This window comes from Anomalospiza imberbis, chromosome 3 (genome assembly GCF_031753505.1).
Source record: "Anomalospiza imberbis isolate Cuckoo-Finch-1a 21T00152 chromosome 3, ASM3175350v1, whole genome shotgun sequence".
Classification (NCBI taxonomy): Eukaryota; Metazoa; Chordata; class Aves; order Passeriformes; family Viduidae; genus Anomalospiza; species Anomalospiza imberbis.
Genome location: NC_089683.1, coordinates 86,750,866 through 87,039,223, shown reverse-complemented (window position 1 = coordinate 87,039,223; position 288,358 = coordinate 86,750,866). Strand labels below are relative to the sequence as shown.

At 39.4% G+C, this 288,358-nt stretch overlaps 1 protein-coding gene across 4 annotated transcripts; it reads right to left on the bottom strand.

Annotated features, from left to right (window-relative positions):
• Positions 1-92,801: 92,801 nt before the first annotated feature.
• Positions 92,802-255,545, bottom strand: LRFN2 (leucine rich repeat and fibronectin type III domain containing 2). Of its 4 annotated transcripts, none has more exons than XM_068185542.1 (4): positions 255,176-255,545; positions 254,458-254,665; positions 137,551-138,943; positions 92,802-97,326 (listed from the first exon to the last, which is right to left on the bottom strand). In XM_068185542.1, exons 3-4 carry the CDS (start codon positions 138,921-138,923, stop codon positions 96,408-96,410), a joined length of 2,292 nt encoding a protein of 763 aa, XP_068041643.1. In that variant the 5' UTR covers positions 138,924-138,943; positions 254,458-254,665; positions 255,176-255,545; the 3' UTR covers positions 92,802-96,407. The 4 variants fall into 4 exon arrangements, with proteins under 4 accessions (XP_068041643.1, XP_068041644.1, XP_068041645.1 ...); XM_068185543.1 differs by lacking the exon at positions 255,176-255,545 and adding an exon at positions 254,937-255,093; XM_068185544.1 differs by lacking the exons at positions 254,458-254,665; positions 255,176-255,545 and adding an exon at positions 239,979-240,241.
• Between the last annotated feature and the right edge of the window lie 32,813 nt (positions 255,546-288,358).

Genomic DNA, 288,358 nt, shown 5'->3' with positions numbered 1-288,358 from the left:
ATAGAATTTAATCCAATTTCATATGGATGGTATTTGAATGGATTTAGATGGAATTCCAAAACAACTGTCAGGTTAGAGGATTCTGTAACATGTATCTGAGCCAATTATTTCTTTTTCAGCCTCGCCAAACTTGGAACCCTGGGAAACAAGGTTCAGAAGGGTTTTGTACTAAAAATCTTTTGTCATTACGGCTGCCATCTTTTCCAGTTCCACTTGTCTTTGGCAGAGAGATTATGCTTGATGTGGAATCTCCTGCAAAAGTCAAACAAAAGGTCAGGCTGCAATGTATGTGAGGAAAGGTAAAAAAAGTTCAAAAAAACAAAAGGGAAGGTGAGACAGGCATGAGGCCAGGCAAGAAAAAGAATGGAAATACCACTAGACCTCTTGAGGTGGGTGAAGGTAACTGAGCAAATTAATTGGAGTATACTATTGGTGGGCTGTTTATTTTGTTAGAAATGCTGCTGTTATTTTGCTTTTTTGCCCCTGTTGACTGATGAAATGATAGTCACATTTCTTATTCTCATGCTGAAGATTCAGAATAGAAAAAGTATGTCAGAATTGACGACAGGAAGAAAGGAAACAGCGATCAAGACTCACTATAAAGATTAAACTTTGAAGAAAAGCAGAGTCAATAATTCTAGAGACATTTAAAAATATATATTTGAGGCATTTATTTTAATACAGCTTTTGTTACATTGTTGTGTCCCCACTTTTTTTTTTTTTTAATTAGTATATTTAACATGATAAATACAACGTGGAAGTATTTATAAAAAAAATCTTCTGTCATGGGGTTTTATTCCTCATTGAAAAATTGTGTGAGACCTTGGACTCAGAAGAAGAGATAGTGTTCAGTAGTGAAATTATCTGAACTGTTTTTATTGGAGATATAGCAAAAACAGTGACTTACTGTTACTTCATCAGGCCACCAGACAGGAAGAATTATTGGTTTTATGGCACATAACAGTTTTAGCAAGGGATGATGATGCCTATGGAGAGGTCCTGCACTTTGGCTGCAATAACTCCATGTAGTGCTATGGGCTTGGGGTGGAGTGGCTGGAAAATTGTCCAGCAGAAAGGACCTGGGGGTGTTGGTTGACAGTGGCTGAACATGACCCAGCAAAGTGCTCAGGTGGCTAAGAAGACCGATGGCATCCTGGTCTGTATCAAGAATAGCATAGCCAGGATAAGGGCAGTGATTGTCTCCTGTACTCTGCATTGGTGAGGCCACACCTCAAATGCTGTGCCCACTTGACATTCCTGTCAAGGCATCTGACTAATTTTCCACCTTCTGTATCTTTCCCTTTTATGTTTCAGTTTAGTCAGGAGCTGCTTACTCATCCATGGAGCACTCTATCCACTTCTGGGTCCTTCACTTTAAAAAGGATGTGGGAGATACTGAAGCATATCCAGTGAAGAACAACAAGACTTGTGAAAGGTCTCAAAAACATGTCCTGTGAGGAAGAGCTCAGGGAGTTGGATTTGTTGTCATGAGAAGGAGTGGCTCGGGGGAACCTCATTGCCCTCTCAAGCTCTCTGAAAAGGAGGTGTAGTGAGGTGGAAGCCAGTCTCTTCCATCGTACCTGAGTGAGAGTACTAGAGGAAAGTCTTAGGCTGAGACAGGGGAGATTCAGATCAGATATTAGGAAAAATCTTTTTCACTATTAGAATGGTCAGGCATTGGAAAAAGTTGCCCAGGAAGGTGGTGGTGTCACCAGCCGTAGAGGTGCTTAAGAGGCCCCTGGATCTGGCACTGGATGATGTGTTTTTAGTGAGTTATAGTGGTAGTGCTGGGTTCATGGTTGTACTGGATAATCTTAAAGATCTCTTTCAACCTTGATAATTCTATGATCTGTAGATGGTGCCAGTGTGGGACATTCCACAACCTTGTGGGCAACCTACTCCAGTGTCTCACCACCTTCAATCACCTCTCTCACCCTTATGTGAGACACAATCATTACTCAGCTGTCTATGACTATAGATCAAATACTGACATTGCAACCCAACACAATAACTCAACACGTCCTATTCCTTGATAATCTCTGGATGATAAAGAAATAATTTTGGTTTCCAAGAGATGTCTTGTTTTATTTACTCCTTTCCATTTTGTGATGTGTACTAAGCCAAAGTCAATATCTATGTTCAGGAGACAACTGGATATCTGACATCCCTTTATCTACAGAATTGTCTTTCTACTGCTTAATGTATTCAGTGGAACATTTCATACGTGGCATTATTTCTTCCACAGATACAGTAGTTAATGCATGTGTCTGGGGATTGTGTTTCCCTTTGATTTATTAGCTAAGTACAAAGGCTTTGTCCTGTTATTGTGATCTTTATTCACACAAGTCTTGGCACATTACAGCAATTCCAGCTACAGCTCATTTAGGGCTGTTTTCTTTTGAGCCTTGTTTGTTTCACCTAAATACTTTTGCAATAACTATTTTTGGGGTTTTGACATTCATTTGTACTGGGGTAGTTTATTCTTTATGTGTTTTTAGATCCTGGGTTGGTCTCCTAAGTGAGTCTCCTCAGCTGTGTGCATTTAGCTTGCTCCTTGGCAATTACAGGAGATCTTCCTGAGAGGAAAGAAAATGTAAACATACTGGTGGCATGTGAGTGGCATCTGAATGATGTCAGTGAGCAAAATATACCTGTAAGAGTGGCAAGCCCTGAACATCTGTATGTGGATATCCCTTTCAGATCTGGTGCTGTAATTCTTGATCCTGTATCATATCAAGAGATTGGTCTGGAGGATGCCTTGAGTTTTATTGTAAGCCTACTTTTTCTCACTGTCAATGATCTGCCAAAATTTAAGAGAAACACATTTTTGATTCCTATCTCAAAAAGCTGGTTTCACAGCTTGCTTTCCTAATGGGTATATAGAATTCTTCTATTGGGTCTTATAGAAATCACTGTTAATTTTCAGTTTTCTAAACTTCCCACTTCTGTTTCTTTTTAAGAAAATAAAGCAACTAAAGAACCAATTAATGATATTCACAGCCAGCCAAAGCCCAGAACTGTTTTATTACAGCTCCCTTGAATTGCCAGTGATGACACCACACTTAGATTGTGTAGGTTTTGTTTGTTAATGTCAATAAAGCCCTCCAAGAATCCTCTGCAATGAATGACAGATATGATATCTGAAGGCAAATGTAAAACATTCTATGCCTTAGCAACATGATATGGGACCTGGATTCTGAGCCCAGCTTACTCCAATAAAGTTGAGGGTTTCATTGTCAGTCATAGATTCAGACTTGTCTTTCTCATCAAGAGAATACTAGGGAAATATCATTTACTATGCGTGCGCCTTGTTTCTCCTGCAAACCCACAGTCACTTCAAACTTTGCTGGCTGTGGAAAAGTTAGTTAATCAAAATATGAATGAACCCTTAGACAGTGCTTTTGTGTGTTTGAATATTTTGTGTATAGTCATAGAGAGCAACAACATACTGTTTTAAGAACATGATATTCCAGATATCCAAGCACACAACTCTTGTCAGCTCAATTGCTGGTTTGAACCTGTGTCCCACTAAATGCTATCTGTATATCAACTGTACTTATTTAGAGGAATATTTCTTTTGTATTTGCCGTAGCTTCCACTACCTCTTAGACATTTTCAAACATAAAAGATGTTCCCCTAAAGAACATCCAGGATAAAGGATGAAATTGTCAATAAGTATAGCCTGGTGGCTGACAATATCCCTGAGTGTTCAAGAGGCAGAATGACTTTGGTGCTGCAATGGACAGATGCAGAGAGCAGCAAACCCCCCAGTTTGGAAATAACATAATTTGGCTGTCTGCTTATCAGCTTTCTGGTAAATAGCAATCAAGTGCTTTTATCACCTGAACAAGCATGTGAAGTTGGTAATTAGCAAAAAATACTCTCAAATCTTTAAGAGGTAGCTCAGACTGCCCATTATAGCCAGAGGCTTCTTACACAATGTGCCAGGCAAAGAGAAAACTAGAATAGTCAGAGAAAGAAGCTGCTAGAAAAGGATTTCTGCAGGTGATTAATTAATGAGCATGAGGATTTTCATATAAACGGTCAGCTTAATCTGGTGCTAGTACTTGGAGATCATGACTTTGATTCTTGCAATTCTGCTCCTGGCTTTCATATGGTTGTATTTTTTTAATGTTCAGCAGCGTTTTTATTTTTTGCTTTTTTTTTGGCTTGGCTGACTTTGCAAAATGACAGTAGTATTTACTTACCTTACAGAGTTACTGTAAACCTAAATTAGGCTTCCCCTGAGCAGCTTGGAGAGGGCTGGACAAAAGATGCTGTCGGGGTAACAACAATTTTCTGGGACCAAGCAGTGTTGAGCAGCATGGGGTATTTCATATCCCAGCTCTTACCTGCTGTTGTGTCAGACAGGATGAGATATTATATTAGTAGATTAAGAGGTAGCTAGAAAAAGTACACACATTTTCAGACTTTTTTTTATAAATAGAAACTTGACAAAATTTATTTGTTGAGGATGAAATTATGCATGCATTTGGCTATAGCTGGAAGATTCAAGTTTCATTAAAAAAATAATTAAAGAGAAACAGTCCATTCAAAAACTAACAAGAGCTTTTCCCTTTGCCCTTTCCAGAACTGAACTATTTTTGTTTGTAAATGCCAACCGGTTTTGTTTCCACAAACTAAAGAGCATGCTTTCACTTTTCAGTTTGAACTAGCATTTTTCATTTTAACATTAACATTGTATGCCACAAATATAATTCAAAATTATCAGTTATATGTCTGGCAGGACTGTAAATGAATATCATATCCTTTTGAACTCAGAACATGAGAGAGGCTTCACTCCAAGATCTGTACATCCTTCCTAGAAGATGGAAATAAAACTAAGCTCACAAGGGGCTGTTTTAGTACCCTAGATGAACCTGAAAGAAGCAGCTGTTGAGAGAAGACAGAGCAGTGGTTAAGTGACTGTGTTAATCTTCAGGAGCTCCAAAACCAGCAGACTCAGCTTCATCCCCAACTCACTGCCAGTGCTGGGTGCCATTGTCATCTTTTCTCTTGTGCCTCAGTTAGCAATGTTCTACCTCATGGTGATCAGAGTGGAGAAGAGCTCCACTGACTCTGTTTTTCATTGGCAGGCTTGGATTTCACTTGAATCCCCTGCTTTGTGTTATTTTCTATCTGGATGAAGGGAGGAGATTGGATCTGTTGGGCAGCAGTCATGTTTTTTTTCAGCAAATGCCTGAACCAGAGATGGCCCAAAAGGTCAGAATTACTACCATGTAAAATACTTCCAAATGAAGTACAACAACAAAGACATTCAGGAACAAGGAATGGACCTCCATGTGAGCTGGAAGCCCACAGTAGATTTGTGAAATATTTTGGGTGTGGTAATTCATGAATAACATGCCATCCCCTGCAAGCTCTGCAAGTTAATTCAGGACTGGTAATATGGGTTTCTGCATTGAAGACACTCTTCCCTAATGCTTAGCATTGGCCATGGCATATAAATCTGGAGCGAGCCCAAAGCAGGGCCACAAAGAGGATCAGAGGGATGGAAAGAGCTAGGGTTGTTCAGCCTGGAAAAGGCCAAACTTACGTTGTCCTTGCAGTACCTAAAGGGGTCTTATAAAAGGGAGGGAGAGGGACTTTTTGTGTGGACAGTGACAGGATAAGGGGTAGTGATGTTAAACTGAAAGAGTGTGGGTTTAGAAAAGATGTTAGGAATAAATTCTTTACTCAGGCGGTGGTGAAGCACTTGAACAGGCTGCTCAGATGGGCTGTGGATATTCCATCCCTGGAAGTGTTCAAGGGGCTCTGAGTAAGCTGGGATAGTGGAAGGTGTGCCTGCCCATGGCAGGGGGTTGGGACTCGATGATCTTTGGGTCGCTTCCAACCCAAACAATTCAATGATCCTATGAGAATAGTGGGAATAGGACGTGGATGCTGAGGATTTCCAACAAATGTAAAAAATGTACATTAAAAATAGGATAATTAAATTAATTTTTTATAGATTTATACATATATAATAACTTTAAAAAGTTAGTAATTTCAACAATTAATTTTATTTTATAAATAAATAAATGAAATTTATTTATTTGTTGTGGACTCCTCATCCTTCAAGGTGTTCAAGGCCAAGTTGGATGGGGATCTGAGTGACCATGAGGATCTGAATAAATCCATGCCAGGGTATTTAGAACAAAATGACCTTTAAGGTCCCTTCCAAACCTAACTATTCTATGATTCTATGATTCTATTTTCAAGTGGGATTGAGAATCTAAAATGGTATATTCTAGCCCTCTGTTTTAAACCAAAATTAAATATTTCAGAAATAAATAATCCTATATCAGTCCTTCAAGCCCAATTGCCAAAGAATATGATGTTGAGGAAAACAACTGAAATTATAAGATTTTAAGCAGTCATTCAAGGGTTTTTTTTGCCCAAAGTTATGCTAAGCCCAGGGTAGACCAGCAGTCTTCTCACAGTCTTGCAAAGTTACATTGTTTCTGGAGGAAATAATAAAACCTCTGCCTTGTTTTTCAAAAAAACTGTAACTGTGAGGATTTAGTGCTATTTAGGATCAGTAGCAAAGCAAAGGAACAAAATGATTGAATGCTTTGCTTGAAAATAGAAATTTAAATTCCTATGTCCTTTATCTTGAGCCTTGTAAAGCTTATTGAATCGCTGAGGTTCAAACTCTTGGTTTTTTTGGTTTTTAGCTGCAGTTCTTTTGATTCTTCTGTGATGGCACAGTTTGTCCTAAAGTGAGAAGCAAATGTAGAAAGTGGAAAGTCAAAATGGAAGCAATATGTCATTAAGTGAATGATTTCATAAAATTTAATGGAGATGTCAGGAAAGATAGAAAATATGGAGAAAATTAGAGTCATTGTTTAGCTAGACAATCAAAGTATCTCTTAGTAAAGTAAAACACTTATTTTTCTGAAGAAGTGAAATTGGGTTCAAATACTGAGAGCACCAAATACTCCTCTAATCAATTTAGAGGCTAACAAGTAAGAATAACTGTGTTATAAAAATCAAGTTGGAGCTGTGGAAATTGAATTATCGAAAATGTTTATATTTTAAAACTAGATTTTGAAAGGACCTCAAGCTTAAGTAAGCCTTCAGTTCATACCCCCTTGAGTAGGAGAACAGTATTTTAAAGAAGGCACAAATCAGGTGTCTTTAATAGCTATGAGGTGCTCTTTAGATGTGGTCTGACCTCCACAGTAAGGGGTTATACAAAGAACCACTTCGCAAAGAGATGCTGGAAGGCACTGACTCTTAGAGATGTGATTATGACTTATATAGCAAATAGTTCTTATTGGCCTTCCTGCTTGCACTGGGGGTGAAACAGGCAGTGCTTAGAATCATTTGGAGGATGCAAAATATTTTCTTCTCTCTCTTCATATAGGCAGATGACTTGTGTGTGGAGTAAACCAAACTCTGCTTACCACTCCCCCAGTTACCTAGCTCCTGACAGGGTGTTAATCACACCATCCTACAGATGCCATTTCCCAAATACCAGGCAGTAAATCTGATCACCTTTATGTATCCAGTGTGCTAAAGACAAAAAAACCCAAAGCACAAAAGAGTTTAATATTCATGTCTGGATGTCCTCTTCATCCCTACTTATTGTATGAGCAAGAAGGTAGGAATACAGAAAACTGTGGCACCAGGAACTCAGATAATTATTTATAAATCTCGAGCACATTAATGAGATTACATGATAAGATTACATTCCTCATATTAAAATACAGAAGTCAGTGAAGCTATCACAGAAAATAAGTTCATTGAGATGCGTCAGTTTTGCAAGACTAAGTACAAAAAACAAAAATATGGATATGTACAGATATTCTCAACAGGAAGGGACTAGAAACTCTGGAGTGATATAACTTAAAATAAGCAAGCAGCTAGCCATGTGTCACTACTAACACAGAATGGAGAACTCCCATAAAGAAATTATATCTAAGAGAAAGAAATTGTGAAATAAAACTGCCACAGAGTCTTTACAAAGAAAGGGCTTTCTGACAACTTTGCGCTCTCTGGCTTCATTATGGAGTGTATCATTGATGTGATAGGAATAATTTATTTGTTTGCATTTTAGGTTTAATGAGTGGCACTGGGTAAATAAAGACAAGAACAGCAAGCCACCAAACCCCAAGCTGCTGCAGATGATGTCTCCTGTACAGCTCCTGGTGGATCTGCAACTTGTCAAGAGCAGTGATTCTATTAGTGAACACAAAGTCATTATTGCTTTCTTTTCATCCAGTTATAATCAGTAAAATCATCAGGGTTATGGATGTTTGAAGACAAAGTTGGTGCTTTGACTTCTTCAAGGATAAAATGTTTCTGGACTTACACTTCCATTCTTGTCAGATCATCTGCACTATTCTGCACTGGCAGTGATATAAGGGGAGTGGGACTCAGAATGTGTGAGTGATGCTTTTGGAATATATGTTCTGTATTAATGTCTGAACAGCTTCATACTTGGGAGCAGCCTTATTCCATCTTGCTCCAGCAGTACAGGTTAAAAAGCATAAATTGTCCTCTTTATTAGTGCAGTACATTTTGTTTGAGGTTTTCAAACAGCTCTGCAAAACTTAGAAAGTTTCACAATCTTTCTTAATGCCTGAGAAAGCTGTGAGGAAAAAATGGAAACCAACATACTCAGAGGTATCTATTAGTTTTGATTACAGTATTTTAGGGGTTTTGGAGGGTTTTTTTGTTTGTTTGTTGAGGATATTTTTTGTATACCAAATAGAGCTGAAGATTGGTTACTCTTCTGTGCTGCAGGATCAGCAGGAGGCCCCGGCATGTGCCCAATTCCACGTGCTCCAGTCCTGTGTGCACAGCCTGTGCTGCATAGAGACTGGCTGTCCTGACATGCTGAGTGCCTAAGCATCTCAATGGAATTTAAGAGCAGCTCAGGCTGCTACACAAACAGACGAAAAAGTAGTTTGTAACTGCTTTAAGGAGTGCTTTTGCATTTGTGGTTGAGATTCCTTGAAGGAAAAGGTTGTTGCCAACAGAGCAAGCTAGAAACACATAGGAATACCCTGATGGTAACACATGTAGTAATACAGAGCCATGAAAGAGTTGTTCTAATCAAATTGCTGGAAAATCAACCATGAGATACAAGCTGATCTGAGGCCCATGGCATGGGGACTTCTGGGAACAGTTTGGTATGGATCACTATGATGTCTTCTTAAATGGAAAAAAGTTTCCAGGACTGCAGCAGTATCTGTGCTGAGTTCAGCGGAGCTATTCAATCCTCCTGCCCTGGCTCCCCATTCTTAATCCCCAACTGAAAAATTACCTATTGTAATTTTTACACAATTTACACAAGTGTAATTTTTACACAATTTTTACTTATTGTAATTTTACACAAGAGTACTGCTACTCTTGTGAATAGCAATTTCTTTTAGGGATGTAATTTCATTTTCAAACCCCCATGACTGACTTTTGAATCTCCTTTATGGATAGCTAGCATTATCCTCTGTCATCCTTATACTCATATTTTTCATTGATCCACCACCTTTGGGCAGCATCATAATCATTTTATGGTCCTAGGTGCAATACCAACCTAAAAAAAAAAAAAAAAAAGAAAAAAACACTTGGTCTGTTTTATTCAAGGCTATGTTCTCATGTTCTCATTGCAGGACTAGCTTGAACTAGATTGAGATAAGAATTACACTTTGTTTAAGGTATCAGTGAGAAATTGCCATTTGCAGCTCATGCTCTGCTGATACCTGAATCTCACTGTGCCCGTGGATATCAAGTGCTCTGATAATCACAGATCCTGCTGAGTAGCAGACTCTGACTACATGTACTTGAATCACTGTTGAGATGTGGTTTCATATCAGTCTAGACTTAGTTTGGCTAGGTTTCTTCATTATTTATTTATCTGCTTTGTTGGCTCATCCATAAATGGTCATCATATTCTGTTATTACTGGTTAATATAAAATATGGAAATATATTTTAATATATTGATGGGAGAAATGCAATTACTGTAAGTAATTACTCTAGCAGTATCCCCTGAATTTATTGATGGGAGAAATGCAATTACTATAAGTGGTTTCACTTTCAATAGATGGTGCCAAACCCCTTGTATTAGGAAGAAGTTTACTAGAACTCAGACTAATGGCTGCAAAATGTTACTACTTTAGGCAATATTGTCATAGCTGGAATAAATTGGTTCCTTCATATGGTCATAGCGCCTAACAGCTGCGACTGTTTGCAAGTAGCTTACTGGAAATTTCTTGTTCTTCAGACTGTGCTAGTACTACTAGAACTGTTTGCATTTGCTCACCATCTAACTAAATTTATAAAATTTGGGTAAAAAACAAGCAGTCATTTTTGCTGTGTTACGGCCACACAGTCTGTTTGACTTGTCTAAGATTCTGTTGCCTAAGGTAGGGCACTGAATCAATGGTGTATTTTGTTGATACAGAGGATTCATAAGATTTGATGACTTTATGTTTTCTGTGGTGGTTTTTTTTGTCCATTTTGTTACATACTGGGTTACTTGTAGATGTGTCTTATCTCAGGTGGCAGCTAGTAGCAATACGCTTTCCCTTGGCTGACATCATTGCCCTCAGAAGTGGGGCAGGGCATTTCATTGAGCAGGAGAAATTGAGTTTTTTGACAGCCAGTTTTGGCTGTTATAACCACAGACCAAACTGAGATGCCCCAGTGCAATTACAAGGTAATATGCTTCAGGCCTTATAGCTTGCTGAGTTTTTCAAATGTCAAAAGTGAGAAAAAAAGGTGTTTAGTTTTAGTAAAAGCATTAAGTTATTGGGATTGTTACTGTTGCTACTGCTGTGTGCTGTTATTTATGTAGGTGAAGGTGAATATTTGTGACATGCTATGTACTCTCATCACAATCAATTTGTATCTCTCACGGCATTCACTCAGGAATTTCTGGATCACTGTGGAAGATTAAGTCACCTCTATCTTGGTAAATGCATTCTGAAGATGTGCCAGGGGATACTGCTGGTGCAATGCCAAAAGTAAGTGCTTCTTCATGTAACAGATCCATGGGACTCCTTACCAATGGATGTTGCAGGTACAAGGAGTTTAGATGGGCTCACTGAGAGATGGGAGAGGAGCTTGGTTGAGATATTAATTGGTGTTGCTACATAAACAAAACACAAAATGCCCAAGAAATGCATGGATAAGTATTAGAGTAGAAAGTAGTGTACTTGCTTATCCTGTTCTTGCTTTTTCTAGGTTTCCTCTAGTGACCACTGTTGAAGACAGAAGTCTGGACTAAGTGTGCTCTGAATCCAGGATACAGTCTTATGTTCTTTCTAGGTCCAGCCTGCCCTGTCCTGTTCTGTTCAATACATACCCAATCTTGCTCCATCCAGCCTACATTTCAGAATTCTTCAATTTTTCCAGCACAGAAATTATGTTAAGTTCTTCTTGTAACTTGAATGTTAGTTGGGGCTCTCCACATCAGAATTATCTTGCACTTTTTTTAATGGTGGGAACTTTCTTTTAGTTTTTGCTACTGTTTCAACCATTCTTATCAACATGCCACTGTTTTATGCTTTATTCATCCATGTAGTGTCTAATCTTTAGTCATTTTTTGCCCTTTATTTTTGAAATTCTCTAAGAACTTGCTTGTTGAACACCAAAGATTATTTTCTTTCCCATAGTTTTAACTTCTGGATTTTGCCTTGAATCTCTTGGTAACTCATATATTTTTTAAATTATTTTGAGAAAAAAAATGGTAAATTATTCTGTCATCAAAAACACATTTGATGAGTTTGGGCACTTGTAAATCGCTGATCTGCATTGACATTGCATGCACATTGCTAGAGTTGCAATGTATAGAAATTAATACTCTAGACAGACTTTGTCCAGAATGTAGGATTACATAGGTCACATGTTAAGATTGAGGCACATGAGCAAGTGACAAGAATAAGGCTGGTGTCACAGAACCACTTAGGTTGGAAAAGGCCTCTGAAATTAAGTCCAATCTCTTACTGATCATCACCTTGTTAACTAGACCATAGCACCAAATGCCATGTCCAGTTGTTTCTTGAGCACCTCCAAGGATGATGAGTCCACTCCCTCACAGGGCAGTCAGTCCCAATGACTGACAACTCTTTCAGTGAAGAAATTCCTCCTGATGTCTAACCTGAACCTCCCTGGTGCAGCTTGAAGCATCCTGTTGCTGGTTGCCTGGGAGAAGAGGTTAATCCCCACTTGGCTACAGCCTCCTTTCAGGGAGTTGTAGAGAGTGATAAGGTCACCTCTTTTTCTCCAGGCTAAACACTCCCAGCTCCCTCAGCTGCTCCTCATAGGACTTGTGCTCCAGACCCTTCACCAGCTCCATTGCTTTTCTCTGGACACACTCCAAAACCTCAGTATCTTGTAGTGAAGAGCCAAGAACTGGACACAGAAGTCGAGGTGTGGTCTCACCAGTGCCAAGTAAAGGGGGAAAATCACTGCCCCGGTCCTGCTGGCCACGCTATTTTTTATATAAACCAGGATGTCAACAGCCTTCTTGGCCACCTACAAAAATGGTAGCTCATGTTCAGTCACTGTTGGCCGGCACTCTGAGGTCCTTTTGTGCTGGGAAGCTTTCTAACCACTCTTCCCCCGGCCTGTAGCATGGGGTGATGCGGCTCATGTGCAGGACCCAGCACTCAGTCTTGTTGAACTTCATACCATTGGTCTCTGCCCACATATCCAGGTCCCCCAGTAGAGCTCTCCTGACTCCAGCAGTACCACACTCCCACCCAATTTGGTGTCAGCCACAAATTTATTGAGGGAACATTTGGTCCCCTCTCCAGGTCATCAATAAAGATAAACACGACTGGACCCAGTAATCAATGGTCTTAAAAATCAATTACTGGGTCAACCCACAGAAGTGACTGTGCCAGTTTGATGCTATAGGAATATAAAATCTGACAGTTTTATTTGTTGGGACAAATATTTTTACAGAGCGGGAGTGCTTTAGATCAGAGAAATTTTAGAAATTTTAGCAACAAATAAGAGGGCAGAATGATGTCTCTTTTCTGGCCTAGCATGTGCAGCCCTAACACTGGTGAATATTTTGACAATTCAAGTGATCTCACTGATGCCAATAGCCCTTGAAAATGAATGAGGTTGTACGGATCAGTTCTTACACTCATAACACCTCCTAGTGTGTTGCTCACATCCTCTATACTTAAAAAATCACCTTTGCCTTTGGCCTGCTGGGTCCATCAAAGTAGTGAGCTGAAGCAAATACTGCTGAAGCCAAAGGGTTGGAAGAGAGAAGACTGAGAACAAAAACATTTGAAGACAAGAGAGGAGGTTAGTCCTACCTCCTGAAGAGTTCATCCTAACTTGATGAGTCCAACTTCTATTAAAGGGTATAAGGTCTAAAGTTCCATTTGCAGCCCACAGAACATGTTCTGAGGAATCAGTCTGTGGCTGTACGGTGTCTCTCCTGTCATCTCCAAACTGGGTCTTCATACTCATCTTATACACATATTCATATCTGCAACAGTTTTGCTACCTACACAGACCTCTATAAATAAAGACATTGCTGAGCCATGTGTTTGGGTGCAGAGGGTCCTTAAAAAAGTGCAGGTTCCAGCACTTAGTGCTGGCCAACAGTGGCTGAACATGAGCTAGCATTTGTTCAGGTGGCCAAGAAGGCTGTTGACATCCGGGTTTACATAAAAAATAGTGTGGCCAGCAGGACCAGGGCAGTGATTGTCCCCCTTTACTTGGAGATGAGGGGAGAGTACAGCTGAGATGTTGGGGAAGAAGGATTTGTGGTAGCTTGAGCTGTTAACTATAAATGTGTGTGAACTGTTTTTATTTCTTATATCTATATTTTATACACAAATACACTTAAACAGGGAAAAAAAGGAAAGAAAAAAAAGCTATACATGAAATGGCACAAGAGAGAGGAAGAAAAAAAAAAAAGATAAATTACAGACATGGTTGGGCTTTATAAAACAGTTTGTATTTAGGTTGCTGTTAGAGGAGAGAAATCATTGCCCAGAGCCAATAAATAGCAGGTAGCAAGGATCACATCTGTTTTGCATTCTAATTAAAATTTCAAATAAGCAGCTGAGATGCATGTTTTCTGTAACAAACTGGCTGTGGTGTTTTGAGAGGTTTCTGATGAGATGAAAGCTGTAAGGATGTAAGGGAGGTCATCTGAGTTATACCATCAGCAGCCTGTCCTATCAGTCATTGGTATTATCAGTTATTTGTGTGGAAGCAACATGTTAAACCCATAATTTTAATAGGAGCCCAGTAGGTATTACTCTCTACACAGCACAACCTTTACCCCAGAGAGTTTACAGTGTGAATGCATAAATGGAAAAAAAAAATATGAGAGGGAAAATGAGCACAAGGAGTTACAATTATCTGAAGCAATGATAATTTTTCATGCCAGAGAGATATGAATGGAGTCCAAAAGATTAAATTCCTAGTCCTATGCGTTAGGCATAAGAGAACACATCATGTTGGCCCACAGTGCATGCTCATGATACTGTTACTTTTGTGAAAGTGTTTTCACAAGCAGTGATGACTTAAAAGACAATAGAGAAAACCTCAAATATGCTTCCTGGCTGCCACTGGGAAGCTTCAGAATTACGTCCATCCATTACATCCATTTATATGCATAATCTGTTTTCCTCAGTGCTGATTTTTGCTCTTGCCTAGTAAGATTTAGATGGAGGCAGAGAAATTTATGTGGCTTATGCAATAATGGAGGTAGGCAATAAGGCTCATCCTCCACAGGAAAGGGCAGTATTAAGAAGTATGTGTTGAAAATAAACATTTAAAACCCAACAGGCTAATTTCTGCAAGAGTAGTAAATAAGCTATGGATTTTTGTAAATTACTTATGTTAATATGTAATATCTCTTGAAAAAAAGAAAAAATCTAAATTACAGTCTATATTGCTGCAGGGCTGCCATTTATATAATTTATATATGTTAAAAGAGAAAAATTGAATAGACAATGAATAGCAGACCATTTAGGCTAATTCTTTGATGGAACAATTAATCTGGGATTTTATTAATCAAGCATTAGAAAGTAAAAATATAAATATCAGGCAACTAAGTTTTGTAGAAAGTAGGTCTTGTCAAATAAACCTTTAACCTTTTTTGGCAAGATTACAAGTCTGGTTAATTACAACAACTTTGCTGATAAAAAGAATTTGCTGGATTTCTCCTGGGAATTTGATTTAGTACAATACGGCACCTAGAAAAAAACAAAATAAAATTTATGGAATAGACAAGGCACGCTTTAGGGGGATTAAAACTCTTTCAACAGCAGAGATGAAAATGCAATAGATTATACAGATTATCAGCAAGCCACATCTTTACTAGTAAGATATCTTACAGGTGTATGTGACTCCCCTCCTTCTGGTTGATTATTCTGGAGTATCTTTCTGGTAAAATTCACCACTGATATAGGACCTGCATAATGGTAACATTGTGAGGATGCTCTTAAATTCCATAACTCTCCTGAATGACACAGAGGGTGAAATTAAACTATTAAAAAATAAATATAAAGAGGTACCATTTTAAGTGTTCTAAGGAACTGAATTCTACTGCCTGGTGGATGTGACACAGGACATAAGAGAAACCCAGTAGAGCAGCTGGGACCATTTGGGATATTTCGCCACAACCTGAACAGGACTGCACCCCCCCCGTTTAGGCAAGGAAATCCTACCACAACTAAAATCTTTCAGCTGGAGGTTTCTCTCCTCAACCACAGCTCCTACCTGCAGCTTCTGATACAGCACTTTAAATCTAATAGGAGGAGATCACCGGCATCCAGGAATGACTGAGCAAGACTCTTGAAATTTTCCATACGCCCTTTGTTAAATGTACTACTTTTTAGGAAGAGATTACCAAGTGTTTTCCAGCCCCATTGAAATCACTTTTAGCAGCACAACTTACATTTAAAGAGCAGCTTAAAAAAAAGAAAAAAACAGAACTGGGAAAACTCTTCTCATGTGAACACCAAGAATTTATCTATTCAGTTTACCAAAGAGAAGATTGAAGGATTACCTTATTATTTTACTGAAGTCCTTAGACATGAAAAGCTATGATAATGAGAAGATTTGCAGTCTTGCAGACAAAGATATAATGAAATCTAATTTGTTGGGAGTCAGACAAATTTAAGCTTGAAATAAAACACATTTTTGAACACTGAGGTTAATTAAACATTGGAAGAATTTCCATGGAAGGGGTGATAGATTTGACATTGCCAAGAGTCTTTCAGGGAAAAGAAAAGGTTTCATTTTGAACACCCTCTTGCCCAGTTTCTAGGAACAAAAATATCATGGAGTCTGTATGGAAGTTTTCAAACTAGATGATCACAATGGTCCTTTCTGACTGCAGAACACACAAGTTAATAAACATGAGGAAATGATCCCTGATCTACATTACTGAAAATTTTTTCCCATCTGAGAAATGAGAAATTTTGGAACCACTACAAAAAAATCCTTCCATGGAAGAATGTGTGACTATTTTCTCAGTAGACGTTTTTTGAAACTGCCTCAGTAGGTGTCAGCTTGGCATACTGCTTTGATAAGCATAAACCTGGAGAGAATTACAGATTCAAATTCATTTGAACAACCATCTGGGGCAATGGAGTAAGCACCTTTTGTACCTGTATTCTATTACACGCTTAAGTATCAGCTTTTACTGACTGTTGATTTCTTCCCTTGTACATTTTTATCATTGTCAACATTGCTGTCCAGAAAATGTCTTTTCCCTCTTGGACAATTACCTTCACTCCCAGGCTTTCCTCCTTCTTCAAGAAATACAAAAATTTAGCCAAATACTTTGGTGACCCTTCATTCTTGAACAGTGGTCAGGGAAAATGTGTTTCATCCCAGCAATCATGCTGATGTAAAGACTGTTCATGCAAGGGGATAGGTCTGAGGGAGAAGCAGTTATAAAGAAGGAGACTTAAAAGGAGAGTCTGGATTGATGCCCATGAGAAGTTATAGGTAGACTAGCTATGAAAAGCATAGTAGAACATAATGATGGGCATACTAAATACATAAGGATGCAGAAAATGAATTTTTGTGTTGGACCACAGTCCCTGTTTATCTTATTATCAGTTGACTCATTCTTGCTCCTTGGGCAGTAAAAAGATGAGATGTTCAAGCTACACACCTGCATCTAGATTTGGATTTCAGATTAGGATTTGTATTTCAAGTTCTTTCTGGAGGTATGGGCATTCAGCTGTGATGGTACAGTTCACTGTGTTGTATCACAGGGATGACTTATGACTGAAATTTAGATTTAAATATGGATTTCATGTAACTTCTGCAGAAAATATGAAGCACATTTTATTTTGCATTTTAAATACCTTCCCTTCCACCATATGTATTTGATTGGAAACAGGGGTTTATGAATATATGTATGCAGCTTTAAATGTGTTGAAGGAAATTGATAGCAAAGGGCTGGAAAACCTGCTAGTTAGACAATGGACAGTACAACAGAGATTAAGTGAAGTTGTGGGAATTATATTGTTTATATTTGATCTAAGAACAGATTGATTCAATTTACAGGAAATGATTCTTCATTACCTTCACACAAGTGTGTTTCTGGAGCAGCATCAATATATTAGCTGCTTTTAGGTTTAAATTCTACATCCATGAGTGTTCACTGCACTGCTTTAGGTCCTTTGTCAGGATTTGTTAGCTTTGTACTGGTCTGGTGATCCTCATGCTCTAAAAGAGTGCTTCACCAAAAGAGGCTTCTTTTCCACAGTGTTTTTGTGTTTGATGTTAGCCAGCTGCCCATCACCAGTACTACCCTTTCCAACAGTGATTGCCCTTGAATCCTAACTAGCTGTCTTCAAGCAGAGATCTGCATGCTGCTTGGCTCTGTGTCCTAGGTCTCAGCTTCCATCCTTTTTGCCACCAACAGCTCTCTACTAGCCCTGTGGCCCCTCACTTTGCAAATCAAAATTAGGAAAGTTTTTAACATTGCTAAGGTTTCCCAATGAAAACAGAGAGGAGAAATCAGCCTGAAGCTGATTCTCACACTGCGCAGTATTGGGGCTGGTATTACCTAATGCATGAAATTTTAACTCTTAGACCTCAGTCAAACTGGCCTGCTAATCAAGATTTCTATGGCTGTGAAATAAGAGAGGAAATACTGTCAGAACTTTCAGCATGGGAAGGCACTTTGGGTTCTTATGATTAATGTCTCCTTACATGAATAAATGGAGGAACATAGTAGGTGTGTGGATGGATGGATGGATGGATGGATGGATGGATGGATGGATGGATAACTAAAAGAATTACATGAATCAATGAATGAATAGATAGATGGATATATACTGCTGCACATACTGAGAGAAAGTGATGGCTACAAAACTATGTCAGGAAAAACTGCAAAGTTTCTCATGCAGTGATCTGAAGTTCTGGCCTTCGTGTCATCTAAAAAAAAAGCCTAGAAATACATAAAGGAGATATTTCAATTAAAGGCCACATCAGCTTTAAAAGAAATGTGCTGATTTCAGTAAAAGCATCTGAAATATCTCCAAATGTGGAGGAGGGTCCTTCAAGCTGTGGATAGCAATTGCCAGCAAACTTTGCATCTGCATAGAAAGATAGAATAAAGTGTACTTTAAACATTTAAAAAATGCTTTGTACTTCTTATGTTTGATGCTTAAAGAGAGTGCTGACAAGTATGAAACATCACAGACAAAAGTCTTACCAGCACAATCAGTACTGGTAAGTGCAGTGCAGTGGTTGTGCTTTTTATTTGTATTTCCTTCATTCTGTTCTTTTCTTTCCCTTGCAATAGACTAAATTGATTACCAACTTTTTATCAATGAGTTCCAATTTTCATTACAAAATCAAGGCAGTTATCCATGCCATGATTTTAAATAAATTTTTGCTGCAAGTGTGTAGTCATCACTCTTTAATAAGACTTTCAATTTTTACTTTAATGACATATGCCATGTTATTTCAGAGGTGAAGAAAAATCAGTCCTAATTTTAGCCAGGCATGCTGGGCCCACAGCTGAAAAATAGGAGCTTTGGCCAGACTTGTGAATTCCACCGAAAACTTGCTAACTTGTATATTCTCTGTCACATTCAATTTTTAGGGTAAAATATCTGCCTTCTCTCCTCAGTTTTATACTTGAAAACTTTTAAATTGGTTTGTCTTTGTTGTGGTTTGACATGGAAGTGAATTTTTTCAGGAAGTTGGGTCAAACCAATCAGTGGTCAGGTTTGGATATTGGCACCTAGGGTGACTACTGAAGGCATGGACACGCTTCTGAGAACACAGGGGGTTAAAAGCAGGAACTCCCAAGAGCTCGTTCTCTTTGGTTCTGGTCAGAGTGCTGTGCAGATCTCCCCTGCCCAGCCATGGGGCTGGGTGGGGAGGGGAAGCCATGAGGCCTGGTCGAGGTGAGCTAAGAGGTAGAAGGACTGGAACCGAGCCAGCTCCTGTGGACAGAAGGGTGGAGAGAAGCGGAGATGTCTTTGTCATTCGCACCCCCCAGAGGGAAGAGACCGGGAGTCCGGACGGCACCTGTAACTTTGCCGGCGGAGGAGAAGGAGCGGGGGGGGAAGGTGCCCAGCCTTGGCCTTAGGAATCGGCTGCTGGGCAGAGATATCAGCCGTCCAGGGAGTCTGAGCTTTTAACCCTTTCCTGGGAAATGAAGGCTTTGTAAAATATTACTCCTCCTTGATTTGAAGTAGAAGAGAGACAGTCTGGGATGCGAGATCATGGAAGAGGAAATTTTTGAGTTGGAAGGAGATGATGGAGTGGCTTGTGGCTGGACTTCTCTTGTTAGCCATAGACTGAACCAAATTCTCCTGACAGAGGCTGCACTTAGGGGGATGCGTTGGTAGGGCAAGAGACCTGTTTCAGTGATTACCAACAGAGGAGTGGAGAGAACAGAGGAGAGTTGAAGAAGGTGCGGAGAGGCCCTCTGTCTTCGAGGAAGAAGAAGAGGAGAAGAAGATCTCTGTTCTTGGACCCTCGGCCCCAGGGGAAAATGGCGGGGACTGTAGTCCCGAGATGAGATGCTGAACTGTTGTCTCTCTTAGTGGGTGGCAAAGCATCCTTAAAGGAGCCCTATGAGCAGTCTGTCCATGCACGGTGGTGAGAGCACTGTGACATGGAAAAGAAAGTGTCACACTGGCAGATTTTCTCCGGGTGGTTGCCATGTGTGACATGGAAACACAAGGGTGGCAATTGTGTTTCCTGGGGAGTCTGTGGCACAGGAGAGACTCCTGTCTCCCTTGAAGGACTGAATATTTGATTATCTGAAGGGAAGCAACTTAATCAGGATCCTGGGTGGTGTCTCACTGTTGGGTTTGTTTGGAAATTAGGTGGGAGGAAGAAGGGTGTTTTAGAAGGTCTTCATCCTGGATTTAATGTTTGTAGTTTTTATAATAGTAGTAGTTTAATAAAGTGTTCCTCTTTGTTATCAAGCTTGGGCCTGCTCTGCTCTGTTCCTGATCACATCTCACATCAATTATTTTAAAAAGTGTATTTTCATGGGGGCGCTGGCATAACACCAGTGTCAAACCATAACAGTCTTTGATAAATGTCATTATTTCTACCACAGTATCCAGAAACATTTATTTTTTTTTTGCATGTAAGAATGCAATTTCTTGTGTTTTCAGGTAATTAAATCAGGTAAAAGCTTCATAGAATCACAGAATCACAGAGTGGTTGAGGATGGAAAGGACCTCTGGAGGTCATCTTGTACAACATCCCTGCTCAAGCAGAGCCACCTCATGCAGCTTGCCCTACAGTGTGTCCAGATGGCTTTTGAATATCTCTAAGGATTGCAACTCCACCATCTCCATGGGCAACTTGTGGCAGTGCTTTATCACCTCACAGTGTGAGTGTGTTTCCTGATGCTCGAAAGGGGCCTCCTGTGTTTCCATTTGTGCCCATTGCCCCCCTGATCCTTCTGTTCTCCATGCAGAGCAGTCCATTCTCTCTCAGCCTCTCCTCCCAGGAGAGGTGCTCCAGTCCCTTAACCACCTTTATGATCCTTTGCTGGACAGCAGTTTGGGCCCCTCCATGCAAGACTTGGGGTATCTCTACTGCAGAGTCTTTCAGCATTGCCTTTCTAGGACTCGGATCCTAGGAGTTCCCATGCTGCTCTCATGCCACGGTACATCTCAAACATGCTTGATATCATGGCATAAAAACCCCAAACATTTGGTGTGCTATGATATTTCAGGCACCTTGGATGGATAAATCACACGTGATTTATCCCAAGGGTACCTGCAAAGTACCTGTGAATATATGGGTGGTAAAAGCAAACTTAAGTTTCTCAAGAAGCTGGCAGTGTGAATACAAGCCACCCCATGGCACTATGACTGGCTGATCAAGATAGTTTCTGAGACAGATGAAGGAATAGCCTGAATGGAAAAAGCAATCCTCAGGGATGTTAACTCAGAGCACAACCTTTCAGCAGATGGCACATTTTTTATAGCTGTGCTCTAGGTCTTAAAGGGGCAGGAAAACTCATTTATTCCTTGTGCTGCGAACTGCTGAAGATCCATCATCAGAGAGCCCCTCCATGGCAGCATATATGAAGGTCAGATTTCCATATTCTGTCAGCTCCAGAACAAGGTCACAGTTATCACAGTTACATACCTGTGTCTCTGAATTTTCTGTGGTACAGCAGTAATATTTGGAAATCCTACATAAGACAAGCTGAAATAAACTTACAGAAGTTGAAGTGTATATTAAAATGTAAATAGGAAGACAGAACACTTTGTGTAAAATTAGGGTGAGAAATATAAATTTATGATGATTATAAAACCTGATGTAATGCAACATGGCAGGGTGGGGCTCTAGGGCTGAAATAAACTAGATTCTACTCTTTAAATTACATTATGCAAGAGTGAAGATATATAAATTGGGAAAAAGTAATGCAGTAATAAAAATGTCTTGGAAAATGAGACAGGGTGAACCAACACACTTTTTTACCCCATATGAATTTCCTGCTGAAATTTTTGCATATGAGTTTTATCTTGTCCTTGTTTCTTTCAAGAGAATTTAAATTTTGAAAGGATTTGTGGTTTATTTTTTTCTTTCTACTGAGTTGAATATGTAAATAACCCCAACAAAGAAGAAATTATCATTAGCTGAAACACAGATGGAGAATTTGTACTACAATGTAATCTGAGTGCTTGTGCTCTCTACAAGTCGTTTTGCAACCAGCCCATGGGAGAATGTGCACCCCCATGCACAGATATAGAGGCGTCTTTCTGCTTACATGTTTCAGGGACAGATTGCAGCAGTAATCAGATAGCAAGGAAAGAAATGCAAGAGATTTGGCCTCACATAGGACAAGGACACGTACACTACTACTGACAGGGCTTATTTCCACCAACAAGGGTCTCGTCCCTCCACCTCACCTCTCCTTCTGCATCACTCCATGAACTTACTCTTTTGTGATCACAGATGTCTTGTATTTATGATGGATCTGCATAGAGGCATGACTGTGTTTATTATACAGCCAAAATTTGCTGCACTGGAAGGGACTTAAAAGCTGCTCTGGCCTACAGCCCAGTAATGAGCTACATCAATCAGTTTCAATAACACTCTGGAATCAAATGCATGGATCTCAGCATGCAGGGCTAGCATTAGTGTGTTTTTATGCCCATGAAAGAGGTACAGGCCTTTCCATTTTATTGACTGGGAAACTAAGTCAAAAGACATCAGCAGCCTGATTCTGTTGCCATGGAAGTTGATAGCAAAAATCCATTTTACAGTCACAGAAAATGAAAGGTTGAGTGAGAATTGCTACATCTCAACAGAAATGCCAGATCTGTTGGCTCCTAAGTTTTACAACTAAGCCCATCTTTTATTTTGCTCCATGTTAGGCACCAGAGGTCTGACATGATCAGTACTTTCTCTCTGCTGCACATCTGCGATGCTTCAGAAGAAAGTGACTCTTTCATCTGTAATGAACTGGTATAGATTTCCAACCATGTACTGGAGGAAATGAGATAGAAGTGGTCCTCTTTAGTCAACAGTATTTATCCTGGAGAGAGAATTTACATTCCCTTTGTATATGCATGTATTATTTGGTATGCATTATAGGTGGGAAAAGTTTTAAAACTCCAAAATCACATATGGTGTATTGGATCTGTCTTCAGTTACTAATATTTAGCACAGGAGGTCACACAGCACTCTGTGGAAAAATGTGCCTTCCTTGGATTAGAATACTGTTCTTTAATGTCATAAAATTACACGTTATGGGTAAATAAATAAATTATGTGTAAAATCAAGGGAGTGAGAAGTTATCACTTAGCAGTATCTCTTCATCAACAAGTTGCCTTCTGAGCATAAAAGGATGCTGCTGTGTCAAAGCAGATAAGATCCTTTGCTCTTTTTCCTCTTTATTCTGAGTATGGCATTGGTACCATGCATCCAGCTGTTTGAACAGAGAGGATTAACCTCCTCCTGGGGCCAATTATACTGCCCAGCTGTCTGCTGCCATTGCAGAGCTACTAAGGAGCCCAGTCAGGAACACACATGGCAGGGTCCTGCTGTAATAAGCCCATGTTTTGGATGAGAGCTCCTGGCTTTTCCAAATATGTGGATTCCAGCATCTCAGAGTACTGGCTGCTCTGCTCTCATGGGGTTTTGTGGTTGCTGAAGCTCATGTTTGGTAACTGCTCAGGCAGCCCATACGAGTGAACCACAGATCAGATGTGGTGCAGTCAACTTGTATTTCACTGGGCTGTGTGAATTGACCTCAATGTGAGTCAAGAGATGGGCCATGTGACCTCTGCTGATTGGGATACTACCAAAATCCTGGGCATTGCTGGGGTTCTGGATCATCAGTCTCTGCACCTAACCTTGGGATCTTGATAATTGATGCTCTAAAGCTCTCCAAACACTTGGTGGTCTGACCTCCAGCTTGAACATGATCATTATCCACACCACACCTTCTATGTCAGAGGTAAAATAGACTAACAGTAAAGAAAGAGCAATTATAATAATTGCTGTAATCTCTGTATTTCTAATTCAAATTATTCTTATTTGTGCAAAATGCTAAAATGCTGTAATATGGAAGATCTGAAAGAATGTTCACTAGATTCACTTCAGGTAAAAGAAAAAAAAAAAATGATCTGTTTGGACAGCCATCCCCAATGAAAAAATACATGGACAGGAAGCATGCAGGTTCGTTGCCTGGAGAGAATCTCACAAGTGCATAAAGAGTGGTAGAAAAAGCAGTGAGAGGCTGTGAACTAAGTTTTCCCTCTTGCTGAGGACCATGAGTCATAAGTTTGCAGAAAAATCAAAGTAGCTTTCTTTCTGTTGGCTGCAGATGGACATTCTTTAAATCAAACATCTATTCTTTCTTTCTTTTTTTTTTTTCTTTTTTTAAGTGCTGAGAGAGGGTGGAGAGTGAAGGGCAAAGTAAATGATGCACTGAAAAATGTCTATTTAACTGTGGGAAGAAGTCCTTTAAAATTAGAAGGCAAATTTGAAAGCGGTTGATTTTAGGAAATGATCTTTTAACCTCAGAAATATTTTCCAGCTAAATTTCATGTTGCATCAGGATATGGTGAAGCGTGACTACAATACAAATTTTCAAATAATACCTTCAATTACAGCCACAGCTGTAAAAGTGCACACTAGCATATTTTGAAAATGACATTAAACTTTAAGCCTATTTGTTACCATTAGAGAGCAAGCTGAAACCTAACAGAAGACTGTTCCCAAATCTGTTTGCAGTAGCCTGCTCCTACAGTTTCCACAGGCTTCTCTGTTAGGAGGAAGATTTGGGTCAGATTTAGTTCTTCTGATCTTCATAATTAGGGCAATGATTGGAAAAATCTTTTTAAGATATTAAGAGTGATATACATGCTTACATTTCAAGCCCAAGGGACTGTTTTTCGATGTTCACAATCCTTGCTGACCCAGATTTCCATCTTTTCAGTGCTTTCCTAATGCTTAATAAAAGCAACAGGACATTCATGTTTGTTTCTGGCATGTTTGAAAATTGGTAGACTCTGGTTCATAGTGATCTAAACACGAAGGAGCTGTCAACTGGATTTTTGCAGTAATTTCTTTTAATGCTCTGAGATAGAATACGAAATGCCCCACCAAGAATATAGAGATTGTATATATCAGTGCCCATAAAACATGATGATTATTTTCCCACTGAAGAGGTTTCAGTAAAAAAAAAGAAAATCATGCACTAGAGAATTTTAAAGTCATCCTGTCTCATTTTCTTTGCAATCATAAATTAAGAGTATGGATACCATGAAATGTTTAATCAATCTCTTGACCAAAGGTAATTGATATGTAGTGTGTAGTGTAGACTATTATTTGTTCAGAGCTCAAAGCTGTTATATATCTAATTGTGGCAAGCACATTTCTCTCTCTCTCAGGATTTTTATAAAGGTGCACAGAGAGAAGTGAAAGGGAAAACAATTTCTATTTCTGCTCCTTGTTTTTCTCTTGTGGAATGTGTTTGGAGATTGTTTACCTAGAGCAAATGCCTGGTTGGATCACGGTGGATTGTTTGGGCTTGATGGCCAATCGGATCCACCTGTGTCTGGACTCTGGAGAACAGGGTCACGAGTTGTGAAGGGAGTTAGATATGATAGTTAGAGAGAGTAGCATGTAGTTTTTAGTATCTTCTTTTATGTAGTATATTAATGTATCATAGCATAATTATAATAAAGAAATCATTCAGCCTTCTGAAATAAGTCAGACATCATCATTCTTCCCATTGGGTTCGCCGACATCTACAACATCTAATGATGAAAGCAAGGTGATGTAAAAGAAAAGGCAAAGCAGACCAAAAAAAGAGATTAAGGACAGTCTTAATTTGTGAACCAGTTGCAAAACAGTCTTAAATTTAACATTATTCATCGATAACCTAAAGACACAGTATGAAAGTTGTGCTACAAGCTCCTAAACTTCTGGATGTTTTCACTCCTAGTAACTCCATTACCAGCATACACATCCAGAATGAAAAAGAGGATCTTTTATTGTGCCAAACATCCAAGTGATTACATTCACTAAGGTTTATCTCACATGCAACCACTGTCCTGTGGAAAATGACTGAGAAAGAGCTTTCACATGAAACCCTTGTCTGTGATTTCGTCAGGCTGCCTATGAACTGTGCTAGACAACTACCTGACTTTCTGTAGCCTATTTCCCCTAATGTTTCATTACCTGTATAAAGTTGTGACAACAGAAGAATACTCCCAGCTGTTACAAAAGTGTTCCCCATAGATTCAAAATGGAATTTGTTGAGGAAAACTGGGTACATCCCTCTACCAAGCTCTGGTCCAGAAGAAGTAATGAATCATGCCAGTGACACAGATGGGGCTGGACAAATTCAGAACTTGAATGGATGGTGCTTTGTAACTTAGAATCGTTTAATGCCAGTATCACATGAATAGGCATACAGATCAGAATAGAATTATCACATCCCACATTTGTGAGATCTGACTCCACACTTTCAGAAACATAGCATAAAATAAGGCTTATTGAAATTTTTACATGGAGTTCCCAAATACTTTCCTGGAATATGACTGTCATGTTACTGTTTCACTTTTCTCTTAAGGCTCTTTGCTGTATATTGGATGAGTACCAGGTAAAAATGCTTCTCTGGCAATGTCACATTTCAAAAGAAAAAAAATCAAACTAAATGACTTAAGTATTTAACCTGATTGTATTTTTCCTGCGCAATTTCTGAGTCAACCAAATACCATGGCAGAATCCATCTTATAGCAGTTGTACTTTTTCTGGCTTACAATAGCAACCAGAAGCTCTCCCAGTTGTGTGTGGGGAATAGGGACATTTCCATAGCTCATTGTCATTGTCCTTGCTGACAGTGCTGCCTTAGTCTATCTGGACCTGAGTTGGCAAAGGATCCAGATGTACCTTTAAGTCCCAAAGAAGGCAGTGCAATATAAATGTATGCCTGCTGCTTTGTGTGGATATATGTGCTCTGCTGAGCTTAATTTTGTATTAAAATGGAGTCCCTATCCCTCTTGTGCTTTTGTTGTACTCAATAGGATTCCAGATAAGGGTGCATTGAATATTTTTTAAAATCACCATGATATTATTGAGAGAAAATGATAAGACGGAGTAATAATCATAATAAAAATCTAGTTTTTCCTTAAGCTAGCTCCATTAAAATTCAGTGGAGCTGCACAGATCTCATTTGGGACTATTATTTTCTATTAAGTTTTGATGTAGATCTAGGATTTCATATAAATACTTAAAAATTGAAGAGATGACAATTACTACATGCCAGTTCTGTGAACTGCTGGGTTAGTTCTAGAAACTGTTGGGTCAATTACTCTGATTTGAGTTTGCAACTAAGCACAGTAAAAGCAAAAGAACTACATTGGAGAACTAGCAGTTTGTTTACTTTGTAGAGGTAAAAAGCAGCCATCAGATTTACTAAAAATCCAAAATGTGGGTTCACTGTGGTGTACCAAAGTGATAGTGCAGGTCTTGTAGAGGACATGTGGTCTCTCAGGTAAAAGTGGAAATATGAGAAAAAATGGCCTCAAGTTGCACAGGGGGAGGTTTAGATGGCTATTAGAAAATATTTCTTCACTGGAAGGGTGATCAGGCATTGCAACAGGTTGCATAGGGAAGTGATGGAATCACCATCCTTGGAAGCATTCAAAACATGTGGATGTGGCACTAGGTGATATAGTTTAGTGGTGAACACAGTGGTGCTGGGTCAGCATTTTGACTCAATGATCTTAGAGGTCTTTGGCAACCTTAATGATTTTATGTGTGTTGAATGATATTTAAGGGTAGATGCCAGCAGAGATTGCCTTTGTATATTTACATTTTTGCATATTATGCATGTGTCTGTTTATGATTTATGCATATACATTGACTTATATGTAAACATGCAAATATTTATAGGTGTATATTCTGTGTTCATTGTCTTCGAGGATTTTACACCCTTCTGACTTACTCCAATGAATTCACAAACTATGAAAGGGGAAGCAGGGCAAAAATAAAAAGATTTATTTCAATGTCCTCTGATTTCTGTGCAGTTTCTTTTGCTTGTGAATACAGTCATCAGAAAAAAAGTCTGCCTGAATTCATGACACCCATTGCTGCTGACTGCAACAAAAAGCAGCTCTTCCGTGACTGCCAGCCAGTCAAAGCTCGTACCTACGTGTGATCTGGAGAGATGGTAAAAGGTTTTTATATCAAATGTCTCCAGTTAATTAAAACAAGGGCAGAGAGGAAAAGGTCTAGCTAGTAGAGTAGCTGCACTTCCTGTGCTTCCAGCAAGCCCAGCTTCTTGTAGAGTCATGTATAAAATCTAAAACAATTTTTTATTAACAAAATTTTCCATTCCAGCTCCACTGATGCAGAGGTTTCTGCTTTCAGGCTCCTTGCTGTGTTGCAGAGCTCGTTATCAGTTATTATTTGTCTGTACTCAATTCAGTGATCGGATCTGTCTGCTGCTGCTTTAGGAGTCAGAGAATCTAGCCAAACTTACTGAGAGAAAAATATAAAGCAGGAAAAAATAACCGTTGCATAAAGTGCTTTACCTGTAGCTGGCCGATCTCATCCTGACATCATGTAGGTAAGAAATAATTTTTAATCAACAAAGGCAAGGCCACTGAAGATGAAGCCTGAGACAAACAGAACAAAAAATCATGCTCTCCTCCTCCTCAGCAGAGCTGATCCTGAACATTAATCAGAGATATGGATGACTGCAAACTACCATCTCATCAGAATTCCCACTAACATCCCTCATCACTTTTCCTCACAGAGGGTAAGCAGCTAAAGAGATGCAAATAGGAATATTAAGCTCTCTTGTTGAGGGATAGTTCCAGAGGGGAACTGTCCCAACAACTGCTACTTCATGGTGTGGAAAAGCTAATGGCTGCTGATTACACTGAGAAAGAAGGGAAAAAAAAGACATGGATCAGTCTTGTATCTATATATGTACTGCTTCCAGCTGAGTGTGGATCACAGTGAATAGGAAAGCTCATTCCTTATGCAGGTAATTTCTATGCAGCTTTGTAAGACTTGAACAAGCCTGAGTCTCCATGTCAGTTGCTTCTGCTACCAGGATTACCTTTTGTAGAAGTCAAAAGAACAAGGCTGAGGTGCAAATGGTGACAGAATTGTGACATACAGCCACCTTTGGGAGGATAATTCCAAGAGTTCTGCTTGAGAACAGGGCTGTCTCTGTTCCCCTTTGTCTCTCCTTGACCAGTTGTGCAAAACATGCCATGTGAAACAGCATGGCTTCCAAAAGAGACAGCTGGAACACTGGGTGACAATTTAAAATAAGAGCCATCTGCAGGTGATAAGGTCTTCTTGATAGTGTGGCTGATCTGGCAGTACCTATGCAAAGTGGAAATGTGCCCTGCATGAACTACCTCTATCTGTATTCTTTGTGGCCCAGAAGTGCAGAGGTCTGGCATTAATAGCGGTAGAATCTGAGTCTCAATTTATGTCTGGCTAAAAAAGAGAGAGAGATAGATGAGTAAAAGTATTCTCATGTAACTAGACGATTTGATTCATGAAATGCAATATATGCAATGCAATGCAATATTGCATTTCATATTCCATCCCAGGCTCAGGGAGGCCTGACTTCATCCAGGCCAGGGATGTGGGGGGACAGGGTAACACAAGTGTTCCTATGATGGAGTCTTCATTACTCACCTTGGGCCCAGGGCATTGTGTCTGTTTTTGACCTCACTTCTGAGCAGTGCCTGGCAGTACAAGGTAAACAGCCCTGGGGAAAGTCCAGAAGGAAGGCTTGGGACTGCTCATGCCTTTCCTTCCAGAGCCACTGAGGTCCTCTTCAGGCAGTTGCCAAGAGTAGAGATTTGTATTAAATATCAAAATAAAATTAATCAGGAGTAACCATACACTAGTATAGTCTGGGGGCTGACCTGCTGGAAAGGAGCTCTTGGAGAAGGACCTGGGGGTCCTGGTGGACAATAAGCCATCCATGAGCCAGCAGTGTGTCCTGTGGCCAAGAAGGCCAGTGGTATCTTCGGGTGCATTAGGAAGAGCAATTCCAGCAGGTCGAGGGAGGTGATCCTGCCCCTCTACTCAGCCCTGGTGAGGCACATCTGGAGTTCTGTGTCCAGTTCTGGGCTCCTCAGTACAAGAGAGACATGGAGCTCCTGAGTGGGTCCAGTGGAGGGTAACAAAGATGATTAAGGGACTGGAACATCCCTCTTACCAGGAAAGGCTGAAGGAGTTTGGCCTGTTCAGCTTTGAGGAGAGACAACTGAGAGGGACCTTCATCAATGTCTATCAGTATCTGGAAGGAAGGTGCCAAGGGTACGGAGCCAGGCTCTGCTACATCTAAGCAATAGGACAAGACGCAATGGGCAGAAACTGATGCACAAAAAGTTCTATCTGAACATGAGCAAAAAATTGTTTAATGCGTGGTTGACCACACACTGGTATAGGTTGCCTGGAGAGGTTGTGGATTCTCCCTCACAGGAGATACTGAAGAACTGTCTGGACACAATCCTGTGCCATGTGCTCTAGGATGACCCTGCCTGAGCAGGGAGGTTGGGCCAGGTGACTCACCATGATCCCTCCCAACCTGACCCATTCTGGGATTCTGTAAAAATTAATTCTGAGCAAGTAATGGACATAGTAACTGTGCATTTTGCAAATTTTTTTGCTCACTAAGAGCTACCCAAACCTGACAAGGACATCTATTTGAGGACATTGATAAGTTTTGGTATGTCAGACACAGACCAGAGATCACAGCTGTGTTTATCTGTGCTGGCTCACAAATCACAATTAATCTATCTTACAATTTATTTATTGGACTATAACTTAGAAACTTAAATCCTTATTATTTCCACATCTTGACAAACTGTTCATTTCTGGAACTCTTAGCTGGAAATTGTAATTAGCAAAGCCAGGATATGTTCAAAGAAGGACAGCAGGAATGAATGAGGAGATGGCATGGCTGCATTAGTGACTAACAACTGAACCTGAAAATAGTGAGCCAAACCTCCAGAGAAACCCCATATCATATATGACGTGTATTCATGTCTAAATTCTACAGAAATCCTGAATGCTTGGCTCAGCAGCCTTCATTTTAAATGTATAAAGAAACTTCCAACAAAGTTCAGATGCACAGCCTAAAATGCCTTGTCCTGAGGAGCTGAGCAGAAAAACCAAGGCAAAAGCTCCTGTACGTGGGAGGTAGATATGAAAGTATATCTCTGCTGTTTTCAGCCAAGGGAGAGCTGGGTACCTGCTGCTTTGCAAATCCACAGATTTCTGTGATTGTCCTCTGATGAGCAGAAGTTTTCTTTAAATAGCATGCTGCAAATTAACAGTTCTCAGAAAACTCCTCTGACAAAGCCCCTGACAAAGTTTCTTCCTTAACCCTTAAGGTGCTGACATAATGGAGTGATAGAAAAGGTAGGGCCTGATACAATGATTACCAGTAGGGATAATAACCTCATGTGGCAATATAAGAGTGGGAGACGCCATGTAGGAGGCAGCGGATAGATTAGATTTTGAGCTCAGATGCATCTGATTGTAACTATTTTCAAAGCAACTTTCAAGGTATTTTACATTTGTTTGCTGCTCCAAATAATGATAAACACAAAATATGTCTGTGAAATAAAAATCAGGGCTGACTCTTGGTTGCTCCCCCTTTTTGTCACAATGAATTTTTTGAACTGTTAAAGCAAAAAAAAGAGTACTTAGTTATACAATTCACAGAATCTCACATAAGTTGACAAGTTTGTTTTCACTACCTCTTCTGAATTTTTAAATTTTTCAGAATGGGCATTTTCTGGCAAACAAGAGCTATTATTTCCTTATGAAAAAATGTTTCATTGAAAATTCACTGATACAATGTTACAATTGAGAGGAGGCTAAAACTGCCTAAATAGATTTTTTAATGGAAACATTTTGTATTTTTTGCAAACCAAAGCACAGTGGTGTCTTCCAGAGAAAGAAGCAAGATTTTTACAGCTAAATCAGTGTAATTCCATGTATTTCAATGAAGCAGTGTGAATAATGCTGGCAGCAAATGTTGTCTCTTGTGTCTAAAGCAGAATTTCCTTTCACAAATAGGTTAAAGCCTTGATCTGTTAATATATCATTCATGTCTCCTTACACTTTTTCTGCACCATCCACTATTAGAAACTCTTGTATTGAACTGTAATAATCATGTACTTCATCACAACATTGCTGCTGATTCTTCTCAATATGTTGTATAATATTACCACTTTCTTTAATGAAAACACCATTTAGCCTTTAAAAAAATTCCTTGGGCACTTACTCTGTCTGAGGAAGATCCCTGCACCACCTTTTGCAGTGTTACCACCATAATTTTCATTTGCAAATAAGTACAAATTAAGTTAAGGATTTCTCTTTTATTCCTTTCATTTCTTCCCATTTTGGTTGATCACTTGAGTGACTGTGGGTGGGACTGCCTTTGTTTGTTAATTTTTTCTCTATGATCATCTCATGGACCACTTTCCAATGTCAATGTCTCACAGACTGCCACTAGTCTGTAATCCACAAAACTCACTACAAGACTCTGCAAGAGTCACTGTTGTGCAATGCTGCAATGCTATTATTATTCCCTGTGTAATTTATTTTCTGTATTCTCTCTTTCATCAGGTTTTTCTTCATAACAGTAAAGACCTAAGTCCAAGGTGTTTTGCCACTGCTGTTCCATTGAGTTTTGGAAGATTTTACTGGCACAAGTGGTAGTGGAATGCTGTCCCTAATTAAAAGAGAAATGTAAGTCTACCTATTCTCATAGCAAGGCACGTAGATGAAAAGCTGCTATCAAATGATGTGTGCTGTCAAAAGTATGAGCTGCGGCAATACAATTTGAGCTGTTTCCTTGATTGTTTCCCATGTTCAAACACATATGGTATCAGCTAAAAAATAATGTAAAAATAACAGTTATCATAAGAAGAAATTATTTTGAGAAAGGAATACCTTCTTGTAGCATGGTCATAGCACATTGCTAAGCAAAACAGGACAGGAGTTTTAAAAGATTTCTTTGGCAGCTGGATTGTCATAAGCTCTGAGGATCTCTTGAGTCTGCAGGCTTCAAGATGCTTTTGAGAAATGTGCAGGTGGAGTAATTCAGGGCTGTAGGTTGTAAAGGTGTAATGGAGCAGAAGTTAGAAAAGTCTTTTGCCCAGGTGCATTTCAATCCAGGTACAAAAGACTACTTTAACTCTGCTAGCCTGCTCCTTGGAAAATTAGTCCCTAAACAGGAAAATAGGAACTGCGGATTTTTTAGAAGGCTGGGAATATTTTGTTTTGGTACTTAATAGGATGCTGGTGGAATCCAGAGCCTTTGTTTCTCTGGATATGTGATAGATATGGATACAGATATGGACATGGGTCTGGCTCCATCTTCACAACACTATTGGATCTCAACTCAACTTTTGGTCTTTTGTGCTAGCTTTTGTCTTCAGTATCTCCTGCTATAAGAATCACTATCTGGTGGCATTTTTCTACCACATTCCCTAATAGGAATCTTTCTTCATGTTATTTTCTGTGCCTTTTAAATAGAAGAGCTGAGATTAGGAAATTCAGTTTGCAATAGGTGTATGCTGGGGAGCTCTAAGACTGTCATAGCTAGCATCTGAAATAAAAAGAATCTGAAAGAGAAAACCATAGCTAGCATCTGAAATAAAAAGAATCTGAAAGGCAGAAAATGGAAAACAAAATTCTAAACTTACTGTATTTAGCAGAAGTTGTACTGCAGCTGCAATTATCCTCAAGAGTACATTAGAAACATTGGGACATTGAATTACAGATGCATAATTCAGGCCCATTCTTGTAAATGGGACTCACTGTAATATTTGCATAATAATATTCACAACTCTCATCACAGCTCCAGTTTATTGAAAATGGCTATCTCTCTAGAAGAAAAACTAGATGATATTTCTATGTAAATACTTATTCCAAGATGTATATCCTTTATATAGAAACAATTAGAAAAATACAGCATTTAGTGAATTCACTAATAACAAAACCAGCAGAAGCAAACGGTTTGTCTTTTTCAGTGAAATCAGAGTCCCAAGAGCAGGACCTTTACTTGGTATACATGTCCAATATCCAGTGTTCATGATTGTTAACAGCAAAGTGTATATTGATATTGTCCTGTTCTTACTCAAAAAACCCCATTCGTTCAACACAGCATATGGAAAATATCCTGCAGTTCAATAGTGCTGAGATATACCTTTGCCAAAAACTATATTAAATATGCATCATCAGGGTTTCAAAGACCCACTTCACTGAATAATCCTACTGTACCTAAAGAGAAACATGGACCCTTGCACCCATCTCCCTGGGAATGCAGGGTAATGATGTTCTTGAAGGAGGTGGCACAGTGGTTGTAAATTTGTCCTTAAGGTCAGGCTTCAGCTTCCCCTTTACCTTGATTAGGCCAGAGCCAATAACAGTCAACCAGTTCCAGCATTAGCCTCCACCAGACCCCTTGTAAATTACCTTTCAAACTAGCATAGAGAAATACAATCATCTATCATAATGTACCTTAGTTTGAATGGAGAAGACTTCAGAAAATTAATTTACTAAGGTACTGAAGATAGAACAGAGAAACTTTATGTAGCAATAAGTTTTATTTTAATTAATAGCACAAACTCATCTCAGTAACATGAAACACTGTCTGAGCTCATTTCTTTGCCTGTCGATCTTCATCAAGTTCCCAAATGAGCCAGGTCATTTGGAATAGAAACATTTTTTATAGAAAGTCCCTGTTTTATTTATATTTTTCATAAATCAAGGCCATGTTGGATGGGGCTTTGAGCAACCTGGGCTAGTGGAAGGTGTCCCTGCCCATGGCAGGCTTATTGGAACTAGTTGTTAAGAAGACCTTGGGAGATTTTGTTGTGAAGATCTTATTCTTTGGATAACAATTATGACAGACAAAAATTTAACTCCTTTACTTGTTTGTAGTTTGTAATCTCACGTTTTTTCTTAGGCTTTTTCCTGTCCTACACAATAGACCATTCTTTTAAAGGCTGATTTTTTATTACAAAAGGCTGTACAAACTGAACAATAAATTATGTAAAACATTTTGCAAGTAACTGTAAAGCACCTCTGCCATGTACTCTAGTTGTAAGATGAGAATATCAAAGATCTTAAATTCAAGTTCACTTGAAATCTCTATCCTTTGTCTGTAGTAGTTTCAGCTCTTTGGCTCTAATTATACAGCTTTTTACTTTAAAGGTACTTGATTGTTTTATTTGTGTATGCCACTTTGTGTTTTGTTAAAGAGAAGAAAGCCAAGTTACACAGAAAACTACAGTGACTAATTTTATTCTTGAGACATATGTTCAATTCCAACGTGCACACAATGTAATACATGTAATAACAGCATGTATTATTTTATTGTTTCACTTCCATGGACGGACACCTCAGTAACCTGAAATTCATGTCCCATTACTCCCATTTAGTATGATAGTATGGTGGTTTTGAGGCATCTTTTTCTCAGGATGGCCACAGAAAATCAATAAAGCAAATGAGTCTTTTACATGCTTAAGAGAATTCCAGATGAATAAAACACAGAGCAGTGTCTGCACTTCAGTCTCTGTACTTCATTAAAGTTAACCAATGTGCTGATCTGTGAGGGAAAAAAAATAGAGAGACTAGAGAAAGAGTCAAGCGGAGGAAAAGAGAAAAATGTTGCCACAGAATCTTAACACATCAACATATGCAGGGAAAAGTCACTTTGTGTTAGCCTCTCTAGTTTTCTTTTCCCCTTTCTTGCTCTAAAATTAGACACATCCATTTCAAAGGAGCCATCTGGGCAATCCTAAGGAAAGCAAGAGAGACCAGATCTGACATACTCTCAAACTCAGTCAACCAGAGGAAAAGTATTTTCTTTCTCCTTCTCTTTCTGATTTGAGGAGTAAAGCAAAGAGACTCAAGAGAAACTCCTGTTGTGAAGCATAATAGGGAACGTCATTGCAGCTTTTCCTGAGATGATTCAAGGAGGTTTTTCTACCAGCATGCAGTTGCATTTGCTTTATAACAGAGAGTAGCAGCCAGTAGGCTGAATGCTTAACATAAGTCTGTGATTCAGCAAGCGACCTCCATTCAGAAAAAATATTGAAGCTTAAACTCTGCTATATTTATGGTTTCTCTGTTAGGTGTACTCTCACGTCTAGTACTGTGAGCAGTTTTGGGCATGACAATATAAGAAAGCTTTTAGAAAGCATCCAAACAAGGGCCACAAAGATGTTGAAGGGTCTCTTGAGGGGAAACCATATGAGTGATGCCAAGATCACTTGGTCTGTTCACCCTGGAGAAAGGGAGACTGAGGGGAGACCTCATTGCAGTCAATAACTTCCTCATGTGTTTGCTTATGTTTATATTTTTCTCAATTTTTCTTTTTTTTTGCCTTTCAGTTGTTCATATTAAGAACGAAATATTTTTATTTGAATCTTTCACATTTTAAAATATTTCCTATAAGTTTTTCTACTAATATTTCAAGAAGTTCCCTTCCAGCATCAACAGCCATCATTACCCATGAATCCCAGGTCCCTAATTCTGCCCCTCCCCTCCTCCCCTTTACTTTGAGTATTATTCCTCATGCTATGTCTAACCCACGAAATTTTAACTGTACTCATCATCTCTTTCTGATCTGCTTGTGCTGGCTCCTCCATTTCTTTCTCCACTGGAGCAGTTACTGGGCTTAGAGACTCTCAGTGACTTTGATTTTTTTATTATGTCAATGTACACTATTTCTTCCTTATCCAAGATAAAATTAATCTGCCACCATGCTGCCTAGAACTCCAATGACTTTTAAGAACATCTGGGGAATTTCACAATCCTCTGCAGACTGTTATTATCTGAAATAACCTACCTTTATCAGTTCTCAATAATTTGCTGTCTACTTCTTTTACGGGCTTAGTTATGCATTAAAAGCTTTGGTACCAATATTGACCTCTTGGGCACTTAGGTATTGATCATCTTTCAAGCTCAGAAATATTCATTTTGTAGGTTCTTAAACTTTAACATACTACCAGATTTCCAATATTATGTAGCCTTCTGATACTAGTGGCATTTTTATTTTAAATCTATACCATTATTTCTTTTAGGAATGATCATACTAATTGTCTGAAAAGTCCTGAGCCAGTGCTATTTGTATGTAGTGTTTACCTAGTTAAAGAAAAACAAAACAGTAAAATGTGTGGTATAGAACAAAATACTGTCTTTATTAGAAGGATTACCTATTTTTTTCCTTATTTCTTAGCAGTTTGAATTGTAAGATCAATAAGTATTTTAAGAAGGAAATAGAATAAAAGCCATTCCAGTTCACTGATGTGGACACTGATACATGCTGTACCTAAAATTGCAGAGTTAGTGGTAGAGCTTAAACCTTCCAAATTCTCTTTGTGTCTCCACTGAGGTGTGCTGCCTCTTGTGCTGGCATATCACTGCTCTCCCAGTTACAGAACCTTGGCTGCTGTGAGGTATAATTTCTCATGAATGCCTCTGATCACTTTGTGGTACTGAGTACCCAAAGGTGGTATAAAGAAATGGAGGGATGCACCCAAAGAAAAGGTAACTGATGTGTTAGCTTGGAAGGCACTCAGCTCCTGATGAAAGTGGTTTGCTTTTTTTCATTAGGGTAAAAAAAATAAGAATTATAATGAAGTAATTTTATTTAACTCTGGGTAATAATTTGATTTGGTATAACTGGGAAAGAAAGTGAAATTAGCTGGATAGCTAGAATGGATTTGTAAATGAATGAATAACCTTTGGAACCAAAATTGTGATGCACACAATTTGAACATTTCCATTTTCTTTTATTTAAAAATACTTCTCATGATGGAATGTTTTGCAGAGAAACCCTGCATTCAAGAAAATCAGCATGTCTTCAAACAAAAAATGTGTGCAGAAATTGAGTGAAAGAAAGGAAAGGGTTCAAAGGAATGAAACATATTCAGCTATAAAAAGAGCAACATACATAAGATTTTTTGGACACATCAGATGCCCCAGGGCCCTTTAATATCCCACACTCATATTTGTATCATGCTGGCTAGAAGAGGAGTGATTGGTACTAACTATAGGCAAAGTACATGCATTTAGGAAGTACTTATTTCAGGAGAGGGCTATGATTTCTGTTCAGGGATCAGTGTATTTCTTCAGTGATGTGTACGCATACTCTTCTCTTGCTTCTTCAGTGCAAATTGTGTTCCAAACTCCTAATTAATTCTGTAGGATGCTTTTGGTTTGTTTCCTTTTTCTCACTCCCTCCTGCCAGCTGACATTGTACGTTGGGAACCAGGATAGTTTTCCAGAGATGAGGGTGATGCTCATTGTTTTGGAAACTGGCCAGGATCCGTGGTGGCTAACAGAGACACAGGATCATTCTAATGGCTTTTAAAGACTTAGAGACAGGAATCACAAGACTTCCTGTTTTTCTTGCTTTTTGTATTTTTGTGCAACATGAGTCACTGCCAGCTCTACCAGCTGAACCAGAGTGCAAGATGCCCTCTGAACTTGTTGAAGAAAAAGATACTTGTTTTCCCCTGCAAACAGCAAGGGGGATGTATGAGACTATTGAAAACATGGTAGCATAAACTTGCTATCATATCTGCATTGTTGTGGTCTAGCAAATATGGGTAATTATATCTGCAAAGTTACAGCAGTATGGGCTCCAAGGTGTGCCAACAGGCAACATAAGAGCTCTTTGGAGGTAAAGGCTGTGTTGTACCTTGGGCTAACTTACATTTGTGACTATAGGACAGTAAATACTTTTATACAAGTATGTTATTGAGTGCTATTGTAAATCCACCCTCACAGGACTCTTGAGCAAACACACTGGAGTGTGTTTGGGTTTCTCTATACATAGACATCAATAGACAGATGTTCACTTGTGAGCTGGTTGCTCTGAGTATGTGGTTAGTCTGACCCATTTTAGCCAAATAGTTCAGGAGGGAATTAATGACAAGGGTACCAGGCTTCTTCTTGCAAGAAGACTGTACCCAGCTAACTCATGCATAAACAACTGTGTGGGCAACATCTGCATTTACTCAGATGATTCTCACCTAAGCTCTCTCTTTAAAGATGCTGCTTTGTAAAACAATGAACATACATTTTATATAAACATACTTTGTAATCTTGATTTCTAATTTTATCTGAATTTTCAGCATAGACAGATAAAGGTACCAGGAGGAACTCAGGCCAGAAGCAGTGCTCTCAGAGCTTATCTTCTGTAGGATTAATTGACAATAGTGCTGTCACTCCCTTAAATGTAAAGCCTAATCTTTGTTAAATCTTCATATTGTCTGCTGAGCCTTTGACAAAAGGATGTCATGAAAATTTGAAAAGGAATTTTCCTTTTATCTGTTCCTGCAGTATCTAGAAGCTTTTCCTTCTCTTCTACCTCTTGTCACACTGCGACACAAAATAACTCACAGAAGCAGGCTAGATATAAAAGAAAAGAAAAAGAACCAAAAAAAGCAAACTTTATTTTCTGACTCCACTATATAGACAATAGCAAAAATGACAGTGGATTGCAGGGTGAAACTGCCAACTCTCCAACCAGTCCACAGTCCATCAGTTCTCTCCACTCACAAAGAAGAATGCAAAACAATCATTATTTACATGACCATGCGTGAGAAAACTCAGTTGAAATATGTAAATATCAGAAGGCATAGGAACTTTTAGAAGAACTTTAGAACTCTCAAAAGAACAGGGCAACAACCTATTTTCTTCTGCAAAGACACACAAAACCTAAGTTATTGTTCCTAGAGCAGAGAGTTTCATTTTAGTGTGTCTACACTACATGCTGGATTGAAAATCTTTACTGGTGTTCCTATGCTTGTGGGAAGCATACTCCAGACACATTTCACTGCTGTGTGTCTGTACTTGAAGCTTACTGGGATTCTCTGCAGACACTTGCAATTAAAAATCAGATATGAGGGACACAGATTTCATAAACAAGGGGAGACTGCCTGGGCTCTGTAGGGCTCTTCATGAGACTAAACTTGCCTCTGCGATGAAAGTGGCTAAGGTGGGCAGGGTGCTCAAATAAATGAACTAATGAAAGGCCTCATGGGGGTAGTAGGACACCACCTGTAAGTGGGTTAAGCACAATGTGTAATTCAGTAGGGATGCGGTACTGATGATGTGGCCCAAGAATCTGGGTGCACAGAATATCATGCCTTCTGAGATGCTAAAAGAGTGAAATTGCTTTTGTGCAAGCTACCCTGATAACTGACTTCTTGTTGCTCTGGAATTCTTCAACTTTTGGCTTTGAAATTTAGCAAAGAGCCTTTGTGATGTATTTGTTTCCTGCTCAACATGTAAGTGTGGCAAAGCATGTAAGTATGTAACAAACATCTAAATGGTTTTACAAGTTATAGGCTTCTGCAGTGGAATTAGAAAGCTTTATTAATGGTGTATTTGGGGAAACACACAGACCTGGGAAGTACTGTCTCTTGGCACCTGAGACCAGAAGGGAGTTAATAACAGAATTTTTCTTTCAACGATGCTATCTTTGCTTAGTCCTCTGTGCTACTTGCAGTTTTCTTCAGCTAGTTTTCAGACCTTTTCCCCAGACAAAGAGAAAAAATTGTATAAAATTTGTACAAAAATAATTTATAGATAAATGGGAAAGGTTATTTGTGTTCTAAGGTTTTCCTGTTTTCACATTACCCATCACAACTTACAGTTCAAGGCTCTGATCTGCTTTTATTTCATTGCTAGAGTAAAGCATGCATCTTTCCCAGGTGAACTTTCACATGTCCATTATTACTTCTGTGCAGTGTGAAAACCAGTTCCTGAATGGGCAATGAAGAGCTGAAAAACTGTGATGTGGGAATGATAGAAGGCAGGCAGTGTCAGAGATCTTGTTGGTATCCTCCACTTTCAGGAGAGGAAAACTTTGACAAATCATGTGAATTACTACATCAAAAATGCTGGCTGTTGTACTTATCTTTCCTGTGAATTTAGGAGACAAGTGCATTTGCAGGCAAAGTGAAGAAGTGGAAGAACTCAAAATTACACAATAGCCAAAATATTACATATCCACATAGTTTCTTTGGAGATCTGTGAGAAAAACACAGAAGAAAAACACAGAGGAAAGAGACATCTCAGATGTCTAAAGCCCACTTGTTTTGCCACTCACTGAATCATGTGACTGTGTAAGAAAGTGAAGTTTAGCCTGTTTCTAAAGAAATCAGGTGTTAAGATTCTGGGCTGAGGCTGCCTATTAGATTAGATTTGTATAGTAATAATGTGATGGTATCAGTGTCCGGTTTTGTGTGCAGGATCAGAAGTGTGGCTAATTTGACATTGCCTAGGAGACCTGTCTCACTGAAGCAGAGAGGATATGCATTAGCATGAAGCTGTAGGGTGAATCAGTGTTAGAGACATGCCTAAAACTCCTGCCTGTTCCTGGTCTGACTTCCCATACTTTCATTTTCCTAGATTTTAATTTTTCCTCCTACCTGAAAGAAAGTAGTGAGGAAAGGAAGGCAGCTGAAGATTGCATAAAGGTAATTTCATGAAACCCCATTGTCAGTCTGGGATTCCATTCTAGGCAAAGGAACATCTCAATTTTACTTCTAACCTTCCCTGCACATACTTTCTGTTTTACCTGAAAACCACCTGAGAAAGTTTTTTGCTCTCAATCAAAATAATGTGTGCCTCCACCAAGAGAACAGTAGTTGGAGAAAGACATTCCAGAAAAATGTCACCACAAACCATCTTACACATTCCTTGAATTACAAAAGCTAAATCTACACACCATCTATTATGAATGAACAATTTTCTTTGTAAATGCTAGGAAATCCAAGAGAGATTAGCCTGAGTAATGGAGTTAAAGTCAAGCTAATTTGTTTGTGAGGTTATTGGCAAGTCAAAAATCTCCTTCACTGTTTTGTTAGGCAGAGGGCTGGAGAAAGTGTGTGTGTTAGGCTCAGAGGCAATCAATGTAAATTTGTTTTTACCAATGAGGCTGGTTCTGCTGAACGAAATGAGTTATATTCCCAGCTGTGTGGCTGAATCTGAGTCCAGTGCAGCCAAAGGTCTGCAACAAAAAGTTTGGATCTGTAGTAGTATAAAATGAGAAGAGTAAAGAGGGTTGCAAACAGCTCTGGAGCTGAATTAGGATGCACTAAATATAGAGGGAAAAGCAGAATCCACTTGTGCTTCTTTACTGTGTCTGATGTGTGCCTGGCAACCCAGGAAATTATGATCAGACCTGTGAGAAAACAATCCTCCTTTTGGAGTTTTTTATTTGAAAGCAAAATGTTAATGTCTCTAGAGCTGCTTTTCTTCAGCTACTCATTCTGTCCTTTCTTACATTTGCCTTCCCTTCAGACACTATTGCCCTTTCCTGTTTTCAGCTGCTCTTTAAAACACCTATTTCTTCATGCTCTTTCTGCCCACTGCATGCTTCCCATGAGCAGTCAGTCCCACCTGTCCCACCAGTTCCACTCTTCTCTCTGCTTTCCTAGCTGTCTTGTTCCTGTCCCTTTCCTTCATGGCAGCTAAGATTGGAGAGCAAAATTATTGAATCCTCCATCCCACAGAACCTCCTTGTAGCTTTTCTGTTGACTTTGGTAATTGTGAGTGGAAATAATTCGATGAGATGTGAGACACAGGATTAGAGAACCTGTGGTTTTTCATCCTTCTTGTCTGCTAAAATGTCCCTTCTATAACTTCAGCTTCACACATAGCTAGTAGGGTTTTCCACTTTAAATTTTGAATTCACTTGGAAAAGATGTTTATTCATTACATCAAAATTCTGAAGGAACATGCAGCCTTTTATTTCAAGTGAAAATATATTATTAATTATGGTTTTCACTGTTAAAAAGATGAAAAATAAGTGTACGTAATGGAGAGTTAGACAACTGGGAGAGGACTCATCTGAGCAGTAGAAGGTGTTTCTGGTAGATCTTCATTTGAGATCTTTGTAGACTCATACCATAGGCAGTGGAGAAAGGCAGTAACTTTAAGATCATTATTGATCCTTAAATAGATATTTAAAATAGGTCAGAGACGTCACACCTTAAATGTTCCTGTTTCTTTCCATTAACTATTAAGGAAAGCTGGAGTGACTTGCTCTGAGGTAGACACCTACAGTGTGGATGTCTAAATTTAGGCAAAATGAATCCCACTCTGTCATCTTAAACACTCATCATAATCTGTAATTTATTTTCCTTTTTTAAAAAATAAAATTCCAAAGCAGAACAACATTTTGAGGTAAAATGAAAAAAAATATTTCAGCTTGAAACTTCCAACAAAAAGATTGTGTTGAAGTTTTATAATTGTCTCAAATGTTCGTGTTGAATTTTATAAAGTTTAGTCTTGACAAAAGTACATTTTATGAAGTAAGCTTTTTAAGTGATGAATGTGACCTGATTCTCCTTGTCACAAAATGGAGTGTTCCACCTTACTTGTTCCTGGGCGTGTGCATTAACACAGCTTCATTAGGTCCGATTTGTGTCAGAAGGGGCAATTTCATGACCAAGTCACAAGGACTTGGGCTAAGAACTGCCAGTAAATTTCACATGTATTTGGTTCTGTTGTCAGGTGGCAATAACTTCTGGTCACTATTGAAATGGACTTAGTTTGCACCAGTGGCCTAGAAGACAAAATAAAATTTATTACCAGTTCTTTAATCCATCCAGTTCAGCAAAATAGCCTTGTATCAAAATATATCATTTATTTCCTTATACTTACCTGGCAGGAGGATAACTATAACAAACCACCTTCAAGAGCAGTAGGATGTAGTAACATGGAGCAATTTAAGCATAATGGAGCTTAGAGCTTTCCAATACTGGGAGATGGCAGGTTTTGGAAGGTAAGATATAAAGTCGGGAACAATTCTGTCTTATCCTCAGCCAGCAATCACTGTCTGTGAACATCCTACTTGTTCATGTTTGCTGGCTCAAGGGGGATTTTCAGAGCACTTTGAAACCTGCATTAAAACTGTCTTAGACTTTGAAGAGGCCTAAGGTAGTTTTGTACTGTGCCTGCAGTGACTTTCTTTTCCATGTCATAAAATTGCATGACTGATAGAAGGGTAATTTCTGAATTTCAACCTACATCCTTCATCTTGGCCTGTAGTAAACCTGAAAAGTGTATCCTGGTGTGGGGAGCAACTGTAACTGTTCACTAGCTTATGTGCTCCTTTTACATTTGTCTATTAACACCTTCACCATTTGTCTTTCCCAGGTCAGACTGAATGAGCTGAAAGAAATCAATGTCTCTTTGTAAGTACTGAATATTTTTTCCCCAGTAAAGTACTTCTCTAAAAGGTGGTTATGTTAAACAACAGGGAAGTTGAGATTTGTTGCCACTAAGGTCAATAACAAATTCTCCATTGCATCAGTCATTCACTTTCTGTCACTTCACATAGTACCAGCCCAGGTGGTTTTTCATTCATCTCTTTCATATGATTTTTCTCAACTCTGTCTCTCAAAATTTTGGCATGCAGTCCTTTATGACCAAATGGTAATTTCAAACCATGTGTCGTTCTAGTAAATTCTATTTTGTTAGAGGGGTTCAATCTCTCTGGTGAGCAACTGAAATAAGCATCTTAAGCTCTCTTCCTGCCCAGAAGCAACAAAAATGCATTCAGCTCCTGTGAGCTGAATTTAGAACACCTAAATGCAAGAAACATGGCAAAAAGTGCAGCACAGTCACAAGGCTGTTTAGTCCTGAGGAAGACAATTCAACGATAACTTCTGTATAAGGTACTTATGGCTGCTTGAAGACTATATTTTAATTTCTGAGACTTCTGTGTCACTTCATACATTCTATACATTTCTGTTCCTCCAGAAAAGCTGACACCAACAAATGAGGATTTTCTTCTATGACTATTTTTTTGTCTGCATGCTTAAAAGAAAATCTGGATATTTCTTCATGCCTTTTGGATGCCCTATTGCAGTTGACTCAGTCAGGTTTTTCAATGCCCTAAGTTCAGAAATGTTTCCAAAACTGAAAACACATGAGGAGTCAAATCTTGTATTCATGTTCTCTTCTTTTGGACATTTGAGATGCAGCTTAAGATGGCCAGACTTGTACAGTGTAACAGGCTTCAAAGCCAGTGGCCAGAATTTTTCTGTGAGGGGGCAGCTCATTAATCCACTCACTGACACTCAGAAGATTAGCAATGTACTTAACAATGTATAGAAGTGTCAACAGCTTTCACACCCTTTAAAAAACAGGTTCACCAGCCTGTGCCATTGTCTCATAACTGCAAGGGGCTCTCAAAGCATCAAAATATATTTTGAGGCCATCTCACTCTAGAAGCACAGTATCCAGATCAGAGCAGCTATCTGTTAATCTCTATGAGAAATAGCTTGTTCATAGGACCTAAGTGACTGGGGGTGGCTCTAGGAACTGATTTCAGGAAGCTCTGCATAGTATCAGTATTTTTTTTCAACAGCACCTCATCCACCATATACAAAAATCTCAAGAACCTACCCTTCAAAAGTAGCAGCAGTTTTTAGCGAATATGGCCTCTGCATGAAAACCTTACATTTCAGTTCCTCTTCCCACAGGTGCTGAAGGTCACAGACCTTTTAAAAGCTCCCTCCCTTGCTCATTTCACGTTGTCAAAGTTTTTCAACCCTTGAGCTCTGCTAGGTGAGTTGATCTTCAGAGATGAAGATAATATTGCAGAAATACCACTGATCTTGCTCACAGTCACCTTGGATTTTTCCCTTTTTTTTTTTTTTCTATGAAAGGTTAGTTGTTCTACTTAGTTCCTCCTTTTATTTATTTCCCTAGTTTATTTATTTTCTTCTGGCCCTGAGCTGTTATTGAAATTAGACTCATTGCAACAACATAATGTGAAGACTGTTTTCTGACTGTGTCAGATCAAGCTTTATAATATTTTATGTGTGCTGAAAGGGCACGCACACTGCAAGTATAAGTATAGACCATTCTTTGGCCCAGCTCCTGCTATGTATCACAAATCTCAGAAATGTAGTCATTACTTTGTCTTGGCTGTAAAATTACTTTCATTGTATTGCAGTTAAGGTATACTGTTATTTGCAGTTGTTTTTTTTTAGATTTTTTCCATGTTCTTTCCCAGCCCTTTTCTCCTACATTTGTGGAAATATAATAATGCCATTTGATCCCCACAGCTGAATTTTCAACCAAGGTTCACAGTCTGTTTAACACCATACAATCTGTGAAAATGAAGATGTATACTTGCCCAACCATGGTTTATGATTTTTGCCAATGTCTGGGTTAATACATCATTCATGAACTTATGTACACTTGTTTCTACTGTGTCTGTAATTTGCTGCTTTTCATTATTTAATGTCAATTTGCAATCCATAAATAGATTGGTGGTATGTTTCTTATAAAGATTTTTTGTATCACATATTACATGATTGTTTATATAACATATTGCTGTACTATTGTTTATACTTCATTATTGGCCGTTCCTTTGGATTTAAACAAAAATTGTCAGCTCCAGGCTGATTAGTCTCCCAATAAGAAATACTAACTCAAGGCTCTTTCATTTTGTTTCATGTGTTCATTACAAGACTGTAAGGGGCATGTGGGATTAAAATACTGCTACTTTTTATGGTCATGACTAATGCAAGCAAATGTGTTATAATGGGAAAAGAAAAGAAAACAAAACAACCATCAACAACCCTTAGGCAGCAGTCTATGGGAATGTTTTAAAAACCCTTTCCACACCCAAGATTTTCCATGGAGCAGATAGTTGCTTATAGTATGGGAGAAATGCACTATTGGAAGTAGATACATAAAGATCGTTTGGTCTGCGTGTGTCTGGTGAAATTCCCTCATATGTAGAAGATAAGCCCAGAGCTCTTTCTCATGCACTGAACTTTAAGTGATGGAAAAGTCTGTACATACAGTTTACAGATTCATATCAATTTCGTCTATAAAAAGAGGCATTGATGCAAACCTTCACTTGAAATCCTTTCAGCATGGTAAATTTTATCTTGAGGATTTCTAGCATTGTGGTTTGGGTATGGCATCTTGTTTGAACAATTATTCTAGCTTATTGCTCTGTCCACTATATGGCTGTCTTTTAATTGTATCTTTAAAAGGATTGATTCCCATAATAAAACTGAGTTGGAATACTGAGATAACTCTCAGTAATTTTTCCAAGCCAGCACTTTGTTCCTAAATTTGACCCAAAAGAGTTATAGCTTAGTTATGATACAAATAATACATCTTTCAATAGGCAAACTGCTTTTTAAAAAAATTTTCTCAATTGACAAAACAAAATAAATGAAATCCAGATCCTATTGTTAAAATAGAAATGGTGAAATTTCAAATCACAGGAGAAAGAGTTAGGACTCTTAAAAGTATGTATCACCCATGCCCTTGCTTTGGTGATGTCAACAGTAATCATCTGAGGCAATTTTGTCCTTCTTGTTCTTAGCAGTGCCTCATGATGGATATTCCATACCCACTTTGGTGATTCATTAGCTCTACCACTAGAAGGGCATTTTAACGCCTTACCTGTATCCTGCTTATTGCATTTTAAATCCCTTTGCTTCCTGTCTTACTCTCGTGAATGAGGAAAAGAGATGATACCCTTGGTATTTGGAGTATCCTTTTGAATATTTACAGGCTGTTTCCAAATTTCCTCTCATTATTCCCTTACCTAGACAATCTTTCTGCTCAATCTTTCCTTGTATGTTATTATTTCTAGACCTCTGACAATACCTGTTTCTTTCTCTGTCTCTCCAATATAGCTAAAAAGCTCTTAGGGATGTCCTATAAGCATTTTTGTCCTGAGATCTTCTTTAATGCCAATTTAAAAATTCATAAATGTGTGTGTTTCTTAATGACTGCAGCATAAGGCAGCTGCTACTAATAATATATCAAAGATCATAAATTTTCAGACTACTGTAAATTAGTAAATTACTGTAGTAATAAATAAATTATGCCTATGTTTGTGGCACTATTGAATTCACGGGTCTTCAAAGAGTTTCCTGGATTATAGATTTATTGCCTGAAACAAAACCCAAATAACCAGAAGAGATTTTTTTTCACTGAGTTAATGCACAGGACTTTGATTATTATATAATTTATATAAGATTTAGAGTTGCATGACACTAGTAATGTCATGACAGTATTTTAGTGGTTTGAAAAGAGCCAGAACCTCTGTTAATTTTAGGAACATTTCACCTGCTGTCTCACAGAATCCAACAGTAAAAGATGCTTGTGTCAGTCTAAATAACCAGGAGAACTTATGTGTATTTTAGACATTTTCTGTCTTTTCTGCTGCTGGATTAGCAGCAGAAATTTGCCCTTTTTACAAAGGAAAAAGAATTCAAGAAAAATATTTATGCTGGAAATCATAAAAGTTCTTTCCATTGTCTTCTTCAGTTGAAATCTTCATCTCTAGTTCTCTGCTACTGCATTTTGTGGGTTTTTTCCTTTTGTCACCTCAGTGGTGGCTTTTGACCAGTCCACAGTCATAGCCAGGAACTGAATATAGAGATTATAATGACAACTGGTATTTTAGGCTTCTTGTCCTTATAATATGTATGCAGTTCTTTTAATGAGGCACACACAGTACCTGTGATTGTAATGGAAGACTGCTGTCCTTTGACGTCTTTTTTCATGTGACTGTCAATTTCAATTTGTGGGCAATTCTTCTCCCCTTCCCCCGTATTTATGGGCCTTTTCTAGCTGCTAAAAGCAAGAAGGGATCATGAAAGTCAGCCAGTTAAATGCTTAGTGCTTTCTAAGCATTCTATTCAGCAGAGTAGAATTTTTGGAGTGCACCATTTTACTTCACATAGGACCCACTTGCCTAGGTTACAATATGAAGCTCATTGTCTTTTCCTCCTGCAGCTGAGGAGGTTGTGACTTCCTGGGAGCATTGTTAATGGGATGTGTGGAGACTTAGTGTGTCATCAACTGAACACAGTTTAGATGGCATACCCTGTTGTGTCCTTCTGCTTCCCAACAGCAGTATGAAGTAGTATGGCAAAGAATTATAGCTTCAATTCCATAGAATTATAACAAATTCTAACATGAAATTTAATGCATTTCTTCAGGAAATAACTACTGTATGTCTCCCCATGAGGGTAATTCACTCCTTACCAGCTGTGGGGTAAGTGGAGATTTAACGATCTGAGTGGTGGAGACACAAGCTGCTACAAAAGTGGTTACTTAACAACTGCAGTTCTCTTTTCTGATTCACAAATTTTCTGAGGGCACACCAGATTAAAAAATAATAATAATTTTGAATGTTCTCATTAAAGGAATTTCAAAGATTTTACCATATGAATGCCAACACTGCACCAGGTAGAGTTGTTACCTTTATGTGGAACCCTGGAGCACACTGGAAGTCAAGATCAGAGCCAGGAGTTTACTTTAAACACCTTTACTTCTTCTCTAGGTGATATTCTCTGCACTGGGTTGTGTCTCAGATCCATAAAAAGCTGTGTGGACCTTCTTTCACACTGACACCCACACACTCTTCCTCCTCCTCGTCCTCCTCCTGTTAACACACTTCTGTCGGGATAGTGGATAAGCCCCTTCCTGTCACCCCACATAACCTCTCAGTTGGAGACAATATTGCTTAATTGTAAAAAACAACAAAAAAAATTTTGTTCTACAGCATTTCTTCAGAAAGGAGGTCTTCTCAGTTCTCCATGGCTTCTTTATCATATGGAGTGGAGTTAAAATGTTCATACTTTTGAAAAGCTTTCCCATTAGCAATTATTTTAATCTCCTGCCAGAAGGACTGCAAGAGCTTTTCTCCGCCTAGGCTTGTGCTTAATCTGCTGCTGTTTTTTACTCGCATTAGAGCTGACCCAAGGCTCCTGTATTAAAATCACTTCCACAAAACTTACTTACACATATATCAGCTTCATGTGTCATTGGATGAGGAATTGTGTGTCTTTATTTTTATTTCTTTTTACCACCTCTATTTAATGTGATCCATATATTTTGCACAGAACTTATGTATATGATTTTCTAGGATGTTATTATGGCTTTGTATCCTTACCTGTGGCATATGAAAGGGAGGAATTGGAGTACAAAAGGGATGAGGCAGACAAGGCATGAGTGAGTAGGTGGGAAAAAAAGGATTACAGGATGGAAAAACGATATCTACTTCCAAGAGTTAGAACTACATTTTTACATCCTGGAGTCGCTCTCTCTCTAAGACTGTTAGGCCAAATGTGTTTCCTCCCACTTCATTTGGAGGAAGAAGAAAAATAAGGAGCAGAGTTTCACATCCATATGAAACAATGCTGAGGGCTTGGCTAATACATTGTCACCAAGATTGTTTTATGTTTATGATGAACTCTACAATGAACGTCATGTAGCTGATAGCTTGACTCAATTTCCCAAAAGTCCTAATCCAAGTGTCCCCTTCTTCTTCCCAGAAATGAATAGGAAAATTCTTACAGAGCTGGACTGTTAATCACTCTGCAGCATCTTTACATTTTTTTCCCTAGTGAAAGGCTCTTGATATGGGCCTGAACATGACTTAAGACAATTTCATTGTCTATATATGCTCCCAAAGATGTACTTAGAGGTATTAATATTTCTTAATCATTGTATTCAAATCTACTGACACATAATGTCTGAGGATCCTTTTCATGAAAATGTGTTTTTCCTACTTCTGTAATGTCGTTGTTGAGGCAGGATGGGAACAATGAACTCCAGTTCAGAAGGTGAGAAGGAAAAACTGATTTATTTCAAATGCACTGCTCTATTTACAGGGAACATTGTGCAGACTAATTTCATTGGTCTTAAAGTAAAAACATCTCACACCATTGGTGCGCTGTGAATGACGCACAGTGGCAGAACATATCTATAAACAATGTGAACAACAAGAGAGATAAAGAATTATTTACATTCCTTTCCAACTCTCTCCCAGGCCCAGCCTGGTAGAAATGTTACTTTTTCTGTCTGACTGAACTGAGAATATCCACACTGTAAAGTATGTAAGAAAGTTTTAACACTCCACACCCCCCACCCCCCCAGAAGCATTAATAGAGTTTGCTTTCAGGCAGACCAAGTCTGTTGTTATTTTTCGGTTTGTCCATCTCTTTTTTCCTGCTAAAAGACAAGGCTCAGAATACTGTAGTCAATAATAGGAGAAGGACCACCCTTTGAGCAAGAAAGACCTACCTCAAATGAAAAAGCCTCAAAAATAGAAATCTGAAACAATTAGGAAGCTGACTGCATTATCTAATAGCTCTGTGCCCTCTTCCCTAGTTTACATGAAGAGAAAAAGAATAACCAGTGTTTGGTCTTTTTTTTTCTTCTTTTTCACCTTTTTTTTTTTTTTTAAAGTCCAAAAGACAGTTTATCTGGAATGTTGAAACCAGTTTCATTCATGATTCTTTTATCTTCTCCAGATGGATGCATCTAATACATACTGACAGCCTGTAATTTTATGCAGCCAGTTATGGGTAATAAGCTTTAGGTGCTTCTTGCATTAGATAGTATCTTTGCTAGAACTAAATGGTCCTGGCTGCAGGCAATAACCATGTGAAGGACAGGGCCATCATCTCTGAAAAAATGTGTTGGGTAAAATAAAGTGGAGCTTTGATAGGATTGAAAGCAACCACCATAATTTCCCTTATTTGTCACAAATTTAGTGTTCTATGTATGTTTGTCCTGGGGTGACAGGACATTTTCATGCTTTGTATCCCAATCGTGTATTCCTGTTCCCGTGCTCTCAGTTTGTTTTGTCTATAGCCGTGTCCCTCCCCCGGCTGCTTGCTATGGCTTGCTGCTGCTAGCTTTAGGCCTGCTTCGCTTGCTCTGCTCGCTTGCTTTTTTTGTTTTTTCTTTGCTTGCCTTATTTTGCCATTTTTCTATTTTTGTTTTTCCCTTCCTTCCTCCCCTTCCCTGAAGACATCGGACCTGCTTCGGACCTTGATTCGGGAACGTCAAGGAACTCCTCCGGAGTCTGCACTACAGAGAAGCTCAGCACCCTCCTCAGCAGACTGCCCAAGCCGTTCGGTCTCTCTCGGACTGGTGAAAACGTTTGTTGTCATCTCGGGCTGTTTTTTCTTGTGTTGGGGAGTGTTTTTTTGTTCTTGCTTAATAAACAAGTTTTTTCCACTTATCCTCCGAGGAAATTCCTCCCGAACCCGGTAGTGGGGAGGGGGAAGGAGTTGTGGGGGGTTTGTTTCCTTTAAGGGGCTCCTTCGGAGATTTTCCCCGAATTTGTCCTAAACCAGGACAATGTTCCAGGTGAGCACTGCAGAATGCAGCTTTGAGAAAGAGAATCATGAAATTCTACCCATCAGTGTATCAGTGTTCAGTGTATCTCTGACTGCTTTGGACCGCTCTTGCACCTTCCATTGCCCTTGTCCCAGCTAGCACTTGCATATGCACCACAGCAGTAATCACAATGAAAAGGAAATGTTATGAAGCTGAGCTAAAAGGCAGCATTTATGATAAGTGAGGAGCTGCAAACATACTAAAATTTGTTAATTCTGTATTTAACCCATGCTTTACCATGATGGCATCCAGCACATAGCTACCACAAATGTAAGAAATTCAGTTTCTTAGACATCTTATTTATTGCCTGAAAGTTTTTCTTGGATTTCAGCCCAGGTGTCAGAGTAATTTGTTACAAATACTTTTTTTTTTTCTTTTTTTCTTTTCATGGTGCTACTCATCAACTAGCATGTAGGTGGCAGGAACACTTCATTCAATATTTCCCTCTTCTGTATTGTACCACTGGGCTCTTTTCATTAGCAAATATTTTATCTCTTCATTTTGTTTCCCCTCATCCTTCACAAAACCTGTTCACTTAATCGCAGCCCATGCACTGAGAAGTATTCCCTTCATAAAGCTAGGGGAGATTTATAAATAATTTTATCAACACCTTGTCATTCTTTAGGAGAATCATAGCAGGCCATCCATAGCCCAAGTTAGGAACAGTAGAGCTGGTCCCAAATTTCCAGGTGATCTTTGAGTCCTTATCGCAGGATTAGGGAGTGGTAAAGCCCTATACAGAGAGAGTAAGATAAAGTCTTGAATATTCTTCTGTTCCCTTTATGCTGAATAACCTATAATTTCAGTCTACATCATCTTGGATCATATCAGCTACTCAGTGGGTATTTTCAAGAAGTTCAGTGATTTGGAATGTGTGGACGAATAAATGACTGACATGTAAGTTCTTCACTCCAAACAGCTTTATTGCTGACATCTCATCATTTGTCACTGACATAGGGGTGTATCATTAGCCAGTGGCATCATCTGACAGGGAGACTAATCCTAACTTTTAATTAATTGTCATAAATAGGAGCCTATTCAGTAGATTTGGCCAAATAACAACTTTCCTTTAGACCTTGTTAAAATAAGAAGCTATGGCAAGGTAGTCATTAAGGAAGAAAGCATAAAGGATCATGTTAATGATATTTAAGACTTATAGGTGGGAAAGGAGAGAGAGCAGAGGGAGAGAGAGAAAGAGAGAGAGAGAGTGAGGTAGCTTGGAGGAGGAGAAGTGAATTTGTTCCCTGGCCCCAAAGCAGATTTTAGTTCCTGGAAGGCGGTACCATTCACTAGCTAACAAAGGAAATCTTGGCTGGTAATACCTCCTGTGTGGTAGGTACGTCTGCTGCTCCTCTCTTGGACAGCATCAAATACTCATTCTTGTGCTGCTTGTTCCATGGTAATTTTAGACAGGGGTAAGTGTACCTACATAAACAAACACAATTATGTATGGATATACCATGCATATTTCTTTCAAAGAGATTGATAAAATATCTCAATCCACACATTGTGGGGACTGTAATAGTTTACCAGTTGTTAGTAGACAAAGTCTGGCTACAGTGCTTCTGAGAGGTTCTTTGTAAGTATGCCAAAACACAGAGATGACTAATTTAAGATGCTTAATTACCTTGCCAAATGTGAACTCTGATGCCTGAAGAAGATGGGGAGGCCTGTAAAAATTACTGAAAGTACCATCCTCTGCTTCTGACTATATTAATTTCTTTTCATGGTCCTCATCCAAATTCAAATCCTGTTGTAGTGACTCATTACAAGGAAAGTTCTAGCTCATACTTTTTGCCATGGCTGAGCATGGATGCTTTTTCAAAAAGCAAACAAGAGAGATGTTCATTTAAGAGAAACATCAGCTACATGTCTGAATATTTTTAAAGGGGCATTAAGTTTTGGATGTCTAAAGTTTTGGAAGTCCAGCTTGAAAAGTAATAAAGGGAACTCATTTTCCATAAGATTAATAGAATCATTAAAGTAGAAAAAAAACCTCCAAGATAGTAGAGTCCAACATTTTACTGCACACCACCTTGACAAATAACCATAGCACTGAGTCACGTGGCCAGTCATTTTTTGAATATCTCCAGAGATGGTGAGTCCACAACTTCCCTGGGCAGCCCATTTCAATGCTTGACAGTTAAGAAATTCTTCCTGATCTTGAGACACAGTAAAAATTTAACAGGGTAGAAATCCATTTGGATTCAGGTGAAATGTGCCTCTTTGAGCTTGCTAACATAAGTAAAATATGCTGTTTAGTCTAGTAACTGCAGCACTAGCAAAACTGCCCCAGCTAAGGAGAAAGAATGCAAATTTCCAAGCTAAAGAGACAAGAGATAAGAAAAAAACTCCCAGGACCTTGAAACAGACAGCACAGAGTGACCCAGGAGTTCTCTCTGTACTTCTGACAAAAACTGAGTACAAGTGTAACTAGCTGTAAGTGTAATGCAAAATCAGAAGAGTGAATATGTATGAACCTATTGTGAAATTCTATGAATATGTAAATTAGCTAGAGTAATAAAAAAGGATTGGGAGTTTTCAGAGGTGCGTATGCCCATTGAAGGGAAACCCTGGCATGCGCCCAGCGCTGTAAATACATACCACATCTCGGAATTCCATATCGGAATTGTAAGGTTTTGATTTATCGTCGCAATTCAATCTCTAACCTGAACATCCTCTGGTGCAGTTTGAGGATATGTTCTCTTGTCCTGTTGGTGGTTGCCTGGGATAAGAGACTGATCCCCACCTGACTACATCTGTCTTTCAGGGAGTTGTAGAGACTCAGAAGGTTCCCCCTGAACCTCCTTTCCTCCAGGCTAAACATCCCCAGGTCCCTCAGCTGTTCTTTGTCTGACTTACTCTCTAGGCCTTCTGTCATCCTCATTGCCCTTCTCTGGACATGCTCCAGCACCTCAGTGTTTTTCTTGTTGGGAGGGTTCAGAATTGGACACAGCACTCAAGGTGTGGCCTCACCAGTGCTGAGTACAGGGGGACAATCACTGCCCTGGTCCTGCTGGTCACACAATTGCTGATACAAGCTAGGATTCCATTGGCCATTTTGGCCACCTGGACATACTGGCTCATGTCCAGTTGCTGTTGACCAGCACTCCCATGTTCTTTTGTGCTGGGCAGCTTTCCAGCCTCTCCACCCCCAAATTGTAGAATTGTCTGGGGTTGTTGTGACCAAGGTGCAGGACCCAGCACTTGGCTTTACTGCATCTCAGCAGGTCTGAGCCTGCCTTTTCAAAATAAGGTTTTTGAAAGTGCCTCACCTGGCTCTTTTATAGGAAACAGACACAAGCTGCCAGATATTTTTTATAACTACTTGTTACTCCAAGTCTATAATTAGAAAAAATAAACTGTCTCGAGCAATCATCAGAGACTCCAAATGAAAATAAAAGCTGATGACAGATAGATGTAGACACTGGGATCCACATCACATCCTCTTTACTGGTGGCTGCCACAACTAGACGTACACAAATATATTTGCAAGCCTGTTTGCAACCTGTATTTTGTTCCATGGTTTCATGTGTTAGACAGATTTACTGTGTTAGCGGCAGAAATGGCAGTGCTACTTAGTAGTGGCCAGTGACTTAAAACATCCAGCAGCTAACAAACCCTTCTGCTGCTAACTTGTACCAGGTTTTATCCCACTCCCTGTTCCATCTGTGAGCTTTACCTTTAGCAGGTAAAGCTCACTTCATAAGCTATAAATTAAGGTTTTTGTAAAGACCAGGTGTCCCAGGTTGAAATGCAAGATGTTATTTATTTCCCATCTGTGAGCAGTTTCTTCTTTTCTACTTCCTCCTTATCTCTCATCCTCTTATCTTTCCCCCCCGGGAAGATATCTGTTGTTAATGGCCGATTCAATGTCACTGCATGACTGTTGAAATTACATCATCCCATTGTGGGATGCTCCGCCCAGAGGGAGGAGACAAGCATTTCCTGACTGAACATAATCTGGGTTCCTGAGACCCAAGGCAGCTTCCCACTGGGAACAGCTGGAGTTTCTCCACTGCATCGTCAGAGGAAGATTACACCCTTCTACAGGATCTGACAGAACCACATCTGCCACTTTAGGAAGACTGAGGCCATTCCAGTCTGGACTCCCACCACCACCAGAGTGTCAGGTTGTATTCTGACTCTGTCAGTGGTTGTTTTCTTTCCTCTTGTATTATTGCATGTATATAGTTTTTTTTTTCCTTTCCTAAATAAATTGTATTTCTGACTTGAAGTCTCTCAATGGTTTTGCTTTTCAAACCAGAACACCAGGAGAACAAAAGAGTAAAAAATGGCTTGTGTAAGGAATTAATTGTGGAACACTGGCATCTAGGTACTGTGCTGTGGCATGATAGGAGTCTCTGCTTGCCATTTGTAGTAAAAGAGAAATGAACAGTGGTGTGTCAGAATGCCTTGGGGATATATTTCCCTCTTCTAAAATAAGGCTGAAGCCAGTGAGAAGTTTTACTCAGAGCTGCAATGTCTTAGATTGCATAGAATTATTCTGGCTATCACCATTCTTTCTGTGCTAGATAAGCTGTGGAGACAATGATTTGCAAGTTAAAATATGCTCTTATTAATATATTTTCAACAAATTAATTTAGAGGGCCAGCAGAGCCACACAGGATGTTATTTGGTCCATGAGGAGCAACATTTTTTATAATTAGTTTCATTTACATATGTTCAGTGGCCACTGCAAAAGTAATTTTTTTTTATCCTTATCTCCAGAAATCATTCACAAATAACTATCTTTGTATGTGCAACACTGATGAAAATGGAATAATATGCAGCCAAGAACCTAATATATTATTCCATCCCCTGGAATTCATCAACTAAAATAAGGAGATTGCAGAGGCTGATAGGTCATTGTGATTATTTTCTTCTTTGTAAATAAATATCCAGCCTACTCAGAGATTCAAAGAAATAAAGGGTTTTATATGACAATGTTTTAATTCTTGAAAACTAAAGCTATTTCCTAAACCATTCCCATGCTGTCAGTGGAAAGGGATGTGTTGATGAAACCAGAGACTTTTGTGCCTCATGTGGTGATCAGAACTCTGCGGACCTACCACTGGTTTAATCAGGTTACCCGTGAGTAGAGACAGGAAACTAAAATTAGAGTTAAAAAACCCTGTAAAGAAGTCAAATTCACTATAATATTGCAATACAGCTCCAGAAAGTTTATCTTTTTTCTCTCACACACATGCATATACTTGATTTGCCTCTTTTCAACAGCCTTCCTCCTCCAAAAAGTCCCTGCATGCAAAAATGCTTGATAGCCCCATAGGTCCTTGACTATGTTTGTCTTTTGGATCACAGAAAGCATGGAGGGGTTTCCATATCCTGCTGAAACCACTGAATGTATCCTACCATAGCACAGGATTAGCCCTCTGAGGACAGACATTGTCATTCCTTGTATGCTTTACAGACTGAAACACAAAATGACCCACTTCTCAGATGCCATTAAAGCATTACTGGAGTAAATGAGAAAAATACAACAATGAAATATTTTAATAAACCATAATCGGTTACTTTTATTCATTTATTTTCTTACCATGGCAGTGAATCATGACTTCCATTATTTGCATATCATAAGAAATCTCTTTCTGAAGCTGGAAAAACTGGCATTAACATTGATTTTCTGGCATTATTTTTTGCTAAAGCATAAACCTTTTGAATTACTACTTCCAGGACTGAGTTTGGGTGACAAGAGTGACAAGAGACATGTTCTATTCTTGTAAGATAGAATCCAGGGAAATCCAGTCAGAGAAAAAAAATTCAAAAGGCAACCTTCCTTTACAATACATTAAGTAGGATTTGATGCATATTTTAAAATACTGTTCAGTGGTCTGTGCACTCTAAAAAAAACATGCATTCTAAAAGTTGCTGCCAGGGTGTAAATGGAGAAAATTGGTCATATGGAAAAAAGAATGGCTGAAACTTCAGGACACTCCTAATTCGTGTATAGAATGGCAGAGGGTCATTGGACAAAAAAAAAAATTGAAGTATGACTCATGATATATATGAAAACAAAGAGAAGATAGTTAATGGGAATGAGAAACTGAAATCAAAATGTTGAAAGGTCTCAAGTGAAAGTGAGTAGATCATATATTCAGCCCAGAACCCTGAGAGAACTGGCAAATGAAATCTTCATTCAGAAAGTGAAGGTTTAAAGTCTGTGTTTGAAGTGTGTATTGGCATGAAACTGGAAAGAGTAAAATGCAATGCCTTTATGTAGAAAGAGAAGTGTAATGGAAAATAAGAAATCCATGGATCAAACCTTGGATATATGTTAAGAATTCATAAGAAAATAGGAATTGAAGAGACTGAGGAATAGGATATTGCAGGGGTTTATTGAATGTAGATGTTGCCAGGATAACCTGATTTCTTTCTGTTTTTTTGTTTGTTTGGCTGGTTTTTGTTTGATTGTTTTTTTGTTTTGGTTTTTTTTTTTCCTATACAAAGGAAGTGTATCTGATCTTATCTACCCAGAATTATGTTATTTCAGTTATGAAGCTGTGTGAAGAATTGAGGAATTACTAGATCTGTGTAGGAAGATGTAGATTAGCAAAAAGCATGACATAGTTGAGAAGGAGGTTCAAGTCAGACCAAAAAAAGAAGAAAAAAAAGGAAATGTTAGAACAAGAATTTTTGGGCTTTAAAATAATCAGTGGAGGATTTTCTGAAAAATTAAAGTTAGGAGCAAAATTGTATGCTGTTATTGTGAAGCATCCTGATCCTGGAACAGAGAAAGAGGAGCTGATGACACAAACACAAGATATGGCAGTTAAAGAAATCAGCTTAAGAATATAATACATGAAGAACAAAATATTAGAAGAGTCAGGGTAACAGAAAAATGGCAAAATGAGCTAGTGTGTAACATCTTGCACCAGGAATAACTACAAATAATTTCTGCACTGTCCTGGCATCTTACTGTCCAGAGCAGAAAGAGAAGACAAACTATTTGAACATATCTGTCAGTCCCCAAAAGACTGTGAGCCACTGATATGATGGCATCATCGAAAAGTCAAATGTTGTTTTTGGATATATCAGGCGACATATGGGAGTGTTAATAGCATAGTTGTGGGGAGGTGTTATTTGGAATACTGTGAGTCTCACCACCTGCAAGAAAGACAAATTCAGATGAGAGCAAAGAAATGGAAGACTGCTAAAATTATTAAGAAAGTAGATATCTACTTGTGAAAGAAGAGAGTCTAGGCTGCCTAGCCTAGCAAAACACAAGCTGAGGAGTCAGATGATTGATACCTAGCAATAAAATAGAAGGATAAGCCCCACAGAAGGAAGAGAGCTGTTTAAACTATAGGACATTGTTGATAAAAGGATAAAATGGATATTAATTTTCCACAATTAAATATATGGCAAATGTGGGAAACTTTCATATTATGCCAGTAAAAAATATTTTACAACACTGAAAATTCTGTAAAGCTATACTCAAGAAAGATTTAATCAACCTGAAGTAGGTGCAGGAAGGAATTACTAGATGAATAGTAGAATGATTGATTTATTGCTCAAGAGACACTAGAAAAAAACTTGCCCTACCTAGCCCAGTAAAATAAAGATGGGGAGGGAATATTGCTGAAATGTGCTAAGGGAATAAAGGTCAGGGAAGAAGAAGAACCATTTTAAACTAAAAGAAAAATGGTATGAAAATAAATAGACATGAACTGTCTTTGAATAACTTTAATCTTGAAATGGGTTCCTATAAATTGGAGTAGCAGTGATAAGAACAGCAAAATGAGTGAATTTATTAGTGAACTATACTGAGATTACTGGGAGACACAAAAATTCATGCTGGTTGGTAGTTGCAAGAGATTGTTATTTCTAATAGTATGGAGTCAGTGACCTAGGTGATCTAAATGTACAACTTAGATAAATAAATTTTCAATAGATTCAGACAAAAAGATCAAGGAGAAGAAAGTGGTATCCATTTGATATTTTTCTGTACATTGCATTTCCTTGATCTTCACTTGCCCTAAGTTCCTATTTAAATTTTATTCCTTATGCAGTCAGTAAAAAATCAGGAGTGTCCCTGCTCAGTTGCAGAACAGATAATGGTTTTGTGCACAGGATGGGTGTGTAGGTCCTACACAAACTTCACAGCCCCATCATATCTATTAGAAACTACACTGAAAGTACAAAGTAAGTGTCTTTCCTTACTTTTCTAAATCCAGAGGCAGCAATAAAAATTAGGTCACTTCTAGTGCTTTCTCTGTATCATTTACTTTGGGTATAAAAATGGTTAGAACAGGAGGAGAAAGAAGAATAAGTGAAAAAAACAGCTCATGTTTTGTAATTTTCTGTTCTTCCAATGGTTTATGACACAAAATGACCCACTAAAAGTAACAGAGTCTTAGTTTTTGATTCTGGCATAATATCCTCAGTCTAGTTATGAACTTTTAAAAGTTCACAAAGAACTATGAGTCTCTCTTTTACACTCTTGTCATATTTGCATGACAGGAACTTTTTATATCAATTCTAATCCAGCAGAGTTCAATACTAAGATTGGATAAATGTACAAAAGCAGTGTTTCCATTAATTTATTGGATCTCTCTGGAAATATTCCTTATGTTGTATTTTTCTGAGATTTCCAAGCCTTTGCTTATGCTCAAAGTACAAATAGAACTTTTTCTTCTGGTGTTCGAGCACTTTATCTTTGAGAAACCAAGAAAAACACATTAAAAATAAGTGTGAAGAGAGAGAAACAAAAGCTTTCAATACTTTAAAATGAAATCTTTTGATGCCATATTGAGTTTTCAGATATAGTTTCATGCAGATCCCATTCCCAGCACTGATTTTCTCTCTATAGGCACAGTGGACATGATGATAAATTTATCTTTCAGTTACTTCCAACTGCTATACTTTATTTACCTTTAGAAGCAAGGGAAAAAGGCCTCCCCATGAAAACACAGGCCATAACTCCATTATTGCCAGCTGCTGGATGTGTAGAAAGAGGCTTAAAAAGAAATCAAATTATTATGTCAATGATAGGATGATTCACTGGGATCCGCTGTTTTTTAAAGGTCAGGCATCAGCCTGATTTATTTCCCTTTTCTTGAGTGATACAACAGAGTGAATAAACTGAATAGAAAACCATTGCTCTAATTGCTGTATGGGGACATATAATTCATTGCAATCAAACTTTGGGCATATTTCTTTCTCTGGTTGAACTTTTCCTGCGGCTTTTTCTTTCTCCCCTCTGGTTTATTTTTCAGTCATGGTAGCCAATTATAATTATCCCATACAGGTCACCTGTTTTTTCCCCCTGTGAATCCTCAAAAATTTTGTATTAATTTTTTTGTTTGTTTCAACTGGAATTTTGATTATTTTGCTAGTTCTTAGTTATATATGGGAGTAAAGTTCAAGAGGTATCTTTCACTCTGAAAACCGCACATCATTTCTGAAATGTTATGTACTGTCCAGGCATGCTTTCTGGTCTTCCTCCCTCTATGGGAAGGAATGAAAGGAAAGTATCCATCCTTCTACTGAAGGTTTATTTAGAATTGCTTTTTCCTCTGTTTTTTGCTTTGTTTTTCCTTTCACAAACTTGAACCTGATTTTCATGCTACTTTTTGTCCTTTTTCAGATTATTTAAGGGTGTTTCTTTCAAAAGTCAAGTTTTACCTATCATTTTCGTCAAATGTACACTGAACAAGAGCTGTCTCAATCCTGACTTGTATTGGGACCTTCTCAGAAAAAAGCCCAATGAATTCTGTCAAGTTCACTACATTCTGTAGATTTGGAATATAAATAAAATACACAAATTAGGATTTATGATGCAATGTCCTGCAAAATTGCTCCTAACCTTTTCTTGCATGAAATAAACGAGACTGGAGTGAAATGAAAATTGCACTCATCACTTGATTAAAACCTTTCACAGCTCATGTGTCCCAAATGGTTTTATGAATTTCTGTCATTGGAATTGAAGTTTGGAGGAGGGATTAATGAGAAGTTAAACAAAAGGAGAGAGAAAAGGAAAAAAAATGAGAATCAATGGTAAATGGTAAATATAATGCTTATCCAAAAAAAAAAAAATCAAGTTATCCTTGCACTTAGACACAGTTCTGCTTAGGAAAAATCTGCTCTATGATTCAAAATCTCCTCACTTCTACCTCCATGCTGACTTTTGTCTGGCACCTTCACATGTGTTGCCTTTGTCACACTGCTTTACTGAAATATCAGATCTTCAGAGAAAAGATTGGATGTAATTCTTAGCTATTACCAGTATGTCTAGTTAGGAATTAAAGAAAGGAAGAGATTGAAAAATAGACAAGGTCACAGAAAAAAATATTTTGTAACATCAGGGACAGAGTTCTGAGCCCATGGAACTCAATCCTGTCCTGCAAGTGTAACACTATTTCCTGCTATACACCCCAGTGCTAAAAAATAGGAAAAGTAAAAAATTATTTAAAATGAGGTTTCTGGAAAAAAACCCAGAAACTTAATGCCACTGTGCCTAAGTCATACATATTGGCCTTGATTCATATGCATTGATGTTTTATTCCTTCTGATACAGAGAATTTATTTGCAGAGCAGGTACATTTCATACCTTTCATGTTTACAAACTGCATATATAATCCCATTTACATTACAGAGATTTCTTTTCTCGTTCCCAAAATCTTTCACCTGTCATGAAATGCTATTTAGCCTCCACAGCATAGAGATGCTTTCATCAGGTGGTGTACTTCTGAGTCAAGCACCACAGTCATCAGATACTGATTGTCAGTCAACTTTGATATGATTTTGGCCATAAGCATATGGTATCTAAAAAGGCTTATTTTTTAAAGTGAAAGCTAAGCCATGTTTTGAACCTCACTGGTGTCCAATAACGCATGTCTTTTCATCCAATACTACAAAAACTCTTGGCTACTCATTTAAAAGCAAGCAGCAATTAGATTGCTTCTTTATATTTAGGTAGTGTCTTAAATCTTCACGCTGAAGTGAATTAACACTGTAATTGATAATGGGAATAGACTGACTTCAGGAATCATTTTAGGACTGTATCCTAATGAGACAAAAATTAGACTATGAAGCAGATGGTCTAGGTTATAGTGATGCTACTCACAGTAACTTGTTGAGGAGGGGTAACAAAACTGTCTCAAGCTTCATTTTTCACTTTGCAATACACTGGTTTTCCTCCAAGTGTACTTAGAGACATTTCTGTCTCTACATTTCTGAGACTACAGACTCAACATTTCTGCAAAGATGGTAATTAAGGATTATTATTTACAATGTATTTTATTTTTAATAATCATCCTCCTCTAGGAGAGTCTTTCCAGGTGCCATGACCATAATTAAATAGCACAATACAATAAAGATAAAAACTCCTTTAATTATTTTTTGATAGGGCTTTGGTTGGATTACAGAATGTCACTGAAATAATAACAATACAAAAGAAAAGATTTGTTTTCTCTTTGTGATTTTCAGAAGCCAATGATCTGTAACTGCCTGTTAGCTGTTACATAGTTGTGTCTCTAGGTATGCATTTAATACTTTTAATATGCCCTCGATTATATAAAAGCTTGATTATTCCAAATCTTTCAGGTTCTGCATAATAATCAAGTCTGGGATGGAAAGACCTGATCTAATGATCTAATCCCAGCTGATGTCAAAGCCAAACCCAGCACAAAATACTGCAAGAAATATTGTAGGTCTTCAAAGTCAGTGTTTCCTGAAGGGGAACTGTGCAGCTCCAAATTGGACAGTAGTGACCTCTGTCATGGTTTTCCTCTGATGTTTTCCATTATGTTGCAAAGAAGAATTTCCTCACCTTTTTTTTTTTGTTGCAATGATCTATTTGTAAAATTTATATTTAACTGGTTTCATGAAAGAAGACATCTGTTGAAACTTCCCCTTAGCTTATTCCCATTGTTTAACCTCTCAATAATGACCTTGTCTCCTTGTGGTTCACTTATCATGTGGTCTGCAGGACAGAATCACAGGAGTTACCACAGGTACTCAGACTCAAGGTGACTGATAACGTGAGACATTCCTTAAAAATTCTCTTCATAGGGAAATACATCAGCCAGCAAATACTAGAGAAATAGATAAATAACTAGACAGTGGATGAATACATAAATAGGCAAACAGTAGGACAGATCTATTATTCCATCCTTAATTCCCTGGCAATGCAAAATATCTTTTATTTAAGATTCTTGCTAGTGTTTCTGCCATTATTGACTTAAAATGCCCTTCAGAAGAATCTGAATGACAATAGTCATCAAGCCCTATGTATTACCATCAATGGTTTCAAAAATTCTCCTTATTTCATCCCTACCTTACAAAGTCTGAATGACCATGGTGGTTTTTTTCCTGCTGTATTTCCCCAGTACTTAGTTATATTTTTATTAGACGCAATAAAAATTACCTGAACAGACATGTGGAGAACTTGGGAAGGGGATAGGATGATGTTCTCATAATACCTATATAGACTAGAGCATTTTGTTTAGAGTTTAATTATCATTGTCCAGTGCCTGAGGCACTCATCTCATGGACATCTGCAGAATAAATGTCTGAGCTAACATCTGAACTAATCCTACCAGGCTAATTTTGTGGGCAATGAGAGAACATCAGTTTTCTTACCTGAATTAAACATTTGCTTTAGCACAAATTGAATCACATCCTATGAGTGACTATTCTCCCCCATTTGTTATAAAGCTGGAGTACAAGAGCACTCAGTGAAATGGTCACACTGTGGACACATGCAGTCAGATGAGATAAATTCCATCCTCATATGTTCCAGCTTTAGGTAGGACCTGAGGAAAACTCAGTTTTACCAAGCCTGGATGGAAAACAGGGGTCATAGTACCTAATCCAATACTGGTAAACACTAAGATGCCTTATTCCTGGTTCTCTGTTTTTCAAATCTGATGTTGTAGTCAAGAACCTATGGCAGGATCCTACATCCTCTTCCTCTACAATAAAAGCCTTCAGTTAGTCATTAGTGTTCCAGGTGATTTTGAAGTGTCGTCTATTCCAGTCTCTTCCTTTAAAATAGGGATAATACTTTCCTTTTGTTGTACTGTTGTCTGGTGAAGATCATCCATCAGTGTGAGGCACTAAACTGTGAAAGAGATGTCATTAGCTTGGTTCCACATCTTGTGCTGCAGCATGGTCTTAGAGACAAGTTCTAATCACATCTGCAACAAATTGATTTGAGCTGTAAGCATTTTGGAGTATTTCATACTGTAAATGGAAATCCTTCTACAGTGCCAATCTCTAAAACCTAGTTGCATAAAAAATTCTATTTGAAGTGGGGATTTTTCCTTAAATAATGCAAATCTGACATTGCTTCTGATTACTTCTCATCAAAGGCTCATCTTTATCTGAGGCCTCTGATCCAGTTCCTTATTCCCTGCCCCCCTCTTCCTCTCTCTCTGCATACATTTTAAAATCTAATTTAGGTTTCCAATACCATACTAAATGTTATTCGTTCCTTTAGATCCTTATTTAACTGTTCTTGTCTTAATTTCATCTCTTGCAATTGTAACTCATTATTCAGGTTATTTGTCACAAGATTGATTTGAGTATCAGGGGATCATTTACTTTTCCATTATAACAGCCACTTCAGGTTATAAATTCTGACTGTAAGGAGAAAATGTGCTTATCAGTTTCATCAGTATTTGTGTGAAACAGGACTGCGCTTGTTCTGCAGAGACTTTCATGACTGATACAATTTCTATCTTTGTATTTTCTGTGGCTAATCCTGCAGATACATCTTCTGTATGTTGAAGTGCAGAGGAAAACACTTGATTTTTGTTGCCATTTTCCTGATGCAAACTGAGTGTGTGCCTGAAGTGAGAGGATCTTTCAGTCTCATGCCTGTGTTAAGAGCTGCTGCTTGGGGGAGCATATGGTTCAAGTGATAACTAGCTATGGCTTATGCTGCTATTGTTGGAAGCAATTATGGCTTAATTTTCTGTGTGTTGCATCTTTAAATTTCTAAGTGTTTTCTGGAGGCTGCTGCCATTTTGTGTTCATTTCAGATAACATATGTTGCAGAAGGCCCTCTGCTCTCCACCATGGGGACTTTTGTTCTTCCTACTTGTTTGGCTCTTCTTTCATAGAAATTAAATTTTTGATGGAATGAAGCAGGAACTGATCTTTGGGCATGTAATGAGAATGTCTATGGAGACTCCCAAGCTGTGTTTCTAGCTTGAAACAAGCTAGATTCATAAGAATCAGTAGCAAACACTAAAGTTCCTTCTCAATTTGGAGGTAAAAACTTAGAAAATTCTGATCTAAATTGTTTCCCATCCCTTGATGTGTCTTACCAGTTATTTTAGGAATCTCTTCAAGCAACGCATTGAGCATTGAGTATTGCTTGTCTGATACTCATTCTTCCAGGTCAGACATTTTCCCAAGCATTAGCAGAAAGGGTTTGTAGGGGTTTAGTTTGATAATAGCATTGGATTTCAAGGGGGAGTCCCCAGATAAATGAATGGAGCCAACTTTGACTCCATGATTACTCTCATTGTAGCTGCTATTTCATTGGCCCCTCTTGGCTGGACTCAGGATGCTTTCATTAATTTTCATTATGAAGGAAACACAGACTTTGGCCAAGCCTCTACCATATGTCATGGACTTGTCAGCTTTGTGGCAGCACTGAGATATTCACCTGAGTTGCTTAAAGTCAGAGTCTTCCTTGTTATAAAAGCCTTCCACACAGTTTCTGTCAACCTGCCAAGCCCGAGGGGGCACCACCAGCCCTGCCTGCCCTTTCCCAGGAGTCCAGGGCTGCTCCCACCTTGTCTATGGCCTGGGACCCCATGGCAATCTCCCAGGGCCACCAACCCCTGCCCCAGCAAAACCAAACAGGGCTGGGCTGCAGCTCCCCACAGCCCTGCCCTGCCCAGACCCACCAGCCCTTGTCCCAGCCTTGCCTTGGCCTCCCCCATCCTCAGGGGACTTGTCCAAAATGTCCTGGGCTGGGGCTGCCCCAGTGCCACTCAGACTGTTATGCTCCCTCCCTGCCAGCCCAGGGATCCCCTGCAGTTCCCAGCACTCCTGGTCCTGGGGAGCTGCTGACCCACATGGTGCCGTGGCACCATCCACTCTACCCCTAACTGGAAAGCTGCTCAGTGCTCATGTGGTCTGCACTCACATTCCACAGCAGTCAGGTTTTAGTGCTGTTTTTATATGAGTGATTGCTGGGGAACAGCTGGCACTCATAAAATGAAACACAGAATATCTTGTTAATGACTTGTCACCATTTTTCTTCTTTGCTTTATGGGTCAGGAAAACAAACAGCTTCAGGAGTCTGTGCAGAAGGGCCCGGCAGCCTTTCCCAGCATCCAGCTGCTGAAATGACAGTGATTAACCACAGTGCCTAAAACTGAAACTGCACAGGGCGCTTGCACTGCGGGGGCACGTGGAGATCTACTGAGTAAGAGATGAGACACACCTGGAGGGGAATGGCAAAGTGGCAGAAAGGTTTGCCGGTGAGCATCTCTCCTGCCAGTTATGTGCAGCCCTCAAAATGCCAGTGGCAGCACACTTGCTCAAAGAGCTCCCTTGTACTGCAGCTGCTGCAAGGATTGGGCTGATGTTAGCCCTGGGAGTAAATGCTTCAAAGTGTCTCTGAAGCAAACAACACCAAAAATGGGGGAGTTCTGAAGCCACAGGTTTTTTCATATAGGCTTCAGATCAGCTAATTTGGTACTAAACTGCTGTTTTCCCAGAGAAAGCTCCTGACTATACTAAGCCCCCTGATGTTGCACTGGAAATTCCATCTGCTTTAAAATACAAATGGAACATAATTCTCAAAATAAAAGTGCTTTACACCTATGTCATGTAAAAGTAAAAGCAGGAAGAGCCCACAGACAGCTATGGATAAAAAGACTGAGCTGGAGTAGAAATGCACCAAGTGTGACAGACAAATCTAAACATTCTCTTAGTCCAGTGTGAATATTAAGAGATTTCAAGACTGCTGGATTGGCATCTCAATGGGACAGAAATCTTCTATTTTTTTAGCAAGTGGGGAGAACAGAGAGTGCAGAGATTGCTTGCTTGGCTTACCAGGAGTAGTCTGCTGCACTGCAAGACACACCACTGCCTGGAGTCGAATGAGTTTAACTAGTCCCTTATTAAAATGAACAGGGCTAATGCCTTTATTAATGTTCAGCTTTTTATTAAAAAGATCAGCTGGGCAGGGGGCCCAAACGGCGCCCCCATTGTTGTAGCTTTCCCAGGTGGCCGAAAGAAAGGAGGCGTGCAGAGTCTGTCACTGAAGTCCAGAGCAGCAGCTGTCCCTTCTTCTTCCCTTGTGGCACACCAGTGGCCAAAGGGTGAGGAGGTGTGGCGTGCAGAGTTTGTTGCTGAAGTCCAGAACAACAGCTGTCCCCGCTCCTTCCCTGGTGGCAGCACCAGGGGGCTCTGTCTTTTTCCATCTCCATTTCCCACAGCCTATTCTATTCTAGTCATTTTTAGGTGATGATGATGGACAAAAGTCAATCAGGGGTGTGTTTCCCTCTTCCTCAGCTAGGGCATTCGTCTATCCCCCTCTACTGTGTTTAGTCTTTATTTAGGGGTGTCTTTATCCCCTAAAAATACTCCCATGATCCCAGGGGGTTTTCTTATTTGCATTTTAGTCCCAGAATGTCGATGTGGTGGGGGGAGGCAGGTTATCTCTAGGTAGTTTAGAGAAAACAAACAGAGGAATTAGCTAATGAACATTTCAATATCAGGACTCAGCTAGAGCCGGCAGCCATTCCAGTGTTGCCATGGGAACTAGGAAGGCCCTGTCTGTGTCTCTGGGGAACACCTGGAAACTTTGTTTGTTTCACTTATTTGGGAGGAACAGGAGCATTCCTGTGCATGTCTTCAAATCAGTTATTCCAGTCAGTAGAGGGAAAAAAGGGATGTGTCTTACGTTATCTCCCCTCTCTCTACCATCAAAAGTCTCTTTTAAGAGATATATCTGTCTTTGATCATTAGAAAATCTTCCCAAAATAGTGATGTAGGAGAGAAATCTCTGTCCTGAGCTCAGAAGAGCAGTTTATGTCCTAATTTGCCCATTCAAAATGTAATGGGAGACAAATGCCTGGGGGCATTAAGTACTTAAATGCATTTGTGGATCTGATCTCTTCTTCTCTTTATTAGTACACTCTTTACAGTTATCTAGCTAATTATGAAACAACATGTTTTACATGTAATTTTATAAAACCAATGTATGATTTAAATACTAGATTAGAAAAGCACCTGAGGAGCAATGGTGTTTTCTTGGGTGCAAAGAAACATTCAGCTACTTAAAGCACATATCATGTGCTCAGTTCAGAGCTGTTGAAGCTATCAGTTACATCAGCATCCGTATGTACAGCATATGGCACCTAACTACTGCATTTGAACTGTTGCAGCAATGTAATGGAGATACATTCCTGAGATTATTTCCACCCTGTGGCAAATGAGGGATGGGCAAGTTTCTGAGCATAACTCCATCCTAGATTCAGAGATGTCTCCTGTTGAGCCATAAGCTAGTAAATGCATGAGCCTTCTTTGGTGCAGCAAATTCATTGATGAACAGGAAAATAAAAAGTATCTTTAAAACTGAGAACATTCAAGTAAACTGATCCATCAAATCTGTGGATGCTAAGACTTATCACAAAGCTAAATGGGCTCATTCAATGCTGTGTCAGCTGAGAGGAACATTGAAGACCAATACCTAATTCCCATCACCACTAGTGGGATTTTGTTCCCTAAAAAGGGATGTCAATTATTGTTTTAAATACCTGTCTGTATTCAAATTAACTGCACAACTGAAGGACATGGGAGGTAAAATAGAATTACTTTGCCAGCCAGTTGCCAATTCGTGAATGCATGTTATCCCACAGGTCTCACACTGTGCCAGCCTAATTCAACATTTGATATGCAGCTGGGCATTCAGAACAGAATTAGACACCCTCTTTAATGAGGGAAGAGAAGAGAAGAGAAGAGAAGAGAAGAGAAGAGAAGAGAAGAGAAGAGAAGAGAAGAGAAGAGAAGAGGAGAAGAGAAGAGAAGAGAAGAGAAGAGAAGAGAAGAGAAGAGAAGAGAAGAGAAGAGAAGAGAAGAGAAGAGAAGAGAAGAGAAGAGAAGAGAAGAGAAGAGAAGAGAAGAGGAGGTGATGCAAATGATACTTACCATTTCAGAATAATTTATTGCCTAAAAGTGGAGCATTACTTTCCAAAAACTTTGTGTCAGATGCTGAAGGTCAGGGGAAGACCTGAATTAAATCTTTCCTCAGAGCTTCTCAGTTGTTAGCTACAGAGAGATTCCTAATCCCTGGTACACCTGATGTTCTCTACCTACCCCACAGACAGCATCATTGCTATTCATGGAGGAAAACCAGACATCTGCTTCAACATGAGCTCTAAAATATTTGATTTCTAGGTTTTTAATTATTTGAGTCCCAGTTTCATGCTTGCTGAAATATTATTGAGTTATGTAGTGAATATACATGTATATTATGTACCTATAGTGTATGTATATTTAATGATTTTATATATTCAGTGTGTATCTATAAATAAATTGCGTACAGATTGTGTGTATAAAGAGAAAAGAGAGAAAGCTTTTTAATAATGTTTGCATATATACTCATGATTGGGTCATTGCTCACTTTATTTTGTATTTATTGACATATTTCTAACAAATCAACTTTAACTTCCTTAGACTCCACAAGCAATATCTACAAGTCACAGAGCAAGGATTTGGAAGTCAAAACATTGTCTTAAGTGCAGCTGACTCTAAAGCTGAAACCAGATTTCCATATCCTGCAATGTACCTATCCTGAGAAAAGGACTTATTTTTAGCATCTTCATTATTTCTTCATGAATTTCACAGGATTACAATTGTTCTCTTCACATCCTATTTCTAGAAAGTCCTGAATGGGAGCTATGTCAAAAGTTCAGGGACTTTGATGGTACAGGATCTCCTCAGATGACCTTCTGGGTCCTCATCTGATCTCAGAAATTCATAATTAGGCTTTCTGAGGTAGCTGGATTGCTTTCCTAAATGATACATAAATTCATATATTTTGGTCTGTCTGTGAAATTATATTGCATTTATCACTGCAATATTTGAGGTTTTGGCTGCCAATACCTAATGGCTGGGGCAATGAAATTTATGACTTCCGCATTGCTTTTAATGAGAAAATCTGATATTGACTATGCAAACCAGACAACACTGGCCCATACAGGAATAGAGTTATTCTCTTCCTGCACATAAAAAATTAATCAGCATCTTATTGCAGTGCTCAATCTGTAGGATTATCCTTGAATTTAAAGTGGTAAGAGGACTAACAAAGAAAATATCCAACAGGAGATTTGTATTAGTAAAGTGTATAATAATTACTAGTATTGTCTGTAGCAAAATCTGATTTTGCTTGAATAACTTTAAAAGGCATAGTCTTGTGTTTAAAAATTGAGAGGTATTTGGTTATACAAAGACCTCTTATTTTTAGTTCTTTGGATATTTACTTTGCAACAGCCTTAAATGTATCAATACACTTGAAATCTTCAGTGACACAATCATAGACAACCATTGATTTCATTTTTTGGAGCCATCTGTGGACAGTAACCTCTGGTTGTGAGTAAGGGGCCTGTGATGTGGACCAAGAAATTTGCAAAGAAGTCTACAAAGCTTCCATCAAACTTGTTTGAAGGAAATATTTCTGTCATGGCTCTTTAGTGCATGGAATATGGCACCTCCACCAGCTTAGTCCAAAAGGCATTAGTGTGCTAACTCAGGTGGTGATGCTGGTATTCCATCTGGTTAACCAGATTGGTTTCTCTAACAGAAAGGTTGGATGTAGGATCCATGAAACTGAAACCTGTGACAGGTTTGAGTGTTTGCGTACATAAGTTTGTGTGTGTTTTGGGGTTTTTGGCTTTGCTTTGTTTTGTGGTGTGAGGTTTTTTAGCGACTATGAATCCATAAACTCTGATGTTTCTTTTTGTCCTTAAAAACATCTTCTTTCTTGTCTTTTTGGAAGAAATTTGTAATATATGTCTTTTTCCAGGAATTAGACACCTCCCTCAACTGTCACAATTCTTTAAAGAGGGTGAAGAGTGACCTTGCACTGCCAGCTCCTTCAGCACTCTAATGATGTTCGTTAGTAACAAACCAACAAGAAGAATTCCTGTCAGAGTGGCAAGGGTATGTGACTGGATGCTTCAATTTACAGATATCTCTTGGATGTTGAGTGTCTTCACATTTTGTGAGAACCTGTGGCTGAAATGTCAGTGGTGGTTGTGGTGGACCTGTGGTTGTAAAACTCAGTAAATGGATATTAACATTGACCATATATTAATATTTGAGTAAAACAAATTGAAGTGTTGTGTGGCTTGCAAATCTCACAGAACTGATATCAATGCACTTGATATGGTTCACTGTCCACAGCAAAGCCCAGCCTGGCTTACAGAGGTATGGAAGTGTGTGCTGCAGAGGACTATTTAGGGAAAGACTGGCTCCTTAGCCCAGGACCTGTGATGAAGATTAGTAAAAATGATGGAGGTAGATTTTAGTTGTCTGAGGGAAAGCTGTCCAGTGTTGCTAGATTAAAATACACTGATGTGACCACGTTTTCTTAGTGTGCTGAAAATATGAATCACTCTTCTATGCCACAATATGGTCCAAAGCAAGAAACTTCTTAGCATTCAACACATCCCATTTTACACATACCATGGGTGAGATAAAGCTGATCTTAGAGGAGCCAGCCTCAGTAGTGTTGTAGATGTATCTTTCTTCCCCATCTCCTTATCCCCTTCCCTCACAGAAGTTTTCACTTAGCTTTCTTAGTTAAATTTGAAGATTAAATCCTGCAAGTCCAGACTTGTGTAATCATGGGAAGTTATCAGGGCTGCATTCTCTTCTCAGCTGCTTTGTGTCTCTGGCTGCTCTCTTTTCCCATCTCTGAAATGAAAGGAGTACTTGCACAGCTTCTGATGCATTTGATGCTCTGCAGGTGAAAGTGCAGTGCTGTGAAATGTTGTGACTGTGCAGCAGCATTTATACTTGTGGAACAATGACTACATTAAAGTTTAGAGCCTTACCCACCACCCTGCAAGATAATATGTATGGAGCATGATGCATATAAACCACTTGTTTGCCTGCCTGATAGAACCCTTGCTAATGTAATAGCTTAGATAATCTAAATATTCTCTTTGGGCAGATACCAAGGATATTTAGTTTATCTCTCTTCTGCAGGAATGAACACTGGACCATTAAAATAATTGATTTTTAATGAAATCTGATGGAATTTATACTGTTTTGTTTTTGTTTTCTTTTTCAAAAGAATGAAGGAATAACCATGTGTTCTACTGTTGTCTAGTATTTCCTCTTAACTTCACAGTTTAAGGGGGCTGATGAAAAGAAAGAACCAAAGGGTTACTTTGTAAATAAATTATGGTCTGAGAATCTTTCAGTCTTAGCAGGACTCAGTGAATCAAAAACACCTGTTTCCTCTACCTGAAAGGTAACCAGTATGTAACTATTTCACACATATATTGGAAAACATATATTTAATAATATTTCAAAAGCTTTATGAAATTTCTCAATTAGAACACTTAAAATTGAAAAGCTTTATATTATCATAATTATTTTTAGTGAAGGAATCCTTCAGTTTTGTATTTTCTTGTTCCTCTGAGTCTTTTCTAGTTTTCTCTAAATTTCCTGAACATAAAGTGTCTGTAATGTGAATGTTTTAGGAATACCAATAGTTCCTCAATTGTTTTGATGCAAATAAATCTCATGTTTTTGGGATGTCATCCACATGACCACTTTTCTGTAGTCTGCACTTTTGCATTTGAAAGAGCTTTCTATCAGCTGGAAGAGGTGACATTTTATGTTGATTTTGAGATGTAGGATGGTCCAGAGGAGAGGTATGTGCTATCTCTTTTAATAAGAGAATTTTTTCCCTGTCTCCTCTTTTTTTTTTTTTTTTCCTTGCCCTATTAGAGTCATTCAGGATATGAAAAGAAAAACACAATTCTTTGTTTACAGAAAATACAGCATTAATGTGAGTCATTCTCTTTGCATTTTCTTTCTGATCTTCCAATGTGCAGAGCAATTTGCCTGCTTATTCATTTACAGCTGCTTTTGTAAGCCTGTCTGAACACGCAGTAGAGTAGGAAAATTTGCAAGCATAAACAAGCAGAAATGTTTCCTGCACTAGCCATTTGGAATGATACATTGGAATGATACATTTGGATTGCTGGCATGTCCAGCAGAAGGATTACATGCAGCACAGTGACAGTGGCTGAGCAAAAGGCTCATGGGATCCTTTAACTGCTCAGGGGTGAACTTGAAGGCAAGAGCACATCTGCCCTTTTGGCTGGACCAGATCACCTGGAGACATCCTTTCTGTATATTAGCACCTTTCCCTCTCCCCATCATCTCTTGCATCTGTCACTGGGTGCTAATTTCTAACCTCTTCTAGTCAGAGTGACTATTTCTGTGGCTGGCCTTTGCTGATCTTCATGGTTTTTCCTTACAGAAGTAGGTGAGCCAGCATAGCTGTTGATGATCCCTGGAATGAAGTCTGTTCACCTAGAATACCTGTGAGTGAGGAGAAAGACTGAGCAAGCTGCTGCCATGGGGCAGAGACTCATCACAGAAACTGATACTGAGGCCTCAGCATGGCCATGACACAAACCATGATACCAGACCCTGCAGCATGCCAAGCATCCACTAAGAGGCACCATTTTGCATTGCATTTTCTGGCATGTAATACACCTATGTACTGCCAGCATAAAACAGTAACCTTACAGATGAACAGGACTTCTCTGTTGCCATACTGTGAGTGGAGAGAAAAATTCTGCTTAGTTTGGTACTTGTATACTAGCAGGCACTTGCCACTCACCTGTTCTCTTGATTCTTGATGTTTTCTCCATAGTTTTACTTTGCATCTTCCTCCAGGCAAGGATGACTGATTCATAAAGGACACAGCTGTACTTTGCAAAGTCAGCATCAGCAATATTATCACTGTGTTCACGGTCTACAATCTCAATCAACTGGTTTTAAACACTGAGTGCAGAGGAATACAGAGGCTGCTAATTGGAAATTGCCATGTCTCTCTCTCTCTTTTTTTTTTTTTTTTAATATATGACTGAAAAGGAAGCATTCTTCTTTGTAAAAGAGCAGAGGCACGTTTTATTTGCATTGTATCGTCACAGTGGATAACAGCCAGTTAAGCTGACTGATGATGACTGAGTGTTTTTTGTAGGAGTAGAAACAGAGTAAAGGTCTTCTCCTCATACTCAGAGCCCAGCATAAGAAATTAGAAATACATGGCTGAAAGACAAGAATATTTGTGAAGAAACATAAAAGGAAGGATATCCCAGAAATGTGTCATCTTGGGTCTGAGGCAGGGGTCAGTTTTCGACTCTCAGTGAACAGGATTTGACTGACAAAGCATGCATGTAATCTATGCAAACATCAGGGAACTAACCCGTGCCATTGACTTTAAACTTTCTCACCAGTCAAAGTGGAATTTCTCATTCTGTGAAGTGTCCAAGAACTTAATTATCAGTTCAAGGTCAGAATAATTTGATTCAGTCATTATTTTCTTACCTACTAAGCAACAACCACCTCTCTCTATCTAGGACATTCTAGGGAGAAAATCTGAAATGTTTAAGGGAAGTAGAGCACACCTTTGCTACTTATTTTCTAAAGGAAGACAATGGATCTGGTGACCTTGGCTCTCTACTGAGTGAGAAGGAGGAACTTTATTCTTGTGGGACAAAGGATTACACTGGGGAGCATAGTCCTCAAAGGGAGTATACAACCTGCTCATATTTCTCATGGAAATTAAAAAGTCTTGGAAGATCCCTATATCCATGACACATGTGGTCTTTTTTGAAATTTTTATTCCAGGTTTTCCCTTGGACACGTTGCAAAAGAGAAGAGAAGAGTGAGACTGCAACAAAGAAGAAAAAGAGAACTTGACAAGAAGGTAGGGAATGAAAGAAAGAGGACATTATAAGAAGAAAAAGAATATCATAGTAAAATTCTGGATGTCTACATGTGAAGGTGCAAGTTTAATGCAGGTGGTTAAAGAGAAGCATGAAGTGAAAAACACAGAAGTGGGAAAGACAAAAGGCTGTGTAGAATATGGTTCAAAGAGATACTTTAATATTTTCATGTTATAAAAGAGAAAAGGTTGTTTCATTAAAGCTGATTCCAGGTCAATGATTTGATTTTTAAGTGCTGAAGTGAAAGTGGCAAATATTTTTCCAGGTTTGTTGTAAAAGTTAAAATTTGATATTAAGGGAAAGAAAATATGACACTTTTATCAATTTAATATAAAATATAAACATTTGTTGTTTGGAAACTTTGTAAGCCACATTACAGCATTTTTCAGAATTCTGCAACACCATGTGTTTGGTACAGTGGGATAGGGTTTTTTGCTTTAAGGAAAAGTAATTCTGAAATAAAAAAAACTACAGCCAAAAGACATTCTCCTCTTGCACAGTGCCTTAGGTGCTGCAATCACGGTGAAGCTGAATACTTTCTATTTGCTGCCTTTGCTCAAAGCTCACTGTAACTGTGAGCTCCTGTGGCAGTGCTTTGAGCTGTGAGGGCAGTATTTTCACTTGTTTTATTCTGTTGGACACATAGGGTTGGCCTTCCTGTTCTTATACCTTCAAGCCCATATACTGATCATATAGACAGTTCTTACGGGATGCAGTGCCATTGGCATGAAGAATTGTCCTTCCTACCCCTTTGCTACAACTCATCTTATGACTTTTAGTTTTTATGACAGAAACACAAAGCTTAGAGCATAGCAAAGTAGGCAGTGGTCACCTACATGCCTGGTCAGGATTATCTGGTGAAACACCTGCACCAAAACTTTGTGCCAATCTGTGTGCAATGCCTGTGTCCAGCTAAGTGTGCCAGAGTCAGCATGAAGAGCATCACAAACGGGAACAGCCCATAAGACCTGCCAGAGGTTGTGATGTAGGTATGAAGTGCTGAGGGATGGGGATGAGGAAGGCTGCCATCACTATTATAACCTGCTGCTATGAGGGAGACTGCGGAGGGGAATGCTTCCCAATGACTCCCAGCTGGTCACAGGGAGAAGCTTTCCTTGGGCTTTTCCCCCTGGTTGTGTCTTTTTATTCCCATTGTTTTTAATACCTTTAGTAACTTTGAAGTTGGTATATATATCTTCACCTCCAGATCTGACAAATAAAATTTTGTGCATTAAGCCTGTCTCAATACCCTTAATGCAGCACTTATTCAATTTCAGTGCTACTTAGTAAAAGTTAGCATAGTAAATGTGATTTATTGCAAGGTTGGCCTACTTGGAATATGTCAAACATATCCTTGTCAAATTCTTCTAGACTTGATCAGAGTGTTCATCTCACAATAGGTAATAGGCACACAAAAATTTCTCTGTGTCTTATGTAGATTCTGTGTCATGCATTCCTGTTGTTTTTTTCTTTACAAAGAGAGAATTTCAACTTGAGAGAAGGACTGGGAAAACCTGCACTGTTACAGCATCAAGTGCCAATAGATAGATTGTCAGGAAAAATGAAACCTGAAATGCAGAGCCAAAAGAGGAAGATATTTCTTATTCTCATTGTTGCTCACTTGCCCCCATACCTTTCCACAGTACCTTAGATTTAAACTTTTTTTTTTTTTTTCCTAAAATAATCTACCCAGGTCCTCTGACAGTATGAATTTATTCCTTGGCTACAGTGGACTAATATATATCCAGTTAAAGGCAATGGAAAGCAAAATGTTGTGCTTGTTAACTAGAATCAGATTTTGGGTCATCTCCAAAGGATTTAACTATCTTTGTTGCTGGTGGCCATCCAGAGAGTTTATGTGACCTGTTTATGGGAGACTACATCATCCTAATTCTGTAAGACACCCCTGTATACTGCTGGTGGAGCAGAAAGGATGAATCAGCCTCTTGAAGTGCATCCCTCCCTCTGCAGAGGGAGCTTAAATGACTCATCTATGTTAGGTACTAAAATTTTAGGCTAAAAGTAGGTTAAATTAATCCCACCTAAGTGCTCTGCTTCTCTTTATTTCTGTTTTTCTAACAATGCTCTTGCTCTAGCCTTATCTAAAGAGCATGCAGCAGCACTGTGTCCTTGAAAAGCACTTGCTTGTGCTCTCCCTGAAGTCAGTGGGAGTTTTTGATTGCTTTTCACACCTGCAGAAACAAGCCTAATGCCCCTTCTTGTTTGCTACAAACGAGAGTATTAACTAGCAAAGACTGATGCTGCTATCACAGCAGCAGAACGTGTTCAATGACTTGGCCTGTAAATCTTCCCGTGCTTCTCGTGACTCTCCAATTCTCTCCCCACCCTGGCTGTGCAGGAGATCACACTGTAATTATGCACACATTTATTTCCACTTCCTAAGGTAACCAGGTATGGATCACTCTTACAAAATAGTTGTCACCCAGGGAATAAAAGTGGAACTGCATTTTGCTCCCAGTACACCTCATTAGGTCCACAGCCTTTGGATCAGCTCCTGCCAGCATAATTGGAAGTGACAACGGTACTGTTTTGCCACATAGCAGTCAGCATTGGCAGGAACAGTTGGATCAGAGGGACACACAAGGGGAGTGAATAAAAAAGATTACAGAGATATCATGGAATTATTAAATAAGTAAGACCTCCAGAAGGGTGTGTCTGAATTTCATTAAGAGCTGTTGAGGACAATCATCTATCTTAAATAATAGATGACTGAGCATGTAATTATGAAGTGCCAGTTAAAAGAATTAGTAGCAGACCACAGAAACTTCCAAGATTGGTGGTAAACAGAGCTAAATGGAAGAGACATACTGATATTCTATTTCATTTTCTTCTGTATATGCACCAGAAAGACCTGCATGTGTGGACTTCTTTTTTAACGTTGTAAATAAACTTCAGTGAGCTGTTCACTGGTGTGTGAAGGGGTCGCCCTGGCTGGATGCCACATGCCCACTAAAGCTGCTCTATCACTCCCCTCCTCAGCTGGACAGAGGAGAGAAAATACAAATTTTAGGCTTGTGGGTTGAAAGAAGGGCAGGGAGAGAGAGCACTAAGCAGTTACTGTCACAGGCAAAAGAGATATGAGTGGGGGAAAATTTATTGCCAACCAAATCAAAGAAGGGTAGTGAAAAAGAAAACCGAATCTTAAAACACCTTCCTTCCATTCCTCTCTTCTTCCAGGTCTTAATTTTGCTCATGATTTTCTCTACCTCCTCCCCCTGCAGCTGCCCAGGGGTACAGGGAATGGTGGCTACGGTCAGTTCATCACATTTTCTCAGATGCTTCTTCATCCTCAGGGAGAGAACTCCTCACACTCTTCCCCTGTCCCAGTGTGTGGTCCCACCCATTGGAGACAGTCCTCCACAAACTTATCCAAACATCAGTCCTTCCCACAGGCTGCAGTTCTGCATGAACTGCCTCTTCCACATGGTTCAGTCTTTGGCAACAAGCTTCTTCAGTGTGGGTCCCTCATGGGGTCACAAGTTGTGTCAGCAAACCAGCTCTAGTGTGGGCTCCTATTCCATGGATCCTGCCAGGAACCTGCTCCAGTGTGGGCATCCCACAGGATCTGGCTGCAATTGCAGTTTCTCCCTCCCCCTGTCTAAAAAGCGTTATCCCAGAGGTGCTACTACTGATGCTGATGGGCTTGGCCTTGGCCAGCAGTGACTCCATCTTGTAGCTGCCTGGCTTGGCTCTGTCAGAGATGGGAGAATCTTCTGGGAGCTTCTCACAGAAGCTGCCCATGAAGTTCCCCCTGACAAAACCTTGTCACAAGAACCCAGTACATGGAGACTTCAGCCAGGTTTGCAAGTCCTGTTGGATAGAATTTATTGTCAAACAAAAGAAGGGGGTTATATTTAGCTTAGAATCACAGAGCACCTGTGAACCTGCTGCCAAAATTGTGAGAGATGATACAGCAAGCTAGGCTGACATTTTTCTAATCCAGTGTGATATCTGCTATATTCTGTATGTAATCTCATTTTACCTTATTTGTGCCACTTAACATAGGATCTTGGGGTCATTTGGAAATTAAAGGATCACAACAAGCAAATTGGTCACCTCTTCCCTAAAATATGGGAAATTTTCTGAAAAATGTTATAGTTTGGTTTAAAAGTGGTCAAGTGTGAACAGAATCCGGGAATATTTTGATCATCTTTTCAGGATTATTCTAAGAATTTGTCTGGAATTAGACAACAGCATTTTCTCCAAACTTCATTAAGTAATAAGTTAACTAAGTTATATTTAAGTAATGTGCAGGAAAACCTGTGTTGTACCACTACTGGATCCCATTCAAAAGTAAGGTAGAAGATTATGCCTATCAAAAGGGCCATAAAATCTGAATATAATACTTAAAGGATTTGCCTGCACAGCTTGTAACTAATTTAATTATATTATGTACAGAGCTGTTCAATCAATGTGACCAACAAAAACATATGCTAAATATGAAATTTCTATTAAGTTTTGCAGCATAATTAAACCACATAACACAGCACACTGCCAAAACTCTCATGTGGCTGACCATTCTTAAGGGACATAAAAAATAGAGTTTTTGGAAGTACAGCACTTTTTTATGTCAAAGATGACATAGTACTTTATTAGTACTTCATAGGAAATAGATTTCTTGTTCTATGAAAATTTAATACTGAAAAAGTGTTCATTTCCAACTGGAATACAAAAGAAAACCATCCTTAAATTTATTTTGCATTGTTGAGTTGTGTTTTTTCATTTCATAATGGAAGAAAAAAATCTTTTTTAATGGAATATTATGCCTTTTATTTGTGAAAAGAAGCTGAAATGTCCTTTCATGACAGTTCTGCTGTATTTTCATGAAATATTGTGCAAAAATGCACCTCATGAGGAATGGCCTACTCAGATAAATATTTTTTATTTTATTAATTTTTGAGTAGAAATGGTAAAAATTCCCCTCTTTCCATCCTAGACAATATAATGCATAGAGGTCTGAGATAATTCCATTGGTTTTAATTGATTCTAATTTTTACTATTATAAAAGAATTCAGTATCATGTCTCAAAATTTGTTTGAAACTGTGTAAAGCATTTCAGTTTCCTGATATAACAGTGATAAACTCTCTTATGAAGGTCTATTTTTGCACAGGATCTGGAAAGAGAAGGCATTTTTCCTTCTTCTTATAACATATTCAGAACCTGTCATCTCTGCCTTTATCATAGTGTTTCTCTTCTCCCTTTTTATTTGCTTTTATTCCAGCTTTGCTTCAGATTCTTGCATGGCACTGGGTTCAGTGTTCCCCCTTCTTTGCTCCCAAACATTATAAATGCAAGGAGAGCTTTCATTTTAAAAGAGTTGAAGTGTGGATGCAAGTAACATGGAAAAGTGCACCCTACTCTGTATTTGGTTTAGGGAGGCAGGTACAGGGCTTGACTTTATTTAGAACTGTTTCTTTTTTAGTTCCTCAAAACTAGAGACTGGCATCTTTGTTCGATTGTTGCCTTGTTTTCCACTGTGCTTCATTCACAAGGAAAAGTGGGTATTTTTAAGGCAGAACCAGCAGCTGTTTAGAAAAGAAAGAGGCAAATATTAGCTCTGCCAAAGGACCATTATATAGGTGGAAAAAGCATAAGTAATCATAATTAGTGTCTCACAAACCCAAGGGCTACATAGCCATGGTGGGTCATGACCACTGGGATCAGGACAGCCTCTCAGGGAGAAGTATGTATGCAGAAAGTAAGCAAAATAATTATGAACTGCATAAAAAGTACAGGCTTCTGAAATACTAACGACAGACTTGCTCTACAGCTGTTTTTTGTTTGTTTTGTTGCTTCCATGGCAAGACAACCACCTAGGAAAGTCAAGAATGAAAGGGATTTTGTCTTTGGAGCTGTGATGTAAGTGGTGCTTAAGGGTATTTTGCCTCAGATTTGTCCATTCCTCTTATGTACTCTTCCTCTCTGTAAAACTATTATGAATCCAGTGTTATTCGTACTGACTTCTTTGCCTACCTGTGTCTTTTCTTGCCTTCAGAGAATCCTGCATGAAGTTTTTTGTACCTGTCCTGATTTTTTTTTTTTTTTTTTACTGTGTTCTGGGGCTATCAAAAAAAGAAGACTGCCTGCCAAAGTGTCATCTCTCATTTAGGGATGCTGTTTATTTTGTCTGGCTGTAGACACTCTCCTTGTTCCCTGCCTTTCCCTAGCAATTGAGAGAGGCAGCCCCTTCCTCTGAGCCATCTTTCACACTGGATAAACCTATCTCACAGAAGCAGCAGTAAGGGATTTGTCTATGCTGTGTCTCTAATCCAGTCTAATTCAGAGCAGATGGCTCAGGTAGCTGTGTTTGTGGCCACCTGCAGTACTGGCCCGACTGTCCCTATGCCAGCATTTGCTCCCATCAGCCTGAAAATCCCCACCCACCCGTGCAACCAGAAGGGCAGAAGGCTCCCATGCTGTGTGCCCCTGCAGGAGTCCGCAGAATCTTTTCACATGCCTGCTTTACTTAATTATTTATAATCTTCTGCAAGAAGGTACTTAACCTTAAACCTCGTTTTGTCCCTTAAAATCCCATGACCTGGAGGGTGTGGAGGAGGGCTTAGCGTGCAGGGGCTGGATACCCCAGGGACGCAGGGAGCTGCAGGTGCAGCGTGTGACACTCAGCTGAGACACATCGAATTGGCAGTGTGAAGTTAACTTGCTATTTTCCTCTTGAAGAGTTGGGTTAAACACACCCTTGGAATAGCAGACAGTGGGTTTCCCTAGTAGGGCCTGGGAAGGGCTGATTTCTCTAGTGGGTCTCATGGAATCTCCAGTTTAGGTGTCCTATAGCAGGCTGTCATCTCTGCCAGGTGTTGTAAAAGACAAAGTCAACAGGCTTTATTCTGAAGGGAGAAAGGATTTGGTTTCCTTCTGACCCAGTCTGACATACAGGATGGAAGGCCTTAAGTTTTCAAAAATCATGAGCAAGGCGCACCACAACCCAATCACAAGATATTATGGTGTTAAAATTAAAAAAATTGGCATTTGAATTACATTCTGATCTTCAAATTTAGTCAAGAGTTTTTTTTCTATAGTCTGGAGGGCTAAAAACTTTTTTTTTTTTTTTTAATGGAAGGTGACAATCTGTCAAAATAATTTAAGTATAGGACCTTTATGAAAGATACCAAATACAGCAATGTCATGATAAAATCACTGACTTTGGATCCATTCTTTGCCTTGAAGCACACAGAGTGACAGACCTCAGAATTTTCATGCCAGCAAGAGCAGTTGCAGATCCCATCATTATTTACCTAAATGAAACATAACTGTTTTACTGAAATGTTTTCAGCTAGAAATCAGCCTAATACTTTAGTGGATTCAGACTGAAAACTTATAATGTCCCCATCAATTCAGTATCTGAATGGCTCGTAAAATTAAAATGTACTAAAAATTTCAAGGTCACTGTCTGTTCACAGTAATTGAAGTAGAGTCTCTTTTCTAAGAAGAACTATTTACTTTTTTTTTGTTTAATATGTGATTCTGCACTTGATTTTGCATGTCATCTGTGAGTGCTACAAGTTTATGGGGTGACCATGTTCAAAAGAGATAAGATTTGAATCTGAAATCAAGGTAGTTTGTGGTTTTGGTCATTAATCAGTGTAAGGTCAGCTATTAAAAAAAAATATTGGTATTTAGTACATAAATCCTTCCTGCTTATATCTACTTAAAATAACACATTGGCAGTATATATCATGCGTATATCCACATTCCCCATACAGCAGGCAGAGAAGAGCAGAATATCACATTAAAAGGTGTTTTTGACAAAAGGATAAACTCAGTAATTAAGTATTCATTCCAATGCACCAGATGGGGATAAGCTTAGAAACTCAGCATCAAAGTAATACATTTATTGCTACTGAGTTTAATTTTACTCTTCTGCTTCACAGTGTGGAAGGGAAGAAAATCATGGGAATATCATGTAAACCAATCCTGCACACGTAAGAAGATAAGTTTGCTTACCCTGCCTCATCTTGCTGTATTCTCATTTCCCTGATTCACACAGGTCTTGGAGAAAAATTCATCCTGTCATCACAGAAATGAAGAAGGAAACCACATCTAAAGGGGCAGTGTCTGAAGTTGTTCTCTTTTGAGAATAGGTATTCATCAGGGGGAAATGAAGTGTAGTGAGTAGAGTCCCTGATTTTCAGAAAGGAATTAATAGCATGATCGGCACTAGAGACAGACAGCTGCTTGTACAGTGTCTTTGCATCCAGCCTCTCTGCTTGGACACCCTCCCTTTTTGAAAGCTTGGCCATTTTACTTTTTTTTGGTGAGAAAAATGAAAATTCCATGTCTGTCACTGAATTCTAACAGAATTATTATATAGATGTGTGCATGGATGTATATATGTACAAACTTCTCTGGACAACCTGTTTCTGTGTCTTTACTTCACAGTAAAGAATTTTTCAAGACTGTTTTTTTTCCCCAGACATTTCCAAACTGCCTGTATATTTTCACAGGCTTATTCAAAGTTTGCAATCAAAACCCTGCACGTACTTTTTTTCTTTCACAACAAACCTACAAAAAGCATATCCTAAAAGGAAACGAGTGGCTTGAAATCTCCCCTGGAAGAATAGAATAGTTGCACTGTCAGTACCTAGATCAATACAGACCTATGTGGTGTCTGAGCTTTCAGTTTCAGACACAGAATATATAGTCATATAAATATATCTATCACAGATAAGATGTACAATAAATTCAAACAGAAAATTTGTATGTGTGTGAAATAAAAGGGAAGAGAGACCAATAAAAAGGCAAATACATGCTTCATTTCTGGCAGTTCTTACTGTAAATTTGAGGAAATCAGCTGTTGCCACCAGTGATCAGAGAACTATGTGTAAATTCACTTTTCAGAGAGCTTCAGAACTGTGTACTGGTCAGACAGGAATGGAGACAATGCCGCTGTGTACTTTTAGTGCCTGAGATTTATACAGTCAGTCAGCCATTGGCTGATGCACTGAATGGAAGTAATATAAGGAAACTATTGAAGAAACATATTTTCATAGAAGTTAAAAATCTTGTGCCATGTAGGGGACTGCAAAAAAACAAGCCCTATTTTTTGCCTGCTTCTTATCTCCCATACATGGAGAAATTTCCACATGGTTTTCAAGGTTTTCTGCAAGACCAGCACTGCCAGGTCATTAGCACTCTGCTATTATGGTGACAGAATTCAGCAGAATTTAAAAAATTGTAGATTATCTCCTGCAAATCTGGGTGACTTCTTCTTTCTGAGACAAGCAGAAGGTCCTAACAAAATGTGTGGAGTATGAATTCACTCAAAAAGGTCTCATTGGAGTAGTATTTCTCTAAGTGCTGTAGGATGTCTGCACCTTAAGATAGGTCAAAATTTAGTGAATAGGAGACCAGGTCAATACATCTAGTGATATGGTTTTTTGTTTGCTTACTGGAGCAAATGAATGTTTGCTCTAGGTCAGCAATTTTATTCAGGCACCCTAGGCCAGATTCTTTAATTTGAATAAATTGAAAGAATTATTCAATTTAAATAATTGAAATTCAGATTATACTTATATATACGAACCGAGAAGTGTCCCCAGTTCCTCTAGCATTTCTTCTCAATGCTTTAAAAGAGCTTTGCCTTTGAGGGAGAGGGCAATACAGCCAGAAAAAAAGTGTGAGAGACGTAAAACTTGAATACAGACTAATTTAGATGTTTTTATGAAGTCTTGCAGACTTCACTCCACAAACCATTAAGTCCTAATTGACACACTAATGTTATTTTATATTGTAAGTGCAGCTCCCGAGTCCTAATATTATGGCACCCAGTGGAATTAAAGCAGGCACTTAGCTTTACCACCTTCTCTGCTGTAACCTTTTCAATCTGTGATTAGTATTCTGTCAATGCACACTTGTTCATTATTACTTAAAGGTGTCGTTCCTTCCTCCAGGAAGACACGCTGCTGTGTAAATTAGGGCCATAATTAACCTCGTTCAGTGCTGAAGCAAGCACCTTTCTTCTGACAAGACATGAATTAAGGGCTTCTTTCCTCCCAGTGGAAGGAGCCTCTCTGCTTCATTCCTAATAAGGGCAATGCTGAGGTGGTTTAAAAGGCTCTTTTCTGTTAAAGGGGTTTGATCTGTGATAATCTCCTATAATCTGGATACTAGAAGCAAACTGAGTATTAGGTCTGGATCACAAATCCACTCTCAGCCTTTTAAAAAATAATTTATTATTTCAAAACTCATTTGAATACATTACCTTCCTTTTCCTTTTCATAAAGGACATTAAGGAAATGTCTTTCAAATTTGATTAACTAATATTAGTTAATCCCACTTCTGGTAATTGCATTTTTCCTTCAGGAATTTCACAACCCTTTTAGAACTTGTACAGTCTTGGGTTGCAAACTACATGCTACAACCCCACGCCAGCTTCTCAGCTCATTTTCTTGCTCTGGGTGTAGATACAGCACAGTTCAGGAAACATTATAATTTCCATTTTAAATCACCATTAAAGCTCTTAGAGTTACATTTTCCAGATAAATTATCTAATTAATTTTGTTTTGTTTCTGTTGTGTTTTCATTTGTGAATTTCTTCGGATCTACCCTAATGTTAGCAAATCTTAGTATTTGCAGATATTTTTTTAGAAGGAGGTTTTATTCTAGGATATGTGATTATATTGCTAATTTCAGCCGTTACAGTCCCTATACAGCTATTTGTGGTAAAACTAATGTTATCACTTCTAGTCCCTTACTGTAACAGAATATGGCCAAGTGATGAAGAGGACATGACAAACAGCAAATGATGAGTGGAGAATACTTGTACTCATGTGAGAGTACTGTACTCTAATAAAGGCAGTGGCAGAAAGACCATTCCTCATGCAGTCATATGCATGTAAAGTAACTGACAAAGATATTTAATAGTTGAAGACAACACTGAGTGAGCAAACCACACCAATACCACACACACTTTGAGTCTGTTGGATTGTCACCAACAGAGGTAGTAAAGACAGCATCATTCCTTCATCAGCTGCTTTGTATCAGGTAAACAATAACAAGGGACAAAACATTCAAGGGAAACTATTATCATTGTTGGAAAATATCCCCCCACTCTTTTGGGAAAGGCTGCTAAATAAATCCTGCTTTGAGAGATGGAGATGACAAAAAAGAAGATAAGAATTTAGACCTGTAGAACTGCTGTAATTTATACAGGTTTCTAGGACTGGTTAGGTAATACTAACGGCTGTGAGGGAGTTTAAAACCAGAAGAATTCAGATCTACCTCTGTTCAGAATATTTGGGGTTGAAGTTTTGGGCAGAAAGCATATGTGAATATTCCTGTCAATAGTTATTTCATAGAGCTCTTATTTTCCCACTCTGGTTTGTACTAAGGGTATAAATTCTTGAATGACTGGATATTTATTTTGGTGGATTTTGAAAAACATATGGTATCTGTATGGGATTTCATTCTGAACAGTAGTGTGGCCCATCTATATATACCACAAATAATATGGAAAATGGGAACATGCCACACTGCATTCTACATTTATGGGAATGAAGTTATATAACTACCTAAAATAAATATTTGCAGTAATTAGCTAACTAAACATATAGAGCAGATACTCAAAAATATTCAGGAGAGGATAAGGTACCTGAAGGTTAGGAGATCCTCTCTTCACTAAAATCCAGGTCACCTGTCCTGGAGATTAATTCTGAAGCTCCTCACCTGGTATCATCCATATTAATGCCAGATGCAATTTAAACATGGTGACATTAATAGCAAATCTAACATGTCTGACATAGAAATACATTTTAGCTCTTTAAAAACTGGCTCACCAGTTTGATATTCTTAATGTCTATGTTTTGCATCCTGCTGGAAGCATGGTAAACCTACCATGCTCTGTTTAGTCTGTATTTATGGTCAATTGTTTGCTCTGTGATTGTTCTGAAGAAATCACACTGAAATGGCCACCTCCAAATTATTAATTAGGAGTGAAAATATAGCAAGGTCCCCAGTATTGAACTGAGTTCATGCACCCATTGAGATAAAACTAAAGGATGATAACAGATACATCTCCAGAAATTTGGGTCCTCAGTTTGTGATTGATGGAGGATCTCAGTTCATTTGGTTGTCATGTTACACTGAATAATTCAAACAACTGTAATTGTAATCATCAATTACAATTACAGTTGTAATTGTAAGTCAGTGCAGTCAGCAGCAAAGTTGCAGCAGAGTAACTGAGAATGGAGCACAGCCAGAAATCACATCAGCCATGTTCATTCTCCTGCCATGTGCAGCTCCTTCATGGCACTGACTGGGCTGGTGTGTATAGCAGATGAAAAATAGCCTCTTGCCCAAAATCAAATGATAAATCAGTAAAGGAAGGCAACAGAGAAAGAATGAAATCTCATCAGGGGATGGGAAAGGAGGCTGGAGGGCTCGGAGAGAAGTCGATGTGGGGAAGGTGGTGAGTCCTGGAAGGCCAGGATAGAGATGTAAGTTCCTTCCATTTCAAATAAACTGAAATTCTTACAGGCTGATCTAAATCGCAGAAGTGGGGTTCCCCTTCTGGACTGAGGTTCTGCAGGATTCTGTAACCTAAATTCCCCAAGGAAGGAAATGTTCCTGAACCTTATTGAAGATTGTGCTCAGTGGTCTTTGTAAGGGAAATACAACATGGGTGGCTTCACCCCTCAAAATCTGGTGGCTCAGACCAGCAGTAATGCTCTGATTTGGGCACCCAGCAGGTACAGAAAATTGTAAGCCCAGAAGTTGTAGCCAAAACTGTATTATTCTCATCTGCATTCATGACTTCTAACCAGTGCTACCCATTAGTCAACACTCAGCATATCATGGGCAGCTACATTTCAATAATTTGGGTCTGTGCAGTCATTTTGGATGTGTTTGTGTAGCAGCCCAACCATACAGCAAGCTGAGGCTCTCTGGCAGCTGTTAAAAGCATTTGTACTAATGGCCTCAGGCCGGTTTGTATGTTCATGCACCTGCTGAGCTTGGAATTGGCCTCACAACTTGATTTTAAAGGTCCACAATCCCACTGGGATTTCTTCAGTTCAAAGCCATCATTTATGGTCTTCTTTTAAAGAAGAAAAAAAAAAAAAAAAAGACAACATCTCCTACTGGCCCAAAATTCAGGAGCACCAGTTTCTTAGGATCAAATCGGTGCTATATGGAGTGTTTCTTATCTGATCTCCAGATATTATTACACAACCTGGTAGTACTTTATCTTAGAAAATTAATCTTTTTTTTTTCTACAGAGGTTTTTAATTATATGCACACCCAGAAGTGTATTTGAAAACAAGAATGAATATCTGGTATTTTTGTCTCGAAATTAGATAAGGAAGTCACTGTTTGACATGATGGAGTTTTTGTTTGTTTGTTTGTTTGTTTGTTTTTCAGTGTTTTTTTCATTATGGGCCAAAGTTTCATATTTTATAAAGTTGCTATGTATTTTAATGTTGCTGTTTCTGTTGCCAAGAACTTTGGTCTGCATTTAGTGATAGTTAAGCACACAGAAGGTGCAGTGTATCATTCTTGCAAATTAGTAATATTCTCATCATCTCTGCAAATACTTACCTGTCCATTTCCAAGTCCCTCAGGCAACCCAGTCTCAGATAACAAGAACTATCTTGTTTGCTTGACAGACTCAAAGGCAGGAACTCTAAAAGAAGAGGAAGCATTCAGAGCTTGTTTGTTTGTTTGTTTGTTTGTTTTTGTTTTGTTTTGTTCTAGTTTTAATTCTGCTGTGCTTTATTTTTCAGGGTGTGACTTTTGGAAGGAATTGCTTCTTTATGGAGAAGGGGATAAGGATGTGCAGCCCATCAGGTTTTGGGACAGAGTTCTCTGAAGTTTTCCTAATGATACTTTCTCTGAAATAACTAGTGTCCTGACACAGGATACTAGGATAGAACAATTTATTAGACATGGAATAGCTGGATCTAACATGTTCCTACATCTCCTTGCCTCCTGTCTCAGCTGTGACCTCTGCAGTGATCCTCTTTGGATCCTGCTTCAGCAGCCTTTGTGCATGACTGCTCCACCAGTGATAGCATGCAACTCCCTGCTGCAGCAACACTTGGATCTCATCCGTTTGAGGAGCACTATTTTTCTATGGCACATCCCATTTATGAGCCTAATTATTTGAAGTTTCCATTCTCTGAGTCTTGTTCAAAGGAAGGAAGATTAAAACATCCACTCTTTGGATTTTACTTTATGTCTCAACAAGACTCAGGGTATAAAGATGACATTTCATGATGCCTTTGCCTTTGCCTTCTCAGATCAGGCATTTCATGCTTGTAAACCAACAACATTGTCAAAGAGGAACAGCTTCCCTGAAACAAGTCTTTTTTTTCCTGTTCAGACACCCATCTTGTGCTTTGACACATAAATGGTACAGGTGGTCTTTAACAGCTCAGCATTAAACTAGTCTGCATTATTCATTGAAGAGAAATGGATAGGAGTATTAATACTTTTAAAATAGACTAGTCCCACAGAAGGAAATTGAAAAGTGTCATCAAAGATGGATATCTTTGGATATTCAATTTCTCATTGCATTAAAAGAATTACGCGCAAACTTTTGACATAAGTTGATGCCCACGTCTGTAACTCTACAGGTAACCAATGGAGCATTTTCCTCTCCTATTTGCAAAGTAAGATTTGTGGATTAAAATGTTATTATTTTGTTCTCATATAGGCCATTGATTTTCAGTGTTTCTCTTTCCCACCAGTTTCTTTAGCCTGGCGTCTGGGTGCCTCATGTGACTGAGTATAACATGTGATGCTGCCCTCTCCCAAGAAACAAGGTAACTAACTAAAGTACAACGTCCTCAGGGCACATTTAAGAGCCCAAACAGGGACAGTGAATGCAGAACAGTAACTCCCCCTCCCCGTGGCTGCTTGCCTCTCTGCAGAACACAAGTCCTCATTGACAGGAGACTTATCTGCTTGATGCAGCGGGAGCATCAGCTGAATAAATGCCCTAACAGAGGAGTTGAGACTTTGCTGTGGTTTTAGGAAATGAATGAACCCTTTCACCACCAATTAAGTTCATTTGAAGCACTAATGTCTCCCAACTCGGATGAGATGCAGCTTATCAAGTAATCTACTTCTTATAAAGAAGAGGTTTCTGCTCTCTCTTTCTTCCACTAGGATTTAATGAAAAATGTAAATATTCCTTCTTTACCAAGCTAGGAAACCTGTACATCATAAATCATACAGCTAAAGAGTCCAACGTGTACACATGTGCATGGGAATGTATATGCATGAATACAAATGCCTGCACTTGCTGATATATCTGTATCTGGATATGTATTTATATCTCTGACATTTGCCATCTGTTGGAAGTGCAATATTGGGAATAAGCATCTGGCACTGTTTCATGTAGTAGGGCCTTCTGACAGCTGATGCTAAGGAATGCTGTACCTTTGGGGATTAAGGAGTGGTTAATTAGGACAAGGAAAACATACTACAGAAAATAAAATTCCTATATAGAAAGCAAGAGTTTCAAGGCACTCTGATTTGGTTTTCATCTGGCCCACAGCCTAAAACCAACCATAATTTAATGTTTTCAGAGGGATCTCATCATCATGTTTAGGGGAATTTAAAGGTGAAATATGCAAGATATTAATAAAGTTTCTTGATAATTCCACATCCAGAATTGCCCAGTTACAAACAATGAACACAGAGAGTCACTGAGAAAAGGTTCCAGAGAGATAGGCTGCAAGGGGTAGAGGGGGTACTGTGAGCACCATATGGTGTATTGTGGGTTACTCACAGGTTAATGGGTGCAAAATATTGCAAGCAGATGTGACATTCAAGCTGTTCAAAGACTAAAATGTTTTCTTAGATATCAGGTGCAATTATTCATTGCCCACCAGGTTAGAATGTGCTTAAATTTGCTGTATTAAAGTAGCTGCATTTATTGCATTCATTCAGAAAACCTCCAAGGTCTGTCTTTTGTTATCTGTCTTTGCAACCCTTTGCTAGGTGAAAAGTGAGAAATGAAACAAGCAGGCATTTGGAATATTATTTTCTTCTCTTGCCAGAGCAGATCAGTCTCATGATTTGAAATATGAACAGGTTTAGCAAAGGAAAATCTACCACCTTTTCAATTTCACATCATGTCAGGCAAAGACACCTCTCATTTCTTTGTTCTGCATTGCTTTACGATTACAACCAAGTACAATATAACCAATTATAACCGAGTACAGTGTGTAGTTTGGAGGTATATCAAATAAGTTATCTTCCTCTAAGGAAAGTGGGAAAGTTTGCTGCTCTTTAGAGCTGGCAAATTCAGAAAGAACATTTGAAACCAGAAGTATATTCCAATTCATGTAATCTGTAAAGATATAAATATAAGGAAATAGTCTGGTCTGCTTTGCTATGCATATGTACATACACAGGCACACACACTTTTATTTTCATTTCATACAACCATTTGGTTCTTAGCAGACATGAAATGAAATCCACATAATCACTACTTTCAGAAATTTCCATTTTGTCATCTTGCTTAATATTCTTCAGAATGATAGGATGATATTTTGGGGATTTGGGTTGGATTTTTAGCAGGCCTAACTGTGTGATTTAACAGTAGAATCATATCTTCTTGTTTCAAGAAAATGACATACATTTTTAGGAAAAATCTAGTTCCACTATTATAAAACACCTCAAAAAATTAACTTACAGGAGTTACATATGCAGATGTCTTCAATTATTCCCATAGACTTCACTTAAATTCTCTAGCCCCCCTAATTTCAGATTTCTCTTTTCCGAAGGCTCCTGTTGATGTCTGTTGTTTTCCTTACTATCTGCACTACCTGACCTTTGCCCCTAAAACATGGTTGGTGCGGCTGCACATCAGACTATCCCATATTAACTTGAGAGACACCATATAAAATTCTCAGTGTAGAAGTTCTCTCTTGTCTCTTCTGAGATGAGAGGGCTAGGCCATTCAAGCTATCTCAGCTCCTTAATGATGAGTGAAAATATTTATTGCACCAAGTAAAGGGGCATCTATGTATCATTTCAGGAAGCACTGATGTGCAGCTGTGCTCAGAAGTGAGACAAAGAAGAATGCCTACTATGGTACTATGGCAGCACTACAGAAGAATAATCAAACCCAGAGGTGCTGAGTGACGTACACACAAGAAAACAGAGGCAAGGTAGAGATTGGTCAGATTGTATGTGGAGGACCCTGGGGCCTTAATTGCACCTTAGCAATTAGGGCATGGATTCAGAATGTAACCCAAACTACAGAGCTGCCTTTAGCAGCGCTCAGAGGGATACAGAGGAAGCCACAGGATAATTACAAAGGCCTGCTTTGTTGATAGTTGAAGTAGGGCAGCAACTGATGGCACTTAAAGGATGATCACAACCCATAAGTAGCTCCAACTCTTTCTGAGGGCTGGCCACTTGATGACTCAACGTGAGGCTCCCTGCCTCACCTCTGAGTCCCTGAATCTTCTTCCTCTCAAGTACTGTGAGCACAAAAGGTAGTTGCCCAGCACTTGTTTAATTTTACTCAGTATTTTCAAATCAGCTGGTGTGGATTGAGCCTCATTCATTAAAGCTAAATGAATTAATATTATGATTAACCATAATAAATGCAGCTTCTAGAGTGTGAAATTTCTTGCCTTAGTTCTTTGGCAACTATCCATTATTTTAAACCTGCATCTATTGGCTTACTTCTTCTAATTTTATATGAGAATGTAAAAGAGTATTGCTCTTTGAGTTTGTGATATACTTTGAAAATTCATGGCTGCATATGTTACTAATATTTAAAATGAACTCAATGTCTAAATTAAAAACAACCCAGATGTCATGTTCAGAGCAAAGTAGCAACATAAAAAATCCAACTGCACCACAGTGGAACAAGGAAAAGAAAATTACTAACTCACTCTTAACAAGAACTTTGTTAAGAGTTTTCAGTGTAACATAAATGTACATGTCATTAATGGTTGAACTGCCATCTGGACAGTTGGATTATGTAGATTCTGGCACTGGAGGTGTCATTCGTCTCAGAAAGTGTGAGAAAAACAGAGAGGTTGAAAAATGTTCCAAACAAAGTTTGACTGGATAACTCTTGGATCTATTAATACTGTTGGTGAGCAAGAATCTGAGCAAAAACCTACAGAAAGTCGGGTCCTAAGTCTAAAAATGCTACCTCTTCTGTCTGCAGATTTTAGATCAGGGTTTAGAGTACTCTAGTAATAAAGACTTGTATAAATGTAACAACAGAAAAAGAGGTGAAATGCCTTTTACAAGATCTCTTTTCATGCATTCCAAAAAGGTATGTATTTCTTGATTCCTGCTTTATACCTAAAATCCTGAAGTCAAAGACAGTTTGTGGGAAAGAAAAAGTAAATATCTAAATTTTAAAGATAATTTCAAAAATAATTACTTCTTAGGTTTTAAAGCAGACCACGGAATAACAAATAAATGAAAAGCAGGTACTTTTTTTCCCAATGATTTTTTTTTTACTGTACATTTTGTAGCAAAAAAAAAAAAAAAAAGAGAGAAAGAAAATAAAGGAAAAAAATTCTGATCACAGGGATGTCGTTATCTAAAACTCCAAGTAGAAAACATGACGAATACAAGATCAAGTACACAGCCATGTCACAATATATCTCTGAACCTTTTAAAAAAAATATACATAGAGTTTTTTTCATGTGTTATTTTCACTGTGCCTTGCATACTTTCTCCACCTCTTTTACAAAATCATAGTAACAATGTGAAATTTCAGAATGGTACCCAACAGCTGGTCAAACAAATAAATAAACAAATGACAGGACAGTTGCAGTAGCCAGCAGAATGCTAGAAATCACAGTAAAATTGGTAAGGAAAATAAATTCTGCTGGATGGGCCATGTGTATTTCTACAACCACAGCAATGCTCACCAAAACCAATTTGAGAATCCATTTACAAATCCTGAAGAGCTCCTGTTATAAGTATCTTCCTGAGCATGAGAGACAGGGGAGTGCACCAGACTGGGGAAGGGCTTCATGTAATGCAGGATACATGATACATGGGTCACCCCCATCCTCTGTGATACCCAAATTTTACTCAGCTTCTGTGGCTAATTTGGAACACAATCAATACCCTGAAATATACAGAAACTTAATTTTCCTGGTGTTACTGATACAGTCAAGACATGTCATGATGACTGTACAGACAAGGAGTTTTCGTCACAGTAGGGTGCAAATCTGTCATTTTAGTGGAGTGAGAGCATGACCCCTACCAGAAGCCACTGCTATCCATAATGTGGAGAGCTCCCAGGAGCTACTCTGGTTTTTCCTTTCTTCATCCTTTATTAGGGTATGCTGATAACTATTTTCCCCATCTTTGATAGCAACATCCCTACAGATATCAATATCTGCTGCAATCTGTCTTGAGCATTAACAAGAAGAGGTTATGAAAGAGATGGAAGAAAGAGGATTATTATTTTTTTTTAATTTGTCCCTAGATTCAATTTTTCCTAGGACAAAAAAGGATGGTATTAGAAGTGTGTTATATGGTACATCAGATATTTGACCTTTGTAGATATCCTCCTTTCCATCTGGGGGATTTGATGAGGCTGAAAACAAAACAAAATATGTATGGGAACTTACCTTGTGTTGTGGGGAAAAAGCAACACAAAAGCAGTAACAAATCAAAACAGAAGAGAAATAATTAAATACCAACCAAAAGTCCATTCAACAACAAATATTGTTTGCCCAAATGTCAGAGTTAAGACCATGAGATTATGCTGAACAATTTACTCTGATCTGCCCCTGTGGGTGCCCTGCCTGCATTTTGGAGAAAATTCCTTGGAATGACAACCAGATATATCCTAGCACCAGTTATATCCACAGAAGTGTATTTCTGTAGTTAAAAAAAAAAAAAAAGAGGTGCCATTAAAAAAAAATCAAAACCAAAGAAAGTAAGTAAAAAGAAACTCTGTAAAATTAAATTTCTGCTGTTACATCCCTTTTCATCCTCCTTGTTTAATCTTATGTGAAGGTTTACCAGGAGTCTGAGTAACTTTTGGAAAGCAATGCTAAATAAAACTAGCAAATTCCTTGAAACATTCGCGCATGGTTTAGTTGGGGCCAGACAGGAACGGTACCAATATGTGCCTATTCACATTTCATGACCCTCTTTCTCCTTTACTATTCCTGTAATTTGCTTGCCTATCTTTTTGGCCAGTACAACAGAAAATGTTTCCTCCCCTCTCTTTCCAATTGCATGGCCCTGAAGCAAACCACGCTTTATAACACATGAGGGGAGAAGAGAAGGGGGAAGACACTGATATTTACACCGTGCTTTCCATTACCCACTCTGAGCTCCCAAAAGTCCCTGTGGTCCCTGTTAGGTCATTGTCATCACACTGCAAAAGCATGCCGTTGACCGAGAGGCTCCTCTTTGTCCAAATGTTTGTTATCTTTTTTGGGTAGGTGCAACACTGAGATGTGGCGAAGTCCCCCATGTCAAAAGAATGGCTACGTTTAGTTTTGCCCTCCAGAGGCAACATGAGAAAACTGCGGAATTTGGACTCTGTCTGGCCCAGCAGTGGCTCTTTGTCTGTGTGGCGGGCCACTGTGGAAGTTCTGGAGTCTGTCATCTCCTCCTTTTTCTGACATTTCAGTTCCAGGGAGGCAAAAGCTCCCATTAGCCGATCAATATTGTGTTTTGACTGGGAAGGAGGCCTCCATTTACTGGACAATGTGCCCTGTTCACTTTGGAGGCTGTAGTTGTCACAGTCATGGCTATTTGCAGAGCTGGAGGACGAGGAGATGCTGCTCCGTGCAGACTGACAGTTAAACTCCATAAGTTCATTTCTCACCACCACTTTGGGATTGACTTGTGGCAAGACTCCGTTCTGAACTGGTTGTGCTCCATTCGTTTGTGAGTAGACGTTGCTGACATTAGACATCTTGCCCTGGGAATTGTTGCAGACCTTATAGCGGACCATGAGAATTACAATGAACACCAACAGAGTTGCCACAATGATGCCTCCAATGATCAGAATCATGGTCCCACCCAGGAACTGACTGTTCATCGACTGGCACTGAGGGTAGTCTTCTTTGGTGAAGAACTGGGCACATCCCACAATATTGGTGGCAGTAAGGGTTGTGGCTGTGTCATCCCACATTGCCAGGACACAGAGGTCATAGCCTGTTCCAGAAACAAGGTTGGTTACAACAAAGGCCTTGTTTGTAGCTGGTATCATCCTTGAAATAAAAAAAAAAAGTAAAAGAAAAAGAAGAAAAAGAAAAAGAAAAAAAAAAGAAAAAGAAAAAGAAAAAGAAAAAGAAAAAGAAAGAAAAAGAAAAAGAAAAAGAAGAAGAAAAAGAAGAAGAAAAAGAAAAAGAAAAAGAAAAAGAAAAAGAAAAAGAAAAAGAAAAAGAAAAAGAAAAAGAAAAAAAAGAAAAAAAGAATTGGTTATTGACAATTGATTACCTTGACACAAAGGTAAAAGAAAGAACAGAGATTAGAACAATGTGATATTAATTGTTCCAAGTACTGGCAGAAAGGAGCCATAAAATTCAGAGCCATAAAAGTCAAACAATCATTCCAGCTTCCCAGCTCCTTAGGATTCAACATCTTAGCATTCAGTAACACACAAGTTTTGAGAGCCAGGTCTCAACTGTGCAATAAAGGGAATAAGAAAAAGTAGACCAAATTAAACTGGAGATTCTTTTTCTCCTCACTTCCATCTGTCCTAATCTGAAATATATTCAAAATTAAACAAATAACTCGGAATAAAAGCATACAAAGAGCAGTTCTTTCTGAGTATGCAAATGACCTTTGTGTTTGCTGAGTCTCAACGTGGCAGTTGTCACATCACTTCACAGGTGCCTGAGCTTTTACTGTCTAACATCAGCAGGTTACTTACCTTGTGAGGGCAAGGGTCTACACTTAGTTTTCTTGTTGACTGAGAATTAAAGGCAGGCAACCATTTCTCTCTTTTTCTTCACTCTCCCACTTACTTTCCTCATCCTCCTACTCCCCACTGTGGGAAATATCTCCTAAAAATGCAGCTACCATCATCATCTTTGCCAGAAATTTATCACTGCAACCACCTTCCCCTGTGTGAGTAAAATAGGAATGGTGGCAGTGGCAGTATGGGCTGTGGAAGTGTGAGGATAGGTAGGAAGATATAGGTATGGAAATAAGAAGATTTTTTTTAAATAAAAAATTCTACTCATGTATAAATCCATTTCCAAAAAACAAATAGCTAGGTTGAAGCTGTGCTTCAAGTAGGGACATTTATGGACATTATTCTTTGCTGTCATAACACTTAAGCAGTCATTTGAACTCGTGCAATATTAGAGCATCACTAGCATTCAAAATTAGCAGATGGGAATGAACATGGTCTACCCTCATTTCAAACCAGTGAAAATTGCAGCACATTAGCGGAACAAAGTAGAGTATCCTAGATTTGGTGCCTGGTGGGTAGTCAAGAATAATACCAGAGAGATACCCCAAGCATGTTTCTCATTACTGCTACATTACAGGCTTGGGAGAGAAAAAAAGCTGAAATTAAACCAACCATTAATTATGACTTAGATCTGCAGGTCTTTTGCACCAGCAACGAGGGAGTCCTACAGGCACTTAGAGCACACATTGAGCTGGTGTGACTGTTTGGGAGGGTAAGGCCTGGGCACAGGAACAAGGCAGACTCCTTGTAGGAGTACCAGGCTTCCTTAGCCTCAAATCATTGCCACAGACAGCACAAACTGCAGCTCTGCACCTTCTGTGCAGTGGGAGGGAACAGACCTGCACAGAGAAGCAGCAACGTCAAGGCACTGCAAAGATGATTTTCTGATCATCTTTGCATTTATGCATTCAAGCCACTTACTCAACCCTTCAGTCTGGCCACAGGCGAGGATGTGGCTCCTTTTTAAAAAGCAAACAAACACAAAAAAAATTCTGTAAGGAAAAGAAATATCGGTGCGAGACACTTGGAATATAAACATCATCTGGCAGGTTTACTCAATGTTGTATTTGAAATTCTAGACACATTTATCATCCTAATGTAGCTGTTTGACACAGATATAGATGAGCTATTCAGAATGAGCCAAGAGGTCATAAAGCAGCCCTCATAAAACACTCCAGACACTGTTGCTAAAATGGTTCCAAAAGTTGAAATATTTGGTCTCAAGCTGTTTCTAATTGTTCTGCTCTCCCTGTGGCTCTGTGAAGAGAACACCTCTGCTCACAGCAGACTGTGCTTTGTTGAATTGTTCAAGTATATATGCACATACCAAGGATGATGTATGGAATAACAGAATACTATTGATTGTCAAACATTTGATTTTAAACCTTTGAGTAGTTCCACCAATTGCTTCCTATCTCCTTCTGTAGTGATATACTCCAGTTTTCACCACCACACCCAGACCAAAACTTAAAAAAATCTGTAGTTGTTAAGTCATTCAGAAGTCATTTCACACGTCATTTTGGCATGGCTCCATGCTTTGGTCTACCCTTCCCAAACATACTGCCAGTCAGATATGATGGATGACATCTCTTAATGCTCCCCACATCTAAAATCATTGCAGACACATTTTCATTCTGGGATATTGATGACTCTTTCTTTGATTGTCCCCAACACAGGTAGCTGCAAGATGTCACTTCAATCTTTGCTTTGCTGCCTAAGAGGGGGGTGTCTCTTCATGGCTGCTCCATATGTGCAGTGCCATTAATCATGGACCACCATGCCCTTAACTCTGGGACTCAATAGCACAGAGCTGCTGTAAATCTAAGAGGGGCCACAAAACTGAGTCTAGGCAGAGATATTGCAAGGCTTTGTTCAGTCCACTCATCACCTAAACACAGAAAGTTGGTTTCAGATAGCAAGGATCTGGTGCATTAGAGTCCAAAAATAGCTTTTTTAAAGCTGTTAACTTTTGGAATCCAGAAGATCCTGGTGTTCACTTGCAAGCCCTCAGATAGCAAACATACTTAAAAGTTGTGGTATCTTGAAGCAACAAACTTGATATTGGCCACCTGCTCTTCAGGGAAGGTGGGCAATCACAAAACTTCTTATCACAAAAGAGGAATACAGGTCTAAATTTGAATCTAGCTTTTCTTCAGGAAAAAAAAAAGTGACAGTTGACCAAATGCAGGAAAAGATCAACTAACGAAAGACTTGCTTATAGATTATAGGTTAGGAAAGGTTTTAATCCATCCAGTTTAAGGAGTCCTGGAGCAGTGTGGACTGAGAAAGCAAACAAACACACAAATATATCAAAGGGGAAAGTGTAAATTGAGTTCCAGCTAGGTCAAGACACAATTTCAAAATCTTATGGAAATTTCACTGTCCAGACACATAAGACACAGTAATTTCTGCCATTCTCGTTTAGCTTATTCTCTTTGGAGTAGGAAGAACAGGCAAATCTCTACATTCCTGCCAGGATTTAGTTATCTGATTCTTAATCTAGCTTCTGAACCCTATCTGAAGGTCAAAATATCCCAAAGAAAACTATTCATATATTAACAAGGTTCTGACTCTCTGAAAATCCTACCTCCATAAGGAATGAAATGAGGATAGGGGTCTTACAACTGTCCTTAATTTACAAGAAAAAGCCCCCTTCTGTCACTCTGGTACAATAGCTTCAGTTACTGAAAGAGGAGGAGACCTATGGCCAGGACTGGGGCATGGCATAAGTGTCTGAAATAGAACAACAGTAGACAGATGCTCCTTGGAGAGTTAATATGGGATGAAGAGCTATGGAGCCGTGAAGGTTTGCAGGGCTTTTTCAAACAATACATTCCCTTCAATCCATGGAGAATTGTGTCTCACTTTGTCAAAGCACCAAAAAGAGTCCATGAGACGTATTTTAAAAAAAGGGAAGGAGAGTGCTAGAACTTTTATTTGAAGTCAATCTTATTTTGTATCACCACTGAAATGTCCTTGTTATGTCCTTGTGGACACAACATACAGAAACAAGCAATTTTGCAATTATTCACTTTGGTGTATGGTGATATTAAGAAAATTAGAAAATAAATTAGTTAGAAATGCAGGGGAAAAAGGTTTGCTGCAGACTTCTGTCATATTCCCAGATGCAAGTGAGCAGTGAAGCTTGCAGAGAGTGAACTGAGAACTGAGTGCTGAGAATTTAGGATAACTGAGTTTTATTTTTCCTTTATCAGCTTCACTGATATCAGGCTCCACTTTATCAGTAACTCTCAGTTCCTGAGAAATCATTTTGCTGTACTGTAAGGCTCCTAATTTATTAAATGGGGATAATGCCAGCAATCTCCTCTCAAAAGAGGCCTGTAGTGTATCAGAGGAAATTAGTAGATATTGTGATTACACTGTAATAGACAAATGGTTCTTTTCTTCTATGTAGCACTGGGGATTAGCAGGACTGAACTGCTGGTTAATACTGTGGTTATGCAAAACAGACAAATTAGACAAAACCCAGATTAAGTTAATTGGCTAGGCAATTCTCTTCCTTTTCTCCATCAAAAGAAGGATATGATACTATCTAGTTTTAGTCTAAAACTGCTTTAATCACAGAACCTGTCAAGGCAATTCCTTTGGGAAGGTACTTGCAACTTCCAAGACTCATTTCTATAGTAAATAGACTATGTTGCTATTCTCATAGTCCTTTTTCTTTTCTTTTCTTTTTTTAATATATTTCTCAGGACTATATACTACCTATGCACAATTTTTGTTTTATCATCTGGGTCTATATACTACCTGTATACAATTTCTCCTTATGAAATGAATGCTCGGACTTCAAAATAGAGTCGTGGTAATTTATTAAATGCTGTATCAGGAAAAGGTGAAAAAAAACTTAAAAAAGCTTAATTCCTTTGGTGTGAATTTTGTAGCTGTTGTAGACTATACACTAATTATGGAGCAACTGCTAACCAATGGTGTCATTATTTGCTATAATTTGTGATGAGGAGGGGAAAAGAAAGATAAAGAGGTGAGCAAGGATGAAATAGCAATTGTTTTGTAAAATTATATTCCAGTTGGTTAGCACACTATCTTTTCTGTATAGTAAAGCCTTACTGTGAAAATACCAGTCTCACTGTGCACTCCTAAATTTCCTCTCAGATAAATTTGCTTTCACTAAAGTGCAAAATCTTACTCTCAGAACTAGAAATCAGTCCAGAAAAGTTAAACACTGGAATCTGAACAATTTTCATTTTTCAGGGAAAATTTAATGCCAAAAAGGATCCTTTTTTCATTAAGAAGTTTGTACCCTCTTTTAAGATATTTGTTGGTTTTTGTTTTTTTTTCCCTTCAGTCCAGTTTCATATGTTTTTTCTGGAGGGAAAAAAAAAAGAAAATATTCCAGGTAATTTGCCATTGAGTGTTGTAGAAGGGTCTGAGACAGTCCTACATTTCAGGTAGAGTGTCTCCCTGCAATCTCTGTAGGATAGAAGTAGGCTGGTAGAAAAGGGGGAGAGGGGTATGCCCCCCACTTTTCTCCTTTGGGGGCGTACTGGAGAAAGATTAACTGAAAATCATGTAAAAATGTGAAGATCTTTCAGCAAAGCCAAGACAATTTTAAGGATAGTGAAGTGAAAAGACCTCAGATGGTGGACAGAGATCAAAAAAATCAAAAGAAAAAGGCAGAAAAATATCAGAGGAAGACTAGAAGGATCTAAATTGAAGTGAAAATGTCACACATGTCGTATTGCCTGGGAGAAAAAGCATGCAATTGACAAATTTGGACTGCACACTTAGCATTCTTGTTGGCTGCCAACTTTTGTGATTTGCTTAAAAGTTTTATGGGATATACTGGTGTAATTTTTTCCTGTGTTTTTATCCTGGAAAGCCCTAGTTTCTCTAGTGATGGAATAAAAGTTGAATCTAAAACATTATTAAAAATTAGTAAGATAACAATGGAGATTAATTACTGACCCTTCAGATTTCAAAAGAAATCCTTGAATATGTGTCTTCAGATCATCCTAAGGCCTCAGTAATTAAAAAAAAACAAACCCAAAAAAACCCCAAAAAATAACAAGATTAAAATTGCCAAGTATATTTATGTGTGAGATTGCTCTTTTGGCACCTGATACAAATTTTTAATTTAAAATCTAGGAAAGACAGAGACCTATTGTGACCTGCATTTTAAAAAAATGACAATTTATTTCTGGTGTCCTGGGAAAAGAGATATTTGTTAGTATTAGCAACAGGGTATAATTCCTCTGTCAGTCATGTCAACATAAACAAATGTCAGATAATACCAGGAGGTAGCCAGACTTTTTCAGTAACCACTAAATCAACCCAGCATGAATAATATATTGCATTTTTATTTTATTAGTTTTGGGGGGATTTTATGAAATGCAATCATAATTTTGCCTTCAGATGGAACATATATTATTAAATGCAAATCCCTTCTTGCTTTCCTGAAACTTATCTTCTCATCACTCATTCATCCAGCTGCCCTTCAGAGAATCTGTCTTGTCAAATGAAACACATAGTACATATCATTTAATTATTATTTCCTAATTTGCTTAGGTTCTTTCCTGCTCTTTTGGAAAAGTGGGGTTGGAGGTGGGGAAGAGAGGGTAGTCAAAAGCAATTGATACGCCTGTCAGAAGATGGTGAGCCAGAGAGATACTGATATTAAATGTACGCCTTGTGCTATAAGGAAAAGTAAAAAAAAACCAAAAAAACCCAAACTTTAAACTATTGTCTCAGAGAATATAAAATTTTTTTATAGGCCGATGAATAATATCCCCTGGGGGTACTTTGAAGTAATTTATCAAGTGACAGAGGAAAGTGTAGGCCTCTAGAGAAAATTATTTCACAAGGCTGAGAAAGGGGAAGTATGGGACAAGGTATTCTGCTTCCCTCCATTGCCATTGCTCTCTTCCCTTTATAATTCTCAACAAAATTCTTGCAAACCACAGGGGGCTGCAGTCAGACTCAGTGGGTGAGGCACTTGGATGAAGATCACCAGAAACATCCTCTGATCCTTTGAATCAATGAAGGTGCTCACTTCAGCTGTTCAGGTGCAAGCTACTGCTCTGGGACAATCTCACTTGCGTTCATGTTGTATGACAACAAAAAATTAGACTTTCAGGCTCCCTGATCTGTGCTATAATTTCTTTCATGTGGACACAACAGAAGCAGAAATTTAGTGCCCTGAGCTTTCAATTTTATCTTTAGAGGGAAAGCAGATACACTCTAGGAAGCCTTGTCAGTACTAAAGATTAATCCAGTCACACCCAAGCTATTCAGCAGCACACAGAACACCTTTCACCTCAATTATACTGCCTCAGAAAAAAAATTCCTCACACTAATTCAAATCCAACTAAAATGTATTTAAGCTCATTAGTGGAGTAATTGAAAGCCCACACAATATTTCTGTTAGTAAACGTGAAGCTGAGGTATTTATGGAAACAATGCAGAGGCACACTAATGAATTCACTCTGTATCCACACGTAAATGTAGAGTTAGAAAGATATCATAATTCACAGCAATGTTTCAAAGAGCCAGCCAGAATATTTCAGATTACTCAACAGTATGTAAAGTTAGCAACTGGCAGTAGAAGCAATATATTGCAACCACACTGTTTCTAAAGATGGGGAGAGGTAAAAGTTTTCTATGGAAGGGGTGTTCAAGTCATTAAGCAGAATTTGGGACCTGGGACACATTTTTCCTAGGTTTTAATAGACAAATGGCTCATACATTTGGCTGAAGGGTCATGGTTATTCTCTCTGACCCAAGTAATTCTGAATTCTTTTTTGCACTGTTAGACAGTTACATCAGAAAAGGCCATCCTTCCATACCAGCAGAGGTTACCAGAAGGGAGCAACATTAGAAGTAATGAGCACATATAGAAACTCAAATGAAATTAGTTTGGAAAAGTGAATCTGCTATTTTCCTGACAGAACAAAGCTGTCGCATTCAGCCATATGCTGTCATTGAGAGTTACAAGCGGGGTTTTCCACTTATTTCCACGCAGTGAGATTTGTGTAAATTATAATGAAGGGATCCTATAGTGGTTAACAGATGCCCACCCCCTTTTTCTGTGAGACCTTATGTGAGCTGAAATGAACAGGATCCTCAGTGACTTGCTAGCAATTTTGTCCCTGCTTGCAGCTCAGAGCCCTTATGCCAGGCTAAAACTCACATGTCCTGTAGAAACTTGGTGTCCTACCACACAGGATAATTTTACGTCCAGAAGGTCATGCCAGAATGACAAAAACTCCAGGCACTGCCTGAAGTTATGTTTGCCCATATTTTGTAATTGGCTGGCCAAAGCAAACTTCAACACGCTGTTTCAAGTTCTTCTGTCAAAAAAAATCTTTGTGCATTGGTAAGAGAAATGTGGAGTCAGCTAACAGCTGACAAGACTATTCTAATTACTCCAACCAAAAGAACGAACCATGAAATGAAATGACATGAAATGAAATGAAATGGGCATCACTACCCATAGAAACTGTGAATACACTGATATATTAGTTTGTACAGAAGAGTGTCTCAGCATTAGTTTAAGGCACAATTTATGCATTATTAAAATTTTTAAACACATATCATTCAAGACTTTCCCCACCTTAGTGATTGAACTTGTTGTGGATATTCTCAAGAGATAAGGAATGGTTATCTACCAGAATCTCAAGCATCTCTCTTATCATGAAGTTGAAAATATAGTTTAATTCCCAGGGGAGAGAAAGGGAGAAATGCATTTACCAATTCTAGAAAAATGAACTAAAGGAACATCTATCAACTCACCAAAGACACAGACATATGTTTGGAGAACCTACCCAATTAGCAAACATTGGAAATACCTTTTACTCTGTAAAAGGGATACAGAAGAATTGTTTGCTTCTTGTAAACGGAGGAAACTTTTCTTAAAAACATATAAGCAAAGTAATCATCAGACTTCTAGATTCTGAGCTGGAAGAGAGAGAAAATATTTTGGAACAAAAATTTCCATGAAGCATGCCCAAGGAAGGTAAAGAAAAGCAGAATGATTCAAAGTTACTTTGCAGTAACATTCGGGAATTTTTTTTTCATATGCAGAATAAGAACAAGGGGTGCAAAAATCACTAATGGTCAGAAAATATTGTCTCCTAAGTAGGAAAATAAGCAGAAAAAAAAAAAAACAAAAAAAAAAAAAAAAAAAAAAAAAAACAAAAAAAAAAAAAAAAAAAAAACAAAAAAAAACAAAAAAAAAAAGAAAAAAGAAAAAAGTAACATAGACATGTAATGGAGGCATTTGCTAAAGCAGAGGTTTGACATTTTGTCATTTTCTGGGTATTGCAAAGCAATATACAAAAAGCAAAGGATAAGGAAAGCTAGAAGGACTGGATGGCCTAGAAAGACATGGAGATGTTGAATTTTGGAATGCTCTACTAAAGGATAGAAGACAGTCACATCCTTTCAGTTTGTGCTATCAAAATTAGACAAAAGCATTGCTCACCAGTCAGAGACACCCTGCTTCTTTCAAAGTTGAACCTGAACTGAAAGTATACTGTGTGAAGAGTGACAAATTCATTACTGAAAAGGAAAGAAACACCCATCCAGCAAGAAAACAAGTTTTAGTTTATAATGACCCCAGCAGAAATAAAATGAGAAGTCAGTTATGGCTTCAAAGAGTAACATCATATTATTGTCTAGAAATATGTTTTATCATTTAGCAATATATATATATATATCTGATAAAGAACCTTAGGTAAGTGCCAAAGATTTCTGGTACATGAAAAAAATTTAGCAAAAAGTAGTCTACTATTTATTTACATTTTACAAATTCTTCACAATTAGGAGTCTAAAAGCAGACTACTAGCAGCCTAGTAAATATCAGCAGTCCAGTATCCAGGCTATGCACCCTATTAGTGAACTCATTAGAAAGAGAAAAGCTTGAGGAGTGCTATTTGGAATTTTGTCTCTTCCAGGTATCAGCTATATACTTTGCAAATATATATTTGGCCATCCTAAAATTAGTCCTTACTCACAGAAAGTACACAAAAGATTTTTAAGCTCCAGAAAAGGAAAGAAATCCTACTCTTTAACAAAGCTGCATATTAAATAAGTTCATAAATATAGGACTACTCAAATTTTGCATCTCCCTCTTATTTAAGAGAACACCAATCGCTCTCTTTAGGTTTGATTGTGTAACATTAAGAAGAGAGCAGAATTTCTTCTTATGTGTCAACATCACCAACTGATTAAAATTTTACCTGGCTCTTGAGCTTTACCCACTTATGGCTTAAATTTCTGAATATGGTTCTAACATCAAATAGACTCAGACAGTGAGCAGGTGATCAAGAAGTTAATTTGTTTGCAAAAAATCTCCAAATTATAGGTATGGCATCAAGTCTGTTGAGCAGCTACATCCAGATCTGCTAGGTTTATTATTCCTTTACCATGATTAATTGCTAGTCATCATTCCTGGAGGTTTTTGCAGGCATAGATATTTCATTGTTTATCAGGAGAACAAAAGCTTTTACTTGTTATAGGCATCCATATGAGGTCATTACAGAAAATGAAAAGCAGCTTATGAATAATTTTATTGAAAAATTATAAATTCTGTGGAATAACATGCAAGAGTGCGCTGTACTGTTGAAAGGGAAATTAATAAATGGCTTTTTCTTTATCTTTGCTTGAAAAATTTTCAAAGAGTAATGACAGATTGCTCTGCTTTGGAGAGCTTCAAGGGTAAAGGCTGAAAACCTCAAAATTTTCATTCTGTAAAATCTTCTCTGAGCTTTCCTGCTGTAACTCCAGATAGCTTAAATTAGTAGAACATGCAAAAATTACCCTGAGAGATAAAAAGCAGTGTAAAATAAAACACAAATCAAATGCACAATGGTATTAAATGCACAATTTTTGTGTGCTTGAAGAATACATCATCATTAGTCACTTCTACTATCAGACAAGGGAATGCTGTCTTCATCCTGTCAAAATGAGGAGTAGTAGAAATTTGCCAAATGTTTGTTGATAGTTAGGAACAAAAAGATTAAGCTGAACATTGATTCATTGCACCAAGCAGCATCAAAACCTCAGTGCAATCCCTTCAGAAAGACTAAGAAATCAAAAGTCCGACTCCTTCCTAGAAAAGAAGCACAGTAAATACTTTTTAAATCTTACATAGAAATGTAAGATTTCAGGCTTCTTTGGAGAGCAAGCCAGCTCTGCATTCTAGGTATATTAGTCATAGGACTCTGTTTTCCCATACATATATTTGTTGTGATTTTACCAGTATAGTAATCAGCATTTGACTCAACTTTTCTAATACCCAATGTAAACCTGAAGAGGAAACTTAAGCATGATCCCTGTAACCACTGTATAGGCTGGGAGATTAGGGAGACCTGCAGTAATTAAAGAACAAATTATGTTGCACTCAGGAAAAGCATTTTCCCTTCTTTTGCTGGTAAATGGTTACCTTAGAAGTATCAGGGTGCAGCTCAGAGTGTATGAACATGAGAAAAAGGAAATTTTACTCCCTTATGAAGTACTGCAAAGTTGTGCTTCATTAGCAGAACTGCTGATTTTGGCTTGTTTGCAGAGGGCTGGGTTAAAGGGAGTCCTAAACTTGCTTGTGTACTACTTGATATACAGCTGCTGGGCTCTGAGTTCACCTCTCTAAATGTTGTTTCAGGCCTTTTCCTAGGTCACACCCAGACAGTGCCAATCCTGTGACATGTGGAATTAGGGTAGGCAGAACTATCAGTCTGTGGCAGGACTCCAGCAAGACACAGTGTCTTTCTTTAACATGAAGAGAGAATAAGGACAAGATGAGCATCTTGACTGATGAGATGGCCTTTCTTACTTTCTTGCTGGGGATGTCAGCCAGCTTTGTTTTAAATATTTTTAGAAGTTTAATTTCCTTCCTTATTTCTCTCTCTCACCAAAATGATGGAAGGATGTTTACCTGAAGAAGAAATGAAGCTGCAAACCTGCTGAACAGCAGCTCTGACTGTACAAGATGGGAGGATGTAGCCTGTACCCAACTGCCTGTCAAAGAAACCCCCACATTTCCTTCATATACATAGTAAAATAAACAAAGTGGGAATTGTCTAATAAGAGCTGTTTTGGTCCTGAAAATCTGCTTGGGAGCTGCCTTTGTTTCCACCGTGGCTGGAGATATGTCAAGCAGAACATACCCCTGTTTCATCCCTTGTGCCTCTCTCAGGAGATAGTAGTGATGTAAAAAAATCCTGTGTCTAAGTGTCTCAAGGGCTTTTCGTTCACTTCAAGATTGCTCTCAAACCTGACATTTAGGGTGTAGTCATTTCCCTGCCATGCTCTCTCTGTCTTTGCAGGTGTGTATTTGTACCATTCCCCCATGTTCAAGCATGAATCTTTTATTCATATTTGATATTGATGCTATTGATATTTACCCTACTGTGACAGTGCCAAAAATCATTGTGATGATGCCAAAAATCATTACTTGGTGGTTTGAAAATGCTAAATTCAGAGATGAAGTGGAGACAACTGTGGCACTGCAGAAAACTTCTATGAGCTATTGGCTTTTACAAAACTCTTAGAATTTACTGTCTAATATGCCTCATAGGCAGACTAAAATTAACTTACCTGAGATAACAGAAACTCCAGACAGAGCCAATGATTCCTCATAGTGAATGTGTTTTTCTCTTCTACAATAACCTGACTATAATCTACAAGTCGAAAATTAGTCTGATCCTAAATTCATGTGGCTATGCACCTAAAGAAGATACAACTCTGACTCACAGTGATTAAATTTCAATGAAATATTGAAGAATGCTTAACTGGTTTCAATACTTCACCAGTAGAAAATAATTTATTCTGTCATGACTAAAATTCATAACCATGCTTCAAAAAATGAGTGGATCTTTAATGACCATGCTGGCAATATTTTGCAATGTCATAGAAAAGGTGAATGAACAGAAAAGTTTTTATAAATACTGGGTAATTTCTCACTCCATGGTGTAAATATATGGTAGCCTGCCACAGATTTCACTCAGGTCTTTTTTCCTCATATGCACTCTGGGTTTGTTGGAAAATACTGTCCTCTTTATTCTCTAAAGTGTCCCAGAACTTTCATAGTCATATTTCTGATGCCACTACTATGTAGATATTTTTTTTACCTTGCTATGGAATGAATCACTCCACCCTCCCTCCAGCACGAAGACAAATGTGACTGCTGCTCCTGAACATATGGTAGATCCTAAAAAAAGGGTTATCTTATAGGAGTGTATCTGTATGCATCATTTATCACACCATCCCCAACAGAGAATTTAAGAGACGATATCTTCTCTTTTTCTTTTTCAAACTGGTCATGTTCAGCATTTCTCTGTCTACTGCTTTCCAACATGCTGATGATTCCTCAAGAGAGGAAAGCCCACTCCCAGTACAACTGGCCTTTTACATATTGCTCAGCAAACTTGGATTTGGTCTACTTTCAGGGAAAAGTTTTATAAGGTTCAAAAGCAAATGTACAGAAGTTTTCCTTCTTTCTGTGTTCATAATTTCTGTGTGACATTATAGAACACTGTCTTATCTCTGAAGAGAACAACCTGTAATCATATGAAGAGACAGATTTTCAAAGTTACAAATTTCTACGCTGCTCTTAGTTTGAGTGATGGTGTTAGCATAATATTTTATCCCAAAGCAATCTTCTCAGATTCAAAGTTTGTCTCCCTCAAGAAGCTGTGGACATCTTCAGAGTGACCCATGTGATGACAGCAAAGGGTCATTTTTCTGTGAACATTCACTAGTGTCAGGAAAATACTTTGAGGATTTCATAAAGCTTTAACCAATATTCAGAAGTATTTAACTAGAATAGTCTCTGATGGAAATGCTTTCTATAACTCAAGAGACAGCTACCATGAATTGAAGGAACAGCTGGCTCCATTTTTGTCTATAAGACAATCCTATTTATGGAGATGGATTCTCCAATGGTTCTGGCTAAAATAGATTTAAAGCTTGGTAAAGAAACAGGTGCTGTAGTTGCCCACACAAAAGTTTACAAAGTCATTAAAAAAGCAGACCGAGCCAGGAAAACTGAATGAAACACAGCCCCCTTACCTAAGCAGAAAGTGCAAGTTTGATGTCAGAAATGAACACTTCTAAGGATGGAAGGAAGACAATTTTGCCGTGGCCGCAGGATGACTCAGATAAAGGTGAATTTTAAGTAAATGGGTAAATATGACCATAAAAGAAAATGTAGAAAAAATGCAAAGCATCAGTATTTTCATCTTGCTTTAAACCAGAATAGAGTCATGGGTATGTGCACAGGGGCCCTAGTGAGCTCTCTGGTACTGAGATTGCTCACCCAGTCACAACCACACTGTGTCTTAATAATTCCTTCAGTGATGACTAGCAATTGTTTTAAGGCTGAGCTTGTGCTGACTAAACCTGGCCTAATCTGTACCAATACACTGAGCCTGTGATTATTTCTTAAAATAAATCTGCTCTTGCAATGTCTCACCCCTAGCCTTGCTGGCTTTGCAATGCTTGAGGCCGTCACACAGACATATCAAAACCAGCAGGAGGACGACACTGATGAATGGCTGCAAGGGACCACTGACCATCCCAGACAGCAATACACCCCAAAGGGCACATCTAGACCAAACCTCTTCCACAATGAACCATAACACAGAAGGCAGCCTGAAAGGCAGAGAGGTGTGTCTGCAGTGCTCAAAATATCGTAGATGCAAGAATCCAAGGGACTACCTAGTGAAGAACATCCCTACAGTGAAGCAAGAAAGAAGTATACATTTTCATATTTTTCCATCTCAGATTCAGCCTAATGTAAAGTGTCATAATATCCTCTTAGTTTAGTCAAGTACAAGTGCTTTTTGCAAGCTGTTTCTTGCTGAGATAAAATCAATTCATGAGAATTCAGTGGAATAGGGTAGGAGACACTTCATGGATCATAGCTTAATAGATTGCCCAGAGGAAAAAATAAGGATAGAGAAAGACTTTGATCCTGCCATATACTTTCTGCACCTGTGGACAATGCTTCAGGTTTGGTAGGGTCTTTCCCACCAGACTTGTAGACAAACAGCAGTCTCTGAAATGGTCAATACCTGTTGTTTCCACCAGTCTTACTTTCATTGATGTTCAGGAAGGGTTTGTACTTGGAGGCAAGTACAGACTGAAAGCTTGACAGCCCCTGCCATGTCAGTTATAAAGGCTCTGCTTAGACCTCAAGGAAGACAAGGCCATGTAGTACCTTTTCTAATGCAGCCTAAGAAGATCCCTATGACTGCTGTGACATGTCTGCCAGTTAAAGTAATGAGTATTCACTCACAAAAGTTAAGACAGTTGAAACCTTAATGAATACAATTGTAGCATTAGCTTACATAGAGATGCTCAGTTTTATTGAACCTGCAGACTGTACCAGAAGACTTTGATTGACAGTTTGACTGCTTTTATGTTCTTGCCTTTGTGGGAAGGGGTGGTTCCCAAATGTTAATAGCAGTATGGGTAATCATAATCATTGAGTCTGACTTTTCTGTTCCAGCAAAGGCTGGGGACTTTATCCAGGGATTCTTCCACTGATCCACAGCACTGTGGTTTACTGGACACGGGGACTTAAGGATTTCTCAGGGGATGAAAAGTTGTTGACTCTATGTCTGTATACTAGTTCATACCACAACATCAAAATGTCACAGCTCATTTCCAGTTTAAATGTATAGGTCCTCACTTCAGCCTGAGAAATCTGCACATCTGCATACGAAGAAAAAACAACAAGCAAAGAACAGACTTTGAGGCAGGATGGAGACATAGTCTATTTAAAGCTGTTGAGAATTATTAAAGTTCTGAAATTTACTTTTGGAAGAATCAGAGGATGTTATGAACTTCTATACTTGTGGAGAGGAGGCAAGGTGTTGTGGAGTTTTGGAATATAAAAAATAATCTCATCGGTAATGGATGGTCTGCTACTGGCCAAGATGGCTTGCTAAATAGTTAATGGCTTTTAATAAAATAATTTTTATAAAATGATTGAAGGACAGACTTGAGAAAGCCCAAGTGGTCACAGACAACCTGTCCAAGGCCAGGATAAACATGAAGACAAGTATCAAGAGTTTAATTATGGGAAAATACCTAGGATAACTGATTGAAATTGAAGGGGATACAAAGACAACATGGAAAGGCGAAGACCATGATATCTCATGCATAAAAGATACTCAAAGCCAGGTCTAGTGTGTCCAAATATAGGTTGTGTTTTTGTATACAGTCACTTCCACTTGAAATGTGTCTGTGACTGTGAGGTACTTCTGTGTGTTAATATCACTATTAAAATGACATAGAAAAAGTTTCTTAAGATTTAGCAGCTTTTTCTGAAGGTCACCGGACCACATGAACACAGAATAATGTAAAACCAGTACCTTTTCAGCTTAGCATGTTAGTTTATGCAGTACTACTCAGTCCTACTACTCAGTTCTCAGTACTACTCAGAGAAGCCAGCACTGTTCAGCCCAAGGGTTTTGTGCAGCAGATCTTTAATGCTTTCATGACAAGTCATTTTCAAAACTTTTGTTGTGTAGATGAAACAAAGGTGACCTTTATCCTTTTCTCCATTTAAGGTCAGCATCAGTTCTCTGATCTACTGACAATAGCATGTGATGCCCATGGAGAATATCCCATTGTTACCAATCATTAATAGTTGCATTGCACTCCCCTCAGAGTCATAGCTACTCAATGCCTGAGAATTTGAGAATGATGGAACATCCTAGGTATAGATAAACTCATTAATCCTTCCAAGCCAACAAAAATCACCAGCTCTCTAGGAGGTTCTTCACAAGTCAGAGTATCATTTTCAGATTAACATGTGCATGCATCACAAGAGTGAGGAAAGCAGATCGCTGATAGGAGGTACCAGAGAAATAGTTTAAGACTGATTACTGTCACTTCTAAACTCAGTTCATTGTTCTTCACTTTGCAGAAAGAAAATGTCAGAAAGGCAATATTTATTGTCCACTCTATCTGTGTCTATGGCAGACATTTCATTTGCAGTTGTGCTGAGAAGTGCTCTCTGAAGCACACGACTTACCCCAAAAACAGCAGTATAATAACATCACGAACCAGCTTCCAAAAGGGCTGCCTGTGGGAGTAGTGTATCAGTCACTTGGAGATATAGCTGCCTATTTTAGCCACCAAAAGCTTTTATTTCTGGTATCTCTGTAGAAAAAAAATTCATGCATCAAAGAGAGCTGGACTATGTTTAGGCTAGTGGATTGTCAAGAAATGGCTCAGCCACAAAAGCTCAGCCTTCCTGGCTGCTCAGAGCTCCAAATCACTATTTAGAGACAGAGTCATGTCCCTATTCTGGCAAGATTAGGGGCCAGTCCTGGTGAGTCCAACTCTTGGGTCCACCTGAGATGTGGTCCCCAGAAACATGAGAGTGGCTCTCACCCCACTCCAGCTGGGCGTGGGAGCTGGCAGAAGGAGGAAAGGTAACCCTCCTTAAGCTGCCTTCTGCAACCATTGTCTGAACTAAATACTGGAACTTGGGGGTACAGAAACCTCTCCAGGGGAGCCAGGCAGCCTGTTTGTGTAGGCTGACAACTCCACTCAACTTCTTTGTAAACAAAACAGAAGGCATGTGAGATTGCCAAAATGCTAACTCTCTGCTACACACTGTAATTTTCGGCTGTGAAGTTTAACAGAGCTTTTCTGGATTCATAAGAGATAAGTATCTTGTAGTTCTCTGAAGCTGCATTTTATGAAAAAAAAAAAGCTGAAATTAAATAGTTTTGTTTGCATCTTTTTTTCTTAATAAGAGTGTTCAGAGGTCCAAGAAAAAATGTTAGCCTGTTCAAATATCATTTTCATAAACAGAACTTAGGAAGCTTGTTTTTCAGTGAAAACATTTAAAATATTAATGGAATAGAATATTATGTCCTACATATTTTTCTTATGCCTTCCATAATTTCACTTTTCACTTTGGGGCAAATAGATCTAAAATTTTCTGTGGTGTTCTACCTATTGACATTTAGAATTAACAAAGGCCTTATTCAGAAAAGCTTTAATATTTCATTGAATAGTCCTTCTCTGCAAAGTTTCGGTGCTTATCCAGATCTGATTGAACAGCAGTTAAATTTTCATAGTTTCTAAGGATGAAAAATAGGACTGAAACCCACAGAAAAGTCTGTTCTGTTTCCATTCCTGGCCTGCTCTACAGCAAAAGAAAGCACCTCATTTTACCTCTGTGGTGGAGTAGAGAATTTAGTGGATTTTTAGGGAACTGTGTATGTTAACCCATCCTTGGAAGCAGCATTGAATTTCTAATCTCTAAGTCCTCAATGAAGGTTGTTCCACTTATGATTATCTCAACTGTAATTAACATGTTTGTGATGGACACATGTATAAGGAGCATCCTATACTGGCTCATGAAATTGTGTCTTACGTGTATATTCATCTATCTGTGCTCAGTAAAATATTGGTTATCATAAGAGGTATCTAAATATAGTGGGGTGAGAAGAAACAGCAGAAGGATAACCAGGCAGTCAAATCATAAAACACAGGCTCAAATGATTTTTCTAACATTTATCTAACATTTTTAAAGAAAAAATCTATAAAAGAAAAGTGAACAGTCATACATCTCATAGTTCACTAATTAGCAAAAAGTCTCACAGAGCCACAAGCTTGATAATTCGGAATTGAAAATAAAAACAGAGAAATTTCAGTCTGGCCATAAATTAAATCACAAGTGGGAAAAGAGGATCCAGTCCTGACATGAGGTTTATTGTGACTTAACACTACTAACCTCTTGATTTGTAGAAAAATCCAGAGGGGAACAAAATGAAAAGAAGGAATACATTAAGCAAAGTTGGGAACAGAAAGAGGGAGTAAAGCTAAAGAAGATTCTCCCCCCCCCGCCAAATTGATCTCTCTGCCTTCATGTACCTTTCTATGTGCTTATGCCACCCTTTTCAGATTTTATCTTCCATCTTTATTCCTCTGCCTTTAGCTAAATGTTGTGAAGCTCTCTGCTCTTTTGAACAATCATTAAAACACAGTGTAAGAGACAGTGCTGCAGATAAACAGCAACACGTGTCACCTGCTGAGCAGTGCTGTCACTGCCAGCAAAAACACAAAACATCACATACTCAAAATTGGGCAAAACATCTCAGAATATATAAGGGGGCCTTTTTGTTTCATCTGTAGCAGAGGGTACAGTTGGGGCGGCACAAATGTGGTATCTATTGCTACTGTCAGGGAAAGGCTGACAAATGTGATGACTCCCAGGCAGAAATTTCAGCTGGAGGTTTTTGGCTCCTACAGCTGTGACTGTGTGAGGCAGAGCTGTTTGGTTTATGTCTGGCAGATGGACTCATTACCTGTGCCAAACAATCCCCCCACAAAGCAGCTTGTGTAAAGTATTTTGCATTACTTGGATGTCTCCTGGACCACATGTTCAAAGCTCCTACATGCAGTAACATTGGATGATAGTAAACCCATGGTACCCTTTGACTGTAAAGTTGATTTGATATCTCAAATTAAACATAATTTTAGTATTAAAATAGGAGGTTCTGCTAGATCCATTATTTCTTGCTTCTTGTAAGAAAAATGAAAATGGAAGCTATACATGTGGGGATCCTCAATGTTCTTCCTCTCCCTGGCACCCATGAGGGGTGCTCTGCTCCCAGCCCTTGCTCTGCCCCTCCACCATGTCCTCTGCTCCTTTCCCACTCACCCACAAGCAGCTGCCTCCTCTCCCTGCACATTCCAACCATTCCTTTGCCACTGAAGGAGGTGAAAGCAGGGACAATATGGGCAGGAAAGAAGAGCTCTGTGGTGAGGGGGGAGAGAGCAAAGTGAATGTGATGAATTTACAGAGCCTTACATCCAGGAGGAGAGTAATTCCTCAAGGGGCATGATGTATGGTGGAAATGGGACTGTCATTCCAAAACCTGCAACATCCACAAACAGATTGATAGCAACACTTCCACATGTCCATATGAAATGTTTTTTTGTTTTTTTTTTTTTTTCCCAATAAGCAAATGAAACAACTGTTATGGAGAATTTTCAGTCTAGAGAAACAGATGTTGCAATATTGGAATTTCCCATGGGAGAGGTATTCCAGTGTTTGTTCCATTTTAAACAGGGCTAGAAAATAAAACTGAGTTGATTCATGGTTTGTTTCTTCATAGCCATTGCAGAGGCAGGTGTTTGGAGGGTATGCTAGACAGATGTTGCACATTGCTGCAATGATTGTAAGATCTGGGTTTTTTTAATCAGCTTTTAAATCTGCTCCTTGTTCAATGTCAAGTACAGTCAATTACATTGTGGTTCTTTCCCATTATATGCCAGATTACAGTTTGCTTTGGCTAAACTGAGGTACTAGTTTCAAAATTTTCCCATGATAACATCTTTTCTTTGGGAACTAGTAAATACGACCTGATTTTAAAAACAGTCTGCAGCACTTTTGAGTATATGCCTCCTTGTCATCAGCAAGCTTCACTGGGGTTAAGTAGAGGAGAAGGAAATGGCAGGAGCCAGGAAAACACAGATCATGTCCTCAGGGATTTTAAGTAGGAGGGACTTCTGTAAGTTTCTATGGCTTTTCTTGGACTCCCTTTGCTACCTCAAAACCACAGAAAGTTTCTGGACTGAAATCACCTAAGGAGGGTAGAAAACAGGTTTTAACCTAGTGCAAACATACATGTTTTGACTAAGTAATGGGTGTGAAACTCGGTAAGCACATTAACCCAGGCCTTAAATGGGGAGGTACAGGGAGCTGCAAACTGTCAGGAGCTGCATCAGAATGGAAGCTGTTTAAGAACAATGAAATGAAGGGTTTAGTCCAAAAAATGCCCCAGCTCTGGCATAAGTGGTTAATTAATCCACAGCCAATAAAATTATCTACAATGAAAGAGCCCAAATAGGGAAAAAAAGAGGAAAGGTGAACCAAAAAATGATACTATGTTTTAGTGAGAAAAAAACCTTACCTTCTGAAAAAACAAACAGCTAAAACTTCATATGCTTTCACTGGGCAGAGTTTGTATAGCACAAGGTCTTCACCCCACACCAACCTGTTGTACAAAGGTGCAGTACTGTCTCCTGAAATGGGACTGCTGCAGTCCCTCAGGCTTTTTCTAATACTCTTCACAAGTGGGAATCCTGCTTCCAGTGTTCATTTCATCTTTCCCCTTGCAAAGAATTCTTCACTTCATAGAAATTGCTAGAGTCCCCAGAGAAAGAAAACCCAACAATTTAAACTACTAGTCATACATATAGCCTTGTGTGCTCAGTGGGGGTCATACCCCTAAGCAAATCATACCAGAGACAGATGTACTTCTGCACTGTTTTTTTCTAGCAAAGAGATTGCAGTGTTTCTACTGCCACTGAGAATGCAGGAGGTTTGTCTGACACCACCCAGAGAAGACAGAGCTGTTCCTGTCCCTCTCTTCAGCCAGCAGCCTGTGACAGCAGCCAGCCTGGTCTCTACTGAGGCCCTGGGCTGGAGGGGCCAGGTTCTGAAGGTGACTCCAGGTGGCTATTCCTTCTTCTGTCTGCTCAGGGGCTCCCACATCATTGACTGAAACAGCAGCCAGAGGAGGCTGCAAGGACCCATGTATGGGTGGAGGAAAGAAGCAGGGGTCCTCTTGGCTTTGTTGCCTGCTCAGCTCACAAGAACATTTGGCTCCCTTTCAGGGCTAGAAGGGAAGAGGCACAGAGAGACAGGACAGTTCCAAGCCAATTTCTTTTCTCTTTCCCTCTCCCACTGCCCAACCTTGGCAGCGGTGTTAAATTCCTCCCCATGGCACTTCTAGGCTGCGAACTCCACTCTGCAACAGAGAGAAGAGCAGGCATCACGCTAGTGACACATCCTCGCCCCAGAGTAACCAAGCTGAAACTCTGCCTCTATGCACCAAATTAGCCAGATTCAAGTTCATTTAGACACTGCCAGCTGTCCCAAGACTGTAGTTCAATGAGTGTGGGGGATGCGCATCTTTCTCATTCTGAACCAGCCTTCTGGAGCAGAGGCGTCCCCCACGCTCCCAGCACCAGCAGAAGGACTGATTCATCAAACCTGACTCTCTGAGGCAATCTGCCAGACGACAGAGCTGCTGGTGGGGTGTCTTGATGCTGTCAGCTGCCCATATGTCTATTGGGCAGCTACTGCCTGTGCAATCCCCACTCTGAGAAAAATTCAGAGCACGATTTGGGGTATCTACATAAGAGCCAATTAGTTCCACAAACTAAGCCGATGAAATAAACAGAAAATTTAAAATTAAAAAAAAAAAAAGTATTGGGTTGAGCAAATAGCACTCATTTGTTTTCTAGTCAAAATGAAGTAAATTATGAAACAATAAATATATTACAACACTTAGGCAAATTTAAAGTGATGGAAGAGGAAGGGGAGGGACGACAGATGGGCAAATACAGTATGAATTCACACCTAGTGATGGCTGTCTCAAACTGTTCATCTCTGCAAATAAACTAATCTGTAAACCAGGAGCAGCTGAACAAAAGAGGCTTAGGGCATAGCCTTACCTTGCTGTCTCCAGGGATTTTTCAGCCATCCTAAAGCTGTAGCCATGTAGTGGATGGACTCTCCCATCCAAGGGTACCCAGACTAACATGTCTCTTCCTTGCCCAGCACAAGTGCCTCCATCTCTGCTGTGGTGGCACACAGGCAATTTTGCTTCCACTCTACGGTGCCCTCTGCCAAAGCCTGTTTCCTTTCTGGACAGAGCTACTTTATTGGATTCTTGAAAAATTACCTAATATGGTCATGCTGTGACTCTGAGAGGTCAATTAGGCTGTGACTATAGGGCAGATCAGCCTGCTGCCTGGGCTGCTTTTCTCTGCTATGAAAATCAGAACATTTCATTTTAAACATATACAATTCTCAATGGTATTATAGTTTCAAGGTTTCTTTAGATGAAAGTATTAGCCTGCTATCCTCAGTTTGGGCTGGATTACCATTTTGCTAGGCCCTATTACAGATTATTATGGGCTACAGGGTACATGTCTGTGCTGTCCTCATATTAGACTGCAAAATAAGACACATTTGGAGGAAAGGGTAGTATGACAACGAAATAACCCATATCTTGTTTTCAAAGACATCCATTACCTCATATTTTCTTTCTTTACTAGTCAGAATTTGAGCTACATTTCTCCTGTGCCCTTTTAAGAACAAAGAAAAGATAAATGACTTCCTTGTAGTACAAGCCTTAATTTAAAACCTACAAGTACTGCACTCAAAAAATTACACGGAGCATGAACCTGATTTCTGTCTCAAATTTTAAGTTCCTTAGCTTGTCTGAATTCTCTTTTTTCATCTTTCCCTAACCAAAGCATTAACACAAAGACTACTCACCATCAACATCCCAAGTGAAACCCCAAAACAAGTTAAAATGAGAAGCAAGTGCTGCATTCAGCTTGCACTGTATCATCTGAAAAGAGACTTTTTCTCACTCTGAGTACAAATGTTTTACTCAGAAAACCTGCTTTTTATAGGCAACTCCAAAAATAACCAGACTTGTAAGGTCTAAAGCTAATGAAGGCTTTATAATATAATTTATTTAGTCCAGTCTATTAGTCTCTTTATTTATTTTATTTTTCCAGTGCTGTGTCTTTTTCCAGTTCTATATTTTTAAGTAATTTCTCTAGGAAAACAAGCTGTATCACTGCTATTGTGTGTTAGGGTTAATCTGTTCCATCATTGTAAAAAAAAGTAGATTTCTCTTCTGAAAATAGCCTGAGCCTACAAGCAGAAATCCTGGTGTGAAAGAGAAAGGGTATAATAGGAAATTCAGAGCAAGCAATTAGGTAGATAAGTCTGCAGCTATGCCAGTGAAATAAGGCACTATGTTCTGGCTGTGTTTGTAATTTTGACTTATTCTTTCCCTGTCATCTTCTTTGTCCTGTCTCGTGTATTTGATAGATAAAGTAGTCCTACATAACCAAATGAATATAATTGCTTGCACAACCCTCAAAACAATATTCAGTCAGAACTCAACTGTTCAGCACTGGAAAGACAAGGAGAAATAGGAGCCTACTGCAGGACGAGCAAGAGGTCTCTTTGAAGACCCTCCTACCAAGAATCTAAAAACACTTTGAAATGGGTAAAAAGGCTTTCCAATGATTTCAGATGGGAGCTGTATGGGGTGGGATGTCAGAAAGCTGGGGAGGTAGGAGCTGTCAAGGCATCCTCTTTCACCTGCCTACAGCCTGGAACATGCACATGAGCAAGCGGGAGCTCAGTTGAGCAGAATGATCTCAAACTGGCAAGGCAAATTTTAGTAATATAGTCTTCAAGAGCACAATATTCTTTTATGCATTTTTTTTCATTTGTAACTCTGTTGCAAAACAACTGTAGATAAAAATAAATAATCCTCTCCTTCAAGAAGGTATTTTTCAGCCATTACTTTTACTAATGGTTCAATACCCTTGGTGGAGGTTTCTAAGTAGTCTGAATTGGTGGTGATCCAGTTGAAATGAAGGGCGAAATGAGGGAAGGAAGGACATTCTCAGCTACAGATTTAGAAAGACTAGGAGTAGTTGTCACACTCTGTGGTTGTTGATACCTTTTCCATTCCTCCTAAAAGTACCCAGATATCAGTAGATGTGACCCAAAATAAGGAAGGTATTAGAGTGGATCTCTGACACCAAGTAGAATTCAATGGATGAGCAGTAGAGAGAAAAGGAGTATTGGGAACTTGCTGCAGGCGCTGCAGTGAAAATGCAGAGATCAAGTAGAGCCTCTTGGGTGGTTAAATGTGCATTACATATACAAATTATGGACATGGTAAAGATATTCATTTAGAGATCAAATTTGTGACTCACCTGAAGCTAAATAAAAATCTTATTTCAATAATTCATTTTGGCATCAGATGTATAACTTTTTATTGCATTAAAGGGGGTGGGGGGCAGATATTGGCACTTAGGTTCAGAGCATCTGAGAGAGGAGATGTGGCAGATGTTATGAGCAAAAACTAGCTCATCTTGAATTCCCCTCAAGTGGAAATGCTCAGCCTTATTGAGTTGAATTAATAATTGGTAGAAGAGGTACTGTCTTATACTGAATCACAGAATTACAGAATATTCTGAGTTGGAAGAGACCCACAAGAATTGTCAAAGTCCAACTCCTGGACATGCACAGGACTGCTTTAAGAATTACATCATGTGCCTGACAGCACTGTCTAAAGTGATTCTGATTTCCTTTCCACCTTGTGCAACACACCTAGATGTGGGGTGAGATAAGAATCAGACAATTTGCCTTCATATTCAAATCCTGAGGCTGAGTTTGGGGATAGAGCTGTCACATACAACTTCTCCAAAGGCCTCAATAAATGTTATTTGGCAGGAGTTAAACTTTGAAGGAGATGGGAATGCCTCCAAGCTGGCAGCAGGTGCTGTCCTACCCTGCCCTGCTCTGCTGGGGTACTGCAGAATGGTCAGGAGCAGTGCAAGCACTTTTGCATGAGCCCTCACATACATCGCACATGCTCATGTCAGGGCCATATCTCCCCTAGGGATAAGGGGCCATGTAGTATTTTGCCTTTCTGTGTCAGCGATCAAACAAGAAAATGGTCTGGGCAGAATCCACATGGCTGGGCTCTGCTCATGCTGAACTGGACTTGCTCTAACCAATGGATTCCTCATCATTTTGTGTGATTCTTGCAAGCACCAAGTAGATGACAGCTTGTCACAACAATGTAGGATGACTTTAGGGACATTACTGAGATGTACACCTACTTTTCTTGCATATATTATTTTTAATATATTTATTTCATATTTTATGTTTCTATTTTCCACTTCATTTTCTGGTAATACATGTATTTTTTCTCATTTTCACTACATTTTCTTTTTTATTCTTTAAATATTTCCCATATTACAAGGGTGGGGTGGTGGGGAAAAAAAACAAACAGAAACAAAAAAACAAGCAAAAAAAAAAAAACCCAAAAAACATTGTCCCTGTACTTGTCCCAGCAAAAGAAATAAAAGATAAAAAATTAAAAAAAAAAAAAGACTCGATGAAAATGTTTTAAGCAGACACAAATAAAACCCCACAGTCCCAGAATACAGGCATCTGTAAAGCAGCTTCTTCATTATGACTGATGCCTTGCAGGAAGCTTGCAGTTGCTGAGGGTACTCCAAAAGCCAATGCAGACTCCTCCTGCAAACCACTCTCAAATGATCTGAAGTACCAAATGTCCATGCCAAACTTCCCTCTGCACTGATTATATAAATTTTCCTTCCCTTTGGACTGTGACTTCATGTTTTTATTTTTATAAAGTGGTGCTCTCTACCTGTCAAATATAAAAGATTAACACATGCTGATTAATGCCTTCATGCGCTGTCCTCCCTCCTAGTTGTTGTTTTATTTAATGTTTAAATATGTAAAAGCTTTGGCCAAATCAAGGGTTGTATCCTGCATACAGTGCAACGAATAGCTCAGCTCATATGCTGAGGCTAAGTTGGGAATTTTTCTCCAGGTGTGAGCCACGGAGGCAGGTCAGTGCCTAGTGAGGCTGGAGACGGGTGGAACTGAAAACTGGGTGGAAGTCTTTATTTGTCTGAACCCAGTGACCAAATCACAAGTAAGGACAGATGTTTGGGTCTTTCAGAATAAATTAATCCTCTGTCTTTTCCAAAGCTAATCAGTACTCTGTATTTCTAACTTTCCTCAGAGAGCAAGTTGTTGCATCCTGGGTTTGGGTTCAAATTACAGGTTTTTTCTTTGTTATTTTCCAGTTCTCTGTACCCTCGTGCATCCCCGTGTTTTCCCCTACTCCTGAGGTTTCCGTGCTCATCTCCCCGTTCTCGCGGTTCCGCTCGCCCCAAAGCCCCATGTCCACCCCTGCCGTGTTCCCATTGGTCGCTGTAGTACACGTCATCACCACGATGTCTGTATGTCATGGTTTGACACTGGCACAAAGCCAGCACCCCCATGAAAGTGCACCTTCCCAACTAATTGCTGTATTGCTGTGAGATGTGATCGGGAACAGAGAAGAGCAGGCCCAAGCTTAATAACAAAGAAAAAACTTTATTAAACTACTACTACTATAAACACACAAACACTAAATCATGGATGAAGACCTCCCAAAACACTCCTCCTCCTCCCACCTAATTTCCAAACAAACCCACAATGAGACACCGCCCAGGATCCTGATCATGTTGCCATCCTTCAGATAATCAATACACAGTCTACCAAAGGAGACAGGAGTCTCTCCTGTGCCACAGACTCCCCAGGAAACACAACTGCCACCCTTGTGTCTCCATGTCACACATGGTGTCGTGGTTTGACACTGGCGCGATGCCAGCGCCTCCATGAAAATACACTTTTTTAAATAATTGATGTGAGATGTGATCAGGAACAGAGCAGAGCAGGCCCAAACTTACTAACCAAGGAAAGAACTTCATTAAACTACTTCTACTATAAAAACTACAAACATTAAATCCTGGATGAAGACTTTCCAAAACACCCCTCCTCCTCCCACCTAATTTCTAAACAAACTCAACGGTGAGACACCACCCAGGATCCTGATCAAGTTGCTACCCTTCAGATATTCAAATACTCAATCTTTCAAGGGAGACAGGAGTCTCTCCTGTGCCACAGACTCCCCAGGAAACACAATTGCCACCCTTGTGTTTCCATGTCACACATGGCAACCGCCCGGAGAAAATCTGCCATGGTGACACTCTCCTTTCCATGTCACAGTGCTCTCACCACCGTGCATGGACAGACTGCTCATAGGGCTCCTTTAAGGATGCTTTGCCATGGACCAAAAGAGACAACAGTTCAGTTTCTCATTTTGGGACTACAGTCCCCCCCATTTTCCCCTGGGGCTGAGGGTCCAAGAACAGAGGTCCTCTTCTCTTCTTCTTCTTCCTTGAAGATAGAGGGCTTCTCCACACCTTCTCCAACTCTCCTCTGTTCTCTCTACTCCTCTGCTGGTAATCACTGAAACAGGTCTCCTGGCACACCAACGCACCACCCTAAGTGCAGCTTCTGTTAGGAGAATTTGGTTCAGTCTATGGCTAACAAGAGAAGTCCAGCCACAAGCCACTCCATCATCTCCTTCCAACTCAAGAATTTCGTCTTCCATCATCTCGGATCTCAGACTGTCTCTCTTCTACTTCAAATCAAGGAGGAGTAATATTTTACAAAGCCTTCATTTCTCAAGAAAGGGTTAAAAGCTCAGACTCCCTGGACGGCTGAAATCTCTGCCCAGCAGCCGATTCCCAAGGCCAAGGCTGGGCGCCTTCCCCCCCCTCCTTCTCCTCCGCGCCGGCAAAGTTACAGGTGCCGTCCGGACTCTCTATCTCTTCCCTCTTGTGGGGGGAATGACAAAGACATCTCCGCTTCTTTCCACCCTTCCGTCCACAGGAGCTAGCTTGGTTCCAGTCCTTCTACCCCTCGGCTTACCTCGACCAGACCTCATGGCTCCCCCTCCCTCACCCAGCCCCATGGCTGGGCAGGGGAGGTCTGCACAGCACCATGACCGGAACCAAAGAGAGCGAGCTCTTGGGATTTCCTGCTTTTAACCCCCTCTGTTCTCAGAGGCGTATCCATACCTTCAGTGGTCACTCCAGGTGCCAATATCCAAACCTGACCACTGATTGGTTTGACCCAACTTCCTGAAAAAATTCACTTCCATGTCAAACCACGACACTGTACCCATTGGGTGGGAGGACTCCCCGTCTGCCTTGTCCCCTCCCTATTTCATCCCACTCCTCGGCATGCTTGAGGCCATTTGCGTTCGTGCGAAGTTGGGAGCGCACTGCAACTTTTCCACCACAGCTCTCGCAGCCAATAAAGCATCCAGCCGCCACACGGACGGATTTGGACGAATTCCCTCCCTCTTTGTTTCTTCCCTCGTGCCGACGGTGCAGCGTGGCCAACAGCCCACCCCGGAGCGTGGCAGCAAAAGCGGCTGGGAACAGTGGCGAGCCCTGGCCCCGACGAAAAGCCGGGCGCTCGAGAGCTGACCAGGGCCGTGAAAAGTAACGCAAAGCCGTGAGTGGCACCCAACGTCAGGGCCATGGCCAGCGCAAAGCTACGGAGCAGGCAGAGAGTCACCACAGAGCAGCCGGGAGCCACGCAGAGAGAGCGCCACTGCCGCAAGGCCGCGCTGCCAACCAGTGAGCGCCGCTGCCGAGATGAGTGAGCGCGATCCGCGCGGAAAACCGCCGCCGCCACCGCAGGGTCGTGGTCCATGATGGAAAAGTGCTCCGTGCCAGACTGAAAACAGTAGCAAGAGTCCCCCCGAAGTAAATCAGTGACGTCTCCACCACCCACAGGAAAACATGCCGTGTTTTCCCGCGTGGGACTGGAAGCACAACCATTCACGGTCATGGAAAGCCGAAGAACGGATGCTTCCCGGGAAAGAAGACCCTGGTAGCAGCTTTTATTTGTGAAGACTCTGGTTTGGTGAGTGATTAGCCGCGGGAGGTACCCAGCTAATACTTCACGTGGGTGGGCTCTGCCACGTTTCCGGGGGTACAGAACAGGCAGCGCACAGCGTGTGCGGTTGGCCGCCGGGGTCTTTTGCATTTTTTGCTTTTTCTTTCACTTTTTCTGCACCGGGATGAGGTTGTGGGTAGAAATAGCATGGGGACCACGCTATCTACCTAACAAAGGGAATTCTATATCCAAATCAAGGGAATTTATTGGTAAAACGTCCCTACCCCAAAAATTCAGTCAAGCAGTTTGTACAATGGCTCTGCTTTTCCTTTCCATGTGTAACCGTGGAGGATGCTCACAGAACAGAGTTCTGGAAGCAAGTAGGAGCCAGGTTAGCAGAGGGAATCGGCAGGGATCCCTCTGTGAAAGATTACTTCCCCAAGCTCCATTTGCTGATCTTGGAGGTTGTAAAAACAGAGTCCACGCAGGACGCGAGCAGGGAAAGGAAAAAGCCATCGGGCAAAACTGCTGCTTCCCCTGAACCCATTTCCCCATCCTCTCCTACCCCTCTTTCCCCTAACCCGGGTAGGCAGAGGGGAGTACTCCGCCACTCTGAGGCACAGGGCAGCTCCACAGATGTGGACCATGCTCCTGGCTCCCCCGAGCTGCCTCAGCACCCCCGCCTTAGCAAAATTAACTGCTTTGCTGAGTAACCGACCCCAAACCCCTTTTCCAATCCCTTTTTCCCAGTCAGAAATCCCAGTTCTGGCGCTACCCTGCGCTGCTCTGCTGCCCTGAATCCCTTCCTTTGTCCCCCTGAGGAAGCCGCAGCCACTTGGCTAGGGCCTCTGTATCCCCAAGGTGGAGGGCGGCCACATGGAGGGGTTTCTTCTTCCCATAATCCCTTTGTCCTCTTTGTTCCCTGTATCCCCACCTTTGACCCCACCCCCTCCTGCTTCTCTGTGGGTGTGGGCACCACCCACTCCAGGCATCAGGTTGCCACCCCTCCCCCTGTTCCCCCTCGGGTGGTCGTTCCCTTCTTCCATGTCCTGCCTGCCGCAACATCAGCCCCACCCTCCCCCGCCAGGGAGGGCTCTGTCACCTCTGCCCTGCTGTCCCAGGGTGAAGATTCTCCCCACCCTGTCCGCCCTGTCCCTCGTACCCTGCCCCCACGTCCTCCGGCTCCTCGGATACCCGGGGGGGGGCGGGGAGGGGAGAGGGGGCCCAATCCACGAAGTCGAGCAGTCACTACGCACTCCAGCCTCCTACACCAGGGGAGGGGAAAACCCTACATGGACACCCCTTCCCTATGAATCAATAAAAGAGGTCTGCAAAACATCACATGATTTTGGACAAAAAAGCCCCTTTTTTAAAGGCATTTTAAAAGCTACTTTAACGCCTAAAACCGTAATGCCAGCAGAACGTAAGCGTCTGTTTAGCTGCCTGCTTCTCCCATCAGAATACTGCCTGTGGGAGAGGAGGTGGAAGAAACTGGCAGCAGACCTGCTTCCTGAAATCTGAGAAGGGCCTTACAGCCTGGATTTCGCGGAAGAACCAATCACTTTGGACCATCTCGTGGGTGAAGGAGAATGGAGTGAGGGGCAACTTCAAGCTCGGGGAATTCCAACGGCCGTGCTGCACATGTCCAGGGGTGCAGCAGAGCGTGTGTTCCTGGGCATGCCCACCAAGGACCCGATGGTTCCCTATACAGCGATTAAACAAGGTGTTGCAGAGCCTTTTGTAGATTTCATAGACCGGGTCCGGGCAGCAATCGAGAGACAGGTGGAGAGACCTGAACACCGAGATGGACTAGTCCTAGAAGTGGTGCACATAAATGACAACACCATGTGCAAAAGGATCATCCTGTCACTGCCGGCCTCACCAGCGCCGACCCTCGACCAGATCATCAAGGAGTGCACCCTGAAATTGCACCTGATGGAGGAGGAGGCCCTAAAGATACCTAAAGACAAGCTGGTCGCATCGGCTGCTGCTCCTCCAAGGAACTCAGCTCTGAGGCAATTTCCATCCACAAGCTGGTGCTTCCACTGCCATCAGGAGAGACATTTTCAGGATCGCTGCCCACTTCTAAGGACTACACCAGCCAGGGCTGCGGGAGGAGGGAGGGGCTGGCTCACAAATTAGCATGGCTCACAAATAAGCCTGTCTGGGTGGAGCAGTGGCCGCTAAGTAAACAAAAACTACAGGCGCTCACAAAATTAGTGGAGGAGGAATTAGCAAAGGACATATAGTAGAAACTAACAGCCCCTGGAACTCTCCAGTGTTTGCAATTAAAAAACCAGGGAAGGACAGGTCACGACTCCTCCATGATTTAAGGAAAATTAATGAAGCCATAGAAGATATGGGCTCTGTCCAACTGGGTATGGAATCTCCATCTATGCTACCCCAAAATTATAGTTTGGCTGTAATTGACATTAAGGATTGCTTCTTTCAAATCCCGCTCCATCCGGATGATGCTCCCTGTTTTGCCTTCTCTGTACCCTCCATCAACAGGGAAGCCCCTATGAAGCACTACCACTGGACGGTACTACCTCAGGGGCTAAAATGTTCCCCCACTATATGCCAGTGGTATGTCACCAGAGTTCTGTCCCCATTGTGTGCCAAGTGGACATCCTGTATTTTCTATCATTACATGGATGACGTGCTGATTTGTGCCCCTTACAGCGAGGTCCTACAAGCAGCTCTGGAGGACACTGTTAGGGCCTTGTCGGTGGCGGGATTCGAACTACAAAAAGAGAAGGTACAGTTACTGCCACCCTGGAAATACCTGGGCCTAGAAATTAATAACCGAACGATTAGTCCTCAACAAATTAAGTGACAACCCCAAGACGCTGAATGACATCCAGCGCTTGTACGGATCATTAAATTGGATCAGGCCATGGCTGGGACTCACCACAAGGGAACTATCCCCTCTTTTTGACTTGTTAGCAGAAAGGGAGGGGGATGAGGGTTTAAGTTCCCCAAGAGTCCTGACCCGGGAGGCCAGAGTCGCACTCGAGAAGGTCCAAACCACCATGGCGAGCAGGCAAGTCCATCACTGTCAACCAGGGCTGCCTTTCTGCTTCATCATCTTAGGTGAGTTACCCCATTTATATGGTATAATATTCCAGGGGGACAAGGGCCAAAAGGACCCCCGTCTTGATAATAGAGTGGGTGTTCCTTGGCCACAGACAGTCCAAAAGTATCACCAGGCCACAAGAGCTGATAGTGCAGCTCATAATACGGGCCAGGGCTCGTCTGCAAGTACTAGTGGGTTGTGACTTCACATGTATCCACCTCCCCATCAAAACATCCACGGGGAAAATGACCAAGGAGACCTTTGAACACCTTTTAAGACAAAATAGTAGTTTGCTCTAGACAGCTTCTCAGGCCAAATTCAAATTGGGCATCCTGGCCATCATCTGTTCAACACAGAGTTCAAATTGTTGCCAAAATAATTGCAAAGTAAAAAGCCACTCAAAGCACTGACAGTATTCACAGATGGGCCAGGGAAATCCCAAAAGTCAGCAGTGACTTGGAAAGACCCAGAGACTCAGTTGTGGGAATCGGACGTTAAGGTGGTGGAAGGTTCACCACAAGTGGCTGAGCTGGACGCTGTCATGAGGGCTTTTAAAAAATTCGATCAACCTTTTAATCTAGTCACAGATTCAGCATATGTGGCAAGAGCAGTGTCTAGAGCTGAACATGCAATTGTAAAAGAGGTCCCAAATCAAGTCATCTTCAGGTTGCTCACAGAATTACTACACCTGGTTTCTAACCATGAGCATCCCTTTTATGTGGTACATGTGAGATCACACACAGATCTCCCAGGCTTTATTGCCGAAAGGAACCGCAGAGCAGATGCCTTGGCAGCCCCAGTACAGCTGGGAGGCCAGTCGAACATAGTCGAGCAGGCCAGGCTCAGCCATCAGCAGTTCCATCAAAACGCCCCAGGTTTGGTACGCCAGTTCCATCTGCGGCATGACCAAGCCAGGGAAATTGTGGCCTCATGTCCCAGCTGTCAGGAGGCAGCTTTACCAACACTGGGAGCAGGTGTGAATCCTAGAGTCTCTGCAGTTGTGAAGTATGGCAGATGGATGTCACCAAAGTCCCCGAATTTGGGAAACTCAAGAATGTCCATGTAACCGTGGACACCTTCTCGGGAGCAGTTATTGCCGCAGCCCACATAGGGGAAAGGGCCAGAGACGTGAGAAAACACCTCATACACGCCTTTGCTACCTTGGGGGTCCCAGCCACAATAAAAACTGATAATGGTCCAGCATATACTTCCAGGGTGCTCAGTAACTTCCTGCAGGAATGGGGGGTCCAACATAAAACTGGGATTCCTCACTCCCCCACCGGCCAGGCCATAATAGAGAGGACTCACCAGACGCTGAAACAGGTCCTCCGGAAGCAGCGGGAAGATGTGTGAGTGCTGTCACCGCACGAGAGGCTCTGCAAGGCCTTGTTTACCATCAGTTTCCTAAACTGCTCTTTTGACAGACAAGAACCTCCAGCCCTGAGACATTTCAAACAGCATCAGGAGCTCCAGCCGGAGAAACGGCCTCCAGTACTAGTGAGGGATCCAGACTCTAAAGAAATCCAGGGTCCATTCCCACTTTTGACTTGGGGACGGGGATATGCCTGCATATCCACGCCCTCAGGAGTCAAGTGGATCCCCAGGAGGCATGTCAGACCCTATATTCCAGGACAGTCAGTGAGTTGGAGCGATACAGTGCCAGTGGAGGCAACCAATGATCCCACCAATCAAGGGGTTGCATCCAATCGCAGGCGCCGCAGAAAAAAAGGAGACTCAGCATCTCCCTAAAAAGCACTTTTCCCACATCTACCTTGTTATGAACAAAGTTTCCAGGTGTTCCCCAGAGAGGCAGGCAGGGCCTTCCTAGTTCCCATGGCAACACTGGAATGACTGCTGGCTACTGATATTGAAATGTTAATTAGTTAATTGCTCTGTTTGTTTGCTCTAAACTACCCAAAGGTAACTTGCCTTCCCCCCCACCATACTGACATTCTGAGACTAAAATGCAAATAAGAAAGCCCCCTGGCATTATGGGAGTATTTTTTGGGGGTAAAGATGCCCCTAAATAAAAAACTAAACACAGTAGAGGGGGATAGACAAATGCCCTAGCCGAGGAAGAGGGAAACACAACCCATGATCAACTTTTGTCTGTCACCATAACCTAAAAGCGACTAGACTAGGATGGGCTGGGGCAAGTGGAGACAGAAGAGACAGAGAGCCCTGGTGCTGACACCAGGGAAGGAGTGGGGACAACTGCTGCTCTGGACTTCAGCAACAGACTCTGCACTCCTCACCCTTTGGCCACCGATCGTGTCACAGCGTAGAAGAAGGGACAGCTGCTGCTCTGGACTTCAGTGACAGACCCTACACGCCTCCTTCCTTTTGGCCGCCTGGAAGAGCTACAACAATGGGGGCGAGCTCCACTCAGGACCCCTGCCCAGCTGATCTTTTTAATAAAAGAGCTGAACAAAAATAAAGGCATAACCCCTGTTCATTTCATACCTCAGCCTGTATATGTCCCCAGCCTGTGTTTATAATAAAGTTGTCGCCCCAGTTCCCCTCTACCCAAACACCCATGAAAAAAGCAGCTCCAGTACCATCCCCAGGCCCTCTCCATCTACAAAGCAGTCACAGCAGCAGAAGAAGATAAGAGAAGAGGCCACTGCGCAAGAATCCAAACAGAAACAACTGACTTTTTAATATATTTTAAAGAAGGGAATTGTTGCATCCTGGGTTTGGGTTCAAATTACGGCTTTTTTCTTTGTTAGTTTTCCAGTTCTCTGTACCCTTGTACATCCCCCGTGTTTTCCCCTACTTCTGAGGTTTCCATGCTCGTCTCCCTGTTCTCGCGGTCCCGCTCACCCCAAAGCCCCGTGTCCGCCCCTGCTGTGTTCCCATTGGTCGCTGTAGTGCACGTCATCACCATGATGTCTGTACCCATTGGGCGGGAGGACTCCCCGTCCACCCTGTCCTTTCCCTATTTCATCCCATTCCTCGGCATGCTCGAAGCCATTTGCATCCGTGCGAAGTTGGGAGCGGGCTGCAGCTTTTCCACCACAGCTCTCACAGCCAGTAAAGCATCCAGCCACCACGCAGACGGACTTGGACAAATTCCCTCCCTCTTTGTTTCTTCCCTCGCACTGACAGCGAAGCGTGGCCAACAGCCCATCCTGGAGCGAAGCAGCAAAAGCGGGCAAGCCAGGCACTCGAGAGCTGATCAGGGCCGATAAAAGTAACGAGAAGCCGCGGAAAGTGACATAAATACGCTTTGCTACAGCATCAGGCTGTTGAGACAATTTGCCCTACCAGCAACAGGACAGGGCTTCCTCTGTTTTCAGTCTTGAGCTGGAAGATCTCCACACAATGGACTTTTCTTGCAAGAAGCATTAGACAATGGCATCCTCTCTGATGCTCAGTGTGGCACTGCTGTTTGAGAGAGCCTCCTTACGTGAATTAGATATTCCTGAAGTTTGCAACACTAGAAGAGTGAATGGGTATATTTATACCACCATGCTGTGGGAAATTCAAGCTCCCTAATTTAAAGTATCCATGAGTGCAAATGATGAAGCTACTTTTTTCTCATGAAAAGGAACTGAACAATCACCTTCAGATTGCTAAACTGCAGCCAATATTTAACTGAGAGGTGACAGGATAGTGGGGATCTCTGTTCAGCCACCCTGTAAAGTACTTGAAGTAAAAGGAGCTGTGCAAATATAAATCATTATTATATTGTTTAAATAATCAAATCCATGGCACCATTGTTTAAATAAACTAGAGATGTGGAGCCATTTATTCATATTTTAATGCTTAGACTACCTGCTACATAAAATATATATTTAAAAATAAGCTTTCAGAAACATATAAAATACTTTTCCCTAGTGCTGAATTTATAAGTTAGGGAGACTATAGCACTACAGTAATTCTTAATTTGTACAGGTGTTTTCATCACTTTTACTATGAAGTACCACAAAATAAAACAGCCCTTAATCTCTCATAAATCTAATGGCAGTGTCGCACTTCAGATGCACATTTTTAAATGGCCGCATCTTTGTTTTAATTCAAAACACAGCCAGAAGGCTCAGTATGACCTGGGAAGTCCAACAAAAAAAATTGCAGATTTATTCACTTTTGAAAAAGTAGTGAATTTATATACTACACCAATGCCTGCCGGCCAAAACTGAGACTTGGTCCCCCATCATTTAGGATGCTCTATGCATGAAAAAAACACAATCTCTCTCCCCAAATGCCTTACTTGAATTCAAGTGTTGCAGTTATGTAATCATCCATCTTAATCATTCATGACTATCCCTGTTGCTGCAGACCACACAATGACTTCAAAGCAAGTCTCCCTATTTATTTATATGGGCTCCTGGTACCATAATATTTTCTAATGTGTTTATCCCCATGAAGCAAGGCGGTGCTGTCACCCAGGTTTCAGATGGGAAACTGAGACTCAAAGGTATTATTTTCTAAACATTTATATTTCATTTCAATTCCTTATTCAAAATGAATTAAGCTTACCAGTGTATATGTTGCACTGATCTTAAGTCTGATGCTTTTACACATCTAAAACACTTTGGAGTCCTGACTGAGAAGAGTAGGTGAGATCTTGATGACAGAGGCGGTTTCCTAGTGTTCACTCCTTTAACCCTGAGTCCAATGACAAACATTTTTTAGTAGATCTTGGTGTTATTCCATCCCTTCCTCTATTGGACATTGGTTACTCTTTCTGCATGTTTTCCCTTCAAATAAGGAGTGATTTTCAGTTCTGCAATTTGTAACAAGCTTCGGGTCTCGGCTAAAGTGATGGGTACAGTACACATTTACTAGCACTGGTGTTGGTATTACAGAAAAGATGAAAGAATGGAAAGACTGCTGCATTAAAACCCTCAGAATGCAGATCCAGGACCTACTCATTAGACCACAATCAGAAACATATACCCTGAATGCATTGAAAGAGATAAAAACCTGTTTATGAGCTTGAGCAAAGGCCCTGAGATAGCAAATACAAGGGAAGGTCAGATGGGAAAGCAAACAGTGTTCCTCTTTCATTATAATAGCATTGGTATATCCAAAGCCAAACTTCAGATGCTGGTACCAATTCAGCTCAGTGAAAATGGGAGGCCCAGCAGACAATATTTGCCAGAATGTCCCAAAACGTGAATTTTTATTGAGCCATTGTACCCTACTGTAGTCCCCTTTTGCACCATCCTGCCAGTGGAAAATCACAGCTGGCATGGAAGAGGAAATGGGACCGGTGTCCTGGGTAATGATCAGGAGAAAAGTTGACATCAATGGGGAGGGGAGAACTTCTGCTTTCACTCTTTCACAATGAGTAAAATGTTCATGAAAAATTCTTAGCAGAGAGAGCAGCAGATTTCTGTCTTTTGTGCATACATTTCTTGCTAGTGAAGCAGGATTCCTAAAAGCTGAGCACAGCTGATGTGTCTCAGTCCTGGAATACCAACTGTCTTAGCATATATTAAGTGCCCATCATTTTAGCAGCTAAGCAGCATCACGTCCCCTTTAGCACATACACAGCATTTTATGGAGCAGAGCACTGTAGAAATCCTTTTCCCTTTGGTTTTTCCACACACTCATTGCAGTGATATGCATCTGACCAATTAAAGCAAAACAGCTTTAGTTAATTAACTCTAAGGGACTGAGTGGTTCCCTGACTGGAAGTTGTAAGGACTGGTTTTGATATTATGAGTACCATTGATTAACTCTCAGACGCTGGACAATCACTTCATCTTTCTAGGCTTCATTTTTCCCTGGTGCAAAATGTAGAGGAAAACAAAATTGTTTTCTTTGGTGAAGTGCTTTTGAGAGCTGTGAATGAAAAGAGCTATGCACCATCAGTGAATCCTCAAAAAAAGGCCTGATGGGAGATTTTTCAAAATAACACTGTCCTCACTGAGCTTCTGAAAAACTGAGCCACAACCAAATAAAGCAGCAAACGGCCAAAACCTCACTGAGAAATGGAAGTGGGGACATAATAAAAACTTTCGGGGTTGCCTAAAATCTTGACAGCAACTTTTTCTTCCAGACCAGGCTTGCAAGATGGCATCTTTCTTAATTTCTGCCCATGGCACCCAATTGTCACCCATCCAGCTCATAGGCTACATATCAGTGCTTTTGCATGGTTTGGTTTTTTTACCTTGGCCATCTTCCTCCCTAGAAAATTGACACATCCAACCATTTCCAACATCTGAAAACCCCTACAAACTTCTCTTTCTGGTTGCAGGAATATTCCTGTTCACTGGGCCAAATTCATTTTACAATGAATATATGACTTATACGTCTTTCAGAGTGTTTTTCAGCCTTACGCTGTGTTTAAGATCTTAATTACTGCTGAGCTTTTGCCAAAAGCATTGCCTTGGGAAAAAAAAAAATTGCACTAGCATGTTTCCTTCCATTCTAGTCCTAATACTGTATCATTACTTAACTTTATCTGATCCTTTCATTCTGCTTAATTCCACATAGTTGCAATTCCCAAAGCTAACACACTGGTTCCACTGTGCATTAGCCAGAGCAAAAGAAATAATTTTCACTTTCTAATTGATTCGTTCCAAGATATTTTTATAACTGAGGAATGGAGGTGGACAGAACTGAGTTTCCTCAGATTAACTCAGTATTTGAATAAATATCCTTTAAAAATTTTTTTTGACTTGCTGGTCAATATTCCTGCTTTTGGCAATGAGTGAGTGAATTTGGAGTATCTACAACACCTAAATTGATCACTTTATTCTTTCTGTTCTACAACTGACTCAGATAAAGGTATTGTTGGCACAAAATTTTGTCGTTGTCAACTAAACATTCTGTTCTAGATGAGCTTTAAAATTAGATTTCATTGCAGGAGAAGGGTGAGGGGAAAATGTCACAAGAATGTTTACTACCTCTCCTTTTGACTTCCTCATGCTAAAGAAAACCACCCTGTGGTAAAGAAGAAAATAGCAAGGCTTGTTGTGGGATCTGGAGGCCAAGTACCATGACTTGATGAGTGCCTCAGCTCTCCCTGCAGGCAGCAGGAGAACAGAATAGCCACCAGGCAATAACACCAAACCTACCATGAAAATCAATGCCTTTGATTATATTTTGGCCACAATTTATTTTCAAAATAGATTCAAACTCCAAAACCCATAATATCTCTACCAGATCCAATTTTTCTTCACTGCTTCAGGATGCTTATAAAGCTATAAGAGTTGATATGTTTGGTTCTGTTTTTTCCATGAGATTCTGACTTTTGCTGGTAGATCATATACAACCAAAGATACAGTTCAGTTCAACGAAACTTTGCAATAAAAAGGAAGGACAAGGTGGTTTCTAGGGATTCATCATTAGCATGAATATGTCAATCATTCTTCCAATACACAAGGAAAAAACAGTAGTACTGTTTTCCTGTACTGTTCCTACACATTTTTAGTCCCTAAAAATTTATTGCTGCTTCACGGAAAGAGCAATTCCTGCTTTATATCCTTAGAAATCAGAGCAGTTGTGGAACTGGAGGATCATAAGGAAGACTCAGGGTTTGCTCTTGAAATTATATCTACCTCTTCTTGCATTTAATATGGTATAAAAAACTAAGTGCTCCAAAGTTTTCAGCCATTACAGTTGTGTAGAACAGATGTTAGTGAAATAAGAAACAAGCTTTTTCGTATAGGTGAAAAATGTCTTGTTAGCAACCCCAAATCTTGAATCACAGAATAATTAGAGCCTGTGTTATGGGTAGACAGCACAAACTTCCTCCCACATTGTCTCCTCTCTAAGTAGTCTGTTTCAGTCCCACCTACAGGAGGTGGAAAAGGAAATTTCTGACTTCTAGTCTTCAAGTTTTCTTTGTTGAGCCTACTAAGGAGGCTACCAACTGCAGTATTATTTTTTCCCAAATTGAAAATTTTATTGAAAACAGCTGTTGGAAAATGAGTACTACAGAGATTTGCAATGTGTGACTTGGACAGAAAAGCAATGAACAGACCAACAGGCAAACTGACAGAGAGAATGCAAATTTATCAAATACCACTAATGCTACTGGTCACAGTGCCATCTCAGTTCCAAGTCAAATCGGTAAAAAGTCAAAGAGTAGAAGACTTATGTTGATTTCTGCCCCCTGCCTCATCAGAGGATCAAAAAAAAAATGCATTTACCTGTAGATCAGGACTTCATCATCTGAGCAGTTATACTGCAGCTGATACATTTTTACCCGAGGGGCCGACTTGCTGACTGTCCACTTGACCAAAGCTGAGGTAGTGGTCACATCTGACACCAGGACAGCCCTTTCTGGTGGACCTTTTGTTTCACCACGATTGGTCTTGGTGGAGCTGGTGATGTCCGAGAGCCTGGATTTCGGCGGAGCTGCTTTGCCTGTGCCGTTGCTGAGATGGGGGAGATGGACAATTGAGAGTTCAATTGTTGCAGTGGACTCTCCTGCAGCATTGGCTGCTATGCATGTGAAAGTTCCGTAGTCCTTGGAGGTGGTGATGTGTATATCTAAGGTGCCATTCTCATAGACAGCTGTCCTCGAGGAGTTTCCGATGAGATGGTCATCAGGGGCCACCCAATGAATGATGGGACTGGGATCCCCAATGGCTTTGCACTTCAGCGTGGCAGTTTGCCCCTCCAAAACCAGCAGCTTGTGAGTATGTTGTGTAATAAGAGGAGGCTCACAAACAAATTCCTCTTCCCGTACATACCAGAAGTATCTTCCCTTTAGACTTGGAGGAGAAGCACAAGTTTCCATATCGTCGTCTCTGTCAAGCCGCCTTAACCACAGCAGCTCACAGTTGCAATGCAGTGGGTTTCCCCCAAAGCTGAGGGACAGAGGTGGTGAAAATGGGGTAACAACCAATGGAATTACTTGTGATCTGGCAAATATAGGGTCAGGGGGGAGCTTCTGAAGCCTGTTGGATGTTAGATCCAATCTGGCCAATTTCTGAAGATCTGCAAATGTCCCTTCTGTTATATAATCTATTAGGTTGTGATCTAAACTGAGCTGGTGCAAGTTTATCATCTTTCTTATAGATTCCCAGGGAATGCTTCGGAGATTATTGTAGGAAAGGTCTAAGTCTTCCAATGTCAGTAAAAAATCCTCAAAGGCTTCATCAGAAATACTGCTTAGCTGGTTGTTGTTTAAAATCAAATGCTGAAGATTGATTAAACCTCTTAAAGTATCCTCTTCAATCTCAGGCAACCTGTTGCTATCCAGATGTAAAGATCGAAGGCTCTCCAAGTCAGTGAAAGAGTAGGGCTGTATGTAACTAATGGTGTTTCTGGACAAAGTAAGGTCAACAAGCCCAGACATATTGGCAAAATCTTGTCGGCTGATATTGATAATAAAGTTGCCCCCAAGACGGAGTTCAACAGTCCTTCGATCTATGTCCAGTGGTACAAAAAGGAGACCCTTGGAGGGACACAAAGTCCCCAGTGACTCAGACAGGTTCTGACAGACACAATATTTGGGACAAGCGTTGACTGTGACAGCCATTCCAAACACCAGGATGCCGCAGAGCAATTTTTCCATTGTAAATCATGCAACAGTACCTGGAAGAAATTAAAAGAGTGAAAAGGAACAGCAATAATTATGATATAATAATTATGATACCTTTATTCTTATGTTTTGCCTAACATCTATCTCCAGAGAGACTCCAGAGCCTCCTCTCAGGAGTCACACCTAAAGGCATCAGCCCTCCAGGATGGGACAGTTACGTGTTATAAAAACATGATAAAATCTTTCTTTCTTTCTTTCTTTCTTTCTTTCTTTCTTTCTTTCTTTCTTTCTTTCTTTCTTTCTTTCTTTCTTTCTTTCTTTCTTTCTTTCTTTCTTTCTTTCTTTCTTTCTTTCTTTCTTTCTTCTCTCTTCTTCCTTCCTTCCTTCCTTCCTTCCTTCCTTCCTTCCTTCCTTCCTTCCTTCCTTCCTTCCTTCCTTCCTTCCTTCCTTCCTTCCTTCCTTCCTTCCTTCCTTCCTTCCTTCCTTCCTTCCTTCCTTCCTTCCTTCCTTCCTTCCTTCCTTCCTTCCTTCCTTCCTTCCTTCCTTCCTTCCTTCCTTCCTTCCTTCCTTCCTTCCTTCCTTCCTTCCTTCCTTCCTCCCTCCCTCCCTCCCTCCCTCCCTCCCTCCCTCCCTCCCTTCCTTCCTTTCCTTCCTTTCCTTCCTTTCCTTCCTTTCCTTCCTTTCCTTCCTTCTCTCTTTCTCTCTTTCTTTCTCTCTTTCTCTCTTTCTCTCTTTCTTCTCCTTTCCCTTTCCCTTTCCCTTTCCCTTTCCCTTTCCCTTTCCCTTCCCTTCCCTTCCCTTCCCTTCCCTTCCCTTCCCTTCCCTTCCCTTCCCTTCCCTTCCCTTCCCTTCCCTTCCCTTCCCTTCCCTTATCACTTTTAAAATTCTGTATATTGTGAGGTCAGAAATAAAATTAACTTCTTTTGTTCTTTTACATCTTAAAGTAAGTACGTAAATTATTTCATGTCATAGTGCGACATCTGGACTGTGAAGGGTTTCACCCTACACTTTTCTTTCTTTCTCTCTCTTTCTCTTTTTCTCTCTTTCTTTCTTCTATCACAGATTGCAAGACTTATTAAAAATCCTGAAAGATTTCATTTGAAATAGTGTCTGCTTCTTTGGGAGTAGAAGCTAGAATCAGTGTCTATAATAATTACTTTCTGCTGCATAATAATGTGCAATTAGTTTTAGAGTTGAAGCAGCTGACTTTATGGATAAAAATAACTGCATTTTTACCATTCAGTAATGTGGTTAATAATGACCATGTAATGATCTGGCCAGTTCTGAGGCATGTCACTTGCCCACTCATAATAAAATTAATGATAGCATTAGAAACAGAAATCACTTGTGCAATTGCCACCTGGTTTCACCCTGTGCTCAGCCAAACCATGGAAAGGATGACAACATCTAGCTCCAAAGAGAAGAGATCCAGGGGAAGACTGTGCTACCTTAGGCCCCTGGCAAGCTTTTTGACAACTACATGCTCTCACCCTGCAACCCCTACTATTGTTGTTACAGTGAAGCTCTTGCCCATTTTCATGGCCCTCCCTTGCACCATGTCAATCCCTCCTCGCACTATTATCTCCCTTTTTTCTGATCTCTCACACACTTTTCCAGCTTAAACTGCAAGGATGTGTCTTTGAATGATAAACAAAACTCATGATTGGGCTGGCTTAGAGAGGCAATTGTGGCTGGGAGAAGTTGAAGCCCTGCTTCAGGTTTGGGAATATTTACTTACATAGGTTTGCTGACATTCTTTCCACACGAGCAGGATATAGGGAAATTTGCTTTCTTTTTCTTTATCCCTTTCCCAGGCCCTGCTATCCAGCATGGCTGAAGAATGGGTAGATCATTCATTTCAAGTCCTCATTCTCCTTCTGAGGAAAGGGGCAGCTAGACAAAAAGCTATATTTTTGTAAGGGCTCTTAGGCTTTTTTGCTAAGATGGTGTGCACCAGTCTCCAAGACCCTCCCCTGTGGCACTAGCTACAGGCACAATTTAGGCTCTCCTTTTGAACATGGCAATTTTCCCACTCTTTAACCTTCAATCACCATATAAACTTGCAGCACTGTTTGGTCTATGCCATATCCCTTCTCAACATGCAGGTGCTCATACACTTAGCAGGTTTTTTGGCATGTGTTTTGAGTTATTAAACCCCCAGTAAGACACACCAAACACAAAACAAAAACTATCGCTTCAGCAATTTTTAAAGAACTCTTTAAACAGGTCTTGCTCTACCTTCTTGTGAAAGGAATAAAAATTAAGGGCCTAGGTTTGAGGCTTTGCCCAAAACTTCTTGATTTATGCCCTGGGTAAGGTGGCTTGGTATCTCCTCTTAAGGATATACAAGATGAGTCAGAAAGAAGGAGCTGTAGAAATGCAAGATGCTGAGTGCTGAACTATGTAGAGTGTGTTCTTTATGGCAAGATTTTCTGCGTGGTGTGATGATGGTAATTATATACTGGTATTACAATTTCATAGCAGAGGAAATGACTGAAAAGCATCTGTGTTTGCTGAGCTTTACAAACAAGATGAAAGTGATACACTTTTAGAAAGGATGGCTTGAGAAAAGTAATCTTACCTTCAATAGTAAATAAAGGGCTACTGAATAAAATGTTTGGAGATAAGCAAGTGTGTTATTGATGCAAATCTGTGGCATACATACCAAAGAGCTATAAATATCCCTTACAATATTATCAATTGGTGGTTTAGTAGCAGGCAATTGGCTTTTTCAATCTTAATTATAAATGTATTATGCAGCTTTAATTTAGTGTATTACCCTACCAGCTGAAATGATAAACAAAAAGCAGTTTAAAAGGGGGAGAAATAGATATAGTTAATTAGTAATAAGCCCTTTCATAGCTTCTCCCTCATCTACATTCCCACCCTCTGAATATCTGTTCAAAAATGTGAATGCACACTTAAAACAGCCATGTCTCCTTCAAGTGTCTCAATTCTCTAACCACATTTTTTCCGGATGCTGGTAAAAATCACAATGCTTTGGGGAGATTGTTGACTCTGAATGTCAGAGTAAAGAGCATTCACGGGAAAAAAAGTATAAATGCGGGGAGGAACAGAAGTTAATTACATAAAATAAGGACTGAAGCACGAAGAGGAGGATGTGAAGCAGGAGGCCTAAATGGCAAAGCAAACCTTGATGGGGAAACCATCTGTGGACAGCTTGAAAGCACATCATCTGCCTGTGTGTGCTTGCACATGTGCATGAAAGTCACAGAGTGCAGCATGTGCTTTTGCTAGCAAGAGGGCAAATTGGCAACAGCTACTGTCATTCCAGCTATTGCATGCACTTGAAAGTACTAGTGTCAATATTGTTTGTTCACAGTTAAAATTTCTGGCCTTTGTGATCATTTACTAGCATTGTTATTTCAAGCTTCCGAGCCCTGAGTTTCTCTGCAATGTAATCCTGAAGTGAACAGTTCACAATGCAAGGAAGAGTGGAGAAACCAAAAGGACTTCCTATAGACCGCTGGAGATAACAGAAATGGACAGGACTCCTTAAGAAAATCTGGGACTTCCATTGGGAAAATGATTTTCCTTTCTCTCTCCAGACAAAGCACTTGGGCCAAAGATGAGGTAAGAATCCATAGACTGATAGAATCATAAAATGGTTTGGGTTGGAAGGGACCTTGAAGATCATCTAGTTCCAACCTAAAGGCCAAGGGACACCTTCCTCTAGACCAGACTGCTCAGAGCCCCATCCAGCCTGCACTTGAGCACTTCCAGGGATGATTCCAGGTAATACTGCAGTTCTTGAGCCTGCACAATTATAATAATATCCTTTAAAATCTAGACCATCCCACAAAGTCATGGTAATTCCTAGTTGCCAAGGAGATGGATGTACAATAAAAATTGTTTTGATTTAATTCCTGGTAATTTTCTTGTAAGACAGAAAATAAAGTGTCAACTATAGGGTCTGTTTTTGCTGACCAGTGTGATCACCTTGTTCACAAAATCTCTTGTTAACTGCAACACCAAGAATTTTATAAGCTGCTAATGGCAGTTTTGTGACAGGCTCACCATTCTGATTTACATTTTGAAGATATCTATCAGGCTGATAAAGCATATTTCTCACAGCAAGTCAGTAAATCTGGAAGAGTTCCTGTCTCAGCACAAGATGAAAAATAGCCCCTTTAGTCCTCTTAGAACATGGATTGGTATGAATTAATATGTGCAAGAGCCATAAACCTTGGTGGTTTGTATTCAAATTTCCTCATAAAAGATACAAATTCTGGGATTTGGCATCTCATTTCAGCAATGCCTCCAAGGCATTTTTTAAATTTTATATTCATTGAACTTTGCATTTAAATTCCAATAACCTTTGCCTACCACAGTGCCAAGCGCAAGGTAACTGTCAGACAAATAATATGCAGCATAAAGGCTGGGAAAAGGGAGAGAAAGGAAAAATAAAAAAAAAAAAAAAAAGAGAGATGGATGGGTAGTGGCTCTGATTCTACAGTTTCCAAGCACCCTAAGACCCAGGCTCCAGGGACTGTATGGGTGAGCTAAGATACCTCCTTTCAGTTTTGTAGGTGCTGTGGAGGAACTGGGTTTCCTTTCCTGAGAGCTGCCCTTTTCTTTGTTCTTTATCTTCTCTTACCTCTGTTTTAAGTGAACTTATGTGACTAGGAAATCTACTCTCAATGCAGACCTTGAAGGATTTGCAGTGATGGGTGAAGTTTCACACCTATTTTTGTAAGGAGTTTAATCAACAAGGCATAAAGGAGGATGGGACTATATTAGGACAAAACTTACTCCTTATTTCCTTGCATCGCCAAAAAACTGTGTGGAAAGGTAGGCTTTGTGTTTTCCCTGATCCATACAAGCAGCTTACGCGTCACTCACCAAGCAATTGCAAAGCCCATAAGGAAAGTAAATATCTGCATTTGGATATGTCCTCAGTAGAACATCCATGGAAACACAGGCTTGGTGTTAGGCTGCTGCTGGCTTCGTGAGCACCTGCGAAACACTTCAAATGTTTAAAGTCAATTTGCACCTAGCAGCTTAGAGGCTCAAATTCAGGAACACCAACGCTGCTTTTGTGGAGCTTTTGTATTTTTTGCTTGCCTAGGCTCCTGCATTCTTCAGGAGTAAAGCTGATCTTCATCAGGTGCATACAGACAATGCAATGGAGGTTTTGGATAGGCCTTTTGAGGAGCTGGTTTAATTGAAAAAAAATTAATAGTTCTAGCACATGAACTGCTTGCTTTCTCCAGCCACCTTACATTTTACACTTCATGAAGGGGGAACATTTCAAAGAACACATTTCTCCAGGTACTTGTGGCTGTCTATACTAAGCCCCACCCATATTAATGTGACTGATATTGTTTCCACTGTAACAGAAAACAGGGAGCTCTGGTTAAAGTGTAACAATTTTATTGCCCTCTGCACAACTCTTTTTTCTTGAATATTGCAGCCATAGCAAGGTTGCACTAAAAATATTTTTCACCCTCTTACCACCATGAAGTTTATTTATGTGGTTTGATTCTTTTGAGTGCTGTTCTATTGTTTTCACATTTCCAAGCAGCTGTTGAGTCCCTCCTACCAGCTCTGTGCTCCCTAGCATGGAAGCAGGTTTAGCGTGCCAGTGTTTAGGAAGAGCTAGGCTAAAGGGGTGGATGTGTCCAAGTAAAATTGCCTCATAGGATGGTCCTAAATTTAAGAACACTTTTTTTGTTAAGGTTGTAGTCCTTAAAAAACTCGTTATAACTGGATCCAGAGCAGAGGTAAGGATAATATATAAAAGCTGATTTCCAAGAGGCCTCACTCTGTGAAGGCTGATTTAATCCATTCAACTGATCCCAAAGAAATAACCAAATATTTTCTTAGGCAGGGCTTTCTCACACAGGAAGATTCTGCTCTCATTCAGTCTTTCATGGGCAAAACCTATGTCTCTATGTGTGCATTCTTGGAAAGTTTTTCTTCGTTTTTCATAATGCTTTCCTGATATTTTCATACCACCAGTTATGTTATTTCCTTTTTTAAATAATAACATTACCCAATTCCTTACCACTCCCAAGATGGAAATAATGCATCTACAAAAAGCCCAGATTATCAATGTAGCTTTCATCTCTCCTAGTTTACTAAAGTATCTAATTTCTTTCATTAAAATCAGTACTTTCCATACATCCTAAAAGAACAAATCCATGCACTAATGGTCCAGCACAGTTAGTCTCTGCAATTAGTAACCTCTTCACATTTCAAGTTACTTAGGCAAAAAAAAACCCTTGGACATTTTTATGAAGTTTTAACATATAACACTTAAAAGACAATAGTAACCCCAAATCTTATCAGACAAATTTCAGAATCAGTCAAAAATTTTGTTTCTCCTTGATATAGTTAACCTACTAGCAAATGCTTCTTTGGTCATCTCTTGGAAAACATGGTACAAATTCCTTCCTAGAATCACTTTCTTGCAGTATATATGGAAAGGGTATTTTGAGCACTAATGTGTATGTCCTCACTGTCCTGGTTTCAGGTGGGATAGAGTTACTTTCTTCTCAGAAGAAATTCTGAGAAATATATATGTACATAAGGATTTTCATTTTTCACAGTGATATTGATCCAGGAGAAACATTTTATGTTTTTTAACTTCTCTGCCAAAGATGTCCCTGATGGCTGGGCAGTGTGCATGTCCAGTAGCCTTAGTGACCCTAGAGCACTTAGATCTACAATGTACTTACATCCTAGTTCCTAAGAAATATAGCAAGAGCTCATAAGTAAAGAAGAAACCAGGTGTAAGTCTGTTAGATCACTCTTCATCATTGCTAGCACTGGGCTGAAATTATTTACTGTTATAAGCCATTTGGTTTTAAGAAATGTGCAAAATTAGTCAAGATTTTGAGACGCATTTTGTGAGAAAATAAAACTTAGTGAACATATTCTGTGTACTTCCAAGCATCCGCCTGTCTGGCACTTCCCCACAATACATTTGGGGCATTTTCATCACTTCAGATAAAATCTGAAGTGCAGAAGCCTCAGAATTATTTACTACTCTCACTTTTCAAGAATACAGAAAGTTTCATGAAAGCAGAGGAGAGACACTTGGTTAGCTTTACTAGACTTTTGTGAAGGAAATTATGCATTGTTGTGTCCACCTCATGTTTGAAATCAGAGTATTCACATGGAAGACAGACATTATTAACATTTTGGCTACTGAACAGGCTTTAACCCATGTTCAGCCTTTTTAGACAACAGTCCACTCTGCTGTTAAGATGGTCTGATCTGTGCAGGTTCTCCATTGTCTGATAAGCAGTGAACTTGTTCCACAGTCATGCTATGATTCCAGGACTTGGAAGTTAGTTAGGTCACTTAGGGACACACATCCTTTGGAAGCTGGACTTTCTTCTATATTCCATCCAAAGGGTACAGGTGCCACTACTTCCTCATGACTAGTCTCTAGACCTTGTCTGATCTGGTATCATGCCATGTGAAGCAGGGACTAAAAATCCGTCATGCACACACAGAGAACAGAGCAAAAGAAATGCGTGCCTAAAATTCCTCTTGGCCTAAATTTCTTGTGCTGCAGAAGATGGAAATTTTTACTTTAGAATGATGCCTACCTGCAATGCCAAGGTCAGTCTCATTTGCATCTGCCTTGAAGCTTACTGTTCAATTTTTAATTGCTGAGTGCTGATTGTAGTAACTAAATTAATTCAGTCCTGTAGCATAAATCCAACAGGCATGCTGGATTTACTTATTCATTAAATATTGTACTTTAGAAAAATTTGTACATGAAACACATGATTCCAAATTGAAATATTACATTTCAGAAACACTAGGAACAGATATTCTGAATGTGTAATCTAATGCCTTTCTTTAAATGGTCTCATGAAACCTGAACAATCTTACAAAGAAGTTTTGTCACATGGGCTGATACTTGCCAGAGGGTAAAACTTCTAGCAAAATAGAAAAAAAAGTATATAGCTCTATCCAGAACTTGTGGATGGCACATTATAACCTTAATAATCATAGCTAGATTTTGTTGACTAGTGTGATTTTACCTGTGAAAACAGTTGTACTTGTATCATTCTACCTTCACTGAAGCACTGGCTTTAGCTGCCTGATTTGTTGGCACAAAACAGTGCTTAGCTACCTGGATGATTTTTGGTAATGCACAAAATTTAAATGTGTAGGCAGTTACTTGTAAGCATACAGAAACAAACTGAAGACAAAGAGGCCATTTAGGAAATCCAAGTGTGTCTGCTTGGTAAACAGACACACTTAGCTGTGTTGTATCAGCAACAGGTCCATCTGGGCAGTTTCCTAGAACTTTCCAGTGCAGTCACTGTACATCTGTGCAGGATGGTGATTTCCCATGACAGATACACAGGAGATGAGTCGCAGTGTTTTCAACACCACTAATTAAAAATGGTTTGAGCACTAATTATAAATGGCTTGGGCTGTTTTTTTTTTCTCCCACAGACCATTTGAAGGTCCATTCATTTTTGATTGCTCATTTAATGCTCATCAACATTTATCCTACTTTAATGCTGTGTGCCAGTCTCTATCAGATTTCATCTACAAGCTCATGAGTCAGCTAAGCTGGGCCCCTCTGCTATTTTTAGCCACTCAGTTCATTTATTTATCTTGTTCTTAACAGCAATACCATATTTTGCTTTATCAGCACAGTAGAGGAGTTACAAGTTACTCTGTTTCTTACTGATTTTGAACACACACAGAAGCTGCAAAGGTGCTAAGGAGCAATTCTCTCAGATATTGCCTGTGGCATGAAACATAAATGTCCGTCAACAAACCCTACTGCTTTCTGCAAATACAACTGAAGGCCTCTTCTCATGGTCTGAATCCAAATTCCCCTTGGCTCTGAGCCACAATAGAAAATCCTTAGGTAACTCTTTATCTTTAGCTTACTTTAATTCTTTTAAAAGTCTTTATGCATTCTTATTTCCTTCCACATCAAAGGAAGAGCAGGATAATTAAAATTGGGATTATCTTCTTTATCTGGGATTGTTACTTTTTTCTTTTTACTTTTTTTATTGACCCTTCATTCAGCCCTAGAGACAAAGTCTGTCTAATATTCTGTAGGAAGTATTCTTTAATTGGAGTGCAGACTGCAGTTTTTCTTTCATGTATAACCTACATGCAGAGAGACACTGGTAGGAAATCCAAGACATAAAAACTAATGCTGTTTTTTGGATTTTTTTTCTCGTAAATTTAATTGGGCACACAAAGTGATATACAAAGATCTGGAAATACTTTGAACCATAGGCAAGACAGATTTGAAGTCCACATTAAAAAAAAAAAAAACCAAAAAAAACCCAAAAAAAAAACCAAAACAAACAATCATTTTTGCTGAATGCTCCAGGATTCCTAAGGATGCTAGCATAGGCATTTGGTGGCAGAGGTCCCCTGTTACAGGGAATACAAGCCCAGTGTCTTGTCTTTATGTTTGGTTCATAGGTCAGTGAGAAATTAGCAGAGTTCTGAGAAGGAAACATGAAAACCCTGCTATGCCATTGCATGACAGAACACATGGCCTCCACAGTCTCTGGGCTCTTTCAGCAGCGTGGTAAACTTTCTACTCTACCATCTTGCTTTTCACTTTGGATGGGACTAGATCTGTCCATTTATTTTCTCTTTCTAGCATTTCTGTCTTTTTGATTCATATACAGGAGGATAACTTACTGTTTCTCTGGAGAACTTAACATTCACATTACTTCTACCATGAGAAGAGCAGCTTTTCAAAATTGTAGACTTTGTTGCACCTGGTTACACAGATACCTATTTCCAAAGAGCTATAAATGGATGGGAAAACGAAAGGAGAACTTTTGGTAGCAATACCAGCACTTTCACACCAACATCTTAATGCACTTTGAAAAAGAGACAACTTCTACCTAGTTTTAAGAAGTGAGTAAGAAGAGGCACAATCTGCCTCAAATGTCTTGCCCAAAATAATTCACCAAGTTCCTCATGGAAAACCCAACTCTCGTACCTTCTCTTTCCACAGTGATGTTTCCACATGTAGGGCATATCACTGCACAATTTTTTAACACAAATCTAGTGTCATGGACAGTGTTTACGTAATTACATTGAAAGAAGAGATGCAGCGCTTTTGTCTCTGGGGAAGAAATCTGGATTTAACATTAACTCCTGGATTACTTCATCATGTCTTGCTATGTATGTAACCTTGGATGAGTTTCAATTCACCTCTCTTTCTCCTCTGTAAGATAATTGTAAGTACTGACTACTGCTAATCAGTTGTTTGCGAAGTATCTGGAAACAGTGTGTGCATGTAAGAACAGTTTATGGGGCAGTCTGTTGTCATGGCACAGGAAGGGAGATTGCAGACAAGAGACATCTTGTACAGCGTTTTCTCTAGCTCTTTATTGGTTCTTTGTCACCCCAAGAGTGACAGGAGAAGGCAGAGGCAGTCTGTGTCTGTGTATGGCTGAAGTGACTTTGTCCCTAGTGCCCCATTTGCTGCCCTGAGTGCCTGCAGAACAGAAGCCCCTGAAAGACACTTCACCTCCTTTCCTGACGTCTCACATTCTTCTTCTGCAATGGCTTAACCACAGCTCAGATGCTCACCTGTCACCTGTAGGAAGCTCATATATAGTGGAGTAGGTTTCAAAATTTCCTGACTGTGAAGAAACCTTGACTAGTACAAATGAATACACTGGGAAACAGCACCAGGAAAAGAAATGGAAAGGAAATAAAAAGCATCCCTAATCTATTACTATATAAATAACAACAGTATAAGTACATCATGATATTTCAGTCATGCTAATGAGCCTGAAGGCTTTTTCCCTTTCCAAAAGGCAATTGACCTGGTGAAGGGTCTGGAGCACAAGTCTTATGAGAAGGGGCTGAAAGAAATGGGGTTGTTTCATCTGGAAAAAAGGAGGCTCAAGGGGAACCTTATTGTTCTCTACAACTATCTAAAAGGAGGTTTTAGGCAGGTGGGAGTTGATGTCATCTCTCAGGTATCAAGCAGTAGAACAAGATGAAATGGTCTGTTGTTGTACTAGAACAGGTTTAGATTGAATATAAGAAAAATCTCTTCACCAAAATATTTATTAAGCACTAGAAGATGTTGCCCAGGGAAGTGGTTAAGGCACCATCCCTGAAGATATTTAAAAGACATGTAGATGTGTCACTTAGAGACACGGTTTAGTGGTTGAATTCAGTGATCTTAAAGCCCTTTTCCAATCTAAACAATTGTATGATTCCATGAGTGTGGTGTTTGATTGAATCATAGAATGATTTGGTCTGGAAGGGACTTTAAACATTATCTAGTTCTAGCCCCCCTTCAGGGATACCTTTCACTAGACCAGGTTTCTTGAACCACCATCTTACCTGGTGTTGAACACCTCCTGGGATGGGGCATCCACAACTTCCCTGGGCAACCTCTTCCAGTATCTCACCACCCTCACAGTAAAGAACATTTTCCTAACATCCAATCTAAATCTACTATCTTTCAGCTTGAAGCCATTCCTCCTTGTCCTGTTACTATACTTCTTGAGGAAGAGTCCCTCTCTCACTTCTCTATAGGCCCCCTTCAGATACTGGAAGGTTCCTGTGAGATCTCAGTGCAACCCTTTCCTCTCCAGGCTGAACAGATTCAACTCTTCAAGCCTGTCTTCATCAGGGAGGTGCTCCAGTGTTTTTAACAACTTCATGGCCCTCTTCTGCATTTGCTCCAATAGTTCTACGTCCTTCTTATGCTGGGGGCACAGAACTGTACGCAGTACTTTAGGAGTTGTCTCACAAGAACAGAGTAAAGGGGTAAAACCACTTTCCTGGCCCTGCTGCCCACACTGCTTTGGATGTGGTCAGGCCCAGGAATGTTGGCTTTCCATGCTGCACAGTGCCAGCTCCTGTTGAGCTGCTCATCAAACTCCATCTGGTCTGCAGAGACCTTGTTCCAGGAAAGATAAAAAGTCTTTCAGGTTAGTTTGGAGGAAGGTGAGTGGAAAACAAGATGAGGAAAGCTGATTTTCTACTGCACTTTCTATGTTTATTTATGAGGAAACAAAAGTCTTCAATCCCCAGGGCTCTTTGTGCAGCACCTTTCACTGGCACTAAGTCAGCAAAAAATGAACAAGTCTCTTAAAATTAAAATGAAGGGAAAATGTGATAAAATAAAATATATAAGACCCCAATATTTCAAATACATATTCTGCTTCACTTTGCAGTTTCTGCTCACCAACTATGCTCAGAATGAGTCTTATCAGATAAGAGCAGCCAGCTACTATACGTTTCCGTTAAATTTATATTGCCAACAACAGGCTCCATTAACCAAGGTTTTTCTTATTGCATTCCTAATACTGCCTTTCTGCATGCTTTGTTTCTCATTTCTTTATGTACTCTGCTTTCTAGTGTGTACCAGCATGTCCTGCTATTTGTTTCACACGTTTTGGGTTCTTTTACTTTGTCCAACTAGTTTTCCTTTTTTGAGCCTCCAAACTCTTTCTGCTTCTCAAATACCTTCTCTGAAGCTTCTGTCTTACACACTCTTTGCTCTGCCTTTCTTGCTTTCTGCTGCATCCCACCCCCCTTCATTCCCTAATCATTTGATCACTGCAGTTCTTTGATGTGTGAGGCTTCCAGTTCAGTCCAAATTTAATTATGTTTTTCAGAAGACTGACCTCTGTGGTCCCAATTTGTTCAAGAAATTTCCTTCATTGATCCAAGGCCAGATCCCTTTACTGCCTGTTCTAAGCTAGATTCCTGATATTAGAAACAGACATGTATTAGCACTTAAGGTCAGTTTGCATATATCAGCAGTTAATTGCACTGATTTATTTGTAGTAGATACAACACACTCTTCCCTGCCCTTAGGTCTAGATGCATTAACACAAAATCAAGGGGAAATAATTAGAGGTATTCTCATACTACAGCAGATGCACTTTCTTCACTGTCCGTAAGAATACTCAAAGAATAGATTGCATTTTTGAGTAAATTGCAACACATCCCAAAGGTTACATATTTATTTTGTTGGGCTTTTATGGAAACAACATCCAACATTATTAGACTTTCCCTTCTGAAATTCTCCACCTATCTACTGTTCAGGGAAAAATCAGAAAGATGGTTCAAGCTTTGAGGTGGAAGGTCAAACCAATGTTTTCCAGAAAGGAGTCCTGTAGAACAATAACAAAGCAAAACACACTGTCTTGATGGTACCCAGAGAGACTGGAAGCTAACTCTATCTATAAAATACCAGTCTGACATACAGGAAAATCTCCCCTATATTAGTAAACAAACATCTGCTTCCTTCAGCACAGCAGTAAATTCTTCCTATCAGTAGCAAAAGTTATTATGCAAAACTGAAAGACAATTTCCCTTCCAGGGAGGGAAAACTGCAATATTTCAGCCAGGAGAAGTGGGGAAAAGTGATGATTGCTTCTGTTCACTGCTTCCACAGAGTCTGCAGTCAGAGGAGACCCTAGTGAGGGGTGCAGAGCACAGTAAGGGCACTGAGCCACTGAGCTGTGTGTCCAGCAGACACAAGGGGTGGCAAAGGTCACTCTGCATTAGACTGAGCTAATTAAATATAGCTCTGTGCTTGACATAATCTACAAATGCTTCAATCCGCTTTGGCCAGTTGTACCCAAGGATGATGTCACATCTAAGTAGACCAGCATGAATACGTTACCCTCGCTTGCTGCCAAAAACTAACAGCCTCAATAAGATCAGCACAAAGGTTACACTTGCTCTGACTGAGAAGTGTCAAGGAAACTGAGCCTTTGCATAAAATCAGAGCTGCTTCAGGCCCACAGTGCTCCTTCCTCAAAGCAGGAAGATCAGACTGGGATGACATATCTGCTACTGTGAGAGAAATGGTGTTGGCCTCCTGGATTAAGGTACTAGCCTTTAAAGTGAGAGGTGCCGAAATTCAGAGTGATTTTGACAGTCTCACCATGATCATCACGTGATGTTGCTTTTCATATAGATGGAAAATATTTGTTTTGAATGAGTTTTTCAGTTTAAATATAGGAGAAAATCTCCATCTTTTCCCTTATGCTACTTGTATACATATAATCACAAGGTGTGAGAAAATGCAGAAATTCTTCTCAGAAGATGGATGTTCATATAAAAGAAGAGGTTAAAACAATAAGATAATAATAATTCAGGAACAAATAAAAATTAAATCTTGGATTATCACAGTCCACAGTGATCTTCCAACATATGTTCAAATGACCTAAGAAGCACATGTCTTACCTCAACCAAGCAAAACTTACAGGGTAGTACCTTTCAGTCTCAGAAATATTTTATAATACCCAAATTGATTTCCCAGATGAAATTTATCTGCCCAACACACACTCAACTAATTTTCTCACTTCTGAGTTTGCTCACAGCAAAGTCTGCAAACACATGCACATCCTTGTAACAACTGCTCAGAATGGGAAGGAAGTGTCCATCCTGCAGGAATTACTTTCTGCTTGGTATTTTCCCATTCATGCTGCTTTATGCTTGTTGACTTATGGAAGGCATTTTGTATGTCTGAATTCTGGAGACTGATCTGTTCCCTCCTTTTTCTGAACTAGTTTCCAAAGTCTCCATTTTTATAACCTGTGGGAGGTTTACCCAAGTGAAATGTGAGAAAGGATTTCAAGACATGGACCTCTGAATCACAAATTCCTTGAAAAAGCCACAAAAAATAGCAAAATACCCCTGTCCAATGTACTGGATTACTGTATTACAAGGACATCTCAGTTCTTCTTATACAGAGGTACTCAGTGGTACCCCCGACAATAAAAATAAAGATGATGAATATAACATCTGTGGAAGGCCCTCTGCAGTGTGTCATTTCCAGGATAGCAGAGTGTTTGACACTTCTTTGCTCAATAAAGCATCAAATCTTTGATTTTGTTGAAGAGCTCTAAACAAACACAACAGTTCAACCTCCTCTAAAACTATTTCTTGATTTCATTCAAATAATCTTGTTTACTTTATCTCTTTTCAATAGCTTGTTTTTTCTTGGATCTCTGACCTGCACTGGAGTATACTCATGCTTCCTTTCCTATTCATCAATGGTAAAAGTGCACTGTGGGTGTGCCAGATGCCCAGGAGTCTCTAATTTCCTTGGTAACAGCAAAGAGTTACTGATCCACAGCAAATAAAAGTAAAATGTAATGCAGGCACTGAGATAAGGGTTAGTATGCTTGATCTCCTTTCCTGGTAATTTAGTCTGTAATCTCTGTTCAGATGTTATCCCACTCTGCTTTATTTTCATCTGTAACTGAAGAGGCACATTATGTTGCCCAGTAGACAGTACTGAGAGTCAAAACATAATGTTATATTTAAGGATTTAATAACACATCGGGACCTAGAAAAAAATACAGCACAATAAAGTGCTAAATACCTGTCAGCATCCACGTAGTTGATTCAGCTGCAAGCCATGCTTGTACTGGCGTGCACCACAAGAACAGAGCAGCAGCAAGCAGCAGACACAGCAACTGGTGCCCAGAGTGAGACCAGAAACTTCCCTGGGGGCTCTCCAATGGTGCTGACACATAGTAGGGAACAGTCTCCAGAATCCCCTGGAGGAACTATCCCTAGTACATCAAAGACCTCCCTTCGGACTAAGCTCCTGAGGGAGAACGCATCCCTATACATTTGGGACCTCTTGGTGTGACTGGGGCTTTGCCCACAGGCTGCTGAAGGGTCTGTGTCACCACTTGATGTGGCTGTGATAAGGTCAGCACGCTGCACAGCTCCAGAAACAATGAAAAAGAGATCAACTGGATCTTCTTCAGGAATCTGGAGATACAACCAAAAACCTCAGCTCCTGATGGGGCTGATGAAGGGCCAGCCACCTGGAAAACATCATGGTGAAAGTGATCTGGGAGTCCTGGTGAACACCTTGTTGAACCTGCATCTGAAACATGCCTTTGTGGCAAACAACAACAGCCTTTGGACAAGTGTTATCAGCAGCTGAGGGAGGCATTCATTCCCCTGTACTCTGCACTGGTGAGACAATTCTGTACTGGTGGGTCCAGTCATGACCTCCCCACGGCAAAAAACACAAGACCATACTGGAGTGAGCTCAGAGAAGTGCCACAAAGATGGTTAAAGGGCTGGAGCCACCCTATCATGAAGAAAGACTGATAGCTGGGACTGTTCAGCTTTGAGAAGGCTCTGGAGGAATCTTACCAGTATATACAAATACTTGATGAAGAGTAATAAAGAAGATGGAGCCAGAGTCTTTTCAGTTGTATTCAGTGACAGGACAAGAGGAAATAGACAAAACTGAAATGCAGTAAATACCACTTCAACACAAGAAAATACCTTTTTTACCATGAAGGCAGTTAAATACCATAACGAGTTTTCCAGAGAAGTCAAAGAGTCCCCATCCTAGGATATGTTCAAATCCTGCCTGAACACAGTCCTGGCTAACCTGTCCTAGCTGACCCTGCTTTGAGCAGGTAGGCGGACTAAATGATCTCCCGAGGTGTCTTTCAATTTCAGCTATTCTGCACGGTAAATAGGCTGTGTATTTTTATGTTACTTATCTAAAGGGCATTCTTGATCTCAGTGCAGAGGCAAAACAGCTTCTCCCCTTGTATTGTACATCACCTCTTTTGCAACTTTGAACATGATGCAGACAAGCAACCAGTAAGTTCTACAATAATGAACTCTGTTCATAAGGAAATTAATTTCTACTGAAGATGATTCTGTCAAACCAGCTCTTATTATAGCAAATACCTCACTCCAGAACACAAGCTAATGATTTCCTTCATCCATCACACTTTGTAGTCCTGGCTCAGGTACCAGGCATTGGTGAGAACCACCAACATTCATGGATCAATATTCCATACACAAACAAGGTCAGATTGCACTGGTTGATAAATTATGTTAAACTCATTGCTAGAAATCAATTCTTTGTTAAAATGACTGAGAATGGTTGGAAGCGAATTTTGCTTAGGGAAGCAAAGGTCCTAGACCCCTCCTTTAATTATTGCCCACTTAAATCAACTGAAATAACTTTTTTTTAACTTTTGTTTTCTTTTCCCCCACACTTTAGGTAAATAGTGGATGCAGCTGAAGTCAGCACTTTTTCCTATGACTGTCAGAAGAATGGGGTGCAAAGAGGGGGTGGGTGGGGTGGGTGAAGGAAAACAGATTTGTGCTCATCACTCTATGGAAAGAAACTGAAAACACAGATAGAATAGGATTAATTATGACATATAAACAAAGGAAGGGTTCCAGTTCCATCTCTCTGCTTGTCCTGACTTTTTGTATTTCCTGGCTTGATGGTTCAGTGCATGTGGTTCATTACAGCAATGAACCTGAAAATGCAAATTTTCTGTGGTGAAAGGTGAGGACTAGAGATCAACTGGAATTGTGCATTTTGATGTCTTTCCAGAAAAAAAAGTGTTTTATATAATATGGCTATGAATACAATCTAAGGGATTCAAAATTGTAAAGAAAAGCTCCATCCCCAGAGGTATACATGCATGTTTGCCATCAAGCAAAGAGCCTCAGAACACAGAAATGACACAAACAAGGTCAGAAAACAGACAAACAGACTGAACCTAATAAAATATGGAAATATTTCCCCCATGTATCATATCTTCCATTTGACCACAGCTCACACTGAGGAATATGGTGAGACATGGCAATGAAAGATGATAGAGTATAGCCACAGGAAGAACCTGCAAACAGAAAGACACACCCTAAATCAGTGATGGAGCTTGTAGGAATACCTGTGAATCGCTTTACTGCTCCCCAGTACATGAGGACCTGATAACAAAGCAAGTTTTATTGCTACCTGTGGAACTGGATACATCATCGCTGCAGTGACATACAAGCCCAAAATATTTGCAGCATGTTTCATCTCAAATACAGAAAGTTTCTATCTCTGTGTCAAATAGAGCCAAAATAATCTCTCTGTCAAACAGTTCATAACCTGACAATCACTGCTGTATTGGTGAAGTATGAAAGAAATATAATTTCTCTTGATAAAGTGTCTATTGATGCAAAGCCCTCAGTTTCTAGGATTTTACCACCCTCAAAATCCAGCAAATGTGAGTTACTCCTTTACCAGCATAAGTCAGGAAGCAGCTGGGAAACTGCTTTGCATATGATGCAATGTCCTGAAAGAATGTGAACATCTCAAGGTTGGAATATACTCACACAGTGCAGCTGCTTATCAAACTGCAAGCAAATGATTAATCAAAGCACAAAGAGCTGGGAAAAAATGCAACAGTCCGTTATCCTTTCAGGCACCTAATTCACTATTTCCCAGCCTTTCCAAACCACTATGCTTGAATTGGTTCCTTGTAGGAAGTTATAATTTCAGCAAGAAATTGCTGGCATGAGAAGAATATTCTTTAATGACAGGCCTGATTTTACAGGCTGCTGTCCAACCTCTTTGTACATAAATTATCTAAATAAGAAGTTAGATGAAGAAAACATGGGAGAAAAAAATGCCAAGGACTGAGGACTTCTTGACCCTAGGTATACCTCAATTGCAGATGTGCTGGAGTGAGTTAAACCCTTCAGCATTTAACTTTTGTTTATCATTCCACATTTAAAATAATTAGTAAAAAAAAAAATTGCTTCCACCAGTTTAGAAAAATTTGATCATCAGAATTAAGGTAAAATCAGCTTCTCCATCTGAGTATCCCAGTCATACATAATTTTAAAGAGTTTTTCATTCCTGTAGTGCAAAAGGAAATTTAGTGTGAAATTTAACTATGGGACTTGAATAGGTTGGTTAAATTGGTCACAAATTGATAAAACTTGGAAGAATTATACAAGAATTGTTATTTTTCCTGCAAGGTTTTCACCTTATAACAATAATTGTTTAAGATTATACAACTTTAAGAATTCCATTTCAGGATATTCCTGATTAGGAATCCTGGAGTGATAAGGTATGTATTTGGCCTTTCATAGCCTTGCTTTTGTAAAATTTTCATGGAAATTTCCACGGCTGGAAATGGAAAGAAAGGCAGGAGACTGGAGATTACTGACAGTGGCACAACTGCATGCCCAGGGCTTCAACCTTGCCATCTTGTTCCACCCTGGCTGCTGAAAACTGAAGTCAGAGCATATTCCCCTAAGGAGGCAGCATATGATTGATACATAGTCTTGAAATGCTTTACAGATTTTCACAGATGGATTCATGGATGCTTTAATAGAACTTTTTAATCTCTTTTTTAAGAGGACAGATTGGAATAAAAAACAAAACAAAAATGAAATATATATAGTAATGGTTGACTGTCTACAAATAGGTGAAACATCTGACTGTTAAAGATGAAAAAGAATTGTTTAACACATTGCAGAAGTATATAAATCATCAGAATTTAGTGTGTATGAAACAGCTGAAGATGAAAAGGAAAGATAATCTTGTCGTGCACAGGCAATTAAATTCACAGCTTTGTCACAGAAAACTGGTATTTGTACTTTGGAAACTCTCTTAATATTTTTCCATGTGAGTTGTCTGTCCTTACAATGAAATCAAAGACTTTCACTCCCCATTGTTTTTCTGTCCTGTCCACACATTTGAAAGCAATTTGGGCCAAAATTGTTTCTTTTGATGCATTCATGTAGCATAAGCAAATTATATACCAAATTGCTTTGGGGCCTCTCAGCAATGCCCTAATTAAATAATTATACTTGCAGAAAAAGTGTCTTATAAATGTTAAATGTCATATTCTACCTAGTCTAATTATATTATGTACCTAGTGCTATAATGTATAATAAATTACTGTTTTCAAAGGCTAATTCAACCCAAATATCAGAAGTCTCATTAAAGGCAAAGGCTGCAATTTCAAAGAATCTTAATGGTTTAGGAACTGCAGACATATTAAAAAAATAAAAATAGCACCTACAGGCTTTGGGTATCGAGACCCTTTGGGAATCTCACTTTTGGGTAAATAAGTGATCTCTGAAATTTTTATAAAGTTATGAAGGAATGTTAAGGACTTCTGGAATTATCTGTGGATAGTCTCCCAGGAAATCAATGGGAGTCACATTGTTAAAAAAAAATATTTAAATTACCTGGACAAAGCACTCAAACTTTGAAAGAAAATCCTAGAGTAATGAATACAGACCCCATGCTAGAAGAAGTATAGACTACTTTAAGCTAACAGTCTTCTTTTGATCTCTCTCTTTAGTTAGAGATCTCTGTTTGAAGAGAATGATTTTTTTACTAATGGAAAAACTAATAGAAGAAACCTTTCTTCAGTACAGCCTTGCATTCACTCTCTTTTACTCTGGAGAGTAAAGTTCCTTTATTAATATACTCTACACTCACACACATATCAAATAATATGTCAAAAGATAAGAAAGGAAAGCAAAGAACTTGGGTGACATTTGTTGACATTTCCAACATGGAGGAAACAAACAAGTTACGCTGTGGCTGAATGTTAAAAAGGCCATGGAGAGTGAGCTTCCCCTCATCAATATGGCCCTTGGGGCATTTTTAACTCAGCCTGATATTATTGTGTTCCCTAGTAGGAGGTATTCCTGAAACACGGGAAGACAGGGAAGGCTTTTCCCAGCTCTCTGAAGACCTCAATAAAAAGGTCACCAGATCTTTTACTTTCATTTACATTTTTAAAAGATCAACATCACTTTCAAAAGAGAATAATCAGGATGCTCAGCCTGCATCTAAACACATCTTCAGCTCCAAACAGAAATGAAAATCAAAATACAAGTGGTTTCATCTTTTATTTAAAATTTAAAAAGCAGTTGGAAGTTCTTTTCCTTCTTTCCTTTTCTGAAATCATGTTAAAATCCCTTTAGAGTGCAACCGAGAAACATCAAAAACCTTAATGTGGCCTGAGGGTGGCTTACTACAAAGCCATGTGCTAATAATACCTCACATTTATAGCTCTTTTCAGCCAGAACTGGATTCCCAGGCTGTGCAGATACTGTGCATGCAGGAATTAATAATTTTGAGCCCCCTTGCTGACATGTGACTCTCTCCATGGGGGCTCAACACCCAGCCCCCAGTACTCCATACTTTGGAGCTGAGGGTTATCCTGTGTCATAGAAACTCTACAGAGAACCTCCGTAGAGGAAAAAGCAAGCAGATGAGCTGGAACTCGCTAGAAAATAGAAGCTGTGGGACCTACCCTTGCAGAAGGTGTCTTGGGCTCACTAAAGAAACACCCACATTGCTGCAGCAGGTGCCCTGGAGTCTTTTGGAGGCTCTGGCTAAAACCAGGAATGTACAGTGGCTCCCTGCTGCCATCCTGACAGCATTACTGGTGTGCTATCCTTCTCCCTGCAAGGCTTCCCAAATGAGGAGAAGCAACGCTCTGGCTAGATCTGATCAGTGGTCTCAAAACCACAGCACAAGCCACACAGCTCATAAGGAAAATCAAAACTTCATTTTTGTTGTAACTAATCTCATGCTTCCATTATCCTAGCTTTGCAGAACACCAGCTCATCAAGTAGGAAAATTTGATATGATGAAATCTATTAACAAACCACCAGGATTACTCTGAGTTCATGTTTATCACTTGCTAAGTTTTGAAATTACATGAACTTAATGCATGGTATTTTACAGGTGTCTGTTTCACTGTACTGGTGAGTGAAAAGGTGATATACTAATTTATCTCAGATAAAATAAAACCACATTTTCTCTATGCATGGGAATCTGCCCTTGTACCCATGTCCAAATGCTGAACTACTCCTCAGTGATACACATCAGCATGACCAAATTAAAAGTCAACAGAGCAGAGCTCATTTACATCTAATGTGTCTGTTTCTAGATCTTTACTACAATGGTAATAAAATAATGATTAATAACAATCCCCGCTCACATTATTTAGTGGTACTAATAATAGAATATCTCAAAGCATGTGTAAGCTATTTGCACAGGGAGTTGCACTCCAGTTATGTATACACAGAGAAGAATCACATCAGTTAATAAATTTTCTTTTGTATATCTCATAGGTCCAAAATCAAAAACTGATTTACTCCTATCAGTTCTACTCCCTACACTGTTATGTTGTGTCTTTTCCAGTATTCATCCATCATAACAATCTGTGGATTAAAGATCACAGAAGCATGTTCTTTTTCAGACTTTCTGCAAATAATATTACTACCAGTGGTACTGTTTTAATTAAATTGTTCCTCATTTAACACTCTGCTATGGATTATGCATATGTTTAATTTGCTCACTTTTAGATTTAGTAAACACTTTATACAGTCCACAGCTTTATGTTTTGGATATTGAAAAAAACAGCAGAATTTAAACTGCAGAAAAAAATTGTCAATCATTCCTTCCTGTCATCTTCCGTGTAAGCTGGAATGTTGGCACTCATCAGTAGCTCTAGTGGCATTTACATTTTTAATGAAGTAGCTTATTTGCTGAACAATACCCTTCCCCTTGCAGTTGTTCTATGGATTATGCCTAATTTCATGAATCCTGTCTGTGCCAGATTTCATGGAGGTTTATTCCTTTTTTTCTGTTCTTTTCTGTGTATGTGCATAACCTGAATTTACCAATCCATTCCCTCAACAGGTATAAATCCCTGCCTACTGACTCTGCACCTCATAATTCAATCTGAAATTGAGCTTTATGCAAAGTACAAGGAAACTTTAACCTAATGAAGGCAGCTGACTTACAGCTGAGTGATATGGAGAAAATAGGGCATGACTGTCACTCACCATGAATGCCGTCTCTATCACTGCTCAGCAGAAAACCCTGCAAAGCCTCTCTCTTAGATGGGGCCAGCTAAGTCTGTAACTCTCTGTAAGCACTTGATGACAAAATGCACCCAAGAGACAAACTGCTGCTAGGTGCGATTTCCACAGTTACTTTGATCAATTCTATTTTATATGGGCTTCCATGTCCCTAAGCCACCAAGCATGAAAGCACATAATCTCGGATATGACTTTATAGCTTTTAAAAGAAAAGAGGACAAGGTAAATACAGAGGTGTGAGATGTAGCTGAGTCCTCTTGAGCCTGCAGTCACTGCAAGAGCTTTGCTGGATTATTTCAGGGCCTGGCAGCTGCCTCTGACATGGACATGGACAGGTTTCCAGTAGTAATGGTGGGGACAAGGAGACAGAAAAACTCACTGTCCTCACCCCAGACAAAGTGGATGCTACCAATGCTTATCAGTATGCCAGGACCAGCATTGCTCCACATTATTGCTGAGTCTGACAGAGGGGCAGATATCAGTCCCACCACAGGGTCTCACTGTATCTGCCACCTCCCAGTAGTTCTTAACTCCAACATATAAGATACCTGTCTAAAATACATGGCCTCCCCAGTTTCTCATCTTCCCATCTCTTCCTGACTCCTGTGATGGACCTCCTGCTGTGCTTCTTTTTGTCCCCTGGGTTCAGTCTTTGGGTCAGTCCTTTTTGATAGCTTTATCAATGACCTGCATGAGGGGATCAAGTGCCCCCTCAGTCAGTTTGTAGACAACACCAGGTTGGGTGGCACAGTTGAGGGAAGATTGGCAGTTTTGCAGAGGAAGCCAGGCAACCTGGATCAATGGTCCAAGGCCAACTGCATGAAGTGCTGGATCCTCCCTCTAGGCCACAGCAACCCCATGTAATTCTACTGGCTTAGGAAAGGGTGCCTGGGAAGCTGCAAGCAGAAAAGGAATTTCAACAGCAACTGAACATGAACCAGTGTGGCCAAAAAGGCTAATGGCATCCTGGCCTATATCAGAAACAGCATAGCCAGCAGGACCACGGCAGTGTTCATCCCTCTGTACTCGGCACTGGTGAGGCGATACCTCGGGTGCTGTGGCAAGTTTTGGATCCTTCACTAAAAGAAACACATTGAGGGGGAGGAGCGTGTCCAGAGAGCAATGAATCTGGTGAAGGGTCTGGAGCACAAGTGCTATGAGGAGAGACTGGGGAAGCTGGGGTTGGTTAGCCTGGGGAAAATGAGACTCAGAGGGGGGAATCTTATTGCCCCAGCCTCTATGGAGGCTTTAGCCAGGTGGGGGTTGGTCTCTTCTCCCAGATAACAAGTGACAGGATAAGAGGAAATGGCTTCAAGCTGTGCCAGGGGAGTCTACATTTATATCAGGGAAATTTTCTTCAATAAAAAGTTGTTCAAGTATTAGAAGGGGCTGCCCAGGGAAGTGGTTAAGACACCATCTCTGGAGGTATTTAAAAGACATGTACATATGCCACTGAGGGACCTGGTTTAGTGCTGGACTCAGAAGTGCTGGGTTAATAGTTGGACTTAATGGTCTAAAGATCTTTTCCAACATTTAAAATTTTATATGCCACTGGTATTTATTCTGACTGGCTGATGTATTGTGACTTCTCAAAAATTAATATTTGTGGTTTGGTTTCAGATTATTGAACACCAGGCTTTTAGTCCATTATAATTATTATTATTATTATTATTATTATTATTATTATTTCTTTATTTAATGAGTTTTCAACTTTTTAAAAGATTGGTCAGCCCTGTTCCTGCAGTTTTAAGTAGCACATAACTGTCTGAGGTGAAAAAAACATTATACATTTTATAAAAATAATAATTTTTTTAATCAGTTTTCAGAAGTTCCTTGAAAGTTCACAGTGGTCTTTCATTACATTTTATTCCAAATCCAACTTCCCGTTTACATGCTTTGTTTCTATTTTTTTTTTTTTTCCTACCCATCTTATTTTTCAAGTGCAGATAGCAGGGAGCAACTCTAATGAAGACAGAACTCATGTTCAGAACTAAATCTCCTCCACTCATTTCTGAAAGAAATTGTCCCTCTAGGAAAAAAAAAAAAAAACAAAAAAAAAACCAAAACAAAACAAAACAAAACAAAACAAAAAAAACACACAAAAAAAAAAACAACAACTTGTTTTAAACTTATCACTAGGTGAAATGCCAGTTGGCTTTAATTTGTACAACTCCATCTGACTCTTGGGGCTATTCTTAGGAAGTCAGGCTTAGTGTACAGTAACTCCAAGATCACTCCTGGTGGTCAGTTGGAAGGAGATGGACTTTTCACCATACCTCAAAACTGAATTATCATCTGAAGGTATTTATCTCCATCCTGTGACAACAGACATAGGCTCAAGACTACTATGCTTTCAGCTCCCAGACAAGAATCCAGACCTGACTGTTTTATCCTAGTAAAAAGGTAAAGATAAGCAGGTATTTATCCAATACACATTTTTCATTTCATTCTTACAGCAGCAGCGCTAATATTTGCCTTCTAACTACCTCTTGTTCCTTATTACAAAGTTGCATGTCCATGTGCTAGTTTTAAGTGGCAAGGTTGAAATTAATTTTATTTTGATAGGTTTATACTATTCTCCACAGCTTTACTAGAAGTGTCTTTCTGCTTCAGGGAGCTTTGTGAACAGAGAGAGCAGCTGCAGGACAATCTTCTAATATAAAAATGGGCTTTTTATAACTTCCTTGTGTAGCTCCCTGAATATAGCTGCCTGACCTTGAGAAAGGAGCAGGATGTGTGTGTTTGACTTAAGTATTAACAGATAGGCTGGACAGTGAATCCTTCAATAGTCCACTAAAAAGTAAGTGATTAAACATAAAAGGCAAGTTCTGACCTTTAAATTGAAACCTCCTTCAGCTACTAGGGAAAAGACCTGTGGCTTCTCTATAATGTTAGTCAACAGTACTGTCCATTTCTGGTGCAAAGTAATCCTCTACCCCATACCGGGAGATAAAACAAGTAGAAAAAAGCCCAAATCCTTCCTAAATGACTCTACTCTTCCCAAGAGGACGAGTAAATGTCAGCCAGATGCCCTGAAGTAAAATCTTTACTCATTAAAATAGTACATTATTGCTTAGGTCAGTATGGGATGAGGCACAGAATTTGCTCCAGTAGCAAGGTTTTAATCCTTCATCCAGATTCATTTGAGTAGCTCTGGAAGTCTCAAATTACCTATTCTACTGATCTGCAGGAAGTAATATGCCTGTGAAGGGATTTAGTTGCAGGAACATTACTGGCAACAAAGCACCTTAGGTTTTCTGTAGTGACTATTTTGCTGTGAAGGCTTGACAATCTAATACTTCCTAAAAACTTTGTGAATTTTTGACTAAATACATTATGTGATCATTTTGGTCATTTTTCACTTAGTCACGCTGCACAGGTTTGAGGTTGCACATACAAGAGCAGAGGCTGCAGGTACTCAATACTCTGACTTCTGTGGTTGAATTCTAGGCATACAAAGAATTAAATATATTCATTAATAGATACTCACATTACAAAATAGGCAAGGAAAGCTGTAATGACAACACTCAACCAAGAGTGAAAGAGATTTAATTTTCATTTTTTCCCTTCTGACTCTATATTTCAAAGAAGACTGTGCTCCTCTCCCAACAGCATTGTTGAAACACAGACTTATACAGCACACTCAAATTATGACGAGAGCAATGTTGATTTCCATCATAACCTTAAGCAAATTTTTTAAGACCCAAGCAGAATTTCTGAGGGAACCAGAATCAGTGCTTTCTGTTAGCTGAAAAGGCCTCAAAAGCCAGATCTCCCTACTCTGATTGCATTCATGTCTGTCACTCTGCCTGATAGCAAATGACAGATTGTCTCTTGCACAAGAATTGCCCACACAGACCTCAATCTGTGCATTAACATCCCCTAGGTAGAGCTTGATATGTTGCTCCTCAGCAAGTTTAAGATCTCTAGGAGCTCTTTAGGGACAGTCCTAAAAACTAGGTTTGTCAGGTGAACACAACTATCATTTGCTATTTAAATTCACTGTAGTGCTGTCAACACTTTCTTGAAGTGATGACTGAATAGGTGGATTTATTTCAGTGGCTGACAGCCAGTGCTCTTTCTACGAGACCTTTATTTTAGAACTTGGCATTAGATCCTGCTTTTAAGTACTTAAGGAAAAGAAAAAAGAGGAAAATACATGTTCACTTTCCACTTTTCTTCTTTGTTTCCTGCCATCCCATTGGAGTTGCACCTGCAGCAATCACGTTGAAAAAGAGCGCTATTCATCAAGGTGGAAATTGATATGTTACTTCTCTCTGAAACTAAGCAAAGTGCAACTGTTTTTTCCTAAGTGCAAAAGAAAAGAGCAAGTGCTGCAATGTTTACAGGGTAAAATATCCCCAATGAATTTGGTGCATTGTTGTGTAATGTGACAGTTGCCTGGTAGAAAACCAAATTGATAAATAAAAAATCCAGTTAAAACTAGCCTGTTGTATTACAGCTTTTGCCATTGTCTCAGCAGATATGTCACTGCTGAAAGGCGCAGAACTAGAGACTGAAATCCCCTCTGTGTTGCTAAAAACACACCACACATGATGTGCAACATTGCTGGTACTGTAATGCTGATTCTTCTCTTTTACCCTCCCCTCCTGTTACCCCAGACAAAGCTGTGCTACTGCTGCAGCCCACAGTGTCCTACAGTATTTGTTGCCTCCGCATTTAAACAGATCTCTGTGTGTTGTCTTTGGGATGGGTTCCCTCCACATACTCTCTATTGTACAGAATCAAAATGTAATATAATTTGGAGGCTGAGGAAATGTATCATAATTATTAGGAAGTAAAATCCTGCTACCCTCCGCACACATCCATATATAATTTTATGGTCTATAAACCAAGTAAAGACATAGAATTTTAGAATCATGAAATGGTTTGGGCTGGAAGGGACCCAAAAATTCATCTATTCCTACACCCCTTGATAAAGAGAGACATCCTCCACTAGACCACATTGCTCAAAGCTCCTTTCAAATCTTGAATATTTGGAGGGATGGGGCATCAACCACCAATTTTGGAAACCTGTTCCAATTCATATTTCCTAGAGTTAGTCCATAAACACCTTACAAGTGGTGCTTACTGCCAAGAAAACAAAAACCCTAAAATAACAATGTCTGTAGTAAATCCATCAATGTAAAAGCAATATGACAGCTGTCTACATGGACCTGAAGAGTAAGTGTAGGTCAACTTGCAATAAGAGATCCAACAGAGAAGAGAATAAGAAATTTCATGAAAACTCTAAAATGATATTACGATTTCTGGAAATATTCTCAGAAAAAGGAAAGTTTTCTGTTATACACACAAAAGAAAAATAGATTTCCACAGATAAGTCAGAAATGGTCATAATATAACAAAGTGTGAGGAAAATTACTTACTGGTAACACACTTTTAAACCTGCAATGCTCAGCTGCTGAATTAGATTTTGAACACAAGGAATCCCACAAAACAAGTGTTGTGCTCATACTCCCAGAATTTTGAAAATCACTGTCTAGTAAAGTCATACATACCTACACCTTTTATTACTTTGTTATTTGTCTTGAAAAGGGTGACATTTCTGGGCTTGATGGTTGCTCTCCTGCGTCATGTGTATCCCACATATGCCTGGGGAAAGGTAGAAAATATGCTCAAGGTACTTGAAATCTGCTATCTATTACTGGCATTTCCATAAAAGCCAAGAATTTCAGGAATTAGCATTTTTGGTTTGCAGTCTGTTCATGGTGTTGTGTAGACATCTTGTGAGTTGAACCATTTGAGTGGGATTAGGAGGCATGCGAGGAGATGATTTGCAATTGAAAGCGGGAATCATTCTGGTGGCCCTGATAGGAGGCCAGTGGGATAATTGGGCTGTGGGTCCTCCAGGAGACAGAAATCACTGCTGGTAAATGGTGCTCTCACATGGATGTTTTTACAGGCTACAAGTCAAAGGATTCTCATCATCTTTCACGGACCTCCAGACAAATCTCCTTTATACCAATGAAAAGTTGTCCATCTATGTCAGTGGGTTTTGGAGCAGGCCTGGATTCAACTAATGCACTCAACGCATATGCGGAAATCAACACTAAAATGGACTACCCTGAAGGCAGTCTTGATAGAAAACAAAGAATCTGGAAAAGTAAGCAGTCTCATTCCCCTAGAAATCTTCAGAGAGAGCAAGAACACATTTCTGCTGTTCATAAAGTACCTGCCTTTTGACTCCAGACTTAGGGACTGCCAATCTGCTACTTTGATCAGCACTAAAATTCTCTTCAAGAAGCATCACTTGTCTGCCCATTCATGATGCCGTTTCCTGTCCAGAGCCATAAACTTCAGTACAACATAAAATTCCAAACTCACCAGGCTTACAGCTCTGAGAGGCAGTTTGCTCAGAATGCCATGTGGAAAAAAGCTTATTTACTGTTCTTCAAGACAGCCCACAGGAACCACCCACTTGCAGTCACTGACCTTGAATTTGATATGTATGGATATTGTCAATCCCTGTTAACATGTTTCTGATAGGAGGTGGAGAAGACACTTTTTCAATCTCTTCAAGAGAGCTCTTTCATTCACTCAAGCGTGGGGACTGAGCCTCATATAACTAGAGCATAGTGCAAACAGACTGGCCCAAAGCCTCTGGGAGGTGTTTTGACAAAATTTCTCATGAACAGAACACTTCAGCTGGTTCCTCACAGCTGAAATCCCTGGTGGAAACACTGGGAAAATGTTGGCAGTCAGATTTCTGAGTTTCCAAGAGTCACTGAAACATGGGGTTAGAACTAGAAGATATTAATCATAGAAATTAGAAGGTATTGAATAGTAATAGGCATATAAAATAATAGATATTGCTTAGGGCCACATCCTTAGGTTATGTGAAAATATACCATATCCTGGCCTATGGGAAAGGAAGAGACTACGTGCAGAGCAGCAAGGAGAGACCTGATAAGGAGGAAGAATGTATATGAAAAACAGGATACAGGGTGTAAAGACAACTGAAAAATGGGGCCCCTTATGTTCTGGAAACAGATGGATCCTGACCCCTGGCTTGGACCATGGCCAAGGAATCAGTGGGCATGTGCAAAGCAGTGGGGTCGAAAAGTCAGCCTGAAGAAGACCATTCTTACTTCATCCCTTTTACGACCCCCAAAGCCTGGGACGACCACCAGAGACAGCTGCGCAGGCGCAGAGGACTGACAAGATGATTAGCATACAGAGCGGAGAGGGAGGGGAGCCAGGAAATGACCCATGAGGAAACTTAATGCATATGTAACACTCCAGGGGATAAAAGAACACGTGTGTAAGCAAGGGGCACGCATGTATTTGGGGAAATGTCCCACATGCGCTGGCCGAATAAACATACCTACATTAAAACTCACTTTGTCTTTGAGTTTTAGAGTCTGGCTCCACGTGTCATCACCAATCACATATGAGGGAAGAAAAGGAGAAACCCAGACCAGCCTTCTGCAAGAAAATCCCACTCTACAGACCTCCTGACCTCCTGTAACCATCTGGGTTTAGATATTAAGAAGACACATTTCAGAACACTAAGAGCTATTTCAGAATTAAATTCTAATTGGAATTCTTTCATTCACTCCTGCCTTTTTCCTTGACCTTAGGGAAATAATTTTATTCCCCTTGAATTTGTTTTCTCTAAAAATAAAAGAGCAACGATTTTCTGTTGTACCAACCTCTGAGTGACAACATAATTTTTAGCTGATCGGTGTTTGCCAAAAGCACTGAAACCTGTCAAGAAAAATGCCAACCCCTGCTAGTGGGCTGAGGGAGACAGAAGAAAAATGTCGAAGTGATAGAAGCTTTCCCTTAGTGGAAAGTTATTGGCTTTATACAAACAAATATTTTCCTGTCAGCATTTACCACCAACTATATGAATCATTTACATTGCATTTTCACGGTAAGCTCTTTAAAAATAAATTCAACATCTCTGGTGAAAAGTATTTTCATGGGATTTCAAAATGCCCAAGAGCATAGTCTGGCACACCAGATTCAGCTACACCTCACTGCAGTGTGCAGAGACAATGGAAGAAGTTTGAGAAACAGGACCATAATAAGCATTTTTTGCACGAATAGCAAAAAGAGTTGTTAAAAATTAATTTGAGTGTTACAATTAAGAGGTGCTCTGCGGGGAGAAGCTGCTTCTTAGGAACATAAGAACAGCTGCACTGGTTCACACCTGATGTCCAAATCGTCCATCCCCTAGGCAATGCTATTCACAATGCTTAAGACAACCATGCATAAAATTTCTCGCAAGTGTCTCCCATTGTGTTATATCTTGTTTACTGAATATTATTCTCAGAAAATATGAAAACCTATGCTTTTCCAAAATACAGACAGGTCTCTTGCTAAACCACCAAACCAGCTGCATTTACCAAAACCATGCACAGACAAAATTGGAAATCATCTATTTCAATATCATCACCTTCATTGTCAATGTAATAATTTTTAAGTTGTGTCTAATGATTATGTTTTATTGCCTTATGTTAAAATGCCTATTCTTACTGAAGAAATGCTCAATAGTCCTTGGTAGAATGATTTTTTAGTAGTATGAATAGCATTATGCTCCAATGAGTTGGATTAACAAGGTCCCATTCCAGAAAGAGTGGGACTTCAGTTGGGAGCCCTTTCCAAAGCTGTTAATATTCTCCAGTTTTCCTCTTCCTCTGATCTCTTCCTCCTGTGTTGTGCTGCAGATATGGCATTCCCACAGCAGTACTTGACTCCCCAGACTACTAATCCAAACAGATTTGGATCTTTATGCTGGTAGCGCCTGTGAGAGTACTTCAGCAAATGAGGCTCACGTTGTTTCTCTTTGCTGCCAGCAGATAGGCAGTACAGCAGCATGCTGTAGGCTGTCTGTTCCAGAGAAGTAATCAGAATATCTCCTTGTTTTCAAGCATCCCTGGGCATGGATTTTAAGTTCTGAATTCTATAGTGATGCAAAGGACCCATCTATCTGTTCTCTGCCCATTTGTTTCCTCAGTACTGGTGCAATGTAGATGTGTAACAGAGTGTGCACTCACCTTAACAGTTGATGGCTGACATACTAAATTAATTTCTCAAAGAATTTCCTGAAGCCTGCTGGTCCCCTCTAAAAGTTCAGCTTTGGCTGCAGAGGACATTAAATAACATCTCGCCCAGGCCACTTAGCAGCAACTCCTGTCACTGTTCTTCCCAGGGAATTTAGATAAGAGCTGGGTTCAGGACGTGGAGATGCTAAAAATTTTGCAACATTGTGCAAAGCCAAGAGAACACAAAGACTTTCTTTATCCTTATTTAATCCTTATTAATGTAGCATCTCTCAATATGTTTAGTGTTTTGTTTATGCTTTGGGATACACTATGGAACACAATCCCTTGGAGGGGAACTGCTTTCACTTCAGGTTTCCTCTCAAACAGTGATAATTCGTCACCCAGGCTCTGAGAGACACTTTTGCATTACTGATTGCATTTATTTAAATGAGCAAAAAGCAACCTGTTAATGCTCACATGGCAAGTTTTCTTCTCTTTTCTCTTTAAGTATGCTAGATTATTAAAAAAAAGTTTACCAAATAAGTCAGGGGAAAATAACAAAATTAAATATCAAGGCAAAGTTTTTCATATCTGAAGAGACAGAAATAATGCATCTCAACTGCAAGAAAAACAGTAAAATAAAAAATTTTAATTGATCTCACAAACCACAAGATGTTAAACACTGCTTTCTGGTTTGTAGTTTTTGCAACAAACTGCAAATATTTTAATCTCATTCACGCTTTCCACGTTCTCATAATTAAGAGAAAAACCAAAACATTTTTAGGACTATGGAGATTATCCAAAAGAGGCATGAATAGAAATTGGTTAAGATTCAATAATCTTTCAGGTTTTTTTAACTTAAGCAGTTCCAGGTGTCTGGAAATGGGCTGTATTTTATCCTAAAATGATCAAAGAGGGTAAATTTATATGCTGCTCTTTCACAGCAGTTCTCCCAGTTGCCTTGTCTGGGTAAATTGACACAGACTCCCAAGTTCTGGATGGTTTGGAGTTTCATTGCAGGAAATATGACACAGTGATGGGTATCATCAAGCCACAAAATGTGTCATGCTCTAATGTGAGGTCATCACAACTGCCATGAGATCTGGGCCTTCTCTTTACTATTCATCTGCCTGTTGTGTTCACCACTGCTCTGGACTATGCTCTCTCCTCCCATCCCTATTTTCCCTATGTAAGTAGACTGAAAGCTCTGGAGCACTGGCTCTCTCTGCATGTGAACCAAAGCACAGGTAACAGACCTTCAGTTGCAATTTAGAGCTCTCAGTAGTGCTGATAAGTAGCACAGATTCAATTACACAGACCAGACAATTACTCTAATCTCAGCTACCCACCTGTGCAGACAGAAGATTGCTCAAAAGAAAACCCCTAGTGCCAGCCTGATAAAGTACAACAAATACTCTGTCCAACAATTACTTTGGAGAGGGTTCACTGCCCAATCTGATGCTTCTGGGACCAACTGTTTCCTTCCTTACACTGGCGATTTTTTTCCTTGTGCAAAAAAATCCCTCTGACATTATTTTCTTGCTTTTCTAAAAAGCTTGTTATGAAGGATGTCAACACCAAATCCTTGTAAGCAAACTGAATGCACAGAATAATCCAACTTCCATGCAAAGACAGACAGTAGTATCTCTCTCTCTCTCATGTTATTACAGAAAACTGCAAGGCATAGCCAAGACAAGCTATGCTACAGGAGGCCAACCTGCAGCACTGTGAGGGTGGAGCATTTTTCTGGTTTGTCCTGTTCTTGGCTTTAAACATCTGGTACCAACACAAAGAAATTTCATAGTTTCTCCCTGCTAATTGTGAAGTACCTGACTGATTGCTTATGACTGGCAAGTGTCTGATAACAGGAAACAGTGGCATGGCAGTTCGATGGGTTAAGAAGGATGAGACAGGAAAAACAATTATGGCATTCTTCATTTAAACATTTATGCATATTGACTAAGGAATGTCAGCCTTATATTTTTTGGAAGTGCTTGGATACGGGAATTGTTAAGTGCCAACTGTTATTATCAGTGTTTTCATTACCATAGCTGTTCTGAGATCTAGTCACAAATCAGTTTCTCACTGGGAGAATGAAGCCTGGAGAAGCAGCTCAATGAGAACTTTTTCTCAGCTGCCTGAAATCTCTTTTTTACCATGGTATTGCAGCCGTGCCATTATTCTCAAGGAGCCATGAGCACAGCAGAGATGTTATTTGGAAAACTCCATGTCAGCTCTGTGGTTTTTGACCCTCCACAACTAGGCACTAAGCAGGAAAAGCTCCAAGGCAGTCTGATGATGAGAGCATGTGGCTTGATCATGCCATGGGTTGATGTTTCTGGGATCCCAGGGACTGTTTAGTCCCTTGGAGACCAAATCAGCTTTCAGCAGTCTCGAACCTGGAGATGGACAATGTGCTGTCCCCTATTACTCACACCACTGGTGATGGCATCAGAAAGATGAACCAGGGACAAACAAAGGGCATCTTACAAAGGACAGATAAGGCCCTAAAGGAAAGGTTTGTTCAAAACAGATGTCCTATGGCTGGTGTTTATTGGAAAACATTTCAATATCAAGATGAAGAGAAAACAAAGTCATGAGAAGAAGCTGATGAAAGTAACTATTCTGACTTTCAAGCACTCATAATTGAACCGGAACAGGAAAGTGATATTGATTGAAAATCTAAAGTAAAGCAGAGTGGTACACTTTCAGACCCAGCAGACAGAAGGGAAAAAGTAAATAAGTAGTCTGAAAGGTGCAATTATTTTAGCAATGTGAATTAGATGTTAAAATGTCAATTCATTTTTCATAGCCCAAAATATTATTTATAGCACAGATAAAACCTTCTGATTTCCAATCAACCATTCTGAAATTAATATTTTGTACTAAATCCTGCCCAAGTTGCTCAAGCATATCATTGTATCGAAGTCATTAGGACTGTACAAATGAGTAATGGCAGCAGGAGCTGGTCTCTTATAGGTATGACTTTGAAATACCTGCCTTACTCAAGCATGTCTATAAAACACTCTTGCCAGACTATCACGTATTCCATTTACTTCCCTTTTAAGAGAGAGGGGAAAAGGTTATTCTAGAAATACTTTAGAGTAATAAAATCTTTATTGCTACAATTTCTTTGTATCTCTTATGCCAGTGAGGCCAGTTGATTTAGTCATGTCTACAGTTCTGGGAGCGATAGAAAGTCAGTGTTTATACATTTTGTACACCTCTAAATATTACTTTAGCTGGAGTGTCTACAACTGTGGGGTGTGTGTGCATGCAGTTTTAAGGACATACAGCTCACAACTTGACATGAATGAAAAAAACACATGCTGGATATATCATGGCCTCACAGTCCCACCTTCCTGTGGGACACAATAAATGCCTCCAGATATGATAGCTTGCAAGGCAACAAATCTAAACAGGAATTGAATTGAAACCTGTTACTCTAAATTAAAGACATGAAAGATTGAGAAGGGATATTTACCAGAAGCAGGGAACAATATAAACACACACACATTCAAGTTTGGGATCTTTTCAAATCCACGTGAGTAACACAGACACTTTCTAAGCTTTATTAATACTTAAATATCTTTCTGAATATTTGGGATGGCATCTTCTTGCATTAAATTCCAAACATGCACTATTGTCCAGTTTATCTATTTACTGTGCAATGAGCCAAATAAATATCTCTGCCATCCCAGCTTTTTATTCATTGAAGCCATAATATGCACTATTATGGAAGAAGTGCTATATTCCTTCTACCACTCCTAACTTCCACTGCTGCAGGCAGAGAGATGACTAAAGAAACCAACTCCTTCCCTGCAAAACCAAAACCAAGCCAAACCAACAAAACCAAAAAAATACCTCAAAACCAGAACAAAACCAAACAAACTAACAAAAACAAAAAAACTCCGCCACCACTGTGCTCAGCTATCTGAGCCACTGTTGTTGTGAGAAGTGAGCAAATTCCTGCTCTGTTTTGTTCATCAGCAAACCTCTCAGCTAAATGGTAATTGTGCTACCTTCCCTGGTATGAGTACAAGAGAAATAGAGGAATCTTGGTGCAATTTTCTAAGTCTGAGGTTGCAGTGCTAGCATTTAGAAAAATCACTATGTAACTTACAAATGGAACAAATTTGCTCAGAAAGTCATAGAGGAAAACAATTTGGAATGCTATTCTGTCATTTTGACAATGGCTTTTCTTCTGTAACTTCACTTTGAGAGAGAAGCCAACATAATTTGGAATAAGATATCTGCTTTCTCAGCCGATGCCAGTCTGTTGAATGACAAATATCTTGGTATTTATTTAATTATTTAGGGCATAATATGCTATTTTTTTTTGAAAATCTGTTTGCTCTGTGGATAAACTGTAGTGCTGAGCAATTTTTCCTTATGAAGGAACAAGATTATCCTCTCATTAAACAGCCTAATTGGCCCAAAAGGAACATCACTTTACAAAGAGAAAGTATGGTTATGAAAAGAATGAAGCAGAGATGCCTGGAACTTACAGAAAATACAAGACAGTACTCAGTCCCTGGAGTAAGTGAGAAGAAAGAAAGCTCTGGGGACTTGGAGCAGCAGTGCTGCCTGTATGGGCAGAGGAAGTCGCACTGCCACTACTGAGTTGAAGATCAGCTTTCCCCTTTTGGCTGTTTAGTTTGTTTTGAACTTGAGGGGTGCGGTCTGAAGTGGCAATGTTCATAGCACACTTCTTCCTGCTAAGGAGTAAGCCAGGTTGACAAGGGTAGTGACAGATATACCTGGCTTTCTCTCAAGATGAAGATCAAAGGGCTAACCATATCAAGAGTGTTTATGGCTATGGTGAATCCTCTCACATCCCTTCTAGGGAACCTGGATGCTTGATTATTGTTCTAAAGTGCTTGTACACAAACACATGCAGCATGGAGAATAAACAAGAAGAACGAGAAATCTATGGGTGGTCACAAAGCCGAAATTCTTGGACAAAGGGACAGATGCCTGACTGGAGGAATGCTGTTGTTACTCCAATCTTCAAAAAGGGCAAGAAGGAGGATACAAAAAAACTACTGGCCAGTCAACTTCACCTCCATCCCTGGCAAGGTTATGGAACAGATTATTTTGGAAGTCATCACCAAACCTGCAGAAGAAAAGGTAATCAGGAGTTGTCAGCACGAATTCACCAAGGGGAAATCATACTTGACTGATTGTGATGCCCTTGTGATAGCATGACAGGATGGGCTGATGAGGGGAGAGCAGTGGATATTGTCTACATTGACTTCAGCAAGGCTTTTGGCACTGTCCCATAACATCCTCTTAGATAAGCTCAGGAAATTTGGGTTAGATGAATGGACAGTGAGGCGGATCAAGAACTGTCTAAATGGCAGAGCTCAGAGGGTTATGATCAGTGGAGTAGAATCCAGTTGGAGGCCTTTAGTCAGTGGCTTTCCCTAGGGATCAGTACAGGATCCAGACTTATTGTACTTGTTTAACAGTGATCTGGACAAAGGGATAGAATATATTGAGCCAGTTACATTCCCGAGTAACCTGCTCTAGGTGGCCCTGCCTTGGAAGTGGAGTTGGACCAGATGATCTCTAGAGGTTCCTTCCAACCTTAACAATTTTGTGATTACGTGTGGTTCTGTGGTTGTCTAAATTGACCTACAGACCCCAGGGTGACACTGGTTGAATTATGGTAGCATCCCATGGCAGCAGAGTCAACAAGCCTTGCTATGATTTCTTGCGGCTTCTGAACCAGTTTGATCTAGAACCCCAGAGATATATGGAAGGTTAATCTTCTCTAACTTGATTCCATCTGATGTGCATCTTCAGACATAAATGCTCTGGAATTCATGGAATAAGTTATATAAGTGAGGACAGAAAGCATTTCAGGATGCTTTGATTTTGCTGCATTCTGCATGGTGATAATAACAAGCTCTAAGCTATCAAACAGTGCTTTCCATTTTAATATGGCCAAATGGTTTCACAGAGCTCAGTCATCATCATTTTACAGATGAAGAGGCACAGAGAAGTATTTTTCTTGAGTCTGCATTAGAAACCAGTAACATATCTGAAATTAATACCTAGCTCCCTAACCTTCTACCTAATGCTCTAAACTACTACTTTTTCCCTAGAGATAAAAATATGGATAATAAACTTTTTCATATCACCATTAGCATATTTTACATCACTCAGAAAACAATAATGATAAAGAGATAATTTTAATAACTGACTGCTCTGGATAGCCTACAATTTTATCTTAACAGTGCTATGTTAAATGACAAATTGAGTATCTTAGGAGCTAATGGACATATGGAAGTTAGACCTTGTATCCTGGCTTAGATGAAAGGATCAAATGAAACAGCCACCTCATCCATTTTCTGTCTCTGATAGTGCCCAAAATGTTTATGGACAAAAGGAGCAGACATTTATCAATATATCGCTAGAATATTCTCAGAAGACATAAAAGTTTGCAAATGAAGAAGTTCCTGAGACAAAAGATGTGGTTTTTATTTGATGGACAAGTGGCAAGGAGTTCCACAGTTTACCCTCCAGAGGGAAAGATCCCACAGACTCTGCTCTTCAGAGGTTCAGTAAAATAGCACAGGCCTTTTTCCCCTATGCCTTGCTTAGGAATGTGACTACTTTGATTGGCTGACATTTTTTAAAGCAAATTACTCTTTGACATCTACAGCAGAATAATTCAGTATCTCTGCCCATTTTACTTTCAGTCTTCTCTGCTTCTTACACCGTAGATTCTTTTTGGTGTCAATGGCAGTGTGGACAGCAATTCATTTGACATGTATGATTTCATCAATTCATCAGACACTGACTGGCATGGTACGACTGACTTACAATGAAACAAAATTTGAAGTGGTGATCTACAGGTATAGTGTTCTGTGTCCTGTTGACAAGCCTGAAAGTGCAAATATTTCTGTAGAGAACTCTTAAAAATGGCCAGGTCTCTCTGCCCCAGCAGAAGCATGCTCATATCATTTGCCTTTTTAATCACAATTTTTTAGATCTTTAAAATTTTTTAAGGTGAAATTTCTATAAATGTTTTTCAAAACAGGGTGTCTGGTGCACCTAAAAGGGTCTTTTGAGCCCTTCAGCTGTGTTTAAGACTGTTAAACTGCAATGCCATTTGGAACCAAGCGGAATGCCAAGGTCAGGCTTGAGAATAAGGCTAACATAGTTTTTTGCATAGGCTAAAGTGGCTGGACTTATAAGAGTATATGGCAAATGCAGCACTGTGCTAGCTCAGTGACACTGCTCCCAGCCCAGCCCTAAGTTAGTCTGACCAGCTTTGAAGGGCATTTCTCCATACAGAAAGACCATCCTAGGGTCTTTGACGTGTCATTTTATATACCACAAGTGCTTAACAAAGCACTTGTCTCATTTGAAAGCAAAATTTGCTTTTCAGGATCTTGTGGAAGTTTTCCAGGTCTCAGTTTGCCTGTCTGCATTGAAATGCCAAAACAATGCGATGTGGCATGCTTTAGTATGGAAAGGACTTCTAAGCATACAATCCCATTGGTCATAATTACCAATATAATGCCTAATAACCTTTAGTCAAAGGTCTTCAGTTACCTGATTTTCATCCAAAACCTGTTGATTAGCAATCCCCCGTAGCTGGGCCATAACAGTCTCCTGAAGAATTGAAGAGAAACTTGGCCTGAATGTAATCATTTGATTAGCATTCATCCAAGCAAAACATCCACTTCTGTAGAGAGCAAATATATTTCTACCTTTGCTGTCTTTTGACAAGAAGCATGGGAAATATATACAGTACAGATGATGTTTTTAGACTAAGCACATGGAAAAATACATTTTGCCTAGACAACAGTGACACTCCCTTGTACATCAGTAAGGTATCACTGAGCTGTCATCTGCTGTGCTCTCAGATGGGTGAGAGATGATGCACACAGAGAAATGCAGAAAAATAAAATAGGGAGATGAAAAACACTTGAAAAATAACTACAGCTATGTTCTCTAAACAGAACAGCTACCAATGTGTTGAATTTGTTCCTGCATCTCCTCTGCTGAAACCCAGGGAACATCTTGGAGGGCATTGCCTAAATTAGTAGCAGCTACTCTTGGTAACCACAGATGCTCAAAAACCCCTGGAAGATGACACATATTTCAGAAGAAGCTGGCTCAGCACACACATATAAAGGACATGGGACAGTGAAGTAATGCATGCCAAGAGCAGAAAGAAAATCCCTTTCAGTTTATAAAACACAGAAATGCTTCTTTCTGCTCCAGATCATATTGACAGCTGCCCTTTTTGATGGGTCTTGCTGTGACTGTTGACCCCTATACCTCTCTTAGTTGTATCCAACAAGATGTGTCTAATTTTTTGCTTCCTTCAACAGCTGTATTTCCTGGTCAGCCTTAGAGCACCTTATCTTGATCTCTCACTGTCTACTTTAAGCCAACTTTTTTATGACATACAGTATAATATTACTATTCCCACCTCCCAGATGATTATTGCTTTTCATTTTTGACATATAACATCTGTTGGGAGTATTTGGAGAAAATAAAAGCACATTTAGAGGCTGAATAGAAGTTTCCACCTTCTGCTACCTATCTCAGGCTCTCACAATTTCTAGACCCCTATTTTCATCCCTTTGAAAACTTCAAATAAATCTCTGAATCCACGAGACAAGGCTAAAAATGCACTCAGCAACTCAACATACAAGAAACTACTTCCTTTACTGACAATATCTAATTCTATGTGTATAAATTTTTGTTTCTTCCACCACTTCCTATCTGATGAGTTAGGAAGGAATTTCTTAATCCTTCTCAGATGATGTCTATGAGGAAGCACAGCCCCTGAAGCTGCCATGCAAGAAAGAAGATATGCTGTACTGTCAGCAGATTACAGGACAGGAGTTTTCTTGTTTGCCAGTTCTAAGTCCCTTCTGGCTACAAAAGGAGGTGACAGCAATAATTAGGAAAGGAAGGAAGATTAATGGTGTGTATAACACAGTAGAAATAAGAAATAATCATACTCTGCAGAAAGGAGCTTTCCAGAGGGAATGGCTCAAGAGAAGAAGATGTAGGAGCCAGTAACATCTGTAACTAGTGGTTTAGCCAGCTCATGCAACTGCTTGATAAACTTCATGCAGCCCCCTGATAACAGCTGTCTTCTGACTCAAATGCCACACAAAGCATTGGGTTCATGATCGATGTCTGGCAGGCAAAGGGTCCATGTTACCAAGCAATACAACTTCTTCTGCAGACCCATATTTCTACCTTGATTCATTTCCATTTATTTTCTACAATTTATGCATTAGTGATTGAAAGGCGCAGGTACAACACACATCAGTGAAGCATCTGTTAACGCTCCTATGTTCATTATGATTCAGATCAGTCCTAACGGACACAAACAGAGAAATTAATATTTAATTCACATAAACTCTTTCACAAATAAAAACCAAAGAAACTGTTGCCTAGGGTAAGATTCAGTTCACTAGCTCTTTTGGACTATGGAGATGCTTTGTAGAATTTTATTATCCATAGGGCATCCTGCCCTTTGCTCACTGAGATAAACACATAACATGGACACAAGGACATTAGAAAGGGAGGTCGGGTGGCAAAGGCAATAAAGGAGCTATGATATGTGAAAAAACAGACACTTCACTGTACCAGGTGCTAACAGGAAAACAACTTTATCAATGGGATTTGATGAAAGATGATGAAACTTACAGAAGAGCTTCTAATTCAGTAGACAACTGCATTAAGAGTTACTTATCTTTCCCAATAACCTTCTGTGAAAAAGCATAAGTTTCAAAAAGACTGTATGTGGTTGCTTAGAGTTAAATAATATTCTGGACACTTGAGCGTAAGATGGTGAATTACATGTCTGTGGCAGTAAGTTTTTAGGTGCTGCTCAGCAGCTTTCCTAACAAAGATTTGTGTGAGTGCTTACAGTTGTTTTAACATTTTCTGGCCATTCAGCATGACATTTGGTGATTCAGTTTCTAGAAATGCTGACATCTTCTGTCTACAACTAAGAACAATGAATCTGTGCCCTGAAACAATAAATTTATATAAACTAAAAGGGGAAAAACTGAAAGCAAATTTTTCCAAAACTTAGGAAGTACCTGTAACAATTAATTTTCATTGCCATAACTTGTGTCTTGAAGAATAAAAGGAGAATAATGGAGGATGGCAATGTGGATTGGATGTGGGGCAGTCATAGCACCTAGTGGGAATTGAAGGTTAGGTCCTTTTCTATACTTTTCACCGCCTACTCCTCCCTTTGGTAAAATCTAGTGATGCATCATGTAAGCTAGAAGACAACAGAGCTCCAGAAGGGAGAGAAAAGTGTGCCCTAAATACACCTTTACTGGGCTACAGGAATAGCTGGTGAAGATGTAGTCCTGGCATTTGAGAGATCAGGAAACACACTTGCAACAGCTTTTCTGCTCTGATCACTGACCTGATGTTCAGAATGTGAAGAGGAGCAGCCTTGTGCTCACAATTCCTGTGAAAACACAACCACCCATGGAATGTGTTGCCTCTCTATAGCCCAAGATAAAATTTGGTTTATGGAGGAGATTTCAATGGATGGAAATGGATGAATCTTTTTTTTCCTCTAGATGTAAAATCAACACTAAGGTTTCAAATACCCAGGGTCTGTGTTATTTCTACTGTCAATTTCAAAGAATCCACCAGTTTTCCCCTCATTCCTGACTTTGAAACAAAATGTTTGAAAATTTGAAAAAGCCATCAGAAAATGTGCAAAAAATTTCCAAGCACAGTATACAATTTTGCACATGTACTTAGGGGAAATATTGTGCCCTTTACACAGGACCTGTGTCCTTTATATTTACTTACAATAAACCTTCTTGAAAATGAACTCTCAGTACAATTTTTTTTTTCCTCTCTGAGTTAAATACTTATCATCTCAACCCTTCATTCTGTTATTTTGCTTCTGGTGGTATCTTTGACTACATTCTTAGATTAATTTATAGTAATGACACAGCAAACCTGGCAGTCATAATCCCTTTAGTAGTTCAATTTGTTTATGAGGGTTGAAGGATGTTAAATGGGGCAGTTTAAATACTAAGCTAAGCAATCAGTTCATTAGGAATTTGTTTAGTGTGTTTGTTGTCTGCAGCTGAAGCATGCAGAACCAGACTCTGATAATTCACCAGACAGTTTAATGCATGAACAAGGTAAACTTCTCTCAGATTGATTGACATCCCTGGAATTTTGTTAGCAGAGATAAGTGCATATTCACACCTACACCCATGGATAACATATCCACTTCCAGCACAGAGGAAGTGTAAAACAAATGTATTTGGCAGTCAGGTCTGGTATGCACAACTCCACCTGCAAGTTCCTGACCCAAGACAGCCTCAGTCATTAAAGTCAGGCTTCAGGGAGTTGATAAGGAAGATGGAGAGCTGCATCCCAGCCATGGAAATCTTTTGACCACTATGGGGACAATGCCACACCTGTGTGTCATACTGCCAGACCGAAATACCCATGGCTTTACAGTGGCCTTTCTGTCTTGAGAAACTACATTCCCCATTGCAGAAAAATTCTGTTGCCTTCTTGATGTTGTTTCAGCTTTTTGAAATTAAACTTCATTTTATGCTGTTGCATAAACAGCATAAAATATGTTATAAGTAATGTTCATATGTCATATGTTATGTTATATGTAATGTTCATATTATGCTCTCTTCTACAGTAGCCTAAAGAGTACCCATTCTGCAGCCTCAATGTTTGTTTTTCTATTTTTCCCGATACATGTAATTCCTCTTATTGACCTTTATCTCACTCTTCACAGTAAACTTAATTTCTGCTAATGTTAATAAACAGCCACAACCATCAATAATTTAACAAAGCTCAGAAACAAATGTCTCAAATTTCACCAAAACAGTGATACTAATATTTTTTATGACTGAGCTTATACCTCTAAATATTTCTGACTCCTAAGATGCATGGAATATAGCAATTTAGGCATAGTTCAAATCCCTGGTTAAGTGTCTGATCTGATAATCTCCAGATGCAACATACAGCCCCAATATGACAAATACCTTTGCCTAGACAGCCAGAGAAATTTGCTTAGATCAGTTACAGTTTTAAGAAAATGGCCAGAAAAGGCTGAATCACCCCAGACTCCATTGCTTCCTGAGCCTCTACCTCTTTCTTTCAGTAAAGGAGGATGCCTCTATCAAAGTAATGAATTTTAAACTCTTCCTGTCAGTGTCTGAGATGTCTGTGAGGATAAACCTGAAGCAGGACTTCCTCCTCCAGCAGTCCATTAGCATTCACTCAGTTCCTTTCTAGCATCCTATTAAGTGCAGAAGCGATTCATGAAACACTGAATATTTGACTGATCAAAAATCTCACAAGGCTCTGCTTCTGCAACAAAAATTTATGTAAGGAGAGAAAGGGGGACAGAGAAGAAACAGTACAGAAAAACTCTGCATCATGGCTTGGCATGATAAACAAACCTGTGAAGTAAGGGTGTACTGTGGGGAGAGGGAGGAGAGAAGTGATTATGTGGCAAAGAATAATCTTCCTCCCTGAAATGCCTCTCGGAAGGAGGAAGCAAGAAAACATGAGAATTCCGCCAGTACACACAATGACCCTTCAGAGCACCATGGGGAACCTACTGATGAAGAGCTGCTCTCTAATCCTTCCTGCCAACTCGGTATTTGCCAAATCCCATTTGCTTCTAATCACTTACAGACAGTTGCTTGGCCTGAATCTACTCACTCTTCTTCTGGTGTGAAGTTGGAGTTAGGCTGCAGAAGCTCTCTTGGTGCTGGTGTATGTTAAAGTAGGACTGTGTCTGTATTCATGATCCACAGAGAAATTAAAATGCTGACTGATCTGCCTTGGTGGCTAGCTTGGACAAGTCCTGGAGGAGAAGGTGGGCAGCAGGGTGGGCATGTGGACCTGCATGACTTTATTATAAGCATTATCCTTATAGGAAGAGAGAGAGTACATGCTTAGGATGTTCCCAGTAGGTGCTCTGGGAAAAAATGGGTAATCAAAGACACAATTACTTTTCTGACAGCTCAGAGAAGAGAAACTGTCTACTGAAGGCTATAATGACATTCATCTTGCTCCAGTTTCTTCCATAATTCTGCCCCATGAACAGTTACCCTTTGTTATTAATTCACTGAATTTTGCAGCATACTACAAACAAGGTCTGGCTGCCTGTCAGAGGCAACCCCAGTTTTCTGAAAGATGCTTTAGGACACAGCAAGCGCAAAGAGAGAAGGAAGTTCTTAGTAGGGGCTAGTCACACAGACCAAGCACTAAGGAAAACTTAACCTGGATCTGAGAAAAGTGTGCCAGTCTCTGTAAGACCAGCCATTCATCATGCCTACCTTTCTTCAACCATTGAGTTGTGGCAGTACATGAGGAAAGGGAATTGCCTTCTGACCCTCGCCCACACACCTTCAGCAGCAGAAGCCATCAGCTGACACAGTGAAGCAGAGCAGCTGATTGCATTTTGCATGCATGATGGTGGCTGTTATTATTGGCAAGAACAACAGTTGTTACTGTTCAACAAATGTGTCTTAATAATTTTCTGCTTATGTAACACGCCATATACAAGTACTAATGCAATCAAGTGCACTCTAAATACTGACTGCAGAAATACTGCCTGCAGTCTCCTTTTACTCAATAACCTTGGTACTGAATCTAAAGATCTGGATAAAAAGCACTCTGCAGAAAATGGGCGATTTGAGGGTATTGGTCCAATGTTGAGATATTTCATAGGAAAAGTGTTTATGGATTTAGACTCTTGTTTAAGAAAAGTGAAACAGAATTCCTCCATATCTCTGATCTCTTTTGCCACTGAGCAATCAGGATTACTTGCACTTATTTCTGTCTTAATATTCTGAATTTAGAATCTTGTATGTAAGACCAAATAAAGCCTGTATGCAGTAATAATCTAATCTTCTCTGGATAAAAACATAAAGGAAAAAGAAACAGCAGTTATGTGTGTAGATACAGAGATTTTGCTTCTCATGCTCATAAATTAATTATGCCAATACTCCCTTTAGCACTAAAGAGAACAGCTACAGACTGGTGTACAGCTGTACTGCTGAATTCCCACTTCCTTTCAACAGGGTTGATTAATCTTGGCTACCTACTGAGAGAATCTTGTGGCCCTTGCTAAGACCTGAGTGATCATCTGAGAGGGTATACAAGCCAAATCCTCTGCAGGTCCTTTTCCAGCAATGTAACAGTATGAACAGCTAGATCTGGCTGCCCAGGACCTGTCACTCTTTATAATCATGAACTATAGTAATCTCAGCATTGCTGAACCAAATTTGCTCCATCTATAATGTTTTGGATTAGTGATTGATAGCAAACTGAAAATAAAGGTTACTTTTAAAATATATATTTATATTTAGCCATACACATGCATCCAGTTTCCATCTGGAATTAGATTGCTTCCTGAGGAACTATTCTTCTATAGACTTAGAAGTAGCACTAAGAGATACACTCTTTTGTCAGTGAACATGTAATTTCCTCTTAATGTGAAGCAGGGGAACAACAAATTCACTCAGATGGGGAGACAAGCAGTTCCCAAAGTGTCCCTGGGAACTCATTTCTAACTTTGAACTGTCTGGGGAGCTTAACAGCCCTTAAGCATTTTTCACATTTACACATTATTGCAAGAAAAGCCTTGAAATATGATTCATTCCTGAAAAAGGTAAATACCACCTTGGCTTTTTGGTAGAGCATGGAGTACAGTTCAGGTAAAGTTTACAGAAGCATGCGTATTGTCTGGTTCCTCTCCTAACCAGCCTTTGGATTAGAAGAGTTTTGTTTTTCTTGATTCTTGGTTCTGACTCTTCTCTTCAGGAAACCACATAATTTAATTGAAAACCAAGGTATTTTTCTGTGACTTCTTTGGTGACTTGGCCTGAGAAAATACTGCAAATCCGTGTGTTGGGGGGCACTTCAACTGACTTGCAACCAAGGTTTCAGATTGGAAAAACACACTGTGCACATCCATACTGCTACCTTGAGCACAGTAAAGAGCTTTTTGACCTGTGAGACTATACATGTCAAGTCAGATTGGTTCCCTACCAGCAACATGAGAGACTTTCTCAGCCCCTCTACCTAAGCTTTGGGATAACCACTGTCTTGCCACTGGTGAGCAAGTTTCTGCAGTTGCTATTTCAAAGGTAGAAAAAAATAAGCAGCCCTGCATTGAACACTACAGCAAACTGAGCAAATGGGAGCAGAATCAGAACTGAGACCAGCATGCCTTCTTGTCTTCTTGATCAAATAAATATTTAATGCCATAGAAAACCCCAGGGGGTGAGCCATGCTTTTCCCTAAGCTCAGATAATTACTGGAAGGAGAGTCCAGACATCCACTGTGCTCTTGACAATTAGTTTTGTCTAAATATTGCAATGAATATTCCCAAGATTTTATATTATTTTTTATGACAGGAAAATGAACAATTTTATTTCCTTGCTGCTGGGATCAAACAGTCAAATAACCTGTGGCTTTATGATACAAATACACCTAAATAAATTACTGTAGGATAAGGAAGATATTCAATACAAAGAAGGTCCTCATAGGCACTCAGCACCATGACCTTGCCATGTTAGAGTTTGAAAGTTAGAAGAATCTCATTGCATTCATGCTCTCAGCTTCTAGGGCTATTTTTACCCCTTTTCTGGGGTCTCATGGCTTTCTGTAATGGTATGTCATTGACAGGTCCAGAAACAAGAAAAACAAAGATATCTTGCACTGGGGGATGTGAAGGTCCCAGAAGCAGATTATGCACAAATAATTCTTTTTCAATATCTTGTGGGAGTCAGATGTGTAACTGGCTTTATTTCCCTAAGAGGAAATAAAGGCTGGCTTTCACAAGTTTGAGAATTATGGATCTATATGTTTCTATAGCAGGAAATGCAGCACAGAAAATAGCAACATCCACATAAATGCAGAGCAGTCCGTTGACATTTAACCATGCATAGCAACAACACATACCATTATGACAGCCAATAAAGAATACAGTACCCAGATGAATGGGGCTATTTCAGAATTTGAATGCTAAATGTATTAACAGTAAAGCCTGGACCACGGCCAGGATGTTAAGGATCACAGAAGTTCATAATTACAAGGATGAACATCTTGGTGCATGGGGGATCAGGTCTGGTTAGTGTCCTGATCACAACTATTCTGGATCAAAAAAATTAGAATTTGTAAAGAAGAAAATAGAGTTTTCTGACTTGCCAGCACCTGAATTCTCCTGTTTAATAAATTCTCTTAGACCTGTTTTGGTTACAAAACTGCAAGTGTACAACAGACAAGTTAATAAGAATTACGTAAGTGACAGCTTATCTGAACCTCTTGACTGAAGAGCTGTCTGGTTTGTGAAAGGCAAAATTTATCTTGCATTGTCTTCAGCTAGCAGAAAGAAAAAGAAAGAAGCAAAAGCAAGTACAGAAGAACTGTGAGAAGGGAGAAATCATGGAAGTTACAGTAATCAGATGTAACTGCTTTAACAAAGTACTGGACAAATGAGCTAGAAAACATCCCTTGCTCAAACACTGTAAGGAATAATGGTCCTGTATCCTCCTGCAGTAGTGGGCAGAGTGAAGGGCCAGAACCATTTTCTCTGCAAAACCCATCCTGAAGATGTGTTCCCTGTGCTATGTGGCACCTCACTATTTATTTCAGGTTGCTGATGCCAACCACATGTGTTGGACTGAACATAGTGCTGCAGGCTAAGTATCCCTCCAAGTGATGATCCTGGTTTTCCTGGTGACTAAATCCATGACAAACCATCTGCACATCATAGGCCTCATTTTCCCCACCTGTGAAAAATAAGCAAACACTTTCATTTGTCAAATTATCAGTGTGAATATCAGTCAAGAAGAGTCAGAGCAAAAAACCGAAGTCCTCGGATGAATAGTTTTTCACCTAGCTAATCTGTCCAATTTCTCTGGAATTAGATATTTAATTATTAACTAAGACTGTAACATTTACACAGTATTTTTGAAGATATATAATTGACACCATCTTATAAGACTCAACACTGATTTTTTTTTCCTAAGTATGACTTTTATGAACCAGAAACAGATCATAGTTAATCATGATGCTAGGAGTGATTCTGCATCCCTATCTCGTGAGCTGTATTCACAAGAAAATGTGAGGATGGAAGAGAGTTCTGCCATCTGAGGTTTTGCCTGACATGGTTTGAAAATAGAGTTCAATTCTGAGATGACAATCTGGTATGCTGTATGTTGTTTTACAACCCAAACATTTCAAAGAAGCCAAAATGTTAAAGGTATTTACAGAGTTAAAAATAAAGCAGTCATAATAACTAGAAATATTAAAACACAAGCAAACTTGATCATCTAGAAATTTTGTTCTTTTGATATCTTTAAAGATTAATCTGAAATGCCTTTTTACAAATTACCTCAAACTTGATTTTTCCATCATTTAAAAAAGAGACAAAACACTAACTGTTGGTATAATTTCTACAGCTCTTTTTTTTGCTTGGCTGTGTCATACATGGCTGAGGAAGCAGATTAATTAGGAATCCAGAAAACATTGTTTCATTACTATAATTTATCCTATTATGGCTTAACCTAAAAACATCGAGGAAAATCAAATGTCAGTGTTAGGGTCCATCCAAACATCTAATACACTCCTCCTGCATGAAACATCAAGGGGTAACAACATGCCAAGACTACTTAAGAACCCAGTGGCAGAATCAGGGATCAGATTTTGACTCTGAGATCATATTCAGTGTGAAAGCATCCTTGACCACTGGAGAGTTATGACATAAACAAGTTATTCTGTGTGATCAAAAAGGGAAAACAGAGGCTGTGTCTGTATGCTACTCCAGATCCAGGATTAGTTTCTTACAGTAATGAGATCACTAAGTAATTCCCCAGGATTTGACCAAGGTAATCAAGTCCAGCTACTGCATTTTACAGCCCTAAGACGGCGATGGAGCCAAAGTCTTTGCTGTTATCAATGCACATAGATAAACAGCAAGAAAGTAATTTGAAAAGTATCTTCTGCTTAGAGCTGCCACACTTCTTTCCTAAAGCATGCCCTGGCCAGAAGTGCATTTCAGACAGCAGGGGTATTAAATCCTTCCTGGTAGGAAGTTGCCAATGATGCTGGTGTGTATATGCCCTTGGAGTGCCCAGGCTGTCAGCTGCACCAGCTGCTGCTTCATTCATTATACATGAGGAGTCACAGGCAGTGTGAAGCACTGAAATTATTCCTGACAGTCATGAATAAAATGTAAATATATCTTGAGAAGGAGACATTTGCAAGGGAATTAAAAAAAAAAAAGGGAGAGAGAGAGAGAGGGAGAGAGAGATGAAAAAAAAAAAGAAAGAGAGAAGGAAGGAAAGGAAGGAAAGAAGGAAGGAAAAGAAGGAAAGGAAGGAAGGAAAGGAAGGAAAGGAAGGAAAGGAAGGAAAGGAAGGAAAGGAAGGAAGGAAAGGAAGGAAAGGAAGGAAAGGAAAGGAAGGAAAGGAAGGAAAGGAAGGAAAGGAAGGAAAGGAAGGAAGGAAGGAAGGAGAAAAAGAAAAGAAAGAGGGAAGTGGATTGGTTGTGGGAATGTAGAAGAATAAAGCAATAGAGTCTGCAGTGTGAACACCTGGGTCTTGCCTCATTTCATGCCAACAGGAAGCCAGTCCCAGGACTGCTAACACACACCACAGTGTGGCAGCTGCCTGAGACTATAAACATAGCACCTCAAAAGCAAAACCAAACCAAACAACAACAAAAAACCTCCAAACCAAATGGAGTGTCCACCCTCCCCACCCCCACAAAAAAAAAAAAAAAAAAAAAAAAAAAAAAGACCAAACCAAACAAAAAAAACCAAAATCCCATGTGTGACTAGGGAGAAACCCAAAAGAGTTGGGGAACTTGCCTTGAGGGCCATAGAATAAGGCTTGCTCTGTGCATGGATTTGGCAGAAGAGGGAAAAGCTGGTGTCCACTTGGCTTTTAGCCATGTCTTCTTATTGTCTCAGTGCCTAGCTAAAAAGTGTTGCCAGCTGGGTTTGGAGCTTTAAGACAAGCTACCCTCCCGCACCACGCCCCCCACTCCCGTTTCTGGCTGCTACCTCCTTCAACAGGCAGTGACTGTGTGAGCTCTCCTAGGTTGTTTGCCCAGTAAGACAGACCAATTAAATCACCTTTGGTAAAACCATGTAATCCATGTGGGAGGCTGATAGCTTCCTGCGACACCCAGACTACATTGCAAGCACTCACATGACTGTTCACACTGCCTGGTAGCCATAAAGTTCTTTCACCCCACCTGGCCCCACATTATCTGGTCTCACAATCCATCAAATTATATTAATGTGCTTCACTGGGGAATGAAGAAGAATTGAATCATTCTGGATACTTGATTAAAATGTTCTCTAGATGCAAAGTCTGACTATAGCACTGATTTTTTCCCAGCTTCTTCATGCCCTGTGATTTGAAAACTGCAGGTCAGATATTGCTGTCAGCCACACCCAAGCAATTCCTACCAATTTCAGTCACAGGCAGGACAAAAGTCTGCATATGCAGGGCTCATTCTGACATCACCATAGTTTATATATGTATGTACGTGGAGGGCGTGGTGGTTGCACACAGCAGTCACTCTCAGGCAGCAATAGTGCCTACCCAGTGGGGTGCAGGAGGGAGAAATGAAGAATCCTTTTCCCAGAGGAAACTACAAAGATAATTTTAAGCAGGGAGAATGTAATTACCTGAAATGAAATCGTACATTATACCCATAACACCATTCCACATAACAATTTAAAGTATGATTTGCAAGTGAAGAAGCTGAGGTGAAATTCTGAGGTTTACTTATTTGGTTCCTCCTTTTTAGCATAGTGCTGCTCATGACAGGCAGATTCACCTGCATGGAGAGGCGGTGTCACCTCTTATCTGGAGGAAGAAGTTGGGACTTGTGTTGTACTTTTTTCTGAAAGGACCTCAGCTACAGATCTTCCATTATGGTCTTTCTACTGCTTTCTCCCCACACAGCTATTTAATCTGCACCTTAATGGATGCATATATGTAACTAAACCACAGTCCCTAGCACTACATGGAACTGGATACCTCAAAATCCCTAAGGCTCTTATCCTTTCAATTAAGCCCTCCTGAGACACAGTGACAAGTTTAAAGCAAAGAACTGCAGCTCAGAAAAACTCAGAGTAGAATTCATCTAATCTAGCTGGAGAAGTCTGAAATGTAGGTGTGTGCACCTAAGCAAGGAAACGAGGTTTTTCTGTCAGAGACATTAGACAAAAAGAGTTTTATAGGGCTGAACTGTTCTCAGTGTCTGATTTAGGAGGGAATTGATCATTCCCTGGAAATGCCTGCTTGCTTTTTTTGCCTATAAGAAAAGATTAGATAAAAGCCCTGTTATTTATACCTATACAATCGGAAAAAAAAAAATCATTAGTGGAATAGGGAATTGAAAGCACATCTCCTAACTCATACACAGATTTCTTGAGTGAAGAGCCAAGAGCATAGTCCTGAAATAATGATAACTAAATCTTCAAAAATATAGTCCTGAAAGTAAAATTGCCTTCAGACCTTTGCAGATGTGTCCCATGAGTGAGTGGGTAATTCAGTGTCATCTCCCACCACATTTTCAAAGAAACAGTGGGACTTACAGTGTGTTGCTGAGGCAGAGGAACATTGCCTCCAAGGCTTCAGTTGACAAAGTTTGCATATTAAAAAGATAAGACTGAATCACAGAGAACTTCCATCTGACTAAATATGGGAACTCACCTAGATTGATGAGTGCCTACAGACTTTTGGGTCACTCTGGTAGTGCTTAATCTCATGTGGAAGAAGGAATTAATTTATTTGTAATACATATATAATTATGGAATAAACCGAAACAATAACATAACAGCAATCAAAACCTTGGCATTATTTGACTGTGGCATCAATGACTAAAGGAAAATTGCCTACACACATCTTCAGTATTGTCCTGGTTTGAGACAATTTAAAGGAGAATATTCAGCAATATTTTGGGGTTCCCACGACAAGCATGGAGAAGGAAAACTCAGGGGGACCTAACCTTCTAATACATACAACAAAGTAACTGAGAAGACAACACCAGGCTCTTTATTGAGGAGTAGGATGGGACAACAAAAAAATAAGATTCTCATAAATAAATCAGGAGAGGTTCAAGCTGGATACAAGACAAGATTTTTTCACGACAAGGACAGTCAAGCACTGAAGTAGTATCCACCTAGGGAATTTTTCAAGACCTGACTAGATAAAGCCCTGATTAGGCTGATGCAACCTCACAGCTGACTCCATTTTAAGCAGGTTGGTTGTTCTAAAGACCTCCTGAGTTCCAAGTTCCCTTCCAAAACATACTATTCTGTAATAAAAATATTGTTCATGGACTGCTTCCCATCTACTAACAAAGAATGCAAAGAGTAAATAAATGTAGTTCTTATTGAAACTTCATTTGGAGTAGAGTGGCCTTCTCAGTTCTCTGTGTGGTATGTAAACGACAATGGAGAGTAGAAATTTACATTATGTTTTGCAGTTTATAGGCGCTTAAGCAGCCCCAAAACTTGTTCAGCCAGAGTAATGAAAACTAGCTTGAGAAATCTTTGCAGCACATGAGAGACCAAAGAGGTAGCTGCTGTGATGATGAAGATAGTGGCTGTGACTTTTTGTCCCCAGTGCCCCAAGCTGCAGACAGCACAGTTTATAACAGAGGGATCTGGCCCTAACTTTCTATACAGAAATCTAGCAGTGTGCTATTAACCAGCTTAGTCACCTTTACAAAATGCTTTCAATAAAAGCACTTTACTTTCTCTCTATGAAGCAATGCCCTATCTTGTAGTAAATCCTAAAAATCCACCAAAACAAAACAGTAATGAATTCCCTAAACATCCAGAATTTAAATTATTTTGGACCTACACAGATACTATGTTCTCCAAAAGTCACCCAAGGTTTCCTTTGGTGACTTCTAGCTCAAAGGGGTCCCTGAAGGACCCCTTCCACCCCTTCTTTCCACCCCTAAAATTATGGGTAAGGTATCTTGTCTAATGATAAATATCTGATCCTGACAGATACAGTAGTAGGAAAGGTGATTTTACTTTTTCAAGACCACATAAAAGATATCTGGAAGAGCAGGAGCTCTGTCTTGTCAACTTCAGTCTAAGATTCAGGATGTCAACCAAATTTGAAAACGTGTCAGCTCTTCAAACCACCTTTCTTAGGAGCACCTGAAATGCTTAAATTATTTACCTCTGGGTAAGTAATCTGCCCATCTTAGAAGAGGTTTGAGAGTTCATGCTCAAGCAATGCCCAGCTGAACCAGATAAGCAGAAAAAAAAAGGTTTACCCTCTGTTACATTTCTTCATATTCCCAAATGGTACAAATTGGCAGAATTACACTGGAGTTATGCTTGTTACACTAGATATTACTGCGAATTTCAGCTTTTGAGAAGAAAACTTAACTGCTGCCATGCCTGCCCTGAAGCTCCCTGGCTTCACCTGCCCGACAGAGGCATGGTCAGCTGCAGGGGACACTCCCCTGTTTCTCGAGGAGATTCAGGGAGTGGCTAAGACAGAGCGCTATGCTGTCTGCCTTGTATGGAGGAGAGGCAGCGTCCGAGGAGGTAATAGGGGAGTCGACTCAAAGCCGGGGAAAAAGTCTCAGGTTTAATCTGTGCTCTGGAGCTCCGAATGCCATTGTATCCGACAGCTGAGAGCGCCCTTGAGGCTTTCGTAATCATCTAAAATACCGGGGCGATAACCAGGGGGAAGGGACTCCCATTCACCAATGGGGGGATTTGAGGGTGCGGAAGGTGGAGGGACAGACAGACACACAAACCAATGGGGGAAGTTCAAGGGAGGGACCCCTGGCCATCGTCCACTCACTTGATGCCCAAGGTGGAAGATTCTGGGAGAGTGGGATGGGGAGCCCAGTGATGGACAGGGTGCCAGGGAGGGGACAGGGGAATGACTGAGCATTTTCAGGGAGATTGGCATTGAGGGTAAGGCGGGAAAGCTCAGAGTGGAACTACCAAAAGAAAATGGGGGGTGAAGAGGCAAACCATAATAGAACTGTTACAGTGATATAAAAACACAATACACTTATATTTTAATCTTTTTTCTTCCTTTATTTTTGATTATCAATGATGAATATTTTTTCAGAGAAAAATTACAGAGCAAAGAAATCATTCTATTGCCTAAAAAGATTTTATTTTGAATCTCCTCTTTCTGACCAAAGAAAAAAGAGGGAAAACTGAAATATTTTAGAAGTCTGTGAACACTATCAATACAAGGAAATATTGTGAACAAATATCTCCAAAATAAAAGAAAACAACTAGGAATAGATTTGAGAAAAAGACCCAAGCTGAGACATCAAGAACCTGGAAACTGTCTGTTGTGAGGAGAGACTGGGAAGAAAAGAATGAAGAAATAAGATTCAAGAAAACTGATGGAAGATGATGAGATGAACCAATAATATAACACCATATAAAATCTTGATTATTTGTTTTAGAAACTCTTTTAACCCAGCCAAATGCATGGCAGCATTCTCAGCAATGTGGGCCACACATACACAGAAAAATAAACAAACAAAAAAACCTCACATCCTGTGAAACATCAGCTCATAAATAAGCCTCTGGACTATGACTGATAAGCAACTGAGATTCGATCTCATAATATGGTGCATGTTGTTGAAGAATTGTGGGTAATGCTGTTTGATCCCCATTTATTAAAGGAAAATGATGGAATTTAGAATTTTTTTTTTAATTAAATGTTTTTCTCCTTATTCAGGCTCATTTCAGTCTGTATTTCTGGACAATTAGGCATTCTAGCTCTCTTTACTGGGATATGGCATTATGTCACTAATTTTTTAGCTATGTCAATGAGTTTAATTTTTCAAAATTGCCAAGGATTGCTTGTATTTAACTTTGTGAAGGAAGTATAAATACTTTTTGCTCTCTTCCCCCTCAGCTTCTAGCACCTCACACTGAGAGAATTAGATACAATGCTCTTGTCAAGATTTAAGCTTAATGTGAAATAATTGTTGCTGCTAATTAGTATAAATTTGACATTTTCTCTTTATGCCATTTGCAACCTATGCTAGGGTAGACTTTTACTTTCTTTATCTATCCATAGAATTTATTCTTTTTAATTTTTTTTTTAATGAAAGAAATCTGGGGTTAAAGATCCACTTGAGCAATTATAGATACAATTTACTCAGTCTGAAATATCATCAGCTGAGGGTGAAAAGTGTTAATTAACTATAAATTCTTGGAGAGAAACCCTTTGGGATTCTTTAGAAGCTTTGAGTGGATGGCCACAGGTTAGCTCCCATAAAACAGAGCTCTTCATCACCATCATTACCATAGTTGTCTGAATTTCTTCAAAATGAAGAATAAATACAGGGAATATAATATATTTCTTAGGATAATAATGAGAAATACAGCTTGTGAGACAGAGCATCAGGTCAGGCTTAGGGCTGTAATGAAAAGAGGCAATTTTCTCTGCTCATTACATGTATTTCATGAAACGGGCTTTTTTCTCCATTCTCATTTTTCTGTTTATTTTTTCTCTGTCTTATTTTTCTCTGGAAAGTGAAAATGAAAAACTTGATAATCTACAGTATTTTTTTTTATCAATGGCTTTTGCAATGACTTTTGCCACTGAATTTTTTCAGGGCTGAAATAGCCTGACTAGTCCCATAGCTATTAACTCCCCTCCCCACCCATAGAGGTTTACTAGGATCTCAGATCTCTACCCATCTCCTTCACCTCTGTTCTTAGAAAGAAAACTTTCCTCAGAGAACTTAACTATGCTACTGCAATGCCTCATCTGTCTACTAACATTTCAGGAGACCAGCTCAGTACTCAGCAAAAATTAAGTATCGTGCAATTAAATAAGGCTGTAACTACTCTATAGCTCAAAGAGATATGGCTGTTCTCATGCAATTATATAAACTGGGTTTAATTGAGCCAGACTGATTTATAGTCACAGATTTAATGGGAAAAAGGGGGTCCAGTTTCTTTTCCACCCCATGAGCACTGTTTGGAGTAGCTGGGATACTTGTCTGACTGAAAAAAGGAAGACATGGGCTTTTATGTGGTTGTAGGTCTGACAAAGCTTATGTACACCACTAAATCCTGGATTGACAGTGACTGTATACTCAGGTTGATCAGCAAAGTCACCATAACAGATGTACAGTCACTGAACTCTACAAGAAATCTCGTACTTGCATGGTTTCAGTCCTATAGTACCCTCATCCTGATGCATTTTGAAGAACTGAATAACTAATGAGTTGGGCATTGCTATCAGCCTCAAAGGATGAGCCTCTGACCTGCATAAGCAGCCCTAGGATGCAGGCTCACTCATCATGGCGGTAAGAACACAACTTTTGGGTAAATTTTTGAATTTCAGCACTTATTCTTTCACTCTAATTGGGATCAGATGAAAGAGCTTGTTCACACTTGAACACTATTAACTTGGGTAGCATATACCCATTCCTAAATGCAGCAGCTTGGATCATAAATAACATCATAAATTTGACAAGGACAGCCAAATATTGCACTTTTTTGCTTTGCAGAAGATGGTGGGAATTCGAAGGCAGAAGAATTACTTCAGTGGTTACATATCATTCCTTAGTTTCTCTGTGTAAGGAGAGAGAACTGCTTGTTAAATCTGTATATGTATTTATTAATAAAGCAGCTTACACTAGCTTGAAATCGCTTCAGAGAAGTAGAGCTTAACAGATACATTATTTTCTTTGATGTAATCAGAATTTTGCTTTACATATTTATCAGAGACACTTTTCTGGAGCTGAAGTTCAGTATCTTTTTCTTCCTTCACTGCAATCCAGTAGATAAAACAACAACCCCAGCTATAACTGAGACACATCTAGGGCAGCATCTTTCCTGCACTAAAGCATATTTATTACTAAATATTCAAAGATAAGGGACAGAAATGCTGGGTTGGGAGTATTTTCTCTCCTTAAGTGGGTTAGTTGCTTCAGCCTCCACGCAATCTGTCCCCTTGAAGGGCCAAGCAGATGAAATTGTGGTTGTCTTGCCTTTATGAGGGCTCGGACATAACTGTCACGGGAAGAGCTGTGCAGTATCATGGATGCCTGTCATGCTCCAAGGCTTCCAAGGGAGTGTTAATTAAGGGAGATTCAGAGCTCAAAGTCCCTCCTCTGCATGATGTGTGCAGGGAGTGGAGCAGTGAGGGAAGGGAGTGCAGGTATGCTAGTAAAACACAGATCCTTGGCCCAGCCTGGGCTGTTCCTAGCAGGACAGCTATCAGCAGGTCCATCTCTCTGGTACAAGGCAGGTTACTGGCCTGAGGTATTGCTGAGGGCTATTGCTCCCCCCAGTTAGTGCATGAAACCCTGTCAGGTCACCCCTCAGGGGGAGGCTGTGTGGATTTTCAGGGGGAGGCTGTGTGGAGGCTGAATCATGAACAGTGTTCAAACCTGCTGCATGTGGGACAGTGGGAGTTTGGCCTCCCAAGGCAGGAAGCCATTGGGCTCTCCTGATCAGCTTCACATTGTTCACATGGGAAGCATAAAAAGCAGAGTTCAAAAGTACCTACATTATTTGGCTTGTTGCAAGACATGGCATTTTCATTACTGCAGATGCTTTAAAGCTCTCCTTTCAAAGCCTGAAATAGTTCCTGCCTTAAGTCCAGCAGAGACTGGCATGAAGGCTTCCGTAGTACTGATCCCATGATGTAACTTGACAGATAAAGGAGAAAAAGCAGAAGAAAATCCTAATCTAAGACTGGATGCAAGTGTTACAGAAAATTTACATGTTGCTGCCTTCTCAGTGTGTGGATCCATGCACGTTTAATCAGAGACCACAGAAACTCCATCTGTTTCGAGTACTAAACCTTAACTAATAGTTTATCACTAAAGAGCTCTCTCTGCAATGAGAACACAGATGAGATGATGCTGGCAGTGACACAGCTGTCACTCTATAAATGTATATCTCTGTGACTTAGCTCAGGATATAGCTCATTGTATTCAAAGACACAAATAGAGATGTGCATGCACAAATTAGTAAGCGATCCAGGTATTCCTTGGGGAATTTAATGCAAGTCTTACGCATTATATAACTAAGATGGGAAGCAGATGCCTAATAATAGATCTGTATTCTATTACCATCTGCTCAGACCAAATCCTCATAACAAACTGTGTCTGTCCACATGTCAGGCATTTCTGCAGTTTCAGCCTTTCCGAGGCTCCTTCTCCAGGCTGAAAGAATAAATCCCTATAATGTACACCCAAATCAAAGCATTAGGCCATCGGCCATCTGTTGTTTATTTGTGAGGTTATCTTATTTCTGCTGAGCCTCAGCATCCTGGCAGACACTGTAAATTCAACCACATACCACTTCTCTCTCTTCTCATAGCAAGACATTAAAGATGTCCTGTTAAATCACTTCAGCCAAAATATCTAAATGAAAAAGGGAAATCTCAATAGTGCTTTTACAATATAAAGTCAACAAGATATTTTATTTCACTCAGACTAAAACAATTGCTTATTTAAAAAATATCCTTACCAAGGTATAATGACTGGGAAAGGTGCTATCCCCTTAGTCCTTAAAACAGAAGACAGGCTCTTTCATATCCTGCACAAACGCACAGTTCTACAAACTGTTTAGATATGTGTTTTCCTTTCTCCTGCTAATAAGAAGACTTGATGACAGAGGGCTTGATCACCACGCCTAACCCTTACTTGTTTGGGAAGAGGGTAAGCAGCTGTACAGATCAACGGGTTATCGAGGTCTGTAGATATTCTTAATGTACACTGGAGAGCAAATACTCCTGAGAGCTGGTTCTGAACAACACCTTGTACCTGATTTCCATAACTGGCCAGCTGAGCTCAACTATTAACACTATCCTCTGTACAGTGATAAAGTTGATGGCCCCAACTTTGGATTAGAAAAGGATTCACTGCAGGCATTCAAGCTGGTCCTTCTGTTAGCTGGAGAAGGTAGGATGCTCCTTGGTTTCCAAGGAATCATTTGATAGCAAGAACCCCAATAGCCCTAGGTTAGTTTGCTGATCAACAACTAGGAAGCAACTGGGATTAACAGGAATCAGGTTTCTATGGATATCTTCTACATGATCACTACAGGGATTAAAAATGTTTATACTAGAAGCAATTTTTTTTTAATTCCCACAGATCAAAACAATGTTCATCTCTTGTTTCTTTCTACTTCTCATGCACCTAAATAAGCAGTACCACTCTAGCCACTCTTAATAAAGCATTAGAAAACTTTCAGTAACAAGAACTCAAGGTGGATGCAAAGGCCTGGCCCTCACATTGTTACTCCTGAGCATTTCTTTGCTGACACTGTTGTTTGTGGAAGGGACTCCTCTGTGCTGTACACAGGCCATCTGCTCCAGTCAACCCCACAGAATTCAGTGTCATGGGGCTGATTTAAAGCATTGCAAACTTAAGGCATCTCCATTTCCTCTGTTTTCACTCCTCCCCTACCCTCACATTAGCAAGTTTGAAGCAAGTGGAGGGTGCAAGCTTGAGGGCAGGTATGCTGAGCAGCACTACTACAGCCCCTGTGTAAGCAGCTAATGACAGCAACTCCTGCTTTGAGTGCTTAAACAAAATCATCACTGCCAAAAAGAGTTTTCCCCACCAAATGGCTTCTGCTGCTACAAAATGCTAACCACCCACCAGGAAATCACTTCAACTGCTCTCCACAGCCCTCAATGCAAGGTCTTACTTGTCAGGCATAGACCTGGTCTCTGCCAAGATTGCATATCTGTATCTAGCCTTTCCATGCCAACCCTTTGAGGGATGCATCCCTTTCTTGGGTCCACTGCAAAACCATCTGCATCCTCTCTTTGAGTCTGTTGGATAAAATGCAAAGCACCATTTTCAAACACTTTTGAATTCAGAGTTATTTAGCATGTGTCTGACTATCTAGGGTGAAGGTTTTCTAGATGACTGGCAGATAATTCACAGATGTATCTGTGGCCTGTGGCTGTTACTCTTAACTTAGGTGAGCCTGTTTTGCAGTGCTAACCTGGTAAACTAACACTCTCATGATGTTAGCAGAAGAATGGAGCTGTCCTATCAGGAGGGAAAGCTGTATGGTCAGTCATAGCTGTTATGAAAAGGAAAAGTGGAGTCTGGGGACAGGAAAGAAACTCACATCCATTCCTTACCTGGAGCCTTTAATGGGTTCTAAAGCTAGCAGCTCCCTTAGCAATGTGTGGCTATGAAATGGAAGTCCATGGTTAACCCACAAATAACACAGCAGTCACCATAACTCTGAAGCTTGGTTCTTCCTGCTCAGCAGCTCAGTGGATTGTCCTCCCTGCCTCTGTCTGTTGCTGAGATGTCACTCCCAGATACTGAAAGTGGATTTGACCATATCATCAATATCCAATAACTACTAGCCAAAAAGTAAATTGTTCATCATGAAAGTAAAGCCCTAGAAAGAGTATTGCTTTGGGCATTGTACTTAAGAGTAGAAAATCCTCCGTGACACAGGAAATTTTTCATAAAAACCTGCAGAAAATCTATCTCACCCATTCCCTCTTGCCTTTTACTACCCTGTATTCTAATAGTGTTGGATAATGAAGATTGAAGATTTGTGTAACTTTTGCAGCAGGGAACAAGGCAAGTCAGGAGCAGTTCTAACATGTTGCCAGGAGTGGTTGCATAGCATGATCTTTGCTTGGGAGAACAGCATTTGCACCTTGTGATGTGATACCAGTGTCACAATGTTGTGACACTGCAAATTGCTCTGCTCTCCTCACACACGTTTTTATTATAGAGATGCTTTCACATTTGTTGCCTGATAAAAATGGATAGGAATCACTCAAGTTACTGAGAAAATGAAGGAAAAGAAGGAAAAAGTTCATTGCTGAGGCTGGAGAAACCACACAAAAATGAATAAGTGCAAGAAACGCTGACATGGAGTCAAATGTCACTTCTGTAGAAGACTGCTGAGCATTTAGCATAGGGATTGTATAAAGAAAGGTTTTTACAGGGGATAAGTCACAGTAAATATAAAACAATATACTCTAAGTCAAGGTGTTATTTTAATTTTGTGTCCTAGTGACCAATTTTTTTTTACTTATTTGTAGTTAGATTTTATCTGATAAAGGTTAATAATAAATCCAGTAATAAAGGTATCTGGGAAGATTTGGTAGTCAAGCAGCAATAAAAAAAAGGATATTTTTAAGACCTAATGTTATTGTTTTGCACCCAAGAACCGAATCGAGTAAATCTGGTTTGTGTTGAAATAATAGCAGAAGCAAAAGCTATGAAAACAGAAAATCATCTCTAAACTGAATGCATCTCATTTCAGCTCTTTTGACTGTGTGAAGCACAAAGCTTTTCTCATTCACAAATATCACAGCAATTTTATTTTGTAACTGCACTGCTTTTGTTTTTTGTTTTGTTTTTAAGAAAACCACCTGACTTCTTAAGGATGATATTAGATTCAACAATAGAACAGGAATGCACCTATTTTCTTTGCAAATTTACTCAAGTACCTTCTTGTTGAAATGATGCCACTTCCTGTTTGGTTTTGGTTTTTTTTTTTTGGTTTTTTTTTTTTTTTGTTTTTTTGTTTTTTTTTTTTTTTTTCTCTAGCAGAAGCAAACCACGTATATAATAAATACAAAGATAATTTTGGAGCACATTGAATATACATGTCCTAATTCTGTGCGGGTTTTAAACCTCTCATCCATATTGTTTCCTTAGTTATTCTTATGCATACTAGACCTTTAGAGTTTTTCTATTTTTTCAGGATCGGGGTACATACCAAGAATTATAGCAACACTTACCTAAATTAGACTCCAGAGCTTTGGTGTTAAAATGCTGGTTAAAATGTTTGAAATGTTCATCATAATTAAATCACACTGACATGAAATGCTAGTTGGTTTTGTAGGCTAAAATTCTCTGTGAATTTCAGAAACAGGTTAGCAATATTAAGATGCCAGAACATTCTCCCAGTAGTCAGTGGATCTAAGTGAGATTTGTTAACTGAGCTTCTAAGATTGGTTATCACTTGAGTTAAAAATTAAGGCCACTTTCCATTACTAGTCTGCCTGTAGATGAAAAAGATGAGATAGACCATCTGGTAAGAAAACATTTTAGAATGGAAGGAACTTGGGAAAGCAAAGATAGGTGGCAAACTTCAGTCAAGATGTGTGGTCATTTTGTGTAACAGGCTCCCATTCTTTTTTAAAACCTTCAAGGAGCTGTCAATCACCTGTACCGCAAATATTTTTAGATGAATTTATGAATGTAGTTGAAACATCTTGCCATTCATCAAGAAAAACACTGCTGACCATAAACTGTCATTTGAGTTAATAATAATGCTAATAAGTCTGAACAGCTTCTTTCACTCTCCAGCTCTTTGATCTTATCAAATGCATAAATCTTGTAAACTTTCAGCCTCCTGGGAGTAAGTGAATGAAAAGCCATTTTCTGCTGTAAGCTGTACCACAGATGCAGCCCCAGGTCTTCAGTGACAAAGCCAAGAGGCTGGAGCTAAGTTAACCATTCTGCCACCACTCTGTTAAACACAATCTCCAGTTATTTTTACAGCAGACAGCTACTAGGGAGAGTGCCTGGGCACAGATTACTGGTAAATTGAAGTCTTAGTGAAACAGGTGTCAAGTGTATTTACAAGGCACCAGTCCCCAGGTGTGCTACTCATCCTTTGAAAGGATATCTGAGGAAACAGATATGTGCAGGAAGACAGCCCGAGTTCATTCAGAGAGACTGCCTACCTTGGAAAACTTTGAAGCAGGGATGGGGAAAACAGGAAATTTCCTCAGTGCAGACACAGCCATATAAATCTCAAAATCAGCAATACATGCTTTTAGGGATTGATTTCCTTTCCTTTGATTGCAAGGATTTTTTTTCCAAAGTTCAAACATTGTCTCAAATAATAGCTTTATTGGGCTCTCTGTCACTCAGAATTGTATAAAAATAAATAGAAAGCATCTCCAAAAATTTTTACACTATGGAATATTCCACAAAAAATATTTTTTCTGGACAAAAAAATCTAATCATTATGTTGTTATGTAATAATCTTGACAGTAGTCTAACCATCCATATAGTATAATTACCATTGGGAATGGAATAAACCAGAAAGCAGCAAACAAAAAACCTAGATGCACTATTCATTTATAAATACTGCATGTCAGGTCTGTTGTTTGCAGCAACTTGTTCATTTTTCACAGAGTTTTTTTGGTCCTAATGAAAGTTTCCCCTCTGTCAACAACAGCTAAGTATTTGTAAAGGCTAATCTCTCACTATTCCCCGGGTTCAAGTGATCAAAAGAGGAAATCAGGTGACCATTTGCACAAATAAACCTTTGCAAATACTTAGAGGGACTTTAGATAAAAGAGAAGATGAAAGTTGTTCCTTGATATTTTTTCAAGGAACACTTCTGGGGAGCAGACATCTTAAAAGACTGTCAGGATTTTATGATGAACCTGCCAGTGATGAAGTTTGGGCTGTGAATAAGTACACAGCAAGAAGACACTCTCTCTGCCATGCTAAAACATAAAATTCTGCTGTCCTTATGCAACCCACTTCATAGAGCTAAACATAACTAAATTAATTTTCAAAAAGCCCATATTTACAGCAAATATGGCTCAGAATATGTATATAAACAAAATAGTTGATGGTAATCTTATTTTGGGGAAATCTTCCATATCTTACCAACAGATTGTGAATGACATTTAGTAATCTAGTTTTGCACCTCTGTCTTCTACACAATTCTGTGTTATAACATTAGAAGTGCAGATCTATACTGCTTTTTGCAAATCTGTACAGCAGAGAAGGGTGCTACACTCTGTATAAGTTATTTATATTGAACCAATAAAGCTCCCATTTTATTTTATATTCTGGCCTAATCAAAATATCAAAATACCTTTAAAAAATACTGCCAGGACATTTACATTTTTAGTAAGAATACTTAAAAAGTCAAATCAGCGGTCAGAGTGAAAAATAACATCCTCATTGATTTCCCTCTGTTAGTTTGGTACCACATCACTTAGCAGTCAGATAGAAACCTTCATGGATTTCTTAGTGCCACAAAGAAGTCTATTAGGTATAAACAAAATGTTCGTACTTCTCTATCCATAATCATGTTCAGAGATGTCTCTTTATGCATGACAAAATCACTGATGAAAGAAATGATATGTGATTTGTTTTTAAAATCCATACTTGTCTGTTTAACAGCAAGGTGTCATCATCTTTCAGAGATCAGAATAGAAAGTGTTTATTCTAGCATGAGAATACAATATGAGCTAGTGAGGAAGGACAGGAGAAGAAATTAATTTAACTATTAATAGAAAAAAGTAGTATTTGATATCATGAACAACATATTAGACACAGTCATCTCCAGTTGTTGTTGTCTATGGATTTGTTGTTTTTTTCCACTAAATGAACAACATGGGTCAAAAGGGCTTTGGAAAAGGTCTTCTTCTACATGATCAAAGCATTAGGAATACAAAAAACTCCCTCACAGGTTCCTGCTCAACACGGTTCCTCCTCCCACCTCATCTTTGCACCCTGTTTGCCTTCCTCAGCCTTTCTTTTGAGCTCTGAGCACATTTCCCAGTCTGTTTCTGTCAGTCACCATTGTCAGAACAGCAGCTGCATGGAAGTGTCCACAAAATTATTTTATACTTAAAACTCACCACTTAATGTATCTGAAATCTGCAGGAGCATTACTGGCAAGGAAATGTTGCCCAATCGCCCGCCTGCCTGCTATCCAACCTCCTAAAGCAGCTGGTTTGGTGGGTGCTGCTGAGCTTGCTACCTGACTGCTGGTAAAGTGAGAGCCAGCAGACCCAGAAGTCTTCCCCTCAGATGAAATTAAACTCATTTTATTTTGGATGTTTATATTTTGGCATGGCATTTGACCTGCAAGTATGTCCATTGTTTAGTTATTTTTCTGGTTAAGGAAATGATGAAGACTGAAGTAATAGTGGGACTAAAAGGAGGGAAAAGAGCGCATTATAATGTTGGGACACCTGCCAACTGAGCCTACTCTGTGAGCTCATGGCCCTGCTGGAGAGATGCTTTCTGCAAACAACACTCCTGGTCAGGGGAGTTCTCTCTCTGCACACCTGTGATCCACCTTACTGGGACACTCCCTGTGCAACTGAAGTGTCCCATAGGAAATATTAGTAGAGAAGGAGAAGGAAACAGGAAACATCCCCTACTTGGAGAGTATAACTCAGAGTCAGGGACTATACTGAAGAGCAGAGATGATGAAGGGAAGAGCTAATAACCACATATGGCTTTAGTTACAGGTAAAATGGAGCATAATCTTTCCTAAATTATTTTTGGATGCAGAATCCTGTCAGCAATACTTTTTCTGCAGCAACTCTTTATATGTCTTTTACATTACAAAAAAAAAACCCCAAAACTATGGACTAGGAATTGACAAATATCTCAAACTTGGCATCTTTAGCCATGCTATCAAAGATCAACATCTGGATGTGCAAGAAGGCAAGCCAGTCAGGGATGTTTCAGAGATGACATCCTCTGAAAAAGTAGATACCTGTTCTTTCTGCTCTTTGGTTTAGGAAGGCCTGGAGATGAGAGACCACTATATACAGAACCAGCCTCACAGTGCTTGCAAGACATACATATTTGGGGTGGGGAGAAAGAAAAAGCAAGAACAGACAAATTAAACAAAACTAAACCACACATCAACAAAAAAGCAAACAAAACAACAACAAAATCAATTAAAAATTTCCCCAATAAACACTTCACCCCCTTCCCCCAAACACCATATTATATGCCAATATCTGAAACATTCCAAGTGTTGACCAAATATATATTGGCCTGTTGACCAAGAATCTTGGACATGATTCTTGGTGCATGCCTTTGTTTTGGGAAATCTCACCTTCTTCTGAGAGACCATGTTTTTATTTCTTATGTATACTGAGATACCAGTCATGAATACACCCTAAGAAGCTCCCAGTTGCTATTAAAATCCCCTGGCTGTCTGTTACAATATTGACTTCAACCCCTGCCTACGATGGGATGCATGCATCAATTTTCCACACACATGTGAGCAAATACAGCTACTACTCCTGTTCTAGCTCTGTGCAGCAGATGGGATCCAAACATGAAAATATTAATACCATTCCCACAGATGTTTTTTTTTTTATTTTATTTGTTTCTTTGTACCTTGAGGGTGCATTGGAGGAACTGATTGAAAAAAGGGAGAGTCAAACAAGTGCAAACAAGTCAGAAACACAGGAAAGTTAACACAGAAAATAGTTTATGACTGAAACCCTGATGTTATAGCACTGAGAGAAGGTGAATGGCATCAGGAGCTGCTACATGGTTGAAGAGCCTGAACTCTCATCAGAATAATGGGGTCTTATGTTAAGGTAGCTATTAGTGTGCCATTAGAACACAGCTATTCTGTCTTTTCATTTAATTTCCTCTCTTTCTCCATTCTTTTTCCAAGTATTCTTCACAACCCAGCACTATGCAGCATTACAGCAGGTCTCTGTGTGTGCTTTCACATGCTTGTGTCCTCACACATGCAGACAGTGTGATACAAGAAGGTTTCCTGAGCTGAAATAGGTACATTCAGACCTAGAGAGTCAATTATAAAGCAGATCAAACTAGATTGCCATAATCCTGTCAATCTATACATTGACCTTGTGTATCAGAGCCTTCTACGAGCTACAGACAGAATAGTAAGGATTTGCCAGCGTGGGCTTGGAATGATTGCATTACTCACAGGAAAATAAACTGAGTTTTCTCTAAGAACAAAAAGAATGGCAACAAGGACTCAGCAACAGATGGCACTCAGTCTCTAAGCAGCCATTCAGGCTAAAAATCTGTATCTGTATTTGTGTTCAGGAGTGGAGAAAGGATTCCATGAGACCAGCCGGAGTAGCAGTGGTACCTTTTCTTATGTACCATGGATAAAGTCATGCCACTAATAAAGTTTGGATGAGATCACCCATTAGATGTTTTTTTCCCTCAGTAACTGGTTGTGATTTTTGAAAATGCCTTATTGCTTTTAGTTTTACTACTGTACCTGCACTCAAAGCAGGTGTTCATCCAGCCAGTTCCTTCACACAAGCAGCATCTGCAGTGTCACCTATGCTGGCATTTGGCTGCAGGGGTGGCAGAGTGCTTGACACGAGGCATGGGGCTTTATGCTCACCTTTTCTGTTTCATCTCCCTTTCCCTGGTTTGCACTACCCTACCAGACCTAATCCACAGCCGTGGACATAAGAACTTTATCCCACTGCTGTACTGTCCTCAGTGGTTTATCATGGACTAATCCAGTGCCAGTATAAAAACAGCTTTCTCACTTTGCTGAGAAGCTTTCAGCAGCTTCTTACTGGATCCAGACAGCAGGAACTGCATGGTGCCAGAAGCAGGGCTGTGATGGACCCTTGGCTCCTGGAAAAGCAAGAAAACCAATGAAGAAGCCTTGCATGTCCTCTAGTTTCCTCCATCTGTGCACTGATTCTGGAATGTGAGTCAGTTCCGAACATATTGTGAGCAGAGAAAGGAGAATTTTGCTCATGAGGTGAATAAGGTGTAATTACATAAAGGCATAAGTATATATATTTTTTTTTAAATGGAAGGAATTTCAGTAATTTTATTTTTGTGAAGTTCAGGTGAGTTAGAAAGGAACTGTGTTTTTGAGTTACAAATATCAGGTTACTCCAGTGAGAGCTGAAAAATCTCAGCATTTCTGAGATTGTGCAATAGGTGTCAAGATCAGCATCTAAATCCAAACAAAAATTTGGGGGAAAAGTGATGCCTATGTTTTGTTGTAGGTCACGTGGCCATCAATCCAAGGAAAGAAGCCACAAATACTGACTTGAGCTTCTAAAAAGCTATTTCAGCCAGTTTTCACTTCTATACATAGCAGTGGAAAAAAATATTTCTGTGGCCAAACCACAGAGGAGAATTTGTTCAAACCATAGGAGCAGTGTGGTGTGTCTGTGTGCTCTCTCCTTCTGGCTCATGAGCTGTTTCGTGTGGTGAACAGCGGCTTGGCAGAGGAAAAATTGATTAGGGTGAGCAGCTTGTGAATCTGAAAGCATTTTGATTTTCAATTTAGATAAATATCAGAAAGGTCAGATGCTTCTAAGGAATTCCTCCCATGCCTTAACCGGAGAAATTAAATTGACAGGTGTGTCATGTAGAGAGCTATACTGCAAATTGTAACAGAAGTGTCAGGTGGTATAATCTTTTTTAATAAATAAGGACCTACTCTGATTATTTGAATCTGTAAGACTCTTTCCTGATTTGATCGGAGAGATGGAAAAATTTTGAAGGGGAAAAAAAAATCCTAACTTTTACACCTTTACTTATTTGATGTCCTGGTTTTGGCTGAGATAGGGTTTATTTTTTTTTTTTTCTTTTTTACTTCTAGAGTGTTCTATTTTGGAAACTTAATAGTCCTAGGCTTCTTTAGAAATTTCCTAAATTCTAAAATTTATGCTGTATTACTCAAGTTTTGCTCAGTCAATGCCCATGTGCCTCAAGTGACAATTCTTACAGTGAGAAGAATTGGTCCACCATCTGGTCCATCATCAGGAGAGTCCTGCTTCCTTCACATCCTTCTACCTAGACTCTTATTTTTTTGTTTCATTAAGCCATTGTTTAAGAAGTTACTTCCTAATTAATAATTCAAAGTAAGAACTTTTGAATGTGAATGTATTGTACTTTAATAGTTTAATCATTGCAGCTGTCCCTTGTTAAACTTTCTTATAAACTTTTCAACTTTTGGGTCATGAAAGTTTCCAAAATATAAATGATTCACTGCAAGACCTGGCAGGTAACAAAACTTTAGGAACAAGAATTTTCTTAACCAGATAAATAATGTTTATATTGATATTGGCTTCTGAAAAGCTTGTGGAAGCTTTTTATCTGTGTCAAAAATTCAGGTGCTATACTGGGGTGGTATCATGTTCTCTGATTGCCTCACAGTGTGAAGTCTTTCTGGCTCAACCTTCCTAAAGCATCTAAAAAAAGCAGACCCTGAAATTAATCCATAACTTCAAAGTTTTAGTATAAGAGTATTTGTTTATCTTTGCCCATAATTTTTCTTAGTTTTTAAAATTGATAGTAAATATGAGTGTCAAAAAATTACTCCAACGTTATGTACACATGAATTGCCCAATATCTTAATTCCCAGGGACTGAAGCAGCTCAGATAAGGTTATTTCAGCTCTCAACAGCATCAAAAGTGTCCTGACACTGATTCTAAGAATAACTACACCAAGCAACTAGGAGGAGTAGACGGAGTATCAGTGGAGGAGAAGATGGGTAGAAAATAGTTTGTTTATGTATTTTTCAATAAGTGGTTTCAGTGTGTGTCTCACATTTGATTATTGGGCTTTTGTTAGAATCCAAAAGGAGATGGAAATTGTTGAACTTGAACATATTGAAGAGAATTCATCAAGAAAGCCAGCAGAGGTGACAGTGTCGGTCTGGGTAGCAGCTCTCTCTTGATCTCAGGCATTTCTCAGCATTGTGCTGTAATGCTCTTACACTCAAGATCAATGAAGCAACAGGCAGCACCCAGGAACATTTCACGCCCCTGGGAACTGAGAAGAGAAGTAGCAACAAACTGATCCATCAACAAGGTGACCCTTTGTCTCTTGAGGCACCTTCAAAGGGAATCTGGAGGTGGAAGGATTACACTTTACCTTCAGTTTTCATCTGTGTGAATATAGTCCCCTTTTTCACTTGCAAATAAAGTTGTTTAATAATAATCTCTTCCATTTTAACATCTCTTTTGCAAGCAGTAAAATGGTACCTTTATGCAAATTTACTGGAAATATTTATTCATTTTTAATAACACATTATTCAAAGTGCTTAAGTGCGTTTAATTGGCACCACTGTAATGAAATTAGTAATGCTACTGACTTCTCCTGCAGTGTGAGTGTTCTTGTAGAAACAGAGGTGGATTTGGTGAATTTGTGCTGCCTTCTGTCCAAAAGCAGGCAGGAAGGAAAAGCAGTAGAAAGACTTCCACTTATTCACTTCTTAGACAAGTGATTGCATTTAATTTCTCCAGATATTCATGTCATTAAGTTGTTTTTTCAGTACTTGCTGCTGATGGCTGGAAATTCCATGGATTTATATGGACAAGTACCAAGAACTTGTGAATGATTTCAGGTGGAGATTATTCTTTTTCTTTGGGCTGTATAACATGATATCAGTAAGAATAGTAATAGGACCCCATCACTGTATGCAGGGCTTTGTGCCAGGCTGTGGTCAAGGTGGACCATGATCTGTGTTCTCATTTTACAGATATCTATATTCTGGCTCGACACTCGTGTTTCTCAGCAAGCTGCCAAGGGAAAAAAATAAAAAAGAAGCGCAAAAAGGGAAAACTTAAAAGACTGTGAATCATGTCTCAGGAGCTGCTAATGATCACCCTTCAGCTGCTAGCACAATTCCTGTAAATGCCTATTTAGGAAAAGAGCAACATGAATTCTAATGCCAGTGATCAGCACTCTTATGGTTAGTAGTTACACATGTGGTGACATTTTGTGAGGTTAAATCATATCTCTTCTTTCTCAACTAAGTGTTCAGAATGATTTTGTCTTTGTTTTTTGTTTTTTTTTTCATTGCTCATTAGAGAAATCAGAAGTGGGAAAAAACTACTGCAGTTGATGCATGCATACTCTGATAGTAGGAAAGTTAGAACAAACTAGGCTGTTTAATTTGAAAAGGATTTACAATGATCTTCTGGTCCAACTGCCTGACCAGTTTAGGGTTGACCAAAAAACTAAAATACTTTATTAAGGGCATGGTTCAAATGGTACTTAACCACTGACAGACTTGGGGCACCAGTCACCTCTCTAGGGTGCCTGTTCCAGTGTTTGACCATCTTCCCAGTAAAGAAATGCATCCAAATGTCCAGTCAACCAGCTTTTCTCAGAAATTAGATATAACTTATAATCCTTTTTTTTGTACAGCTGTACACTTCCAACCAAATCCATTAATTATTTTAGTCAATATTAAAAAATATATAAAGAACAACAAAATCCTATAAACCAATCAAGATTTATTTAATTTAAATTAACTTGTTTCTAATTCAGAATAGGAAGTATTAATCCTTGTTGTTTTTCAAAGACTGAATTTTTTTTCTCCTAGCCTTTCTGTGTCAAAAGTCAGTTGTGAGCACTGTTTCTCAAACCCCATATTGTACTTTTGAGTTGAGTTCTGTTTCAGTATATAAACAGGAATTAGAGTTTTGGACTCATGTTCAACCTCATCAGTATTGTTTGAAAGGCTTGATATTTCCCCTGAAACTGTCTAGGATGGAAGACTCAAAATTGCCCAGGACACTTCCATTTCTTTAATGACACAACACTAAAGGAGGAAACCTATGTCCCTATAATGTGTCACTAAAATGTGAAGAGAGATCTGAGGTGAGCAGATGAGACTTTCTGTTACAAGATATTTGCCACCTTTCAGTTCCTATTCCCTGATAATGGAGAGCCGCCACTGACTAAATACTTTCAGGGTGTATTTCATCCATGTCTCCTGCTGGAGATCTTAGCTGCTGCAAGCAGCATGATACTAGCTTTAATGAGAGATTGACCTGATAGAATCCATTATATAGTTAAATAAAACTCTATCTTCCTCATCATATTAAATGTCTTAATACAAATATAAATAATAAAAATAAATATATAATTTATATTTAGTATATAACATGAAATTTAGAATAATTTAAAATATAAAAATGCCCTACACTTAGATATAATGAAATACAATATATTGACGTATAGTATGCAAAGTATTATATGAATTTTTTTAGTCTCAAAATATTAATAAATTAATAATTTTCTGACATACATGCAGCCACTTGTTCTGTATTATTTAACTTAATAATCTGCTTTGAATTACAAGGCCTAATCCTGAAACCCTCTTCTGGACACAAATATTTATTTGTGCCTGAGTTTTCAATTAGTTTTTGTTTTCATTTTGGGTTACTTTATAATTACAACAGCTTCATAATTGATACTAGTTATAATTGCTTAAAAAATTCTGTTTTCCTCATTTTTCCAATGAATCTGCAGAAAAACCACCATTCATGCCAGTTGTAAAAGCTGCATATTAGTGTTGTCAGAGGGAAATAAAAGCAGAGCCTCTCAAAGAAAACTGTGTCCACAGCTTATGTACCAGTCTACCCAAAACACAGCTGCATTGTATAAACAGCAATCCATTCACACCCCTGGGAAAATCAGATCACAAATAAAACTACCACAACAGACCGAAATCTACATCTGAATGACATACATGCCAGTGAAACAAACAATAACAATCAACATCACCATTATTATTAATAGGCAGTGCCTGGCAAGTTCTTTGCAAACTGAGGCGAATGTTTCTCTATTAACTCATTCCTTCTGAAAATGGTCCTGACAAAATCCCCTTGACAATCCTAACGTGCATAAGACATTGATGGAAAATACTGAGTTATGAGCTCTTGCATGCTGAACCAGCTGTCTAGAAAATATATCCTGGGGACAGTAACAATTTGAAATGTGCTGTGAGATCCTTTATCATAAATTGCCTGCCTGCAGAATAATTCCACCTGTCAAAGAAGGACATAAAAGTGAAGTACATGGATGGACAACAGAATGGCCAGCAGCTGAGCCAAAGAGGGAACAGCAATTCCTTTAGCCTCACCATGGAGATCAGTGGGAAAAAATGGCAAGCTAGCTCCTTGTAGCCCAAATACTCTTCTGATCAAGGGTAATGGAGGTGAATGCTTTTATTATGGAACAGTAGACTTTTTCTTCACAAAGATGTGGAAAATTCTTATCTTCTGATGGGATCACAAAGCATAAAAACAGGGCAGGTCCATGTATTTAAATTTGAACCAAGTACAAACTAGGAATGCAGAGAAGGCAAAATCCACAGCAAACCACTGTGTTTGGCATAAAGCATGGTTAGTAGTCAAGGTCTAGAAGCAGGGATGGAAAATCCAGTTTGAAAACAGAGCTGGAAAGAGGGTGAAAAAGCCAGAAGTATGGGAATCCCAGTAAAAGTGAGGGAAATAAATTTTGAAGAGCTGGAGCATAGTTTCAGAAACAAAAAGCTGAGCAGGGATTTGGAGATAAGGACCAGGAGTAAAGTTGTGCAGTAGGGGGTGGACACAATGAGCTGGCACAGGGCAGGCACAAATATGGATATGACTATGCTATAAACACTGTGCAACGCTAAAACACTCAGAGAGGGAGCCTGAGCTAGAAAATAGCAAATAAGATCTAGGTCAGAGGCTGTACAACAAATGACATCACGAGAGGCTCCCCTCCCTACTGCTCAGACCCAGAGACCAGCCCTGCCACAGGCATGACTGGAGGCATAGCTTCCCAGGAGACTGACTGCAGTCAAGGCATTCACTTGATTGCCAAGGTAGAGCTGTATTAAAATTAAGGCAATCAAATCGTGACTTTCCAACTATTAAGCCTGGTAATACCATGGTGACACTTCATCATGCAAATAAAGAAAAAAAAAAAAAGGTTTGGATAATCAGTGTCAGCCCATCCGTAATTTTATGAAATTGTGAGCAGGAATGTCTCTAAAACGCATGGGTGCTCTATTCATGAAAGCAGGCAAAGTTCAGATTTTTTTCTCCCAAAATCATCAAAATACAAAATGCAAATCAGAGTCCTGCAAAACCAGAAAAGGCTTCTTAATGTTTTTTAACTTTTCCTGTTTTTACCTGGGTGGTGAAAATTGTAAAGGTTTTTTTTTTTTTTTTCCTAATATGGCACCAGAATTCAGACAGGCAAATAAAGGGACAGAGACTTTAAAAAAAAAAAAAAATCACATAAAGTAAACATGTCAATAAAATGCCTAAGTCTGGATTTAAATTACCTAGAATTTTGTGAGTGCTTCAGTCTGGGTCCCTGGCTTACACAACTCTCTAAATTTCAGAGGAATTGCTTAGCAGTGATTAACTCAAGGAACTCTAATTTGAATGAATCTAGTGCACAATATGTTTTGGATGCTTTGAACATTACCTTTCAAAATTTATAATACTATTATAAATTTAAATCAAGGCAGAAGAGAGGACACAGTACACTGGTTCCCAAAAACGAAAAAAAAAAACTTTGTAAAGCAGTCTAAAACCACTCTGGTGGGGATGAAATCTGAGCTTGTGCTTGTGGCCAAAGAAACACAGCCTTCCCTCTGCCACCTTTCTGTCAGCAGCTTGCAGCACAATTGTTTTTGTCACTGAATCATGTGAAACCTCAGACTGAAGGGAAGTGGAAATCCGAGGGGTCAGACAGTCATGGATTTAGCCTTTGTAAGCAATGTGTCAATTTCAAGTAATGTTTAACATGCTTTGCTTTTAAAACAGATGCTACAGGAGCCTCTTGCAATGTGTTTCTGAAGTTTGCTCTTTAAGTGTTCATACTGGGTGTCATGGTGAAAAACATTGGGAAGAAGGGGCTTACACAGTGAGCTGTAAAAGGCAAATGTTCTCAGCTACTGCTCATGACTACAATTGGTGACTGAAACCCCAACATTCTTGACTAAAGGTTATCAGGTTCATTCGTGCCTTTTCTCCTACAATCCATTTCTTTTGAAGAAGAAAGGGAAATAGTGTCTTCAATCAAAGAGAATGTGTTTGGGGGATTTTTTGTTTTTCTTCTCCAAAGTATCCTTTCCTTGTGATTTTTTTCATTGAGATCAAGAGCCCAATGTTTGTTTTCTTTAAAGTTATGAACAGCAAGTACCTTTCCTCTCCCATTTTTCACATTTAAGTACCTCCATGTCTTTTCAGGCAATAGAAGTCCTCCCTTATGAGCTATATTCTCCACCTGGCTCCTTTGCCAAGGACATCAGTGATTAACTATAACATGTCTGCAAGACAAGGACTTGAAGCTTGAAGGTGAGTTTCATAAAGGGTGTTTGGAGTGCAGGGCAGATTGGCAACATAAACAACCTAAGCATCTCTGGAGAGACACAGAGGAAGAATTCAAAAATTAAATGTCTGGGTTTCAAATAAATTTTTATAGCTAAAACTTGTTTACCTTTTGAGCTCAAAAGGATTTTATACTTTCCAAAAAGAGAAAATTCTGACTTTTTTTTTTTTTTTCTGACAAGATCTCACAATTACCTTCTGCTTGCTTTGAGAAAACTTAAGCAAGTATGATGTTGAGCCTACTGGCACATTACCCTGATTCAGTGTCAGGGCAGAAAAGGAGTTAGTGAGCCTGACTGCCAGTGAAGTACTACAATAAAAGCCCTAGTGCACATATAGTTTGATAAATATTAAGTGATTTATGGGTGTGCAAATTATTTCTCCTGCTGAAATGGAATAAGATATACAAACATAAGCACTTTTATTCTAGCAATAACTGTATTCACACTACAGGGGTTTTGCCAGTTTAATGATATCAGCATAGATAAAAAGCAAAACTTCCCCTGTCAACAAGACATAGTCCACATATATATAAGGCAACAATGTTTTCAAGAGAAAACAGGAGAAAAAAAAAAGAAAAAATGTGCAATATTTTCTTGTGAAAAAGCTCAGTAACTAATACAGGTAGTTCATTCACTCTTTCTCCTCCATTGCTGCAATGACTTCATTCCTGGACTATAAATTCTAGTAACATCACACCAAACTTTTACTAACAATACCAAAGCTAAATCTAATACTAAAAATTTACCTGGGCTGTGGTTGCAGTTTTAAATTAAGTAATTGATAATTAATGTATGCACTTGAAAAGTTCTTGAAATCCCATTCTATTTGGCTTTTGTTTCTTAACATGACTATCACTTGAAAATTGAGATAGTTTGGCACAAAAATATACATGCATGACAAATTAATTTTGCAGATAGCATCGTGACACTGGAGTTGTACAGTACCCAAGATATTGGTCACCTCTACACAAAGAGAGAGAACAAATTAGATCATCTTCCAAGCAAGGACATTGTCCCTGTTGACAACACTCCTTTACCAAGATATAATTTTCCTTGTGCCAGGGGATTCATGTGAATGTTTTTCATGATATCTATTATGTTACAAATTGATGTTGCATTTGAGAATGAGGGTTTTCCAGCGCTTTTGCAGGACTTGTGAACACTGTGCTTCCACCACAGGATGACACATCACAAGACAGCTTAGACTTTTACAACAGAGCCCGAGCAGACTGATGTTCTGTAGGTTAGCAAGACTCAAAAAGACTTCAGAATACAAGGACTGTTTTGGGTCATAACCCCTTTTTATACATTATCCAAATTTATTCTTACCCTGCTGTAAACAGATCTCAAAACTTCTAGTAAATCTCCATTCTGCCTTAGACTGAAGACCTTCTACATCCTCTGGCCTGTAAGGAGGTCATGCTTGATAAAACCACCCAGAGCTGGTATGGGGGGATTTGTTTGATTGTTTGGTTACTTTCTTCAATAAATTTGTTAAGCTTCCACAATTTTAGTGAGAGGAAATAATATATTTTTTTGGCACAACACTCACCATAAGTTTTCCTTGCTTCATCTCTAACCCAGTATGAACCGATGGGAAGAAAGTTCATGGCAAGCTGAAATATTTCAGCATCATTGCAAAAGGCCCAAAATAGAAAAAGTATATGTGAGCTCCTGAGCACTCCAGGGCTCAGCAACAGAGAATTATTCCCCACAATATATATGCTCTCATGTTTACCAAGTTTTTATAAGTTAAGTCTTTCATTTCTATCAGGATGACATTGAACCACTTGGATCTGGTGCTGTGAAATACTGATGACACATTGATTTGCCGTGGAACTTCAAAATAGCTGGCAAAGTCTGAGTGCTGAATGACAATTACTGTGTGGAGGTACAGCACTATTGGCAGCATAATGTTTTAGAGGAAACAGTAATTCAAAATTCACAATGTCTGCTCTTGTGTAACGTACTGGTCCCAAGGTACTACTGCATAACCATGGTGCCTTGGCCAACAGCCCCCTTGCCAATAAAACAGCTTTTATACATCCCTCTATATATGCATGAACCACTGTGGAGTACATCAGAGCACTTACTTTTGCCTGCACAGTCCCTGCAGCATTCTGCTTTCTCCTTCCCTGCTTCAAAGCAAAAGCAGTCTCAGAGAATATGATAGAGACACTAGAGAAAATCTTGGCATATGCCGCAACAAGATGAGCCTTCATCCTTCTCCTTTCCTTGGATGGATCCTGCTGATTTGAAAAGGACTTTGGGGAGTCCTTTCTGAAAGAAGACCGTGGGGTAAAAACCTAATCTACTTCTTTCTATAATTTAGCTTATTGAATTCTCTTCTTTCAAATACCAAGGGTGCTCTTCTTGAAACGTGTACTCCGGCACAGCAACTTAAATACAGTAAAAAAAATTGTAAAATTAAGAAAGCTGTAACAATTGAGGCTCAAAGAGTTTAGGTTCAAAACCTTAGGTGCTGCATGAAGGATAAAACAGTTTTTGTGGTGCTTGTTGGCTTCTATAGATGAAAAACTAGTGCTACCAGTTTCAAACTCCTCCTTTCACCAGACGTCATGTAAAACTTCTCATTTAGACTTCTAATTCAGAATTCTTCTCAGTGCCATATTCAATTGACATGTTAACTGCAGGGCTAGAAATACTGATTTACCTGGCTTAAGTGCCTTTGGATACTTGGTATATCAAGTGCAAACAGTGGGCAACAAAGGGGAAAACAAAGTAGCTGTTTAAATCAAGGAAGAATCTTCCAGCTGCATGCTGCAGTAAAACCAAATCATTTATAACTCTAACACTCCCAGAGCCCTTCTCTCTTTTTGCTGTCTGTATTTACTGGCTTCTTTTATGTAGTTTAGCTTCAAAAACATTCCACAAAATCTTGTCTTTGCTGATAAATCTCCTTGAGAGAAACAAAATATCTTTAACTGAGTAATTTAAAATATATTATCAGGGTTATTCACTGCAATAATGCAGGACTGTGGGCTTTGTATAATGTTATTTTTCTGCATTCTCTGCAGCAATCAGCTTTTTTTGTAGCTCGGACACAGAGATTTTTTCCATATAATTTTATTTGGGAAATACTAAGCATCAAGTTTATGTCAGTACTGACTTCTTAAAAGAAGTCCATTATATTGCAGATATGACACACCTGAACTAGAAAAATACTTGGATACTGCTGTAGAGAACAGTGTTTTTTTCAGCCTAGTTATCATATCACATAAGTGTAAATCATGGATAATGTTTAGAGAACTCTTTCCAGTTAGAGTTATAAACAAACCAAACTCCTAAATTTGAGGCCTAGTAACAGCCAGTCATCCCTCTTCCCTGGAAAACATTAGTTCATCATCACTTCAGACAGTCTACTCATGAAGTAATCTATGATAAATATCACCCATTGCTGTTTCTATCACAGTAATCAAGGTCCCACTCTGCTACACATTGTGTAAAGGATGACACCAGCAGTGCCCCTATTTTCAGGCAAATGTTGATCTACTCACACAGCTAGATCCTCCTAGGAGTCACACTGCTCGCACAGCAGCCTGCTCATCAAGCCTTTTCACTGAGGTTTGATAAAGATAGAAAGCCTGGAGAAATCCAGCATCAAGCCTTTGTACTTAGGCAACGCTACCAAGGCTGGCCCAATCCAATGATTCTTTAATTATTTTTAGAAAATCCTAGGGACCACATTAATGAGCTATAATAGGAGTAGAAAACCCTAAGGCAGATGAACCTCAGTACCCATAATGCCAGCTCTCATGCTCCCTCTCCCTTTGAAGTGTTGGCATGTTCAAAGTGCTTGTCACCAGCATTTGAGCAGAAGAGACCACTGGAGGATTTTACATACATGTAAGAATGTGTTTCTTATATCCACAATACTTGCCCTAGTACTGCCAAAGAAATTCTCAAATAACTCAACTTGGACATCTGAAAGAAAGGCCTTTTTATTTTTTCAAGCTAAATAGTACTCTGAGTAGTAGGAATGTACCTGTGGTGGGACAATCCATGTGATTAAAGGTTTAATCACAGAGGCCAGGCATTCACAGTTGGATTTCAATTAAAGTGTGTGTTATTTATACCTTTTAATTCCTTGCCTACAGCCATATGCACAGACTACTTGATCACTGATGTAATAAAAGAAGGTGCACTTGAAAAGGGATATGGATGAGAACAAGCTAGTTATTACCCACCGTGTTAGTCATTGTGTAGTGTGCCACAATAATCTCCATTAACTCAAGGTCATTCCTCCCTCTTCATCCAGTCCATTCCACTTCACTTCTGTAAGCAACTGACAATTTAATAACACCTCATTTGTGAACACTGACAACCATATGGTGTTAAGACTTCTCTAAACTTGAGAAACGCGTTTTACAGCTGCTATTACATGTAAGAAGCTGGCACCTGGGGCTTGCAGCCAGGCACAGGCCTGCTCGGTGATGGCAGGAATTAATATGCCTCCTCCAGCTGCTGGGTGAGCCACCCATGGTGAAAGTTTTTGGTAGAAGAGGAATCAGACAAAAAGAAGCATTGGGAGTTCCTTGAAGAAGCCAAAAATAGCATTCATCTGATATTAGGTTAGGACAGATTGGATCTTTATGCTTGTTATGCTCCTGATCATCATCAATATATCAGCACTTCCTGGCTTCAAATCTTCAAAGAAGATTTGAGTAGTTGCAGGATAAAGTAGCATTGATCTTTAGAGGCCAGAAGGTAATTACACTGTGGGTCCATATTTTCTGCCACACTCAGATGCTCATGTCCTCACTCAGACACAGAACTGACATCACATTTAGTTTACAAGAAATTAATTTCATCTCTGCTCAAAGTGGTGGTGCAGTGCTGGAACTATAATTTTAAGAAAGGGACCCCTGAATTTTCACTCAACCAAAAACCTCTGAAAATTGTAGAATTTTATTTCAGGAAGTTTAAAATAAGTTCTTCAGGGGCTTGAATTTCAAAACCACACACACAGAGAATAATAAATTGAGCCAACAGAAAATCAGAAAAATGGTTATCATGCCAAGATGCTTTATTATTTGCTTTTTGGGTTTTTTTTTTGTTCTGTGCTTGTTTTTTTGATTTTTTTTTTTTTTTAGCTGTGGAGAACGAGAACAAATACCTAAGCTTTCACTCAAAACTATAAAGGTTGAAATTAATTTCTTTCAGTGGCAAATAAGATTAGTAACACAGTCTATGTTTCCTGGGGCTAGGAGAAGACTAAGTAGTTAGAAACATATCTTTAAGAATGGAATACATTCCAGAAAGAGTTCAGGTTTTAGATGAAAGCATGCCAGCAAATAGGCTGATCAGACAACACTAAAAATTAAAAGATGCAGATCATGGTGGGGTTCAGCACAACTGTTTTCAGACCTCCCTTTCAGCTGGAGCAGTTGCTTACAAGGACTACAATACAAATGTGCAAAGCAGTGTGTGTTAAAAGGGTAAAACAGCAAGAAAGTGACAATACTAAGCTGATAATCACAGTTTTGGAAGTAGCAATTAGGACACTGTTCTCAAGCTCATCCCTTCTTGATGTAACACAACATGAGAAGTAGTGAGTATGCTCAGGTCAAGAGGTTATCCAGAGAAATACAGCACCTTAAACAGATTCCCTAGTCAATCCAGTGATTTTTCAGCTAAACCGTTGTCTACATAGCAGGGAAGATTTTCAGCCACCACAGCTCAGAACCCAAGGAAAGATCTGGGCTCACTTGTGTCAGACCAAGTACAAGGTAATAAAGTGTCTTCAGGTCTTTCTGAATAGAACTGCAGGTAGGCAACAAATTGTGGTAAGACTTGAGGTCAAACTGATTTTGGGAAAAAATACAAAAGCATACACTTTCATCATCCCAAGCAGGAAAAGAATTTTATACATCCTCAGAGATGAAGGTTTTTTTCATTAAAAAAGCCCCTCATTTGAAACCTAAAAGGAAAATCTCTGTGGAAACTGAATATTTTCCCTCTTTTGAATTCTACAAGGAAAGCACCAATCTAACTTAATATTTGGTTGTCAAATTAGATAAACATTTTATTTACATTGAGACTTCCACTGGAAGCCAATATATTGTGAAAGTTTTAAGGATTGGTCCAGTTGTTCTAATATTTGATATTCTGTTGGAAAGCTGCTTCTCCCAGGAGTTGAAATATAACCAAGATATAAAATAATATATTCTAAAGCTCTTGGACAAGGAGGCCATGCTATACCCCCCAAAGTTTTATTACTGTATTAGTCTGTCCTGCAAAGTATGATTGAGTATTCCCAAGGATACATGAGTCTGGTGGCCGCTGACTAGATATTTCTATTCTCTATATTTCACCAATTTCTTGGTGAAATTGCTTCTATCTGCACCTCAGAGTTTGGAATGATCCTTGTCCTTGAATAGGTTTATGCAACCCAGGAAGTGAAATAGTGATCCACAGTGCAAATACAATTTGGGATTTTAATTCAAGTCCATTCCCATGTGGCAGCAGGACACATATTCCTGTCCAACAGTTTTCTGACCAGACACTGAAGTTTCAGGCTCTGGTTCTCCTTTTCTTTACACTGCCAGTGCAAATTAATGCAAAAGGGCTGTTGCCAAATAGCATTTTAAATTCTGATTTGCAGATTGATAAATGATGAAAAGTAAAACAGTAGAGAATTAAACCCTGCCTCCATAGAAAGAAATGTGCAAGTATTTACTGACTTTTAACCTGACCATACATATCCATAAATGCAATTTTTTTTTCATATGCAAATATATTTAATTGGCTCAGAAATGTTTTCCTTTCTCTAACACACCATAAAAAACATGCAGTGAGAAACCCTCATGAACTTTTGGAGACTTCAGATAATGAAAAATTAAAGAATAGATGTTTGTCTTCATTTCAATAAGTTTAATGATACTTCACAGATAATGGTCTGTTTCTTAACACTCATTACAATATAAATATATTTTTCATTTAAAAAGTGCCAATTTAAGCTTAGAAAATTCAGCTTTTGTTTGTCTAATAGTCAAATACACTGTTCTTGATGCCTTTCTATAAACTCTTCAAATAAGCAATTATGTTCTTTACCCTTTAATACTCTGCACATTTATTTTGTCATGACTCCTTATCAAAGTGTCTTTAGCTAAAATGGTAAGGCAGGAACACAAAAATGATGCAGTCTATTTTTCTGTTTTCTGTTCATATTCATTCCCAAGTAATAAAAGTGGGAACCCAAAATTCAACAAAGATAACCCTAAACCTCAGGGAGTAATAGGACCATCTACATTCAAGAAAGGAGCTTGGCGCTTTACATCATCATCTTGTGGTCAATTTGTTTTCCAAGGCAACACATCACACCTCCCATGGCAAAAGCAATCCTACAGGAGGCCCCTCAGTTATCAGCTCTTGGCTGCCCTAACAATATTCATGGTGTAACTACAATGGCACTGCCGACTAGTTTGGTTCACTACATGAAAAAGTATGTGCTGCTATTACACCTTACATTTTATGCAGCTTGCCCTATCCAGAATGGCAGTTTTAGTCCCCTGTATGCCTCTGTTTTCCACAATCTACCCATTATCTCAGGTTAGTGTTGAGGTTCTTGACAGAAAATTCTACACAGGCTTTTTAACACTTATACCCTGTAACAAAAGATCATATTTTGGCTCTTGACAAAGGATATTCCTTTTATTCAGGATCAATGTATTCCTTTTAATCCCTTGATTTGTTCTGTGTTAGGACACTAGAATAGATTAGTAAAAATATGCAAGTTCAAGAAATGTTTATACAGATTTTTTTAGACTTTTGCCTGAGACTATACATCATAGACGTTTATCCTAAATGTGTCTGATATGTCACTGCATGTCACTTTGGATGGACGTCATCTTTAATAAATGTAAAATGCAAATGTAAAATGCAATATTTTGGTGAGAGAAAAAAAATCCATCTCAAGCTTTTGTAGGCACAAGTGGTCTACTACTTGCTTATTTCAGCGAGACCATGATTTGCCAGGATACACACCATGAACAAGTACATCTAATAGGAGGGAGTACAAAACAGTGTTTTGTCAGCTTGGTGATACAGGTTATCAAATTTCCCTGAACTGGTTGTTTCTATTTAGGGCAGATTAGGAAAGTATGGTGGCATGCTAAACCTACTTTGCCTGAGAGTAGTAATAGTCTAAATCATTTTCCCTCTCTGTCTGTGGTTTTTAGGAGCACACAGGTAGAGAAAATTTTACCTTCTCTGTATCACACTTCTAGAGTTTTCTCTAAGGTAACTTCCAAGGAGAAGAATGCAACATGCAGAAGAGTTTTCCAAGGTTACAAGCCTCCCATTCTCTTCTCACACAGTAAAAGAGAGGTGATATCACATTTCACCTGTCTATTGTGCTAATTTCCCACATATTTATAGACAATGCCTCTGCCAGAGGGAGAGAGAAACAAAAACCATTCTTACTTAAATTCTATTTTCTTATCATGGCATCATGTTAAACTTAACCTCAGCTCAATAGTCTTTCTTTTTTTTTCCTAATGAAGTTCCTGATTGCTATAGACTTCAAGCTTATCAGAGAACCAGCAGAGGTGAGGAATGACAATATTTCTTTGCCCTGTTCCAGCATGTAGAGATTTCTGCTTCCCTCCTCTCACCTACCCCAACCCCCAATCAAAAAAGAAAAAAATCACCCATATTTCCTTTATTCAAAAATGAGCTCATTACCAAGCATATCAGCCTGAGTAAGGGAGCACTTGAGGTAAGGGAATGCCATATACACCATATGGTATACATCTCGTTGTAGCAGCTTCCAAGCATACAGTACAGATTGTACAATCATCTTCATAAAGCTTAGCCAGAAAAGCACATTTCTTTTTATTTAACAGCCAATGCTATTTCTGCCAAGAAGAAACTGTTTCCTTGGCTTTGGAAACTAAAAACATTCCTGAAATCATTATGAGGTGAGATGAAAACAGGATTAAAGGAAAATAAGTGGCACACACTTCCAGGAGCAATTTCCAATAAAATTTATATCAACTGCCCTGGGAAGGAGATTGCTGAGGACAGAAATTGTGTTTTCTCTGCATCTGCCTTACACATTGATTTAGAAACTTCTGTAAGCAGAAACTGGGCAAAGCTGTTGAATGTATAGAGGTAGAACTGTTAACTAGATCTTAATGCCAAAAGGAAAAGTCCATGGACTTATGGATCCTTTGAAAAATAGGCATGAGAGAACAGTCCTGTGAAAAGATGGACTTTGTTCCTCACTGAACAGAATTCTGTTAATCACCCGAGGAGAGGAGAGAAATACAATCATCCCTAACTACCCTTCTAGGATGTTTCTGCATTGCATAATTAGAGTGGTGTGTTTGGCACCTCTCCTAAAAATACTGTGTCCTTTACTGTCAAAAACAGGCATGAGAATATGTTTCTTTATGTAGGATTATTTGATCTAGTATCACACTCCTCTATAAAAAAAAAAAAAAATAAAAAGAAGTTACATTGGACTGAAACCTTTGATACTTTTCCAAGTACTGAATTATCCCAGCCACCAACACCTCCTATTACCAGTGATAACAGTGCCAATTACCCCTAAACAGATTAAATTATGCCTTATGTTCTCTCTTCTTGAAAATAAACTTAGGAAAAAAAAATATATGTCCCTTACAGATTGACAAAACCGCCAAGTCTTTATCAAGTCTTTTCATGCCAAGAGACTTCTGCTGGTAATGTACAACTTCACAACCACTTGAAATATGCAGTAGCTCAGAGCTGAATGCTCAGTCCAAGAACCAAACAGGTGCCCTTGTCCTCCTCCACACTGAAGTAGCCAGAGATTTACATTTATTCTATTTCTGCTGCTGATTTATATTTCAGAACTTTGAAAAACAAACTACAATCTGTAGTGGATGGCTGGATCTTAAAACACAGACATAAAAGACAGAAGAAACCATCTTTTTGACAGGCGCAAATAAAGTGTCCTAATAAGAGATTAGTCAGATATTAAGCTGCTCTCACTTGATGTCAGTCAAAATACCCCATTACTAAAGTTAACATTTTACAAGAAAGCAAAAATTTTACGGTTGTTAAGTAGTCAGCACATCCAACATCCAAATATTTATGTTTTCACATAAAATTGGGACTGATCAGTATTTTCTGAATCCAAGTCTCAGGTATGTTATTTTTGTCTCTTACTTTTAGTGTATTCCTGCTTTGGCTTTCCTTCCTCTACAGGTTGATTACTTTTTGTTTATAAATACATTTACATAATGTTTTAACTAGATCATAGTCATCTGAGCAATCAGCAAGTAGGAAGGTTATTAAATGATAAAGCTCCAATTTCTGTAACTTTCAATTACTGAAACAAGATTATGTGAGTGCCACAGGGAAAACATAATGCAACATTTAAGAAATGCTGTGTAGAATATTCGAGCATCTCTGGGAAACACATAAACTTCCTCTGGATATTCCAGAGCACTGACAACCTTCTTTTACCTTAGACATTTCAGTGGATGCTCTGAGGTTATTTCAGAGGACACTTTCCCAGGAAACAGAGGGCAGTACTTAATGGGACACTTCAGGTTTACACTAAGGTATACTAACAAATTTAAAATTAGACAGTAGGGACATGGAGAATCTGTTAGGGAAGAACACTTAGTGTCAAGAATTTGTGACCTAATGGAATCCACAGGAGAAGGCTACCAAAAGAGGGAAGTTCACAGTGTTGCTGCAATGTCAGCAGGATGTGCAGAACAAATTCTAGGAGGATGGGGACAAGAGAGCAGTTGGGATTGGGGATCAGGGCTGGGGTACCTTAGGCCTATATTCAGCCACAACTATCATCAAAAGACCAAAGCAGGCACCAGAAAGATGACTGCAAAAGAGGACAGGCTTTACTGTTAGACTTCTTTTCATTCCTAATCCACTTAAGCATTTATGTTGGGCATCTTAGTGTTTTTTTTCCACCAGATACTCATATCCTGAAAATCCCCTTGCTAGGAGAAACTAAATCAAAGAAAATCCTTTTCAGTCTCTGCCTTGAGCCTGCTACCCTTCCCTGCTGACAGCAACAATAGTTTTTGATGTAGGAACTTCTGAAATACTCCCTCCCAGTAACTAGGATATGCCAGCCCCTAGCATTAGCTGCCTCATACACACATGTATCAGCAGATTCTCTAGGAACTTCTCTTACATTGAGTGGTAGCAGCTCCCCTGATGCATCTAATTTGCAATAAATTCTATTATTTAAGGATGTGTTAAAAAAAAGAAAAAAAAAACCTAAAAACCACAAAAAAGGGAAAGAAAACCCCTAAACCATCCCCCCCAACAAAAAACACAAACAAAAAAAACCCAAACCAAAAACCAATCAACCAAATCCCACACAGTAAACAGAAAATTATTCCTGTTCATTGTAAAGAGATGGCCTAGTCTCTTTTAAAGAAAGTAGTTTCAAGAGCAATACTCTGGAAATCAAGGAAGTTACTGCTAGTAAGGACAGATAAATAACACAGTAAGTGTTCTGATTTAACTCCAAGTGGCCATAGTAAAATCACTTTTCATATTCTTATTCAATGAAGATTTTAAAAAAAGGAAAAAAAAAGATAATTAAGCATTAGCACAGCTAGCTATCATTAATATAAAATCCTGCTAAAAGGATTCTTGTCCCACTTCAGTGTAATCTCTCTGCAGAAGAGTGGCACCTCTTCTGCCACAGTCATTTACCACTGGGCAGATAACTGAACAAACAAAACTCAACTAAAAAAAAATTGAATGGGCACAGCCTCAACCTCTTTTGTGGTATGGAGGGATCTTTTCCATAGTAAAAGCATCAGTGACTACCCCCAGGTCACACATAGAAAAAGTATAATGACATTAGCATGGGAAGGAGTTGTGTAGGGGAATAAAAGGAAAAGAAATGAAAAAAATAAACAGATCAACATTCCTGATTATGTTAAGGTAATGAACACAGGATGGTTCCTCTTTTCTTACACCTTCTTTTCATATTCTGCAGGTTATAAACTAATAGAAGACCTTTTCTCAGTTTGTATTCATCATGTGCCTGGGCTGACACTGTACTGCAGCCCCCAGGATCACAACAGTAAAGGCCTCCAGAAACATTGCCAAATGATCCCTTCCTGGGCCTGGAGCAAAAGTCATTTCAGTGCCAAAAACTGCCAGGGAGCCTGGGTTGGTGATGTTTAGCATTACAGTGTTGCTCTGTACAACTGCTGCATTACATGAAAAGGAAGAGGACTCAACATCCAAGAAGCTCCTTACAGACCTATATACATGTGCAAATCATTGGTGTTCACACCCATGTAGTAAAGGCTTAATGACTTCCCTGGACTGATCTTCCTGCATCTGGATCAGTCCCTGGCATTCTGTTACACTGCTTTTCCAGGCTTTTTTTTTTGTTTTTTTTTTTTTTTTTTTTTTTTTTTTTTTGTTTTTTTTTTTTTTTTTTTTTTTTTTTTTTTGTTTTGGACAACCTCTTGTTTCCTAACATTTCAGGGGCTCCAACATGTCTCTCTATCCTATTCCTAAGTTTCCCCTATCATTATCTGTCATTCCTTTATTTCCCTTTCATCATCTACTCTGTCTTGGAAGAAATCATGTAAAGGTGAAGAAGGACAACAGTTGTGATCATAGAATCACAGAGCTGTTGAGAGTAGAAGGGAGATCTGGAGCTCATCTTGACTCTCCCTCTGCTCAAGCAGGACCACCCAGAGCCAGCTGGTTAGGATCATGACCAGGTGGGTTTTGAACACCTGCAAGGATGGAGACACCACATCCTCTCTTGGTAGCCTGTATCTATGATTGGTTACACTCAGAGAGAAAAAATGTTTCCAGATGCTCTGATGCAGCCTCTTCTGTTTCTGTCTGCTACCCCTTGTCCTGTCCTTGGCACCACTGAAAAGAGCCTGGCCTTGCTTTAAAGGAAGCCAGAACCAGGTATAATTATCTTGCTGTTCAACTGATAAACAATTAGAAGCATGATTGAAGTTGAGATCATACTAAAGAGAGGCATGAGATCATGTTCTCTGCCCTTTTCTTGTTTTGTTTGATTTTTAAATTCAGGAGGGTTCTACTGCCTGGTACAGTCTTAGCAGACTGTAGCATGAGCTACTTAGCATGAGCTTGGATGATTAATGCAAAGAAAAACTGTCCAGTTTTAAATAGAACACTTGCAAAGAAAATTATAGTACTGCTTGTGGACTACCAACTGGAAATCAGAAAGAAATATGAGCCAGCAAATTTATTGTTTCAGTTCCTTTAATCTTCTAGGAGAACTACCACCAGTAATGTGGTGGTATCACAGTGGATCACCACTATTTTGGCTAAAGTAGCTGTACATACATGTGTGTACACACACAGTAGCAGTAACTGTGAGTGAAGCATGCTGTCATGTTCCTGGGACTTGCTTCTCTGCAATTTACTTAGGGTTTTCTGCCAGTGATGAAAAAAGAAAAAATATTTCACCAACACCAAACTCAGGAGTTGAATAAATAAATAAATAAATAAATAAATGTGGGGCATTGAAATTGCTCTAAAAGAAATATCTGAAGAATACAATGTTGGAGACCACAGGGTAAGCTTCAAGGAATACCTAAGGAAAACCATTTGACCTCTGGCCTCATGCTAAGCTGTCTGAAGAAATGCCAGTCTAGCAGGTATAAGGAAAGACTGAATGATATAGAAATCTGCATGTTTGGGACCTAGCACATCTCACTTCTTTAACAAATGCTAATGGTCATGCACTGTACATCTCATTTTGAGTACATTAACAGCATTTAAAAGCAGGAGACTATTTGCCCAGAGACATTCACACAGATCTGGTTTTGAAGAGATTCCCCCACGATATCATAGAAGAGATATCAGTCAGAAGCACAGGACGATGCAAAACTAACATACCCCACAATTAGAAAGAAAACCACCTACTGAAATCCATCCCCAGCAGCCAGGGCTCAGCCAGCATGTGCGTGGCAGGCAGCCAGGCTGGCCTGAGAGCTGGCTGGCTCAGCAGATGCACGCCACCCATGGGATCCACGCCACTTTCTTTGGCAGCAGACAGAGAGCCAACAAAACAATCACGTGCGTCACTTACAGGTCTCTGTTAAGAGCCACAACATTGACTGCAGAAAGCTGGCGAAAATTTTTCCAAGTTTTCCATGAGACAGGTATTTCCTCTGATTGGTCTCCTGCTGTTTGGACACTGTGAAACAGCTGTTCTGCTCCAGAATGGAGGTGCTCCCACACCACTCCAAAATCCAGAGAGTCACTGTACAGGGACTTGCCTACTGTCATCATTCCCTTCATGCTGCTCAGGCATGATGTGCTCCTGCAGAGGGGGAGTTGTGTTATGGAGTCACTGGTGTCTATTTCTGCACTCCATTTAACACAGTGTTAGGTTCCTCCCTCATTCTTCTGGGATGAAAAAGCTCCACTGTGTGTGCAATTGGCAATATTAATGCTGTACGTGCAAAACTCCATATGCAGATCTTTCTGTGCTGCCCATTCAGAAAGGGCACAGAGAGAAGAAAAGTGAGATAGAGCAAGGTAAAGACACCATCAGTCCTTGGATGTTTTGGGAACATGGAAATATGGATGCTTTCACAGGGGCTGAATGCTACACGAAGGAAAAACCCATTCATTCTTCTGTAAAAGGGATGTGGGAAAGCAAATCATTTGCTACAGTGCATCCATAACTCTCAGAAACTGCAGAGCTATGTAAGTAGGGTAGAGGAATCCAGAGATACAGTGACAGATGAAGCCACCTCAAAGCTTTTGAGAAATGCAGTGAGAATTTAACTTTTCCAAGGATGAAAATGTAAGCCTTTAACAGGGATACATAACTCCAGCTATGGAAAGAAGCAAGATAAAGATATCAAACAGAAAAAGAGGAAAGACCAAGAGAGTAGAATTTGCTGTCTGCAAGGGAGAAGGATGGTTGCTGTATTTCTGTAGAATAAGCCTGTTCTGAGGCTCAGTTTTCCAGGCTCCTAAGCACAGTCAAAACAGCACAGAGAATCACAAGCTGGTCTTCTGCCTCACAGTAATTTTGCTGGCAAATGCCCACTTTGCCTAAGCCTAAAGTCAGCCTTGAGAATTTTGTTGGCTAGCACCACCAAAACCCACGGCACAAAATTATAGCACATGGGCATAAACAGGTGCCACATTACTAAGCAGAGGAACGATGTCCAGAAACCTGGAGTTAGTCTCAATTCTTTGCAAAAAACCAAATTAACTTCTGGCTAAGCAGGTGTCAGTGAGAAGGAGGAGGGACCCATTAATGGCCAAGGCGGGCACTCAACCATCATACAGCCTCACACCGTGTGTCCCAAGGAGGATGCTGGGAGCAAGGAGCTCCCCTCTTGCTAAGATACTTCCTGTAGAAACTAGTTAGTTCACAGGGCCCAGAAAGCAATGCTATGCTTCAATCAAATAATAAAAAATATGCTAACTCCAGCTGCAACATTAGTGTTTGTAAGCATATTCCTCCTGACAGGTAGTCTGCATTGAAATGTGCCAACATGTTCCTTGTGCTCAGCCAGAAGTGACAAGATGCAGATAATCAAGTCAAAACAAGACCATTGAAAACAAGCACACACATCTGTCAAATAACAATAAAAGTTGTAGTAGCTAGAAGTTTGTTCAGCATTTGCTTTACTTAGTAGTAAAATGGTTTTCCACAACAGGAGCAGAATAAGTTAGTATTTTTCTAATTCTTATTGTTTGTAATTTTTTCTTTATCTTTCTCTGTCACCACCTAGAGATGGTCTAATGAGTCAAAATTGATTACCCCCAATTTACACCTTCATTTCCACAAACATACATACTTCTTCAGGCCAATTAGACAAAGCTGTGTGCTTTGAATTGGAAAAAATTAAATTCCAATATATTTCTTCATCCATCTCCCTCTGCTTGTCATGCAGATGTGAACATAGACATTTCATACTGTCAGATTAGTTGGCTAAATAAACCCAGATAAGTCTTGAAAAAGCTTCTAATGTTAAAGTAACAGAACCCATGAAGAAGATTCCAAAATTAATTCTTAGTGTTTGCGGTGAACAAAACTTTATGTCAATTTTTTTTAATTTGTTCCAAGTAGTACTGCAATGCAACAGAAAGCCACAATGACGTGGTTATCACTCCCAAATAAACATTTCCCCTTTTTAAGGATATATCATTTCAGATCTTGTCTACAGTGCTCTTCTGCAAGAGAACTTTAGACTTCAGATTTGTCAAACACATAACTTCTGATAGCATTAGTTTTGGTTTTGGTTCTGGGAAGAAAAGACTCAGTCTTCCTATAGAGATATGGAAATGACAATCATCTGAAGTGTGATTACACAGCTACAGATGTGTAGATAATAGGTTCTTGCTAGTTAATTTTGTTCCCCCCAAAATATTTCTGATTTGGAATGAGATTTTTCAAGTTGAAATAGGTTTTTGGGGGCAGGGATTTCAACAAAAAGAAAAAAAGAAGGCACCCTTGAATATTTCATTAAATGCAATATGATTTTTTTTTCTTCATAATGTATGGATTTAATTGTCATTGCAAACATTCTAGTTTTTAAAAGTACAGGTGTCACTTCAAGTACAACATACTAAGACCTTCTCTAACATTTCAATGTGACAACTTCCAGCTAATTTCATGCCATCCAGATAAGGTAAATTGCCCCTCCACAGATGGACAGGCTGTTTGTTCCTTTTGGGAGAGGCTAGTGATAAAACAGAGCATCAAATCTCCCCACTTACTCTGTTGAAAGCCACAGAGAAGGGAGCAAAGACGCAGCCCAGAGCTCTTTATTTACCTGCCAGTTCAGACTGTCATTTACCCAAGGCAGGGGACCTGGTCTCTGCTCTTCCTAACTCAGACACGTTACCAGAAAAGCAGTTCTTGCTGGTTGTGCTCACTCACTTGCTCCCACCAGCCTGGACATCTGTCCATTTTTAAAGGTGCATGTGCAGTAAAAACAACCAAAAGCAAACTTCAGAGCAGCCAGGAGATGACAGTGACTTGCCTAAAGATAGGAAACAGGAGTCCATGTTCCTGCTCCTCATCTGGGGGAACAAGGCTTTCTACAGAATTCCAACTGAATACCCAAGTCTGGTTATCTCACCTCTCCTCATGTGAGCAAGAGGTAGAGTTCTGAAACCACAAAATTGCTCTTCAGGGCAAGAAGGTATCTAGCCCAGTAACAGTACTGCTGCCTTTTGCCCTTAACTCTGAGGGCCCCCTTTAAAGTTAATTTTGTTTTTCCTTCCTGACAGAAGTCACTCTTTGACCTGCAGTGAAATCACACTGTAGAGTGTGATCTAGCAGAAAACTCCCTTTCCATGGACCATGACTCACTTCTGTAATCAGTGTTCACAACCTCAGGGAAACACATATATCAGAAACACCTCAGAAAACACTTATCACCTCCTCACCTTCTGAAGGCAAGATGAGGGGACAATGTATGATTTAGCTCAAATTATCTGCTCTAGTGAGATTCGGGAAGTGCTGCCAGCAAGTAGGGCACCTGCTGGGACTTGGATAAAGGAAAGATTTATTCGACCATTGTTGAGCCATAATTGAAGGTTTAGGTTTTGTCAAATTGAGTATAACAGGAGACTTAGGACATTTCATCTGTCCTCTAAGCCTGTACTCCTTTCCTTGTTCCTTCGTGAAATGAAACCAATCTGTTACATCATTTACCAAGCTAAAAATTTAATGCATCACTACCAAATTAGGAGAGAATTAATTATCTTCCTCAAAGCAGAAACTGGAGGAACAATTTACCCAAAAAACCTAAACCCATAACCAAAAATATAAAGACATTTCACTCAAGTCTCTGTTGTTTTATCACAATTTCCCAATTCAAATGAAGGTCTCTGTTTAGAGATAAATGTTATAAAAGCATGACATACAGCACTATTGCCATAACACTGACTCTTTTTTGTCTCCCTGGTTTTCATCACAAAACACGGATCCACGTGACAAAAACAGATGCAGAGTTTAACTCTCTTTGTCATGGTTATTTCTGGTTACAAATAATGCAACTCCAACCACTGCATGAAATCTTTTGTGGCATATTGTACAGAGCTTAAATCCCTTCTCAGCCACAAGAATAGGCAAGTATAGGACAGTGTCTCTTGTGTCTGTCTTGTGCTTGTCATGTAGTCACTCATAAAGGATTTACTCTGCTTATCACAGTATAGGCAGGGCAGCATAAGACAATATAAAGGAAATAAGTGCTACTTGAAACAAAGGCAGCTACTGGAATGCAGTGCCTCAAGGAAGGCACAGGTCCCAACAAACTGCAGAAAACTGAAAAAGCAAGGTACCCATTGCAAGGGAGCATCTGGCACCTCCTCAGGGCTTTCCTACCCCAGGAGTCAGTGGTTGCAATGGCTGTCTGTGTTCCTGCTTCCGAGGAACTGAGTAAGAGAGAAATCCTGTCATGTGCTCACCTCTCTTCCTTTCTCTCCTGTGGTTGTGGAGACATAGGCCTCCCGCAATGTGAGATCTCTTCTTTTTCTGACTTGGTGCTTTGGGAAAGCCCTGCTTCCCTGGCTCTGCAGCCAGTAACAGAGACTGAGTATTCACCTGCAACATAACTTGAATCTTGCCCAGATTCAATGGTCCCACAGGTAATAAGCTTTTCTTTTCACTATGAACTAACTTGTAACTGCAGGTTTCTTGTTTAACAGAAAGTCAGAAACATAAAAATTACCTGTAATCTCAGCGGAAATATGGCTCTTGATTCCTTGCACTATGGTTTGCAAAATGCTACACAGATCTGCTACTCAATGTATAGATCTTGGCTAAGTTTCAAAGTCGTGGTGACTTTCTGTGCTACAATTCTGTAAACAAATTGCAGTTGCCTATTCATCAGGCTTTGCAGTTTCATAACATAGCAGTGAAAGCTCTACACTCAGGTCGCCTTGTCTCTTTTGGGTAGAGAAAATCAGACACAGAGTCTATAGTCTGTGAAAGAAAGGTCCACATTTCTAAATTTTCATTGCACACGAAAACAAAATAAACAAACAAACAAACACACACACAAAAAAAAAAAGCAAAACCAAAACAAGGGTTCTGATATGATAAATTTTCTGCAACTGTTTTGTATGGCTAGACTTCTTGCTACCCACGTTAGCATCTCTCTTTCTGGCCCCTCTACAAACATTTCAAAGAAGTGGTAAGAAATTACTTTTTCACATTTCCATTAGGAACAGAGGCATATTTCAAACTTGAAAACTATCTTGCTGGTCAAGTATCCAGTGTTCCAACTGATGTGTGGAAAACTATCCAAGTCACTTGGTTAGCTTACAAAGAACCTTCATCCCTTCATCCATATGATACAGTCACAGTTGGATTTCCTACTTGTTTATCTTAGTAACTATACTGACCTGGCTGAGATTTCCCTTCTCATAGCAGAAAATACTGATAGAAATAGAGGAAGAAAACTAGGTAAAATGCACTTTTTGCAACAACAAAAGAAGTTGACTAGAATGCTACGAGAGTACAGGGTTTCTTTCAGAAACAATAAATCAAGACTCATAAGTGAAAGTGATTACTTTTTCAGTACAGCTTAGAAGACTGCCTAGCACAATAATTTAAGAATTTTTTACTGCTAGTTTGTTTTATTGTTTGGCTATAAATCCTGTTTAAACAATCCTAGAAGGATTGCTGCAGACCTCAGAAGCACAGGGGGTTCCAAAACAAGAAACCTTCAAACACTGGAAGGTTGCAAGCTTCAGTGCCTGCCACCCCTGGAAGCTTAATTCATAAGGGACATTTCAGAAGAGTTCTTTGACTTAACCTATTAGTTTCCCAGAGGTTTATTAGAAAGCTGCAAGTTCAACCAGTGCCTAAATATCTATAAATTACCAATGTTGGATCTATTGAATTTCAGGATCTCTCTAGCATGTAAGTCTGGCAAGTGCCATTACTGAAGTTCAGTTGAGGTCTAGGTTGAAATCTAAACCAAGAGAGTTAAATGCATAAATTGAAAAATCAATCAATCTCAGCTGGATAATTTGCAGCAGATACTTTACACTGATCCTTTGATAGAAAAAACATACAGATTTGTATTAGCTTGTAATAAGCCAAGGAATTACATATTCATTTACAATAACAGTAACAGAAAGCAATGATGTGCTAGGATCTAATCTCTTTTATCCAAAGTTCATCTGTTAAAAATAAAAATATTTTCATAAACTTAGGAAAAAAAACCCCAGTGATTCCTAATATCTCATTATGCTCATTATCTCTATAAATAATAGTGATAACAACAACACAAAAGCTTAAAAATTGCCAAGTAAATAATTTCCTAAATTACCATTTTAGAGAGTTCAGAGAACATAATCAAATAAAGAAGGGTATCATCACAGCACAGATGGATACAATGTGAAATACATGATGTCTTAGAGAGTGAATCAGTTAGTCACTGGTCCATTTCTGTGCCTGTGATACAAAAACATTCCCAAGGACAAATTGTTTCACAATGAAAAAAGCAAGTAATTTAAAGGGAAATGGCCATAGTGTAGAGCTACACAGTGCCTTAGCTGTAGGTAAAGGTTTCAGAAGCAATTGATATGGAATTATTTTTCTCAAGTGAAACCTGTGGGGCAAAAATAAGGTAATAATGCAAAGTTAAAATAGAGATGAAGAGCTTTGGCGCACTGAATGTTCCCTGAGTTTTTCATCCACAATGACAACTGTGGCTAGCAGTGGCTTTGATCTCATTTTTGGGGCCTGTAATTTAGACATTCACATATTGTCATCTGATGACCCTTGTGGATGAATCAAAAGACTTAGATAGTTCTGAGACATGACTCATCATGCTTACTATTGATATCTACCTTACTGAGTGCTTCATCTACTAAAGCTGAGCACAGCTGCACCATGGAAGTGCATTCTTCTTCACCAGTCATAAAGGATTGCATATGGAAAACCCTTATACAGCCATCTAAGCCCCAGATGTTGTTTAGGTTTAAGGAAAAGCCACAATTAGTACATGTGTTGGCAGGTGTGAGTCACTGGACATCACATGTGTCTAAACCACCCCCAGCACAGGAGCAAAGAGCTTGGACCTGGGCTGAGGAACAGGTCTAGTCCTCTGTGACCTCAGATGAAGTTTGTTCCTAAACATATACCTATGGACAAAAGGTAAAGAAGACAAACAGGACCAAAAATCTACATCAGATAACATCAATTTGAGATAAAATTATTTTCACTGATTTCAATGAGAACAGAATCTGGCCAGTTGGGAAAATGCCTGAAAATCCCACAGCCAAAGTGTTTTTTCCAAAATGAAAAAAGGTTGTTAAGAACCAGCTATTGCAGACCTGAGAATTTACATAACAGCTGAATTTTGAAAGTTATTTTATGTCCATAAATCCTATTGTGTGATCATTAAAAAAAAAAGAAAACAAAAAACAACTCTTAGAACACCAGAGCACTTAGCACCCCATCTGCATTCAGTATGCTGAGTACATTTGAAAAATCTGACCCTAACATATTCTCTCTAATAGGCTCAAAATGTATTTTTGGAAGCAAATGTGCTTCAAAATGTCACTAACTTTATGTTAGTGACAAAAGTATCAGTGGAGAAAAGTGTAATCACAGTAATTTGAAACCGGCTGTCTAGTATGCAAAAGTACACCTGATTATTCTTCCCTGTTATTCACCACTTTGTCTCAGGATGTGCTTGTACCAGATACAGGCATCAAAACTGATTTTTGTTTTGATAGAATCTCTGAACTAGAATGAGAATGGAATTAAAAGTAAATTGTTAAAATACACATGACATTCCTCATGCAGGGCTACGAAAGACCTTAGAGCCTTTATTTAGCAGGGAAGGATGCAAGAATTTAAAAAAAATAATTAAATTTGGAAAGTGCTGTACAGGTTAGAAAGATATGACTTTGGTGGTTGAGAAAAATCTTTTCAGTTATGTCTTTTAAATTGTGAAGAGACCAAATTAAATAAAATTTTCTTCAAAATTTTCTCCTATATTCCTTACACAAATCTTTAGCTTGGGCAAGAATTAAAGTATTTTAATTTATTTTACTACCCATTATGTTGCTGGCTTTTATTTCATCTTTCTTGTCTGGATTGGCAGGATTAGGCAAATGAGTCCCTCTCTCTGCTGGAGTCCAATCCGTGTCATGTTTTCCTGAACAAACAGGTAAACTGATGTTCAAGTCTGGCTCTCAGAATACTTAAGCAACAACTTTTAAAAGTATATTTTAAAAACCATAATGAAAAAACCCCAAACAACAAAACACCCCACAAAAACCGAGGTTAAAAACCCAAACAACAAACTCCACAAATTCTGTACAGCCTTGTTTTAAGAAACTGTCTTGATTCAGTTTGAAATGCACAAAGAGTAAATAATATCAAATGGTCCTTTATCCAACTGCACAGGGACCATGGACACATGAACACACAGGAGCACAGAGCTCCTGGAATCACATGGTTAGGAAAGAATTTTTTTTTTTTTTAAAGATGGTCCAGTTTAGAAACTGGAGAAGGGAGCCTAAAAATAGGCAGTACTACAAAAGGTAGATTTTGCCACACTCTCATTCGATGTTCAGAGTGATGATTTCTGAATGCTTATGGTTAACGAGACTTAGTATTAGCTAGTGTTTCTTCACAACCACCTTACAAGACCCTTCTGCTCTACAAAACAGAAGTGGTTTTATTTGAAACCTTTCCCCACTGAGATGTGCAAGCAAGAGCAGAGAATTCTGTCTGTTTTCCCACAGAGGTGAAAGAGAGTCCATCTGCCACAAAGCTTTACTGATGTCTCTTTCTGGCCTGGGCGCAGCCCTTCCAGAAGGGACCACAGAGCTCACTGCAACTTATCACCATGCCAGGACTTGCAAAATTTACTATCAGAAAATGTTAAAGTCCTTCTTTTTTGTCTACCAAGAAGCAAATCTCTCTTCCATGTACATCTATTTGTAGATAAAATACATATATATATATATATAAATATATATATAAAACTTATCTCTGTGTGTATATATACATATATATATGTGTGTAAAATCTTTGCTGGGAAGTATCAGCACAAAGGCTGATATGACACAATTACTGCACTTCTTTCAGTCTCCTGGTCATGCATAATGGACAGACATGGTGAATAACAGTCAAAAGAAAAATAGAATTGACAAAAATTAAACTATATGAATTCAGGTGATACAAAATGAGGCTGTTAATGGCATCCCTCTGAAGGAAGCTATCACTAGAAGGCCCTAGAAGGGAAGGGCAGGGAGGGGAAGGGAAGGGCCATGAATATCATTATCTTGACAAATGTGGTGGATGATTTTGCTTAAAGAGAAAGGTGGGTAGATACTTTTAAAATTCCAGCAGTAATTCTAAAGCTGGATAGTAGTTTAAGGTTTCGTCCTCACTTGCAGCATATAATTGAGGCACTATCATTACCTCATTAGTCAAGCACACTGCTGTAAACTTGGAAAATGGCCTCTAAAGGGCTGCTGACACCGCTTGAAGAGTTTTGAGGAAACATTATATTTAGGGACAAATATAATTATTCACCACATGTTTTCTTACTCAAATGAAAGGACCAGATTGTAAGACACAAGCAGCAGACAGCAAGAGCATCATGAATGAAAATGCACAAAGCTAGAGCCATGACAGCACCATGAAAATTTGGTCCTGATTATTTATTGATGCAGTTGTTCACTCTCCAGGACTACATCCCAGGCAGAACCAAGAGACAGCAACATATATCTGTGCTGTAGCACCACTGACCTTAACCCTATTCCAGGCTTTGGGTCTCACTTAATAACAATGGTTAGATCATCTCTTCCTCATCCCCAATATTGTTCATGCCATTTTTTGGGTTTTGGTAAGCTCTTGCAATTTTCCACAGTCTATGGTGTCAAAATTCATACAAAATTGAAGACAGAAAGGGTAGCAGTCTGAAAAAAAAAACACACAGCTCTTGCACTGGCCTTGGAATCACATGTATGAGTTTTGTGTGCTGCTGTCAGTGACACTCCAGAAGAGGTTTTCTTTGCTTTATATGACCAGGCTTACAACCACTTGCAGCTGCCTGTTGAAGAGACAGCCTCTACCCCTTCCTCACCCAGGTGTCTCCTGATTTCCATGCTGTCCATCTGGACTATCTCCGCCTGGCCAGGTGCTGTCATAAAATGATGGTTCTCAGCCCACTTAATTGTCCTCAAGTGACAGATGGGATTTGACTATAGCTGGTAAGCCATAAGTACATGAGGCAGATGAGCAGTTAATTAACAATGCTAGTGTTTCTGTGGAAACAACTACAGACTACACATCAAAAGATGGCCTTATCAAGCCAGTTAGTCCATCTTCTCTCTTCTAACACATTTCTTATCTCATGCAGTACATTAAAAGGTTTGAGTTCCCCTGCGCCCAATAAGCTGCTTTTAAAATCTCAAAGTTTCTATCAACTTTCCTTAGGAGACTGTTTCACAGCCTAATGAATCTTGCTGTCAATAAATCTTTTCTTTCTGTTCAGCCTAAAGATAGTTCTTGAAATATTGAGCAGGAAAGAAAAAAAGAGAAAAAATCTGATAACTGTGTAGAAAAATTTCTAAAAATGGTACTGTTCCTTCATGTTTCTTAGGACACATTAGCACATCTGTAAATGGTTGTATTAGAAAAAGAATCAGTACAGTTTTCTCTTGGGGCAAAGTTTCATTTAATCTTACCACAGAGCACAAATCTAGATATTCTGATTAAAAAAAAAAAGAAAAAAGAGAGAGACAACAATAGAGTATAGGGTGGAATTGAATGGGGTGATCCAAGGAAGAAAGGCAATGCAGTCATAATTTCTTATATTGCAGGCCAAAACCCAATGGTCAATACCTATGAGTCTATCCAAGAAAGGAGTCTCACAAAGTCATTTATTTATTATTCTATCGGTGGTTTATCACTAAGGAAATTTAACAGAACAAGGCACACTGGCCAAGAAAGAAATGAGCTCTTCTGTCTCTTCATTTATCTTGTTGGTAGTTCTTTAGTCTCCCCCCACATCCTATTGTGTCTTGTTTTAGAGGCTTCTGTCTATTCTTGTCTGTCTGAAAAGTTTTCTCTGAAAGATCCTCCGCCATCACAAGCAAAAAATTCCTTGGTAATGAAAGGCTGGTGCCGGTGAATAATTCCACCCATATGAAACTCAGGTCAGCCAGATACTAAATGCACACCAAAAATTCTAAATTAAATCAATAAAAGTTAAAGAAACCATATCTGTTTATTGGTCAGATGTTTACCTGAAAGAATTACCCTATTTGCCATACCTTCTAACGTGTTATGGGGATTGAGCACCATATGCAAGAGCTCAGACTCTTGCACAATCAGAAACCACAGCTTTCCAAATGATCTCTTGTCTATACACTCAGATGTTATCATTATTCAACTTCTAGAAGAACAGTTTCACAAGAGAGAAAGAAGAATACTCCTTCTCCTTTTTCCACCTTAAGAAGTGCATAATACCATTTAATTTTTTTTTCTTAATAAGTAGATGAATGACTACCTGTTCCAGCTGCCAGAGTTCAGTAGCAGCTTCCTTGCATCCACACCAACACAGACAGCCATTGCAACTTTTGAAGAAGTCCAAACTGCAGAGAGAACAATTTTTACCTAACTGGGAGTGAAACACTACAAAAGCTATTGGAAATTTTTGAGCCAGAGACCACAATTATATCAGCATAGTTTCAGAATCTAGGGTGCTAATAACTTAGTTAATTCAGCAGTGAAGCTTTATCTCTATATCCTGGTAGAGGATCACTGCTTCTGCCCACATGTGCAAGCACTGAGTAATTTGCACCTCTTTGCACCCTGCTGGTGCACAGCTGTGGACTCAGCCAAACACGGCGTCCTTCTGTGCCATGAGCCATAGGAATCAGTATCTTGAGTCAAATCAGTCTTAACAAATCTGAATCATGTCATATCTATGGTATATCCAGCCCACTATCTTGTCTCTGCTAGTAGCTAATAGGGAAAACAATCAAAAAATTTAAAAGCAATACAAGCCTTGGGTGATAATTTCCCAGAATAGTCTCTCTCAGCTTCTTAGCTGCTTGTGGTGCAGCTAACATTGTTAGCTGAAGATAATGTCTTTGTGTGTAAAAAACCACCATGTTTTTCTCTTGTTTAGTTCTCCAAATGGTCTATAAATCAAAGCAAACAATTAGAAATCCCTGAATCCTGCAGAAAAGGGTTTCACAGCTTTTCATTATCCCAAGATACACAAGCTTCATTATTTTTTTTCTGGACCTGTCACTTGCCAGTTTAATCTGTTGTCCTGTAAGACTTGTATTGGAAGAGACACAGAACAAATATATTTTTCATGGTCTTAGATATCTTTATCATATCAAACTAGAGTAAATTCATTCCAAGCTGCAGTATTCAATCATTCTTTGTCTAAAAGCTTATCCATCCATCCATCTATCCATGCTCTCCTTCTCTGCATTTTTTTCAGTTCCTCTTCTAGGACCAGAATTGTGCAACATCATTGATGAGAGCACCAAAGTCTCTAAACAGCTGAAGCTGCACCCAAATGGGCTGTTGTAGAGACAGAATTGTACTGGTGGATTTCTGTTAGGATCTGTTTATTGCCAGTGGCAACGGATGATTTACTGTCACTGGATATCCATCTGCAGTACCTACAGAGCAGTACCACTCTGTACCAAGCAGAAAAGCTCACGCAGCACTTTCCAGGGATGCTCAATAGTATTACAGGCTCTAGACCCCTAAACTTTAATTTCTCAAGCTAGAAAGTACAGGAAGTTATCTCACCAAATAAGGAGATGTTTGTGGCTCAGCTAAAATCTCTCCCTTCTGCTATTCTGCTTTGTTATACAATAAAATAAATAAAATCATGAATGAATCATCACCTAAAAAGTCTCAGGAAATCATAAATCACATGTTTATTGATGACACAGTGAGTAAACCCTCTATATTTAATAACTACCGCTTTTCTTACTTCTCTTATGGATTATGTGTGTTAATCACACTGGTGATTTTTGAATATTTATTGTTTTTTTCTCTGCTGTAGTTGTATATTAGATGCTTTCACATCAAGAAGAACAAGTAAACATGCTGCTGCTGAATGTATTATGGGGGGAATCAGCGTGAGACATTAAAATGAAGTTTTTAACAGGAAGTGCACCTTCATTCAACTGAATGTCATGGGAGATGAAGCATGTACAAGTAATTATGGGAAATATCAGTGCAGCTAACAGACACAGAGGTCCACTATCCTGTTTTGGGTAACTGAGGTTTGGACAGCTGAGACAGGATTGTAGTCTATAGTAGGAGGGACTAGTTGCAATTGAGACAAACTGCACCAATGTGAAATCAGTGATCAACAGCTGCAGTGCAGAACTTTATTTGGTTTGATGGCTTTTTTTTTTTGTTGTTTGTTTCTTAGTGCAGGCTTAAAGGCTGCACTGTAAAAGTGGTAAGAAAAGCTTGCATCAAGGGATTTAGGTATTTTTCTTTTCCTGAGTTTACATAAATAACTATAAATCTTCTAAAGTAAAAATTCTACTCTTTTTTTTTTTTTTTTCATATGAACCATTTATGAGCAGTTTGCACATTTTCTCTGTGAATAACTAGATCAATGATCTTAGGTCACCTGAGCTTTCTGATTTTGCTAGACTGACCATTTTCACTACCAGAGACTGAGGTTATGTTTACATGCACAATGAGGAGAGAGAGGTGAGAAGTTCTTGGTCTCTTCATCTGAAAACTAAAGGAATAAAGCAACCATGAGCTGACATAAATTACATCCTTCAGAACTTCAGCTTTTCAGCTGAAGGAGCCCTAAAAATTAAACGGCCAAATAAATCTTAGGTGTAGCATAATAAAAGCAGAAAATTTGTGTATATAATATGAATAAAAGGTTTCAGTCCACCACTGGAATAAAACAATTATATCATTTGAATCTCTCCTAGTGTGAATTTTATCAGTAATTCAGTATGCCAATTTATGATAATAAGTAAAATATATATGTGGAAGAGTGGGTTTGACTGGATGTATGCTTGGATGATTTCTAGCATCCCTAGCAAGATGGAAAGCTTAATATATCTTGGTTTTTTTTTTTCTGTTTTTTTTTTTTTTTTCTGTTTTTTTTTTTTTTGTTAGTTTGTTTGTTTGGTTTAATTCCAGTTGCTGGTATATCCATATCCCTCCCAAATCAATATTAAATAAACATAGCAAAAATAAGCAGGAAGATAATACATGTGATGATTACTTTCTTCAACTCTATTAGAGCATGTAAAAATTGTACAAAAAAAATTCAGTGGCTCCCACTTTAGCTAAGTCTTGCTATTTGAGTACTGTTTTCATAATAGTCTTGCTGAAATGGAAAGCCTAAATGAAGCTCTCCAGTGGGCTTACTCGTGTAGGCACAGCTCACTCTGTCGCTGCTGCAGCACAGCTCTGGGATTTGATCTGTTTTCCATTCCTCTGGCTTAGTACTACCTCACCATTGCCTCAGCCTCAGCAGGATGACAAAAGCCAGTTTGATGGCTAACCCAACAACTCTGCTGTAGGCACTGTGCATGGTCACAGAGAAGTTTAAACCAAAACCTACGTGCCAATTTTCTCAGTTAAGGAATAGTAACTCTACCTCAATTTTCATGGAAAGCAACGGGGATCAATTCATTTGCTCAGAGATCTGGGTGGAAGATGTGCTAAAAGCAAAAGTTTTCACTGCAGTGTCAGCATGCCAACATACAGCCTCCAAAAGCTCTGCACTCTAGGAAGATTTTGAAGAAAGGATGAATAAAGGATGAATAAAGTGTCAGGATCCCCTCATTCCTCATTCCCCTTTGCCATGGTTTAGAATGATGAATCACATGTTAATGATAGTCCCTGAAACATTTAAAAGTGGAGCGGTTGCAGGATCACTTTTACACGTAGCAAAATATGAACCATGGACCATGCAACAGCATTTTTAGTATGAAGGGTATTGAGCTGCTGCAGGTGGCTCCTCTACCACAGGAAACTTTTTACATTTCTCAGCTGCTTCTTTTACTTTTCAGTTATCACAGAGCATTGACAGTGAACTCCTTCTTAATTCATTGATGATTACTTGTGGCCCCTCTCAGCCCCCATTGCTTCTGCACAGATTATATTTCAGAGGTTAATTTGGAATTGTGATGGTCTGCTTTGCCTTGGTACAAGCCTCCAACTCAAATACCACATGTTCCTTGCCATTTTACCTTCATATTTCCTGTCCTATTAACCTTAAAGCAAATTCAGCATCTTTATAACCTGTTATATTTAGAGAGCCTTTGAATTATCTGTTCCCTTTCTGCATAACCATCCACAAAGAACAGACCTAGCAGGACAACAAAACAAAAAAATTGAAAAGGAAAAAAGAAAAAATTCTACAAAAAGAAGTGGTGTTATTGCTGTATGGCTATCAGTGAATGTTAAGAATTATTGTTTAGAAACTGTTTAGAATTTGTGTTTAGAAGAATTATGTTAAGAAAGCATAATTTTATCAGAAATTGAGAGAAAATTTTGACTTATTTAGATTAGACTGTCTCATTAAAATTTGAAGAATATCTGCTTTCCAGAAAATATAAGAAGTTATTTTCTGTAAAAATAGCACAAAATGCCACATTAAAGCTTTAAACATGATGTAAAGTTCAATTTCATTTAGAAACAAAACTCATAAACATTCCAGACAAAAATATTTTAAAAGACAGAACATATGAAGATATTGTTGAATAATATCCCTCTCCCCCTCCCACAACATACTCAGGAAGCTATTTTGGACAAAAACCTATTCCCTAATGTAAAAAGCTCATAGAATCATAGAATGGTTTAGGTTGGAAGGGACTGTATAGATCAGCTAGCTCCAAGCCCCCTGCCATGGACATAGGCAGTTCTGCTTGCCCAGGTTGTTCAAAGCCCCATCCAAACTGGTCTTGAGCACTTCCAGGGATGGGACATCCTCTGCTTTGGTGGACAACCTGCTCCAGTGCTTCACCACGCTCATGGGGAAGAATTTTTTCATAATATCTAAGCTAAGCCTGCCCTCACTGATTTTGAAGCAATTCCCCCTTGTCCTGTCACTTCCTGGCCTTGAAAAAAGTCCCTCTCCATCTTTCTTGTAGATTCCCTTCCGGTACGTGAAGACCACAGCCATGTCATCTGAAACCTTCTCTCTTCCAGGCTGAACAATCCCAGTTCTCTCAACTTTTCCTCATAGGAGAGGCACTCCATCCTCTAAGCAACTTGATGACCTTCCTGTGGTTGTTCTCCAACAGGTTCATGTCCTTGCTGTGCTGGGGACCTCAGAGCTGGATGCAGCACTGACAGTGAGTTCTCAGCAGAGGAGAGCAGAGGGGCAGGATGCTGTTTGGCTTTCACGTTTGGCTCTGAGCTGTGAGTGCACATTCCCGGCTCATGTCCAGTCTCTCACCCAGTAGCACCCCCAAGTCCTTGTCCCCAGGGCTGCTCTTGATCATCCCCCAGCCTGTGTTGATACCAAGGCTGCCCCATCCAGGTGCAACACCAGCACCTGGTCCTGTTAAACCTCATGAGACTCCCCTGGGCACACTTCTCGAGCTTGTCCACAACCCAGGCAGACTGGAGATTCTTCACCAGCTCTCATTAGGTTGTGTGTCTCCTTTTGTTGACACAGGTGCTCTCCCTGAGTGGAACCTTTATCTTCACTGGTCTATAAACACTTTGTAAACGTCAGTACTGCTAGGCCTAAGTCAATTCTCTGACATTTGTTGCCATTATCTCTGTTACAAAGGCAGAAGTGAAAAGCAGAGTTTATACCTATGACCAAGAAAGCATCTAACCATATGTACACATTATACATATATGTTTAATTATTTCAAAAATGGAATTAAAAGGGTGAAAATTAATCAAAAATACTTTTTTTTTTTTTGAGCTGACTTGCCATTTTCTTATTTAAACAGGAAAAAGATCTTTTGTTTCAGGTGGACTCATTTCACCTTTCCAAAAATATTTATTGAATCTAAAGTAGAAACATAATTACCCAAGCATTTAATTTCAAATTACCATTTCCATTTTAGAAGTGACCTAATGTATAATGCACGAAAGGGGAAACTGGAATTTTGGAAATGTACTTTTCCAAATTTAAGCAAATTGAAAATTGTTTTCCCTTTTTCTTTGCAGTCAACTGTGGGCTTTTGCAAAACTTGTGCAGTAAGCCCTGCACAGACTGTTTCTTGCAAGCCTACTTTGTCTTTAAGGCTTTAACCAAAGCCTTATTTGATTGCTTCCTTCTTCAGTTTTTTTCCTGCAAATAAATGAAAATATTTTAATACACATGTACGTCAAAGGGGCTGGTACTGCCGTTCCTTTCTCCTGTGAGATGCCAGGATTTACTGGATATCAATTTTAAAATGCACTGTGATACAGTCTACATTTTTTTATTATTTTTAATAGTGGTTAGAAGGATCAATTTCAAAAAGAAATTGTTTTTATTATTTAATTCTTACTTTATTTTTTTATCTCATCCCAGGGTATTGATGTTTCTCTGAATGCCTAAAACACCTGGACATTTGAATATCACAGTAGTCAAATAGTCTCAGAAAAATTAATGGAAATTCCAGTGACCAGTATCAGTTAATGTCACCAAAGCTTAGAATTTATCAACAGAATTTTAAGGAATCAACTTTCTCTGGAGTATCAATTTACAAAGGCCTACTAGTAAGCTCAAATATCCTTTTCTTGTGTGAGATAAATATGATTTTATTACTTGGTGCCCTATAAGCATTCAGCAATATCTGTTATTCTTTGACACAATCAAACAAAAAGAACTGTGTGTTGGCAAGGTAAATGTTTTTTTCTTGTTCCTGGTAAGACTACAGAAATAAAAACAATATTCTTTTAACAAAAGGATGCAACAATAGAAGGAGCATAAAATAGGTTACAAAATAAATTTATAGCTACAGAAGAGATTGTTTTGAGACAAAGTGGAAATTATTCTGAGAATGACAACCTAAGAGCCCATATTCTTTACAAATAGCTCTCAGATAATGCTTTGTTTAAATGTTAGAAAGGCTTTGAAAATTTAATCAGGAGTGGAAGGAATGGAAGCAAAGGTCCAAAACTGTGTTCTTTTGTTCTTAAATATTTTTGCCACCATATGACTAAAGTCTCTGCAAACATGGTATAATCAGCTTGGGGCAGGAACACTGAAGAAGCATCCCTCTGAAAACAGACTTAATTTTCTGCAGAAATGAAGTCTCAAAGTGCAATTTGCCTTTACCTGAGCTAGGAAGACAAGACATATTTAGGAAGAACATCTGGCTGCAGAGTTCATTTTTGCTCTTCATGTACTTGTCAGTATAAAGAAAAGAGAGGAGTGATTGTGAGAAATGTGAGGAATGATAGTGAGAAAATTACATCGTACGCTAAACTTGGGAGGCTTTCTATTTAGGATTTCCTAAAAGATACTTGGTTTCTATAACAGGACTTTTGTGGAATACTTAGTTTTAACAAATGTATTAAGCTCATCACCATTTCATGATAAAACAACACCTGCTATTAAAAAAAAAAAAAGAAAAAAGTTGAAAGAAATTCCTTAAAGTAAACATGATTAGACTAACATATAATAAGCAAAAAACCTATGTAAGAAGAAGAGAGAGCACAGCCTAACCTTTGTTCTCAGGTCTTCCTCCACTGTGTGGTGAGATGGTGGTGTAAGGACTGGTATATCTGCGTACAAAGTCTACCCCTACTAGGTCTCAGTTTCAGTGAGGTCACTACATGATCTCTCTGTGATTTAATGCTAACTACAGCACCATGGGAGTAGCAGGATATATCAAATGAGAGGACAAGATCAATGAGCTCTGCTGTAAAGAACTGCAGCAGCTGTTACTTGGCCTGAAGGCATTATTTATTTTAAATGTAAATCCTATGGTTGAGATAGAATGTGGTATAACTTTGATTTTTCTATTCTGCGGTAGGACACTGACATAGGATAGAAGTCACCAGTGCACAGAAATTCACCATGTCCTATCTCAGCCTTCTTACAGGAGGATGGAGTTGTTCCTTTTCTTGGCACAATCCAAAATATAGTGAAGTTTCATGAGAAATAGACCTACAAGGTCATCACAGACCTTTGTTTTGCTGCTCATAGCATTAGACAAATGAAAAAGTTGTAAAAGAGGTAAATAAAAACACTAAGATGAGCATGAAATGCAGACATTAGACATCCAGCACAGAAGGGAATGTCAGCCCATCATCTGCACACTCTCTGGGAAAGATATTATAAGAGGGACCTGGCATATTTTAGATGGTCTTTCACATTAACCTGAAAGCTTGTTGCTAGGTTGTGCTGGGAATTGAGTGGTTATAAGTATTAGCTGATGATAAGAAACTATTTATGTTCAGTCCTGAGGAAAAATAAAAAAAAAATAGCTTCTTCACTCAACTCACTGATCCAGGGAGGTGAAAGACTGAGACATCAGAAACAAATGCACAAAAGGCTTGAGTACATTTTCTCATGTTCACCAAAAGGCTAGAACAGGTTAGATGTGATAAATAAAACAACCTCGAGTGGCTGAGAGAGGTATCAGCTATGTATAGTGTGACCAGTGACACGCATCCTAAGTCTGTCTTTAGCCTAGCCTGGTACTCTTTCTCAGTGGAAAAAAGTGTCATACCAATAACTAAAGAGACAGAAACCTCTTAGCTTTACCACAGCTGATTTTGCTTTCTGTCTTCCCTCTCATCCTACCCAAATTTCTCCAATTTTTCTCCCAATGTTACTCTCTTTGCTCTCAGGGTATTTGCTCTCATGAATATGCATCAGGCTGCACTTCAGCTTCTCTGCTCTGACTCTCTGTCAGTATGACCAATTCTCTCCAATTCACATGAAACTGCTGTCACCCACCCCTGGATCTGAAAGAAAACATTATAAATTAATGCTCCTGAAATTTCTCCCACCAGCCAGAGGCCTGTCAGGTCCAGTGATGGGAGACCATGGACAGAGGAAAGCTCATTCTCTGTGAGACTCCTGGCCACACAGTAGAACTGTGAAGTCCATGAACAACCTTGACCCTCATCTCAAGAAGGTATCACTGTCAAAATGCATCTGTGGAGCCGTGAACAGATGTAGTTGCGCTAATAAGGAAAGGTCACACTATCCTTCCAAAGTGGGTGTCTACTGAAGAATTCATGGCTCAGTGGGCTACTTGGTCATGTGAAATGGGATTAGTGAATACTCACATATCTCACAGAGGAATTAGTTAATTTGCAGAGATAATTACAAGATTAAAAAAAAAAAAAAAACCCCAAACCAGAAAAACACAAAAACCCTTGATCTTCTTCTTCTTCTTCATGAGAATTTCTGGGAACAAACACATTTTCCCATTTTTCTACTGAACATTTCCAGAGGAGATAAGTTATCTGACCTGACAACAGGGACAAAGTGCAGTCAATAGTTTGGAGAGCAAGTAATCAATGTTGTACCCTTATTTAAAAACCAATATACTGTAAATATATGCCATCAGCAGTGATAACATTCACTTACACTAAAGATAAGTCCTACAAAATGCCAACTACTGCTCAATTTAGGAAATCAACAAAATGGTCTCAGTCCAGATAATTTATTTTCTATCAATACAGTTTGGTCTTTTTCTTTCTCAGTTTAGTCTTCTTGTTTCACACCCAAACCATGCAGAGCTTTCTGAGTATCATGTATGTTTAGCTATTCACAGGAATATTCACAAATGGAAGGAGATCAAATGTCTACTGAAATGATTGGAAGATTCTGATTTTTATCTCTAAGGAGACAGACATTTGTTGTTGGCTATTTTTAAACCAGACAGGGAATGCTGAACAAGCCATGACAGGCACTTTTTTCATTCGACTTTTCCTTTTGCCATTTGACTGCTCATTGTTTTCATTCTGTACTGAAAGGGCAGATAGATTTTTTAAAATGCTGTTAACTGAGGGATCTAATATAAATCCTGGTACAGCCAGTTCTTCCTTTGTAGCACCCATACAGGTGCTGCTCTCTTGCTGATAATCACAGCCTATCCATCCTGTCACTGCAGCAGAGGATGTGGCATGTTTAAGACATCCTCTTTTCCTTTCCCATTCTTAGTTTTTATCTTTGGGCTGTAACAAAAGGAGGATTACTCATTCTGACCATCATGTAGACTGAAGTTTTTCTGAGGAGCTTAGACACGACAAAGGGATGGCTAAGGGCTCTTGGTAACTGGTGCCATATTGAGCCCCCTTTGCTCCTCAACCTGTTAAAGCAAATTGCTCCTCTAAAGGCAGAGGAGGAAAAATTCCTTACTTGTCCACCAATGCATGTATTTCCTCCAACCTCAATCGTGCTTGGTCACCACAATCCGTGTGACTTAATCAGATTTAGGTTTTTCATAGTCTTTCCTTCTCCCAGCCAAGTCAGCTCAATCTCTACTGTCCTAACTGGACAACTGCAGCAATTTGTCTCAGTCCTGCACATAAAGATCTATGCACCACTCTCACCTACCTCTTCTGGCTTCAGGAAAATAGTCACACTGATGATTTTCTGCACCAGTGCCACACACGTGTTTTCCAGGGATTTTCAGTGCAACATTAGCTCTATTAAAATAGACAAGATGCTTTCAGCCATCATGTACTTTCTGTTGATTTTATCCTTAATCCAGCTTCTGTTCTGCACTGGGATGCATCAGCCCTACCTCTCAACTTCTGACCAACCACTGTCCAGGACCCTGGATTTACTGCTATTCCAGGACCCTCTCCTTATCTCACCTCTTTCCATAACCCCACAGTGGCAGCAGATCTGCCAGAGGATTAGAGACCTGTTCCTTCTTGAGGTGTGATTAGCAGAAGCCTCCTAAATGCTCCATTTTACTGCTTATACTATTGCTGCAGCTATCCCCTCCTACCTGCTGTTATTCATCTGCCATATCCTCTCAATGTATAAATTTTCCATAGCTGGAGAAATTATTCCAAGAGCAAGCTCTCAGAGGCCTTGATATCTCACAGCATTTGTTGCCAAGACACCCCTAGAATAATCCCTTTTGGTCAAAAATAAATTGATTTCCAGGTAAGGTTTGGCAGGCAAAATTTTTTTGGTTCCTTGAGTAAAAAAAAAAAAAAAAAAAATTACAATGTCTACAGTTTCCTTGTCCCAGACTGAAGGTATTTAAGCTTTCTAATGAACCAGAAATGTTTAATTCCAGTTCAACTCACAGATTTGCTTGTCCTTTAGCAAAATGGGATTTTATGATCAAGTTTCATATGAATTATTTTCAGTTTTCATACAAAATAGATGAACTGGAAATAATAAAAATTATCTTCCAGAAAGAATGTAAGGTAAGGTGTTCTGGAAATTTTGTTTCTACAGTTTTTTAGTCAGGAAATTTCTAAGACTGACCATTTCCCAGTGTTCCTGTCTGTTAAAAATATTTTTCCTACAAAAACAAAAAACATTTATACTGGAAAACTCCCATTCAGCTCTGCCTTCTATGCAGATCAATGATGATTCTGCATGGGGGTAGACCCTGACAGCACATCTTTTTCTTTCTCCCATGTTTTCAAATCAGATTTTTTTTAAACTGAAAAGACGTTTTCTGACTTTTACTGCTGCTGCTCATTTTATATGCTGAAGTTGCTATCCTGGATTTGTCACCAGTGTTTTTCCATAAAGATGAGGATATTATCAGAGACCCATATCATGGGTAAAACAAAGAAAATGACAGGAAGAGAGAATAATCAGAAAAAATGTCATATAAAAATTCTGAAGTACAGTGACAATCTCTGATCCAAGGGATGCAGAAATACTCCTAAATTACACACTCTTTTCCCAGTTTTCCATGTCACATCACTGTGGGCCTTCTAATGGCATATTTGCATATCTTAATTTCATGCCAAGATTTGTCGTTTAGCCATGCAGGAGGTAGTTTGAGTTCCTAGAACCAGAAGTATCACTTACAGGCTTTCCTCTCTCTCTGTGCATCCTGGGTGGAGCTGGGTTGGGCAGAGGGTAACAGCTGGCCCTTCACTGCAGCACTGCATCATGCTGATTTATGATTTGTGGGGTTTGTTTTTATTCCGGTGCACTCAGATGAAACCCTGTCTTTTGTCACAAGTTTCAGTTGATAACTGGGAGCTGTTCAGCCCTTTCCAAGCACATGTGGCCTCTGGACACTGACAGAGTAAATCTCAGCCCCTTGGTGAGATCCTCAGTTGCTAGAATTAGTTGCTAGAAGTAGTCAAATTCTACATGGTAAAAGAAAAGAGGGAAAAGAGAATACAAGCAATAGTCTATTTGGTGTCGGGCAGTAAATTCCAGTCACCTGGACTGGTTTGAAGAAGCCACAGATGTCTTCCTTTAAAAAGAGTGTTACTGCTTTTCAGTTCAGCACCTAGAAGACAATTAGCCTCTCCACAAAAAGCAACCCATGACAGCACACTTGGACAAACATGAAGAAAGTAAGGCTGAGTGCTCAGGCCAGGGGAAAAAAAAAAAATACTGAGTACACAGTTGGAACAAATTATCCATCTTCTCCCACAGGTGATCTTTGTAGGTCAAGGCAGAAATGCATTAGCAATGCAAAATGGGATTTGGGAGTGAACAGTCATCATCCCCTCCCTCACCTTTGTGAGGGTGGGTAGCAAATGCAGCTTCAAGGGTTTTCAGTCCACGGGTTTTTCAGCAGGGAGTTAAATCACTTGAAGAATATTGCCGCCTACTATGAGTTAAAACTTGATAATTTTGAATCAGTCTCCCATTTTGCTTTTTGCCCACAAGTACAAAAAAAAAGAACTGGGGGGAGGGGGCGGATAAGATGGGTCTCATATCATTACATTGCAAACTTGAGTCAGTGGTCAGATTCCTCAGCAAAGAGGGGGAGCAGAAGCACTCTGACTAGGATTGCTGGGGGCTGTCAGCTTGGGTCCCCCTGAGCAGCAGGCAAAGTGGAGGCAAAGGGGCAAGGCTACACATGCCATTTGTACTTCCCATTAGGAAAAATGGTCAGTAATGGCCCAATTGTAAATCTAAACAAGAAGCACCGAAGCTGTGAAGTGCAGCAGGGGCAGAGAGGACAGCAGCAAACAGGGGCTCTGAGGCTGGGTCACATTTCTCACCCTTTATGGTGCACCAAGGGGGGCCAGCTTGCCTGTGTGCCAGTGCCCTACACAGCCAGATACTGGGGCACACCTGGTCCAGAGTTACCCTAAAGAAACCAGAGCTGTGCTAGGGAGAGCAGATCAGATACTGTCTCTGATCCAAGAGGTGATGCAGATCTTTGCTGGGTTTCATGGGTTAGAATAGCTTAGCTTAGCATGAATTTTTGCTACCTGTCTCCTGGCATTGTTTATTTTTTGCACCCCCTCTCTCCCTGAGAATTAGAAGCAGTTTCAGGGAAGGTCTGGAGCTCTTCTTCATGCTGCTGCGATGTGGCAGCTCTGAGCAGAGCACACATGAGAAGCACTCTGTTGTGCTCAAGTGGTGATCTCTGGGCAATGCAAACTCACCACTGACATAGAGCAAGCTGTAAACAAGGGGACTGCAACCAGCCTGAAACACAACAGGAGTGGAAGTAATTATTTTTCTGCCTTCTTTCTCATCACAAGCCTAAATTTGCTTTAGTACAGTCTCTGTACACATCAAGGTCCAAGAAGAAATTGATCCCCTGCATGGCAATGTTTCCTCTTTCTAGAGGAACAGAAAATCCCCATGACAATTGTGCTGCATCTGCTGGACTTACCCATGCTGAATATTTTATTATAAAATTAAGAGATGTTGATTTAACTGTGACTTTATAGACTGATAAGATTCTTACTGTTTCTCTCCCTCCTCATCAAAAGAGTTTTGCTGTCATAGTAATCCCAAAGATTGAATAGATAAAATAAACCTTATTTCTCTTAATACCTCCATGGCACTACACCAAAAATACTAGATCAAATAGTCTGAAAAGAGAAAATTATTCTTGCTTTAAATCAATATTATTTATCTCTTCTGTGTAGGTATGAGTTACCCAGTTTAAGAACCCTTCCTTACATACACTACAACAACTGACCATTTTACATTTCCACTGACTATCTACCAGACTTGGACTTGTTGACTTCACTGCCAATTTCTTTTACCCCATCAGTTCCTTTCTTTTATTCCGTCATGCACTTGCTTTGTGTCCTAAATGTGTGCATACATCCATGCAAATCAGAGAGAGATTCAGTTTCCATTTTGCTATATCTTGTACTGTGCTGCCACTTGGATGCTTCCCCCACCCCAATTCTCAGTACATTTAATCTTCCTGAGAGCATATATGTCTGCTGACATCAGATAGACATGACAGAGCATATACCTGTTTGTGTACCCCATCCCCCACATGCCGATCTTGCCAGTTCTGGACATCCATCACCAGTGGCATCGCCTTACCAAGAACAACAGCCTCTGTGACAGCAGACACTGAAGTGGGTGCCCACTGCCCTTCACTCCCTTCCCTTCTCTATCTGTTCCTACGCCTTCTGTTTCTTCAGATGACATTTGCCAATGTCCTCACTTTTACTCTCCTGTTTTATACACAGCAGAGTTGATGTGTCCAGCAAAGTTCTTCCTTAGCATTGTAGGATTTACTAATTCCTCAGAAAACTGAAATTGCTTTCACTCTATTCCTCAGTTCTTGCTTTATTAGAAACCAAATGATTATTCTTTCTTTTAAACATTTTTCCATCACTGTTTAAAAATTATCATAAAAAAGTCCTGTTGACTCTAAACAAATATTGGTTTTGAAGTGTCTTTTCATACCATGAGGGGCAGAAAGCAAACTGAGATCCATTGATCTACATGAACAATCTTATTTAAGCTAACATGAAAAGGGAGATAAAGTTATACATTTCTCCAATGCTTTAAGATGCATGACTGAGACATTTTTTGCCATCAGAGGTAGCTGTCTATAAAATGTTTTGGGTACATATCTATATATAGTTTATGTAATAACTACACAGTTTATACATACATAGGAAAAAAACCTTGCACTTACCTTTGAGAAGTAACATTTATCCAAGGTTTGGTAAAATAGTCTCAGACAGGCACTTAGACCTTCTTCCTATTCCATGCATCCTTTTTTTCAAAAGAAGATAGAATCAGAAAAATCCCAGTTAATCTCTAGCAAACCAAAATACAGACAAGATTGTTTGTCAGATGCAGCCTGATTCAGTGAAGTCCGAGTGTGTCAATCCCTGAGACTTCTTGTCCAGTAATATCCAAAGCACAAAAAAAGGAATGAAAAAAACAGGAAAAGAAAGAGAATAAAAAAGAGTGAATAATTTGTAATTTTCCTTTGTGATTTAAAAAACCCTGTCTTGGAGGACTAAGCAGCCTGCAGGCTTTTTGAGCATTCTGATCCTAGTGCATCCCAAGGTAACACATGCATTTCAGTACTGCAAGTCTTCAAGTTCATACAAGCCAGCCCAGCTCCTGTGTGTGTGCGTGTGTGTTGGGGTGGGGGCTGAACCGTACCGCGGGGGGAAGAGAGGCAGCGAGATACAGACACACACAGTCATGCAGAGATGGAAGAAGGAAAAACAGCAAAGTGGAGTGATCTCACAAAGTGCTCTAGATGGCAGAGCCTGCACGGCTTGTAATAAAAGCAATGTGCACACACAGGAAAAAAAAAAAAAAAAAAGAAAAGGAAAAAAAACGATAGAGAGTGAAAAACCGGAGAGAACTAGCAGGCAGCTTCAGGAATTTCTTCTTACCTCTTCTGATGATGCAACATGCAGAAAGTGCTTTGTACTGCATAGGAATCCGCGCAGGCACAACTCAGTCAGACCCCTCACCTCTGAAATAAATAAATATGTACCATAGGAAAGGGAATAAAACCATAAACCAGATGAAACAAGGGTACAAAAAGAAGCTAATAAACAAATAAGAGTGTCAGGGAGGAGTGCTAAGTGGGCAGGAGGCAAATAGCTGGTAAAGAAAGAGGCATCCAAACTCTGGGTCCTAACAGAGATTGGCTCTGTAATTATGTGGCAAACCACTGCCCTCTAAGCCATTGCATAATAATAGAAACCTAATCTGTGTAGACACAGCCTGACATGCTAAATCCTCAGGAGCTACACTCAACATTTGTCAGTAGAAAGCCTGTCAGTCCTCTGGGGGCAGAGGAAGAGGAGGGAAGACAGAAGAGGAGAGAAATTTTACTGCAAAATGCATAAGCTGCAGTTGCAAAGAGCTCTCAGGTGTTGCCAATGCTTGAAATGTTATAGTGGAAGTCATATATATCTGTATCAATGTAGGAAAATATAGATAAAAACCCATATGGGGAGCTTAGGGACGCAGTTTAGTGGCGGATTTGGCAGTGCTGTGTTAAAAGTTGGGTTTGATGATCTCAGAAGTCTTTTCTGACCTAAACCATTCTGTGATTCTAATAGCACTGTCAACTTCATTCATTCTATTTAATACCAGAAACAATTTTCCCTTGCTATGTTTTAGAAACTTAAATGACAAGGAGAAGAACATGTACAGGGATTGCCCATGTTAAATAGTATTATTTCTAATGCTGATGGCAAGAAAGTAGTAATAGTTTTCTTTTTGTACTGAACAGTATTGCAATGTCTAAATAAAACTGGAACTTGAATAAAAAAGAACTCATGAAGATTGATTAGCCTTTCCCATTTACCAGTGGGTTCCTCTATCTGGCCCTCCTGACACAGAGACACTAATTTTCTTCTGCCTCTCTTGGTTGAAGAGGCTCCTAGACAGAGCCAGGGAAAATATGGGCACTGACTATAAAAGAGGAGGAAAAAAGCCATCTTGTTCAACTTACTACACACCAGTATCAATACATTAACAGAAGGAACAACTAATAATGCACATGGAAGGAGTAGAAAAAACCAACCAACCAACCACCAAAAAAAAAAAAAAATCACAAGCCACGAAAGTGGTATTATTTTGCAGTGGAAATTTACCTGAAAACTGTGGCCCTGGGTCACACCTATGGTCCATTTAATCCAGTGTCCTGTCTCTGGACAGTGATCAGCGCTACACACCTCTGAGGAATCTGAATGGGTTTGTGCAGCCTGTGCTAGACAGCCAGGGCTAGCCTGTTCATGGGCAAAGCTTCTCCTTAATCCCCGCTCTTTAAAGATTAGTTAATGCACTAAGGCATGAGCAGTGAAACAGTCTGTTTCTGCTCATCCAGATTAAACATGTAAGGGCTGATTCTGAGGTCCTTTGTATTTGGTGTAAAGTACACCTCTTCTAAGGCACTCAAGATCTAAAGAGTAAAATCTGGTGTTTTGTAAACATCCCAGTGTGAAAAAAGGACAAGAGTTCAGAAAGAGACGTAGTATTTCAGTCTGAAGGGTAAGAAGATATTTTTATAGCCTCATCTAGCCTAGTTATGCTCCTTTTTTACTCCTTACTCCCAGTGGAAACATCAGATGTACTTCAAGAGGCTATCCAGTGCAGGTAGAAGAACCAGATCACACAAATAATATGCAGATATCAAATTTGGCCCCTAGAAAGTCAGACCAGACTGAACTGAAAAGTTTGAAGATATTTTTGTGAATGACTGCATAGAGTAATACATGAGGTCTTCTTGGAGAGGCAGATTCTGCTGCAAACTTTAGATCCCTTACTGTTACCAGTCTCACTCCTATGACCTGTGCCTGCTGCATTCCCAGTGACTCTGTATCCCCAAGGTGCAAGCTGCAGGCTTAGCACACACGGGATCAGACTGTGATTAAACAGATGAGGAAGGACTGCACAGACAACAGTTGCCTATTTTTCAGCCTATTCAGCTCTCCTTGACTCTCTGTGGAATGGTGCTAAAGGGCTCTTCTTGGGAGGAAGGTCAAGAGCTACCACCGTCAGTAATCCTACTGGGCACTGAAGCAAGTGGTCTGGCCAAAGGAAGACTTGAGAAGCTGAAAGCTGCCAAACTGAGAGTTAAAATATTAAGAAATTACTTCATTTATACATGACTGAAACATGAACTTAGAAAGCTAACTTTAAACATAACTCCTGGGAGTCCTGTGTCACCATATTGGCTAGAAAATCAAATGAAAGCTCTAATCATGTCAGTGCCTTATAAAATAAATGTCAGTGAATCACAGACAGAGAAGACATCTCTTAATGACATCAAGAATTAATAATAGACTCTGAGACTAGTGTTTCAGAGTCTGATTTGAAAGCAGAATATTGCTTGCAGTGACAGAAATCAGTGTACTTCGTCAATGCACTCCAAAAATCTTCCAAAAATCTTTCACCAACTACAGTTTTGACAGTGAAAACTCCCAATGAAAAATAAAAGATGATACAACCCTGGAAAAAAGTAAAATCACCCAAACCAAATGTTTACATGAGGCTGTGATGTTGTGGGTCCCCAGAGTGTGAGGCCAGGGTACTTTCTGTGATGCTCTTTAGAATTTAATCAGAATTCCCTGGCATTTGCCCCTCAGCTTCTCCTTCATCCTTGGTATTTATATATTGCTTTGCTTTCAATTAAGGAGCTTCTCAGTGAATCAAGAGTTTTCTTTCTTGGTCCTCCTAGCAGGTTACCATTTCCACTCATCTTCTTTGCTCAGGCCACCCCTGTCTCCAATCCTTCCCTAGCTCCTAGTCAGCCAACAAGGGTGTTTGAGCTACATCTGCTGTTATTTCCACCTCCACAGAAATCCCATCAGACCCAAAGAGCCACAAGAGAAGTCTCATTCTGCCTGGGTTGTGATCATCTCACAAGTTCACAATGCTCACTCCTGGAAAGAACTGTCAAGGTTCAGTTTTCCATTCTTGACTTAGAGCTAGAAAATACATAAGAGACCAGGATTACAGATGTCTAACTTTTGCTCCATGAATCTTGCTGAGCAGCTGAAGCTTTCAGTAATGCAGGAAATCCTATGCCCCAACAGAATGCATAACTTCTCTATGAAAAGAGACTCATAAAACTCAATAAATCCTTAAAATCACATTCATATAAGTTTCCTTGAGCAGTGTCAATCACTGAAAAGACCTAGCTTGACACAGAAATTTTGTAATGGAAACCCTCTTCTTTGACGTACAGTGCCAGATAAAACATCAAAACCTAAGAAAATTGAACTAGGATAGCAGAGCAAGACAAAAATAAAATTGACATGTTTTTGAGACTTCCAGGACAACTTCACCTGCTGCAAACACCATTTGCCTTTCCAAGTCTAGCAGGAAAAACACTGAAGACTTTGGCCATTTGATTGACAATACAGTTTAGCATTTGCTTGTAGACATTGGTGATTCCCATTTCCTGCCTACTCCCTTCCAAACCGAAGTTGTCAGCAGTGGTCCACATGACCATTTAATCAATGGCTGACAATCAATTACACTGATTGAAAGACAGTCTAAAAAACCTTTAGTCTGTGGCTCTACTGACAGAAACAAATGTCAGGAGCTGAGCCCACCAGCTTTCAAACATTGGATGTTTGGGGAAGGATTGTGTATTTCTTGAGTGTTGTACAGCTCAGCTCTTTACAAATCATTGAATATCTGTTTACACATGTATATGCCAGTAAAAAATCTCCTTCTCACATCCTCCATCCACATATCCCTCTGCTTTTAAAAGCAACTCCAGCCAGACAAACTGAATGTGCTTTCTTTCAGTTTCTTGCATCTTAGCATGGGGGCCACTTTCAATGGAGAACAGGTGCTGCACTCTATTACAGTGCAGTGAAAGGAAAAGGGTTTTTGAGGGTGTTGATGAGACAAAAGTGTCACACAAGGTCCCTTTAGCAATACACTTATAAAAAGCATAGACTAATACCACAACAAAATATGAGGATGAACTTCATTAAAATACTTCAACAACTCTACAGCAATCTTTCATTGTCCATTGTGCAGCTAAATGCAGAAGGATTTCCAAATACCAAGAAAAAGTTATTTCAGGTCAAAGAATAAATTATATATTCATAATCTACTCCATTCTAAGCATTCATCTCACCAGGAATAACTGGGATACTTGTGCTAAGCTTAAAAGGACCCACTGTAATTTTGTAGATGCTCTGAAAGAAGGTCAGCATAATATTTTTATCCCAGGGTTATTATTCTTTCCAAGTTCTCCCTTTACAAGCAGGAAAATCCTTGTACTTCTGTTTTGCATAATCACATGTCTAGCTCAGTGAGTAAAATTTAAAATCCTTTGATTGATAGGTTAAGACCAGAAAGGATCATTATGGCCATCTCATTTGACCTTCTGCATAACCTCAGTTACAGAAATCCTCTCTGTGGCTCCTGCATCTATCATATTATTTGGTGTTGCAAAAATAATTATTTTATAAAGGCAGTCAATGATTAAATCTTGATTTAATGATGGTGCATTCACTCCCTACTCTCTTTATATCTTTAACTGCTGCTGTTTTCAAAAAAATGACCACACCTCATTTTGTAATTCAAAATACTTTGGTATGTTATCAAAACTTCAAAGTTATAATTATGAATTATAGCTGAGCATCTCCTGTTCAGAAAACTCAGAATTAGGAATAGCAGAAGTTTCTCCCAGCCAAGTGAACTGGTTCTACTGGGACAAATGAGTGCTCTTTGAGACCAGTGTAATCTATTCACTCAACAAACAAACAAACAAGCAAATAAATAAACTTCTTATTTAGTGAACATCTGTTTTAGCACAGTGTTCATCAGAATAAGAAGACTGCCTTGACAGTGCTTTCCCAGTTCTCTTAATTTGATGAAAAGTACAGCATTAGCTTCCACAGTACACCTGGAAGCAGCAGTACTCTGCCACCTGCCCACGAGGACCTCATCCTAGTGGGTTTGCAACCTCTGGCATCGATACACTCTGCATAGAACACCCCCAGTCACCACTGAAATCCAGAGGGGCAGCAGATGCTCAGTGCATTAAAGGCATGACACAAGAGGAGTGTGAACATGAGTCTTCATTTTATATTTTGACACCTTCCACACAGAATAAGAGATGCCAATATTTTTCATAATTGAAAGAGGATATGTGCACTTGCCGTGCAGCAGGAGGTCCCTCTTTGGAGAGGATGCTGTTAGGCTGTGATCATCTGTTACAATGGCAATAGGAGCAATTTAAGGGAGGTCAGGCTGACCTGGCTGGGACTTGCTGCAGTGTCTCCCCTGCCAATCTCGCATCTGCATCAGCTGAGTCATTTGTCTTCATGCCCTGTTACATGCTACAGATCTTAGTTTGCTTTCTAATTGTCACTTAAAAAAGAGTTTGGAAGAAGAGAAGGTTGTTTGGCATTTTTTAACCTTTAAGGAGAGAGGAATTGTGAGAGACTGGGGACAGGTAACCCTCAGAGAGGATTTGTCAACTAGGGGTAATGTTGTGAAACCAGTCTTACACTAATCATGCAAGAAGACTCTGGTGTACAATGGACAAGAGTCCATATCTAGAACAAGGTTGGCTCTTAAGCTGTTGGCTCTTAAGCTGTTGGCCTTAAACTGTTCAGGAATCATTCTAGTCCTTTCAAAATTGCTTGTCTCAGCTGTGGAATGGAATGGTTAAAATTTTGTAAACTAAATTAAAAGTACGTGGCGGAGGTGAGAATCTTTTGGGCCAACCCTTGTTTTGTATCAAAATTACAGCCATCACCATAAAGTCAGTATTTGCTAACAGCTGTCCCATTATAGCATGGAGGTGTCAAAGGAATGAATCTGTCAATAACCTCAATAGTCTACCTTGCAAATTGTGGGAAGAATTCTTCCCAGCCACAAAGCACTTAGTTTCTGTGGTCATAATTGTCTGAAAGCTACTAGGTTTGCCAAGGATGGGATCAGGCACTTAAAAGGAACAATCCCAGACCTCTGAAATGAGTTAAGATTGTAACACAGGGCTTGCAGTACACAGAGCAAAAGAAATAATACAAGGTGATTTTTTTTTAATGAAGCTTAAGCATGATGCAAAAAGTGCAGGTTTTATTCCTAATATTACAAAACATTTAGGTTAGAAAATAAGAAAATCACAAACTATGCATGACTTGGGATCTGACTTTAAATCTAAATTCTATTAACGTTTGATGCAGAAAGGAACAGGAAACAGAAGAAGGTGTGAAAGCCTCAGCAGCAATGCAGTGTATGAGTTCTGCCTTCTCTTCTGGGCCCCAGTTTAGGGGAAGATGGACTCCTTACTGTTCCGAAATTATTGCTCGAGTCTACCCTCTCCTATCCTTCCTTCCTGAGACTATGCCAATGAAGTGTGGATATGTAGAGAGGAGATTCAACAAATTCTTCCTGGCTCTTGCCTGAGGCCTTGGAAGCTGCTGAATGACATGCATGGGTGAGGTTCCTGCTTTCATTCATAACCCAGGTGGACAAATCCAAGTAAAGGAGGAAGAGGAAATATTGTGGTACTGCAGAGGAGCAGTGTCAGGATAACAAGTGATTTGGATTCCTCTCTCAGCCTCTGTTACTATTTGAGTCTACCAGAAGAAAAGAGGGAAGGAGAAAATTAGTCCATATCTTCTTAATTCTTACTCCATATCTTCTTTCTTATTTATTTCATAAAGTTAAGAGAAATCAAAGAAAAATGACAGCTGTCTTAAAAAACCATCAGTGAATGCAAGAGCTAAGTCAAAGCATGTAAATTTAAACTGTGATCAGAAAGAAGTACAGCAAGAGCTACTTGGCTGTGAGGAGTAACAGGGTTCACAGAGTAATTTCAGAGGTTTCAGGTTATCTCAAGCATGGTATGAAGAAAGACAGCATTTTAAGAACAATCTACATAGAGAGTATTTTGACATGGTTTTCTCTGTTCTCTGTGTTCTCAGCTCCGAAAGGGAAGTTGGACCTGACCTTCAGTCAGACTTTGCATGTCCAGGACATCGCAGAGTATCTTCCCTCTGCTGTTCTGCTCAGAGACACTGAAGGAAACAGAGCACGTGAACAATAAGCGTACATGGAAGAAAACTTTTCTCATGTATTAAAAGCCTGAGCATCTATTGCAAGGCATGTGTGATGCAGTTCAGTATTTTAACACCCAATGCAAACACTTTGGGAATTCAATGTTTGCAATAAGTTTGCTCCATAAGGGTTGGACAATCTTTGCATGAGCTGCTACTTCTCTTCACCAGCCTCCTCAACCTCTGTGTTCACAGAGATTACACATGGAAGAAAATCTGCACTTCCTAGAGAATCATAGTCAGTAAGATGGACTTAATTTCTCTATTTCCTTATAAAATATCAGTGTATTTCCTTATAAAATGTCCTTATAAAATTCATAGCTAAGTGAAATTAAATTAGTTTCTTGTGCTGCTATTTTTTTCAGCTCATTGAGTCCTCCTCAGTTGATACCTGTCCTACTATTACATGATCTATCTCAAGAGACTTTATCTAACATTATTTAATGCAAGCTCAGTTTCAGATCAGAATAAAGGAAAAAATATGAATTTCAGAAGAACTTGGATACTGATCCACTGCTGTGTCTTTATCACTGTTGTATTAGAGAAGGACAGAAAACACCTTTGTGGATACAGGCATAAGAAAGACATACAATAAGGCTTGGAATTTGGTTCACTACAGAGCAAGTAAATACTCCCTAGAAGTTAAAAAGAAATTATTCTGAAATAGCTACAGAAATCTCTAAGAAACCAGGCACATAAATGTACAAACCAGAATGAGCAATTCTTGTCTTCTTTTTGACCGCTGCCCTGATTTCTGTACATAGGTTTGAACATGAGGCCACCAGAGCAGAAGCCTGAAATATTTCCATGTTTCTCTTGTACCTGGAAAAAATTATTTCTATAACTGGGCATAAAATGGGATTTTTAGAAGGCATTGATAATTACCTGGATGAAAAACTGTGGAGAGAGTAATGGCTTTCAGAAGAAATAGGCAGCTGAAAATATTAAAAGTAGAGGATACTGAGAGAGAAGATATAGCTGGGTATTATAAGATGAAATTTAGTCACATATAAGGCCTCAATAAGTGTGAGAATATATACAAATGTGGGTGTACATACATACACAGGGATGCATACAAGTTCTGTGGCAGCTGTTCTGGACAGCTGCCTCAGAGTCTTTGGGGTCTTTCAAAGGTTATAGTACTCCACACATGACCAAGTACATTACAAATGGAACCGTACTTGTCTACAGAACTTATAAACTAGATGGGTTTTCAGTCAGATGAATTAATGTGTAGTAATGCTGATGTAGAGATTTAGGTCCTGTGATCATAATTTTGGTCTGAACAATCTCCCCAGCAGCAGAGCTTTAGGATGTCTGATGACCCAAGATGCCATGAGGGACCTACTCCTGTCATCCCTGGAGTGCCCATTAAATTAATGGATATCTTTACTATTACACTTTGTACTCCTGTAACTTAACTGCAAGTTTCTATTCCTGCCTAGGACCTGGTTACAGAAGCACTTACACCTGCTGCAAATAGATGCCATCAATCTGACACCATCCTGCCTTATAAAGGGACACAGATGAGGGCTGAAGGCACCCCAAAGCATCCTTGTCTCTAGATCTCACGTATGCACCCATGCTACAGCAATGTAGGAGTAGATGGTGCTGCAAGAAAGCAGGGGTACAAATTCCCGTGTGATTACTCCCTTCATGCTGCCCAGCTTCTCTGCAACCCATCCTAAGAGTTCAATTCCTGGTTTGCGGAGGAGAAAGAGAAGGAAATAGAGGTAGTTCTGTCACATCTCCCAAGGTTGCTGGGAAAAGACAGGGAACCTGGCAGAATTAACATTAAAAAAACAAAACAAAACAAAACAAAACTGATAGACCCCAAAAAACCAAATGTGGAGAGAAAACAAATGTGTGAAACAAGAAAACAGAGAATTAAAGGGAACATCACAAAGGGTTTTGAGACTTACATGTGTATAAGAACAGAGAATTTGAGTGAAAACAAGAAAGCAGAGAAAAAAAATAAGAAAGGAAAAAGAGGGAACTCAAAAAGGGACTTGGTGAGGAAGCTAAAAGGGGCAGAAGGAATTTTTTGTCATCTTTTCCCTTACTATTCTGAGCAGCAAGTAAAATATGGGCTGTTGATTTCAACATCACCAGGCAGGACAAACCATTTTGTGGGACATCACTGAAATGTGAACATTTTTTTGGAATACTTTCCCAGAATCTCATCCTAGTGTATTAAACATGAGGGCTGCAAACTTGAGGTGGGTGCAAGTAAACAAATAAACATAACAGGAACTCCCTGATTCACATCAGCTAATAGGCATACCCACTACAATTGTAAAAGCTGGGAAACTGAAATGTTAATTTCTTTCATGCCAAAGGTTTCAAAACAAACACACTCTTTAGTTAGAAGATTGAATTTTATAGAAACCGAAACAATTACCCTTAAAAAATAATAAAAGCATAGCCTTCCCTTGGTAATAAAATTGCAATGTTTCCTGAATGTCTGATAAGAATGTATTTAGGGAAGCCTGATGTGCAATCACACACCTAATTATTTCTGTTCTCACATGATTTGTGTAAGTGCTTTTCTCTAATGTATGCAGGCAGAAGAAAGGGACATTTATATATATATATATATATATATATATATATATATATATATATATATATATTCTAATTTTGGCAGCACATTCCTTTTGATCAAACACACCACTGCTTAAAGAGAGGTAAGAGGAGCAAAAATAGAGGCAGATATTAAAGAGAAGGCAGCATTCAGCACTAAGATCCCTTCCCTTCCCACACCTGCATTTGTGTGGGGGCTCAGTGGTGGCTCCAGGTCCAGCTCCCATCACTGGCTGCATAACAGTATGGCACACAGGCAGACACCAAAAAGCAGCTGTGTCACTCTCAATTAATATTTCTGTCTGGGAACAAGATCTGTTCATTTACATAAGGACCATGGCTCAGCCACAGACAGCATCCAAAAAGACATAAGCCAATGAATAAACAGCAAGAGCTACACCATGATTTGGCACAAAATCTGATCACAGGACATGAAACTCACTCTCAGTTTAAATAATTAATTAAGGCTTCCACTCAATTCTTGGACTATCCAGTTACTTAAATTGGAAATGCCTTTGTTGGTGCAGGTGTTCACCCTAATGTATCCACACAACATTTGCAATCTTGCTGAGACAAGCAAAGAGTGAAATTATGTGATAGAAAACACCCCAGTTCCTGGATAAAGGGGACACCCATGCAAAGCTGATGATTTAGGGAACTGATGTTACCACTCTCCGTAACAAACAGACACCAAAGCTGCTCAAGCCAGGCAAAAAAGCCCACTAAGCACTCAAGTGCAGTGTCAGGCATGCAAATGTCCATGCAACTTTGATCCGAGTTGTCAAACCATTGACATTTCATGGACCAAAGTCCTTCAAATCACACAGAAATGTACTTCACCTCCCTCAGTGGATTTTGGAGCAGACCTTACTGAACACATAAAGCTGGCCATTCACTTTGATGTTTGATAAATGTCCTTCTCTTTGAGGTGTATATTTTAATAATTTAGCCAAATAGGCACATGTACTGCCACGCACATTCTTTTCATGCATCAAGAAAGGAACCCATTTTCTGTGAACCTCATTTATCTACTCTCACACAGAGTACAGCTCTCCTCAGGTGCAGTACAAGGGCTGAGACAGTTAATTACAAATATAACCCAGCTAGAGACACAAGGTGCTTTCCAGAAAAATAAACAGCTTCACTCTCTACCTTTTCCCAATTTATTCATTTAACATTAATTGGTATATTTTTTCCTTCTGATTTTCAGCCTGAGATATAGTCCTAATCTAAAAATTAAGACTAAACCACAACTTGGACACCTGTTTTTAATGCTGATGTGAAATCAGTGCCTCTATCAAATCAGGTTTTGAAAATTATACAAGCAAGACCAAGCTATGAGGCAAGAAAGAATGATACTAATATGCAGAGACCCTCAGGAAGTGGTTTTCTTTACTTTCACTCAGAAAGGAGAAACAAATCAGGGGTAAAATGCTCCAGAGGTTTGAACTCTTTTCATACATACTTAGGCTGCCTGAACCTGAAATTTTGTTGAAAATGAAAAATACTGCAATTTTTCTACTAGAGAGAGTATTATATTGAAAATAGACTTATTTTAAAATATAATTTCTACTGATTTTATATGAAAGCTATCAGTTTCAGTATGTGTTGTCACAAAGTGTCAAAAAAAGCCTGTGAAAATTAAATTGTCCAAACTAAATTTCATTTAACTGCAATTGACAATTCTAATTCAATGCTATATCTAAACACCTAAAATCAAGCCTCAAAGTAGCATTGAAAACTAAGTCAAGATCCCAATGTACTGAAGTTCAACTGAAGTACATGGCAACTGTGCCATAAATCCAGCTGAATGCTTGTACACACAAGCTGCTATTTCTGATGGCAGGAAAAAACCCACCTAATTGTGAAAATTTTTTAAGAAAACTGGCAGTACAAGTATCTTAACTAGGTTCAGACTGTGAATGAGGGAAGTTTCTTTTGTGGGAAGCAATTAAACTGAAATTGAGATCAAATACAACCTGTAGAAACAGTATTTTGTAAATCTTTGTCAAGCAAGTGGGGTGAATATGCTTCAAAAAGACCAATAACCATCTAATGATTAAGATTCAGGCTTCTCCTTTCTACTATTAACTTCAGCTAACAGCCTGAGTTCCTGATCAGGAGAAACATCACCAGTGCAAGGCTGTGAATGAATGTAGATCAGGCCACTTTTTTATGCTCAGAGTCTGGCTGAGGTTTCAAAGAACATGTATGACAGGATTAGATTTGAAAAGCCTTCATTTTTATAGAAAAAAAAAAAAGCGTAATACACATGCAGCCTTTAGAAACTTTAGCTAGTCCTCCCCCATATTACTCTTCATCAGCTCTGTGCACATCACACAACTTCTGCAATAATGGCACTATTTCCTAAAACTATTGTCAAAGGCATCTTAAAGAAAAGCCGGCAATTTTCAGTCATATAAGGTTGAGTCTGAATGTACTGTTTTTATTAGAGGAGATGGTCCCAAAGGGAAGATATGTTCAAATGAATCTCCAGGTTGCAGAGCCTAGTTGTCAGATCCAGGAGGCTGCTGCAAGTCAAAGTTTCCTCAAGAACCTGACACGAAGTCTTTACCAAAGGCAAGAAAGGTGACATTGCTCAGTTCACATTTCCCCTGTGGAAAATGCTGTTGCTTATCACTTCAGCTGTGAAGTACCTGCACCTCAATGCAGCAGATGTATGAAACCTGACAGGGTAAATGTGGGCAGAGTGTGCACACAGCCTGTATGCAGCACTCCTGATGCAGCCTCCTGAAAGAAAACACTTTCAGCTCTATCACTGCCATCATTTGCAGCTTGTCTGGATGATGCCCTGATAAATACCCCATAAAGAAGCTCTGCATTGAATATGAGTGGGCAGACTCTCTCCACCTCCAGCTTCTAGGTCCAGTCAAATAAAAAAGAACAGGATCAAAATTACTAAATTTTAAGCCCTTAAACCATGGGAAAACACCACACGCAGCAGAACTGATACAATTCTATTATTCAAGACCTGTGCAGAGACAAGTCTAGGGAGCATAAACCAACCAGAGAGCACTTGCAAAAATGTCTCAACCAGCCCTAAAAAGTGGTAGTAAGAGTCTCATGGTGTCCACTATGTGGTTTCTTGTCTTTATAAAGAAGTGAATGACAGACCCCAATAAAGCTGCTGTGGTAATGAAGGTTTTTTTGAAATAATTTTGTGGGTATTCTCCCTGTGATATGTGACTTGTTTCTCCTGTTTATTTTGTGAAGCAAACTGTGAACTTACTTGGATGAGGAAGAATAAGGGAGTCCAGGCCAAATGGACATCTTCTGCCTGTAAAGATAATTATAAGGAGATTAATAAATCTGAGTTTTCTTCACAGGTCTGCCTGCCTGCATCATAGAGACCTGCATCTTACACCAGGGTTACAAGAAGAATAACCATCCACTCCCTAAAGTTTCAATTCACCTCTCTGCAGAGATTCGGGGCACTGACTCTGTCTTACTTGTGCCTATTCTTGATGTCTTAGAAAACCAGTGACCCTGTGGTAGCTGTTTTCAAAAGGATGCACATCACGATTGAAAGGTACATACTACAGGGAATTTACCAATATGCAATATTCTCTTGAACTGTTCTGGTCAATTTTTCCAAGAGAATTGCAGTTATATTAGCAATTTTTCTGTATGGAGGATCTAGAATTTATTTGAAAAGGATTTTCATTTTAAAAAAGAAGTTACTATTCTTCATTGTTTTAGAAGTAAAGAATGTCACAGTTAAATCATGTTTCCATTACATTTTCTGAGACTGTAAGAGTTTAGTAGGATCTAAGGGATATATTTTGCTAGACCTTATAATCAAGTTTTGTTGTCTTTCCCAATATACCTCTATTACATTGATAGAAAAATATGTTCTCTATTGCCAAGTGTTGTGTAGATAAAGTGTCTGTTCTATGTGTAGAAGTAACTGAGAGTATTAAAAAGTGTGGTTGGTGTTACAGTCAGCCTTACTTCAGGTCAGAGCAAGGAAAAATATTCACAGCAAGACCCTAGTTCATTTTTTCCTCCCTTGAAGAACATATGTGCTGTAATAAATGACAAATTAAACCTTAATTAACTGAATGTTGCCTGCCTCCCACATAAAGGGTGCGAACACACTTTGTAACTTACTCCAGGGCTTCTGGGGTGCTGGCAGAGAATCTTCTCACTTTGTTTTATTTGCCTCGATAGTTGGAAAAGTGGGGTCCCTTTGATGGCCACTGCCACAGATCTGGGAAGATTCATAATTGATTAACTCCTGACTTGTGAGAGACAATTCAAAACAGCTTTCTGTGAAAGGGGAGAAGTGGAAGTATCACTGTTCTCTCAAATGTGCTGGTACCATGCAAGCAATGTAAGCATGATACTGCCTTTAAAGCATCAGGCCAACTTCCTGACCATTTCATTATAACAATGACAAGGCTGCCCAGAGCGAGAGATCAAAAACTCTGTAAAATTAGGTTGTGTGAGTGTTTGGCTTAAGGCAGCTGGGTAGCTTTAAATAACTGTTGAGGACTGTGACCACCACTGAAAAAGTCCTGAACTGAATTAAGATCAAGTCCAGCTCCTCTTCTGAGAGCAGCCAAACTCCAGCCCCCAGAAACTGACTTTCCATTTTAAAGTGACAAGCAGTGCCAGAGGTACTCTACTTTTCTAGCTTGGAAAAGCTAGAGCTTGCAGTATATGCCTTTCCAAACACAGAGGAAAAAAAAAAAAACAAACAAACAACAAACAATAAACCAATCCCTTACAGAGAAAACAGGTGATATAACATGGTGATCTCTTGAGCCTCTGTTGACATTTTCTCAAATTATAGAGGTCATATATTGGTAGAGCAGAAAATTAAAAGAGGAAAGAAACATGCAATCTGAATTATTAAAAAAAAAGACCACCAAAAAAAACCCAACTTAGCCCTTAAGGATACAGAAAAAAATATCTTAAGCATAGGGGGAAAGAAATGTCTTAGGGAAATTCCATCCTATTCTGTCCCAGATAACTTAGGCAATTGATGAATTAAATCCAACAGGCAGATAGAGGCCTTGGAAGTACAAATGTCATGGTTTGATGCTGGCGCAATGCCAGCGCCCCCATGAAAATGCACCTCCCAAATAAATGCTGTGAGATGGGATCAGGAGCAGAGCAGAGCAGGCCCAAGCTTAGAAATAAAGGAAAAAGAACTTTATTAAGCTACTACTATAATAAAAGACACACACTAAATCCAAAATGAAAACCCTCCAAAACAATCCTCCTCCTCCCACCCAAACTCCAACAAACCACAGTGAGACACAACTTGAACCCTCAGTCAAGTCATCACCCTTCAGATAATCAATACGTCCCTCAAGGGAGAGAGGAGTCTCTCTTGCACCATAGGCCCCCAGGAAACACAATTGCCACTTCTTGTGATTCCATGTCACACATGGCACCGCCCAGAGGAAATCTGCCAGTGTGACACTCTCCTTTCCATGTCACAGTACTCTCACTGCTGTGCATGGACAGACTGCTCATAGGGCTTCTTTAAGGATGCTTTGCTAATGACCAAAAGAAACAACAGTTCAGTTTCCCATTTCGGGACCACAGTCCCCCCCAGTTTTCGTCCCCTGGGGTCAAGGGTCTCAAGAACAGAGGTCTTCTTCTTCCTGAAGACACAGGGCATCATCACACCCTACTCAGCTTTTCTCTGTTCACTCCATTCCTGTGCTGATAGTGGCTGAAGCAGGTCTCTTGGCTCACCATTGCATCCCCCTAAAAAGGCAGTCTCTGTTGCAGGAGGAATTGGTTCAGTCTATGGCTAACAGGAAAAGTCCAGCCAAAAGCCACTCCATCATCTCCTCCCACCTAGAATTTCTTCTTCTAACATCTCAGGTCCCAGACTGTCTTTCTTCTCTTTCAAACTGAGGAGGAATGATATGTCACAAAGCTTTCATTTCCCAGGAAAGTGTTAAAAGTCTCGGACTCCCCGGATGGCTGAAATCTCGGCCCAGAACTCCAACTCCCACGGCTGGGCACCCTCCCCCCTGCCTTCTCCTTCTCCTCGACTGGCAAATTCAAGGTGCCTTCAGGCTCTCTGTCTCTTTTCCTCTGGTGTGGGGGAACAAAGGCATCTCAGTTTCTCTCCACCCTTCTGTCTGCAGGAACTGGCCCAGTTCCACGCCGTTCACACCCTGGCTTACCTCTCCCAGGCCACATGGCTTCCCCTTCCCCAGTCAGCCAGTGGATGGGCAGGGGAGGTCTGCACTGCACTCTGACCAGAACCAAAGAGACAGTTCCCCTGGGAGTTCTTGCTTTTAACCCCCTGTGTTCTCAGAGGCACGTCCATGCCTTCAGTGGTCACTCCAAGTGCCAATATCCAAACCTGACCACTGATTGGTTTGACCCCAACTTCCTGAGAAAATTTACTTCTGTGTCAAACTACGATAACAAAGAAAGTACTAATGCCACAAAAATAACTGGGAGGAAGGGCCATTATTTTTTCCGTAGATGAGAGTTAGTTAGCTGGGAAGTACTACTCACTAAGTGCAAACTATTAAATGCCCCATCACAGGAAAGACATTAACTGGAATTTGCTTCTCTCCAGGCATTCCAGTTAAATAATTCCCACACACAGCACTGGCATATACAAGGATCTGGTGTGCACACTAATAAATTATTTTTTCTGCTTTCTGGAAATATGCCTGTATATTACAAAAAGCTTCTCAGTAAGAAATATAAATCTATGCATTGTAAAGATGAATGGATAAGAAGAAAACCATCTGTTCAAGATGCAGGACCCCAGGTGCAATTCGGTATTTGATCTGAATCACCAAAACTCTGCTTCAGTTTGTGTGACAGCAAATCAGGTGTGCAAACTCAGAGTTGTGTTTGCTCAGAGATTAAAGTGAAAAGGGCATAAAATATGATTTAATAATCCTAGTAAGAAACTTCTGCAGAAATCAAAAAGTCATTAATTTATAAAGCATTTTTAACCAAGAGATACGTGTTTGCTTTAAACATTTTACTAGAGCATGTTCCAGGCAAAAACTCTGAGGAAAACAGTATATACCATGAGGACTGATCTCCTGAAAATAAATATTTCTGTTTCTTCTCAAAAATCATGACATTTGCCTAGATTCTGTCCTTTGCTTTTGTCATCTGAGCAGCAGCTCTCACCTCAGAAGTACTGCGGTACTCAGAGAGAAGTGAGGTGTCTGCCTCATCTGCAGGGGTAGTGGGTTTGTCCTTGGAGAAGAGTGGTTACCACTTCACAGAAGTCACTGCAGACACAAATGTGATACCGAATCACTGGGTGTCCCTCGTCTTTCTTTTCTATTATTTTCATTTCCTATTATTTTTATGTTTAATAAGCATACATGAAGTCTGTTGGTCTGTTTAGATTTCAGCATCAAGAACAGACTTCATGTGCAGGTCTTTGAGAAGAATCATAACCTTAGAAATTGAATAGGATGTTAATGGGCTTTAGGATTCAAAAGATCATAATGGAAGTTGAGCACTGCCATCCCCTACCCCACACTTGGAATAGTGATTGCCCCCTAAAGCAGCCTACAGACTTCAGAAGACTCCAACCCATCAACAATGGACCCAACACTACAAAGGCTACCTAGGACAAGTAAATAAATCCATTTCCTTCATCGGAGAAGATGGTAGCTATGGATCGAGAAACAAATATGTCGACATAAACCTCTTTTTGCAAATTGGCACAATATTGTCAGCTATTTGCTGTTCTTGGATGTGGTTTTGCTCTTCTGTCCACAGGTCAAGGATTTATGTGAGGAGGTCTGATGATAGTTCATGGAATCAGAGAATAGCAGGGAACCAAGTCTGACAGACACAGACCAAGACTATGGAGTGTCTGGTACGATTATGTCCACAGGGCACTTCAGCAGAACAGTATTACTCAGTTCAGTAACAAACTGTCATAAGCAGTAAATTACAGAAATCATGAGGCTTGAACAAGATAATTAAGAAAAATCATTAATGGAGACAGGAAAAGAGCAAGACCTGATTTTGATTACTTGTCTTCACACATACCTGATTTCATTGAAGATGTCCCTGCTCATTGGAGTGGGGTTGGATTAGATGACCTTTTAAGGTCCTTTTGAACCCAAACTGTTCCACGATTCTCTGATATTTGTATTAGAGGATCTATCTTTGGGCAGGGGAGATATTTACAGAGGGGATACACAATGAAGGGACCTGATTTCCAGCCCCTTCTTGCCACCATATGCAAAAGAACTTCATTGTCTACACTTCACTCTGTGCTGCAGAACTGGATACATAAATATCATTCATATTTTTGGCAAGTAACCTGCCCTGTGTTAAAGCAATTTGATGGTTTAGCCTGCAATTGAGAAGATTTCTGCATAAAAATTTATTTTCTGTTCAGCTTTTACACAGTGGCTTTAGTCACAATTTATGTCTTTCTGTCAACAAACAGTCATTAATTTCTTGCAGTTACAGTCAATACGTGATGTCATTCTTCCCTCTTTATGTTTGTGCCTGACTTTCCCTTATTCTATTCATGGTTTCTATGCTGCTTGTGCAGCAATTTAAAGGAACATTAAATCAAGCAAAATATTAAAACATAAAATAACAAGAATTTTAAAACAGAAACATGAAAATAAAACTGAGATAGAATTCTTTCATAAACTTTAAGAAGAGGGGAAAAAGAGTGGGTACCTGAAAACAATGTCACTGCAAGAATCGTGCACCTGCCCAGCTGGCAGGTCACAGGTCAGGTTCTTTCTAATGCGGGTCTTCACCTGGGGGCACCCTCCATTCAAGGAAATGTGTAGCTGTTTCAGTTTTTTTGAGCCTTTAATTAGGAGGAGAGAAGTGTTTCTCTCACACTGATGATAAAGAAACCACAAAACACTGGAAGAAAGATTTCCCCACTCTCCATATTGATGGTTAGTCCAGCAGGTTCACTAAATAGTGAGAAATCTTTGAAATTATTTGCTTACATAAAAATTTCAAGACAATTAATATGCAATTTGATTGAAAAAAATCCCCCAAACTTTTCTACTTCAAGCCATTTTAAATAACGTCTCCATACACAAAATCTTATAATGGATATTCAAAACCTTTCGGGTGAGAAAGGTGAGCTTTTATTAAGTTCTGAAATAATCTTCCTCACTAAGAAAATGGTGCTGGGAACGGAAAAGCTTTGGGGTGGCAAACCAGTGTGTGACATATTTACAACAAGGCTATTTTGGGGGAAGGTCAGATGAAGGTAATGTGAACTGAGAGAAAACAGAATGCTTAAAATTATGTGAGGTGGCAAAAAACTTCAACACCTGACAAGTTTGTGAAAGGGACTCAAGAAGCTAGGAAGTCTACTAAGAAGAAAAACAATATGTCAAGAATTTAAATGGGAAATAAAATTAACCTACTGACAGAACTTTGGATTTCAAATGAACTGACGATTTTGGGATTTATAAAGAAAGAAACTAGAGGTTTTCATGTAGGACACCATTGAATACGTAGCTAATATTCAAATCTTAAACACCCTGTCTGTAACTTTTGCATATTAATCTTTGTTACAAAATCACACAGTCTTGACTTATATTCTGTGATATAACTCGTTGCTTGGCTAAGGCACCCATTAAACAAATATGGAATTGTCACAAGTAATAGGCTAGTGTTGTCTGCCTTCTTACTTCTAACAAGCACATTTGACAACTTTAATTAAACAGAGACTAAGTATGAAGTTCTCCTAACAATTTTTGTTTTGTTTTGTTTCTAAGCAAAACATTTCTAAGCAAAATGAGTAAGTGCTTCCAGTTGCTTTAATACTGGAGAGTTTCAGTTCTGAAGTTCTTTCTAGAATATGATTCACAATTTAGAAGCTTAAATAAAATAGCAAAAAAAACCCTGGTACTTTCATTCAGAATAATCTTTATAAAGTTTCTGCTCCTTCAGTAGAATAATTTTTACATTTCACTGTTACTATCAGACAGACACCTCTGCATTGAGGAGCAAAAGGGTTCAGCATTGCGCAGGTTTGCTTCAATAATCAAAATGTAGATGGACACAAATGGAGTTAGTTGAGATGGCACAAGATATCCTCAGTCAGCTAAAGCTCTGAAAAAATAATGTTTATTCTTTTGGTTCCTTGTTATACCTGTATCTGTTCCATTTAAGCATCCTCTCTTTATAAAGAAGCTTTGTAAAGTAATATCTGGAGGAACAATAAAATCTATTTTTCTCTGAAATGTCTGATATAAGAAAGACTACACCAAAAAATGAGCACTGAAAAGACAGAAATTACATGTTTACATAAGTACTAGTTTTAATGCAAGCCTCTTCAACACTGAGACTGTTAGAATTTTATTCAATTATTTTTTCATAGTTTAATCCCATTTTTATTTGAAAGTGACTTTACCAATGTCTGAATATAGCTGGGTGAGCTGTAAAATAAGCTGAGCCTGGAAATACATATGAATGTTTAATATTTTGTTGAAATTTCCATTATCAACTTGCTTCTTTTTTCCTGCCTTGAAATCTCCTGGTTTCTTGACTGCCATCCTTTCCTATGCCATCTAGGATCATGCCGGAGGCTGAGGGCAGAGAAGAATGAATGTGAATTTCCAAGGACCCAGGAAATCACTCAGCAGAGGAGAGGGATAGTGCAGGAGTGCAGGCAGGCAGGAGAAAAGAGTTCACCAAAGAGTGAGATGAGATGAGATGAGATGAGATGAGATGAGATGAGATGAGATGAGATGAGATGAGATGAGATGAGATGAAGATCTGGACAGCCAGTCTGCAGGGGGATAGATATGCTGAGAATTACAGCAACAACTGGGAGCAGGAAAAGGTGCTCAGATACTGTGGAACACTGAGAATGCTGTGAGAAAGAAGATAAAAGCTTCTCTCTGTTCATAGAGAAGACATCTAATGGTCTGGTGATGGTTAGACAGTATGACATCAGCATTTCATGGAACCTGCAGGATTTTCCAAACAATCAACATTTCATACAAGAGTATTGAAATAATTTCCTAAATAAAATGGAGATTCTAACAGTTTTTCCATTATTATTTCATTCAATGCATAAGCAACATTTGCAGGGAACTTGAGGGATAGAGAGGTTATAGCATCTTGCTACATGCCTCACTGCAGTAGGTTCAGACAGTTCCAGACAGTCTCTGGACTTGTGCTGATGATCCGTGACACTGTAGTGAATACATGAGAGAAATCAACCTACAGGCACCAAGGTCAGTGAAGAAGGAGAGGAAGGAGGTGCTCCAAACATTGGAGCAGAGATTCCCTGCAGCTCCCAGTGAAAGACTGTCCCTCTGCAGCCTGTGGAAGTCCATGCAGGCCATGGAGCAGGTGGATGCCCAAAAGCAGGTAGTGACCAGATGGGAAGCCCATGTTGGAGCAGTCTCCTAGGAGGGACCTGCAGACCCATGGAGATAGAAGCCCACATTAGAACTCACTGGTAGAACAAGTGACGCACACGTGGAGCAGTTTGTGAAGGGACCCTCACAGGAGCAGTTTGTGAAGAACTGTAGGAGAGAAGGACTCACACCGGAGAAGTTTGTGGACAATGGTCTCCCATGGGAGGGACCCCATGCTGGACCAGGGGAAGGACTCTTATTCCTGAGGAGAAGAGCAGGAGCAGAAACAACGTGCGATGAACTGACAGTAGTGCTAATTCCCTGTCTCCTGCACCAGTGGAGGAAGGAGGTAGAGAATTGGAAATAAAGAAATAAAGAAATAAATAATAAAAATAATAAAAACTTAAATTTTTATTTAATAAATAAATATATATAAAAATAATAAATAAATATTTTTATTTTATATATTTATATAGATATTTATAATAAAAATAAATAAATAAAAATAAATAAAAAATAATAAAAATAATAAAAATAATTTAAAAATAAAGAAATAAAGAAATAAGGAAAGAATTGGAAAATTGGAAATAAAAAATTGGAATTAAACCTGGGAAGAAATGAGGGGTAGGGAAATGTGTTTTTAAGATTTGTTTTATTTCTCATTATTACAAATCACAACCAGAGAATGATAAATTCAACTCACTTCTTTAAGTCAAGTTTGTTTTATGCCCAGGACTGTAATTGGTGAGTGACCTCCTCCTATGCATACTGCAAATTATAAACTTTTGTAATATTTTATTTTCCCTGTCCAGTTGAGGAGGGGAGTAATAGAGTGTCTTTGGTGAGTATCTGTCATTCAGGCAGGGTCAAACCACTACACAGGATGTGGTCCTTCAGACTGAATGGAGAAAGGTGCAAATAGCTTTGCTTCACACCATAAGTCTTTTGGCAGCTTATAGAGAATATTTTCTCTTGGCCACTGGCTTATGTGCATCATGTAGGAACAAGATGGAAAGTGAATGTCCTGATTATGTTTATAGACAATTTCAATTAGGCTGCTTACATTTTTTCATGTTCTTCATAGAATTAAAAAAAAAAAAAAAAAAAAAAAAAAAAAAAAAAAGTGAAATTTTGACTTCTTGCTCCCCAGTCAGGGAGAAAATGACTGCTGATGCTAGAATCTCTCCAGGGATGAGAAATGCATTCCTTCCAACTGTTCTGCTCCACAGACCTCTCTAGGTGCTATTGGTTCCCACCAAATACGGTTTTGGTAATATCTCCTGCAGCAGAAGTGGTCTGTAGCTGAACGGTGCCAGGACTGCTTGTAGGAAAAACATTCAGGAAAGCAGGAAAAACAATCAGTAGAGTCACTAGAGAGAGTGCACAGGAAAAGAGCAAGGCTGCTCCTCTCCAGCAGGGCGCTCACCTCTTTCATGATGGATTGAGCAGCACAAAGCAGGTCATCACAAGGCTGGGAAAGGACAATGAAAGATTCACAAAAGACGAAAGGTAAGGAAATTAATTAGCAATGTAATTTTAGAGAAGTCACAAGGTCAGCTTCATGCACACAATAATTAGCAGGAGGAGGTGTAAATATTTCTCTGTCTTACTTTCTCTCTTCTCATCTCTCTTTTTTACCTTTGTCCTACTGTTCTGAGTTTCAACCAACACCCACAGTAACAGTCCAAATATACTGCACATATGGCTAAAGATTATAAAATAGAAGAAAAAATACATATGATGGAAAAAATCTAATTCTGTGTCCCTACTAAGCCTCTAAAACCAGAACTGGCTAACAGACCTATAACCCTGTGAGCACTGTATGTGAACTTCTTCCAACTAAGCCTAACTAGTAGGCTTGGTTCTCAAGTTATCTCTTTCAGAAACAGAACATGGGTCCCAAGACTTTTTAAAAATACTGTGTTATTTTAAAGTATCTTCTCAAGAGAAGGAATCAGTATTCCACTTTATTGAATAACCTTTTTAGGATATGTTGCTTGTGTTAGAAATTTCTCATGAGCAACAGGGAGATAGCAACAGCTCAACCACTTAACTGTGGGTTAATCCAGTTGGGAGATTAAGCCCTTCATATTAAATCATTCTACTTTTCATGAGAAGACTGTGTGCACTGAAATAGAGTGTCAGAATGGAACTACAAGTTAGCCCAGTTCCCAGGGGAGTCCTGGGAACCTGTCTGTGATGTAGGGACTTTACAGGTGTGTTATCTAATAAATGTCTTCAAGAAGAAAGTGCAAAAGAAGATGTTAGAGTTGGATGCAGTATTGGAATCACCTTTCTTTGCTCATGATTGCATACAGGGTGATGAAGGGCATCAGGTCTGGTTCTGCAGAGGTGCAGGAGGCCAGCTTGACAAACTGAGCACACACAGGTTCAGCTGGAGAAGAAAAGCCACAGTAGGTTTTGTTGTGTATAACTTCTGCCAAGTTATTCAGGAGGGCCAAGAATAAAACTGACATAAGAGCATTGGGGTAATATGGCAAAGATGCATCCAATACTACATACACATTAAATTTTACTTGGGCAAACCAATGATTTAAAGTCATTGGCATTAAAGGTTGAATTCTCAGGAGTATTGTATATTAAGGGGGAACTGTGCTGTTGATATGAACCACCAGAGCTTTATGTCCCAGTACAGAGGAGATGTTTGGTCAAAAAATCCACAGTATGCTTGAAAGGGTCAGGACAAATCCCAGCACTCTGCTGGTGGGCAGTTCACTGGAGACTTTGTATCAAAGATGCACTTTTTGGAGTAACATAATTGCTGCTTCAAGCACACCAGGGCTAAACTATGCCAAGAGCTGAGGCCATGGTTTTCTCCTTATTGTCCCCCTAACCTCTCCACAGCCCTGCTGTGGCCAGAACTATGTGACCAGACTGGTGTCCTATTGGGGTAGGAGGAATAAACTGGAGAACTTTGTACACAGACATTAGCACCAACCAAAATCCCATGTGTATGTATCTCCAGAATGAACAATTACATCTAGGAAAGTGGTCAGTTGGGACACACTTAAAAGTTAAAAAAAAAAAGGTTATAAAGCAACCACAGCAGTTTAAATGAGAACACTGAAGGGCAGCACTAAAGCAATCAGTGCCAGGTCTATGGTGGACATACAGCAGGAAATGAAAATCACTGGGAGAGGCTCCGGGATTGGATAAAGCCAAATTGCTAGATCAAAGCTTTAAGATCCTTCAGTTGCAGAAGGAAAAGAAGAAATAGAAGATAAAAGAAATTTGGTTCAGCTCTACTCTTATGGAGAGTAATATCAGGCATGAAAATTACTGAATATGTAGAAAGAATCTTTAGTTGTATGGAAATTAAAAATGAGATGACGAACTATTCAGAATGTAGATGGTTAAAGATATGACCCATCATTTTCCCTATCTCGATTTCCACATAAAAATTGCTCAATACTTATTTTGCCCAATCTATTTTATAATAAATATAAAAAACAAGCAATTGTAAGGACTAAATGGGACAAAACAAACAGTTTCATTTCATAAGCCATTTACAGCTCTGTGAAGGAAAAAAGTTGATGGAAAACAAAACAAAAAAAAAAAAAAAAACCACAAAGCAGATGGAAAACACACAGGAGACTAAGAGTTAAAGCACAATTCTGGTTCAAAAACAAATTAATATAAGCCACTATAGATTTACTTAAAAAGAAATTTATAAGTCTTTAAACCAATGGAGATGTGATGATCTGGGACATCTTCCATTAAAAAAAAAAAAAAAAAATCAGCATGAGAATCTATCCTGCTTTCAGTTGGAACACAGGAACACACTAGGTTTCTGAAGGAGTAGAAACGCTGTGATGTCTGCAACAAAATCATTTTTTTGCCCAGGATATCAGATGGTTTCCCCTCCAATATTTTTATAGCCAAACTGGCAGCAAGCGCTAAATGAAGAGAGGTGTCAGGCTCTTTGAGAGCTGCAGTAGGACATAGATGTCACCTAAGGAGCCACATCTCTGCTGCATTTCACTCTTGCAAACATTTGGTGCTTCTGACACCCGAAGTGACCCATATACCTGTTGTCTAGGAGAGCATTGGTACAGTGTCTCAGCACACTGAACCATCTCCTTTTGAAGCAAGGGAGGGAGTAGGCACGTGGCATCTCTCCTTCAAACTAATTTCATTCAAAATTGAGGAATGAAAAAGAAAAAAAATGAAAGAAGCAAACCCCACAGTTCCCATCTCCCTTCCATTTTGTGATTTCTTCTGTTTTTCCTATCTGACTGCAAAAAAAGGATCTGTTTTTCCAATGAAGGCTTTAATTTCTAAGAATATTTTAATATTTAAAATTAGAAAAGTTTTTTTATTTTGTGGGAACTAAAGAAAACAGAATGGCTGGCATTTATGGGCTAGTCTTCTGCACTCTTGTAGCTTGGCATTAATTGTAAAGAAATCACACATACTGTGACAAACTGAAATTATCTCCAGGGTGTTCATCTGTCAAATGAGTTGATTCCCATCTCATCTGCTTTCTGAATGAGAGATTACCTCTACATTACCTCTGCTGTCAAATGGGAGGATGGATTCAACCCCCCTTAAAGTGAAAATGAACTCTTTGCTGTCTCTGTCTGAAGTGTTTGACTTTATCTGCAGGGAATTAACCTTATCTCAAAATATACAAGGAGATACATCCAAAAGATTTTCAAAGTTGGTCCTTTGGGTCTTAAGCAAAATTTCATTTAACTTTTAGCTCATATCTGCCTTCTTGAAGTTTTCTGTTTCAATTGATTGTGAAAGATGTCTGATTGACAGCACTGTTTGGGGAGAGACATAGTCCCGGAGCACTTCAAGCACTTGTTTTAACCACAAGATTAGGATTCAGCAGATTGCACAGTGAAGGAGGACAGAGATGCCAATGTTCTTGAGGAGGAGTAAAGGTTAGGAACCAGCTGTGACAAAGACCTCATGAAAAAGTGAATACAAAGCCACCACTATCCAGCATGAGACTGAACTGATCAACTGCATATGAGGAGAACTCCATTTCTTTGCTCCATACCAAACCTTTACTCAGTCTTTATTTTTACATATTTTCTTATTCAGCTATCAAAGCTCCTGGAAGCTTATCAATCTCCCCCCAAAATCCCTAATAACTTCCAGAAGCAATGGAGCATCCAGATCAGTTTAACACAAATTTAAGCCTATTGCCATGTCCATTGTCTCGTGTTTGGCGTGACATCTTTTCTGTCCCTTCATTCTTCCATCTCTTTCACGTTGCATTTTCAGCTTGTGGTTCTGCAAACTGGCACCTACCAAGGCAGAGATTTTTCTGTCTTCCTAGGATGCCACAGTCATACCTACAGCAGAGCATGTATGCAGAAATTCATTCCTCCAGCACTGAATTCACAGCGATAACTTTGTGAGGGTGCCTGTTGGGCAGAGATCTAAACCCTGGTGATGTTGGAGACAGAGAAAATAATTCTCTGCCTGAATATTCATAAACCTTTGTGGCGGAGCAACAGCCACAGCCATCAGACCAGAGAGCAACATAGAGATTCTTATGCTAAAAGAGCCAGAAAGTGATAAGCATACAGCCCAGTATTGATCAGGCAGCTTGAGCCAGTATCTGTTCAGTAAACACATTTGCTTACTGTTGAATCCTGTGACACCACTTTCTCTGTCCTTCCTGTCATAGATGTGCAATTAGAAGAAAGAAACAGAGAGCATGAGCATTTACTGAGGCCAAAATGCATTTGGGAGACAGTTGTCTGGGTAACAGCCCTGTTCCCTGAATTATTTTTGCATTTTTAACTATTGTTCAGTAAAATAGGGGAATTCAGACCACAATTAAGGACCCTTCAGGAGATCTTTTATCTCCACAATAGCTACCCATATCCCCATTTTACTATAAATCCATCAGCACAGGCCTTAAGATCCTTGCTCAATGACTGTAAGACTATGGTGATTTCTGTGTTCAGGGTGGGGAAGGTGCTGTAGGTGTGTGTCATGGTTTGACACTGGTGCGATGCCAGCGCCCCCATGAAAATGTACTTTTCTAAATAATTGCTGTGAGATGTGATCAGGAACAGAGCAGAGCAGGCCCAAGCTTAGTAACAAAGAAAAGAACTTTATTAAACTACTACTACTATAAAAACTACAAACACTAAATCCTGGATGAAGACTTTCCAAAACACCCTTCCTCCTCCCACCTAATTTCCAAACAAACTCAACAGTGAGACACCACCCAGGATCCTGATCAAGTTGCTACCCTTAAGATATTCAAATACTCAATCTTTCAAGGGAGACAGGAGTCTCTGCTGTGCTACAGACTCCCCAGGAAACACAATTGCCACCCTTGTGTTTCCATGTCACACATGGCAACCGCCCGGAGAAAATCTGCCATGGTGACACTCTCCTTTCCATGTCAGAGTGCTCTCACCACCGTGCATGGACAGACTGCTCATAGGGCTCCTTTAAGGATGCTTTGCCATGGACCAAAAGAGACAACAAGAGTTCAGTTTCTCATTTTGGGATTACAGTCCCCCCCATTTTCCCCTGGGGCTGAGGGTCCAAGAACAGAGGTCTTCTTCTCCTCTTCTTCTTCCTTGAAGATAGAGGGCTTTTCCACACCATTTCCAACTCTCCTCTGTTCTCTCTACTCCTCTGCTGGTAATCACTGAAACAAGTCTCTTGGCACACCAACGCACCCCCCTAAGTGCAGCTTCTGTCAGGAGAATTTGGTTCAGTCTATGGCTAACAAGAAAAGTCCAGCCACAAGCCACTCCATCATCTCCTTCCAACTCAAGAATTTCTTCTTCCATCATCTCGGATCCCATACTGTCTCTCTTCTACTTCAAATCAAGGAGGAGTAATATTTTACAAAGCCTTCATTTCTCAGGAAAGGGTTAAAAGTTCAGACTCCCTGGACGGCTGAAATCTCTGCCCAGAAGCCGATTCTCAAGGCCAAGGCTGGGCACCTTCCCACCCCGCTCCTTCTCCTTCGCGCCGGCAAAGTTACAGGTGCCGTCCGGACTCTCTGTCTCATCCCTCTGGGTGGGGATGACAAAGACATCTCTGCTTCTCTCCACCCTTCCATCCACAGGAGCTGGCTCGGTTCCTGTCCTTCTACCCCTCAGCTCACCTCAACCAGGCCTCATGGCTTCCCCTCCCCCACCCAGCCCCATGGCTGGGCAGGGGAGATCTGCACAGCACTCTGACCGGAACCAAAGAGAGCGAGCTCTTGGGAGTTCTTGCTTTTAACCCCCTGTATTCTCAGAGGCGTATCCCTATCTTCAGTGGTCACTTCAGGTGCCAATATCCAAACTTGACCACTGATTGGTTTGACCCAACTTCCTGAAAAAATCACTTCCATGTCAAACCATGACAGTGTGGCAGACCAGGCCCTTCAAGGACACGGTCAGAGGAACATTGAAATGTCAAGATCTAAAATGGCTTCAATGGGAGACATGCTGAAAGATTAAGCTCTGGCAAAGTGGATGCAGATCTGAATCTGTGAATGAGCAGAGGGCTTGGCATCTTAGTCCTACAGACCAGCAGACACTAAACAGGAGCTTTCTGGGTCACACTGCTGACTTTACGTGTCCAAGTCGTTTTCTTAATCTGAATCAATACTTTTTTCAGAGGTATTTAGGAAGCACATCAGGATGGATGTTTTGAAATCACGACATTTACTTAAAAAAAAATTATTTTGAAAAATGTAAAATGTACTGCAACTGCAACTATTATTGTACCCTCCTTCCCATTCCCCAGCCTTTCAAACACCCAGGCAAACATACTGTCCTTGCAATGCACCTGGAGTACACGTCCCCTTTTCAAGTATGTTACAATAATCTGATATTAATGAGACACGGAGGTTGCAAGAACAAAGTTAGGATCCTCAGCAATGTTCACTTGAAAAAAAAAAAAAAAAGAAAAAAAAAAGCAGAGATTAAGCATGACTTTCCTAAGACCTCGTGCTGCGTGCTTTGCTGGTGAATAACAATGCACCACAAGGTCCCAGTGGAGGACAGACATCCTTAATTAGCATGGTTACAATCCTCTTGTACCTACTTGCTTCAAAAAGAAAGCCAGCAGCAACACTTCCCTTGATACCTTTGGGGTCAGGATCAAATCTGTTGCCATCATGGTGGCTCCTAAATTATTTCCCGCTTTTAATTTTTGTTGCAGATGTAAAAAAAAAGATGTCTCAGATCTCCCAAACCAGTTCAACATTAACCCATATCTATGAGAGATCTGGTCTGCATGATGGTCCTTCTATTACAGCATCTGATGCAGATTAGTATCCTGAATCCATCTGTCAGACTCCACAGCCCAAGCATCAAAGATTGCAGTCAGGTAAACTCTAGCTGAAAAAAAATACTCATGGATAGTATTCAATATGATAGGAATCTCCCTCTCCTCATATCATGACATTGATAAAAGCTTGGAAGATTTCCAGAATTCAGTGAAATGACAGTATAGACAGCACGGAGAAGATTAGCAACTGAAGAACATTTCCATCATCCTGTAATGCTTTCATCTACTTTACTGTTTCCAGATTAAAAGATTTAATTCACAGTAGAATCTGTCCTTAGAACATGGTTGGACTAGATGATCTTAGAGCTCTTTTCTAGCCTAAAAGATTCTACAGTTCTATGACACGTCATTTCAGAAACATACATTAGCCAATTTAACACCTTATTTTTCCTAAAACTCAAAAAGCCAACTTTTAACTTCTTCATCTTGATTTTAAAACTGAGAAAATTTCTGTTACAAGCTGGGCAAAAAAAAAAAAAGTGGAAACAAAACTTACAACCTCATCAAAGGAACAAATCCATAGCCCTCAGGCCAAAATCCTTACTATCATCTCAATGTCAGCTTAGCTTGAGAACAGAGCTCTGTTTTGTCTTGCATTCACACACAAGGATCAGTTCATCTGCTTCTCAGGAAGAAAGACCAGTTGCATGATTTTACCTTCTGAGGCAGAAAACAGCAATAAGGTGCATGAAAATTGCACAGGAATTGTGAGGCAGCGTTTTCAAAAGTTCTTAGTACTGGTTTGAGCTTGCTTTCACCAAAAGTATGATTCTGTAAATTATTTCAATGGGAGAGTAACCACGTCAAAATCTCCAAAATTTTGTTCCCTCTGCAAATGCTCAGATTATTTACAGGAAGACTTCACTGATTGTTAGTGTCACAAGTTTTGCAGAGGTTGATTTAGTATTTCCCGAGAAACAGGATTTCCAAGAGTTTTGTTGCAGTTCTGCTTCCCTGGTTTGCCACGGTGCTTCACCACACCCAGAAACCACTGAGTTAGGGTCCTTACTTCAAATATAGGTTTCAAATAACACTTTATCATGTATTTACATATTATATAATAGACCACTAACAAGCCTTTGCCTAAAGAAACCCGTAGTTTCAAAGACCCAGCCAAATGCTAATTAAACTGAAATACACCACTTCCTTCCACAATAAGTCTCCTCTGCAGTATATCCTTGCATGTGTCCATTATGGTTATACAAAAGATGCAGAAACACCCTGGTGTTTAGAGCACTCATCAATTAAAAACAGATTAAAATGTCAATGTTATAACAGAAAATGAAGGAACCACATCCATTTAGAGCCTTGGGCTCTGAAATTTAGTTTTAGAAAAACCAACACAATATCTCTGCAGTAATGTTATATTACTATGTTTATTATCTTCTCAGTCTCTCCAGCAACAACTTTTCCTATAACTATAGATCTCAAACTACTCACTTTACCATGATGTGTAATGTTGAGCTGCAGGATAAGAAGAATTTCCTTTATGAACTGAATACTTATGTTCATATGGTAAAGTCTTTCTTTCAAAACCTTATTCAGGTTGTAGAAATATACCTGTACTTCATGGACATTCTAGAAAGGTAAGATGACTTTTGCATCTTAAGTAATTAAACCTCTTGTTTAAAATCTCTACTGTAAGTGGAAATAATGATACTGAATATAATAGTGTTTATGCTGTCTCTTGGTGGGAAAAAAGGTACAGACTTGGAAGTGTGAGCATGCATCTGAAAGAACTGTATTCACTGAGGAATCCTTCCCTTACTTATAATGCATTGATAATTTAAGATTTTATTTAAAAACATTTACTAGTCAATTCGCATTTGTTTATTTGTTTAAAGAAAAGTATCCTAAACCAGTAAACCATCTGTAATTGACCTTGTACCATAAATCTGATCAAACACATAATAAGAATAATAGCACATCTCGGTCCCTTAAGAACTATTTGTTACACTGGGGTACTGACAGTGAAATATACAGAAAATATTTAACTGCTCCCAATCTGAAGAGACACTTAAACAGCAAAGGAGATAATTGTACCCTATAATCTCAAAATGCCAATCTCTATACCAGTGCACATCCCAGTACTCTGCATTCAACCCTATATATCAGAAATCTGCATTTTCTTCACATGACTGAAGATTATAGGCTATCATTGATATTTATGGTGAGACTTGAATATGGAAGCTGTAGACACCATTTCAATTCAATACCTAAATGAGTTCAGGGTACTGAACTGATCATTTTTGTAATAATCATGCCTACAAAAATCTCCTGTAAAACCAGAAATGCACAAAAACTGTGGGCCATAACAAGATTGTCAGAAAGTTTCAGACACAGAGGTAAAATGCAATGCAAAGTGAAAAACTGACTGTAGCAAATGAATCTGATATAGAGGTTGCCATAGGGTTTTCACTGTGCTTTAAAAAGCTCCTTCAACTCCAGTGTCAAGAGAAGATGGGAAGAGCAGGACTTGTTTCCTCCTGGGGATGAGCTTAAGGACAGAGCCTGGAGCAAAACGAACTGCCCCAGAGTGGCTCCCATTCAGTCACTGCTGCTTTGCTCACACCAAGCCCTTAAATTGCCAGGTACTCGCCCCAGGGCTGAGGGAAGGTAGGTAAAGCAGAGGCAATGACAGAATAGCCCTTTTTGCATTTAGTCCCCAGCTGACAGCGTTGAACTTAAGGAACAGTGAAAATATTTTCCTAAGGTAGCAAACTGCTACATAGGTTAATACCAAGCAAACAAAACTAAAGAGTTGAGTAATGTAAAACCCAAGATATTTGTTTTTAATGTTTTTTGCGTAATGATACATTAAGCACAGCAATGAACAGTACGGATGAGCACATCTCTAATTGAGATCATTGACAACAAAGTAGTTAAGAGGTTGTAGAGAAAACCCATACGAGAAGACTTAGAAAGCAAGTACTGTCACCAGGGCTATAACTTGACTTCTTCCTGTGCAATACATATTAATGAGGAACAGTGGGCTGGAGCTTTTGCTAACAGTTCAAAGAATAAAAAGAAAACTGTTTTAAAATAATGACAATTTCAGGTTATTATGTATGTCAACACAGACTAGGCTTACCTCTTACAATTGAGGTCAAATGCATGTACAGCTTTACTCGTGCTGCCTTATTTCTGAGCAAACACATACAGAAGGGAAATCCAACCCTAAGCCATTAGGTGTGTTTTGGTTGCAAGAAGAATTTGCAAAATGTGGCTTCTGTCCTATGCATCTTATAATACCCATGTAACAAAATATATAGAAATGTTTTGTAAGTATTTAAATAGAGTGCAACCATTTTTAATTCTCTGAATAATTTAAGGATCTAGTTATTCTGACTGAACTATTCCATGCAAGGAATATCATATGACAAAATCATTGTTTCATGAGGTGCAATTAAAAAGCTACACCAAGAAAATACATTAGTTCACACAAACACAAGATTAAGAATGAATGTAGAGATAAATTTCAGTAATACCCAAGGCCCTCAATATATACCAGAATTAAAACTGTTGCTTTTGAACTCTTAGCTGCAAGGGTTGAGGGGAACAGAATTATACTCTGTGTACCAGATAGAAACACAGACAGTATCATATAGGCATAGAACCATGCAATCCCATCATCATGCAACTGATTAGTGATCACAAGAAATGCAGGTCCAATGCTTTACTTTTTTTTCCTCTGCCCAGGGAGAAATAATTTTCATACTGATGTGTCTATTTTTGGATGCTTATAATTTATCGTGTGTAACACAAAATTCCTGTTTCTTCTCAGACTTTGAATAAGACTTCTGAAGAAATATGTTTGTGGAGAGAT

Bases quoted from the DNA above. Each gene is read 5' to 3' on its own strand.
- LRFN2 (XM_068185542.1), bottom strand. From the start codon at position 138,923: ATGGAAAAATTGCTCTGCGGCATCCTGGTGTTTGGAATGGCTGTCACA. The intron at 97,327-137,550 runs GTAAATGCATTT...TTTTATTTCAAG, and splicing joins GATGAAGTCCTGATCTACAG to GATGATACCAGCTACAAACA.